The sequence below is a fragment of the Candoia aspera genome, chromosome 3 (assembly GCF_035149785.1).
Source record: "Candoia aspera isolate rCanAsp1 chromosome 3, rCanAsp1.hap2, whole genome shotgun sequence".
NCBI lineage: Eukaryota > Metazoa > Chordata > Lepidosauria > Squamata > Boidae > Candoia > Candoia aspera.
The window spans coordinates 188330266-188618623 of NC_086155.1; the positions used below are offsets into that span (position 1 = coordinate 188330266).

Here is a 288358-nt window from a genome sequence, read left to right on the forward strand (position 1 = left end):
GCTCCTTGGTCACCTGAAGATCTGAGCTCAGAATAATGGCTTTTCGAGTCCTGAATCTCCAGGAGGTAGTTCAGAATTTGCTCTCCCAGGGAAGAGACTTAGACTTCTCTAGCAGAGCCATAACACACGATGTTATGTACAGTACAATAGCTCCATAAAACAACAGCAACCTGAAGCTTGAAACCTTTCCAAGACTTTTGGGAAACATTTGGAAGGGATACAATTCAAACATTGTCTAACTAGGGGAAAAAAATCGAAGAATTAGGAGCCAAAATGTAAGAAAAGGAAATGGTAGCTGCTTCTGTGCAGAACATAAAAAGGAACAGCTGCAGGAAAGGTATCAAGTTCCACGGCCACTTTGAATTTCCAAAAGAAAGAAAAACTATTCTGAAGCATTCATGGAAGTGTGCTATTTCTTTTAAAAGAATAGTACCTGTTGGAAACAGGTTGCTATTTTAACTCAGTTCCAGTTTTCAAAGGGAAATCAGCCAGTTATTCTAAACCTTGCTTCAATCTCTAGCGGAGAAACTGAAATGTAATGACATTTTTCCCTGCACCAGCTGCGCATTTAGACAGAATGAGGCTGATTGCCAGGACCTTCTAACTGGAGGAGGCAGAAGTGTTCAGTTTTGATTTATTAAATCTCTGGATAAAAGGCAAGATAATAGGAAATGATCTGGAGCTAAAAGCCGCCCAAAATAAGAAACACAAAATCACCACAAAAGTGTGAGATTTTATTGGTTGCCATAGTCCCCTTATGCGTGTAAAAATCAGATATATGGTAGGTTTTACTGCCACCTACTGGGTAGTACTGAAACATCTATTAATACCAAGTTTGTTCATTTAACCTTCTGGACATTATGGTTTGTTTTGTTATAGCCATATTCAGGATCAAGGTTTGGAGAGTGTTATCTGTGTGCTGTTGCAGATTGTGTAGTAATTGTGCATTCCTTTGGTTGTCCAAAGCAGTGTTTCTCATCTGCAGCAACTCTCAAGCATGCTGGCTGAGGAGTTCTGGGAGCTGAAGTTCACACAATCTACAACAGCACACTGGTTTATGGACTAACAAAACCAGGAATGATCTAGTGTCAAAACCTGAAGACCCTATTTACCCTGTTTCACTTGCATGGCTTCTCCCTTTACTTCTGGCCTGGCACTACTGCCCTAATCTGGTCCAGGAGGCATGACTTTTACACATCCTTGTCGTTTCCAGGAGACTTAGATGTCTGTGACAAATTCTCTTCACTGTAACGTATCTAGTCAATCATTAAAAGGAGTCCTTTGGTGCATGCCAGAAAATAATGTCAGCTTCCAGCCACCCTACAAATAAATCTTTTCTGTAGTGTGCCAGAAATCTGGAAGGGTCTTTATCCTGACCTTGTTGTTGTTGTTAGTTGCCGTCGGGATAACAATGAAGTGCTGTTTGGTCTTGCGCCATATGCCTGACTGTTCCAATGTTTGCATCCATTGTTGCTTTAATTGTATCAATCCATCACATTGGAGGTCTTCCTCTTTTCTGCTGGCCCTCGACTCTACCAAACACGATGTCCTTTTCAAGTGATCGGTCTTTCCTGACGATGTGCCCAAAGTATGAGAGTCTAAGCTTAGTTATCTTCGCCTCTATGGAACATTCTGGTTCTATTTCTTCTAAAACTGATTTGCTTGTTCTTCTGGAAGTCCATGGTATTTTCAATAATCTTCACCAACACTTAGGGATCCTGACCTTAGAAAGTACCTAATAACCTTTAGGCATCTGTTGAAGACCACCCAGCCTTCCTAGTGAGAATGCCATTTAGCTTTTTCTTGTCCCTCGCCCCCTCCGTATTAACATGTTTCTAAACTTTTCTAATTGTGTATTAATAATAGTTTTGAGATCAGGATTGTATGGGAAGAAATGGAGAAGTGTAGCTGTACTTCATGAGCTGCATTGGTTACCGGTCAGTTTCCAGGTGTCCCTTTGTGGCTCAGGACCTGACTGGGGCATCTTTCTCCCACCATTTTTGCCCACCCGGTAAGATCTGGTAGGACATGTTGCTCTGGGTCCTATCAGCAAAACACCATCTTGTGGGATTCTGGGAGTGGGCCTTCACTACTGCTGCTCTCACTTTCTGGAATAACATTCCCTGCAAGCCCTTTGGTCCAACCTTTTGGCTTCTAGAAACCATTAAAACTTGGCTTTTCTGTCAGGGTCTGGGTCAGACAATTTGTGAACTTACTTGAAGGGTTGTGAGCTGAATTTTGAGTGAATTCACCAATATGCTATCATTGTATTTGATCCTGTACTATTTAACTATGTTTTTAACATGTATGCTGCAGAAACTAGCCAACAATTATTTTAGGCTTGAGTGTAGTTAAACCCAAGCATTGTAGGCAGGCTGTGCTCACAGCACTGTGTGAACTTAAGCAACCAGGTTAATTCAGTAAGCATGCCAGACTAAAAAACATTTGACAAATTTCTGCCTCAGTGTTAATAGGGTGTGCAAATAATTTCAAATGCATGTTCAAAATGCCCCATTTTGAGTGCAAAACAGCTGTTCTAGGCAGCATCTAGAGCCAAGTGACTCTATCACTTTGGAAGTGTTTTGTACTTCAACAGCTGTTTCATATTCAAAATGCTGTTTTGATCCTGGAACACTTCCAAAATTATTTAACCAGCCCATCTGACACTCAAAACAGCTGCTTCACTCTTGCAAACTTGAAACAGGACATTCCAAGGTCAACATGCATTGAATCTGAAACATTTTGGATACCCCTAACTGTTCTACTGTCCCTGGGATCTTGGGGGTTGAATCTGGGCTTGGATCTTATGTTTCCACACTTAGGTTTAGAGTGTGGTTAAGAGCTTTGTGCAAATTGTGGCATGCTATCCTCAATGAGTACAAAGAGAAAACTCACAAAATGAAAACCATAGTTTGTTCTCATAATTTTTATTTAAAACATTTTGTATTTTTCTAGAAACTACGAGTGACAAACCAAGAAGCATTCTTTACATTGTCCATTCTAGTTCATATTTATAACATTTTACTAGTGAAAAAATAAATTACAAACTTGACAATAAGATTTTACAAGGCTTCATGTAAGTTTTATAAGGCAACTGGGCAAATAAACAACTAAATCTGAGTCCTATACATGAAACAGGAGTCTTTGAAAAAGCTTTAAAATATACCCAGCAAAATATCTCGTGTACTTCCCTGAAATGGTTCAGAAGGCATGTTTCCTTCACTTCAATGTACAAGGAATCACACTGACAGTACAATCGTAGGCATATTTTCTCTAACGTAAAACTTGCTGGGTTCAGTACCAACTGACTTTCTAACATTTTTTTTTCACATTCCAGTTCCTAGAAAGGGAATATGGCAGCTACTTCAGGTTCAAAGCTACGGTGGGCTCAAATAATATACTAAAGTTTAATCAGTAACCCACAGAAAACTGTGATCACACATCACAAACAAACCTTATAATGGCTTAGCACAATGTGTCAAACTCCATCAACTCCTGACAATATTAGGGTGCGATTTATTTCATCCTTGTATGTTTCACCCTCTAATTGTGATTCCATTTGGACTGGAACAGTTATGAATAACAATCTCCCAAGCAAAAGTTAGCTGTGGCATTTGGCAAAGGAAGCTTCAGTTTTTGTCAATTACCTCTATATTGTTTCTCTATTTTTTAAAAATACACTTCTGTAGCCAATTCATCTGTTTTTCATCGTCCACATGCTAAATAAGGAAAAGAAGCTTAAACATTATCCTACTATATACACTGAAGCTAAGTTCAGATGACATCACTATGCATGAATTATTAAATTACCCCAATTTTCTAGGTTCGCATGACACGCTAAACCAAAAATTAATTGTAAGGTCTGGGTTCGCTCGCTACTCTAACTTAAAATGCCCTGGATAGTTTTTGGATCAGTGTGTCATATAAACACAGATATTGTTCACACATTACATTAAGGAGAGATTTGTTGACTAAACCAAACAGCCATGTTTGCATAACAAAAACAAGCTATGTTGGTTCATTTTGCTGAATAAGCCAAACCTTGTAAGGTGATCACTTCTATGCTGTGTGAGTTGCTGCAGTCAAGTTTACAGCCAAAAGCATTTAGGCCAAATGAAAAATTCCTCTCAAACACTTTATGTCAGACATTGTGCTGATTTGACTAACCAAAATGACAGTTTTAAAAGATTATAAAGCGCTAGTGTCATCTTATTCATTTTCCCAAGCACAGGTTCCTCTTACGTACAAAATAAAGTCTCTCTTGAGTCAACTTCGATACTTGCAGCTTACATGGTCCTGTCTACATCGCTGTCTTTGATACAATACAAAAGTGGTTTGCCACTGCCTAGGATGTTTTTCAAATCTAGTTTACAGTCTTAAGCTTCTCTGGGGGTCTCCCATCCAAACTTTAACCAAGTCTTATGTTGGAACATCCCTTTAGGTACAAAACAGTACGTCCTTCATCTCAGTTCAGTTCAAGAACTGAGGTAGGAAGAAATGTTATCGTGCAATCATTCTCACCATCATAAAAGCTTTCCACTCGACTGATGGGATTAGATTTTAACAAAATGATCAGCAGCTAAACTTTGTCCTAAATGTTGCAATATAGTTTTATAAAAGTTGCATGATTTTACAGAACGAATTGTTGTTAAAGAGTGTATATATGCACAGAACTTGTAATATATTTGTATGAACTTTTCTATCAACCATCAGTAGTTAACAAAATATTCCCAGAATACCCTACTTGGATTACAAGAAGCAGAAGTCTCCTGACGCAATTAATGGTGAGTGTGTAGTTCGGCTTTGTCAGTCTTCCAAGAAGGCAGCATCAGAAGTCAGCATCTAAAGTAAATACTTTATTATTTGCTTTGGCCATAACTGCGAAACGTTGATATTCTGAAACCCTTCTCTCAAAGAAATTGGTTTTTCCTTCCAGTGAAATATTCTCCATGAAGTCAAAAGGGTTTTCTGCTTGAAAGACCTGAGAAAACCAAACTTATTATTAAAACATAGCTGCTGATTTGAGGCACTGCAAGGAAATCCATCTGTGGTGACTGCTAGAGAGCATTTCCATTTAACGCCCCCCCTCCCCAAAAGTTTGGTTTCTTCCTCTTTGACTCATAAGGATGACCAGGATTAAGTCAAGATTTTTCAAGTTTTCTACAAGCCTTCAATTTTGTAAGGATTGACAGATCTTCTCCTTTCCCTTCTATATTCACACTTTTTCAAGCACTTGTTCTATCACATTTCCGTAACAGTTTGCATTTTTTTAAAAAACACATGGACATTCATAATATTTTCAAATGCACAAACGTTTGTATACTTTTGTGAACATTTATCTCTACTAAGCATTGGTATATTATTTTTGTCTTCAATTTTCTTTCAATCCTTGTATTGTATTGTACTGAATTTCGAACAAAGAATATTGTGAAATTCAGAAAATTGCAAATTAAGTTGGTTGGTATTAAACTGCAAACAAAACAAATTTTGCCCCACCCCTACTTAGCTGTCTCTGTGGCTGTTCCTTAATATTATTTCCCCTGCAGAGTTACTGCCTATTCATTTTCAAAACTTTTATAAGACATATGATAAACCTGGAATCAAAATCCCAATACAGTACTGGATTTTATGTAATTTTATATAATATTGGATTTTATATAAAATACTTATACTATACTATACTATACTATACTATACTATACTATACTATACTATACTATACTATACTATACTATACTATACTATACTATACTATACTATACTATACTATACTATACTATACTATACTATACTATACTATACTATACTATACTATACTATACTATACTATACTATACTATACTATACTATACTATACTATACTATACTATACTATACTATACTATACTATACTATACTATACTATACTATACTGGATTTTATATAATACTGAGAGCCAGTTTGGTCTCATGGTTAAGGCAACAGGCTAGAAACCAGGAGACTGTGAGTTCTAGTCCTGCCTTAGGCATGAAAGCCGGCTGGGTGACCTTGGGCCAGTCACTCTCTCTCAGCCCAACGCACCTCACAGGGTGGTGGTTGTGGGGAAAATAGGAGGAGGAAGTAGTAACAGGTATGTTCCCCGCCTTGAGATATTTATAAAAATAATAAAGGTGGGATAAAAATTAAATAAATAAATGATACTGTATTCATAATCTAGACATAATACCAAACCACCTATTAGCTGCCAATCTCTCCTTCTCCTGCATTGCAATTTTCCTTTTATTTCTGGCTGCTTCCCAAAAAACACTCATTTGCATTAGGCAATCCAGATGTGAACAAACCGATGACAACAAGAATTGTCAATCACTTCAAGTCTGGTTTGGATGAAGCAGTAAATAATTGCTTGCCATGTAAAGTAGGATATGGAAGGAGTTAATATGTGAACCCAAGGTTTCTAAAGGCTTGCTGACATACTGCCAATGTTTGAGTGACATTTTTCTATAGTTGTTTCAAACAGACTCATATTGCATCACTTTGCATGTTCTGAAGGATGAGCATGGATGTGTCATAGCCACTAATATTTACCCAGTTCAACATATTAAAATTATTATTAATAATAATATACCGCCCGACTCCAACAACTCTAGGCAGTTACAAATAAACACCTTAAAAACAAGAGAAAGGTACAATTTTTACATCTCTATATAAAGTACAATTAACATCTCTATGGCATTTTTCTGTGCTCACACCCAAACTGTGGGATATCTTTCTTCTGACAGTCTCTTTGGTACCCTCTCTAACTTTTATTCTATAGCTTAGCTTTGTTTTATTCAGACAAGATATTAATTTATATGATAAGCTTTAATGATCAATATTTCCTTTAGTTTTTATTCATTTCTGTTATCTTTCAAAATTTATTTTTGCCCATTTTGTTCTTTCCAATCCAACAGAAAGATGCAAAAGACATTATGTAAAGGGGGCTGGGGCTTGTTCATCTGCCCTTCAGCAGGATAATTCTCCAAAAATTGAACAAAATAGGATGAAATTTGCTGTGGAAGGGAACAACCAGTCTAAATACTGGCTGTACCTGGACAGGGGCAGCACAGAACACCCCCCCCCCCGCCAAATTGTTCTAAGCCTCCTTCTCTCCTCCCTCCTGGTCATGTGGAACAGAATAGATCCTATGCCCATCCTGTGCTTCCTAGTGCACACGTACACACTGCCACCGGATGAGGGGAGAATAGATATACATACACAGATGCAAGATGTTCCTTCACTACAGTACACAGAAAATACAGATGCCTGTTATGGCTATAAACGGAAAGGGACTGGAGAGGACTCCAGATGCTCTGCTTTGCACCCTTTCCCTATCTTGACAACGCTTTTTAAATTACTTAGGCCAGCCAAAAAACGATGCCTTTTGGATGCCCTTCAACTCTGAGAATTCCCATAAAAAGTCATGGTGGCTGGGAATTCCAAGATGATGTCTAAGATATCTCAAGACACCAAGCTTGATATAGGCTATTGTGAAGTTTGGCTTTTCCACCTTTGAAAATCAGGGTGTAAATGTTGTAAAATAAAATGGTGTTAAACTTATAAGTATGTGGTAAATTGCAAGAAAATATGATCGATGAAAGAATAGCCATTGGCTTCACATACAGATACACATGCTACTCATACACAAATACAGAACAAACATTATTTTCTTTCCAAGATAGAGTTCAGACACTACCTTGAAACAAATTTAGGTAAAGTTCTTTTCACAGACCAAAGTTCAATGCAAATACTTTCCTGAATTACTTTACCTTAGGGAAACCCAGTTCCAGAAGTAACCTATCAGCCACAAACTCAATGTATTGTTTCATCAGAGTGCAATTCATTCCAATCAATCCCACAGGTAAGGCCTCTGTCAAGAATTCCTGCAATATAGAAAAAGAAGTGAAATTATTTCAGAGGGATACAGGAGTAATTTCCCAGTTTGATTCACATATGTAACATAAAATAGAAGCTATTATATCATAATTCTGGAAGTGTGATTCATTGTGATGTTGTGGTTAATGTTGAACAAGGATCAATGATATCTGGGTTCCAATTCCACAAAGCTACCATATTTTATTTGGCCATTATGAATGGTTTTTCACCAGGGGGTACCCCCTGAAACCTAGATATATCCCACCAAAGCCTTAGGAGCAGCCCTAGAGCCCTCTGAAAACTGCCACAAATTGTAATTTTTAATGAGACAGAAAGAAAAAAATTAGGAAATCCAAAGGAAGTAATTATTTACCTTAAAAATTAATCAATTTAATTGTGGTTTGTAAACCATGGCTTATGGTTTAGGATATTGCGTGAATCAGCCAATTGTGCCTTGAATAAACCAGTGGCCTAACTTTCATACAGTGCACTCTGGAGTAATCACAGCAGCAAACCACAAAGGATATAAAACTTGAGTAGGGCTGTTGTTTGCATAAGACACTAAATCACAACTCGTCCACCACATTTTAACCTACAGGATTTGTTAACCCAATCCACATAGTCACATTATGGTGTGTATTGTGCAAACTCAGAAAATAACAACTGAGTACACCACATTTTAGTTCATCATGGGGCAAATGATCATGCAAACACAGCCTACATTATTTTGAGGTTGACCACAACTCTGTCTAGGCAAAGATGGCTGATCTCCTTACCTTTTCAATTTCAACTGCATTGACAATGATCTCTTTCACCCTTCCCTCCAAAGGTTTATTCACTAAATGCTGAAAAATCAGGCAAGCAAAGTCACAGTGGAGCCCCTTAAGAAATAAACAGGACAGAAATATAAGAAATTGAGTATCCTCTTTTTTGAAAAAGCAGAGCTACAATTTTCATGCGAGAACTACTTTAAGCATTTGCGGCTTACTTTTAAAAGTTAAAATAATCCATTGACAATGCACATTAACAACAGTGATTTAAAACAGTTTTTTACATAAAATAAAATATATATTAATTATTCTTGACTACATCTAAGATGTCTCAAGATTGACATCCCTTGCCTAATTGACAAATAAACGTTTCACTCCCATGGAAATGAAAGCATGCTGGCGGGGTGTCATGAGTGCCGTTGAGCTGAAGTCATCAGCGCAATGGCACACATGACAATAACAAGGAAATAGGTGAAGGGGTGCAAGATAAGTAGCCATCAACCCACAACGACTAACGGCCAACAAACAATAACTAAACGGATCACGGAGCACACCCAAGCCATCAGCGCCAATACAACGGAGATCGCCCAGCTGACAGCAATCAGCAGAGGAATAGAAAACCTGATGATGGGCGATCCCGGAACCCCTCACCCACCGGCAGGGCAACGTATTGGACAAAGGGGGGTGACGTGACCGCGAGTGAGGGGGCGCTGACCGGCGCGGGGTATTTAAACCCCGCACCGGCGCGCTCCTGTCACTCTCAGCTTTTTTCTTCCAACGCTGTAACTGCGCTGTGAATAAATCAGAGCCTGATCCACGAACCAGTGTCTGAGTATTATTCAGAGGTAGGCAGCGCATGACATAAAGCTGAGAGTCATAAACTCAGCCTCGCCGAGCCCCACCGGACGACAACGAGCCGCGGGAGGAGTAGACGGCGAGAAGACCAGCAAGATGAGGCCGGAGCGGCGCGGGCAAGGAGGGCGAGCCGCGCGGCAAGAGACAGAGGAGGACCGACCAAGGCCAGGGGCACCGCGGACTCCCGGAGCCATGGACGCCCACCCCACCCGACCCGAGCCTCAGCTCCAACCCCAAGGGGAGATGGCGACGGAGGCAACCCGACCGCGGGAGGGAGCAGCACGACTTCCGAAACCAGCGGAGGACCCCGCGCCCCACATCGCACCCCAGCAACGGGCGTGGAGCGACAGCCCAACGGCGGTCAACACGGAGGAGGACGACGGAGACACCCAGCAGACGGCGGAGGAAGCGGACCCGCGGCAGAGGGACGATGAACCCCGCCGGCAACCCACCCCCGAGGACGCGCCAACGGAACCGGCCCCAGCGGCGGCGCGGGCTGTGGACGAGGAGGCACGAGCTGAACTCGCGGCCATGCGGGCTCAACTGACGGAACTCCGGACCATGCTCCAGGCGCTTATGCCCCCCGCGCCACCCAACGACGTCCCCGCACAGGCCCACACCCCGAGCGAAGCACCGAACCCCCACGGGCCAGCGGAGGGTCAGCAGACGGCACAGGCGGACGACACCACACACCGGGAAGCGAGAGGCGGGGCCGCGCAAAACGCCCGGGCCCCAAAGGACTTCCCCATCTTCTTCGATGGGACCCCCACGAAACTCTCGTTTTTCGTCACGAACGCTAGGGAGTTCATGGGGAGGCACGGACACTCCTACGACTCCGAGGCCGACAAGATCGCCGCCGTGGCGATCAAACTCCAAGACAGGGCGGCGGACTGGTACGTCCAACTGTACGAGTCCAGCTCCCCCGCCCTCGCCACCTTCCCTGCTTTCATCAATGAGATGAAAAACTACTTCGAAGACCCCCTAGCCAAAGTAAGGGCGAAAAGCGCACTCCAAAGACTTAAACAGGGCACACGCACGGTCCCTGACTACGCCCTGGAGTTCAAAGCCCTCGCGGGGAAGGTCAGCGACTGGTCCGAGACCACCCTGCTGGAAATGTTCAAAAGGGGGCTCAACCGCGACGTTCTCCAATGGGCCCTCTACCGCAACGACCCAGAAACGCTACACGGGTGGATCCACCTCGCGGGGAAAGCCGAACACGCGCACCGCACCTTCCTCATGACAACCACGGAAGACACAAACTATGCCGGAAAAAAGGTACCCGCACCACACGTGGGGATGGCCGGCCCCATATACCCAAAAAAGAAATTCAACCGGGAGCCCTGCGGGAGGTGTGGCAAATTAGGGCACAAGACGGTGGATTGCTTCGCCAACCGACCGCCGACCAGTGCGCCCAAACCCACCCCGAAAATTAGCCCCAAACCACCCAACCTGGGGCCGCCCCCTCACCGCCGAATGACCGTGGCCACAGCGACACCAGAGGAAGGCTGGGACGCTTACTGGGGGGAAGAGGATAACGCAGACCCCGACCAGCCGGCGGGAAAAGCTCCCCGCCTGCCCTGAAACGCGTGGCGAGGCAGGCGGTGGGACAGCAGCGCGGACCACCTCGACGGAACGACGAAAGCCCCGTAATAATGGCAGCAATCAAACTCTCTGCCGGCAACGGAGCCACCACGGCCGCGGCACTAGTGGACTCGGGGTGCTCAAAAAACCTCATCCCCCCCGACCTAGTCGCCAAACTCGACCTCCGCTGCTTCCCCCTCCCCACGCCGCTGGCATTCCACCAGCTGGACGGCTCCACAGCGGGAGGGAAACCAGCCACGCTACAAACCGAGACGGTCACCCTGCAAATGGGCACTCACACCGAGCGCACATCGTTCGTCGTCACACACATCGGACGGCCCATTGCAGTCCTGGGGATGCCATGGCTCGCGACAAACAACCCGCGGATCAACTGGGAGACCCGCACCTTCACATTCGGCGACGGCGAGTATCGAGCACCAGTTCCAGCGGGCAGAACCAACCCCACGGTAGGACGAGCGGAGGCGACCACACAAGACAACGCCGCTACCACAGCAGACCTACCAGAACAATACGCCGACTTCTCCGAGGTCTTCGGAGAGGCAGAAGCTGACCAACTACCCCCCCACCGCAAGACGGATTGCCGGATCGACCTACTGCCCGACGTCCCCTTACCTAGACCAAAGATCTATTCGATGACCCCGAAGGAGATGGCAACCCTCCGGGAGTTCATCGATAAAAACCTAGACAGGGGATTCATAGAGCCAGCATGCTCACCGGTCGGAGCCCCCGTCTTATTCCGGGAGAAGAAAGACGGGACCCTACGGCTCTGCACCGACTACCGGGGCCTAAACGCGGCTTCCCTGTCCAACAAATACCCCTTACCCCTGGTGAAGGACATGCTCGCCCACCTGTCCACGGGCAAAGTCTTTTCCAAACTGGACCTTCGCGAGGCGTACTATCGCATCCGAATCAGGGAGGGGGACGAATGGAAGACGGCGTTCAACTGCCCCCTAGGCGCCTTCCAGTACAAAGTACTGCCCTTCGGACTCGCGGGGGCCCCTGGGGTGTTCATGCAGCTCATCAATGAGGTACTGCATGAACATCTGTTCAAAGGGGTCCTGGTCTACATCGACGACGTCCTTATTTACACAAAAACACACGAGGAACATGTGACCCTAGTCAGGCAAGTCCTCGACAAGCTCAGAAGGGCGCAGCTCTACGCCAAGCCTACAAAGTGCGAGTTTCACAAAGAGCGCCTAGACTATCTGGGGTACCGAATCTCCGGGGACGGCATCGAAATGGACCCCGCAAAAGTCGAAGCGGTGCTAAACTGGGAGCGCCCCCGCAACAGACGCCAACTACAGAGCTTCCTTGGATTCGCGAATTTTTACAGGTCATTCGCCCGGGGGTTCGCAGAGATAGCCCTCCCCCTAACGGACCTCCTCAAAACCAAAGGGGTGGGGGACACCCGACGCGCCAAGAACCCAGGCACAGTGCTGAATTGGACTCCCGCGTGCCAGACCGCATTCAACAAGCTGAAAGCGCTGTTCACTACGGAGCCAATCCTCGCGCACCCGGACCCAGAACGGCCGTTCGTGGTCCAAGCCGACGCCTCAGACTTCTCCCTGGGAGCCATCCTGCTACAGAAAGACCCCACGGGACTCCTGAAACCATGCGCCTACCTGTCAAGGAAGTTCTCCGAGACAGAAAGGCGATGGCACGTCTGGGAGAAAGAAGCCTTCGCGGTGAAATCGGCGCTAGAGACATGGCGACACCTACTCGAGGGAGCCACCCAACCATTCGAGGTCTGGACTGACCACCGGAACCTCGAGGCCCTACGAACGCCTAGACGCCTTAGCCCAAAACAGGTCCGATGGGCCCAATTCTTCAGCCGCTTTAATTTCCAGCTGAAGTTCATGCCGGGCAAAAAGAACTTCCTGGCCGACGCCCTCTCCCGACTGCCCCAAGACGAAGAGCCCGCCCCAGACACCATTGGGACGGTCCTATCCGCCTCGCAACTGGGGATGGCCGTGACCACCCGAAGCGGCGCGCGGAGGCAGCTCGACTCTACGGCGCAGCCGATGGCGGGACAACCGGCGACCGGAAGAAGCCAACCGCAACTACCAGGGGGAATGCGCACGGACCTCGCCGCCGCCCTCAAAACCGACCCCTGGTTCCTGGCAAACCCCGACAAGGTAACGATGCCACAGGACCTGGCATGGGGGGAAGGCAGAATCTACGTCCCGGACTCGCAACGCCAGGCGATCTTGCATAGGTCACACGACGCCAAACAAGCGGGACACTTTGGGTTCCTCAAGACCCTACACCTAACACGGCGTCAATTCTGGTGGCCCGCGCTCAGGCGAGACGTAAAAACCTACGTAGCGTCCTGCCCAACGTGCGCTAGGGCCAAACGGGCACCAGGCAAACCCGCGGGGCTATTACAATGGGTGGCAGAACCCTCCCGCCCATGGGAGGAAATCTCTATGGATTTTATAGTGGACCTCCCACCCAGCCAGAAGAAAACGGCCATTTGGGTGGTGAAGGACTACTTCTCAAAGCAGGCCCACTTCATCCCCTGCACGTCGGTCCCATCCTCACAACAGCTAGCCAAACTCTTCCTCATCCACGTGTACAGGCTACACGGATGTCCCGCACGTGTGGTGACCGACAGGGGCACACAGTTCACCTCCAAATTCTGGCGGGCCTTCCTAAAGCTGACGGGGACCCAACAGGCCCTATCTACGGCTTGGCACCCCCAGACGGACGGAGCCACAGAGGTTCTTAATGCCACCTTGGAGCAATTCATACGATCATATACTAACTACCACCAAGACGACTGGGCTGAACTGCTCCCGTTCGCCGAAGTCGCATACAACAACGCCGTCCACACGAGCACGGGGAAAACTCCGTTTGAAGTAGTCTCGGGGCGCGACTTCGTCCCCATACCGGAGCTACCTCAACCCCCGGAACCCCAGGTGGACGCTAGCGACTGGGGACGGAAGATCGCGGAAGCATGGCCAGTAATCACGGCGGCGCTGAAGGATGCACAGGCAGCCTACAAAGAGCAGGCTGACAAGCACCGGCGCCAACAACCGACGTTCCAAGCGGGGGATATGGCCTACCTATCCACCAAGTTCCTAAAGTCAACCCAACCCTCGAAAAAACTGGGGCCTAAGTACATCGGGCCGTTCCGAGTCACGCAAATAGTGAACCCGGTAGCAATACGCTTGGACCTGCCACACAACCTACGGAGACTCCACCCGGTGTTCCACACCAGCCTCCTGAAACCGGCAACCACCTCCCGATGGCACCCAAGCACGCCACAGCCCGCACCGGTGATGATCGACGGGCAACACCACTTCGAGATAAGGGACATTCTCGACTCCCGCAAGCAACGAGGAACTCTACACTATCTGGTCAGGTGGAAACACTTCCCCCACCCGGAATGGGTGGCGGCGCACAACGTTAACGCGCCTGACCTGACCAGAGCATTTCACCGGGCATACCCCGACAAACCACAACAAAGGTCAGCAAGCCAACCCCCCCCCTGCAGGCCCCCCCCGCCTCCCGTGCCCCAAGGGAAAGGGCCCCCCCAAGCCCGCGACTTGGGTGGACCTCCCCCCCCCGGGACTCACTCCCCCCGCCCCGGGCCCACGGGGTGGTGACAAGCGTTCGCCAGCACCCTCCCCCCGCCCCCCCGGCCGCGGGGGAGTGGCAAGCAAGTCAACAGGGCAACCTGGGGGCAACGCCCAGGAGATACAACAAAGGCGACGCACTTTAAATGAGAAAAAAGAAGGGCCCTACCTGGAGCTGATAAGCACCCGACCAGCCACGCCTCTCTCCTCGCCGAACTGAGCCAAACAAACAGGGTGTGGCTGGAGCATGCGCACGCCAGGACAGGACCCGAGCATGCGCACCATGGACACACCCTGGGAAGGCACGTGGTAGAGGGAGGAGCAAAGGGAGGGGCGACAACTATTCCGGCGGGAATTTTGAAAAAAAAAAAAAAAAAAAAGTGCCGTTTTGACAGCTCCACCGAAAAAAAAAAAAAAAAACACACACAGAAAACCGGGGGGGAACACTACTCGGAAAGGGGGCAGTATGTCATGAGTGCCGTTGAGCTGAAGTCATCAGCGCAATGGCACACATGACAATAACAAGGAAATAGGTGAAGGGGTGCAAGATAAGTAGCCATCAACCCACAATGACTAACGGCCAACAAACAATAACTAAACGGATCACGGAGCACACCCAAGCCATCAGCGCCAATACAACGGAGATCGCCCAGCTGACAGCAATCAGCAGAGGAATAGAAAACCTGATGATAGGCGATCCCGGAACCCCTCACCCACCGGCAGGGCAACGTATTGGACAAAGGGGGGTGACGTGACCGCGAGTGAGGGGGCGCTGACCGGCGCGGGGTATTTAAACCCCGCACCGGCGCGCTCCTGTCACTCTCAGCTTTTTTCTTCCAACGCTGTAACTGCGCTGTGAATAAATCAGAGCCTGATCCACGAACCAGTGTCTGAGTATTATTCAGAGGCAGGCAGCGCATGACACGGGGAAATTCTGGGAGTTGAAGTCCACACATCTTAAAGTTGCCAAGATTGAGAAATGCTGTCTTTTAAGCAATAGGTTCTAGAATGGGAAAACACACAATTCCCATCCTGCCAAAAAAATTGGTAGGATTGGGAATTGTGTGTTTTCCCAGTCTAGAACATATTGCTGTTCTAAAAAATATTGGTAGGATTAACAATATTCTTGTTAAGCAGCATCCTATTGTGGTTTTCATTTTAGATTTCAATGATGTATGAATCATCATCATCATCATAAATTAAACTTATAGGCCATCCAACTCTCAACAAATAAGTGTCTACGAGTAATACTGCTTCTTTGAAAGCATCAGATTTAACCTTAAACATTTTTGCCTCACACCTTACTTCATCTCTGCTAATAAGTTCATTGGAGAAAGTAAGGCCTGGCATTACTCCTCTCTTCTTGAGCCAAAATATTGCTGCAAAAGCACCAGAAAAGAAGATTCCTTCAACAGCAGCAAATGCCACCACTCTTTCACCTGTTTCAAAGAGATAAGAAATTTTCCAGTTATCAGACAGCAAATGAACCTTCTCCAAATTAAATTAAGAATAAAACACTCTTCTCCTATTTTACTTTGTGTCCTGGCTGGGAATTCTGGGAGTTCAAGTCCCAATACATCTGGAGTGCGGCAATTGGGGAAGACCGGCAAAACCCATGACCCTCCCAAATTTTAATTAAGGTGCAATCTTCATAGCAAGAAAAGAGCATCTACTGCATCTTGTATATATGCCATGGCCTCGCGGTCTCATTTGACTTATCATTTCGCACTCCAAAGAGCTCTTTCAGAAAACCTATTAATTGGTTGGCTCCCCAAAGGAATAGCTTCAACCCAGAGACCTCTGGAATCTGTGTACTCTTAAGAAGTTGATGTCAACTTCTAGGACGTAGAGAAGATAAAAGAAATGTCTGTAAATATAGGATCCACTGGAATAGTGAAGGTTTCTTTCTCTGCCATATCCTGTGGGGAAGCATCCCGCATGTACAAACAGCACTTTGACTCTAAAGAGAATCAGTTGCCTACATATTTCAGAGTAAAGATCAATACTTTTTAAAAATGAATGAACATATGCAGGTGTCAGGATTCAGTCTGGGATGAAAGTCAAACTTCCTGACTTAAGATTGTTGTCTGTCTCTAAATGCATGATCATTGACAATATTTGTTCCTGAGGTAGGACACACTCATGTGCTTAGAGGATCCATGTACAGTTTCAGGGAAAAAGATACAGGAAACAGAAGTTTCCAACATCAGCATGGGACCATCTTTTGAAGGGATGGAGGGAGAGAGAGAGAGAGAGAGAGAGAGAGACAGACAGACAGACAGACAGACAGACAGAATTCCCTTCTTACCCATACGGGTGGTTTGTGTCTTCCTCAACCTCGGGTCCTCTACCAGAGGCCTGGGAGTTTGAGGGTTCTGCGCAGTATCTTAGCTGTTCCTAGCACTGCACTCTTCTAGACAGAGAGCTCTGAGGTTGTTCCTGGGATCTGTTGGAGCCACTCTCCCAGCTTGGGATTCACAGCCCCAAGTGCCCCTACCACCACTGGGACCAGTTTGGCCTTCACTTTCTACATCGTCTCTAGTTCCTCCTTCAGGCCCTGGTACTTCTCCAGCTTCTCATACTCCTTCTTCCTGATGTTGCTGTCACTTGGCACCGCTACATCTATCACCACCACTTTCTTCTGGTCCTTGTCTATTACCACAATGATGGTTGATTGGCCAGTACCTGCCTGTCTGTCTGGATCTGGAAGTCCCACAGGATCTTAGCCCTGTCATTCTCCACAAACTTCTGTAGAATCTCCCATCTGGACTTGGGAGGGTCTAGCCCATACACTGTGCAGATGTTCCTGTACACAATGCCAGCTACTTGGTTGTGCCGTTCAGTGTATGCTGTTCCTGCCTGCATCTTACACCCTTCCACTATGTGTTGGACTGTCTCTGAGGCCTCTCTGTGCAGTCTGCATCTTGGGTCCTGTCTAGTGTGGTAGACCCCTGCTTCTATGGATCGGGTACTTAGTGCCTGTTCTTGTGCTGCTATGATCAGTGCCTCAGTGCTGTCTTTTAGTCCAGCCCTTTCCAGCCACTGGTAGGATTTCCCAATGTCAGCCACTTCAGCTATCTGTCAATGGTACATCCCATGCAGGGTCTTGTCTTGCCATGGCACTTCCTCTGCTTGATCTACCTTCCATGTCTGCTGCTGCCTCACGCATTCTCGCAACAGCTCATCTTTAGGGGCCATCTTATCGATGTACTCCTGGATGCTCTGGGTCTCATCCAGGACAGTGGCTTGGACACTCACCAGACCCCGCCCTCCCTCTTTCCACCTGGTATACAGTCTCTGGGTGTTGGACTTGGGGTGGAAGCCTCCATACATTGTGAGGAGCTTCCAGGTCTTCACATCAGCAGCCTCCATGTCCTCCTTTGGCTAGCTCACTATACCGGCAGGGCAGCTGATGACTGGCAGGGCATACATGTTTATGGCGTGGATGTTCTTCCCATTGAGCTGGCTCTTTAGGACCTGCCTTTTTTATTTATATTTATATTTATATTATTTATATTTATATTTTTCCAAAGTCCAGCTATCAACAGCTGGCTTCTCACCTACTGAATCTTGAATCTGGCAATTTTGCAGATCACAGTAAGAGTAGGATCCTTCAAGTTATTATGGCATCTTAGGCTTTTCAAACAAGGACAGCAGAGAGGGAAACTAAGCCTCTGTTCACACAAGACACTCACCCACGATTAACTGAACTACTGTTCAGTCAATGAACCCAACTTCATGGGTTCACATAACACATTGAACTATGAATTAATCACAAAGGCTGAGTTCACAATAATGCACTAGAACTAAAAAACAGTTTGTAGTTCAATGTGTGTCATACGGACACAGTCCATACTTATTAACATGCTCCAGTCTCCCCTCTTTCTTCCGACCAGAGGGGACTGGGGGAGGACAAAAAAGTCAAGATGGTGGCCATGACTGCACAATCAAAGCCCCACCTCTTTGGTATTTGCGTGTGATGTTGCTGAATGTACAAAAAGGGCAGGGCTTCCACTACACAGCCAAGGCTACCATCTTGACTTTTCTGAATCCCTTCCTAGGGACGCCCCTACTTCTGCTCTGTTCTCCTCACGTCTGGTAGGCAAGAAAATACAAATGCTTTCCTCCAGTCTTTCTCTTCCAGCAGAAAGACCAAGATTAAAATCATCTTGGAAAAAGGAATTATCCTCTTCAATTCCAATTGTCCTCTTCAATTGTCCTCTTACCCCTTTTTCACTCAGCATATGACTGGGTTCCTGCAGTCCACTTTATTATCGCTAGAATATTCATTCATCAGAATTCCCCAAAGCAAATGTTCAAAGCCCGGTGAATCCCATTCTGATCCACAGCAGCGTCCCCCACCCCCATCCCATGAAGAACACATAAAATGGAGGCACCTACCAAAAGTGGCTTCCCTGTCCTTTATCCATCTCAGTGCCCAGTCTGCTTTCTTCCTGACACATGGCATTGTTTCAATAGCATTAAATAAAATGTCCCTGGGGGGGTGGGGGAGGGAGGAATGGGGGGAAACCAAAAGACAGTAAATCTGGGCAGTCAGATTGTCACAAAAGCATATACCACTTGCTCTGAAGGAGGACAGCAAGGGTGCTTTCAACATAGCACCTTCATGAGATACATGATACAATGATCTTCTGAAACTACACAAGCATATGGTAGAAATCTCTTCTGCAGTTTGAACCAATGTTAAAAATCAAACCTTTTCCAGGAATTGCTATTGCTATCTAAACACAAAAAAAGATCTTCATATACTTCATCATGGAAGTAACTCACCGTATGAGTGACACAACTATTTTAGTTCTGAACGTTAGATACAATTTTCCCCGTTGCTTCTTTTCCATTTCTCCAGAAAAAACTAAAAGCATCTGCTTCCACTTCTAATAACAGCAGTTAGTTGAGCCCATTATAATTAGTGAGAATAAGCCAGGATCTGAAACTGTAATTTACTATTCATAATTTAATTTTGGTTCCTTGAAGCTGGATGTTACAGGGAATACTGGTTTGCTTAAAATCAAGCAGAAACTCTTCCTCTCCCTTTTATAAGCATAAAAAATACAAGCTTCCAGTGATACGATATATTCTTGCAGTGGTAAACCATGGTCTCCCATTATACCTGGACCAGGCCATACATGAAAATTACGCAAACAAATATATAAGTCCTCTACATAGTGGCAATACTTACAGTAATTACCTTTTCTTGGGATCTTTGATGTAAGTGTCTATTAGCAAACTATACATCTCAGAATGAACGTTTTCTATTGATATCTGGAAGCCATAGAAACAGCGAGCTTCTGGGATCTGCACTTCTTGGCTAAAACGTTCTACCTGCCAACAAAGGAAGGTCAGACATCTAAGTGTTCTTGCAGAACCAGGTTCACACCCTGCACTAGGCCATAGTGTCTTATATAAACCACTGTTTTCCCACAAAGTTCCCAAAGGTATAGCAAATACACTATACCCGTATGGGATTCTCAAGGAAGAGGAGCTGAAAGCCAATGTGATTAGTACAAACTTCATTAAAGGTAAGTACTTACAGGAGTATACATGCAATGCTCCCTGTGACAGACAACACGTGTCTGCTGCATTCTGCCATGGCACGTCTGTACCACGGACTAGTTTATAAAGCTCTGACAACCATCATGCTAAGCATTTATTAATCTTACCAGCAAAAACTTGGTCAGCTAAACTATGTGAAAAACAAGTTTATCAGTGGAATACCTTTCCCATGAAATCTGCAGTGTGTGTACAAGCATTACCTCATCATGCATACCTACATACAGTTTGTGCCTTGCTGTGCATTTACCTTTTTTTAATACTGAAGTTCATGTAGTGATTAAACATGGCTTCAGCCTGATTCAGTGATTAAGGTTTTACAGCAACAGCTATCTACGTTAACAATAACAGAAATGGAAATAAAATTGGAGTATGCAAAGCAAAGGAATTTTGAATTTGTGAATAAACCAGGGAAATAATCGGCTCATAAACTGCGAAGAGAAAGAAAAAAGAAAATGATATTGAAATTACAAGAGGGAGATAATGTATTAACAGACAGCGTGGCTATACAAAAAACATTATATCTCCAAAGGACCTGATATTCCTTTGGAGAAAATAAATGACTATCTTAAAAAACAAAATGTACCAAGGATTACAGAACAAAGACAAATTATTTATGGACCTATAACGATTAGGGAAGTTTCAGAAGCAATTAAAAAGAGTAAACCAGGAAAGGTGCCTGGACTAGATGGACTTTCCAGTTTGTATTATAAGTGCTTTGAGGATGAACTTTTACAACCTTTACAAAACATGATGAATTCTATTCTAAAGGGAGGAAAGATGCCAGAGACTAGGAAAGAGGCTAATATAAGATTAATACTTAAAGAGGGACTTGATTTGACTTCAGCAAGAAATTACAGATCAGTATCATCGCAATAATTTATTCATGAGAATCAATGTGGGTTTTTACCTAAAACACAGCTGAAGGATAATGTTAGAACTGTATTGGATATTTTGGAATATTTGGAACAACATAATGAAAAACAAGCCGCACTGATCTTCTTAGATGCAAAGAAGGCTTTTGACAACTTGTACTGGATGTTTCTGTTTAAAGTTTTGGAAGATATGAATTTTGGAGAGAAATTTATAAAATGGGTGAAATAATTTATACTTCCCAGATGGCACAAATAATTAATGGAAATATAATCAAACCATGTGAGATACAAAAAGGAACAAGACAAGGCTGCCCATTGTCCCCTCTCTTGTTCATTTTAGTTCTTGAAATATTGAATAGAGACCTAAGACAAAATGAGAGGACCGTGGGCGTAAAGATTAAAAAAGAGACATATAAGTTAAGAGCTTTTGCAGATGATTTGGTGTTTGGTTCTGGAAGACCTTTTAAAGGGAACTGAATTATTAATGAATAAATTAAAAGAATTTGGTGCATTAGCAGACTTAAGATTAACAAACAGAAGACAAAGATGTTAACAAAAATATGACAATATAAGATCAAACAGAATTGAAGAATACAATGGTTTTAAGACTGAGAAGAAGGATTCCACTACTCACTGACACTCAGGCCCTCATGACCTCCCGTCTGGAGTACTGCAATGCACTCTACATGGGGCTACCCTTGAAGAGCATTCGGAGGCTTCAGCTGGTACAGAATGCAGTTGCCTGGGTAGTAAGTGGAATCAGATATTCCACACATGTAACACTGCTGCTATGGGAGCTGCATTGGTTGCTGGTGTGCTTCCGGGTGCAATTCAAAGTGCTGGTTGTCACCTTTAAAGCCCTTCATGGCTTGGGACCGGGTTACCTAAGGGACCGCCTCCTCCCAGTTGTCTCTACCCGTCCAATTCGATCTGGTAGATTGGGCATGCTACAGATCCCATCAGCCAAAGAATGTCGGTAGGCTGGGACTAGAAGGCGTGCCTTTTCAGCCATAGCACCTGCCCTCTGGAATATTCTCCCCTCAGAGATTAGGATGTCCCTGACCCTGTTGGCCTTTCGTAAGACCGTGAAGACCTGTTATGTGCCCGGTCCTGGGGCCCCAAGTGTGGTAATGGTCCCATTTCTTGGTTGTATTAACATCTTACATTGTTTACTTGGCAGCCATGTATATTTATTTTGTATTGCAACTGTTTTAATTGTAATTGTTTAATGGTTTTATGGTTTTTATCGTTGTAAGCCGCCAGAGTCACTTGCTGAGATGGGCGGCTATAGAAATTGAATAAATAACTAAATAAATTACTATGACAAACATGAACTGTATGCTATTTCAAAACAATTATGTTAAGACATGGAATGAAGTTAAAAAATCTATGTTAAGATGGAAGAAATCACAATTGTCATTGTTGAGAATTTCTGTGATTAAGAAGTTATTAGAATTCTATTTTAGTTTCAGACTAAACCTGTTTTGACAACTGATGCACCATTTAAATAATGGCAGAAGGATATACCTAAATTTATATGGCAGGGGAAATAAACCACGTTAAACATAAAGTATTACAAGATGTAAAGGAAAGAGGAGCATTGGGTTTACCTGATTTGAAACTATACTTTGCTGCCTCTTACTTAGCTTTGATAAAGGATCATGGTGTTGCTGAGAAACAGAAGGTTATTGGAGTTAGAAGGACAAGATTTGAGATTTGGGTGGCATGGATATTTGTGGTACGATAAAGCTAAGGTTAATGTCGACTTCTATTTCTTTTTATCTTTTCTTTTTGCACATTTGTCCTTTTCTTTCTTTTCTTACTTTGTATTAGTTTTTGTATCTTCTTTTAAAAACGTTTAATGTATGTTTGTTTGTTTGTTTGTTTGTTTAGTTAGTTAGTCCTAACAGTCAGGAACCATGCTGAGACGAGGAATAAGTCTCTAGTGTTTTATTACTGCTACATTAAACAGAAAATCCTAACAAACTGAAGAAGCGTGAGAAAACCCATACAGATAAACCCCAAAAGTCAAGGCGGGTCAGTTCTGTGTCTCTTTGAATGGCTGCTCAACTCCTCACTACTACGCATGCGTTTTCCCCCCTGGATAGGGGCCATCTCCTGCTCACCATCAGTGCTCATGACATATATATATATATTTTATTAAATTTATTAAAATTGTATATATATAAAAAAACTTAAATGGAAGACAGTAAGGATGAAACAGTTAAAGGAATATCCTGTACTTCCATCTGTTACCTATATAATATCTCCCAAGCTTTCCTACGTTCCAATCCCTCTAGATCATTGTTTCTTAAACTTTTTTCTCTCAGGACCCCTTCCCACATTTAAGAATTATGGAGGACCCCAAAGAGCTTTTGTTTGTATGAGTTATATTTATCAATATTTTCCATATTAAAAATTAAAATGGATGCATTTGCTGCTGCTGCTTCTCATGATTGTTTGATCAGATTTTAATATTGTATTATTTATCAAATAATTTTGATTTTGCAGATCCCTGAGGGGGGACCCCCGGGGCCTAGGACCACACTTTAAGAAACACTGCTCTAGATGTACAACAACCACGTGAAAAGTACAATTAAGAATAGATGTTTGATTACATGCGATGAAAAAGAATCACACCATCAAAGTATTACAGGACACATCACAGGAAGCATCTCACCAAGTTTTCATTTACAATTCCATCACTGGCAGCAAAAAAAGCCAGGATATGTGAAATAAAGTATTTCTCTTCTGGTTTTAGGTTGTTCCAATGAGGAAGATCCTTTGACAAGTCAACCTTTATAAGAAAGGAGAAACATATATTATTGACTTGATATTGTCATTGTTCACTGATAACTCTGAAAGACAGAATAAATGTTTAATGGAATGTAATCCTTATAAGCTTCAAACAGGGGTGTACATGGGGGGAATGGTTTTGATAAAGTTGGCAGCTGCAGCCTCATCAAAGCCCCACCCCCTTTTTACATGTCTTGTAATGCACATTAAAAAGGGTGGGGCTTCAAACATGCAGCTCTTGCTGCCATCTTGACTTTCTTTTAACTTCCTTTGCATATGCCCCTGGCTTCTATCCATCTTCTCCCACGGGACACCTTCTAAATGTAATGGATTATTATCCTCATCATGCTCTGCCAGGATGGTTTGGGGATAAATGCAGTTATATCCTAATCATCTGGTCGTTACCTGGTGGGTGCATGCTAGTTCACTAGAAACTTCTCTACTTAAGTTTACACATAACTTGCTACTACCAGAGAGGGAAAGGCAGTGAACACACATGCAATTCATTGTATGATTTATTCTGGAAATCCCTTCTACTCCTGAACAATACTACTGCCCTGCCAGAAAACAAAAACAAGTAAACAAAATCCTCAAGCATTTCACCGCTCATGCAAGCAGGCAATGTATTTGCTTGTTTGCTTGCAACGGTGGCTACCGATTTATGACAGGAGCTGGCTCTTTCTTGAAAGCATGTTACACTGAATGCAAGGGAACTATGTATACTAGAATACCAGGTCGGTGAACAGAATTTCTTCTGTGCCTTTGCTTCTGTCTCTTGGCTCCTTGTAGTCTAAATATGTCAAGGGCTGGCAGTCTTTAAGGTTTGAGGGATCTACTATAGGGTTTGAGTTTCACCATATGGACCAAGGTACAAATTACTTTTTCCGCCAAGATGGAAATAAACAAATGGACTACCTATGATCTGGCTAGAAATCTGTGATCACTGCAAGACACTGATCACACTCCTTCCACAAAAAACCTTTTTCACTCTGGTATTCAAACCTTTTTCCTGTTGCTAGTGTTAGGCTATGGGTGGACGATCCACATGCAGCTTCCAGCATCCCGTCCGCAATTCCCGGAAGAGTTAGGGTTGAACATTTCAAGTCTTATTTTTAAGGTTAGGGGTTAAGGGGCAAAATGAATGTTTAAGTCTTGCAGACATCATGGTATCATTGGTCACACCCTGCTGGCCCCAAGATAGGACAGGAAACGAAAATGTAGCCCACAGGCTGACAATGCGGCCCACCCTTGTATTAGGCCACTGGTCACCTGCTGCAACTAGCCTTCCACGCAACTCACCTCTTCTACTGTCCAGAAGGAAGCCTGGGCCTGCTTGTACATTTTCCATATATCGGGGTACTGAATTGGGAAGATGACAAATCGATGCGGGTTTATTCTTAAGAGAGGTTCCTCATTTGGTTTTAAGCAATTTTCAAGTCCATCTGAGGACAACTCCTAAAGAAAAAGCAAGAAATCATACATGTGCTAGTTTTCAACAATACCACAGATGTTCTGTAGCTTTCATCTAAGGAAAACAAGGTGGATCCTATCATTCTAAATATCATAATTACATTAATCTTTCCTTTCTCAATCCAGAAACTATCCCTGCATGGAGTTTCTCAGCTGGTCAGATATGGATTCATTGCAAGACTATCTCCATGGGGACAATTTACAGAGTGAGTACAGAAATACAGCTTTCAGGAGTTCACTGAGTGTGTGCATTGCAGACAAGGATAACAACAATACCAACAATACCCACAGACTCTGATGTACACTTTTAGCATGAGCTTTCTTGTGGCATTTTGAGGGGACCCTCCTTATGCTGCAATGATAATCCAGGCTTTGGCTTTGCAATCACAACTACTACAGCTTAAAGCACTTGGGGAAACCAAGTCAAATCCAGGTATTATTGAATAAATCATCATCATCGATGCCAGACTGTCCCATATAAAAATTGGAAGCCAGTAATATAGATACATGGCAGATAACAGGTCTTCTTGGCCATCAAGCTTAGAACAATGTTAACAATGTAAAGCCTAAATAAGCCTCAAATTTCTGGAAACCCTGAGATCATTTCCATACTACACATCTGTAATGTCTTCTACATTCATCCAACCACTCTTCTTGCAGGCTTACAAATTGCCCAGCCACTACAGAACCAGAATCTAAGATCTGGATGCCTAGCTTTGGGTTACACTGGTTGGAGCCCCTTGTTGAGTATATGTTATGTTGTTGGATAGATTTGCCATCTTTCTTATGGTTATATGCTCTATTGCTTATTGTGTGTTTTGTTTTTATTCTGTGAGCTGCCCAGAGTCAATTTGAGTCAGGTGGTGTCTAAATAAATAAATAAATATCTCAGATGCCCTTTTTAAATAGAATATTGGACAAATGCATAGCTAATCTCTGACAACACTGGTATTAGACAGAATTCCAAAAGAAAGGGGGGGGGGGAAACACAATTTGGGCAGAGTTCAGCTGCCTGGAATTGGTTAAACATTTTATCATTTTTATACCACCTCTGTAACAATGAAGGAGTATACAGAAATTTACCAACTACGTATACAATAACGATGCCTGTTAAAGCAAAATCAATAGCCACTAAATGCTCTACAAACTATAAAATCTAAGTCTTGACAGCTTTCTAGACCCAAGCGGATAGGGGCCTATTGCAACGCCAGAGAACGTCACTTTCTCCAACTCTTTGTTGGCCCTATTCCACGCGTTGCATTCAGAAGCGCTCGAACGTTCGCTGAGGTTTATTTCCCTAGAAATGGGCCGATCCCACCGCAGCTTTAGCCCCGCCTGATCCGTTGCGCGTTTACGCCGCGCAAGTTTGTGCCGCTCTGCCGAAAGAGGCGCCCTCCAAAGGACCTCCGCCGGGCTGCTGGGCTCGGCAGAGGCTCTCCTCCCGCTTACCTCGCTGCTTTCCGGCCCAGCTGGTCCGCACGGCCAAGGGCGGCAGCCGCGGCGCTCGCCCATGGCGCCCGGCCCCACTCCTTCCGGCGCCCTAGAGGCCAGCGAGGGAGACGAGCGCCCGCGGAGAGCTCGCCTTGCCTTCGCCTCCTTCTCCGCCTCCTCCCGGGGCGGGACTGTGAGCGGCTGCGGAAAGCAGGGCGGAACTGCGCAGAAGATCCGAATTGGAGCCGAGCGAGACTTACTCCCCAGTCAGCTTCCTTGCGTCCGTCTGCGGAAACTACTCTCCTTCTTCCCCGCGCGGATGCTCTCCTGCGCCTTGACGCGGCAGCGCCTGAGGCTGAGGCCCTGAGAGCGTCTCCAGGGAGGGGGCGCGAGGATGTCTGCAGGGCCGCGGGTTGCTGTTGATGTAGTAGTGGGGGCGGCCTTGCAACATGGCTGTGGGTGGGGGTTGCCCATTCATAAAATGGCTGCTAGAAACCCATAACCGGGTACAGAATAGTGCTTTATCAGCATCCTGCTTGATCCTCCCTCTGGTCCCCTACCCTGGACTCTACCTTTATCCTCTTCAGGACACAGTTCCAAACTAAAGCTCTGGTTTGCAACCACTCAGCGTTTTACTTTATTAAAGAAGGGGTATTTGTGGCCCAGAGCTGTTCTTGCAAATCAACATAATGCTGGAAGCTCAGTGCTTTGCTTCCACTGTGCCAACTCTCTCTCTTGTTTGGAATTAAAACTTTTTAAATGTAGAAAGTAAGATGAGGCAGGGACCTTGGTGGGAGCCAAGGGAGGCAGTGGTGGGCATGTTGGTGCCCGGGAGCATTGCCCTGGAGGAGGGCTTCACTACCAGCATCAAAGACAGATTGAATCACCAGTCTTATTGCAAAGTCTTAATCTTCATATCAGGCAGCAGAAAATCTTGGCTTGACTATGGGTCTCAGACAGCTGATTTAGGGTGTTGAAAAATGATAGAAAATGTGTTTTTTTTAATTTATTGTTTTTTTCTTGCCAGAAAGAATCTGGGATTTACTGCTCAACTATATAGTAACTCTTAAGAAGCATTGTGCCTCTGAATACTGAGGAACGTTGTGCCTGCTTGTTACATCCCAAAGGCATTGTAATGGTTTACTCTGTTGGAATTATCAGGGGTCAACTCAGCATTGTCTCACAAGCATAGTAAGTGGGTTTCTCTGGTAAACTTGTCTCTACTGTGCTTGTGAGATGTCACATGGGTCACCTGACTTCCTCTTCCTCCTCCTTTTTGGGCTTGGGGATTAACAGTCTCCATTAGTTCATGGGCAGACATGCAAGCAGGGGGGTTGTAGAACGCAGCTCCTCGCCCTTTCTGTTCCACATAGAAAGTGTCTCCAAAGAACCAGTGATGATTAAGTGCTTTCTACTATGAAACTACCTGTATCCAGATCTACTGAATAAAAGTAAGCTATCTCTATTTTCCTTCATCTAACTACAGTGTGAAGACTGAATTTATTTTCTGACTGTAATTAAGCTTAATGTGTAAGTTCCTTTTTTGGTTCACGCTTCTACTCTGCAAGATTGCTGTTAGCTGCTTGGAGTTCTTTTATTAATCTTTAAAAACCCCATATTCAGCTTTTCCATTGCTGGAAAAGGCAGATGAAGATGTCATGAAATTTCCACTGGATCTGAAATGCTCTGAGTTCTTGGGTCATGAGCCCATTATCCAACACATGTGAAGTGGTATTTGCAAGTGTTGGAATATTTTTCTTATATTTTTACAATAAGAAAAGATTGTATAGGAAAGATAGTAATGCTGGTTCCTGTCAGTATAAACAAGTGAATATATCATGCAGCAAAATCTATGTAGAGGAAGACATGTAAGGTATAGAAAAACACATGTATAGGCAATATAAATGCCCATTGTTTTAGCTCCAGATGAAGAGACATCTGTTTAACTATAAATAAGGAAGTGTGCCATAACTTTAAGGTAAGGAAACATGTGTTTTAGCGAAGGAAGGATGGATGGATTGTACAGAAGGAGGATGTTCATTTTAATAAGCTAACATATTTCATTCCATTGATGATTGGCTAAATTTTTAAACTAAAATTCCTATTAAAAGGGAATGGAAAGGCAGTCCATTTGCAGCCACCCATCCAAAGCTACCTAACAACTTTGGGTGAATAAATATATTTGACCTCCACTGATCATCTGGTGATTTTTATTAAAATCCCAGCTTGGGAAATGAAGGAGTCTCATCCTTCTGATACAAGCATTTAAGAATCAGCCAAAAGTTTCACTGAAATTCAAATCCTTTATTTTAACCAGATTACTTTTACTACTCCACTCTGTATGTCTTAACACATCTGACTGTATACTGTTGTAGTGAGAACTACTGTTTGTTGTGTTCTAACCCTTCAGTCTAATCCAGCACAACTCTTTATATTTCAGTGCATGGAAAGCATGGTCTGCCATTGCATTAAGTCCCTTCTCTAGCATTCATTTACCTATTAATGTCTCACATTTTCACAAAAAATAGGCAAAATAGCTGTAGAGGGCATAGGGAGCGACCTTGAAGGGCGGGAGGAAGAGCCACTACCAAGGCAAAAATCACACAAGCATGACATGAGTCCATTCCAATAAATCTATTTGAGCAAATTTCTCAGATGGGCCCCTCCCTAATTCACACGAAGATAAAGTGAGGGATTTATTTATTTTATTAAATTTATATATTGCCCATCTCACTATAAAAGTGACTCTGGGCAGGATGAGGGAAGCACATTCAGACTTGAAAGACTATGTTACTTTAGTGGTTACAATAAAAGTACCTCTAGCCCTATATGGTACTGGTTTCTTAGTCAGGTCTACCTTATAGCTAGCTCATCATGAAATCATCAGTTCATCATGAAATCCATGCACATAATGTAAGATTCAAATATACCTTGTGGCAGAGGCAAGATCCTGAAGAGAAGAGTTGGCAGACACAGTCGCCTGAGGCGACGAGGTCGGAAGAAGTGGCTGGGAGGAGAGAACGGTTGTCACTGACAACCTGTTCTTGATGAGGGAGCCTTTTAAGTGTTAGACTTTCCCGCCATTTGCGACGGGGAGCCAATCGCCTTTCGAGCTCTTGAGCTCTCTTCACTGCCCTCCACTGCCGAGCGCTGATTGGCTGCTGAGTCTCTTCATCAGAGACTCCACCAATCAGCGGCTCTGAAGGCTCTTTGGTCTTCGCCCCTTCACTGACTGTCATCTGGATCTCTTCCTCCACACTGTCTTCAGAGACCTCAGACTCCATCTTTACATCCAGTGGCATAACAATAACCAGCTTGGGCTTCATTTCTCTTCTGAGAAATAAGAATGAAGAAGTCAGACTTGTTCTCACCATCATCCATTATGGCTTCACCATTTCTTTCTTGCAATGGACTTAATGCCTTTTTTGGCTTTCCTTTTACTTCCAACATATCTTTTTATGGTTGTTTTTGTTATCTTTTGCAAGACTCTGTTCTTTCTGAACTTCAGCCTCTTGTTATAGTTCAGCTTAGTTTAATAGACTGATGGACTTTTTCTGATTTCCTGTATTGATAAAATACCATTTCTTGCTTGGAATTACCAACTTCACGTATCTGGAGGGCACCAGCTTGGAGAAAGCTTGGTAAAGTAAAGCTTTAAAAACCAAGGAGAACAAAGGTAAACTTTAGAACTAACTATAGATCAACAGCAGGCAATTATCCTTGTAGTAATGAGATAATGCCCAAATCTCTTTTCACGGTTATACACCTAAGTAAGTATTCCTAGAAAAATAGTTGATGTAGATGTTAAAGTAGCCAAACATTTTTTTTAAGATATTAAGACTGAAATGGTATTGTTCTCAAATTAGAGCTTGCTAAATCTTACTAAAGAACTTTCCAGCAGCGAGGCAACTAACTTGTAAAAGTGCTGGCAAATTAATCCTGTTTATATCTTATCATCTATGGATGTACCATGATGTAGCATATAGTTTTTCAAATGGCTATCCTACAAATAACTAGTGGTCTGTGCTCAAGGAAGTTTTATAAAGTTTTAGAAATCTCCAAAACCTGTTTATGCTATCTAAAACTGATCACTATATATGGGTTGATTTTCTGAGAAGCACAGACATTTATTAAAAATGCTTCCGCTCAACAGAATATTCTGTTAACAAGTGCCACCATGCCATGATTTCCCACTGAGATAATCAACTATTTAACTAAAAAAAGGCAGTTAGTACAGTTTCTCTTGCGTGTGCTCCAAAGTCTGGTTCTGTTCCTTCATGTACCAGTTACTACTGCCACCCAGAGTCACTAATCTGAGATGGGCAGCAATATAAACTGAATAAATAAATCTATCAGCCATGTTTTTCTCTAGCAGCGACCATTCTTGAGAAGTATTCTGCATGCTTTGACACACGGCCCAATGGTTACTTCTGGATTTGACCGTTGCAATCTCCTTTATGTGAGTCTATCTCAGAATTGGACTTCCCCACTTTTCCCTCAGGGAGGGGCATCCTTTTAATTTTTTTAAAAAACATGCACATTTGGCCTTGAGGAATATAGCCTGTGGTACACAGTCATCAAGATGGTGCAGGGCTGAAATGTGAAGCCCATTTTAGAGTTGAGGGGGATTCTAATGCAAATCTCAGTATTTATCCCAATTTACCTAAAAGAAAAAACAATTGGATTTTAAATTAATTAACATTAAATTTTAAAAATCCAGTGCAATTGTCCTTTACCTTCCACACTTTGGCGGCTCAAATCGCCTTGGAGATTTCTCCTCCCCACAAAATGTATGCGTGTGAGACATTGTGTACGTGTGCCAGAAGCCACTCTCCAAAAAAGGATGAGGCTAGATTGAAAACCAGTATTGAGTAATTGCAGATTAAATTTAATTGTAAGACAGTGTACATCATCTATAAAATGTATTGATCCCTGGCTCAGGCAGGCAGGGAGCTTCCATGATTGAGGGTGGAATAGAACCTGTCTCCCTCCAAGTCCCACATCTTCAGTATTGCACCACAGGGGCTCATATAGAATTGTGCTAAATATTTGAAGATAGTGCTTTGCAAAAGCTTTTACAGCGCTAAATAGAGTTGATGGTCATTAGTGCACCAGCACCTTAGCAAGTGATATTAATTGCCTGAAAGACAACCTGTGAATTGGAGACCTGTAGGCTAGATTGGGAGGTTTAAAAAAAAAAACCATCTGAAAGAAGGCAATGGCAAAGTATTGTTGCCAAAAAAATTACATGGATGTGTCCATGAAGTTCACCAAGAGTCAAACTTGACTTGAAAGAGACTTAATTTAGTTCAGCATGTTTCTGTGTGAGATGTTGTATGAAGAACATCTCCAAAGATAATGCTGATTCTTTTTTTTTGTTTTTTACAAAGGTATAAAAGCTCAACCATTTTCAGTGCACGTTATCTAGTTTCACTGGTTTTGCAATAGAATATCTAAACAGAACAAACAGATTTTGTTTTAAATTAAGAATTACAAGAAATTTCCAATTGAGGATGACCATATTTTAGGGTATGCAATGAAAGTGTGTTAAGGTATCAAAATGCTCTACAACTGCCAACAGGTACTAGAAAAGTTACACTGTTAAGCCTTCTCCATCGTGATCTTTAAAAATACTTATGACTTTGTGGTTGCTAACATTGTTTAATGATCTTTGAGTAAAGCCTGAGGCATTTCAATCTGGGTAGTGACCACTTTGAAAGCCACCAGACAAAAAGAAATGGCAGAATTAGCATCACTGCAAAAGGTTCAGTCCCCCTCTACCCCTGAATAGACATTCTGCCCTATTTCATTTTTATTCTGTTAAACATATATCCTGCCTTTCTAGAATCTCAAAGCAGCTTGCCATAGCAACCATCCAGTGAAGTTGGTTGGGTTGAGCAAGAGTGACCGGCTCAGTTATCCAGTGAATTTCCATGGGGGATTTAAACCTAGTTATCTCCAGTCTTAGCCCGACACTTTAATCACTACATCACGCTAGCTGAGAACCCAGACTAAGTGTTTAGACACTTTTTCAACATATTGGCTTACTTGGAAGGGAAAAAACGCTTTCCCTATTATCCAGAAGAGAAGGTAGCTCTGTAAACAACTTGTAGACAAAAACCTTTTCTTATTGTAATGAAACATAGAATGTGGAAAATCCAAATTATGACTGTAGAAGATACGAGTCTATTGCTACAATTAAGTGCTTTCAGAGGCTTAAACACCTTATTTTGCCTATCTGATCAAACTGATTTCTATTTGGGAGTAAAGCATTTATTTTTATCCATGCTCTCTCTACTGGTATTGATATTGCTTGGGGAAAAAATGATACAAGAAATCCAACAGCCTAAAAGAACTAGTTGGACTTAGTAAGTTAGATAGCCTACTGATGATATGAGGTATACAGGGCTACTTTTTAAGATTATTTAATAAATACAGTTCATCTAGGATACTACCACTAAACTGTTTGACTAGGAATTGGAAGATAACACAAATTTCATCAGCAACAACATGCTTTATTGGTGCCTGGCCTGCTGCTTTGAACAATTCAAGTGTTGGTTTATCTATAAAGCATAACAAAACTTAGTATATAGTATCTAAAGAATTACCCACAAATTAGCTTGATGATTGATCTTCAGCTGCCTCCATCTTCTGGATTGTATACATGTAACAGGAACTGAATGGCAGCACCCACGCTATCCCTGACAGGTAGTAATATTGACACATACACTCAGTTATACATACATAGTGCTTAGCAACCAGATTAAATGAGGGTTTTTAATTGTTTACAAATCTGCATAGGTTTCACCATTTCAAATGTTTCTTGCAAAAACAAAAAGCTGGTTGATCAAAAGACAGTGGCCCTAATTAACAGATGTACAGACTAACTTTGCTTTCTTTCAAATTAACATTTGTCTGAAATGCTAAAATGTGGGCAAGATAAAGTAAAAAATTCTGAATGTACAAAGATTTGTTGGGACACATAAATAAGCTGTAGGGCTCATCATTTCTTGTGCTTATTGTTTGCATTGGTTTCACAATGGATGACTATCAGCTACCAAAATACATCTTTACAAAACCAAGGATCCATGGATCAAGAGAGTTCCAAAGGAATTCACAGGGTTATCATAGCAACTCAATTGTCATAATTTCACCAAGCCCAATCAGTTCAGTAGCTTCTGAGGAAAAGAAAGTAAACCAACATTCAGCTTTTAAAAGAACAGGATTATCAAAAGTTAGGGAAATTAAACGCACTATTGGAAAGCTTTCCTATCACTTTTCTTGCCATACATTTAAAAGAAACTAATTTAAGCCACACAGTAATGCGGTGTACAATTTTAATAAGCATTTCTTATTAAAAGCTTGATAATGTTCAAATATACAGAGAAAAGCTATTTATATAGCTACATATACATCTTGAGTCAATGACTACAACATAAATCATTCTAGCTTTCCCCTTGGCATTAGAGTATCAGCAAAGTGTTGTTTGTGTACATGTGTATTTATGTGTGTGTGCATGTGTATGTGTGTATATCTACACACACACACACAAGCTACTGTATAGGCCTTGTGAACTTTAGTAATTTATTCTGCTGTGACTGTTGTAAAACAATTGTGTTATATACAGAGCTATACATATAACATAGGGATATGCTAGATATACACAGGATATATATAACAATATTTTACAATATACACAGCCTTTCCTAAAAGGGCTTTGGAGAATATTAACTTTATTATGCCTCAACTCTTCTGTGAGGTAGGTAGCTTTTTTTTTTAAATTACAGAATGCAAGAGGCTCAGACATTAAGAAACTTGCTATAAGCCAGTAGCAAATTCAGAAACAGAACCTGAATTCTATGCCAAACATGAAAAACTCCATCCTTATCCTTAAAAGCGCTGTCATTGGGGAATAATGATTTCATCGAAATGTGCAAGGGGAAAAATTAAAGCACCTGCTGTTTAATTTTTTAAACTGAGTAAGCCTGGCACAGTCAGCTTTTAACAGAACAGTCTTCAGTCTCCTTACTACTAGGAGGTTACAGTTAGGATTTACACAGCTGCAGTGCCTGCCAAAATGATAGATGCTCTACAGAAGCAGGATGCTGTTTTCAAGCTAAGGCAGAAAGAGGCATGAAAGTTGTTGGCATAGAGGAAGAGAAGAGGTGGTCCACTGGCAGAAATTCAGGCAAGTTCTTAACGATGTGCAATTTCCCCCCTGCCAAAACCCCACAGAAAAGAAGACTTAAATTAACAAATCATTATAAAGAATTCCTGACTAATATCTAGTATGAGACGGTAAGTGTGAAATAACAAAGAATCTTCCCCTTTCCTACAATATACTGAAATATTATGCACTAAAATGCTTTAATAAAAAAAGCATTCTGTATGTGCACCACTATGCATTTGGCAAACATTTTTGTGCTAACTGAACAAGCTGTATTTGATGAAAAGATTATACTTCGTTGGATCAGGCCATTTTAAATTTTCTGCTAACTGTAAAATGCAGCCTGGACTGCTTCTGTTTTAATTGAAGAGGAAGAAAAGTTTTATTCACTTACAAGGAACTTAATTGATAACTGTGGTGTGCAGTGGCAACTAAAAATATACAGGTCACATAAATAAAAACTATTTTTTCAGTATGACTTTGTAATTTATTAAAAACTGTAACAAGATACTTAAAAAAGGCTAGATACAAAAGTAGTTAAGCTGCTCACGAACATTAAATTTCTTCAAAATGTACCTTCAAATAATCATGATCTTATAAACATTTTACAGTTACCAGGTAGTGCCCAGGCTGAAAATTTAACCAGCTTGAGACACAGCAGAACAAGGGTCCAGATTTGAGCTGGAGGTATAAACCTCCTAACTGACTGCTCAAAGAAAGAGGGATACAAAATGTTGATTGTAAACGATTAAATACTGTGCATTGGCTTCCTTCTTACATACAAAAAGATTCTCACTAAGGTTATACAGACTACATGCAAAACATTAATGGTGGTATTTATTGTGCCAGAGTCCAGTGCAAGCAGACAAAATTGCAATGGCAGTGGTTTTTGTAAGCAAACGTGAATGATTTCAACTCTTAGCTCTAACTGGCAAGAACTTTTTACAAGTTCAATATACATGATGCACAACTGCAGCCAACCACAAACTTAAACACCATTAAAAAAAATTAAAATAAACCACATAACATACTTCATCTTTTATTTTGAAATTTCCTATTCCCTCTATACAAGCACCTTTGCTGAAACACTTTCCACAAAGGCAGCAGTGAATTTTTTTAAAGAACATTTGACATATTTTCACCCCTTTTGCAAAAAGCTAAATCACAGTGTAATTCATATTGTTCTGCTGTCATCTTTGGCTGGGATTTGGCCAAGAAGTTAATGACTAGCAAATGATCACAATCTAACATTGCCAGTGCTTCTTCAGCCCTTAGGTTGCAAACTTTGCTTGGGAATGTTGCATTTCATCATTGCAGTACCAGCAACAGGGAGCATGACAGCATTAACTTTCATAAACTTTTATAGACAAATGGAAACTCTACAAAAAATCTAGCTAGTAATAATTATACAGCAATACACACTTTTTTTTAATAGTCTACACAAAACCAAAATTTTTGGTCTTAATGGCGAGTAGCAACTTCTGTTTAAGAATCTGTTTAGAAGAATAAAGTGGAACATAAAGGCGAGATATACATGTGTTTGCTGTAGGAAGGTGTTGATCATCTGGTGGTCTAATTGTGATGGATGGCATCGGCTGAAATCCTTCTTCACTAGCAGGTAATGATGGGCTAGATGTCCAAAAGTAAACCTAAGGGCCATAAAAAAATCTTGTTAACCCTTCAGTAAACAAATTCATACACAATTCTGATATTAATCATACTAAACATGATTAAGAAATATAAAAAGAAAGATAGCATCTTGAAAACAACACTCAGAATTTAATTTGGACAGCTTTTCATCTCACTTTTTGTCCATCTGATTTCTTTCCTTTTTTTTAAATAAATTTTTTTATTAAAGTTTAAAAATACAAAGGTAAAAAACTAATAACTTAAGAAAAATATAAAAATATAAAAATGTGCAGAGAAAAAGAAGAAGAAAGAAATATACCTATCAATTTCTTAATATGTTTAATTTTTAACAAAGATTTGTGTCAATTTTTAACAAAGATTTGCGTCAATCCCTTTGCTGGTGAACACTCAACTCCATTACACAGGTAATATTCAAGTGAAAATGCCACAGGTGGGCTGTGTGTATTTTTCTACCCACTGTGTTTTTTATGTTGATTAGAGGTTTCATTAGAGGTATTTAGGACTCTTACCAGGCTTACACATTTCCATAATTTAAGTTAAATGTACTTAAAACTGGAACTATAGGAACTATATTAGGAATGAGACCCATCATTTCATCAAAGCTCCTTAGGATGTGATTGTTAACTTTTGATTTCCACAAGGGAATTTGTGTTTATATGGTGAATGCAGAACATTCTAGCAAATTTACTGCCACACTCCACTATTAATTTTATGTGAGCAACAAAAAGTAATCTCTAGAGACTTGGCCCGGGCTAAATACAAAAACTGGAATCAAAACAACTACTTTCTAAGTATTTTCAAGGACTACATGATTGGTATTTACACTTTTTTCACTTTCCATGGAAAATTCCATGTCATATCACAAAGTGCTTTTCAAATTCCCTCACTTTCAAAAGAGTTTGTAATGCAATCTTAGGACCTCATATTGAAGAAATCCCAAATCCAAAGAGTGTATGTAATCCAGGCCAAAATGAGAAAAAAATCTGGATAATAATAAGTAAGTGGGGATTGTATTATTTTTTTTTAACTTTTCAAAGCATTAAAGGAAATTAACAATTAGATACTCAAAAGGTATGAATTAGCCCCAAGGAAAAGAAATAATGCTTACGAGATCTTGCCTTTCAGTCATACTCATCTTCTCTACTATGGACCAAAACCATCGTTTAAACTGCAAAAGTTTCTCAGCATTTTCTCCTATTAAAAATGAAATAAAGTAATATTAAAAGCAGATAGGCCATAGCATTACCACTCAGAGTCCCCCTTTTGGGAGAGATGGTAATAGAAATTCGAAAAATAAATAAATAACTTTAAAAAGCAAGTGAACTTACAGAAATACTTGAAATACACTAACCATATTAAATACTAGTACAATAGTATGATTCAATAGCACTCCTTTTTAGTTGGTCAGTAATACAATGTTCACTATAAAATTACACTTCTGCATTAAGCAAGTGATCAAGTCTCAATTAATTAAAAAAATCCAAAAATTGTATCTGAAAGAAATAACCTGAACTATCATTTTTTAATCTGTGAAGAAGCTTCCCAGCAGGCACAGGATAAATACAACCAAGAAGCACTGCTGTACGGATTATACACAACTGTTTCCATCTCCCAGAAGAATGGACTCTACTGACAGAACATTCCCACTAGGTCCCTTTCACATCTACTCTAGAAGAATGAGATAGGCCTGCTTATGCAATATTGGATAACCCCATATAACTTATAAAAAGATTTTATTTTTTAATCAGTATACAAATAAGCTGATCAGAATTTTATTATGGTGCAACTTGTAATCAAAGCTATATTATACCTGACTCATCATTGAAAGAAGTAAAGCTGATTAGCATTTGCACATTAACTTCACCACAGCCATTGACTAGAAGCCTGAAATCTTCTGCTGTCAAGTCTTCTAAGGAATTCTTTGGGAGTACATCCAAAAGACCCTTCCTCATTGCCTGAAAAAGCAACAATAAATACAACTTCTGCACTCAAATCATACTGGCGGGTTACAACACAACTGAAGATTCCTTGCTGTGATGCACAAGTCTTGCCATGTTCTTGTCATGTTCCAAGAACTGCAGCAACACCACCCCAGAAAAATCCCTTGCTTCACCTCATCCAAACCTGGAGGTAAAATGGATGGGGGTGATTTCCTATGGGTACTTATATAAAGATATTATTCTATGTTTCTGAATCAAGGGAACAAGCTTGGAATTGTCCCGAGCCTAAGCAGAGCTACTCTGTGAAGTCTGGCTCATAACAGAAGAAGAATATTAACTATCACAAGTTTTGGTTCAGCGATCAAGGCCAATCAACATTTAACTGAAAATGAGCACAATTTTTTTGTGCAAAGTTTCTGCAGAAACAGAATAGCACAAAAATTAAGCAGAATCAAATGAAAAACTAAGTGAAACCAAAATTGATAGATTTGCTCACCCTTATTCATAACCAGATGGGGGGAAGAACTGTCTTTTAAGCTAATTCTAAATTTCACACAGGTCTAATGTTTCTGATACTGAGAGAAGTATTAAACATTTTCTGAATGTTTTATGAAACAGTATTTCATGGATGACTCAAAAGTTGTTATCTATTCATTCCACAAAATATTTCTTTACAGATTACAGAACAGTACTAAGAAAACATTGTAAAAACTCAGTGTCTTTCCAATGCGTCAAATTCCAAGAATAATTTCACACCACTTACGTGTAGAGGTTGTTCTGCAACTACTAGCATTCTGTGTTCTGCATATTTACGGACATATTCATACACATTTTGAGGGGTGACTGGTATATTTACACCATTAGAAATAAGTTCAACCTAAAAAAAAAAAAAAATCATTTCTTAAACCTTATTAAAGGCTTCACAACCATCACTTAATCATAACTCCTCTTATTCTTGCTTTTCATTATATTTACCACTGACACTACTAAAGTATCTACAGATGTTCAGTAAATATTAAAAGAGACCCTGGGTAAGTAACATTAAACACAGTAATTTGTGCCTACCTGTCCTCCACCTTCCTCTTTGCACAGATCTATTGCAAAAGCTAAGTCCATTGCTGCAAAGACAGCATCAGCATCTGTACTTTGGGAAGCGAGGATGAGTTGCCGTAAACTCTCATACATAACCGGATCAAAAAAGGCAAAATCATGCCAGTTAACCTGAAAATATAAAATAATCATGAAACATTTACTCATGTTTCATTGCATAAGTAGTACAGTGAAGCTTATTGTTAGAAATTTTGTAAGGTTTTACAACTAGCATTCCTGTATCTATTTTAAGAATAGCGCTCTCATTTCCACTATTTGATCAAGAAAAGTTTGGCCTTGTTCACGGACAATAATCTATTGTTAATATTCATGATTTAATGGACATTACAATGAGGGTTATGCTTGCACAATCCATATCTGGCCTTTTATAATGCCTTAAATTATAGGTTCCTATTACATCCCAACTAAAAAAACATGTTTTAAATAAACCACAATATGAGCACAAAAGTTGAAGGGAATATATGGACATGGGTTAGTTTTCAGGATCATCATTACATCTGATCTGGGCTTATGGCCAAGATTTGTGACCTCCAGCAAAACAAAATAGAAATTCTAGTTTGTTTTGAAAATAGTGGCTTATTTTAGTTATTTGATAAAACTGCTGTTTAGGGGATTAGGAATGAAAGGCTTAGGAGACAGACTATAATAATCTCATTTAAAAAATCACTTGATAACATATTTGTAGGTTAGCATTATATCCAGCATGGAGCTTTTTGAAATATTCTTACCTTTTCTGGATAGAGTATCTGACAGTAAGGAAGGGAGCAAACATTTTAAACAGAAGGGTGGAGGCCATGGGGACAATGCCCGTTCTGGCAGGCCCTACATTTTTAACTGAGCACAAATTTCATCAAATAATGCAGCAGCCCTATGCTTAATCACTAAGACGTGCTTACCTTTCTGCCAAGAAGAACTTTTATTACATGTCGATTTAACGTGATTGGACATAGTTCATTTTGCAGCAAGCACAATCCTAGAATTCTGAAAATCAGTAGAAAGCAGTTAATATTTTAACAGAAAATTTCTACCAATATCTAAATAGGAGCATTAAAAAACAAAAGAGCCATTACATTTTCAAAATTTGGTTGAAAATCCTAATTTTCTTACAGTTATTGCTATATATACATTCTAAATTGCTTTTCTCTCACAAAACAATTCACTTATCAAGAGGACGTTTTACCTGCCAATATTTCTGAAACAATTTAGCCTGGCTTCGGTGTTTTTGCCTGGCCTTGGGGTATAAAAACCGCGTTTTCCAGGTTGATAAAAGAGTGGTGCATTATCATCACCATCATCTGTATCATCTAATTCCATGTCCACAACACTACGACTGGAACCATGTCGTTTTCTATTTTCCTTTTTTAAAAGAAACACACAATAGAAATAAAAATAGTGCTTGCTGTTTCCCTGTTAACAACTGACTTCTTTAGTATTCAACTGTGTATTAAAAATATACAATTCAAAAAGGTGATTTAACCAAACGCTAATGCTAATTTAACAATATACATCTATGAAGTTATCTAACAGTTTCTAAAACATAGACTCTGCTTTAGCTTTGTGTGTGTCATCCCTTAAAGCAAATAAAATTAAAAGTTGAAAAAATAGTATCCTGATTTCTAGATGAGCAAAGAAAAGATTAGGCTTATGTGTGCTTATCAATCCAACAGAAGGAAAGAACAAATGAACCAACAGTAATTTGTAGGGAGGCAGCATGCAAAATATTCTCTGGAATGAAACTAAGAAGAAAAATATTGTCTGAACAAGTTCACTGCATGTCAACCACAGACAACATTTCATCTTAACACAGAATAGGGTTAATCTTATGCCACCTACTTTCCTGGGTTTAAGACTAAGATGAGTAAATACTTCGGACAGAGATAATTTCTGGGCATAGAAACTTGTTACAGGTAGTCCTTGTTTAGCAATTACAATTGGGACAAGCAACTTGATTGTTAAGCGAAGTGGCTAAGTGAAACCACGAGTGTGCTTATAATTTTACTTCAGCTTTCCTTTGCTTTACAGACCAGCAAAGGTTGTAAATGCAAGGATTGATCATAAACTTACTTTTTCATCACCATCGTAACTGTGAAAAGTCAGTAAACGAGGACTACCTGTATGATCAATTTCCAGGACAAAATTGAGACTATAAGTTACAAGAGCAAGTTTTAATAAGAAACTGCAATGTACAGTCTCCTGTTCAGAAATCCAACTGCCATGCCCTTGTGGAACTTGAGAGATTCTTTTATTGTTGTTATTTAATTTGGTAACTCTGGGGATAAATCTTCTTGGTAAACCATTTCCTCTATTTTAGATATTTCAGACATCTTTAAACAGTAAACTAATAAAGATACTGTCTATAGAAGTTTCTTACTTGTACTTTATCAGAAGAATCCAACAAGCCAAGGTCTAGAATGCTGTCAGCTCCATTTTCCCTTTGAAGGAACAAACACCAATTACACTGAGCCAATGTAATCTTTGCAAATACAGATGCTGCTGCTGGAAAGCAGCAGTCACTGGAAACTGCGCTATTCATATTCCACCTAGAATGCATTGAGATCTCTTGGATTCCAACCCATTACTTATCACATCTATAGTACATTCTCCATTTCTTACAGAAATTTCAAAGACCGTACTTAGAATCTCTAAACACAGCACCACTACACAAACTGATGGGCATAGGCACTGGGGGAAGGCAGGAGGACAATAAAACATAAATGTGAACAAATGTTGCCCTTTCTGTACTTGTGTTATAACATTGTACCCACGTACGTAACAGGAAGAACTTGCGTCATAATGTCATAACACACATTTCATCATTTTTGCCTGCTGTGGAAGCTCCTTATGATAGAATAGATCCAAAATTTTGTGCAATATCAGGTATCTTATCCAAAATTTTGGGTGAGTTTTCAGCCATTTGTTTATAAATAAGGGAGTGGCAGGCTAGATACCTTGGCTCCTATAGGTTCTCTTAAGCCAATTGTTGCCATAGCTGAAACTAAAATGCATACTTTGATTCTCATTAATATTAAATTACCTCCCATGTGCAATGATGAGTTCCATAGCTTCATCCACCCTTGCTCGAAGAGAATCTTCACTTGCTAATAGCAAAAGCAGCTGTGCAGGTGATAATTCCAATAGCATGCCTGTAATCTTGCTTGCAAATGCCTGAAAACATATATATTTATACCTTATTTTTCAGTGTTTATATTCTTTTCCTTCTACCTATTATCCTAGATAGGCTATCTGTGTGCTTCCCAATACGTTAAAATTATGGATAGAGAAGCAGAGGATAAATGGGATGGATCTGGGTCCTGGAAATTTCCCTTCCAGACATAAAAAAGGGCAAATCCAGTTTGTAAAATATAATTTATTCTGAATTCAAATTATGTGGAAAATGTGGAAAGATTCTTTTTCAGGGGTACATCCCAATCATAAAGAACACCCCAGTAAGCAAATTAGATTGGACTCAGAACAAATTCTATTCCAGCCTTGGATTTTTTCTTATTATTTTTTTCTATCAGTGCTTTCTATGTTTAGATTTGTTTTGTTTCCAGTTTCAGTTTACAGCCATCCTTCTCAGCCCTTCTGAATTTTTGTGCAGCAATAATTACACAATTCCCTTCAGCTTTCCAAATGGAGCCTTTTCCGAGTATAGGTGTCACAGTGACAATGCTAGGTTAAGATTCTACCTATGGCAGTCCATTCTCCCTTCTTATGCACCCCAATGTTCACAAGATCCATGCTAACCCAGAAATTAGCTTTAGTATGAGGCTTTTTCAAGCTTAATAGCCATCATCCTGGCATACAGAAGAAAGGATGGCAGGTAGGTAGGTGTGGGAGTGAGTGCGCCTAACCACTCTGGTTGGGCCTTGCCCAGAGGAGCCATGCGATCCCTAGACGTGACTCACAGGACAACGGAGTCCTTGCATTGAATGCTGTACTCATTATTAATAAACAGGGCTCCTCCAAATGTGGATCTTTTTTCATACATAGGAATTGCTTTCTTTAGAAGAATGAATAGGTCTAAAATGTATTATTTATAAGGTAGTTGTATACAGCCAATCAATCAATTCTGCTACAGGTTGTGGCATAAAGTTAAGTCTTGTTATCACAGCACGTTCAAGACCGATGGCAATAAACAGATTACAAAACATTCCAGGAAAAACAAGGCAAAACAGAACATGTTAGAATAGTTTGTAAAAGACAAAGCCCCCCCCCCCCCAAGTAGAGAGACTCATAGACAAGGCTCACAGGTTGCATTGCTTGTACACGGGGGTAAAGTCTTTCACCAAGGGCCTGTCGATGTGCTGGAAGAGGATCAGGATCATCACTAGGATTCCCTTCAGATGCAGGTCGAAAAGGTCTGGTGTCAATGGACAGCTGCCTTCTGAAATCCCTTAAAAAACAAACACGCTTTATCAGAAATTATTGTTGGTCTACATACGACCAAGAAAGTATATTGTGGGACTGTGTTCCAGAAAAAAAAGGGGGGGCTTCTGTTCTATTAAAGGGATAGGAAGTCAGCCTCTGTTCCACCTTTTGTTTGTATGCCAATATAAGGCAGTACTTCCTGTTTATTTGTTTTAATTGTTTTGAGTCCTTGATTCTGTAAAACATTTTAGAGATGTATACTGTCATGAGTAAGGATGGCGAGCAGGGGGCTCCCATCCAGACTGTCAAGCGCATGCGTAGCACTGAGGAATTGTTCAGCCATTCAAAGAGACACAGATCGGGACCGCCTTAACCCTTGGGGGTTATATGTCTGGGTTTTTCCCACGCTTCTTCAGTTTGTTAGGATTCCTGTTAAGTACTAGCAATAAATATTAGAGACCAGTTCATTGTCTCAGTGTGTTTCCTGGTTGTTAGGACATATACCCTGCTCTTAAGTATGATTCCCTATAACTAGAAATTTACACCAGAAAATTCTCTGAACAAAATTTGTAAGTTAGTGGAACAACTTACCTGTCTCTGTCTCTTCGAGAACCAGTTCGCAGCCCACTACTGTTTCTCCTCATTTCTCTCTCCCGCTCCCTTTCCCGATCTCTCTCCCCTCTGTTCCGTAATCTCTGCATTAGACCTGAAGAGACAGTCAATGTTTGTATACAGTTTTTCCTATAAAAATCGTAACTACTACAAAAAATCATGAATTGTTGAGATCTATCAGTGAGGAAGCAGAATACAAAATTTAGGTTTGGAATCTCAGTTTTATAAAAGATTTAAGAACTGATGCAACCACACTTTTTCATCCAATTTTACTTCCCCACTCCAACCAACATTTTAGAAGACTCTTAAGTCCTCATTCAAAAAATATAATATATTGCAGGAACAAAATGTGAAGTCATGTCAACCCTATTTGAGAATCCTTCTGTGCTTCAAACTAGTATGGAGTCTCAGGCCTTTACAATAGGCCCAAATACATGTAATTGAAATAAAATACATACATTTCCATATATATATACACACACACATACATATACATACATATATACATACATACATATACATACACATACACCCACACACACACGCACACATATATAATCTCTTATTATTCTTCCTCTGGTGTTTCCTCTATGCTGAATTTTACTAATAAATCTCTTAACAGCAGAGGTATGCCCCATTCATTCCAAAACAATACACATGAAAGTGAAGAAAAATTCTGACAATTTCTTCTTATTTTCTCTATTCAGTAACTTTCTTCTACAACTGGTTGTGCAGAAATCTGCATTCCATTCTACAATGTTCTATGCAGGATTCTGTTTTCTTGTGCATACAGAACAATTATATCAAGTGTGCAAAACAATATTGCTTACATAATTTAGCACCCTTAATTTGACTATTAAAAAGGCAAAGTTGTTGTCTTTTTAGATTACAGCATAACCTCTTGTCCTTCTCTCTGCCAAACGCTTAAATATTTAATGCTATACAAAACATGTTCTTTGGGATACCTACTTGTATGTGTCCCCTTGTTGGCATTTTGAATGCAATCTAAATTTGGCAGTTTCTCATTTGACAAAAAGGCTTGTGCAATAGCAGTATAAAAGCTTCGTGCCACACCGCTGCCTTCTCCCGGTTCATCCTTAAATGTAACCTTTACCCTGTGGACAGCCATTGGAGTGGTAGCACATCTTCGACCAAAGTGATTGTTGAGCTGTCTCATTGTTTGCTGAATTAGAAGGTCTCTATCCCGATCAACCTAGCAGACATATCAGAACAAGAGCTTAAACCTCTGAAGAAAAAGGCAAAACAAATATTAGTGTTATATGGCTAAACTGCCTCTCAAAGTCTGCCCAATAAAATCTCTTAGCAGCAGCTTTTAACCAATTATTTGGAAAGCTGATATGAGTCTGCCTGAAGTTAGAATGTCCAGCTGTCCACGAGCTGTATCAGTAAAGAGATCAGGGGAACATGGGCTGGAAGATCCCTAAAGTGGTATCAGATTCAAGCTGACATTAAAACTGTATCATTAGTACCGTTCCATTATTTTTCCTTAACATAAAAAAGTCATATAGCATAATAATAAACAAACAACATAATGTCAAGAAATTATATTTTAAAAGAGTAGAAATCAGCACTATTAAGGCTGAACAACAGATTTCCTTAACTAGTATCTTCTAGAGATATCATTTTAGCAAAATCAATGAAGGAAATGTAATGATAAAGGACCATAAAAACTCCATTCTGAAATACCCCAAATCCATCTAATTGACTCTCAACTGAGACCACCTGTTACTCTGTTACTATGTACACAAAGTTTGAACTCCTTGGTTGGCCTGGTCATTCCAGCATCTATAACTGACAATCAATTACAATTCTCAGCAGATCTGACATCAGCAAGTAGCACAGAATAAAGTGGCTCAGCTATAGAGAATACCATACAGAAACCATGTTATACCAGTTCTACCTAAACTGTTCTGGTTTCCAGTAGGATACTGGTTCATTCCAAGGTGTTTGCAGTGGCATTTAAAGCTCTAAATAATTTGGGATCTTGGTATTCAAGGGAGCAATTCTCTCTACATATACCTGACTTAGTAGGTGGCCAAGTGAGCTCTCCTTTGCTTCTCTATTGGGAGTTATATGTATTATATGGAAATGGGAGAGAGGGACTTCTTGACTGTGGCATCCTTGTTCTAGAACAGTGTTTCTCAACCTTGGCCACTTTCAAATGTGTGGACTTCAACTCCCAGAACTCACCAGCCAGCAAGGGTGGTTGGGGAATTCTGGGAATTGAAGTCCACACATCTGAAAGCAACCAAGGTTGAGAAACATTGTTCTAGAAGGTCCAGCCTAGTTCTGATATTGGCTGTGTTACACTACCTGGCAACTTAGCCAGACTTTGGGTTTCACTGATTGTAGCTTAATGGTGTTTTGATGTTGTTGTTGCTGCTGACTGGTGTTTCTTCACACTTCACAGTCTGATGAATTACAGAATATGGTTTGATTATATTATGCTGATTTGTTTTATTCACTGTCCAGCTTCCTCAGACTTTCCCATTTAGTTAACATCCCAACCAAATTGTTAGTACTGTGCAGAATACACACAGACACACACACACACCCCTACAAAACCAGAACTCAACTAGTCTCAGTGGCATTACCATCAGCAGTCTATCAACCCACTGACTTAAACTGGCTTTCAGCTATACTTCTGATGGCTAGATAACTGGTTTCCTGTCCTCTTTTATAGAGCAGTATTTTAGTCCACCCATCAATATTTTTTTAAAACAAAATTAAAAATCTGCAGCTTTTATTGGTAACTTTTCCTGACATGCATAACTTCTGTATACATGTGTAGTTCACAATGTAAATTCCCCCAAATTCTTTTTTTGAACACCATTTTTCCTTTGGCTAGTTTGTTTTAATGTTGACTACGTGTGTGCATGTGCAGATTATTTACTGCCAAAAAAATAGATGTTTGTGGATGCCATTCAATATTACTTTCCATAATTTGGCAGAATCCATTTTGGCTGATCCTGCTAATCAACTCACACAGAAATCTGTAGCAGATTTATTTTACTTCCCTAATGTCTACCTATTCTGCAACCTATTCTGTCACTTGCTCTGGGACAATTTCTGATGGTTAGACCAATTTTATATCCTAAATGCTGAAATGAAAAACAGGATATTCCACTACATGCCATCTTTTAAATCAAACTAAAATAAGAAAGATCAATTTCATTACCTCTAATGTTAAATCCCTAGACTGCTGATTTCTCAGCTTTTCCATTTCTCTGCGGAATTTTGATTCCTTCACTTCAAAACCACCTAATTCAGTCAAGATCTACAAAGATAATGTATGCATTAATAGAAGAAAAATCCCACAATACAACCAAGTGGCCCTTCAATTAACAAAACAAAAACATACCGATCCAGGTTCTGCTCCTACATCTTCCATGAATACTCTCCCAAATAACTCTAGAGAAAGACGCCAACGTCCAAGCAGCATATCATGAGAAATTACCATTCCCATGAAGCTACACTGTGGCCTGTGAAACAAACATACAAACAACAAATCAAGGAGGCAATCACTTTTATACACCAAAGAATTCTTGCATTTCCGGCACAATAAATGAAATGTCTTCCTATAATCCAGATCAAGGAGCGTTTTAACTAACCCGAGCAAGAAACCGAGTAATAGTCAAGAAATTAGTATTTCTGCCACCCAATTCAATGGCAAACTGTAAGCAAAACAGTTGCAACTCAAAACTGCTTGCCAAATCCAACCTGAATGGTGAAGAGCCTCTTTTTGAAAATTCAGCCAGTTCTTTTAACTTTTGCTGCTGATGCCCAATCTAAGTACTGTGTTCACAGCACTATTATTGATAAAGGAAGGGAACTGACTAATCACATAGACAGGAAAGAGAGCAAATTGGGCAGGGAGTCTGTTTTATATTGATGATTATCCGTGGGCAGCTGATAATAACAGCATCCTGCCTCTCTTCCTCACACACCATCTTTCCCTTCCTTTTCATACACCCACAGCTACACAATATGCATAGGCATCCCACAGTTTCTCTCAATCTCAAGACAAGACTCCTCTATCCCCATATTTGTTTTCCTCATTTCAGCTGGAAAGGAAGCTTATCCTTTTCTATTCCTCCCAAGCTCAGACTGTCCTGCTGCAGGAAAATGCGAGCCTTTTCTCTATGCTGTGAGGACAGTAGGATCTACAACTCCCCAACACGCACAGAAAGAAGTCTCTATTATCATTCTGAAACTACACACTTGACTGCATAGGGACACCCAGGAGCAGTAGCTGCCACTTGGTCTTTCTTTCTTTCCTTGCTATCTAACTCAGACTTCAACTCCCAGAATTGCTCCCCAGCCTGCAATTCTGGGAGTTGGAAGTCCACGGGGCTTAAAGTTGCTGAGGTTGAGAAACAATGATCTAAATGAAAGACAGAGCAAGCAAGCAATGAATAAGCAAGTAATCAGAAATGCAGTAAGACCATTATAGAGGAAATCATAGAAGAAGGAAATACAGCAATGAACTGTAGGACGCCCTAGAACACGTAAGGAAGGAAAGTATAGAGAATTCCAGTAACCCCACTGAACTTCACATGTGTGTTGCCCACTTTGGGAATTACTTCTTCTTTAAACTTTGGTACCTGAAGGATGTTAGAGGAGGTCCTTCACTTTCAGTTAGCCCAATCTCTGCCAGTAAACTGCTTTTTAGTTGTGCTGCAAGATCGTGTGCTGACGGGCCTGGCTTTGAACCCTCCGATTCTTCTGATGGCACATTTTGTTCTTCTTCTTTCTTCTGCCGATACTGCATGCTCATCACATTTTTTAAATTGGCTGCATAGGACATCTTGGTTGGAAGAACCTAAATGAAAAGGACATTAAAGTGCTTTTGAAGTAATATCAAATACTTTCAAGACACATTCGCCAGTATGGTTCTGAAAAGTCCAATTTAGCCAGAGTACTGAATTTCCAAAGAAATCTGTGGGATCAAAAACCCCTTTTGTCTATACAAGTAGTCCTCACTTACTGACCACAACTGGGACCAGCAATTCTGTCACTAAGCAATGCGGTCAAAAAGTGAAATGTCACTTGACCACACCTGGCTTACAACATCAGTTCAGCAGTTCCGGCTACAGTCAAGCACAAAGTCCCGTGACTGTGACTTGTGACTTCCTGACAGCTTCCCCAATGACTTTGCTAGTCAGAAGCTGGCTGTAAAGGTTGCAAATGGCAATCATGAGACTGCAGGACACTACAACCGTCATAAACATGTGCCAGTTGCCAAGGACCCAGATTGTGGTCATGTGACCACTGGGATACTGTGATGGCCACAACTTCAAGGAGCGGTCGTAAATCTCCTTTTTCAGCACCGTTGTGACTTCAAGTGGTTGGTGAATGAATGGTCAGTAAGTGAGGACAACCTGTGCATTTTCACTTAAAAAGAACACGCTTTTAATTCCTTTCAGCAAAAAAAGAAATGGATCATTGATCAAATCAACCCAGAGTTCTCACTCAAGGCACAAATCACCAGGCTCAAATCATCCTACTTTGGACACATTATGCAAAGACCTAGCTCTGGGAAAGGTGGAAGGAAAAAGAGGACGACCAGTAGCAAGCTGGATGAACTCAGTTATAGTGGCGATGAATGCACCATTAGAAGACCCGAAAGACCAGGTTAGGGACAGATTGTCATGGAGAAAATCTATCTAAGTGGTCACTAAGAGTTGACAACAACTTGATGATACTTAATCAATCATAATGGCATACTTCAAAATAGCATTTTGGAACCTACCAAAACTAATGTTGGATGATGGAAAGCATTTTTTCTATTGCAAATCTCATCATGTCACCATATATATTTTGCACACAGAAGACTGTGAATTCAAAGAAATATTCTAAAAGTTGTCAAAGTATTTGAACAGCCCCCATTTCTAAAATACCAAAGCATTTTTATTCAGATACATTTTAAAAATTGTTAAAGTATTTTAAAAGCACCCATTGCTAAAATACCAAAGCATTTTTTTTAATCATTCCCTGTATTCGGTAGTTAGAATCAAAATCCAGAGGAAGAAATGTCGGACTGAAGACAGCTCCGCAAAAAGCGGAGCTGACAACTGCAGCAAAGAACAAAGAGCCGGTGAGTACAGGTAGTCTTCACTTAATGACAGCAATTGAGCCCAGAATTCCATCGCTAAGCCATGTGGTTGTAAAGCAAGATGGCGTTGCTTAGCGATGGCAATCCTAGCAATTCCCCTTGCCATCGTTAAGTGAATTTTACCCATCGTTAGCCTGAGCACCCACCCCAATCCAAGCCATTTCGGGCTTGGTTCCTCCCAGCCTCGAACACTGCCTTCAACTCCCCCTGCCTATCTCCGCCCCACCTATCTCCCCCACATCTCTGCCCTTTTGGAAGCCCTGCAACCTGCCTTGGGGGTGGGAAGCCCACCCAGGTGGCGCGAGGCGTCCTGTCCCACCTGTACAGGTGCGAGGCCGCAATAGCAAGCGCCACCCTCCCCAGCCTGCATTCCTTCACCCAGCTGCCTCCTCCCCCATTTCCCTGCACCTGCCTTTTGCCTTTTTAACTCAGCCCCCGCAGGAGAAGCAGAAGCAGCTGCCTGCCTTTTTGAATCCTTTTATATATAGCATAAGCTAGCGTAAGCTGAGAAAATAGCATAAGGTGAGAAGATAGCGTTCTGGAACCACCAGGAAGAAATGTTCGCTGGAGAAGCTGGGTCCGAAAAGGACTCAAAAAGGCAGGCAGCTGCTTCTTCTTCTCCTGCGGGGGCTGAGTTAAAAAGGCAAAAGGCAAGTACGGGGAACTGGGAGAGGAGGCAGCTGGGTGAAGGAATGCAGGCTGGGAGGCTGGAGCTTGCTATTGACAGCCTCACACCATGCAGCTGGGCTTCCCGCCCCCAAGGCAGGTTGCAGGGCTTCCAAAAGGGCAGAAATGGGGTGGAGATAAGTAGGTTGGGGGAGCTGCAGCACCCCCACAGTCGTAAATGCAGGCGAGCTGCCAAGTGCCCTAATTTTGATCATGTGACTGCAGGGGTGCTGCAACAGTTGTAATTTCGGGCACTGGTTGTAAGGCCATTTTTTTCAGCGGCGTAGTAATTTCAAACAGTTGCTGAACGAATGGTCGTTAAGTGAAGACTACCTGTAGACCAGCTCTTCGAACCTCTCTGGACAAAGAGAGGACGGGAGCAGTTGCTCCTCATGAGGAAACTGCAAGACAGCAGTCTCCAGCTGGTTTTGAGCACTGGGAGATGAGAGCCATCTTGCTCAAACTGCAGTTGGCGCCTTTAAAAGGACACTAAGATTGCATACTTCCTTTTCTAATCACATTCGGAAATGGCTTAGTAACTACTTTTCAGCTATTAGAAACCTTTGAATCGACAAGTCTGAAAAACAGGGTGAGTATGCCTTTAATTAATTAATTAATTAGGGTTAATTAATTAATCAATCAATCAATCAATCCTATCTATCTATCTATCTATCTATCTATCTATCTATCTATTTATTTTCTATCCTGCCTTTATTATTTTTATAAATAACTCAAGGCAGCGAACATGCCTAATACTCCTTCCTCCTCCTATTTTCCCCACAACAGCAACCCTGAGAGGTGAGTTGGGCTGAAAGAAAATTTTAACCACAAGCTGAAGAACTTAAATTAATTAAGACTTAGATTTTAGAAAGTTATAAATGGATTAAGGGTCCAGATAAATTTGAAATGAGATTTTGGAATTAATTATACAGAATCCTTTTGGCAGGAAAGTGGACTTGTATTGATTTTTTTTAAGACATAAAAGAGATAAACAATTTTAAAAACTGGACACTAAAGGGAACTAAAGATTTTAATTAAAGGAGGAGAATACATGAATCTGATTAACAGCTACAGAATGATGCAAAATATTATAACATTGGAAATACTGAAGGATAATTTTGAAAAATGGAACCAGAAGTAAATATCAACATGTCAATAGCGATGTTTGCTTCTATGGATAGACTGTGTCCAAAAGATGTTTTGGAAGAAATGACAGAAGAAAAACAAGTTTTAACTGACAAGATAGAGAATGAGTTGACACTGAAAGTGGATCTATAAATGACAGGCTACAAGAATGACATGGGAAAAGATGTTTCATTGGACCTACAAAAGAAATTGGTTGATGCTTTAAAAATCAAAAGGGAATCACAAATAATAAACCAAGAGTGACCAGGATAATTCTTTACTGAATTTACAAAAGAGGTTTGTTAAAGCTTGGATGAATCTTGCAGAAGGGGTAAAAAACAAATGAAAAGAAGTTCTACAACATTACTTGAATGGACTAAATATTAAGATTGTTAGAAGTAAAAGGGAGGAATATAAAGTTGGTTTATTTGATCAAGGTTAAAATAGATTATGTTGTTATTTCTGGCAACCCTAAATGGATTTTTTGCTGACATCAGGACTGAAATGGCAATGCTTTATGGATTTGTTTATAGATAACGAGATGGAACATGGGATGAAGAGATCATCAGTTGTAAATTAAGAGGAGCTGAAGAGTTACTAAAATTGCTTATACTTATTGTGATGAAGGTTGGAAGTCACTTCTTTATATATTTATTTTCTTTTTCTTTACTATATTCTAATTCTTTCTTTCTTTCTTTTTACCATTGCAATTATAATCTTTAATACAATTATTTTTTTAAAAAAAGAATCAAAATCAACAAGGTAAAAACAAGACAACAGCAACTGCATAAGATAACAATTACCAAAGAACAAAGGAAGTTGTCTTCTAATCCCATGAGTCAAGGCAAGGGTCTCACAAGGTCAGGAAGTTCACAGAGAGTAGGGATAGAGGAAGGCATGCACACTGTTTTATTTAGCTTTCTGACAGAATAGCAATGGCAAGAGGAAATAGAGGAAGGGAAAGGAAAGAAGGTTATAAATTAGAATACATGTAACAAATTCATACCTCAAGACAATTTCTATCCATGGTCACTTCTAGTAAACACTTCCCACTATTGGCAGATGATGAATAGAGACCTTGACTTGGCCGACCGAACAAATCTTCTTTTCTAGCATTTGGCTGAAAAACAATTTATCCAGGAATAACAATATTAGTGCTAACAGTGAGACAAATGTAACATTTATCACTTAACCATGTGAGGTACTGACATATATATCTTCTTTCTATTAGGAATTTCCCCTGTACTATTCTGCCTTGCTCCATGGTTGAGGCGTAAATCAGAATCAGGATTAAGGACAAATAGCAAGCTAGATTTCAAACTACAGTTTGAGGCCAGCTTCATAGCCCTAGTTAATAATACGATGTGGTTGACAGTAACCACAACTGACATGAGACATGCAATTGAAGTCTGGATTCCCTATATATCTGAATGCTTCCCAGAAAGTAGGGGAATAAATTAGATGGAAGATGGAACAACCACTGAATAAAACTCATTCTGGAAGATACTCCACATGGGTTTATTCAACCCCTGTATCATCTGAGTTGCAGTGGGATTCTACCACCATTCTCTTATGAACCACCCTGCTTCCCCTCAATCATACCCTCATGGCCTAATTATGAGGTTGCTGGGCCCCAGGTCTTGACCAAGCTGGATTAAACAGGATGTGTTGGCTCTGAAGCCAAAGGCACACACTACACATGAACATTTTATGTGGAAATGATGCTCTGGCCAGCCACAGATCACAAAGCCCATACACAAGGGGAAAATGACCATTCTTCCCCACTCATGTCATTACGTTAACAGCCTAGAAGATAATGTGTTAATGTTTCTTGTAAAGATTTTTGTAAAGGAGTTAGACTTCATGCATATGGGTTGATGTGGGTGGCCTTGAAAAGGAAAGCAGAATGTTGGAGGTAGCATCAAAAATGTGATTGCGCGCACACACAACTATTCTGCTTACATTCACACAGAAGTGATATAAATGTAAAAAGCACTAATATATGTTGGTTTGTTTGGCCTGCTGCTGAGATATCTGTGTATGCTTAATTTCTGTTGCTGTTGAGAACACCAGAGTGGTATTCCATGCTTCAACAAAAATACTACAGAACTGAAATGATAGAAAACCTCTACTTGGGAAAAAAATAAGGACACTGTATATCACCCAGTACGCTGCTGATCTCTCAACCTGATGGGGCCAGAATAGTGGCATAACCGCCAAATAAATGTTCTTAGTCAATGTTACCTGTAACAAATGTGGCTGGTCTGCCAGAGGGATGGCCTCTGCTAGAGGAACTTCAAAAGGGTTAGGTGGAATACAGCCCAAGAATGTCATAGAATCAGATCGCCGGAAGAATGGATGGTTTTGGCCTGTTTCAGCTGGAAGGGAGTCATCATCCTTGTCATTAAGTGTAGTACCTGGAAAGCAAAAATGTGAAGAAGAGAAATCAGGAAACCATTCAATTTTGGATACATGGAAATAGCTAATTATTATTATTTTGTAATCATCTATCAATGATAATATGTTGCTATTTTGATACAAAGTAATTAGTAATATACTATCACTGATAGATTGTATTGCCAATAATGTCAGTTCTTTCTGTAATTGCCTTCTAATCAAATAAATTGGTAATGCGGTCTAAATTATAAGAAATCAAGGCTGAATTCATTCACACTGCATGCCACACTTGCCAATATTTCATATTCAGAAAAGGATAGTACTGCAACTTTTCAATGGCTGGAGAAAACAAACTGATTAAAATCTCACTAAAATTCATTGTGAAAGAAAAGGAAAATAAGCTCAGGCATTTAGGATTGGTTGAAGTTGTCTCTTTTATGTACGTCATATCATAGAAGGTATCCTTCTATCTATACAGACCACAATGATAATGATAGTGAACTTTATAATTAGCAAATACCATTATTCCAAATTAAAAATGCAAAAATGAGACATGCTTTTCTATCTACAATCTTTAACTTTACTCAGTTCAATTATAGGGACTGCTACAGTTCAGTTCCTTTCTCCCTTTGCCACATCTTCTCCAAGTTCTCTTTCTTTTTGCATTTCCTTACTACTTCCCCCCAAAGGAACTTCTGTTAGCCATAAATTTCTTCCAGCTAATTTCCTTCCCTTTTTCAAACACCAAGGGAGGTTTGAACACACAACAGCATCACCAGCAGGCACAGCTATCAAGATCTCATTTTATTTCATACTGAACACTTACTGTATCTCTCAGGTGCCAATCTTAATATTATTATTTCTAGCAACTGAACTCAAATTCTGTGCCCTTAAAAGGCTGCATTAAGAATATGAAGGTAGTACACACAGGAAGACCTTGGAATTCACATAAAGCTGTGAACATTGGTGTCTGGGAAATCGAATTTCCAAAGCCTTCTAGCTTTATCCACCAGAAATTCCTTTCCCAGTATTTTTAGGTGAAGAAACACTTTGCATGAGCAGCCAGAACATAAACCTAAAGTTGTTCTCATTATGCTCTGCAAAATTTATTTTTTGAAAGAATGACAGAGGGACAAGTGAAGGAGCACAGTAAGGCACTCATCCCTGCACACTAATATTATTAATTATTTCCAAGAGGTAAAAAATCGAAATCAGTAAGTGAGGATGTAGGAGACAACAATCCTCTGTTACTACTATAAAGCCAGATATCTAGAAGTTACCTATGGTTATTAAGTGATGAATGTGGCAGTCTGTAGTTGTTCAAAACACCTCATATAGAATTGCTTAATGCTTTTTTCCCCTTTACTGAAACACCAGTTTGCTTCATTAAATCAATTATACTATGTGTCAGTAATTATACAAAAATGACAATACATTATGAGATGATGACTGCTGATTTTATTTTTGAAATGTAATTCTACTATAGGTAAAGGTAAAGGTTTCCCTTGACGTAAAGTCCAGTCGTGTCCGACTCTAGGGGGCAGTGCTCATCTCCGTTTCTAAGCCTTGGAGCCGGCGTTGTCCCTAAGGACCCGTCCGTGGTCATGTGGCCGGCATGACTCACGTTACCTTCCCGCCGAAGCTGTACCAATTAATCTACTCACATTTGCATGTTTTCGAACTGCTTGGTGTGCAGGAGCTGGGACGAGCAATGGGAGCTCACCCCGCCGTGCGGTTTCGAACCGCTGACCTTCCGATCGGCAGCTCAGCGGTTTAACCCGCAGCGCCACCGCGTCCCTTACAATTCTACTATACTAAATGAAATAATTAAATTATTTATTAAAATATCTATGAATAATAAGATTCTTAATCCCCAAAACCCATACTAGGCATACAAGGCATAATTAAGTCTCCATTCAGTTTCATTTCTCCCCAAGCCATATTAATACTAACTTTGATTTGTGTCATCATCATTTTCATGCTCTGAATCCTCATTGTCCAGACCAAGTTCCAAGAGTTCCCGAGTCCTCAAAAAAGTGAATAAAGATTCCATTTTAGAAACCCAACAGTAAAATTCAACAGTACTGTCAGACTTCTCTTGTAGCAACTTAGAACAGAAGCAATTAATCCAAAAATCAGATATTCTGGAGCTGTGATTAGTCAGTTATTAGAAAGTGGATTATAGTTGCAACCTAAAAATCCCAGCAAGTATTCTACTTTCAGATGAAAGTACTTTCTACAGTACTTTCTACTTTCTACATAGGCAATTTAAGATGGTATGGTTCTGACTGGTTTTCTCAAAGGTTTTTTAATATAAAGGGAAAGACGCTTGCCTTATTTGTGAAGGCGGCTGTCAATACTTGGCTATATAATCCTTTAACAATAGCATACAGCCAGCTTCCAGGGGAGGTGTGGCAAACTGAAGACATCTCCACGAAAGCTGATAATTGCGGCAAAGATCAAGGAACCAGCGAGTAGACCAGTTCCTCGGAATCTCTCCGGACAAGGAGAGGACAGGAGATCGCCTTTATGTGCTCTAGATGGCTGCTCTTTGCAAGAAGACCACAGGACAGCAGTTTTCTGCAGGTCTGAGTGCCAGGAGACAAAGGGATCAGCCATCTTGCTCACAATAGTGATGGAGCCTTTTAAAGGACACTAATTTTGCAAGCCTCAGTTTCTAGTCACTTTTGGAAATTGCCTATTAATCATCTTAAAGCTATTAGAGACCTTTGGAACAACAAATTTTAAAAGTCATCTGGTGAGTTTATCTTAAACTCTGAACAAAAGAAAAATTATAAGCTTAGGAACTTAAAATATTTCAAATAAACAGCAGAAAGTTATAAACAGATTAAGGGTGCAGACAAATTTGGAATATTAACTTTTACTGTAAGATTTTGGAATTAACTATAAAAATAAATAGCTTCTCATGGGAAACAGACTTATTCTGGCTATCCTAGCTATTGTAAGTCATAACAAAAATAAGTCATTTGATGATTTTAGAAACTGGACACTAGAGGGGACTAAAGATTCCAAGCAGAAGGGAAGAAAAAAAATACAAGCCTGCTCTTGATGTTGGTTAATACTGGGATTTATAAATAACACAATACGTTATAACATCGGAAACATTAAAGGAGATCTTTGAAGAATGGAGCCAGAAATTAATAACTACAATATCAACACTGCCAGTAATGATATCTGCTTCTCTGGATAGACTATGACCAGAAGTTGTTAATGAATGTTCCAGGTGTGGAACAAATTTTATCTGACAAGACAGAGAAAGTACCAAAAGTGGAACTACAAATGACAGGCCAAGAGAATAATTTGGAAAAGGACATTTTACTGGATATACAAAAGAAACTGGCTGAAGTTTTAAAAATTAAAAGGGAAATGCAAAATGCAAACCAAGAGAATGACCTGGAAAATGTTTTCTTATTGGATCTACAAAAGAGGCTTCTTCTTAAAGCCTTGAAGAAATTTGTGAGATGGGGTAAAAAAGAATTGAAGAGAAATCAAATCCTAAAACAATATTTGACTGAGTTAAAGAATAAGACTGTTAAAAGTAAAAGGAAGGAATATAGTTGGTTTATTTCATCAAGGTTAAAATAAGACTTTTTTTTTTTTTTTTTTGCAAAGTTCTGGCAACCCTTTATGGACTTTTTGCTGACACCAGGATTTAAAAGTTGATGTTTTATGGATTTGCTTATATATAATGGATAGATAAGCCAGTTTGGTGTAGTGATTAAGGCACCGGGCTAGAAACCGGGAGACTGAGTTCTAGTCCCACCTTTGGCACAAAGCCAGCTGGCTGACCTTGGGCCAGTCCCTCTTTCTCAGCCCTAGGAAGGAGGCAATGGCAAACCACTTCTGAAAAACCTTGCCAAGAAAACTGCAGGGACTTCTCCAGGCAGTCTTCAAGAATCGGACACTAATGAATGGATTTTTAAAAAAGGGGATGGGTTATGGGATGAAGAGATATCTGTTTGTAACCTTATAGGGGTGAAAAGTTACTAAATTTGTCTATACTTGTGATGAAGGTTGGAAGTCATTTCTCTATATATTTACTTTTCTTCTTCATTTTTTCTTGCACATTTTATTCTTTTTTTCCCCTATTCTCTTTCAAGTTTGTTGTTTATTCGTTCAGTCGCTTCCGACTCTTTGTGACTTCATGGACCAGTCCACGCCAGAGCTTCCTGTCGGTCGTCACCACCCCCAGCTCCCCCACTTTCAAGTTTAGTCTGTATTATTATTGAAATCAAAATTCTTAATAAGAATTCTATTTTTAAAAATACCATACAGCCTAGGCATATTTTTAGAAATATAATTCTGTAACTATGTATGTCTTCCACAAATGCATGATATACCCGAAAACACATATTTAATCTTAGGAAAGATAGAAGAAAAAATACATCTTGCTGCTCAACCAGCTAGTTGTCTGTTATTGATCTGGCTTCCCTACCTCTTCCGTTCCAGCTGTGGTGTATCCAAAGTTGTTTGTTGGTTCATTGCTTTAATCCAATAAATGAGAGCTTGAAAGACATATGCTACATGTTTCAATGAGCAGACATCCAAAACTGGAAGAACATCAGAATGCTCATCATTGTGAGAACGCATCAAGGAGAGGGCGTAATTCAAGAAATCTCCCCTTGCAGACATCATCCCCTGTCGAGCACTGAGCAGTGTAGCACGTCTGCAATTATAAGGAAGTATCACACATACAACAATTGCCGAACTAAAAAAAATGCCTGGTTAAGTAAGCCTAAGATATTATCACTTAGTTTGTATATATCATGTATATATGACTGTTACCAATCGAGGTGAACATTTGTAGCTCAGGGTTGAACTGTGGAGTCCTTGGTGCTCTCTGAGGCTTGTTGTTTTCTTGCAGACTTTTCATTGCTAGTCTGGCAATGAAACGTCTGCAAGAAAACAACAAGCCTCAGAGAGCACCAAGGACTCCTCAATATGACTGTTATACTACACTAATAAAAATTATACTTCTGAATGTAGATTGCTACACTGAATTTTTTGGCACAAGCATATTACTTATGGGAGATATTTTTAACATAAAATTGTTAACATACCTTCTACCCTCCAAAGTTCTTAGGCTAGCTTCTTCACGTGCTGTCATCCTCTCTCTTCTGGTTGAGTTCTGTGATGCATGAAGAGGATGGTTTGGATGGCCAGGATCTCCAGCAGAGGCAAGTGCAGAACCGTAACGCAGCTGAGCTTCAGTGGAGTCCATAATGCTCACCATCCAGTTCCAAGTGGGAATCAGTTTGTCCTCAACATAATTCTAAATAAAATATTATTAGCCATTTGTTACATACAAACAATACAGAGATGAACTTTGATGGATGTAATTTTTCCCAGTATACATACAATCTTTTACATTTCTGGAAGTGCTGGACCTCTTCTCAGATTTTCCTTTGACTAACATTCTGATTTACAAGCAGTCATTTATCTTATTTTTGGCCAATCAAGAACACAGATATTGGAGAGGAATGTAAGGAATCCCTAACTGAAGTCTAAATTGGACCCCAGAACCATTCTGAAATCCCACTCCAGGTTTTCAGTTCCCTTCCTCCATCCCAGACAGACACAAGTGTAAGCCCTCCAGCTATGATTTGCAGCTTTACCCTTTGAAATGCATCAATGAATGCAAAGTAGCAAAATAAGAACAATGGCTGGAAATGTTTATTAAGCATTCTTTGTTATGCATCTGACTGAAGAAGTTTTCAAAATAGGCTTGCGAAACTATCTGGAGAATGTGGGGGGGGCGGGGTACTGAAATAAACCAAGTAAATTTCACATGCTAGAGAGCAGAGCCTGGTGCAAGGAACATCTTGTTAATTATGAGAAGCATCTTTAGCAGACTGCTTGGATGTCTCCCTATCAGCATCTCTATTTTCCTCAGCACAGTAGAAGACCATGGAGTCCTGCAATTATTTATATCAGTCTGCCTTTGATTTCTCTCATCCTGTGCCATTTTGCAGAGCTGAAAAGTGGGAGACAGAGATACCTTGTGGTTATTTGAATGAGACAAATGAATAGGTGTGTGGGAAGGCTGAGGTTCATGCATTGTGTGCATGTTTGGATTTGGCCATATCCATTGGTGGTATATGGATCCAACTTATTTTGGCAGAGCTTGAGAGCACCTTAAAAAAAACTTCAGGAATTTCTCAGCTATAATGCAGGGAAGAAATTCCTCCCATTAGACCAAAACAAAGCAGATGCATATAGAGTAAATAAGGGGAAAAAAAGAGTAAGTAAGTAAATAGATACTGACCAAATAAGTAACTATTTAATTATGACAAAAAGAGTGATGAGTTTGAACGGGAAAAGGGCAGATTTTCATTTTTTAAAAAATATAGCTAGAAATCAGCACACTGCATTGTACCTGTAAATTTACGGCATCGTGGTACGTCAGCTTCACTGCAGCTGGGATCTGGGAGTATACTAAGTGATTGTACTTGGGAATTAGTCCCATAAGATCAGATATTTGTCGTATCACAATGCTGTATGCCCTCGCCAAACTGCTTGCTGATGTTAGATAGCTGCTAGCATTGCTCGCCTCAAGAGCTGCGGCTGCGGCTGCTGCGCTTGTGCTGATGGTTCCACTCCGACGCAGGTTGGATGGATCAATATAAATTAAGCCTGCTGAACTTGCTAAAGGGAGGAAAAAAAGAACATTCTGGGAGGAAGAGGTAGACAAAAGCAGGCTCAAGTATTTATCCCAAAGCACAACCTCCATCTGTGTCCCGCTTGTAAGTGGCTTAAGCAAGAGAAAGTACCACATGACAGGTAAAAGACAAGTCTGCAGGATCACACTGTGCACAAATTTGCATCTACTTTGACACACACACACACACACACACATCTAGTAAATCAGAACAAGTCAGACTAGGAATTAAAAACAATCACTTTTGAAATACCTGCTGGAGCAGAGGTACTAGATGGTGCAGTGCTAGTGGTCCTCTGATTCTGGGTGTTGCGTACAGCCCATTGCATGGAGCGGGGTGCCTGGGCTGCGCCATTTGCATGAGAGCTGCTTGTGGTTCGCTCCAGTGGCTCATCCAGCATGAAGGTCTCTTGCTCTATATCGTCACTCTGGCTGCTACTGCTGTCTGAATCACTGGTGTCATTTGACTGAGAGTCATCCTCAGAAAAAAAAGCTGGTACACTACTAGCTCCTATGGAAAAAACATATATCCAGAAGGTGGTTGTTTCACATTTTTTTGAAGGAGCAAATCTACTAAGGGCAATTTAATGGCTCTTTAAAGCAAAGATGGGCAACTCATGGCCCTCCAATTGAACTGCAACCCCCACTAGCCTTGGTAAGTATTTTCAGTGTTGAGAGGTCACTGGAGGTACAGCCCAACATCAGGAGAATTACACATTGCCCAACCTGATTTAAAGTGATGCAGTCTCACTTGCTTTAATTAGATTAGCCTTGCTTAGAAAACTGGAAATTCCTACTTCCAGCATATATAATGAAGTCTCTATTTTAAAAAATTTAACAACAAACAAAACTCTATTTTACATATCTTACCATGTACTCCATTCACAAAATTTATTTTTGCATTAATATTCAATTTTCTAGTATAAGGAGTCCTTAAGGCATCTTTATACCCTAGATAATATTTAGAAAAAATATCTCTCCACTTTTCAAACAATCTCTCAAACTTAAAGCAACTCTTATTCTGATTTCTTTTTATTGCACTGTAATGGGTTATCCCAGGGAAATGAAGGCTGACAAAAAGCATGTTACCTGCTTCTGATCCTGCCGTAGCTGCAGTGACAACACTTCTGCGTCCACTAGCATTATCCTGGTTGCTATGGTTACTCTCACTGTCACTCTCAGTTTCTGCGGCTGCTAGTAAATCCAACTCCATATCGCTTCCTAATGGTAAGTATAATGAAATGGATGCAACTATTTTAACACTGTATTTTAGATTACAGAATATTTCAGATTCTTCACAAAACTAATTTAAATCTCACCCACTATTTACCATTACAGTGGAAATCTGCATTAATTCTTTCACTATGTTCCTGCTTGTAACAAAAAACGAGTTCTCTTAGCCCTACCTGAACAGGCTGGGGATGTGCTCTGTGGTAAATATGATCCTTTTCAATGCTTCTGATAGATATACAAGTTGCATTAATATTATTTTTACTATTTTTGTGGAGAAATAAGTTGAGTTATGCACTTTCTTGCATTAAAATAAAGGATATACATTTTGCAATCCTTTATGAAGAACTGAAATCAATATGAAAGGTCAGTAGTTGTTATAATGGAACTAAGGATAATTTATGCTCCACCTTAAGACCAGACTTGCTAGAAAGTAAAACTCAATGAAAATTTTAGGGCATTCTTTGAGTAAGCATGAATGGGCCATATTTAGGCCCAGTCTCAACCACAGACAGTGATAAAGCATACCATCTTCATCATGTTCATCATGCTGGCCTTCTGCTTCTGCATTTTCCTCGCCATGTTCTTCTTGTTCATCATGGTGATCTTCTTCTCCTGCAACTCCTTCAACTACTTCAACCTGACATGAAAGATTATTATATCAAGTCACACATACTATGACCTTCAACGACTTACTGTATATATAAAACTGAACTTTATGGATATTTTATAGATGTGCTTTTTATTATGTTCAAGAATTGCCAAAGCAGAATTCCCCAAAGCAAATGAAAATGAAACATAGACAATAGATCATACTCTTCTCTAAGAGTCCAGGATATTTTGAGGTCAACATGACATTGTTTCTAGTATTTTATATTGCTCTCTACAAATTTATATCTGTTTCTGAAGCACAGATAAAAGTGTGTATGCTTACAATATTCACTTTATTCTAAACCAATACCTATTTTGAAATACACAATGTATTGAAAAAAATTACGATAATAACCTCTTCCACATCTGCTGACACAATATCATCTTGTTCTTCCTCTCTGCCACGAACTGGCTGAGACTGACTGATCCGTCTTTGCTGTGGATTCCTAATGATATAGGAGGACTGTGACTGACTGGAACTGAAAAGAAAAGAGAGAATACCTTTTAAAAATAAAAAAGTAAAGCAATATTCATAAAAATATTTTTAATCTCAAAAATGAAACAGAATAATTAATAGATGCTCTACCTAATTTACTTCATATGCTTTACACACAACTCTGGGCAGTTAACAAACAACAGGAAACAAATAGGAAAACAAATTTTAAAAAATTAAAACCAACCCAGCGCTCTTAGAGTCACTCTGCAATCATCTAACCAAAACCAAGATGGGTTGGCCCCACAACTCTGCTCCAGGGGAAGCACCCAGGTCTTCACTGCCTTAGCAAAGGCCAGAAAGGTCGGAGTCAGAGACGTATAATCATTTAATCTCCAAAGAGTCTGCTTCTTCAGTTTAGTATTAGATTGCAATCATTCACTGGTTCTCAAACTGGATTAGGGGTCAAATTAGGGGTCTCAAACTGGATTAGTGAGCAACTTTGATGGGATAGAGGGTTGCAAATTATTTTTGGTAGTCTGATCATTTCCAGCTACGTTCAATCTGCTTACGCCACCCTGTTTCCAACAACTAGCGACTGCTCCTTCATCCCTCCCAGTGCCCTCACTGTGAAGCCACAATGAGTCAGCCAGGGCTGGAGCACTGCCCCAGTCCTGGGCTGGAAGTAGGGTATCCCAACATATGGTAAACATGAGTCACCCAAGCTGCATGCTTCTCTTTGGCCCTCCTCCTTTGCAAACAAGAATAGGAAGGAGAACAAAGACCGCTGCTCTTTGGTTTTCACTGCTTTGTATGTTTCACACCTGGACTGTGGGACTTGCCTTGTAGGAACAACCCACCAACGGAACTGACTCCTCACACTCCTCCAAGCTACACTGGGGTTCATTTCACCAAGATAAGGCCCCACTGGGAAATTGAGGGAAATGATCCAAAGCTACTTACAGTGTTGCTGAACTACCCTACCCAGCACCCCTCACCCTTGGTTAGACTGTCTGAGGCTACCTGAAGTTGCAATTCAGTATATATTTTAGATTAACATTAAATTATTAAAAGTAGCATATTTTTTTCTTGCCCAATGCTAACATCAGTGAAATTGTTAATGTTATTCATGGGGAACCTTGAGAGAAGAGCAATGACAAATGTCGATAAAATAGTTAAGAGCAGAGACATCACACTGACAGCAAAGGCCCGCATAGTTAAAGCAATGGTGTTCCCTGTAGTAACATATGGCTGCGAGAGCTGGACCATAAGGAAGGCTGAGAGAAGGAAGATTGATGCTTTGGAACTGTGGTGTTGGAGGAAAATTCTAAGAGTGCCTTGGACTGCCAGAAGATCAAACCAGTCCATTCTCCAGGAAATAAAGCCAGACTGCTCACTTGAGGGAATGATATTAAAGGCAAAACTGAAATACTTTGGCCACATAATGAGAAGACAGGACACCCTGGAGAAGATGCTGATGCTAGGGAGAGTGGAGGGCAAAAGGAAGAGGGGCCGACCAAGGGCAAGGTGGGTGGATGATATTCTAGAGGTGACGGACTCGTCCCTGGGGGAGCTGGGGGTGTTGACGACCGACAGGAAGCTCTGGCGTGGGCTGGTCCATGAAGTCACGAAGAGTTGGAAGCGACTAAACGAATAAACATTCATGGGGAAAGGGGGGGTGTCACACAAATTTGTTTATAATTTGAGAGGGTCATGGCACCACAAAGTTTGGGATTTCCTGCAAACATTAGTTTTATTGAATATCAATTTTAATTTTCATCTATCACTCTGGCTCACTTAAAAATCAAAAATATTATGCTGTGATCCTTAGATAATGCTGAACACTATGCTCCCCTTCTAAAATATATGGAAAAGCCATATCATTCTGGACTGTTTTCATTTATATCACATTGGTGAACCAAGTCTTTGTTTGTCTGTATATGATTACACTTTTTGGGGGGTGTATTTGTCACTTTGAAGTAAACTTACCTGCACCAAAGACAACCTGGTAAAGTGCATATGGTATCGCATTTAGAAGAATGTAATCATAATAAGCTACACGCTGGACATTACCTGCTGGACTGGTCAGAAGATGGCCGTGGAGGAAGAGGTTCTACTGAGAACAGCTCTTCACTGCCTTGCATGGCATCTATACTTGTGCTTGCCAATGTAAAAGGTGCTGTAGGACGTGCAATACCCATCCTAACTGGGATAATGAGGGACTCTGCTACATTGCATAATTCCTCTACAGCATAAGGTAATAAAGCTTGGAATACACGCTTACATTTTCCAATTGGCTGAGGAATAAAGTTGCTGGAAAAGAGATGGGAAAGGGAAATTGAAAGAATCTATGAATTCAGAAAGGGTCAAAATACACAAAACATACAAATCAAGACTGTTCTTATATAATGCTTTTGCTATCCATGTAATCACAGCAATTCCTCTTCTCCTTACATTCAGTCCCACGGTCAAGCTGTATCTCTTCCCACAATGCTGCAAAAAAAAATCCTTTTGAAGAAAAAGTGTGTCAATGTCCTGATCATCTCTCACACTGACTATTACATTGTTCTCACATTACCTAGAACTAATTACTATCTAGCATTCTGTTGCCCAAATTATTCACTTCTATCATTGCACTGATTAAAAAAATATCTCCCTCCTTAAATTCTGGCTTCCTGCTCACTCCAGTGTGACCTCATTCTTATTTAAATCCCTCTATGACTTTGCTCCATCTCCTTTTCGTCACTGCTATATCTTGATAGATCACTCTATCATGTTGTTTGCTCCTCCAAACCCATTATTCTTCCTCACAACAGCCCTTCATTATTCACTTGCTGATTTCCAATAAACCAGCATTTCATTCTCTTGCTCTTATCTTCCAAACTCTTGTAAAACCCACCTTTACATCTTTTGCAATGTTGTTGTTGTTGTTGTTGTTGTTGTTATTATTTTGTTAGTAGCTAAATCTCGGCATGTAGCACTGAAACAATTGCTTACTCTGTACCAGATTACCTTTGTTCTATTTTTCTTCAATAGTAAATTTTCGATTTTAAAGTCCCAGGAACCTATCTGTCCTACTACGCTCTTTAAAACACCATGCATAATGATTATCACTACAATACAGAAACGGTACGAATAGCAAAACATTTAAATGGAATATGCCTTCCTTTCTTAATTCAAGCCTATGGAGTGGCTTGTTCAGCTCTTGTGAGAAGATGGATAGTTCCTTCAATGAACATACCCACAGAACTGACAAATATTAAAAGTACTATTATATTGTTTTAACTTAAAAATTAATTAAATGTAAATAGGAACTAACCAGGCAACATATGCCGATAGACATGATGCTAAACTATTTCCGTAAATAAACACTTCAATACGCAGTCTTTAGAACAGTAAGGATTAGAGGCATGTTACATTTCCATCTAACTTATTCAACCAGAAGAGCAGTCAGGCTGACAGCTTAAAGCTAACAGGAATGATTACTTTATTATCTTAACTGCTCCCATTTTCAGAACAGCCTACTGAGTCATTCTGAGTTTTCCATGTGGAAGGGACATTTATTTGCAAAACACAGATGGCCATTATCCGTTCTTTTATACTGAACTGAAACTTGAAGTTCATATTAAAAAAACTATGTGGATGTATACATAATTTAAAAATACAGTAGCAGTATTCTTCCCCATATTCCCAATGTTAATTTAAGTAAAGCTAAAAAACTTACTTTTTCTTTTTTGAAGAAGCCATTTCCACACTAAGAATTACAAAAACTCTAGCTACAGAACGCAGAAATCGCATTGTCACAGAAATTGCTTCTTCTCTGCGACCTGGAGTGTATTTGTTTTGCAATTCCTTTACAAGAGTCCCCAGCAAAGTATCTAAAAGCTGAAGAAAACAATTGTCATACCACAGCTTAGATCTGCAAATTATAATACAAGTTTCTAGCTGGGAAAAAAAAATTGGCATATATACCAAAAAAAGAAACACGTGCCTTACCAAAATATCTGCTGTACATTTCACAATGAGACAATGTGTAAAACAATCCAGTCGAATAGTACCACTTTGCTGATTAAGATAAACTTGTTCTTCAGGCAAAAGATGACCAATCCTACTGCTTGCACTAAGACTTGGAAAAAAGCAAAAGGAAGAAGAAGAAAATAAAATGTAGTTGCATGTCTATGATACAAAGCAAATTTTCAAATGTAAGTAACTGAAACATGCTAATCTATACACACGGGTCTTTGTTCTCCTGTGAGCCAAACATGATCATAGATTTCAATGCATTCCAGTCTTGTAAAACACGTTCCAAGGCAAGCTGTGCAAATCGTGGTGGTTCTAAATCATGATCAGGCATATCTGAATCTAAAATACAAGTAAAGGAAGATTTCAACAGTTTTTCCAGAATGGAATATTGATTATTTGCCATAATCAGACATGGCTATGTCAACATGCCTGAAGATCTCAGGGAAATGGAAACTTGTTGAGATGGCTACATTGTTTGTAACATCAAAGATACTCTCTCCTAGTCTTTTTTAATAATATTGCTGCTTTTATTCTGGATTTTAAAAAATTGTTTGCTTTTTATGGTTTGCTTTTATTGTACGCCACCCAGAGTCATGCTTGTGAGATATTCAGCTATATAAACATAAGGAATAAATGTGAGGAATAAAGTTTCTTCCAGTTTGGTAAAACAGAAGCTTGCAAGTATAGGTTGAACTGCTCAGAAAGTCAGGAAAGTTATATTATTAAATCTGCTGCTACATCCTCTCATACCCTACCCTTCTATTTTTACCCACTGTTAGGTTGAGAGTCTGAAGAAGCCACTATAAAGTAATTTGAGACAAAAAAAATATTACCCTATTTCCTTAAGAGGATAGCAAAAACACTTAATTAGTGGAAATAGGGTATTGGTTTGATGCCTCCCTTGCCCCAATCCAGAAGGAGCCTTTCCAATAAGTGACCAACATTCTATTCTGTTTGGACTTAGAGGCATCTAAGTATAGGATATGCATATGCTCATTCATGTAGGATGGGAGCAAACTGCTGAATCTTTTAAACAAGCACAGAAACCTCTGATATGGTGCTTTGTTATACAAAAGCTGAGAAGCCATTATGAAAGAATTCCAGTGACTGCTGTGTATAAACACAAACTTCATTCCTAGCAATCAAATTTCTATTTCTTGCCAGCTCTACATAACAGGCTAGAAGCTATTCTATTTTGGCCAAGAAATAGAATTTCCATCTGTTTTTGATTTAGTATCAGATTGTTTACTTTTGACTGTGTAAGAATCAACTTTTACTAGGCCTTAAGAAATGTATGAATATCATAAAATATAAGCCATTTGGATGAAGACACTTCAGTATAACTGCCTCTTCCCAGTTAGAATGTGCTGGGTCTTTGGCTGTGGCTGAAGAACCAACAGCTGAGTTGTTTGCTGCTTGTCTGACCAGTTTGATATGGTGACTGGAGTGGTCTGTAGAAGGTCTTAGGATAGACTGTTTCTCCATTTAGCCATCAGGAAAGCATCCAGGACTATGACAGAGGGACAAACATGTAGCAGGAAGGTCCCATGCCACCCACAAGCATCAATTCTGTGGCTCCGAAAAGAGCATCTCTTTTGCATTTTGAGGGTTGGGGAGTTAAAGAACAAAATAGATGCCTTAAGTATTGCAGGTGCTTAGGCTTTCCATTTCACATCTTAAAATTCCTTCAACCTCTCCAAAGTGGAGGCTGATCCTATCAATTTGGAGTGGACCCCTCAAAAAAAATGGTTCATCTTACAGAAGCTGGGTAGTGCTAGACTAGAAAGATGATAGAAGAAGGAAATATTAAGATTAGAAAGGGTGGAAATACAGCATAAAAAACAACTAAGGGTCATTCTAAGGGTAAAGCATAAAAAACAACTAAGGGTCATTTTCCTGCCTAACTAAGGCAGGAAAAGAATGGAAAGAGAAGCCAGGGACAGGTAATATAAGAGTATTTCTATTATACATTATTCCTCCTCTTATGTGTGCTGGAAGAGCTTAATAGGGAAGATTGTTAAGACTCAAGCTATAACAGAAAATCTTGTAAGTGATTTAAGGGCCTACCTTCAGGGTTTGCAGTTTTACGATTACGATCTTCTCTAATTCTTGGTGGCCGGTACTGGCAGTGTTCTACCGTTTGTCGCGCAACTGTCTGTACTAAGAACAACAGGAGATGTTCCCCCCTAGAACACAGAGAGAGGTGTAAAAAAAGACCGCTCTGGATTTCTCAGATCTCTTTCTCCCATTTGCAAAAAACAGACAGACACTTGCCTACTATTTGGCATGGTAACAAGATTTGTAGTAGTAAGCAGCCGGAAAAGCAGATCAAGACGGGCAGATTTCTGTCCTGCAATTAGTGTTTTGCACTTGCACTTCTCCCAGCAGTCACAGTATGCTGTAGGTGATGTGCGTTTAAGCCTGAAAGAGAGGTAATTTATAATTATGTAACATCAATTTTCATATCAATGTGAAATATAGGTAGATCTAGAAATGTGAACTTTATGACTGCTGCTTCCCAAATGGTCCTTTATAAAAGACTGTATTAATTTAAGAATAACAACTTCGAAAAAGCTTCCTCCTAAGAGAGACTATTGCTTGTAACTAGCAGATGTTGCTGAGAAGGAAAACTTTCACACCCCCATGCCTAAACAGGAAGCAGCATCTAGCCAACCATGGCTCATCTAAAAAAGCAACAACAACCAAGCAGGATCAGTTGATATTTGGATGGAAGACTATCAAGTGACACCATGCTATAGGCTTGACTGGGAAGTTGGAAAAACATCCCAGGAAGTGGCCGTGGCAAGCTATCATGCTGTTGCTAAGAAAAGTAAATGGCGAAGGCCATGTAGTCAATTGGAGTCAAGCTTGACTTGAGTGAATCTTCACTTTCTCATCCCAATAGAAGTAGGCTCCACATCTTCAATTTCAACTTTTCTGTATTATGTCTCCGTAATAGGTATGTAAGAACAATTAAGTATCATTCTCAAATAACATTTCTGAACAGACCACTACACATAATTCATTGCAATAAACATAACATACTTGCAATCATGGCCTTTATGGCATACTCGTGCACATTCTGTGCAACAGCACAGAGATTCCAGTAAACCACATGTTCGGCATTCAAATATATCCTAAAAAAAAAAGTGGGGGGGGCACATTTTAGAAAGTCCTCTCTTTGTGTGTGTGTGTGTGTCTGTGTGTGTGTGTGAGATATATACTGGATGTTTGGCATAAATTATGGCTTCCCTTCCTTTTTTTCATTTTGTAGAATGAACCATAATAGCCAACTAATGGAAAAAGTGCATTTATAGCAGTAACTACCTTAAGGATTTAGAAACAATATTAAGACTTGTGTGACCACTTCCAGACACATTTTCTAAAACTATGCTAATTTCAGCACTGTTCACTTTCTCAATGTTACCCAAGATTAGAGTTTCAAAAGCATTCCAAAGCAGATCCTGATATATGCAGGGCTAAACATCTCAGGTTCATATTCATATCAATATTTATAGGCAAAAGTATCTCAAAGGATATGGTGACTGTGGGACAAATCCTTTCAAATGTAGGAGTTCTTTATGCTCCTTTGGGTAACCACCATTCATTAACAGTTTCTGAATCTGGTGTTGAACTGCTATATACAAATAATTTTCCTGGATTTAATATTAAACTTATCCTCCCCAAGAAAATATTATATAAATTGCTCAAATCAGTTCATTCCGAAAACTGTGTGGAAAACAAATTACTGGAAGAGAGGATCACTAAATTAAAATTGACAAGATAATAATATATGAATGTTTACTTTGTAATAAATCCTAACCTATTGCTAATCTGTTAAAATAAATTGTTCAAGTTCAGGCTAAATGTTTATAAATCATAATTAAGACTACAGTCCTGTACAAGTCTATCCAAAGGTAACAACCACTGAATAGATGCATTCTAAAAAATTGTTCAATCTTATACACCCTTATCTTATTCTCAGTTAAATGTGTATAGGATTACACTCTAAACTGTTTTATCTAAAAAAAGTTACTAATTACTTTTCAACAATGATTTCTAAAGATAACAGGAAATTTAACATACAAGCATTAAGACAGGGTAACATCTAAATTAACACTTTTCCCTTAAAATCAATAGCTGAATCTTGAATTAGTCATAATCTTAACTGAAATAAACTCATTGATTAATTCAATTTTTATTTATTGTAAGAATAATTACATCTTGATTTAGCCACTGAGATTCAATTCTAATTAACTAGCTCCATTGATCTCAAAAGGAACCAAGCTCAGCTGATTTAGTCTGCATGGAAAAGTGGAAAGACTGAAAGAAAAATAGCAATAATAAATCGAATATGGAATTTTTAAAAATAAACTGTAAACTTGGGACAGTAAAAATAGTTTAACCTGGCACCAAAACGAAAATGCCAAACAAGACTCCCAAAATTTACCTGATTTATATGTTCTGCACCAGTCCATGTAAAACTACAAGTATCGTTGCAACACAAAACATACAAAGGAGAGTCATCTGGATTTGTGCCAGTTGGACAAACCATTCCCATAAACACATCTTCCTCTTTTTCACTTGACATTGCCTCTGCTTTAAAAAGAAGGAGAGGGAAGAGGAAGGAGAGTTCCAAATTAAACATCAGGGCTAGGAGTTTAAAATAAAAATACAGGAAAGCTTAACACTCAGAAGCTCTGCAAAAGTAAAAAGGAAACATCATTTTACTTCAGTTATCTATTATACCATAGTTATACTAAATTCCTCCTAGTTGCAGGTTGTACTGTGATTATTTTTGTCTTTATTGAGAGCAACTGCTATAAACTCTCCTTTAATAACTATCTGAAACTGTTTTAAACTAACAGGATAAAACATAAATGAATAATGAAAATATAACCCACCGCATAAAGAGATGCTGGAGAAATAAATTATCTAAGGAAATTCCTTCAGCTGAATCACTCCCATTACGGAGAAGGGAATAATCCAAGTTATGGACAAGTAGCAAGGAAACTGCAATTTTCACTTAATTCCATATTTTGAAACAACATGCCAACTCCCCAAGGAAGAAAATGCTAACTCATTGGCAAAAATTAAAAACAACTGTTCATACCTTTGGCAACTTTCTGTGCAGTTTCTAAAATAGTAATTGCAGCAGGATATGCTCTGCCACTAACTGCAGACATAAACGGTGTCATGCCTCTTGCATCCCTACGAGCAATAATATATCCATATCATTTTCAAGGTATAACAACAATTTCAGGAAAGATTAAAAAATCAATGTGAAGTCATTAAAAAATAGCATACATTTTATCTGAACCCTGCTTTTCAAAAATGCATAGGAATATGAGGACAGATAGCTCCAACTTAGTTGCTTGCTTGAAAAAGCACAAATACAGCCAAATACAGACCATCTGGAGGAGGCAAATTATTCTACCTGCTTCACAAGAGTACGAAGCCAATGCATGAGTTAACAAGAGGGCCCTTACTTGGCTGACAGCAGTTCCCGGAGATATGGCTGTAAAACCGCACTGTCACACAACAGTTTCAATATGAAGTGAGCGTTGGCTTTCCTGTCTTTTGACTCCACTACAGAGGGTTCTGTAGAAGGACCTACAAATCAGAAAGCACTGATGAAAAATGAAATTTAAAAGCTGCTTTGTTGCTATGACAATTACGACTGATATTGCAGCTATATTTGAAATGCGATATGACAAAACTATGAATATTAGTGCAAATGAAAGGGCTGGAAATTTTGTATCTCAAAGCTGCATTTAAACAGACAATATATTTCAGTGCATGCAAACTACTCTAAAGCAATATAAAATCTATACACTTACAGATACACTTGCAAATGACAGTGGCTGGTACACTGGCGGAGTTCTTTAGATAAAAACATCTACACAATTTGTTTGCAAACGTATATATTCAAGCATATCAAATAACGTTCTCTCACCTGGTATGGTAGAAGTGCTTGGTCCTTGGCCGGTGCCAGTCGTTGCTGTGGTAAGAGATCCCACAGCAGGAGCCAGGATAAAATCAATGTCACCGTCTTTTAGCAAACAGAATAGCAGAATGTACATCAATAAATAAAACACATCCCTGGCAACAGGAACCCCCCATATTAACTAAAACAACATGCTTAAGCTTTCTTCTACCCAAAGGTTATTCAATAAGTCTAAGGGTAACTAGCAAACAGCAAGCGACAAACCTAAAATGAACAACAATTGCTAAAAACATGTAGGTAGTAATGTAACACTTCACTAAATGCTTCATGCAGTCAAATAGGTATTTATATACCTATTATGAGAGCCAGTTTGGGGCAGTGGTTAAGGCACCAGGCTAGAAACAGGAGACCATGAGTTCCAGTCCCGCCTTAGGCACAAAGCCAGTTGGGTGACCATGGGCCAGTCACTCCCTCTCAGCCCTAGGAAAGAGGCAATGGCAAACCACTTCCAAAAAACCTTGCCAAGAAACTGCAGGGACTTGTCCAGGCAATCTCCGAGAATTGGACACGACTGAACAGATAACCCCCCCCACCTATTATAGGTATTTAATGCTAGCTATATATGCCTTCAATATTTATATGACTCTTGTTACAGGATCATCTGATGTACCTCTGTTTTGATTCTGCAATTATGCAGAGGAACATCTCAAAATCTTACCAGGATCCATTGCTGGAGGATCAGGAACCCAGCTTGGAGGAGCTATGGGAGGAGAAACCGGATCCTGATGGTCACTAGAAGAAGCTCCAGCTTCATGTCTGCCCAAACCTGCTGCTCTCAAGGATCTTCTCATCATTTCTCTCAGTCGCAAACTAAGAGTAAAAAGAAAGTCATGAATAATGGTGCATTTTAAGGGGGAAAAAATTTTTTTTTTTACCAAGATTGTCTGTCAGTTAGTGACTTCATCTAAGTTCATACTTCTGTCATCAAGTTTGGTCTAGTGGTTAAGGGAACAGGATAGAAACCAGGAGACTGTGAGTTCTAATCCCGCCTTAGGCACAAAAGCCGGCTGGGTGACCTTGGGCCAGTCACACTCTCTCAGCCCAACTCACCTCACAGGGTTGTTGTTGTGGGGAAAAGAGGAGGAGGAAGGAGTATTAGGTATGTTCGCCACCTTGAGTTATTTATAAAATAATAAAGGCGGGATAAAAATATGAATGAATGAATGAACGAATGAATGAATGAATGAATGTATCTAGCCACCTTGCCTTCCATTAGCCTCTTCTTAGCAATTTTATTTCTAATTTCTCTAAAACTTTAGCATAATCAATAAAGCAAAACTAGATGTCTTTTTGGAATTCCCTTGCTCTGTTCATTATTCATCAGATGTCAGTAATGCTATCTTGAGGGCCCCTGCCTTTTCTGAATACAGCTTCTACATCTGGCAGTTCTTATGCAGCATATTGTTTAAATCTGGAGTACAAACACTTGAGTATTATCTTCTTATCTTAAGAAATACATGCAGTTGTTCAGTAGTCTAAGCATTCTTTATCACATACCTTTTGATCCTGGAATATAAATTGACATTTTCTAAACCCTTGGCCTATGCTGTATTTTCCATACTTGCTAACTAACTGCAAATAGCACTAACTGCATAATCTTGTAAGATTTAAACAGTTCAACTGGTATGTCATCAACACCTACAGCTTTACTGTTAGCAATACTTCCTACAATCTGTTTAAGTTTCTTTCCAGAACATTTGGCTGTCATTTAATTATCAATTTGCATAATCAATTTTTGGTGGGGTGCAGCGGGGGTAAAATTCTTCCATATATTTGCACCTTCTTTTATTTCTCTGGTAGAATGGTGCCATGTTTTTCATCATGCCCATCTTTTCATAAAAGTTTTTCTTGATTACTTTTCTTAAATAAATATCCTGTCCTTCCCAATTCTCTTTCTTTGCGCTGCCTATTTATTATTCATCCCTTCTAGCTCTTCTCATTTAGTTGGTCAAATTTTCCTCTATTTCTGTTGCCTTTTGGTTTCCATCTTTCTTTAGCTATTTTCAAAGCAGCAACAGCCATTTTATCTTCTTCTTTTGCCTTTTGTATTTTAGGTTGCTTCTGCTTGCTTTATCTTTAATGATATCACAAATTTCAGTCTGGAATTCCTCAGAAGCTATATTTATCAAATCTAGTCCTTTAATGATGTGGGATATTGCTGAAGTCGTATCTTGTTGGTCTGATGGTTTTGTTTTCTTTAGCTGAAGATGTAATTTTTTAAAAAGGAGTTCATGATCAGAGCCGCAGGCAGCATCAGATCTTGTTTTTGCTGACTGAATAGAACTTCTCCACTTTTTCTTGTAGAATATATACAGGTAATCCTTGTTTAGCAGCTGCCTTGTTTAGTAACCATTTGCAATTACCACAGTGATGAAAAAGTAATTTTACAACCCATCCTCGCATTTATGACCTTCACAGGTCTGTAAAGCAAAGGAAAGCTGAAATAAAATCATAAGCACAGTTGTGATTTCACTTAGCGATCACTTCACTTAACAACTGAGTTACTGGTCCCAATTGTGGTCACCAACCAAGGACTACTTGTAGTCAATTTTATTTCAGTGTTATGCATCTAGCTATATTCATGTGTTAATTCATCTTCTATTTACTTATATTTATATAAACAAATTTATTTATTATTATAAACACTGAATTATCTTAGCATATCTCTATCAGTCCATCTCCTGCTTCATTTTGTACATCAAAGCCAGCTGTTCTTAATACCTCAGATACCATTTCACTTCAGACTTTTGCATTATAGTCTCCTATAATTAGTAAGATATATTTTCTGTTGTTTTGTCAACAAGAGGTTGCAAGTTGTCATGCTTCCTCCGCTTCTGTGATTGACTTGATTCACTCTAACACTGACTTGTCTTGGACTTGAACTGAGCTCATTCTCTCATTTTTCAGTGTTCTATCCAAACACTAATTTGACACCCTTTCATGAAGAATGACAGCTACTCCATCTCTTCTATTATTTATTTTATCAATAATAGAAGCACCGATGCTCCTTAAAAGCAAATTGAAAACCACTTGGATCCATCTTTTTCTGGGTAGATTCTAGAAAGGTGTAAAATTTCTTTGCAGGCTATGTAAATCTTCCAGTCCATGACTTTCAAGAGTCAACTTGGCAGTTTCTGAAAGCCTCATCAAGAACATTTGGCTTTCAACTGTTCATCCAGAACCCCATGTCTGTACACCACAAACTACTTCCAGTGCAGAAAATTAACTTTTGGAAACCACTGAACTCTCCCCAGAACAGCATGGGTCCAAGAAGAAGTTCGGTATAGACTGGAGAGAAACAGAATGTTCTTGAATTTGCTAGAATTCCATTCCCAGATAAGCAAATTTTGCACATTGATATTACATTCAAGAGTACAGTTTACCCTGAAAGTTAAATGCTGTTTTATATATATTATTAATTATGATATTGAAACTAGCAGTTATAGCTGAATTCTGTACCACTGATTTCTTTACTGTAATGTCCTTTTGGAATGAAATCTTATGAAGACATTGGGATACACTGATTGGAATGGTCTAGTACTATCATTTCATTTATGAAAGGGGGTAGGGGTTCTTCTCCCTAAAATATACATATTGATATTTCCACTAAAAATTGTATAATGTATCTTTTTGTAACGATTAAGGGCCATTTTAAAATAATTAGAAAATTCTGTACTTAATATTGAACTATATTTAATTGGTATGTGCTTAATGTAATTTTACTAAGTAAATAATAACCTGTGGAGTCCTTGGTGCTCTCTGAGAAAAACCTGTTTTCTTGCAGATGTTTCACTGCCAGGCTAGGCAATATCTTAAATGCGAGGAGGGAGTGGGCCTTGCTCTCTGTTTATATACCGTGGCTTGTCCAGCTTGTGTTGGTGGAGGTGTTGTTCTCTCGATTGGGCTGTTGTTTGCTGCTTGGTTGATTGCCTGAGTTAATGGTTCCTTGATTAGGGTGTATTGTGCTGTTTGATTATCTGGTGTTAATCCTAGTGTTAATCTTTGCATATCTGGGTGTTGATTGCTGGTAAAGAGGTGTTCTGGTCTTTTGGCTTTTCCATTGTCTCTTTTGAATGGTATGTAAATGTTGTTTACCTCTATGTGTCTGCTGATGGCTGCTTTGACTGAGTGCCAAGCTTCCAGGAATTCTCTAGCATTTTTGGATTTGGCTTGGTTTAGGATGCTGTTTCCCAGTTGAAAGTATGGTTAAGCCTGTCCATGTGTTGTGAGATTAAGGAGTTTTCATTGTGTCTTTTGACAGCTAGTTGGTGTTTGTGGATGCGCTCTGCTAGTCTTCTGCCTATCTGTCCTACATAGTGACTGCTACAGTCCTTACACTGTATGTTGTAGATGACTCCTGTTTTTTCTTCTTGGGCTACTGGGTCTTTTAAGTTACTTAGGATGTTCTGAAGAGTTTTAGTTGGTTTATGTGCTATGGTGATGCCGTGTGGTTGTAACAGACTGTTGGTGGTTTCTGAGACGTTTCTGATGTATGGCAGAGTTATCTTTTTCATAGCTTCTGTTGGTTGGGTTGTAGTGGGTTGGGTGGTGAGGCACTTTTTGATAAAGTTGGGGGGGGTATCCATTTTGCTGGAAGATGTTGTATAGGTGATCTGTTTCCTTTTTCTGGTGTTCTGGGTTGCTGCAGTGCGTTAGTGCTCGTCTGATAATAATAATAATCTGATTTTGACTAAGTTTCTATTTCTTTTCTCTATTTTGTCTCTCGTAGCTTCTTGATAGCCTAATGAAGCTAAAGTTAAATATGGAAGTTTACTGTGTACCATTTTCTTGGTTTCTGACAACACTGCTGGAATGTGATTATCAATGTATTCTATGTTTTGATATTTAAGGAAGGAAAGAATAAAAAGAAAATGGTTTGTTACTATTAACCTACCTTCTACTGCTGGAGGACCCTGCACGATTTCCTGGTCCATTACTTGACACCACTGAAATAGCATTTGCAATAGCTTCAACCGCAGATAATCTTTCAGCAAATGTATTCCTTTCTGAGCGCTCTGCTTCTGAAGCATAAATGAGAACCTTGACGAAACTGGTGATTTTATTGCTAAAGCGTTTCTGACATGTATTTGTCATTTTTATAGAAATGTCCTATTTGAAATCAATATGGCATATTATAATCAAATATTTACTCAAATGCAAAACAATGAGAGGAATAAAAGTTTATTTAATAATTAAAGTTTCAAGGGGTCAGAAGGCTAAGATAATTTAAACCATAGAAGGTATATGCATGTTAAATGGTATGGCAGTCAGCAAATGATCAGCAAGGCAACTTAAGCTCTTTACTACAACATTTAATAAATGTGGATGTCAATCTCTTACCAATATAATACAGGTAGTCCTCATTTAACGACCACAATTGGGACCCAAATTTCAGTTGCTAAGAAAAGCAGTCAATAAGTGAATCTGACCCGATTTTATGACCTGTTGCGTGGCAGTCATTAAGAGAACCACAGTGGGTGTTAAGCAAACCACATGGTCATTAAGCGAATCACACCCCCAATTGATTTTGCTTGCCAGAAGCCAGCTGGGAAGGCCGAAAATGGTGATATGTGATCACAGGATGCTGCGACGGTCATAAATGCGAACCAGTTTCCAAGCGCCCAAATTGTGATCACGTGAGCGTGGGGATGCTGAGACAGACATAAGTTGGGGTTTTTTTCCAGCATGGTCGTTAAATCTGAACCACCACTAAATAAATGGTTAAGTGAGGACTACATGTAATGCATTTGAGGGACACAGTGTTCACAGGCTCAAAAGTAGCTTACAGTACATTTAAAGCAGGGCTGGGTAACTTTTGCAGCAAGTGGCTGAACTTTTTTTTTTTAAGCTTCCAAGTAACACTACCAGTATGGATGGAAACAAATATATTTGAGTCTGCTTTAGCGTGAAAATTTAAGGAATGAAATGGATGCCTGCAGCCTTGCAGAGGCATCCATTTTGTCCCTTATGTTGCCCAAATAGTAGGGGGAAAAAACTAGCTTTTTAAAATTTAGGTTTGGGGAAAGGTATTAAAGTGCAAATGGATGCTTTAAATCTCCTAGCAGCTTATGGCAGCCCTTTTGTTCATTATTTTTCCAAAAAAACCAGAAGATATAATACACTGGAAGTCAGAAGTTTTGCCACTAAATTCTGGTGATACAGTTAAGGGTCACAAACATCTCATAGGTTGCCCACCCCAGTTCAGAGAATGGACACCAAAATTAGCTTTCTTTCCCCTTTACTCAGCATCTCATTCTCAGTGACCCAGATCATACATTGTTCTAATCCATAATGTGATCAGCTTGGTTTTGGTGGTGGTCCTCGTTTAACAACCACTCATTCAGTGACCATTCAAACTTACAATGAACCAGTAGTAATTCACTGAACAAGTGGTACTTACGACCAGACCTCGTACTTACGGCCGTCACAGCATCCCACAGTCACGTGATCACAATTTGTGACCTTCCCTGCTGGCTTCCTACAAGCAAAGTCAATGGGGAAGCCAGTAGGAAGTCAGAAGTTGTGGTCAGGTGAGCTCCTCGCTTAACAACCTGTGCAGTCCTCATTTAATGATGGCAACTGGGACTGCCTGAACTGCCACCGCTAGATGGCAAAGTCACATGGTTTTTCAACTTATGACATTGCTTAACAACAGAATTTCCGGTCCCAATTAGCATCGTTAAATGAGGACTACTTGTACCAAGTTAACCCAAATATTGTTTGTAAACCATAATTTATGACCTACTGTATTGTCTGAACCTTGCCCTCACACAGAAACAGCCTTCTTCCAAGCCCAGTCTTATTTCAAAGAGAAACTGAAATCTCTGTAAATAGGCATAGTCTGTGTTCTGGGGCTATTAACAATTTTTAGATCCAAAACAGAAAAGGTGCTACGGAGTGGATATGAGTGCACACACTGCACCAGCTGGCATGTCCCTAAAAAAGCTCTGTCTTTTTCTGAGCAACAGTTGTCCTCTGTATTTCCAGGAAATTATATGCTTGAGTTAAGGAGGTGCCAAGAGCACTCCCATGTCTGCACCAAAGGACTCTGTTGCAGCCCAGAAAAAAAATGTAGCTTAAGCAGACACCAACAATTGTGGCATGCATCTCCATGCTGCTCTGAAACATATTTTTGGCTTTAAAACTGAAGTGCTGCATGTCACCGTTATTTTTGTCCACCTTTTTCTCCCTTGGTAGCCATGATGGCCATGGGTATCGTGCTTGAAGCATGTACAAAGACTCTCACAGTCACTAATTTGCCTATGTATATACAAAGCTATTTCAAAATTGATTTCTGAATTAATAGTGGACCTTCCTTTCAACAATGTGCATCAGTTTGCTGAACTCACCCTCTTCCTCTTTAGTTTCTTTATTACTGGTTGGAAAGCACACAGACACACAAGCATGCAGAATATTTCTATTTCCGTCACATCGATGGCCAAGGAATGTCTGTAGCATTTGTGGATTCTGATCCAAGACAACAGCTTGCTGGAGGTTCATAAGATACTGTCTGCAGGACTCATAATCACATCGCAGAATATGTTGCATTAAAGTCTGCTTCTGCACTCAGAAAATAGAACAGGCACATATAACCATTACCTAGTTTATGCTACTGTATGCAGTTTATTTTTTAACCATTTTGCTACTCTGAATTCCATGAAAAAGGCTAAGCCAAAAATACGATAAATAAAAACATGATCATAAAGCATTAATGTTGTATGTTATAAATTATTAAATTTTACCAGTAATGATTTCAGTCAAAAGTGCAGGATTTATAAAGTAATGTGAAAGCTGGAAAATTTTGTTGCTTTGAAATCTACCTGCCTGAAATGGTAGCAATATAACATAAAATTTAAGATCTCTGAGTCTCATGAAAAAGCTGTAGCCAAATGCTTGCTGACAAGAAAGGAGATAAAATGTGTTTTAATTTTCAGCACATTTAACATGAAACCAGAACAATCTGCAATTGCAGGACTACATTTCTGAGGATTCTAGCTCTAGCTTTATGAAGGTAACAGTTTAATATCCAAATATTTTATCACTTAAATTGCACAACTCTTCAGAAATCAACTATGTAACTTTGAAAATGAGCTTTGACTTAATCAAAGTATTTGTAGTACAGCAGCAAATCTGTATAAGTCCCAGAACTCTCACATTAAAATCACTATCTATATAATACTAAAACTCTTGTGTCTGTCTCTCAGTTTGCAACCTTCAGTTGGGCGTAACAGTGCCTCATAGGGCAACAATTTTTCATCCAAAGTACCTCAAATGGGCTTACAGAATGCATTTACAGAATGCATCCAAAATCCTATCCCAAAATTTGGCAAAGTTGTGGCTGCTTCAGCACTGCCATGCTGCCACCGTTTCAGCACTGCTGTGCTGCCATGGTCAGCCACGGTCACGTGGTCATCATTTCCCTAACAGCTTCCCACAAGTCAATGGGGAAGCCAGCAGGAAGTCTAAACTCAATTGAGATTGCCAACGCTGCCTGCCAGCTTCCCACAAGCAAAATCAGTGAGGAAGCTGACAGGAAGTTGCAAGTCGAAGGCCAACAGGCAAGAGGGAGGGAGGAAGGGAGATTTCCGATGCTCCCTGCCAGCTTCCCGCAAGGAAATTCAATGGGGAAGCCAGCAGGTAGTTGGAAGTCTCTCCCATTCCCACTGTTTTTTTGCCCACCCAGGGTTATTCTGTTTCGGTAAGGAAATATCTCTGAAACGATGACCCCATGGGTCACAGGTTGTCTAGTTTAGGAATATTTGTGAAAGACTGAATACAAATCAAGAGAGTGAATTATAAGAATAACTTTGTTCAATATATTAATTACCTCAACAGCCATTATGATGATAGCAGCTTTCTTTTTAATGGTTGAATTAGCAGGAATATTTGTTAAGGAATGTACTCCCATTCCCAGACTGCTAATAGGAGGAAGATCAAGCCAATCAGGATCTCTTATTCCACCCATGCAGTCTTTTGCCATTGGATATATAGTGCCATTTCCATCTCTAAGAATAATTGGTGATTCCTATGTGAGAAGCAGAATGTTATGCAATACAAATTCTAGTTAGTCATTGTTTCAGTTAATACTTTACAAAGAAGTTTACATTCCCCATTTGCTGGTTATTCTTCAATCTTGCTTGAACATTCTTTGTGCCATCTTGCCCTATGTTAACAACAGGACAACATGGCCTCCAGCAGTACATCATCTCTTGAAGTAAAGCCCAGCTCAACCCATCTTAGACACAACCTCTATGTCCTCAAAGCAATCACAAGCTAAGGGCAATTGTCACAGGTGTGCAAAATGTTTCATATGAAAAACGTTTTGAGATTGAAATACTCTGTTCTAGCCACTCCAGAAATGTTCCTATCTTGCAACAATCCTGTTCAAAACACTTCCAGAATGATCAGAACCACCCATTATAAACCCACGACAGCTATTTTTAGCTCAAGCCATTTCAAGTTAGAGCCTTATGTGCAGAACTCCTGGCAATAATGAACCTATTCTGGTTACTGAAAAATTATTTCCCTACCTCTGTCTTTGGGATCATTAGGAGCTATGGTGGAGAACAAAAACTGCATCCAGGAACTGAGATAACTGTCTGGGTGATTAGGCCATGCAAGGCTAGTAATCTATATCCCATTAAAAAAGTCAAATCAATCGAGATAGAAGCAGAATAGGAGGGTTATCTGCAAAGTGTTTGGAGAAAGGCATCTGGTTGACTGAAGAACTTTTATTTGTTGGCTTATACCTAGCAAGGAAAGTGGGAAAGTCTCATCTTGGAATATTTTACTTGTGGTTCTGAAGAGGTTTCAGACCTAGGGGTGGTCTTTCAATTTAATAGTGACTCTATCAACTCCAAAAAACATCTGCCCTGGAATCTCAGCTCTCAGTGCTAAGTGTATGAGAACAGATGAGGAGGAGGAGGAGGAAAGACACTCCGCCCATGCATTGGTACTATTCTTAATTATCACCCTTATACTCTGATTCCATCTAACACATTCTGAACTTGATAAGTATATTTTATGCCTTTTCTTTTCTGCCACTGCCCTGCCCTTTCATTTAGGAATGGAAAACATTTCTAAAATTCTTCCCATACCTCACTGAATAAGGCTGCAAAATAGTGGTGGTCAATCTGCAGCCTACTTGAGTGGGCAACAGGTTGAATGGGAAAAGAGAGAGGAAAACAACGAAAGCTCAGTTTTCAAAATCTGCTGTTGCTGGCTAAACTTCAATTAATATTGTCAAGAAAAGCTTAGTTTTTATGCAGCTAGTGGAATGTAGTGGAATGCAGAAAGTGGATGCATCTGGATCAGATACATTCTTTATACATCACTATACCCTCACAGAACTCTAAACTGTTAATTAAAATTATATTGTATAAATTATTAAGAACACCTTCAAGTACAGTGAAAGCTGCTCAGCTTTTTTATGAATGTTAATACTAATTGTTATTTTGTTTAATTCGTGATAGCATACACTTATTATATTTATCTGATCATTTATATGACATTCTTCCACCAAGGAAACTTGTCAGATATTAAATATTGTTAAACAAAAATCTCAGAGTGGATAACCCCATTTGTATAAAAGATTATATGCACACATTTTACTATTTCTTCCAATATCTCAAATTTGATGGCAGGGATGATAGGAACGGATCATTCCTATTTTGTGCAGGGATTGAATATTCACCACTGGAATACTTCCAAATGTCACAGAAGGGGAGGGGACCTTTCCAACATTTTCTTCCCCTCAACCATTAAACCATTAGACAGTCCCTTTCTATAGTACTAGCTCTGTGTTACTTTCTTTCCTTTCCCATTCCTTGTACCCCGTATACAGAGAAAGATTATGCACACACTGCGTACGGATCAATACTGACAGCTCTCCTATAAAGACATACTTAAAATACCTCAAGTCTGCATTAAAGCCCATTTTTAAATATTTAAAATGAAAAACAAACAAACCTGTCCAGCAGTGAAAATAGCAACACTTCTCTCGTTCTGCCCAAGGAAAGCAAGGCTGCTAGTGGGAAAATTATTTTCCTGTTCTGCTTTTCCAGTTGCTAGATCAAAGATGCAGTATCTAACCCAATTTCCAGTCTTGAGGACAGCATGGACTCCTAAAAAGTGAAAAAGAACATTGCTAATATTTTTAAAAATATTAACCCAAACTTCTAAGTATATATTTATTGATTAAATACAGTTGAGTAAAGTTTAACATATACTACCCTATAAATAAGCAGAGAAACTGAGGAAGAAAGAAGTTCACACTTACCTTTCGAATCTACATTAACTGCCAGAATTTCTGTTTTTTCAGGAATACATAGTTTTTTAGGAGTTCTCTGAAAACAATCTGGAACTTTTGGTGTCCCACCAGTTTTTACAACCTGTAAAAAACAGGAATGTTCTGTAACTCTAATTTAGTTAACTTACTGTATCTAATCATTCTTCTCTTTAAGAATGTAAAATTTACTAGAAAGAACTAGAGGTTCTTCTGCAGTACCAGCCAAGCTAATGCATCTTGCATGGTGACAAATAGGGCATCATGATGCTGAAAACCAAGTCCTCCCCTCCATTCTTTGTCCCCAGCATTTACCCAACAAAATGGGGATTCCTTGAAGCTGTTCTGGCTAAAATATAAACTAATTTATCATTCACCATTAGATATCTTTTTAATGTAAGCTAACAAATGTCCATAATTGTATCCTACAGTTATTAACTAAAAGACAAACTATATTTTGCTTATTCTGAATTTACTGCAATTTCACAAATGGTCCTAGGTTTTTGTTTAAAGAAATACACTTTGAGTAATTCTAAAATCTTATTTATATCACATTTAGCTGTTTTTTTAAATAATCAGGGTTTATGAAGTATAAGGGTTCACATTATCTTCTTAAATTCTCCAGTTCCTCATATTATCTGCTCATTTTTCTATCTTCTACAGCTGACATCCTTTTTTAAGATGTTTAGCAGATGCATATATGAATTGTAACTTGTAGTCCTTAGCAGCAAACTGCTAACCATTCAAACTGTCATGCTTTGTCATTAATACACATACTTGTAGTTCATCTATTCGGAGCAATCGGCAATCTTGAAGAAGAGAAGAGGGATCAGGATCCAAACCAGTGCTGCTTGCACAATTTGCATTAGTAGATGTCCCTGGAAATTTTACAGCAACATAAGCACCATCCACTTTTAGTACCTAGAACAAAGTACATATAGCATAGAAGTAAATGAAAGACAAGATGAAGTTGAGAACCTAAGTTTTAAAATGTACTACATTTTTTCAAAATTTCAAGAAACATTTTAGTTAAAAAAAACCTTGATTCAGTGCCTTCAGTGTCAGAGGTGCTGCCTACCTTATTTTTAGGACATTACTGAAGATCCCAGACACAGTTCCGCCACCCTAAGTGCACCACAATACTGTAATACACATATTTTTTGGCTAAAGAGCATTCACTCAAGATACCAACATGGCACAGTGGTATAATAATAATCTACATTTTCTGAAGAGGCCCAAGTTCAGCTTACAACAAATCTTCCAGCCTCACTAGAAGCTTCTATTCTCCCAGGACTGCTCTCGGGCACCATTTCAGTGTTTTATCAGAACAGAATGAAAAATCTAACATCTTACTTCACACAAATCTTTCTTCTTAATTTGTAACATAGCATCTCCTGCATATTATCCAATATATCACTTACCGAATACTAAAGTATTTCGAAAGTTGATACGTGGTTGCCTAGAAGCTGTATTTTGAATTTATTTTATTTGTATGCTGCCTTTAAAGAAGCATCAAATTGGAAAGTGTTCCCCAAACCCAACACATTAAAACCTGCTAACTAAACCTAACTAAAACCATTTTGTCAGGGTGAAAATAATATATGCCCAGAATGCATCAGCAATTTTGAAGTGATATATTCTAATCAAGTGGCTTATGGTAGCTAAATCATTTATTATCTCAGTCTTCATATGAGGATGTCCATTCAAAACTAACCAAGAGCTCTAGTTTAGCAGAGTAACTTGAGAAAACAACAACATTCATCTATTTGAGACAATATCCTGCAGCAGAGAGGCAGTTTGTAATGTATCTTGCTTTGATTAAGACCATACAAAGCAGGCAGCATCTAGTTCAAAATCATTTGTACAAATTAATCTGTTTCAGAATGAAGTAACTACTATGACAAGTTTTGATGTAATTAAAAAAAATAGGAAATCAGTATACAAAAGGAGATAAAAAATGGAATTGTTTCATACAAACCTTCCCAACAGGAACATTTTTAACATCTTCCACAAATACAACTTCTCTAAGAGACCACTGTTCCTCATTCACCTTCTCTTCTTCCTTAGGAGCTGGTGTAGATCTTCGCCGTTCTTAGATAAGCACAAAGAATTTTAAAAAATTTAAATGGGGTTGACTGTAGAAAATCTGCACAGAGCTGCAATATAACTTTCTCATTAAAATGCTTTCATCTATTAAATTAATATTTTATTAATCTCAGACTGAATCTGTTCTTAATAGGATGGCTGCATTTGGACATAATGATAAATCAGGACTGAGAATTCTGGCTTATTGTTTACAAGAGACACAGAACTGGCCCTTGACATTCACAGCAGTTCCATTTCAGGTTAACAACCAAAGATAAGGAACACAGATGAAAAAAAAAAAGTACTTTATACATGTGTTAAAGCCCACACACCATTTTGCACATGTGTGAAATACCTCCCCCCTCCAAAGTCCTCCAAGTGGAATCACATGCCAACAACACTTTATTGAAGGTAAGAGGTCTCTTCTATATTTACCAACCTCAGATCTGCAAAATCACTGGTAACGGAACAACAGGCAAAAAGGGCCATTTGTATATGTAGGTGTTTACTCAACTGCCACTGCTCAAATCTTCCCACCAGTGGCAACAACTGAAGTAATCAGAAACAACTGAAGAACAAAAGCTTCCTTTATAGCTAAACGGGTCTGACACTATCCTAATATTCTACAAGTCTGAACTGGAGTTCACACTGCTGGGGTGGATTAGCCAGTGTCAAGACTGAAATGTAACAGGAAATGTTTACTTGTTAGTTTCCGTCACATTAGCAACTCCCTCTGCAATTGGACTATGTGCGACCTATAAGCAACAGGCAGAATTAAGAGCAATTTCATCTTGATATTATATTCAAACATGGTCAATATAATGAAGTAAATATGAAAACATCTGTGATTAAAAGGAATTTAAAAAAAGATAAATTGATTGAAAATGTCATTTTTTACATGATGGCACTAAGATTTTGAGTACTCAGAAGCTAATAATAGATAAATTACTACAACTGGAAAATTAGTGACAATGCAATACTCAACTATCTTTCCATACAACTTACTATATGGCATTGATGCACTGCTTGCTATTGAAGATGCATCACTACAGGTAGAGGCTGGAGAAGGTGGTGGGCCCATTTCAGTTTTCACTGGTTCCTGCTTACTTTCAGGCCTAAGATTTCAAGAAAGAAGTAATGCATGTAGTTTGAGTCACTCAGGCTTAGAATTCATATTTTTATTCTGGAATTGCCATTTCATTGTTTCTTACCCCATTTATGCTGTTTTTAATTTTGTTAATTTATATTTAAGCTGCTTTCAAGTTAATTTATTACAAGAAACCTCTCTCTCTTATGGGACAGCACACAAAAGTCATCAATAAGTAAGTCTGCTTTCTCACAAACGCATATAAAGATTGGTGAATACTTCAGATATAGCTACTCATTTTCTGGTATCTTTAGGTAAACAGGCATTTTTAATATAAACTTATTTTTAAAAACTGCTTAAAATGTACTCTTCCAATTAAAAGTATTGTCCTTAGTGTAAATTGGAACTAAATAAACACTCAAAAACCCTGAAAATTATGCATTATTCAAGGCTGCCTACCTAATGCCTTCTCTCCATTATTTGCTATAGTCTTCAGAAAAATATTTAACAGTTTAAATTTATAGTTCTATATTACAATCAAACAGAATTCCATGTAGGTCAAAAATGTTAGAAGGTTAAGATACATAATTCAGTGCTTCTTAAAGATTTTTTTTTACCTGTGACCAACTGTATTAAACAAGTTCTTCACAATATTTTAGACCACTTACTTTGCCTCTGTAGTTTTATTAGCTTTCTCCATGTTCTTTAAACTCTCTGGTGACCGGAGCTGAAATCTACAGCTATCATTCATATTCCAAACAGATTCCATTAAAACACCAACTTTAGGAATTCCAGCACTAATTGAAAAGGCCACTGCACCAGCATGATAGAGGGGATTATTCCTCAAACAAACCTGAAATAAAAAAGAGATAATGAACTATTTATAGTAAATGAAACATCAAAAATCAGAAGGAAAACCAGTCTATTTTATAAATAAAACAACTGTCATGTTCACCGTTTCAATGTGCTTGGTACATCGTAACGCTTCGCATGTCATTTGCCTGATACGTGTTTGCTCTCGGGAGAGGGGAAGATTCCTCATCAGGGAGTTGTTATCTGTTGGCCGCTGGATTGGAATGTGTTTGGGTTATCTCATGTGTTCAAGGTTGCTTTCCCAGGATGTGTGGAAAACGGTTACCAGCACCTGGGAGGGGGGTGGTTGCTATGGCTGGTAGGGGGGAGGGATCACGTTTGGAGCCGAGGGTTTTTAGTTTGTATTTGGCGCGCTTTTAGTCATTCTCAGCTTTCTCTGTATCTGCCATAATTTCCCTAATAAATCAGATTTCATTTAAGTAACCTCTTGTGAGTCTTGAGTGTTTGGGATAGGCAACCATTACAACAACCCTGATACTGAAATACACATGAATGTGTAAGGTGCAAAATACCCAGAACGCAGTTTCCTAACAGCAAGACCATCAGCATGCTTAAAACCATGGCTAAAATGCTGATAAAGAAGGAAAGAAAGGTGGGGAGACAAATATAATTTTAACCAGGCACAATGCATACTATGGATATCTGAAATTCTGTCAGTTCAGAAAACAGGTGCTCCAACTTAAGAATTCCATCTTGTGGTATTTGAGCAGCTCACCAATAGTTCAATTTATTCAACATTTATTTTTTTAAAATCAAAATAAGCTTGTACACACCTGAGTACCAACAGTGATATTTGGCATTGAAGATATACCAGCACTAGACTTGGGCTTTTTATTTTTGGCTCTAGCCTTTTCCAGCATCTTCTTCCTTTGACTAAAAGGAACTACACCCCTAGGAAGAAAAATACTAACGTTAATATGAAATGGATGGCATACAAAGTAAGAAATTAGTAAGTAACTAAACAAAAGCAGAGACAATAAATGATAATAAATCATAGCCAATAAAACAGTTTTAAGATTTGAGAAGGTAAGATCATGGTAGGCAGTTCCTAGAATTGTGATTCTCACTTACAGTTAACTGTTCTTGTTGAGTCAAGAATATGCATTGTGAAACATATGGAAAATATGTCAGTGGAGGCCAATATCAGAAAACTAGTCATGCAGAGTACCATTTCACGTACAAAAAGAAGGCAGACAGAACGTTTTCCTGCCAGTTTCATCCACCAATCTCCTTAGTGTGCACAGCCAAGGACTCACTTATGATGTGGGTACATAAGTTCTAGTCTCCAAAATGGAGATCTATTACTGCACCAAATCTCTACTCCAAATGCAAGACCCTTCAAAATAAACATTAGCCGTAATATTCTGGAAAGCTTCTAAACCCAGAATGCAAAGGATTGTATAAATATACATGCTCATTCTGAACAATGGTTTAAACTGTTTGTAAAAAGGCCTAAGAAAAGACAATATGGTTATTCAAAATGCTTAGAGGAACTTTTAAAAAAAAGATATTTATAAGAAATGGAAAGGCAAAAGATGAGTAAAAATGGACTATCAAAATTTATGGATGTCATAAAAGCAAAAGATAATGTCAGAAAGGAAGCTGAGACTGGCAAGGAATACTAAGAATATTAAATAAGGAGCATATTTCAAATAAAAAGAAAACTGTAAATCTAACACTCAGTAAGGATGGAAAAGTCTTAATGCTCAATGCCTATTTTATCTTCAACCTCTCCTAAAAGGGAAAGAAAATAAAATCTCATGGCAAAATGCACGACTGAGAAAGGGATCAATACTACAAATAAAGTGAAATGGAATTGTGTGCTGATCTCCAAAAGGAAGGATAAGGGAAAAAATTAAGGAAACTACAAAATAGATTGATATGAGAACATGATATGGATCTTAGGTTTGAAGTTGAGTTAGAATATGACTACCCACAAATTTTTTTTTAAAAGCCTAATGTAATTTTAGGCAGCATTAGCAGAACCACTGTTTCCCAGTAATATTTCTTCTTTATTCTGCATAAATCAGACCTGACTTTCCACTACTATGTTGCATTCTCAGCAGTGCAATTTAAGAAGCCTGCAGACAATCTGGTAAAGGTTTAAAAGTAAATAACAAAGACCATCAGATATATGGAAAATAAATTCTATGAGAGAGAAGGAACTGTGTGTTCTAAACCTATCCATTTACTGTTCAAATGGAGAGACACTGCACTGCCCTGCAAAGTTTTCCCAGGTGCAATTGAAGGTGCTGGTCATTATCTGTAAAGCCCTGAAGGGCACAGGGCCAGGTTATCTGTAGGATTCTCTCTCCCTGAGGATATCTGCCCGTTCCATCAGATCTGATAAGGTGGACAAATCCCTTCCCTTAAATACTGTCATCTAGCAGGATCTAGGAAGTAGTAGCCCCTGCCCTATGGAACACCCTGCTCATGGGATCCAGCAGACCGGTCTTCCAGTCTTCTGGAAGGCTTTAATCACAAAAGCATCCTCTCTCTCTCTCTCAAGACAGCCTTTATTCTCAAGCAATATGATCCATATGAATAAGCCAAAGACAATTAATTAAGAAAAATAAAATCCAATTCTATTAAAATAAATGGGGAAGTAGGGTCATTTTGAATTGGGCAGCCTTACAAATTAAATAAATTAGATTAAATTAAATTATTGACCTGAACAAGTTTTTGGCACCTTTTTAAATCACACTTTCATGTACTGATTTTCAAACAAAAAACCTCTTCAAACATAAATGCATAAGCTGATGAGGAGGGTTTTTTTGTTCTTTGAAAAAATATATATATTTAGAGCTTTGAACTGAAATATGCACTTACCACCAATATAAATTATTCTCCAACTGAGCACAGGTATAAAGGGCACAACAGTGCAGTGAAACTATTCGTTCTCCTTGAAGTTCTGAGTAGGTCTGTGCAGTATGTTCTAATTTAGATGCTACAGAACTCAAAGTTTCATCTACCCAGGTAGCCACCTAAAAGGGAAAAGGTATTTAGTGATCAGATAGTTTCATTTCAGAATCTTATTTTAGCCAACCATTACTAATAATTCTTTATACACAACATGAATAAACTGTTACCACTCAAGTCCAAATTCGAAGCTTGAGATGAAATTTAAAAAAAAAAAAATTTAAGCTTTTTTTTCTAACTAATTTTAAGATGCAAGGTCAAGACAGAGATTGGGCCATATTCAAGGCAGAAAAAGCCCAATTTCATTATTTATTAACTTTCTGTAGCTGCTTTTCCCCCTCCTTTCCTTTTAAGAAACCTTCTCTAATTTTATTTAACTATTTCTATGCCAATTACACAACTCTGGATAACTGACAATCAAAACCCATAAAACATATACTTGCAATAAAGGGATAAAATCAATATATTAATTTAAAGATTAGTAATTTTATTAAAAATTACAACTATGATAAAAAAACTAATAGTAAAAAAGAAAAAAGAAAAAAATAGAAGGTGCAGAAAAGAAAAAGAAAACAGAAAAGAAAGAAAAATAAGAATATATGAATGGTTGATGGGCAGCCATATAAATCTTTTAAATAAAATAATAAAAAAATAAACTGAGCCCTTAACCATTTTCTACAAAACCTTCCACTGAAAAAGAAAATTAGAGGTGGGCTGAAAGTTGCCCAAATTTGCCAAATTCAGAGATGTCCCCTTCAAGAGGAGTTGTACCACATCTCTTTCAAGGCAGATAGCACCACCCCCTCTCTTAAAGAAGCATTCACAACCTCCCTAATCTAGCGCGCTCTCTCCCCCCACCCCCTGCAATGAAGATGTTGCCTAGTCTGGCAATGAAGTGTCTGCAAGAAAAAAACAAGGCTCAGACAGCACCAAGGACTCCACAGCTCTCAGTCTTCTCAGTAGCAGACTGAATAAGGTAGGAAGGGATCTGCCTACTCATGGCAAAGCTTATGCTGCTGAGAACTTTGTCCACTTTCTCAAAATCCAATGGGTCAAAAGAAGTGGTGGGACATCACTTCAGTCAGCTTATTAACTCTGCATAGGAGACATCAAGCTCTGAGAAAATATGAGCAATTTTATCTTTGAAATACTTCCCAAAAATGACACTAAACCTGCAATGAGGTCTTCCTGACTCCCTATTGCCAAAAGTGAGTATGTCACCCTGAACAGGGATTCTGGCCATCAGAAGCACAATAAGGGCACAAAATAACACATTTTTCACCACCCTTATCACTACAATGTAGGCTCAGACATGGGCTCATATGCATGATCAGTCTAGTTCACTGCTCACTTTTCATCACTGTCACTCTTTCTGCTGCGTGTTTGTTAAAAAAAAAATCTTTCAAGTTAGTAACTAGTTTCAGATCTATCGTATATTCTTACTGGGACATCCTAGCCCCTGTTTTTGCAAAGAGATTTTGAGAATCACTGGTAGATCAGGTTTATGAATAAAAATATGAAATAAAAGTGTGCTATCTACAATATGTTAAGGAACTTAAAATCTCTGCAAAAATTCCTTGAAACCATGCTTCAGTTTTTTTTCCATAGGATGTCAGGGGGAAAAAAAAGATCATTCTCAAATGTTTCATACCTTATTGTTTTCAGTGGCAACAGTTGCTCTAATGCTATTTGCAGAAAGGAGAACTATCTTCTCATTGGTCAATCCCAATGATCCTGCACGCGGATGATGTATTGATGGATTCTTTGGAAACAAAACAAATGAGACAGTATGGTATAAACTTGTCAATGAAATATCCGCCATAATGATGGAAGGAACAGAATACTACTTTCCTGCCAAGTCTCAACTGAAAAGCAGGCTTTGTCCCATCCCAATTTTATCTTCAAGAACAGCAGTATATTTTTTTTGCCATGAAAGTGATTTTTTTTCTATTCAAGTAAGACAGAGAATTACAAGTCAGAAAAAGCCAAGCAACATAGCAGAGAGTAAAAACCCGTTGCTATGACTGGTCCTGTCTAGCTATGGTGGATGCCAAGTCATGCTGCTGCTGTGGAGAGGGAAGAAAGATACACCATTACAAAACGTAGCTGAGGCACATCAGTCTTGGTTAATTCTCCTAGCCACTGCACCATCAGCTAAAGTTAAGAATGTACTAAGGAAAAGTAAACTCACAGCAAATCCCCAAAACCAGGCTCAGAAAACAAACTACTCGGCTTATTGCACCACACTGGCCAGATTGTATTTATTTATTTTTATTTATTATTAAATTTATACACCATCCATCTCACTATAAAAGCAACTCTGGGAGGCTTACAAATAGAAAATGATAAAAACCATTATAAAAATACAAGAAATACAAGAAGGTAAAGGAGAAAAACTAAAAGGCAGAGAAAGTATCTTCAAACCACCAACCACCCCCAGCACTGCCTACCACACTTGGATCCCCAAGCTAGATTGTGGTCATACTCTGATGTAATCACAGCACATTGGTTTTTATTAAATATATTTAAGATTGCATTAAATAGAATTGTTAGCCAAGAAAATAAACAAATGGATCATTGAACAAATCACTCAAGGCACAAATGACCAGACTCAAATTACTATCCTAGGGATATATTATGCACAGACCTAGCTCTCGGGAGAAGTCTATAATGCTGGAAAAGGTGGAAGGAAAGAGAAGGGGAGGACGACCAACAGCAGGTGGATCAACTGAATTACAGTGGCAAGGGGTGCACCACTGGAACACCTGAAATGCCAGGTTGGGGACAGATCATCATGGAGGAAATCAATCTTATGTGATCACTAAGAGTCGACACCAACTTGATGGCAGATAATCAATCAGTCAATCAATCAAATATAAGTGTACACACCTGTGTATTTCTGTATGGTTCAGATTCACTCCACTTCCACTGATAGAGCTCCCCTTTACTGCTCACTGCCACCAACTCAGAATACAGAGCACCAATAGAAATAAATTTCATTCCGTCCTATAAAATCAAGTAAGTTTAAATGTTCAACATTATAGTCATCATACGTTTTAATGCACTATTAATTCATTACAGCATGGATTCTCAAACTTGGCAGAACTGCAACCACCTAAAATGATACATGAAACTGTGTGACACCTCTGCCACAATAAATAAAACTAATGATTTCACTGGGATTATCTGGACAAGAATAAATATACTACTTACTTTTAATGGTTATGTTTTAATGTACATATCACAGGGATTCTCAGACTTTGTGGCACCACAAGGGTTATCTGTGAGCTTGGCAAAACAAAATGCAAGTTTTTGACAGTGCTCTCACTTTGTCCGCAAAAGTCTGTTTGGTATTTTTAATTATTGATTTGGTTCTCCTAAGTTGTGACCCCTCAAAATGTCCTAATCAATAGATTGAGAACCCCCACATTAACAAGAAAAAACTGCTGCTCATTTTTAACAGTCCTAATGAACTATCCACTAAATTCATATAAAAGAAATTACTTGTTGTTGGTATTATTATATTAAATTTTTATACCACCCAACTCCAGGCAGTTGTTCAATCACTATGCTCTGCATTCACATTTCTGCTTCCTAACTTAACTGAATTTCTGTTCAAAATTAAGACATTTAAAACAAGCTCATCAGTTGAAAGTTTATGACAAAATAGATAGGCAATTTGCTATGACAAGGTACTGGTCTTCCCTCCTTTAGGTTTCACAATTAATCCAGGAAGTCCTTAATTAATTATAGCTTTACATTTCATCCAAACCAGGAATCTATTATTGCTGGATTCAGAACCACCTAGGACCTTATACAATTTTCAAATTGTGGTTTCAGATACTGGCTTCTTCCAAACTATAGCTTCTGGGTTTGAACAAAATATGTTTAACTAAAAAGTGTTTAATGTAACTATAACAAATTGAAAGGGAAAAAAGGAAGGGACTGATGCAGGAGTCCCTGGCTTATTTGTATTTTGACTTATTAATTCGAAATACCAACTGTTAATATTTTTTCTACTACAGATTAAGGTTGCTATGGTAACTAATCATTTGGGTGAAGAGGTTGAATTTAATTGTCCCCTTTTCACGTGTTAATGGTTGCATTGCCTAAAGGGAGGAACTTGCCTAAACTTGTTTTAGTTTCAGTTTCCCTTCTGTGTAGGCTTGCAGAGAATATGCGGCTGAGAGAAATCTCTCCTCTCAGCAAACAGCCTTTAAATATGTTTGCTTTCTGTAAAAAAAAATATTTTTATAGAAATGCCTGGTGTGTGACTTTTCTGATCTCTCCTGGGCCAAAGGCTTTCTAGCACTCTGCCAACACCAACTACTGAACCATTACCTTCTTTTGATATTTCAGATTAACCTACCCTATCCTTCCTTTTTTGAACTGTTAAAGAATCCAGCATTTCCTACCATGAACATTAATTACACTGAGATCTGCACCATCAAAAGAAAATGTAGTAGTATTTTTAAAATTTACAGCCACAATATTATAGTTCATGGTGATAGTGTACTTACAATCTAAAGACACAGGGTTTATGCTAATAGTAAACTATTATACAAAAAGGAAAGACAGCAAAAACTAACAAGAATACATTTGAACAAAGAAGTTACCATACTTTCTAACATCCCCTTGTCCTGATGTGATTTGTGCTCAGACCATTCACTAGTCTACTGATCATCAAATAATAATGAAGTGTTCTGATAATTGACAAGAGTCAATTTAGACACCCATTTTGTCATATTTCCCCATTCTGACTATTTAACAAGTACTCCAAAATGGTTGAAGATAGTCAATAGATAAATAGTCAAAAAGATCTCTTGAAGCTTTGATCAACCTTTAGTTCTCTGGGAATGAAGCAAACTACAAAGTTTGATGACACATGTCATACTGAACACGAGAGAAGACAAACAGAAAAAAGAGAAGTCATGTAAATAAGCATATCCACAACTTGATGTTATCATACAGAAACATCAAGATAAGAAAAAATAGGTATCTGATTAAATAAAAATGTGTCAAGAACTGAAGCTGATAAAAATCATGCTTTGCCTGTGTAAAATCAGGAAAGACTTTTGTCAAAAATCCTGTGCAGCTTTCTATTTGCTCAATTGAACTTCATCCTCTGTTTGTTCATGTACATCACCCAGAGTCATGTAGACTGAGGGAGTTTGTAAGTATTGTTAATATATCATACAATTTTACCAAACTGTCTCCCTCCTGATAAGGTCACTTTACAGTGGGTATTCCAGAATTTCTGAAAATGCCAAACAGATACAATGCATTACATTGTTTGACATTTTCATGATACTAATACATGAGGCGTTCAGTCATCTGAAAATCAAGGAACATATATAGAAACTAAGGACTTTTTTAAAAAAAAACAGAGTTCTCATGTCCATTCACTAGGCTACAATCATCCTCTGAAAGAATTATTGTCTCCATAAGCAAAGAATATATATGGCTATCCATTTTCATTAAATTTTCTTGAGTTGGCTAGAAGAGAAAACAGAAGCCAGTTAACTAAACTCGTTCACTTAAGCAGGGAGATAAAAGCAACAAACTGAATTTAAGCACTTTTAGCAAAAAGTCTATAATGTAAACAAATTGATGAAAGGTAAAACATAGGCAAAGGGAAGTCTTACTATCAGTCTCAAAGAAAAATAATCCCATGCTGCCCAAGAAAAAAAGGCATGTAGAAAAATTGAAAAATGATAAGAAAGAGAAATAAAGGTTCCCAGAAGACATAGTACACCAGATGCCAAAATTAACTGTCCACCCAAAACTAGTAGCATGTTTCTTTAACCTCCTTAAGGTAGGAGACCCATGTGAACAGTCCTGCCATTAAGGTCAATGACTGTTTAAACTCAATGAATTTAAGGTTATGCAATACCAACCACATACAGGCAACACAAGCAAGCAAGGGAATTTTCAGACTGTTGGAGAGAGAAGAGATGCAAATATATAGTTAACATATCTCATATATTAGAATTTTTTTAAAAATCAGTACCTTATCTGGCCACCACTGCAAATCTTCTCCTAACGAGACTGGGCTTTGGACAGGTGTATTCTTCTTGTCAAGGTTTGGCTCTCCTTCTTTGCTTGTAGAGCCTCTTTCATTATCAAATGAGGCTCCATCAAGCCACCTTCTTTCACGCAAACGTAAAACGGACTCACGTTCACGCAACAGCTCAGAGTCTCTCTCTAAGGGAAGAAGGAGAACTGGTATGCAATTGGGTCACACCAGTGGGATAAAAGTAAGCCACTCTCTAGTAAAGACCCTTCAGGATGCAACTAACAGCAATTAAAATCTATTATAAAATGTAAATATCAAAAAGGCATGCAGCACTCAAAATATTAACCCTTTCAAGCATATGTACTTTATTATTGCCAAAACCATTTAAAATGTAAAAATGATACTCAAAATCTATTTGAAACCCAGGAAGCTTCAAGCTACCTAAAATGAATTATTTTTTATTATATCATTTGATATATAGAACAAAATAAAAGATATTTTTAAAAATTTGTAGTACCATATGCAAAGAGTATATTATGGGTGAGGTATCAAATAGTACAAACGAAACAAAACTAAGTTTCAACTAACAAGGATTTGAAGAGACTTTTAATCTAGCAAAAAAGGAGTGTTTATTAGAGAGTCTCAGCAGTTCCCCCACCACCACCTGAAAAGGTTAACACGCAATCTTACACTCTTGTAAATTTGCTAATCCAACCCCTTAGTTTAATCAAAATATATAGCACTAGATGTGATTTTAAAAAAAAGTTAAGAGTAAAGTTGATTAAAGGAAAATTTTGAAGTCAGAGAAGTTCTAAAAAGATTTTTTTAAGGAAAATGTTCCTTACCAAAACGCTTTCCCTTCAATTGGCCTACAAATTGTCTAAAGCCAGTACGCCAGTTCTCTCATACAATTAAAATGTTAAGTCAGGTAATCAAACTAAATATCCAAGAGAATATATACATGGAAAATAAGGATTTTTCATCTTAACATAGAAATAACCTTAGAAAGGAAAAGGGGAGGGATTTAAGAAAAATCAGAGGATGAATATTTATACATGCACATAATGCATTTAAACTATATTATTCCTTATTTGTGTTAATAACATTCTTAAACAAAACAAACCTCTTCTCTTGCCTTACATCTTTGCTTTCTGATCTATCACTGTCATCTCATTCTCTACTTCCTTCAACAATTGATTTAAAAACGAATGTCCATCAAGCTTTCTCCTAACTCCTCTATAACCAATGTTTTAACAACTTTTTCTTTTCCCTCTTATTCAGACCTCATAGTTTAGTTCACTTCTAATGAGACTATAAAGAGGAGAGCTAGGAGAATGTGCATTAAAAAGAGGTAGTGGGATATATATAATTCTACAGCTTGTCCCCAAGACCTATGCATAGTTTCATATGTATGGATAAGGCCTTTGGTTTTAATCTTCAATAGCATGAGTAAGCAATCCATTCCCCTAAAGATATTTTGGATTGTGACTTTCATAATTTCTGTCTATTGGCCATACTGCCTAAATTTTATGGGAATTAATCCAAAAAAAAAACCTGACAGACTTCAAGCTGTCTACCATTTTAGAAGCTTCATAAATAACACAATGAAGCCATATTGATAACTTGGGGAAATCACATTATGTTCACAATGTACAGCAACCATTATAAAAACCTTTAACTAACTTACATGATACACTAATATATTTATGCATGTGAATACTAAGACAAATATTAAATGGGTAGAATTATATTCAAGAAAGATTTGTTACAGAGGTTGGATTAACAACTGGTAAAATGCTCTGGAAAATGTACTAGTTCTTTTGAAATAAAAACTATGAAGGAAGCACCAGATCCAGTATTGGATTTCATACATTTTTCAAACCATATTTATAATTTGATGTTATGCAAAATATTCTGTAGCTGCTATTTCTAAATCTAAATACAAAAAAAGGACTGGGTTTAAAGTTGAGCAAATATATTTTAAAGTGTCACTGATAATATATCTCACAAAGGAACTGTTAACTATCTGAGTGGTACATAATGAGCAGTGAAGAAGCTGTCATTGCTACCCATCTGAACATAGGTAGGATTTCTACATTTGCTATAAAATTATGCCTCCGTATCAAAGAAGGCAGAAAATTCCCTGTGTACCAACTGATTTTAACTTAACAATCTAAAGTAAACAAGCTATCTTTTGGGATGTTTCAGAAAAGAATAATTGAGTTTTTAGGTCAATCCTCCATAAGTCATTGTGTTTTTTTTATTAAAAAAAACTGGCTTCAGGCAGACAATTTTAAAAGCCTCATGCACATTTCACCTGTCAAGACATTTCAAACATACTACTAGCAATTATTCTATAAACTTACTAGAATGTTTTTTAAAATGTTACAACTTAGCAGAAAGTTTTTAATTTTCTATATTTAGAATAGAAAGTGCACACACAAATCTAAGACAGAAATCACCAGCATGTGCTATAACTAGTGTACTGCACAGCAATACTACTTATTTACAAAGAAAAAAGGTGCAAAATTACCTCGGGACGAGCTTAGCCTGGAAAGTGATGAGCGCCGAAAGGATGGATAACCAAAGTAACTAATATCTTCTGAAAACATAGCATCAGCATCAATAATGACACTTGGGTGAGCAGAATGTATGTCAGCATCCAGAAGAGACATAAGATCCTCTATAAGAGGAGACAAGGATCTGAGGTAAATTATCAGCTACTTGAAAATAATCTCGAAAGACCATCACCAAACAAGACAAATCCACCAACAAAACTGATCTTTTCTTCCAATTCCCTATCGTATGAATATTTTGCCTACTGCTCACATTTCAATCAAGCAAAATATCCTAGAATGCAAATCCAATGTTATCTATATCAACTGCCTGCTTGCTGCTTCAAGCCATTAAATCTAACCTTATCCTAAGAACTCAAGTATTAGACAAAGCTAGGAACAGTTAAGCAATATAAAAAGATTGAGACTAAATAGTTCCAGAAGACAGCAGGTGAAAATGCTTCCTTCAAAAGAAAAGAAAAAGGAAGGAAGGAAGGAAGGAAGGAAGGAAGGAAGGAAGGAAGGAAGGAAGGAAGGAAGGAAGGAAGGAAGGAAGGAAGGAAGGAAGGAAGGAAGCTCTAATTTTATCTACAACTAAGACAATCTTTCCATAAGCTGAAAAATGTCATTTAATAGAATCTACAGGTAACTATGCAAAAATGCATACACATGGCTCCTGAAGAAAATATTTTATGAGACTACATTTATGGTATCAAGTTAACTGAAGTGTTGATATGGCAGTAGAGTGCCCCACTTTTGAATCACAATCTTGACATAAAATCTCAGCTGCTGATAGAAGAAACAAATGCCCTCCTGGTAACAGCTTTTTTTCTGCCACTTTCCATTAAATTTAATTTCCAGCAGAGAGTAAGAAATGCTGCCCAAACTGACAGCAGACACATTTAAGTTTATCCAGTAAGTCTCACATTTCATAAATTCAACACCTTGCACTCCTAACCAACAACTTCCTGCATGTAATCCAGCTCCAACAGACACTACCTTATCCTTACTCACCTGTCTCTTAAATCCCATGACTCCACTGTGAAGTCATGTACAATTCTTTTATGTTCCCATTTCTTTTCTACCTTAAGAAAACAGAGTTCTTAGCAGTCAAAGACCATCAGCCTGACTCCCGCTACAAGTAATCCCAATGAGATCATAATTCAGTTTGAATAACCTGACCTTGATTTTTACAATCAATAAAAAATATAAATGTATTCATATCCCCTATTTCCCCATGCCCATCATTCCCAGGAACCCATGCCCTATTTTCCTATTTTAAGAAAACACTGGTTTATGCAATCCTTTCAGCGTCCATCCAAGAATTACATCACAATGGATCAATACCTCAGTATCAGTAACTCTCCACTTCTCCGCCTATGACATCCTCTAGGAAATGTATTACATTTCTGAGTTACAAACTACAATTAACAATTAAGAGTGGAAAGATTTGCTTTTAAATGAATCTTAGCTATTTTTCCGTATCACATTAGTTATATAATCCTGAAAGAATCAATCAGTTTTTAAAAACAGGTTAGAGGTGCATGAAGTTTCACAAAAGAAGCTGCTCCAACCATCAGGCATTTGATTGAAAATTTTCCCACACATGAATTAAATTTAAAAATTGGGATAATCTCCAGCACTTAGTTTCCTCTTCCCTAATTTAAGCTCCCGGTCTGAGAAAAGTTGAGTATGGAATAACACATCACCCCCCTTTCTACTGATCATCCAAGAAGTATTGGCTCTTGCCCCCCCCGCCCCCCCAAATGCTTTCCAGTAACTATTTACAATGCTCAGTGTATCATGTTGGAGCATCTCAGACCAGGTACTGGTTATGATTCATAAACTCTTTACATAAGAGTAACTAACCAAAGTATTTCACAGCTATTCATTTTCATATACATTCATGCTCAGAGGCTGATTTTGAAACTGCAGAAAAAAATACTACAGCAATACAGTAATCCTATCATCTCAACTCCCTTCCTCTGTTAGACCATCCAAATGGGTTGATGTAAAAAAAAATCAGTCAATTTCTGTCGGATGATCTCAAAACACAAAGCAGGATCAGATTTAGTTACCTGAATGAGTGACCACCAGGAAGTATTAAGGGTTGTAAGCTAACTAAGAAGTTGGGGTGGAAAAATCCCAGAAGGCAGCAATGACAAACCAATCTGCATTGTTGCCAAGACTATTATATGGACGTATCCATGCAGTCACCAGGAATCGAACGTGACTTGGAGCCTTTACTTTTACAGGTATGCAGAAAGGCAATCCACTAAATGTCAAAAAGCTGTCTGTCATCAATAATGTTGATGATATTGATAAATTATAATTTATAATTCTTTCTTGTGAACTCAGTGCTAGACATCTCCAGAGCTGTTGTGTATCCCCAAGTTGTAAAGCATTGGATATGGTAGAATAAGGTAACTCAGACAAGATGGTGTTGTTATTGATTCTCTGGGCTGGTTTCAGGATCCAAATTGTAACCTGTTCTTGGTGGGCCTGTACTCCCCCTTTAAGAAACAGGTTTTCAGCACAGGGATCCTTCTAAATCCAGCACTGATGCTGGGCAGTCATGTAACAACTGTGGCAAGAAGGTTTTTCATCAACTTCAGCTGATAAATCCTGAAGGAGAAAAGCCTAGTTTTGATGACTTGTGCGCTGGTAAGCTCCAGGCTAGGCTACCGCAGTGCACTCTTTGTAGAACTCTTAAGATGCTACAGAAATTTCAGCTGGCCTGGACTATAGAGCCAAATATGCTAAAGGCTACCTATTTATGTTTCCACATTACTCCAACACTGTAATAGTTTTACTGTTTGCTAGTTGCCTTTGGGGTACACAGGTTAGAATGCCTATTTCCATAGGGCCATGTGTGCCTTCTTTGGTCATGTCAGACTCTTCAAGTCTGGCAAGCTCAGGAAACAAGTATCCTGTGGATTTCTGAAAAGATTTTATTGCTAGTAGGCTAACATAAGGGAATCTTAAAAGCTAAACAAAGTGATTCTCTCACACAATTTATACACAGTGTAATTAAGGCAGAGTTACTCCTAGTCTCTTTCTCACACTTCCCCATTTCCCTGGATTCAAGAAACTTTTCTCTAATGGCCTTGTTTCCTCCCTTAACTGTCTTGCTGCCTCCTCTGCCTTTTAGGCATTCCGTCACAAATATCAGCGGGTCACTTCTTGCAGGTCTCACCACACCCACTTGACAATAGCAATCAATTTGTTTTATCCATGGCAGACCCGTATGATGGATCTGACATTCAGATTGAAGCACACCCTCTCCTTATTACATTTTAGGGAGGTGTCTAAAAAGTACTTAGACATCTTAATACATTAATGAGTTTTTAATATTGTTTTAATGTATGCTGTATATTTACTGTGTCTTAATGCCCAGGGCCATTAAGAAGGTAGGCAGCATATAACTCATTTAAATAAGCAAATACAATTCAAATTATTAGCATTAATCAAAGCAACCTATCATTCATATAATCTATATTTATTTACTAAAATCTGAAAATGTTTATTCCAATTTAACAAATAAAACTATTTATTTATTTATTTATTTATTTATTTAACAAAATAAGCTCTTTACTGCTTTCCTTTGTAATCTTAACATTTCTGGGCAAGAAATTTCACTCTGCCATTATAAAAAGGTATCTCTTGTTGCAATCCTATACAAATTTATGTTGAGAACTAAATAGTGATCTAATAGTGATTCTTACACAGCTTTAACACACATGTATTCTTATACAGCTCTCTCGAATGGCTGGCAAATTGGCCTCTCACCAAGAACCTGAATAAGTCATAAATATTCTTTCCTTACATCCATCCAAAATTTAAGCTCTTCAGTATAATAGCTTGTTCAGACAGAACTAGCTAGATTTATCATCTAGCTAGTACAGGATTGTTAAGAATGCAGTTTCAGTCACTAGATAATTTTTTCATTTCAACTGAAGAGAATATATATAGCTCAGGGTTGAACTGTGGAGTCTTGGTGCTCTCTGAGCTTGTTTGTTTGTTTCGCTTGCAGACGTTTCATTACCCAACCAGGTAACATCATCAGTGCTGGTGAGTGTGGGGTTTTCTCCCTGTTTTTATACAGTAGCTTGCCCTGCCAGTGTTGGTGGGGGTGTGGTTTTCTCCTTGGTAGTTCCTTGATTGGGTTATTGTTTTCTCCTTGATTGTGTAACTGGTGTTAATCCCTGCTTATCTGGGTGTTGGCTGCTGGAGAGAATGTGTTCTGGTTTTTTTGTTTAATTTTCTTAAATTTTCTTAATTGTTTAATTTTGTTTAATTTTCTCATTTTCTAACAAGCCCTCAGAACTCAAAAAATGAAATTATTGTCCTACTGGACAAAACAACAATAGTCTCTGAAAGGTTACCTTTCTCTGATCTCAGTCACTATAAAAATGTGAGACATTATTAGTCTTCCTTATAGCATCAAACTGAGACCAAGATTCTCTCTTTACAGCAAATTCTGTCCATGCTCAGAAGACCAAGACCCTGCTAAATAAGAAATATACAATTATCTAACTTAGAATGAGTTCACAGTTTTACTTGGAATTCTCTGGATGACTGTTGCCCTCAATTTTTCTTCTTCCAAAATTCATTCATTCATTCATTCATTCATTCATTCATTCAAGCCACCGCCCATCTCCCCCCAAAGGGCATTATATGTGGCATTACCATTTTTTTTTTTAAAGCTAATTAAAATACATGACGGCATAGCTGATCAGCTATCCCTGTGTTTTAAGGATTTCAGATGATGATGATGATTATCATTATTATTACATTTGGGCTGAAGGGGAGAGTCATTGGCAAAGGGACTCAGAACTAAGAAAATTTTCTCTCCCAGATCTGTAACAAGAAGCAATTCTAAATCTAATAAAGCATTCTGAAATGAAATCTTTCTTCATGACATATCTGAGACGTATTTCCTCTGAATTCTACTTAGCTAGAACTAAAGAAAAAAGTACTGTAGAATACAGAAAATAAGCCTCCTATCTCTGTCTTATGCATCATTTAACATATGCTCTTCTGATAAAATTCTTATTAATATCTCTCCATCATTGCTGAAGTGGTATGATTTTGAAAGCCGTATTGGAAACAAATAGAGTGACAGTATAGTCTATAAGTATAATATGTTCTTGAAAAGAACATTGAATTGGTCAATACAGCAGGAATAAAATTATAACAATACTGTGTAAGTGCTACATGCTAGTTTAGTCTTACATTGCCTATAAATATTGGCCCCCACTGGGGGTGCAAATGCAAGCATTCAACAGTCAAATAGTACTACTACCTTAGAATTTAGCAGCATTTTTTAAAATGATAGTAATATAGATCCCGCTACACCAAACTTCCTTCTTAAATTACTACAATGCCTCAGATGGAATTCACATTTGCTACTGAGTACTGCAATAAGAATGCAACAGTTTTGTATAAGCCAAGCAAAATTACAGATTGGCATAACCATGAAGCAGAATTGTGGAAGTGCTTATGAGAACCAGGAGAACCTCAGCAGTCAATCAACCAGCAAGGCTTTTAACATTTGCTTTTGAAAGAGCAATTTATTTCATAAATTTTATAGCTATTTCACATGAATATTTTCTCACATTGACGCAACTTTGGAAATTACTTTACAGTAGGAAAGCTTTTAACTATAAAAGGGATTTTAATTTCAGATTCTGACTATACTGATTCTTAGGTTCCATTTTAAAGTTTGTATTTTGTTTTATTATTATAAGGTGTCATATATAAGCAGAAAGTTAGGGTATAAATTTAATTATCATCATCTCCGCTGACATCATCTTGCACTATATTAAGCCTTTAGGCTGACTGAGCTGCAGATTCATCTGTGAGTGAGCATCTCCATCAAACTGTCTGTGACTTGGCTAGTGTAATATGCAAGTGTAGAACTTGACTTTCCTCGACAAGAAAGAAGCTGCAGAAGGAAGGTATGGGTTGCTATTAGTTTGTTAATAGTTTCATTCTCTGGTTTCTCCCAAAACCAGAATCCAGTGTTAACATGTCATGCTATTGCTGAGTAACAAGACAAAGATGTTTCTTTTCCCACCTCTGTTTGCAGACACTGTCAGCAGGTATTCAAGAACGTGTTTAGCACTACAGCAGTCTTATTTATCTATATAAGCATTTTTATTCCAATCTTCTAATTTTATGCACTTATAGCTTAGCAGGATATGTGAGGTGACCTTATAAAAATACCCCGATTTTTTTTCCTTTTTTAAAATTAACACAAACAGACTGAAAAGAAAAATACCACTGCCAATGTAAGCATATTTCGCAATGGAGTGCTTTTTTAATACTTTCCTTTTTAAAACCAGCAGTATATAAAATTTCATAAATAAATCATGTCTGCGACAAAAGCATTAAATTATGTATTTCTAGCATTTGAAACAATAATTACCTTAAATTAAGATTTGTTCTACCAATCTACTTGCTCAACTGCAAGCCACCATACACATCAAACTCTAACTGGCCTTAAAGACAGTAAAAAAAAAAACCTCAACAACTTTACATTTGGAAGAGATCATAATTACAATAGATTTAAAGTAATCTCTCTCCTTTTGTTTGTCACCGGATGAGCTAAGGGTACCGTGAATCAATTGCAAGCATTTTAGCTGATTAAAAAGGTGGGGAATATATAGCTTATTAACAGTATCAATAAGCCATCTATGGAATGCATGGATTTGGAAGCTAAACTCCATATTATAATGACATTAATAAACTAAGGAAAGGGCCATTTCAGGAAACATAGAGATGGAAACATAAGAAATGGATTATCTGTCTTCTAGAAAAGCCAGAAGTAGGTAAAATTAATATATTAAAATTGTTCAAAAGTAATATATTGATCAACTAGAAAACTACTACTTAAAAAATCAGTAGTAGAATATGCTCTAAATATTACAATGGCAATTCATACATTTAGATGCATATTTTTTATTTTTATTTAATTAATGGGAATATCAAGGCAAGTCTTATATGGCTAACTATTACGCTACAGAAATAGGCCTTTGTTTAACAGTCACCACATTAATTTCTTCCCCAGGCATTTCTTACACTTAGCAATTCCTATTCTGCTCCTTTCCAAGCAACCACAATACTTAATCAGCAATAGATTCATTCTCAAAATATAAACATTATGATAATTCTCTGGTTATCAAAAGTAACGTACAACTGCCTTGCAGCCTTCTTGCTTTAGAGCTTTCCAGTATAAGTTTTTTGTTCAACAAGGTGTCTGCTTTAGAAAGTAACTTTGAAGAAACAAACAGGATACAAAGACCCTTTTGTGTGCAGTGTGCTTTGTTAGAGTATTTATTTCTAAGTCATACAGTAATATGTGGCACAAAAAGAAACCTTAATTGTGGGTTTATTACATCTCAGTGTTACCTTACTCCCAAACATTAATTCATCTACACAACAGTTACATGTTTTTGAACAGTTAGTCTACTTCAGCTATCTCTTGACCTTTTCTATCTTGAAACATCAGAAACTTGTTGCACTATGAATTGCTTAACAGAAACCTTTCAAATTATACTTTAATTGGATCAGTTAAGATGCCCAAAGTACGTACAATCTTCCATATAATGCAGAATTTCAAATCAGAAAACTGAAGAACAATGACACAGATGATCTCCAGGGTCCCTTACATTCCATGATTCTGTGTGGCATCTTCCTGCACTGGGCAGTATGCTGGACTACAAGATCCTATTATTCCTTCCAACCCTCATATTTTACATATTGATTCCAATAGTAAAAGTAATAAAAAGCTGGCCTGATTTTGCCTTACCTATTCTTTTTTTTTCTTCCTTCCAAAACACCAATCATTTTTTAGAAGAAAAGATAATGCTAATTATTTATAAGTACTGCAGAATGAAAACCTATTGAACTCTTACAAGAGCTTAAAATGATTTTTTGAGAAGGAATAAGAAAACATTTCCCACACAAACCTCCAGGAAGGTAAGATTCGCTTGCTGTATCATCACCATCATCACCATCCTCATCATCACGACTCAGCAAGTTGTTCACCGCAAGATTAACATCAAGATTTGTTCGTTGAAGTTCTCTGATAATTACACTTCTAGATTTTCCTTGTAAAACAACTTGCGCCTATGCAAAACAGAATGCACACATTAAGCTGAATAATGATTCTCAAGGGGGTTCTGATTTACAAAAACAAAATCTTCCCAAGACATTAACCTGAATACTATAAATAGGTTAAAAAGTACTAGTAATCAGTGCAAGTAAAATTGTGCAATAGAAAGTGCATGTGAACTGTGGCAAGGAGGAGCATAAATCTGCCAGAGCCCTTCCTGAGAGTTCCACCTGTCCCTACCCCTTCTACCTAAATTCCAACATATCTAGGTGTGGTTATTCCTCCAGATGATTGAGTTCTACCCAGTGATGTAGTTATGCTGCCACAAGCATGGGGATGGAGAATATTCAGATGTAGAAATTCCTCTACTCCTTTTCGTCTAGAATCTGGACAGGCCACCAGAACAGAAAATCACCCTTCCCCTTTTAAACAAATGCTACGGTTTTTCATTTTTATCTCATGCTTCATTTTCAGTTTTACTAGGGTTACCAGGTCCAAGCAGTTTGAAATGCACAGTGTTAGTATAAACCCAACACTAGATGAATTAAAGGAATAAAGGATTTCTATTTTAATAGGCACCATAGTTTGAGAAAATAGTTTAGCTGCATTAATTACATCAGGCACATCAAAGCTAGAAATCATTAACTTGTAAACACACAGCAAACAAAAAGGTAAAATGGTCAGAGAATGGGAGCAGATATAAAACTACACATACTGCATAAAGTAGTACTGAAAAGAAATAAAGGACTCCTTACACATCTACCTGTATTTTTCCTGCCAATTTTATCTCACAGGTTCCAGTTCTTCCAGAGTTTTACAAGCACTGAGCCGGAATCCCAGGCTACTGAGGAAAATGCGCTTCTACAATTATTATTTGTTGTTTTCAAGACTTAACAGCCAGACTCTGTAGGGACAACAAAACTTCTCACTTCCCATCTTCCTGAATCCCACCCCTCTCCCTCTCACTGGAAAAGGAGAAGGGCTGCAGTTATACATCAGAATCAACTGCAGGTCCTTAGATCTATAACATGAAACATGCCCAATGGTTTGGGATAAGGCTTAGATCTCACAAAGGATCTATTTGGCTGCAAAACAACATGGCTTGTTTCAACAAATTGTTGGGTATGAAATTACTTTCATCAACATATCAATCTTTCATCAGTTTTTGTTTGTTTTTCAGTGTAGCCTTTTGCACTTTTAAGCATATCCTATTCTCGTGTAATTTTAAAAATGATCATTGCCTTTTCTATTACCATCTGCAATTCAACTTCTATTTATTCTCTCTACTCTTTACTGTTTAAGACTTTTCTACATGTTATACTGCCAACTTTTGCAGAAGTTAATTTTCATGGCAAGTTGAGAATCCTTTTCAAGATGAATTACAGCTACGAGGTAAGGATGCTGGCTGCTGAAAATCAACAAGCTTTTGGAAAGAAGATAAAGGATGCATTCAAGTTCTATAAGAGGAGTCAAAATAGACAGTAATGTGAGCTAGTGGATTCCTATCCCTTCTGCAAAGCCAACATAATTAGTTTACCTCCACATCACCTCCAACAGCATGGATACAACATTACAAGGAAATGTTCTGTTTTAATATTTTATAAATGCTTTTACTTCAGAGACAAGGAAAGACATATGTATCCTCATCAATATGAGTTCTAGTGACTACTGATAACCTATATTCCCTACATCTATATGTAAAATAATTGATTTACAAGATGTACTTGCATGTTCAGTTTATCAACAGAAGATTATACTGACAATAATAATACTGAATTGTTCCATTTTGAAAACAGAAAGACAGGAAGAAGAAAAATGCATAGCTCTGGAGGAGAAAAAATAAAAATACAAGCAAGGAAGTCAGTAAGATCTGAAGAAATATTTCCAACAGCATCACAAGAATGAATAGATAACCTCATAATTATCTCTGCAGTAAGACAATACTTTCAAAAGCCTGAGTGCCAAGTTCTGCTATTGTCAAGCAAAACTAGTAAACATACCCTGAGAAATACTCAGCAACCAGCTTATTTTTAAATCCTTTCCAACTCTGTCAATGGAAATTGCTTCTTTTTCAAAAGTGTGTATTTTATGTTCTTTAGAAAATGGTAGTTCATAGACATCTAAATTTAGATTATCTATTAAAGTTTTAATTAACCTAATAAACACAGTTGTTTGGACAGAATGACTTCTAAGTGGTGCTGTTTATTTGTAATGGAATTGTCAAGTAACTAAATTGATTTAAATATTTCAATCCATAGTAGCTATCACCTCTTGAACTTGCAGCCCCAGTGCTATTAGAAGGGGTCAGGTTGAGGGAGAACAGCTGGTATGCATATATTGTATATTAAGCTAAAGGAAAATGGCAGGAAGGCAGGCAGAGATTTAATAGTGTGTATGAAATAGCAGAAAAAGTTTAAAAACTACTCGATCATACTCACAACCAATTTCTTTGCCATAAAAATATAAAAATACTCATCATAAGGGAGACTCATACCTGTGAAATGAGTTCTTCTGGGATAACAGATGCTGGAATCACCGGTTGTGGCTGACTACCCAACAGACCAGATCCTCTATCACGTCCAGTTCGAATAACTCGTGTTTGCCTTCGCGAATCTCTAGCTCCAGCTGATGATCTACCTGATGATCCTCCTCCACTTCCTCCCACACCAGAGCTCCATCGACTTCTGAAAAAAAAAAAAATTAAAAGCAGAGGATGTTTCTGAATTATTTTTAAAGCTATCATGTCTCTGAACTGAACTGCTGTCTACAACATACTATCCACACAATACTATCTGTTAACTAGAGTTAATTCTGCAATTTTGCAAAAGATTAGAAACACTTCTGAAACTTCAGTCTCTGTTAAGATTTTTTTTTAATCTGATCAATCACGTCTGATTCTCAGAGATTGCCCGGACAAGCCCCTGCAGTTTTCTTGGCAAGGTTTTTCAAAAGTGGTTTGCCATTGCCTCCTTCCTGGGGCTGAGAGAGAGTGACTGGCCCACGGTCACCCAGATGGCATGTCTCCTGGTTTCTAGCTCAGTGCCTTAACCACCACACCAAACTGGCTCTTGGGTTAAGATTAAGTACAGTATGCACAAAACATACCACCCCAGAAACAAAATATATTACATATTCTTTTTAAACTGTAAGCCCCCCAGAGTCTTTTTAGAGCTGGGTGGCCTTGAAATCTAAGAAAATAAATAAACATGCTTCAAAGCATGTTCCATTTCCTATTCCAGGCATAAGGTGGCAATGTTCTAGAAGCTAGCCTTCCAAATTGCAACCTGTGCACTTCGAAAGATTAACTTCCCAAAACTGCCAATCACCCCTAGTACAGCTGGTAGACTGGTAGATTTCACTCATAACTTGTTAATATGGGCACTTCTTGGTATTTACTTTGGATTATACATAATAAAGTAATTCTGGTGGCAGAACTGTATCTACTACTGGAAAAAGATTCTCTTTTTCCTTTTTTATCCTCTATATCTGCTCTGAGCATCAAGGGCCCCCTTTAGCAGGGAGTGTCTTCTGTTTCAACCAGTTCTAGAAATTGTTCAAAGCAACACTATACAACATTCGTGTGTGTGCGTGTGTATGTGTGTGTGTAGGACAATATGCTTAAACTTTCACATGCAGATGCAGCACTAACTTTACTTTAAATACAGCATATGCTTAAATTGTTAGCAGATTAAATATCTCATTAGGCACATATATTAAGAAATCACACATTGTCTCAGGAATATTCATTTTTTTCTAGAAAATCAGTGATTGTTTTAAAATGGTTTATTAGTGAAAATGTAAAAAAAATTGATGTTAGCCAGAACTCATTTTCAATTATTTTTACTAGCAGAGCACATGCAAGATAAAACATATGAACAGCTGCTAGAATAGATTAACAACTATCTTGAAACTGAGTGAACTATTCTAGAGCAATACAACAACAGAAGTTAAAAATAAGTGTTTCAAATGATTTTCAAAATGAAGTTTCAATTTTAACTAGAAATGCTATCATGGATCATTTATAAATCATGCTAGCTTTATTCAACAAGAAAAAGCAACAATAAATTAGAACACAAAATAAAACATACCTTCAAACATTTCTCCTATACGGTTTTCTAGGTGTATTTTTTAATACTAGTATTGCATGGAAAAATATGCAGGACATTTTAAATAAACTATATTCACCTAAAATACTTATCACTATTGAAGAAAAATCTAAACTACCTATAATAACAGCAATCTTGTCTGATGATTAAAGTAGATTAAAGACTTCTTCAAAATCTAGGTTTAATTGAAGAAAATATAAAATCTTGCTTAATAGCATTTAAAAAAACTAGCTAAACCACCGCTGCATTTGAATGGTCTTCATACATATGGAGATGATGTTATGCGTATTCACACATAACCAAGTATGGTATACAAACAGGTTGCAGCCTCAACCCTATCAAAACTTACCCAAGGGTGTTGCCTGCCAGTCTGCCCAGAGTTTCAGAACCAGACAGAAACCATGGGGAATCACTAGTCCTGCCTGGCCTGGATGTCCTTCCTGCCCCTGAGCCACTGCTCAACTTTGAACTGAAAGTAAAAGATGGTAGATCAGTCACAATACAATCCCAAATGGGTTAAAAACAAACCCTGGAATCCCAGGTTTAAATTCTCAGGGACTTAGTCTGGTAACACACCAGCTTAAGCAACACCCTTGGGGAATCTTCAAAACTTAGCTAAAGGATATGACAATCTAACATGAAAAAAGAAAAAGCATGCAAAGCATGCCAATACAGTTACTTTGTGAGAAAATGTTTTATTACAAAAATAATTAATATTAACACTTGTAGTGAAACTATTGTGTATGTGTTCAAATGAATTACTATGAATCAGATTATAAATTAATACAGTCAAAGTTCAAACCCCTGCTTAAACCCAGACTTGAACTAATGTAATACTTCTATAGCCTTTTAAAATTATGTTCTGCCAGATAAAAATGTGGATCCAGAAAACATCCTGGCAAGTGCTAATGTTGTAAATGAAAATATAATTTCAATTCAGTTCAATTAAGACTATTCAATTCAGCATCAGTGTTGGTTAGAACATCTACATTCTTTTTAATATTTAAGATTCAGCTGTTATTATTTAATATACAAATAGATTAAAACCAATTTTTGACTAGCATCTGTATAACCATCATTTGAAGAGTACATCAAAATAGTTGAAATATTTTTCTCCCATCTCTCATGTTCATTTTCAGTTTTGTTAACAATCCAAACCAGTAACTTTAAAAAACGAAGTGGATTAAAATATTTGATACCTGTTACAAAACACAACAAAAGTAGTTCTTACCCATCACTGTTATCAGGTTTACCCAATTCCAACCTGTCTGGTTGAACTAAAAAGCCAATTCTGCAGACTCTACCATCCTAAATTTGAGAAAGAAAGAGTTTATTAAAGCAACACTATACTTAACTTGCAGTATTAACGCTTTTAGCAATTATTAAATTGGTCTAAGCTTGGAAAACTAAATTTAACTACACTGTGTGCACAATTATTAGGCAAGTGAGTATTTTGACCATATCATCATTTTTATGCCTATTTTCCACCTCCAAGCTGTATAAACCTGAATGCTTATTGGATATAAGCATATCAGGTGATGTGTGTTTGTGTAATGAGGGAGGGTGTGGCCTAAGGAGATCAACACCCTATATCAAGGTGTGCATAATTATTAGGCAGCTTCTTTTCCTCAGGCAAAATGGGCCAAAAAAGAGATTTAACTGACTCTGAAAAGTCAAAAATTGTAAGAAGTCTTTCAGAGGGATGCAGCACTCTTGAAATTGCTAAGATATTGGGGCGTGACCACAGAACCATCAAACGTTTTGTTGCAAATAGTCAACAAGGTCACAAGAAACGTGTTGAGAAAAAAAGACGCAAATTAACTGCCAAAGATTTGAGAAGAATCAAACGTGAAGGTACCAGGAACCCATTATCCTCCAGTGCTGTCATATTCCAGAACTGCAACCTACCTGGAGTGCCCAGAAGTACAAGGTGTTCAGTGCTCAGAGACACAGCCAAGGTAAGGAAGGCTGAAACTCAACCACCACTGAACAAGACACGTAAGTTGAAACGGCAAGACTGGGCCAAGAAATATCTGAAGACAGATTTTTCAAAGGTTTTATGGACTGATGAGATGAGAGTGACTCTTGACGGACCAGATGGATGGGCCCGTGGCTGGATCAGTAACGGGCACAGAGCTCCACTTCGACTCAGACGCCAGCAAGGTGGAGGTGGAGGTAGGGTACTGGTATGGGCTGGTATTATTAAAGATGAGCTAGTTGGACCTTTTCGGGTTGAAGATGGACTCAAAATCAACTCCCAAACCTACTGCCAGTTTTTAGAAGACACTTTCTTCAAACAGTGGTACAGGAAAAAGTCTGCATGTTTCAAGACCATGATGTTTATGCAGGACAATGCTCCATCGCATGCATCGAAGTACTCCACTGCGTGGCTAGCCAGTAAAGGCCTCAAAGATGAAAGAAGAATGACATGGCCCCCTTCCTCACCTGACCTAAACCCTATTGAGAACTTGTGGGCCCTTCTCAAACGGGAGATTTATAGTGAAGGAAAACAGTACACCTCTCTGAACAGTGTCTGGGAGGCTGTGGTTGCTGCTGCACAAAGAGTTGATCGTCAACAGATCAAGAAACTGACAGACTCCATGAATGGAAGGCTTATGACTGTTATTGCAAAGAAGGGTGGCTATATTGGTCACTGATTTTTTGTTTGAAATGTCAGAAATGTTTATTTGTAAATTTTGAGTTGTTTATTATTCTCACTTTAACAGATGAAAATAAACGAGTGAGATGGGGGAATTTTTGTTTTTCATTTAGTTGCATAATAATTCTGCACACTAATAGTTGCCCAATAATTGTGCACACATAGATATGCTCCTAAGAAAAACAAAACCTCACTTTTACTTTCTTAAATATTCAGGTTTGAGGTTTATTAACATTTTGGATTAACCGAGAGCACTGTAGTTGTTCAATAATGAAATTCATCCTCAAAAATACAACTTGCCTAATAATTGTGCACGCAGTGTATATGATCAGGATATTTTAATTGCAGCCCAATTCGTGCAATTTACCTCAAGAAGAAATGCAGCATGATTTGGTCCTACTACACACTGTTTAATTGTTGCCTGTTCCAATACATTCAAAGGAGGATGGCTAAAAAAAAAAAGGAGAAAAAATCTCGTAAGTGAAACACTCTCGCTTTAGGAAATAAAAGAAAATACTGTAAGTTGTTTATGACATAACATGAACTGCTACCTCAAAATTTATTTTCAATTGTTAAGAAAACAAAGAATCTGGAAAACCTTTATAGGCTTTTTGCTGAAAATGGTAAAAATGAACTGCTGATTTCGGGATTTATTGATTAAAAAGGTTTGTTTATGGGAAGAAGGGAGCTATGATATGCAGTATGAGAGGGTGGAGATGGTAATTGCTATGTTTGTAACTGCTGCAAAGAAGATTGGAAGTCACTTCTTCAGATATTTTCTTTTCCTTGCTTTGTTGTTATTCTTCACTTTTTCTTTTCCTCTTTTATAATCTTTTTCTATTTCTTCTTCTATATTTCCGTAGTTTTTAAAATCTTTGTAAAATCTTCTTTTAATAAAAATTATTTTAAAAAAACAAAGAAAAACTTCAAAGCAAACAAGGAACTTTATATAGTAGTTAATCAGATATTTTCAGATGAACAACTTTATAACGTAAATAGGTAAAGGTAAAGGTTTCCCTTGACGTAAAGTCCAGTCGAATCCGACTCTAGGGGGCGGTGCTCATCTCCGTTTCTAAGCCTTGGAGCCGGCGTTGTCATAGACACTTCCGGGTCATGTGGCCAGCATGACGACTCGGAACGCTGTTACCTTCCCGCCGAAGCGGTACCTATTGATCTACTCACATTTGCATGTTTTCGAACTGCTAGGTGAGCAGGAGCTGGGATTAACAACGGGAGCTCACCCCGCCGCGCGGTTTCGAACCGCCGACCTTCCGATCGACAGCTCAGCGGTTTAACCCGCAGCGCCACCGCGTCCCCTATAACGTAAATACCTACTTTTAAATAAAGGGATATCACTATCATCCTGTGTTCAGTCATACTTATTTTTTTTACAAATGTCTGACTTCATTTGTTACAAAGGAACTCCAAGTATCACAGATCTGGGGATTTTTCCATATACAGAACAAAAAAGATTTCGAGACATAATGGCTACAGGCCATATTATGGCAGTCCATTTTTAGTTCTATCCAAACCAATCAAACCAAACCTTTCTGTTCCGGTTGTAATCAACTTGGATTCCAATGAAGAGTTCAATGCAAACAAACAGCTACATGGGCACACACACCTGCTTCTCCTTCATTCCCCAGCTGCCCACCCAATTAGATAGCAGAGCAGAAAAATAAATTTGAAGATCTTTAAGACACAAATTTACAAATTCAGAATTGCAACAGTTGAGATTCCTCACCTATTTAAGTTGTACTTGTTGAGCTTTTCTGAAACTTCTCTTAACCTGTAAGAGGAAACAATGCATATTTTAGCAAATATCAATCAGGATATTTTTTGTCACTATAATGTGCTTTCTGAAACCTTGTAAGGCAGAACTGTAGCTTAACAGGAATCCTAGTAACAATGCCAGAACAAATCACATGTATTAAGTAACATTTATATACAGGTAGTCCTCAATGTACAACCATAAGAGGAGCCAGAAAATTAAGCAGTGTGGTCGTTTAGCAAGGCATCCCCCTATTGTTCAACCTTTTTTGCCACATTCATTAAGTGAGACATCATGTGACCATGATTTTTGACCTCCTGCAGGCCTCCCTGTTGACCTTGCTTGTCAGAAGCCAGCTGGGAAGATCATAAATGGCGATCACATGACTGCAGGACGCTGCAACTGTTGTAAGTGCAAGCCGGTTTGCCAAGTGCCCGGATCGTGATCATGTGACTGTGGGGTGCACACACACGTTTGCACTGCAACGGTCATAAGTGCAAGGACCAGTTGTAAGTCACTTTTTTAGCACCGTCATAACTTCGAACAGTCACTAAACGAATGGTCGTAAGTCAAGGACTACCTATATTTCATCATTAACAATCAAATCAAACATGTTTTCAGATTTATACTGATTCCTTTGCCTTGATCACATATAAATTGATGTATTCTTAAACCATGTAATAGAAACAGACCTTTTGCTGAACAGATACTTTCCAAGCCACAATTCTCAAACTTTGTGAATGATCCATCACCTTTTCTATACACTTGTATCGTCTTACCACCCAACCATTCATGTCACTTACCATAAGATTTTTTTCCCTAGACTGCATTCATTCTGAGCATTGGCCACATTTTCCCAAATTTATCTCTGATATCCATTACCACCATTCCCTGGAGCATAGCACACAACTATCACCAATGGATTCCAATTTTCACATGCACCTATAACCTACATGTCACCAATTCATTATTTCTGATACACAGTTTAGCCATTTCATTCATAATTAAACTTACACATTTACTTTCCTTAATGTATTCATCAACTCCACCCCACAAATCAGACCGCCTTCATTCAGATCTATTACATCCTTCTTCTTTTCAATTTCACATACAATGCATTTATTTTCATTTGTTAATTCATGCTTTTTATCATTTATTCCACTTACATTCTACAACACAATCTTTTAAATTTATTATTAGATTTATAAAAAGGTAAAGGTTTCCCTTGACGTAAAGTCCAGTCGAATCCGACTCTAGGGGGCGGTGCTCATCTCCGTTTCTAAGCCTTGGAGCCGGCGTTGTCATAGACACTTCCGGGTCATGTGGCCAGCATGACGACTCGGAACGCCGTTACCTTCCCGCCGAAGCGGTACCAATTCATGGGTTGGGTTGAGATAGTGTGACTGGTCCAAACTCACCCAGTCCACTTCTGTAACTAGGGGAGGACTAGAACTCAAGATCTCCAAGTTTCTAGTCTTAACCACCACTTAACCACCACTTTAGTCGGGTACTCAAAAAAATAAAACTTTTTAAAAATATTTTTATCTTATGTGGTAGAGATGTAAAGAAGCTCAAAAGTATCAGAAAGAAATACACAGCACTACTCAGAGAATTTTTGAAATCAAATTTGAAGTGAAACCACAATTATTCTTACTAGGCTTAATTTCCAAAAATATTAACAAAAAAAAATATCACAATTTACTAAGATACATGTTCGTGGCCACAAGGATAAATTTAGTACAACACTGGAAAAGAGAGATGTTACCAAAGATATCAGACTGGGAACTCAAACTTGGAGAATATGCACTAATGGCAAAATTAACAGCATATATTCACATCAGAAACTTAACCGCATTTAAGCAAGAATGTTTTCCATACATACTATATATTACCCAGCAAGACATATATTGTATAAACGTTTATAGTTTTTAAGGGGAAAAAGAACTAAAGAATTGAAATCAGAAATATAAATGTTTGAGCAAATTTACTTAGGGTTGAAGTAAATACATTTTGCGCGAATGTCCTACAGGTAAATGTAGCATCCACTGGGGGAGAGGCTGCTGAAGGTAATGCCAGCTTCTAGCTCTCTCTGCAGGACTAGGTTGCTGAAAAACTCCCCCAAGTGGAACATCTCTGTCCAAAGTTTTCATCATCCTGCTCCCTGGGCTACAAGATCTACTGCCCTGAAGCAGCAGAGCTGCTATCAGAGGGGACCCCCATTAGGATGTGAAAATCTAAGCTAAGGACTTTTGCATTCCACCTACCAAAGAACCTATGTCTCTCACCTAAGGAAATGAATTTGTTATTTTCAGTTCCTGTTTCTTTCTTCCTTCCAACAGCTCTTTTTACATTCACAGATTTAACTTAATTTTTGTTTTCACTTTGTTTTCTATTCTAAGGTTTACCATGCAGAATTCGTGACTTAATACAAATCACTCTCTCCCTTCCTCCCTTTCAGTTTACTTTTATATCATCTTGCTGGATGAAGAGCTTTTGAGTTCTTAAAAGCTTACACATTTTTATGACCTCTGAATCAATCTAAATAAAAGCATTTTCCAAAATGACTATTAGATTGTACTCTAGAAGCATATCACCCCTCAACTGAGGAAAAAATAAACTTACGAGATATTGGAATTTGATTACACTTTATACTGGATTTATGTCCTTATATTTTATCCCATTTATATGACTGCCCACTTGCCATGTGACTCTGCGGAGCTAACCATCAATTACAAACAACCATAAATAATCAGAAACAATTAAAACAACACATCGCGCTAGGATGATTCATAGGCTACACAATCTAAGCATCCTCAGACAGGTTATCCTAGTCCACTGGCCAGGGGAAGAACCAGGTCCTAGCACCTTATGAAAGACAGCAGGGTCAGCGTCATCTGAATCTCAAGGGAGATGCTGTTCCATAGGGCAGATGCCATGACACAGAAGGCATGTTTCCTGGGTCTCATCAGATGACGTTGTTTGATAGAGGGGACTCAGAGCATGCCCACCCTGTCCGATCTCACTGGACAGGCAAAAATAATCTATCCTGCAAATCACTTGGCACTGTTCCATGAAGGGGTTTATAGGAGAAAACAAACACCTTGAATTGCACCCAGAAGCCCAATGGGAACCAGTGCATCTTGAAAGTAGAGGTGTTATATGGACCTACCAAGGCACGCCCTTTAACTACTGACACTTCATTCTGGACCAGTTGTAGCTTCAAGGGCAGCCATAGAGTGCATTGCAATAATTCAGATGGAAGACAACAAAAAAATGAGTGACCATAAGACTTCCTGATCTAGGAATGAGTGCAATTGGCACACAAGATGGGTATCTGCAGTGGCCCTCCTAGCCAAGGCTGCTATCTGCTCTTTCAGTAGGAGCCCAGAGTGTAAGAGGACCCCATCTGGGGAAGTGCTACCCTACTCAGAAACAAAGACGGTAAGCCCCCAGATCTGGAAGTCCTGAGACTGACAACCATTCTGTCTTACTAGTTTAAGCCTGTTCCTCCCCATCCAGACCCACAGAGTCCCCTGAGCAAGGCACTGTGGAAGAACCTTCACCATTTGGTTGGTCTGAGGTAGATACGGATACCACAGGTATCCTAGGTATCACCCATGCAACTAGATGATCTCACCCAGTGGCTTCATGTAAATATTAAACTGGAGAAGGGAGACAGTAGAGCTCTACAGAACCCTGCAAAGCAAGGTCTTAGGCTCACTTCTCCCTCCCCAAAAAACTGATTGGAAGCAACTCCAAAGAAAGGAGGAGAACCACTGCAACCTTGTGCCCCCACTCCCAAACTCAGTTGGTCCAGAAGAATACCATGATCAAAAACCACCAAGAGATCAAGAAGGGATGATGGATGCACCACCATCCAGTTGCTCTCTGAGTGAGTTGGGCGGTGACTACATTTGATAAATAAATAAAATCCTGGTCCCACCAGAGGTCATCAACAAATACAATCAATGCCGTCTAGTACTGTATCCAGATCTAAAGCCTGATTGAAAGGGGTCCAGATAATCCACTTTTCCAAGGGTGCTCAGAAGTTGCAGTCTGACCACCTTCTCCACAGCCTTCCCAAAATGGGAAGGTTGGAAACTGGACAAAAACTGTCCAATACTACTTGGTCCAGTGATGGCTCCTTGAGGAGGGGATGGCCCACCATCTTCTTAAACACAGGCAGGACCACCCCCCTCACTCAGATAAATTCAGCACGATATCGGGCCAAACTAGATGTCATCTCCCAGGAGGCCCTAACCATACAAGAGGGATAAGGATCTAATACAAGTGTGGCCACATTTACAACTCAGAGGACCCTGTCCACTTCCATGGGAATTACAGGCTCAAACTCCTTCCACATAACTTGGTGAGGCTATGTGATAGTATGTGGGAAAGACCTTGAGAGACTGGGCCAAGAGACATTGCCAAGGGAACGGTCAGATCATAGACAGCATAGTTTGCAATTGGGGTGGGGCAAGAGGCTCAGAAGAGATCTTCCACTAGTTTCTCAGGCTGTAAAGGAGATGGGGGGAGGACTGTACTTTCAGACTTGCAAGATTCTGTCAATGTAGCTTTACAATAAAGTAGAATTAGCTCATCTGGTTGTGATTCTTGTCTGGTTTACCCCACGAGACCAACAGGCTGTGCTTGAACCAACTCCACTGTACCTGCACAGGTGGAGTCTAGCTCAGTGTGGATCTGAGCAACATAATCCACTGGATGCTTTGAACATTCCTCACAATGGCCCTACAAGTATTTTTTAGCTCTCCTCTCCCCAAGAGGGACTGGTTCACCTTAAACAGGGCCACAATCAGCAATTTACAAATGCAATAAGGTATCAACAAGCTACCAATACTGTTCAAATCTATTTCTAAGAGGATTCTTATTCATATCTCTAAAGACCATTCAGAAATCACCACTGGTACAAAATGCTATGGCCCATCCACTAAGTGGTATCAGATGCCATGTACACATGACCCCCATCCTTGGAGCCCAGCATTGATTGTCAACAAGTTTCTAGGCACAATTTTAAGTGCTGGTTTTAATCTATAAAGTCTTATATGACTTGGCAGCAAGGTATCCTTCAACTAGAATTGACCAATGAACTGTATGGGGAAAATTGCTGACAGGCCCCTATAACCACCTACAAAACTTGTGGGGGGAAAAGTATAGGAGGAGATGATTCTCTGTTGTGGCCATTTTGTGAAACAGCCCTCCAGAGGAAGTTTGCTTTGCCCAACCCTGCTGACCTTCCAGAAGTTGATTAAAATAGAGCTCTTCTGGAGGGTTTTTAATGAATGCAGAGCCACTGAAATATTAACTGTAACTGGGATACAATTTTAAATTAAATTAATAATAATGGTTTCATTCTATTAGTTTATATTGTTGCATTTTTTATGTTTTTATGTTGCAGCAGTTCAAACATCTAATAAATAAAGAAACAAATGTTAATAGAATGGAGACCACATTTAGGCTTTCCCTGGACTTAAGATATATCACAAAATGTAAAGCAACTACTATGAAAGAACCAGCAATAACAAAATTTAACCAAAGTTCATGAGCTGCTCTCAAATTTCTGCCAGGCCGCTGTCAAGGCCACTCAGTCAAGGAATGCAACTCCCAGCTTACATTCCTTGATTCAGCCGATGATAAGCTAAATGGGAATATGAAATAAACACAAACATTTTTGAATACCTCACAGCAGCCTAGTGTATTACAGTAACTGAATATAAGTTAGAAACCGGAAAGCAAGAACTTCTGAGCTGCAATAGACTGGATCAAATCTATTTGGTCTTTTATGAACAAGAACATCTAACCTAGTCCAAATCAATATTTGGATATAAATCTAATATAAAAATGTGATAAAAATGTGATAAAAATCTAATAAATAAAATTAAAAATAAATAAAAATTTGTTGCTTGAAAATAATTGCCTGGAAAAATATCTGAGTAGTAACTGCTCAAATTTTAGCCTTACAGGCTTATTAATTTTAGAATAAAAGTGTGCAAAAGCAAATAAGTAACATGTTACAGGGAGGCATTTATCATAGCCACATGAAAAATGCAATTTTTCTAACCAAATTATCAAGAACTTAGAAAAGATCCTTAAAAACAGCATTTAATAATATGAGTATTCTGCTTTTTTTACATAAGACAAAATAGTATTTCAGGATTCCTGTTAAGTGCCTCTCCCAGTATTTCTTAACCACTCAGTCTTATAAAAGAACATAAAAGAACATATTATTAATTTTGAAAATGCCTATATTATTTAAGATATTTTAATTCCTTGAACTTTTTTTTAAGTACAACCAATTCACAATGAAGAAAAAAAAATCACTGACTTGATGAAACAAAAGGCGTGCTGTCTATTGCTATATTGAAGATTCAAAAAGAAATGCTCTTTTTATTATTCACTTCCAGTGCACTCTGGTATGATAAACACCATTATCAAGGCAGTCTCCTATTTTTAACATTCAAATATTCCCACTGCCCACATAGCTACTTAACGTAAGATATGGGGAGAAAAAGAAATGAAGCAGTAATGAGCTTCAAAAATGATTCAGATTTTTGAAGTATACACATTATCAGTATGAATTTTAATAGGCCAATAAATTTTAATAAATACAATGTCTAAAGTTTCTAAAAGCCTATTGTATGAAAGCTAGGTTAAGAAACACAACAGTCAAGAAGAATTTAGAGCATGCTGATGAATAACTTTATAATTTCACAGGCCTTGAGCAATTCCAAAGTTCTGTTCCAAAGTTCAGCAAGTTAGCCACTCAGGAGCAGACTGTTCTATGGTAGCTCCAGTTGGGAAACACCCCTAAGAAAGTCTACTTGGTGCTTTCAGCACCGTGCAAGAACTTTTTTATTATCTTATATCTTTTAATTCCCCACTTTTGCTGTGTGTCTTTCAGCAGCTTTACCACTAAGACAGATTGAGTTACATTTTCTTTTTTTTTAATCCTTGTTTTAAACCTCTACCCTTAACAGCTAATTTAGTTTACTTTAATGGTAATTAGGTTTTTACTTAAAGAACTTTTAGTTTTAGGGCAGTGGTAGACAATTATGTCCCTCATAACCCCCACCAATGGCTATCCTGGCTGGGGATGGGGAGAGGATCAGGAAACTGCAACAACCCTGCCTACTGCTGTCATGGGATTAGTAAAATTTAGGGAAAAAGAGTACAATTTCAGTTACTCATGTTCATCACACCTGGCATGTCAATAGCCTAAAAGGTAGCCTAAAAGGACAAAAAGGAAGACGGAACCAAGATTTCTCACTTCATAAAACTTTTTCAGAAATTCACTATTTTTCAAGCAATAATACATATTAAGCTCCTTACAAAAGCTAAGCTAATTATTGCTATTTTATTCTGCTTCAACCAAAACGTCATATCCACAAGACTACAGTTTGTCATGCTATATTAAATGTTTTGCTTTAGTCTTCTTCCCATTCAGAAGGGATACTCATGAGGAGAGAGGAAGAGACATATACCAAAATAACAACTGCACTCTCCATATATTTCAAGGGGATTGCAGCAGCAATCCTCCAAAACAGTAACAGAAACATTCAGTGTGGACTACATTCATTTTATTTATTTATTTAAAACATTTATATAGCCGCCCATCTTAAAACCAATGTCTGGGCGGCTTACAACACAACAATAAAAACAATATATACAACTATAAAAACAAAAAACAACAAAACCAAAAACAGAAAAACGTGGCGCTGCAACCACACTCCACTGTCAGGCTACCTGAGGAACCGTCTCACCCCCACATCAACCCGTCCCACTCGGGCATGCAGAGAGGGCATGCTATGGATCCCATCTGTTAGAGAGTTCCATCTGGTGGGGTCATGGAAGCATGCCTTCTCTGCAGCAGTGCCTGCCCTTTGGAATATTCTCCCCCCGGAGCTGAGACAAGCCCCCTCACTCCTGGACTTCCACAAAAATTTAAAAACCTGGTTTTTTCATCATGCCTGAGCGGGAAGGAGAACAGCTCCTCTTTGGGATGGCTAGCTCCCTAGAATTGCCCTGTTTTGCTTACAGATTGAGAGAGAACTCTGCCACCTGGATTTTATTACATTTTAGTATAATTATATTTTATAGTCTATTCATATTATATTATATTATATATTATATTATCGTATAGTATTTATCACATTGTGGTTAATTATTTTTTTACTGTAAATCGCCCAGAGTCCCTCCTTGAGGGGGAGATGGGCAGTGATAAATTTGACAAATAAATAAATAAATAAATTCAGTGGAAATTAAGCTCAATTAATCTGGATTTAATCCATTTTCTCTAAATGTCAACGGAATATTGTGAACAAGCTAAGCATGAAGCTTTTCATGTTCACGTGATACCACAGTTTATACAATTTACCAGGTTCACATGATTCACTGATCTATAAACTAATCACCCAGACCAAATTCACTAATTTGTGGCTCCATGTATCCAAACTAAGCCTGTGTCAAGAGATATTAGGAGTATGAATAGAATTAAAAATCAGAAAAACTCAAGGATGTTGCTGCAAAGTATCCCATACTAAATGAATACTCTCCTCCCATGAAGTGTTGTATCACTTGTCATTTCTTGTGACATCATGACAATGTATTTTACTGCATCTGCTATATGTCATTACCAACCACACCTGAAAAAACAGAAAAACCTACAATGTTTTAATATTACAATGGCAAGTATCTTTTATTATATATTCTTTGTATTTATACAACCCAGTCAGCTACACCAGTACGAGGTTACTTACCCAGTGACCAACAATACACAATCCAGAAAACCAAGAACTGCCTTGGTTTAAAAGCAAAGTTCATTGACCAGCTGCTTAAGGATTAAAAGATTTTAAAAGATTTGTAGATGTGAAGAGAGAAATGAAAAAACAATAATGACATTATGTCCAAAGTACTGGCATTTGAGTGGGATCTCTCTAGCTCCTGTCACTATATTAGATGCTATAATAGAGACTTCATCTCATATTAATCTTCCCATCTGAGAACATGGAAAATCAGATTAAGGTAAGGTATCCAAATATTTGTGGGCATAAGAGGGATAAAATGTCCCCTTAACCAGGAATTGCTTAGGTTTCTGGCTTCACAGAACTGATTGGGGCCACCACTGACCCAGTGAAGCATGCTGTGTGAGTGCTGTTATTGACTGAATTCATGTACTATAAAACATTGCTTGCTAACTTCTGGTTTATTGAATAAATAAATATTTAGGAAGCTTATTAAGACCTGATTATTTCTTAGTGCCTTTGAGCATTGAAAAAGCTACATAACAATGTTATACTGGTGTTGAGAGAAAGCACAATGGGTATGATTATGAGACGTATTGTTTGTTATAGGGTATGTAATGCTTTATTTTGGTTGCACTGTTGAATTTGTAAGCCACTCAATGAGACTGAAGTGGCATAGAAGTCATCATGTAAATAAAATGTTTAATATAGTAAACTTATTTTAAAACATTAATATACTTTAACTGGAGAGAAGAATATCAAGATACTGCTTAGAAAGCTATACCTGTAAAAGTCTTAAGAGCACACTACAAAGATATAAGAGAAGTATAATACACTGAAAAAATCCTTTACATTAACCTACTATACCTCATAAAAAAACAATGAACCCTAGAATGGCAGTCAAATTCCCATGTGTTAAGAAAAAATTCTCACAGAACCCAATGGGTCCTTTTTAAGTATGAACAATTTTAGAATCAAGAAGCTGCATAAAGGTAGCTCATGTGACTACCTCACACTATCAAACTCTTGTCTCTACTACTCCACAAGTCTATGTTAGAAACAATATGCCAGCTCAAAGCAATACTGAGGCTGTAGTCAATCCCTGAAGTATTCATCTTCTCAGTAAATAGCACTGCAGTGCAAAATGTGTCAGTAGGTCATTCAAGAAGAAACCACACCCAAACAAGACATGTTAAACTGTAGACCCTCTTTCTAGTCCATGGTTAGTCATACTATAGTTTGGATGAGATGCAATTCCCACACTGATCTATATTTCTCATTCCGCATTTCATTTTGTTTCAGTCATGGGGTTGTGGGGGATTCATCTTGAAATAATCCCAGTTTAAATAGCAGGTATCCTTTTCTATGCTATCACAAGTCAGCAGGCAAAGAAAAGCGCTGCACGATACCAATACAGACTTGAACTACATTCGATTACAACAAAAGCTAGAGAGTTAAATCATAAATTATGATATTAAATATAACCCTTTGGGAACTGCACTACAGAAAACTAAGTATTACACCACAAAGACAAAAAGCATCCCAGGACATTCTAAACAAGGTCAGGAAAGACCTGACTCTACACATTTTTGATCCCATCTGCAACACTGCAAGAAGTAAAAGGTCCATTATGGCCAAAGAGCCCTACGGCACCCGACTACAAATGCATACCACGATATCCAAGGCAACAGGAGGGTACTCACATCCACACCCGAACAGAACATGAAATCACCGAGCCCCGGCCCACCTATTTAGCAGCGGCAAGAGGATCTGAAAGGACCCAGGCCAGCCCATCTTACCCAGATTCCCCCAAACCAAAACCAGCTAGACTTTCCGCTGGATCCCAGCCACAACCCCCTCGACGTGCTGGATTCAGCGGGGCGCGCGCCCCAAATAAGCAAGCCCAGCGCTGCAACTTTTTCGTTCCCCATCGGCCGTACGAAGCGACGTCTCCGGGAGGACGGCTCGGGCAGCTACACCCACGCGGCGCTCGCTCTCAACGCTTTCGGCGGGAGAGGAAACGAAGCAGGGTTAAAAGCCGAGTCCGCAGGGAAAGGCCCCCCTCCAGGGCTCCCTCCCGGCGTTTCACCTCCAGACCGCCGCGCTCGCCACCCAAATACCGGGGCTCCTCCCCTCACGCACGGGGGCTCCTCCCTCTTCTTCCTCTCCTCCCCCCGGGGGGCATTGACCAGCCTCCCCTCCCGCCTCACCTGTCATTGAGCTGGTCCTCGGTGCCCGGCAGCGGGTGCACTACGAAGTGGATCGATGTCATGTTTTGCTCCCGCTCCCTGGAGGGAGGCAGGCAGGGGCCGGGCGCACAAGGAGGAAATGGAGGGGGGGCGGGAGGCAGGACGGGCGACGGGGAGCTTGGCGTCTCCTTCAGGGTGTCGCGGTCACACTCGGGAGCCTTCGCTCCGCACGAGGGAAGTGAGAAAGACGGGGCAGCGCGGGGCGCAGGAACGGCAGGAAAGGGTTCGGTCAGCACCCCTCTCTCACACGAGCCGCCATCTTAACTTCCAAGCTGCCCCTCGCTTCCCTCCCTCCCTGCGCTGCGCCGGGAACAGAGAGGAAGGTGGGAGGTGGGACGTCACCCAAGCAACAGCAAATAGAAAGTCCTCACTCACTAGCGAACCGGCAAAATCCTTGTAAAGCCAGCGAAGACTGGCTGAGGGGAGTGGGATCGGCGCGCTGACGTCAGACGTAATGGTTTTAAGGGGTGGGAGGGCGGGGAGGGTGAGTCGTTTTCTTTTTGGAGGGGAGACGTTGGGGAGGGTACGCGCAGCCTCCCGCGATGGGCGGTGCTTTGATTGCTCGGAACCCGCGAGGAGGGGCAGAGGCCGCTTGCTTTCTTCGCGCCGAGGCGACGGTGTCGGGGCTTGTTCCTGCGCTCTGTGAAATCCAGAGGAAGGGCCTACCTGGACAGTTCCATGATGGGACAGAGGGGAGGAGAGTGTACTTGGTAGATGCGTGCAGCAAACTGTTTCGTCCGAAAATGGGACTTCGTGTAGTTAGTTGCTTTCTCTGTGTGGACTTTGGGGTGTTTTTGAGGATTGGGGGAGCGTTCAAATACGTGACCACACAGAGAGCCATGTGCTGGCCTAGAAACCAGGAGACTGAGTTCCAGGCCTCCCTTCGGCATGAAAGCCAGCTGGGTGACTTTGGGCCAGTCCCCCTCTCTCAGCCCAACCCACCTCGCAGGATTGTTGTTGTGGGGGAAATAGGGGGCAGGAATATTAGGTGTGTTTGTCGTCTTGAGTTATATATTAAAAAAAGGCTGGATAACAGTATAATAATAACTTGAGGCCAGTGGGTCCAGGAGTAAATAAATGTCCTTTACTGCTAAAGTGCTGCTGACTTTAGTGTGACTCCTAGCAGTGCTGTGATAGGGTGAAACATTTTTCCCCAAGTTGGTGCTCTATAAATAAGTTGAACTCCAGCTCCGATCATCCCCAAGTGGAATGGCTGTGATGTGTGAGGGTAATGGGTGCTGTAGAGGTATCTGGTTGTAGAAAACCAGGTCTATGGCACCCTCCTCTAAGTCTTCCCAAACCGAGAGGCCTGACCTGAAACGATGAAGGAAGCACAAATAAAAGTGACACTTTTCTTTCTAAATGTGATCGGCAGAATTCTGATAAGAGTGGATTTTTCCCCACCTGTTTATCCACAAAATTTATTGAATTCATGGGCAACAAAATCTGGTGCTTTGCTGGAGAAAAGCAATTAAATATTAATGTAGATTAGGATTGATTAATTACACCTAATGCATGTTAATTCCGATCAATAAAAATGACAAATGATAGGAGGCCATGTGGGTAAAGTGGGGTCTATCCCAGCACTATGCTACCCCACATCATTCTGGGGGGTGCTTTGGCATTTACCACTCTTGAGGGATAAACTTGTGTTAAAAAGCCTGCCCCCAGTTCTCTTGCAACCTTGGCAGCCCAAGCATCAGTTACCAGGGTTGCATGAGGTGACAGGCAGAGTGGGAAGGGTGCAGACATTTTAGCTGCTAAATCTTTAATTGCACAAAGTTGATCAATGAGATTGGAAACCTGGCAGTTAAGTGAAGAGGCTTGCCACTGTCTCTCTGCTACCCTGCCTAGCCCTGGCAGCTCTCACATCCAGCTGCTGGATGAGATGGGCAGAGGAGAGTTTCCCATTTGGTCTCCAATTCCATAGATCAGATCTACAGAGTTGGAGATACAGTGGCAAAGAATTAGACCAACTATGGGATTTGAACACATTGAGATGGAGAGGGGGAAGCCCACTCTGGTAAAAAAAAACAGTCTATCTCACTGCCAAAGCAGAATGGCCTTGGAAAACTGCCAGGAATTAAAGGATGTCCCCTGTGGCCATTTTATGCATTGTAATCTATTCTGCAAGATTTTTGTCAGGAGAAGAATGGAAATGCTATCTTTCAATAGAAACCAATAAAGTTGAATTAAAGCTGCCTCTGCAGTGGTCTGAAGCTGAGAAGAAGGCAATGTGATGAGGATATATCCTTATGCAGCATGTTTATGTTGTGGTTAGGAGATTGTGAGACTGAGCCTTAAGCTTAAAAGTCTTAAGTTTGCAGAAAGTATTTGAACATTTAAAATGGCCAATTTCTTCTGGTTTGTATCTGGGAAACAAGATTTTGTGATTAATTTGGAAGAGTACATATATGAAGCAGTAATTATTTTTTACCACAGGTGGATGGATGATATTGTATACTTCCTTTTTCAGCTTAAGTAGCTTCTTAATGGAATAGAGTGAGAGCAGATTGCCTGATGTTCTGAAAGGGTCAGTTTACCTGAAATAATGGCTGCTTCTACAAGAATTTTTTTTTCCTGGGGAGCAGCTTTCAAAGGAGCCATCAGTGCTTCTCTTAAGGAGCAATTTCATTTCCTTTTCATCTATTAAGATTGATTGATTGACTGTGTGCCATCAAATCGGTGTTGACTCTTGACCATATAGATAGATTTTCTCCAGGAGGATGTGTCCCCAACCTGGTCCTTCATATTTTCCAATAGTGCACTCATTACAGCTGTAATTGAGTCCATCTACCTTGCTACTGGTTGTCCTCTTCTTCTCTTTCCTTCCATCTTTCCCAACATTATAGACTTCAGAGAGCTAGATCTTCATATAATGTGTCTGAAGTATGGTAATTTGAATCTGCTCATTTGTGCCTCCCTGTGAGAACTCGCGGTTGATGATTCATTTGATTGGGGGTTTTGGCTATCCATGGTATTCTCTCAAGTCTTCTTCAACACCAGCATTCAAAAATGTCAAATACTCTTTCTGTCCTCCTTCTCCAAAGTCCAACTTTTGCTTCATAAAGTGTCAGAGAAAACCATTGTTTGAACAATTCTGATCTTTGTAGGTATAGACACATGGCATCTGAATATCTTTTCCTAGGCTTCATTGCTACTCCACCAAGTGCTGGTCTATAGTGTATTTCTTGACTGCCAGTTCCTTTATTGTTGCTAGTTAATCCTAAAAGGCAGAAGCTATCCACCATTTCAATATCTTTCTTGTCAGTTCTAAGGCTGGGTCCTGTTCCTGTTACTCTTTGGGTCCTCTTTATGTTTGGTATAAGATGGGTGGCTGTATAAATGTTTTTAATAATAAATAATCTGGCTCCCATTTTTTTCACTTTGCCCTTGGCTTTCATTATTAGACCTTGCAGAACATTTGTATTTTCATCTTGCTGAATGACATCTGATAATATGTGGTTTTCTTGGTAAAATACAAGAGTAGTTTGCCATTGCCATCTCCTGTGCAGTATGAATTGATACCTTTGCTATTGTCACTAAAGTAATGCCTCCAGTATCTTTCTATATTGCTGCTGCCCAAGATAGGTGCCTGCTTGCTTTAGCTGGGATAACCTTTACACCTTAGGTGACCATGCTGGGAATATATACTCTTGACATACACTCTTGAGCATTCTTCACTCATCCCTCCCAGGAGTATCCCATCACCACCACGAAAATGAGTCAGCACAGCAGGACTTTTGGGGGGGGGGGTTCTATTAAAATAGCACATCAAAATTATATAATTTCATGGAATGTTTTAATGTTGTATTACCAACTTCCAAGATTCTGGATTTAAATTCTATAGCAAAAAAATGGAATAGAATGGTACTGCAGAGGTTGGAAATACATAGTTGGCCTGCTTAATGGGAGATCTCTCCATTTTTTAAAAATACACAGCTCAATTGTTAACCTGGATTTGTTTCCAACCTAGGCAAAATGCACATAATTCAAATTGCATCTCTGCTGCCATCTGTTGGTCAGTCAATAAACATTCCAGTGTCAAGTTGCTAAAACTGGTGGGTGAGCGCTGGCAAGTCCACCACCAGTCTACTTACTAGTCTGAACAACCAGACTTGCAAGATTCTGTTCTTATAGCCAATCTCAGTAACAGTGGTCTTAGTCTTCCTGTGGAGTTGATTTCCTGGTCTGGTTTACCTAGGCCAAGTCTGCAATCTTATTCTATAGATTTATGCTAATTACAATATACATTTTTATTAGTACAGCCGATTGATTGGTTGGTCTAAGCAGCATGTTCATGGATGAGGTAAGTATAGTGAGGGAGGTACTACAAAACAGCTGACTGAGTTAAAGGAAGGCTATCTTTGAGAAAGAGTTACTGTCCAGAAGCTACTTTCTCTAAGCGTTGTAGAGCAAGTTTGCTTCCCAGCATTATTGTCATTTTTTAGTGTCCTAATCTATGTTCTTATATCTAAATATTTTATAATTGAGCTAGCATTTGGAGAAGGGAGTAAATTAATGCTATTTTCTGACAAAAACAATATGCCTACAATATTGCTTTTGTTTACTGGACGTATGTGTACTCCCTATAAATATGTTTACTAATATGTTTAATATGTTTACTAATAAAGCTCTGTAATTTTTTATTATATACAAATCAGGAATCCTGGCTTGTTCCTCTTTTTGAAAACCCATTTCAACAACCATAATTTGTTAGACAACAGTAAGCCTTGATTTGCAGATACTGATAAATTGCTCCTGGCAAAAGGAGCCAAATGGACATGGTCGATCAATGTGCATTGACATGCTGGTTATTCACGGATAATATACATTTTATAGGTTGTCAGTGAATAATCAATATTACTGACTTCAATAATTTTGCAATGTAGATTATAACACATTTTGGAACTGTCTGTGGCAGGATGCTTTCCCTTTGGGGATAGGATGATGTTAAAGTAATGCAAGGTAGATTCTATTTGCACATCCAAAAATAACAGTTATATTTATTCTCCAATAAAATCAGCTCCATCTGACATACAAAACTAGCTGCTGCCTACAGACATGCATTTAACAGAAATTAACATTGCATTAATACTAGTATTCTGTGGTGGCATGTAAGATTCTATCAATTGTTGGATATACAGTATGTAGCTGCCATATTAGGAACATCTAGTATTTTGAATATGCACTTCAGTTTAGAGTTAATGACATACGTGTTCTAACCATTTACTAATAATAGCTCAGTGTCATATTGGTAATGAAGGGGTACCTGGGCAATCTTAGGTAATGCTTTGTAACTATTTTATTATGCAATTTTATAAAATTTACAATTATGTTAGAGCTTCAATCACCAAACCCTCATCCCATCAGAATTTGGTACTTCAATAGCTTTTAGCCTCCTGATTGCTGCAAAAATATGAAAACTCAACCTTTTGTCAGCCCTTCAAGGTAGATCAGACTATGAATCCAATGTCATATAGGTCAATACTACTGGATATTGTAAAGCTGCAGTAAAAGAATTTTGCGAGTCTGAATGCACTTCCCCCTTCCCTCCTTTTATCTTCTTGAGAACTAGAGAGGGTCTTGTCTGAAACGTTTAGTCAGACTACATTCCTGCCCTAGACTGCATTCTCTTTTATCTGATGTTGTTTTGAGAGTGGCTCTTCCTCCTGTCCCTCAAAGCCATTCCTTCTTTCTTCTCTTTTTACTTCTCATCCAGGCTTATAATACTAAGCTTGTCCATTTGACAATAGCAGAAGAATTATAGACAGTAAAAACAGCTGGGTTAAACAGCAATTCTAATCATATTGAACCCCAAATGCTTTCAAATAATGGATTCTTCTTTTGAAAACACTTTCTATTTGCTATGGAACTCGACATGTTGTTTCAATCTAAATGTATGAGGGCTAATGTTATTTAGTAACGTGGGCTACTAAATAATAGCATTCAATAAAAGCCACAAGCTTGACGCTTTCTGATCATGAGTTGTAGTTAGTACTCTCTGGGATATAGTCACTGCTTACTGTTTCCACGGAAATGGTTAGATTGTGACATATTTACACAGTAATGATGTCATAAACAGCATGCTGAAATACAGCTAAAGCATCAGGAGTTTGCTCCTTAATGCAAACTTCTGGCCAGGGCTTGCAAGACCAATTTTTTTTTCTGACGGGTGCCCTTTTTGAAAGGCTGTGCTCGTAAGTGAATATGGTTTAACGCTTTCTAATGGCAACGCTCTGTCACGCTTTGGACGCTGTGAGGCGAGATTTAAGGCGGACCGACAGAGAAATAAAAAGGCGTATAAGACTTATAGACATGCACTGCTGCCCTAAATTCTGTGATGTGCACACCCACTGCCTCTGTGATATAAGTCTCCATCCCCACTGTTGCTGCCTTCTTCATCCTTACCCCCATTGCCTGTGTGATATACTATGCTGTCGTCCCTGTCGGCCGCCCTGCCTCACAGCCTTGGAGCGGAAAGCTATTAGAGCAAAAGTAGAAGCGGAGCATGAACTGGCCAGGTAAGCCTGATTTTCCTTTCTTCGTTTGCCAAATCAAGAACCAGTGGGAATGAAATAAGAATTAATGGTACAAGTCCCACTGGTCTTCAAAACAGACTGGCCATGATTTGTTTTACATGCCTCACATTTTCACTTGGGATGAATTATAGCCTGTTCTTGAGAAAGACACTGCAAATTCAGTGAAGGTAGCAGTGACTGCTGATGGGGGCAAGGAGAGTCAGAATGAGCTAGCAGTATCATGGCATCACAACGCAAGCCCTGCCCTTTCTTTATGTGTGTCATGACATCACATGCAAGCCCCAAATGGTCAGAGTTTGCTTTGGCATGCCATGAACTGCAGTGAGAACCTGCGGACACCACTGGTCATTGGGTTTTCAAAGTTTCTCAGAACTATTTGACCATTGTAGCTCAGAAATACTGTATGTCAGATTGTTTGTGTAAACTACCCAACTGGGTATAACTGTTAGCTCTCCCAATTTCACAAATGGAGATGTATCCCTCACATGCTGTTACACTAGAGATTTACAGCCACAGTGTGAAAGATGGGAATTTATTTATTTATTTATATTTCAAATTTCTGTCACCTCTGTTTTCCTTCTCAGGATCTCTGCATTTCTCAACTGATATATTCCTTGATGTTCATGTATCTATCTATAGAGCACTGCTAGGAGGCTTTTAACCCATATTGTGCAGGAGACACCGAACCATAAATTAGGCACATGACTGGGTTTGTACAACTAACTAAAACATGGTTAGCTACTTTATGCTTCAGGGTAAGGTGATCCTACTTGAAAGATGCCCTACAGTGTTCACCAATGGGGAGGGAAATGGTGCCTTCAGATGTTGAACAGGACCACAGCATGGGAGGAATCAGATTCTGTAGTTCTGATCCATACTGAGGCCTCAATAGAAGCTATTTATCAAGTAGATGTGCATAATCCTAAACTCTATAATAATATTACACAGTCTGAGTTATGCATAGATAGTGTCCATCACCAAAAAAAGGATAAATGAATTGCTAAAAAATATTAGCCTAAACATTGGGTAATTATATTTGGAAATCGCTACTGATTTTAAATAGAAATGCCATAAATCTTATTAAATATAAATTATGATTGTGTAAATAGAATGACTCAATCTGCTATCTGCTAAGGTTTGATGGACAGTTTTTCAGTGTCAAGACTCCTTTCTCATGACTCTTTGTGTTTAAACTGAAGAGCCTTGCAAATAAAAGAAGGCTCACCAACTTCTTTGGGTGAGATTCACACTTGGCTTAGAGTACTTGACAGAACTGCATTCCAAAACAGAGGTGGGGCCAGACCAAAAAAAAAATGGGCAGAAATAAGACCAAAATTAACTTGATTTAAATTCAGTCAATTTAACACTGTTAATATGGTTGTTATCATTTATTTTATTATTTATTCTCTATCATATAAAAATTAAAGTGGCTGTTGAAGCTGCATCCAAGGTTTTGAGAGCATCTTCAAAGAGGACTAAAAGCCCTATATTAAATAGGAAACAGGAGTACACTAACTGTACAGCAGTGTAAAGACTGATATTCTACTAGAAGTATTAGGGCAAGAATGAGCAAAGTTCTAGTCTGATCTAGTCTGGCTCTAAACTACATGAGTAAATCACTTCTTTGATGACAAAGGTGAAGCTGAAGTTTCCAAAGGGTTGTCCTGCTTAAATTAGGCTGGCAGACTTACTTTGGGATTGCTATTTTGTTTGTTGTTTGTTTGGGTAATATTTTAGAACAAAAAATAATGGTTTGATTAATATCAGATGGGTTGAAAAACGATTTGACTGCCCCAATCATTTTCTTTTCCCTGTTTCATTTCTGACACATCTGAGATATGAAGAGGAAAAGATAAACAAATGGTAATTAACACTCCCTTTCAAATCTGGAAGACGTAGCACCACCAGATTAAGGCAGGGTACCTAATGGGTAAAATGGGGGTAAAAGGGCTTCTTTTCTAACCTGGAATTGCCTGAGGTTTGTACATTTCGTCCACATTGAACTTGTTAAGCCTATTGTGTGAAATTGCCATAATAGAATCCTGCAAATGATTCTACAACACTATCATAAAACAACTTGTACTAATATGATCTCCTCTAAATGATATAGGCAATTGAGATTCAATGCGTATTTTTCCTAATCTCTTAATTCATGATGTGTATTAATCCTGTATTTTACGGGATTTTGAACTATTATGGGGAAAAATACTTCAAGAATATCTACTGGAAGAAAGTGAAGCAACTTTCTACATTAAATACAAGACATGGCTACTTTACTAACATATTTTTGTTTGCATTAAGTCTTGGGGCAAGTTACAAGGCAAGAAGTGGGATGCTTGGGAACAGAAGAAGCTGTTTTGTAAATAGTCCGCAAGTGTCCATTACAAAAAAAAAAACTTGAGAAAAAGGTAGCTGCCAATTCCTTGCTTGCAAAGATGGGAGAATGAAATGCAAAGTTTGAAACATGGGACATAATATAGAATAAGAGTGAGCTCCCTGGACTTCCTAAAAGATTATCTTTCTCATTATTAAGATTAATGGTATCTGTAATAAGCTTCACTATTCAATCCATGCCTCATCCTTGGCTTCACATGAAAGCTTTTTTAGTGGGGGAGGGCAGGTAGAGATTGATTGTAGTACCCTGGGTGAAAGCCTGTAAGTGACCTGCTTATTTGCAGCCCCAAACTCTGCCCTTGACCAGACTCTTCATCAAGAGCCTTTCAGCATAATGAGATCTATTTTTGATGCCAGGAAACATTCAGTTTTGAAATCAAGGTTTCCCAAATGTATGAAGTGATCAATTGTAGCCACAACATTTAAAAAAAAAAATTGTTAACATTCTGTGCTAAATTAGGAGGTACTGATTTTTATTTAATATTAAAACAAGTGAATCTCCCTTTCTTGGACGCTCTCTATATCTCAACCTTCTCATCTTCTTCAATGGTGCCTAATTTCAAGGCCCATCATCCCCAAGTAGCATGGTCAAGGGTTAATTAGTAAAAAATAAATGTTGTAGTTTTCCGCTGAGCTGTCGATCGGAAGGTCGGCGGTTCGAAACCGTGCGGCGGGGTGAGCTCCCGTTGCTCGTCCCAGCTTCTGCACACCAAGCAGTTCGAAAACATGCAAATGTGAGTAGATTAATTGGTACCGCTTCGGCGGGAAGGTAACGGCGTTCCGTGAGTCATGCTGGCCACATGACCCAGAAGTGTCCTATGGACAACGCCGGCTCCAAGGCTTTGAAACGGAGATGAGCACCGCCCCCTAGAGTCGGATACGACTGGACTTTACGTCAAGGGAAACCTTTACCTTTACCTTTAGAGTACCCAAGGTTCATCCATACCTGTACAGGTAATACTAAAATAAGTAAAAGGAAGGGGATGGGGTATAGGCTTGGAAAGTTTTTAAGGGTGGAAGAAATGCAGAGGAAATAACTTATTCTATGGTGCAATCCTGAATATGGGAAGAAATCTATAAGAAGGTTTGCCTGCTGTTATGTCACTTCTGTACCAGGCAAATAGTTATTTTTTCCATGCTTTTTAGTTTTCTGCACACCATTACTGGTTCATTATGCTGCTTGAAGTTTATTTTAATTGCATGAGTGGTTTTACGATGGCTTTTAAGTGATTGCCTTACAGTACAATCCAAATAATGTGTAGAGTTGCAGCCTTCATATTGTTTTAATGCTTTGTTGTAACTTGTTTTAATGTCATTTTGACATTGTGAAAGCTGAGCAAAATCAGACCCAGGGTTAGTAGTTGAATGGAACAGTACAGGACATCCCAGAATTATTAGCTGGACAGTTGAAAAACAGTCTGAAGAAGGCAACAGCAAACTATTTTCATATTGTAGCTTAGAAAACTATATGGATCTGTCCAAGGGTTGAACATGGGATGCTTTGCCTTAAATTACCAGTGAATACACTTTTGAAACAACTTCAGTAACTATCTAGGAGAAAATACCAGTTTAGTTTATTTTGGGCCTCTAAAGATTCTAAAGTCACTTCAAGCTAAGTAGTGAGCAGCAAATCATGCTGTTTTATGCCTATGTACATCCAGTGAGAATAAGGATGCTTCCGTACCACATTATCTAGACCCGAACATGGTAGGGATAGCAGAGCAGAGTAAGATATTTGACTGTGCTAAATTTCATCCTGACTCTTAATTAAAATCTGTAGGAAAATTCACTAGAGTGGGCCCAAAAAATGAACTGGGGTTGTATCTACTTTCTAACCTTTACAAGATGGCATAGTTTCCCTTATCTTTTCTTTTGAAATTTAAAAGGTCCAGCATGCTTATAGCAGCACAGGGTTCACTGAAGAAGAGAGCCTTCTTTGTACCTAGTGCTTCATAGACTGGCTATGTGACCATATAATGTTGTAGAATAAAAAGTAATTCTGCTTCTGCCATTCTGATTAATAAATATAAAGGCAGTGAGATTGTTGACATGTAGAGTTCAGAAAATTTCATACACTACTAGCCCTGTTCAGCTCATGCCTCAAAATTTGGGATAGATTTTTACTGACAAGCACTAGTTTCTCATAAAAACTTTCCTTACTTGAAAGTAATACTTCTGATTGACTATCAATTCCTCCTGACTATTGTGGAATTTGCAATTTTATTTTGTGTCTTGTGTGAAATCAAGAGGTTGAGGAACTTAAGTTCTAGGCTTCCCCAGAAGAACAAATTACTGATTATGATCAGGAATATTATTCCTAATAAAGAATCAAACCTACAGCTTGGTCTCTGTCTTCTTCCTAATTAGTCTTTTACAGAAACCCTCCACTTTTTTTCAAGAGTAACATTTTGTTGCTTAGTAATCATATACTCAAACCTTTCTTGGAAAGCTAGAAATAATGAATTCCAAAACAAGGGGATATGCTATTTTTCTTCCTATTGAGCAGCAACAAGAACTATCAAGCCCTTTTGATTATAAACCAGCAAGAGCAAGTTTATTTTTAAAATGTGTTTAAATTATTAACACATCAGGAGCTACATTTGTCTCTAGTCTTCACCTGGCCATGCTGAATGTAGAGGGCAAAAGTGATTTTCCAACCATTGTGAAGAGCATCAGGTTGCAGAAAGTTGAATCAGCCTGGGAAAGCAGTGGCAAATTAAAGCGGTGTAACATGATGCAACCATCTGCCTGCAGCAAGGATTCAAGTGGCTGCCTTTGGTAGCAACTGAAGTTTGAGTTACTTAAAAGGCAGCCTCATACAGAACACATTATGGTTGGGCAGTCTGAATATAGCTAAGCCATACATAGCCAAGGTTCTTTTCCTATATTTAGGGCTGTACTTTATTATTTATTACAAAGATTTACTTGCTGTTTGATTCAAAATGGATTTAATTAAAGGCTGTCATCTTCTCCCTCTATAATTTAAACACTGATTCCAAGCTAGTGAGAAAAAGGCAGAATTTTACTGATACATTTTAAAGGTAGATCATTCTGTTCTATCCTGATGTGGTCTTTTTGTCCAGGTTAACATATTGCACTAAGCCAGTTGGTATGGCAAGAGTGTTGTATTGGGTATGGCTTAGTGTGATGTGTGAACCTAGACAATTGTATATTCAACAAGCCACTTTGATTTATTAGGCACTTGAAACTCACATACCAACCAAATGGAAATAATTAGTTTGAGGTCAAGCATGGCTATATAATTGGATAGCCCAATGGAATATATATATTAAAAAGTTTCATTGTGGCATGTGTAATATTCATTTGAAAAATGATAAACTTGTGATTGAACAAAGATTTTAAAAGTCTTCAAGTTTTCTTCAGCTCCTGGAAACTTCATGGACAGTTCCATGCGGTTTTCTTGGCAAAATTTAGAAGTGGTTTATTAGTGCCTTTTCCTTTAAAATGTGTATGTAGTTTTCAGGGTTTGTTTTTTTTTAACTTCCCCAGTTAGCCCACATTTGAGCAGTGTGGATGTGTCTGTGTATAATCATGTCAGTAATGCCAACACTAATAGGAATTTCACTAATCTGTCAATGCTAATGTCAGCAGGATATAGATGAGTTCAATCCTGAACCATTTCTTTTAATCTCTACATCTTAGTTTCCACCAACATTTGAGATGTATTGACTTCTACTGCTAAGTGTTGAACTACGTATATCATCAGATTTGTATATGGGATTCTAATATTTAAATTAGTATGTTGCACTCTTATCCTCTTCTTTGTTATAATTGCAGGATTCGAAGAAGGGTTGCTAAAATGCTGGAATCATGTAGTCGCCCAAAGCTTTTAGCTTTAATGGATGTTAAGGGTTTTGACCCAGAGGACATTACAGTGAAAGTGCAAGACGGGAAGGTTAAAGTTTCTGCTGAACATGAAGAAGAATTTAAGACTTGTAGAGGGAAGGAGTACAACTATTCAACTGTCACCAAGGAGATCTGTTTACCACCAGGAATATGTGAGAATGAAGTAACTTACAGCATAGGACCAACCAGTCTTGTGAGGATAGAGTCACCAGGCTGCTGCATGCCTCCTTGTCTCCTTAGTCTTCTTTGAACACTCTGGACAACCAGCTCTGGTAGCTGTATAGTGTAAGGATGGGACACCACTGCGACCGCAGGGAAACAGCGTTTTTTCAGCATTGCCCTTTCATCATGTGTTAGGAAATGTGTAAACTTCTTCCAACAATGACAGTGTTGCACACCAGTTGGTTTGACTGTATATTTGGGGGGAGGGGGTGTTCTTTGAAGAATGCCTGCTTAGTTGGCAGTTGAAACAGGGACAGAAAATACTGTTTTTATTTTTCTTACAAAGCTAAACTTTTAAGGAAGGGAACTACCACAGTAACAGAACACATGCTTTGGCACTTGTTTAAAAAGGGATTAAGTAGCAGGGGGCAGGAAAGAGAGTATGCCTAAGCAGCTGGACAGTGGCTGCTAATCAGAACAGAAGGTACTGGGCTTAATGGACCAATAGTCTAACTTAGGACAACTTCCTATATTCTTAATTCTTAAATTTGTAGTGTCATAAAAGGCCTGTGCCAAAGCAGCTTTCAATGAAGCATGGATACTAGGTGTTTCAACCTAGTATTAGTTCCCTACAACCTTTCATAATGATAGGCCTTTAAACCATTATTAGAAGGTTTGGGGAGATATTTGTGTTTCTAGCTCACTGGCTGCTCCTATGCAGGGCCAAATAGAGTGAAACAACCACCTCAGACAACACTGAGGGTTGGCATGATGGTGAGGGATACAGCTTTGTATGTCCCCTGACTTGCCCTGTACCCTCCACAAGGTATCCTGCTGTCTTAGAAGTGGTAGAAGGGATAGTCTGTCACTAGTGTTGAAGTAGAATTTAGCTGATGTTTCCCACCCATAGTTTTCCCCCATCACCTTGTCCTTTGCTTCAAGCCACAAAATGTCCTGCGCTGACATTGCCCTTCTACATTTGAATTGGTCACATTTTTCCTAGAGTTATTTGCCTCGTTCCAAGGGTACCTGGCTTTATGGTACAATATCACATGTACACTAGCCCAGTTGTACATATATCCATTGGGAAGTCAATCCCATTGAGATCAATGGAGTACTCCAGTTAAATTGTTCAGATTACAGCCTGTTTTGCCTTATATCCAGGGGAATGTCAGGATTGCAAAAAAATCCTCTGAATCCAAAGTGAGCACGTTGTTGAACTCCAACCAAGAAATGAAGAGAGTAAGTTGGAGGGAATCGTGTTCCAGCAGCCATCATGATCCACATAAATTAGGGTTGATCTCTCTGGACTAGAAGCACTGCTGTGACAAAGCTTTTCTAAGCAAATAATTTATCTCAGTACCAGATAATACACAATTTATAGGATGTCCACATCTATCATGTTGTAGTTAGCCAAATATCATGGAGGAGGCAGCCTTGTCCTGCAATTTTCTACACCAAGATAAATTCAGTTTAAACAGAAAAACCTGCCCTGTTTCTACCACTCTTCCAAGGTGTGGATTTTCCTGGTGTTTCCATCATATTTTTTTAGTGGTATATTTTTTTCCCCATACAGTATCTCACTCTTCTGATTTCTCCAACCTTGTCACCATCCTGAGGCCTCAGAGCTGGACCAAAGCCTTAAGTGGCCCCTAGGGGCCTCTAAAAATGCTTGCCAAATTGTGATTGTTTACAACAGAAATTAATATAGTTGTGTTTGACAAGGAAATTAGATCAACTACAAGTAATACATAAACGATAAAAAAACAAACCCAGAGCAAATAGATGAAATTGTGTACCTTCATAGACTGTTCATTGAAAATGGGAAATTGGGCAAATTAAAAGATGTGCAAATGCTGGTCAAATGGTAGTGGGTAATATGTGGTCTGTTCAAGGAATGAATGTTAAATAGAAGAAGGCTGAGAATAGGAGTGTACCTCTACCCTTTTCTTCTTTGGCAGGGAGAGCTGCATATGAGAAACAAAAGTTCATTCCGTGGAGTGGGAATGGGATCCATACGAACTGCTTGTAGTAAAACAAAAGAAGGGGTCAAGAATGAGTGGATGCTGAATGAATGGGGAGTGAATAAAATAGCGAGTGTGTTGTATGAAAGAAGTATGTTGAGTTGGTCTAGTATAAAGAAAATGATCAAAGTGCAAAATAAATTTGAAGGAAGAATGAATGGGAAAGGGAAAGAAAGTTGTGGTTGGTTTTGTTAGATCCTCAAAAACTAAAATGAGAGATGTTTAAAGAACAAAAGGCAATATATGAAGCAGTATGTGGAGGTGAGGGAAGTACAGATAATTTGCAAAAATAGATATAAGAGATACAGTAAATTGTGTTTCTGTAAACTAAATTTAACTATATTTCTTTGGCTCATTGTTACTCCCTCTACACTTAGCATAATGTTGATTAATCTAAAATGGACTAGAATGATTGTGAGGAATGTATGTGAAAGTAGGAGAAAATGATTAAATACTATACAGTAATCATATTAACTATATATAATTGTAATTAATGTAAACGAAATGAAACCAAATTTAATTTTTGTCCTGGACTCATTCAGCTACAAAATGTGTCCCTCAAGCCAAAAAGCACTGTGTACTCCTGATACAGATGCTTTTATTTTAGAATAGCAAAGGCCACTTTCTATTGGGCATCTATTGGGGGTGTTGTGAATCCTGCAGTGTGCAGGGAATTAGACTTGATTACCTTTTCAGTGTCTTCCCACTCTATGATTCTATGTGGCAAGAAATTGCAGCACAGATCAAGGATTTCCTGAAGTTTCCAATTAAGTTTAGATCTGTTTGAGATCAACATGTATTGGTGGGATGTGGGCTTGGCTCCTTGTTCTCAGACCAGTCATTTCCCTTTTACTGCTCTACATGTTGATAAAATATGCCCCCAATCCTCTTTGTACTTAGACCATCTTCACATTTTCCCTGTTAACTTCAGTCAACATGTCTTGGAACACGTTAGCAATGGATGCTGTTTTGCAGTCCCACATGGCAGGGACCACATATTAACTGAGTGGATGGAACCAGGTGAGCAGCAGAATGCCTACAGCAGTCACAACAAATAAAATGGTGCAAAGAATGATATGGTGAAAATGTCCCCCTTCCACTACATTAAAGACATTCTACCCAGATTTGCGCAGATAATGAAATTTAGTGGGAGAAGGGCCTGTGAAGAGCTGATGTGGATTAAAGTGGCTTAACTCTCCAGTAGTCACTCATGAGATGTAGATCAAGACAGTAGCTACAGTATAGATATCTTACTACAAACCTCATGATGGTTGTATCATAAAAAAGTCTGGATGGTGCTAATAGCCATTTGTCTGGACCTGATTTTGTGAGGATGGTTCTACCTGTGTCTTTTACGACTTGCAGATGTAAACACACATCTTGTATACTGATATGTGCACATACAATATGCATGTGGTATGCAATTCCCTTCATAGAAAAACTTACTTGTGCAAAAAAGAAAGAGGCCAATTAAAAGAGATTAATTCCTGTGCATGGCAAACAGGACCTGGGCCACATTTATAAGCAAGCTTTAAAAGGTAAAGATTTCCCCTGCACGGTGGTGTCCGACTCTAGGAGGTGGTGCTCATCTCCGTTTCTTAGCCGAAGAGCCGGCCCTGTCCGAAGACGCTTCCATGGTCATGTGGCCGGCATGACAGGCACAGAACACTGTTACCATCCCACCGAAGTACCTATTTGTCTACTTGCAGTTGTATGCTTTCGAATTGCTAGGTTGGCAAGAGCTGAGGTGAGTGTGGGAGCTCACTCCGTCATGCAGGGCTAGGGTCTCGACCCACCAAACTTGTGACCTTCTGATCGACAAGCCTAGCCTCTTAACCACTGAGCCATCACGCCCCCTTAAGCAAGCTTTATGTATGTACTAAATATTGACTCCTCTAGGAGTATGAGCATATCATCCCTAATTACTTTTCCCAGTTTTCAATTTTTTTTTCTGAAAAATAAACTACATTGTTAAGATCATGAGAGATGGTTAAACTATTTCTATGCATACAGGTGGTGATTCATTGTGAACTATCCTGAATCAGCTGTGGTAGTTTTTTTCAACCTTTGAAAGGTACACAGATGCTTTGTTTACTACCAACAACTGTTTCTGCTCAGAAAACTGTGATTTAATTATAGATACTTTAATCAAACTTCAGCTGATCTTCCAGTCTTTACAAAATGAAAGAAGACAACATTGAGAGAAACTTGGTAACTTTACCACTAGGTGGCATGTATTTGTATAAATTAAGTGCCACTCTATTTATATTTTCAGACAGGTGAAATTTTCCCAGGCCAAAATAAGCATGGCCTGAAGTGCTCTTTGTTCGTTCCCATTTTAGGCTGATCATAGGTTGTGGATATTGATTTTCCTTAGGTGGGCCGGAGGTATTCCTGAAACAGAAACCTAGGAAAAAATTCTGTACAATTCCTGCTTCAGAAAGCACAATGTCATTATTTTCATATATAAAACTGTATATATTATTGTAACTGTATTATTTTCATTACATCCAACTATAATCATATACATGAGCCGGTTTGGTGTAGTGGTTAAAAGCACTGGGCTAGAAAGCAGGGAACCATGCGCTCTGGTCCTGCCTTAGGCCAGCTGGGTGACCTTGGGCCAATCCCCCTCTCTCAGCCCTAGGAAGAAGGCAAGGGCAAGCCACTTCTGAAAATCATTCCTGGAAAAGTGCAGGGACTTGTCGAGAAAGCATGTACACAGACATATACACGCACACAAACTATATACATGTGTATGCTTGTATGTGTAGATGCAGATGTGTGGATATTGTCCCATCCAACCCAACCACTGTTTGGCTGCGTTAATGGACTAAAAAGTAAATTATACAGTCATGATAGAGATTTTTTAAGTATGGATCCTTTTGTAGCCAAAACAGCACCATCCACACAAAAAGGAAGATATTGTGGCAGGCTTCTCCAGTTTTGCAGAGGTAAACGGTGTTTAAAAATGAAAAGGGGATCTCCAAACAGCTTAATGAGTGTTGAGTCTTCTCAGGTGTCAGGCAAAGCTAACAAGTGCAGTGGGGGTTGGACTGTAGGGAAGATGGCATGGAATATCCTGGGAAAGCAGATCATGAATCTTAAGTGGGAGTTAGTGAGTTGTAGATCGGAACTGGGGTAAGAGCCCAGATGCAACTATGGACATTGACCCATCTGAAATTCAACCATTTTGCTGCAATCTTATTTAAACTTGCTTTTCAGGTAGAAAGTAGACCTGGATTGCCTTTTGGGGGAAACAGCTCTGTAGGGTCATGGACAGGTTTAGTTTGGTCTGCTTACAGAGGCTGGTGGGTCCTGTTGGATTCTAACAAGATCTAGGGGATATTTGAGAAAAGACTGGCCACTCTGTCACTGACCTAGTTGATGCATGGCATAAGAAAGAACTTGATAGAGTGGCTTCTAAACACAATATCCCTCACTGGAGCACTGAATAGTATATAGAACAGTTGTGGACAATGAGACAGCAGGTTAGAGTGAATCATTATAGCTCAGGTTAGGAAAATAATGGAGATATCATAATGCAGCATGATAGTGTGGGAGAAGTTATGGATTTTGTTCCCAGGAAGAACAAGGGAGAACCATTCAGAACCATCCAAGGGAGCTTTTCCACTGTCAGGTGGATGATCCAGTGTCCAGTGGTTCCAATCAGCTCTCTGATGCCCTCTGAGGACTTTGGGCGGTTATTCACAGACAAGAACTGTTTGGATTTGTGCTGAACTTAATGTCAGGTTCAGCAATAATGTACCTTGGGTAACTGCTGCATTGGTGTATGGAATGTGAGGATGACCTTGGAGGTGGGGGGGAAGAGAAAGAAACTTTCAGACTTGCAAGATTGATGTCAGCCACTCCAGGTAAACCAGACAGGGAACACAAGCAGATGGGCTACTTCAACTTTATTGTTAGGCCACATTAACAGAATCTTGCTTGAAAGTCTGAAAGTACAAATCTCCCATTGTCCTCCTTTACTGCCTAATCAGTTAGGGCTGATCCTTTCTAAATTGTGGGCTCCTCCTCTTTTATCTGATCGTTCCCTAGGCAGCATCTCTTCCCCCGCCCCTGCCATCTTCCAAGGTCATTCTCACATTCCATTACAACTGGCTATTAAGATCTGTCTAAATCAGTTTTGATGCTTGCATTCTGAGAAAGTAGTTAAGGTTCATGGATCTCTTTGTACTACTGCTTCCATGTTAGATTTTTCCTCAGACTGGCTTATGACCTCCATAGATTCTGTCTTGCCAGTGATCTCTCAGATTATTAACAGTTCTGTTTTGCAGATAGATCTCCTTTCCACCTTAAAGGAGGCAGTAATTAGATTCTTTCTTAAGAAAACTTTTTTGGATCCAAGCTATTTTAGCAGCTATCAGCTGATGCCCAGTATTCCATATTTACCCAGCCTGGTGAACAGAACAGTAATGCTGGAGCTCCAGACAAGGCCTGCCTCGGCCCTGTAACAGTAATATTGCTGATCATGAAAAATATGGCCTTCCTCCCATTATGGATATGCTGGACATTATGCTGCTCTGTTTGTCCTGTGACAATTGCAGCAATTGCTCCTGAAAACTCTCAGCACTGTGCTGCCTTATTTACAGAAGGGATTCCAACACCACACTTCACCCCTCCAGGTTTCACAGAGGTCAGCCTTTTCTGCAATCAATCTCGTGAACCATTTCTTTTTTGGCCAGTTGTTTTGCATGCTTGTTTCCTAGTTGCTGTAAAGATCTTTCAAGAAGCATGATGCACAGACAGGTAAGTTTCAAGTTAAAAATTCCTTTCCTTTGATTCGCATTCACAATGAAAACTCCCAAGTATTTAAAGATGAACTAAATTTAATATTGAAAATGTTTCCAGTTGCAATTCATTATATTGTTTTTGTGTATTATTATTGATGTGTAATAATCTAATAAAACGATAACATGACAGAGCAGTCAAAAACTGTAAGTTTCAAATCCATCTTTCAGCTTATACAAATATTGAGAAACTCTTCAGCTTCCTCAAATTCTTGTCTGTCTTTTTTGGTCCACAAACTTCCTCCACACTCTGGACCATTAAGCAATGTTCTTTTCTTTGGTATTTGTCCAGCATTATAATGGTGCACCACTGGACATATGTCAAAAACCTGTCTCACAGTGCTAATTAATAGCTTACAAAGAAGAATACAGCCATAGAGAGACAAATGCCAAATGGACAGAGCAGTTTTAGAAAAATGGCAGATGGACCAAACATGAGTGATAGTAGAGAGAAACGTATTAAATGCTGCAAGGCTTTGGCTGTGTAGATCATTCTAAAATGGGGAATGTATTAAGGATAATGGGTGTGTGTAGAAGAGTACAGAGCTAAACTTGAAGAAGGAATGCAAGAATAGTTTGGTAAACATCCACTTAGCCCTGAGAAGGAATAGGGGGTGAGAAAGAAACTCTAGATAATCCCTCCTTGATAATCTTTGGGGTGAGAGGGGGTAGAGGGAAACTCTGTCAGGCTGTCGAAAGTCTGTTATTATACCCTACAACAACAACTAAAAAAATAGCATTCCTGGAATCCCTCTTATTTGTGCTTCCTGACTTGGCCTATCTGAAAGGGCTAGAAGCGTGCCAGAAGACTTGCTTATTCTTCTACTGTATCTTTGCAATGAACAGTGGTAAGAACTGAGTTTGGAGAAACAGACTGGTTCAGAATGGAGAAGAAAGTGAGAAAAAGATGCATATTTAAAAAAGACACACCTGTTTAACTTACAGAGTAAATGTATTATTAAAAAATTGCAAGATTGGAAAAAATTGTAGCCAGAATCAACATTGGAGGTTGGAATACTAATTGTCTGAGATTGCCAGATGCTACGACATTGTTAACTGGAATTTTAAAAGGTAAGAGAATTAATGGACTTTAAACTACGACTTATACAACAAAAAATAATACTTAGAATTTATTAGACTCCATTATCTTTGTATGGAAAAGGATTGTCTAAGACAACATTCTGTTGGAGATGTAATAAGGACAATGCTTTAAAACACATGATGTTTTTACGACGTACTATACTATACTTCTCCAGGACACCCTGGAGAAGATGCTGATGCTAGGGAGAGTGGAAGGCAAAAGGAAGAGGGGCCGACCAAGGGCAAGATGGATGGATGATATTCTAGAGGTGACGGACTCGTCCCTGGGGGAGCTGGGGGTGCTGACGACCGACAGGAAGCTCTGGCGTGGGCTGGTCCATGAAGTCACGAAGAGTCGGAAGCGACTAAACGAATAAACAACAACAACATACTTACAAAAATTTGGGAGAAGATAGTGGACCATATAAATCTGACTGTGTGACAAAAGCTAACATTTTAAGAGGATAATATTCTTTTGAATTATATACCTAGTACATGGAACTTGACAACTGGACAGTGTAAATGGATTCTCCGTGCCCTTCCTATGGCCAAAAGACTGATATCGCAGCTTTGGAAACTTTACTCAATGGATTGAAGACCTGATTGCACTTGCCACTTATGAGTGGATTGCCTATAGATGTAGACTTGGTATGGCCAAGTATAATGAAATATAGGACTCATTTATACAAATTATTGTAGGTTAAAAAATGATAGTCATACAAATGTATTAGAAATATATACATCCTTGAATAATATTTCTGTTAGATAAGTATATATAGAATCACAGCTGGTTACTGCTACAAAGTCATATTATGCTACTTTGTTGTTGTTGTTATACCTCTTCCACTTTTTTGTAAAGCACTTTTTATGTTTTTTCTCTCTCTATGACAATGTATCTCTATCAGTATTATCATTATGTTTTGTTTTTTTCTTTTTCTTTTTTGTTATGAATTAAAAAGCAACAAAACTAAATATTAAAAAAGGTAGAATTAATTGTAAAAGTGAAAATGGAATGTGAAAATGTTAAAAAGTTAAAGCAAAGGTAAAATAAACTTACATGCTTAGTGAATTTGACAGTGAAGAAATGAAAGCGATAGATAATTTTGTTTTCTTGGGCTCAAGAATAGATAAAGTTGGAAAATGTGTTGGCAAAGAAAAAAGAAAATTAATTGTAGGGAGAAGATAACAATAAATTTTGATGACAACAGTGATCAGAATAATAAAAGCAAAAGTCTTTCTAAAGATAAGATATGGCTATGAAAGCTAAATCCTAAAACAGAAAGAGAGAAAGAAGATAGAGCTGCTTTCAAATCATGGATTTTTGAATTGTTACTTTTTTTTAGCAGTAATTTTTATTATAAGAGGATCTTACATAGTTTTTAAAAAACTACAGAAACATAAAAGGAAAAATAGGGGGAAAAAGAAGATACAAAGGAGTAGAAGAAAAAATGAAAGGTAACAAAAGAGAAAGAAAAAGAAAGATATCTAAAGAAACAGCTTCCTATCTTTACAGCAGTTAAAAACATGGTAATTACCATCTCCACCCACCCAAATTACATATTATCATTCCATTCTTCCCATAAACAACCTTTTTAATCAATAAATCCAGAAATCACCAGTTCATTTTTATCCATTTTCAGCAAAAAGTCCATAAAGGGTTTCCAGTCTTTTATAAAAGTACATGTAGTTACCTCCTTAATCAGGCAAGTCAGTTTAGCCATTTCTGCCAACTCAGCCATCTTCACGATCCATTCCTCCATTATGGGCATTTCTTAGCCTTCCTTCTTTGTGCATATAAAAGCCTTGCTGCAGGTACCATATATAAAATCAGTCAACCATGAGCCTTTTCTAGCTGACTGACCATAAGTCCTAATAAGAAAAGTTCCAGTTTCATCTGTATGTTAATTTTTAAGACTCTCTGCATTGCCATATGTTTTTGTGTCCAGTATCATTTTGCTTTTTCACAAGCCCACCATGCATGATAAAATGTCCCTTCATGTTTTTCACATTTCCAGCGGTGATTAGAAGTACCTTTATACATCTTAGACAATTACTCTGGTGGTATATACCAACAGTATATTGTTTTCAAAAAGTTCTCTTTTAAATTGTAAGACAAAGTAAATTTCAGACCTTTTAACCGTATTCTTTCCAAGTGATCCATAACTAAAGTTCTTGGCCCATTTTACCATATGTTCTTTAATTTACTCTTCTTCTGTTTCACATCTCAGCAAAAGTTTACACACTTTAGCATTCACATGTTCATCATTTGTACACAATTCATTTTCCAAATCCATTTTTTCATATTCTATTCCTGGTACTTTTTATCTATATTAAATCTTTATTAAATCTTTCTCTTAATTGTGCATGTGAGAACCATTGAAAATTATATCCCTGTGCAGTCAATTGTTCTCTTGATTTCATCTTAAGCTTCCTGTTTTCCTGTACTAGCAAATCATTATATGTTAACCATTTGTCTTTGCCCGCTGTTTCTTTTCTGTAAAACACTTCTTGAGCTGAGGCCAACAAAAGTATTTTTGGGCATATCCCGGGTTTGTATCTATTCCACATTTGTCATATGGCATTCCTGATCTAATGATTTTTAAAATCTACATTTACTTTAATTTTATCATACCATAAATAACCATGCCACCCAAACCTTGGTTAAAACAATTTTTAAATTGGTACCAAGAATACCATGAATTGCAAGAAGACCCAGTTAGTCCTGTGCCACCTAAAGTTTTGACTGCTTCTTTAAGGTGATGATCAGGAAAAGGAAACACACACAAATTGGGCATCTGATGCAAATGCATGATAAACTAAAAAAAAGATTAAGGGAAAGATAATATATAAAATGAATAGATTGGATCAAAGAATTATTGTTATATCCTCAGAAGACTGATGAGTTACTACTAAAGACAGATGGATATTTATTTATTTATCAATCATATTTATCACCACCCATCTCCCCCACAAGGAGGGACTCTTGGCAGGCATTTACTGATACAGTCACCAAGAATCAAACTCAGTTTGATGATAACTAATTAACAAAGATATTCAGTATGACAGCAATTGAAACTTTGTTGGCAATGTTTGTAAATTGCTAACAATAGTCTCAAGTTTCATTGATGTCCTAACAGTCAGGAATCACGCTGAGACAAGGAGTAGGTCTCTAGTGTTTATTACTGCTACATTAGACAGAAAATCCTAACAAACTGAAGAAGCGTGGGAAAAACCCAGAGAGATAAACCCCAAAAGTTAAGGCGGGTCTGATGTGTGTCTCTTTGAATGGCTGCTTAACTCCTCAGTACTACGCATGCATTTTCCACCCTGGATAGAGGCCCCCTCCTGCTTGCCATCAGTACTCATGACATTTATCCATTTATAATCGATTGTAATGCCATTACTGAGAAAACAGTACAAGCAATATGAGTACTGACCATTTTTATTAAAAAATAGTTTGTATAGTTTAGACATGAATAGCTATATTAAAATGGGTATAGGTGTCATGTTATGTTTTGCAACTTAATGTCACAGTAATTTTCTCTATCGTATGTTAAGCAAATGGGCATCTAGCCAGAAAGCAATAATGAATTCAGCACTATAATAGTTGTCATTAATCTGCAAAACAACTAAGAAAAATAACACAGATAACAAACATTATTTCATGTCAGTTTTACTGAATATCTTTACTGAATAAACCACAATTTGGTGGGTTCATATAATACACTATTTCATTAAACTTGGTTTACAAACTATAATGATTGGACTTTCACAAGATAGAATTGCACATTGTTCTATGTTTTATTGAACATACCACAACTATATGGGTTTACACCGTAGCCATAGATCATGATTTAGAACAAATTGTGAATCCATGGAATTTGGTGCAGTATGTGGAAACTTGTCATTTCTGCTTTAGACTATAATTACCAGTTTGAGAAGATCTGGAAACATTTTACCATAAAAATAAATACTCAAGAAAAAAATAAATAATATATTGCAGGTTGGAAAGGAAAGGTATCAAACACAAGTTGAATATTTGGCTATGAAAGCTAGGGATTGATTCTGGAAAACATAAAGTTTCAGGAGAATTTGTAACCGGCTGGGTCACTTGTAATTCTTGCCAATTCCCTGTCACTTATCAGCCTCATGGCCACATAAAATGCAGGACTGCCACTGTAAGATATTTATACTTGTCATGTGTCAACATGTCTGAACATTTTAAAATAGACCTACAAGCTGGCTGCTGGTGTACTGATATCTGACTCTCTCAGATTTCCAATGTTCACATATTTGGAATATTTAAAATATGAGATTCCTGATTCAGAAGCAGCACAATGGCACCATTCAAGAGCTTGTGACCCAAAGAGAAAAACATTTGATTTTGATTTATGGTTCTCCTTTCTGAAGGAGTGGTTCCAGGAAGTGATGGTGGGAGAGATCTACCCAGAGACTTCTGCTCTGTGGATTACTTCTCTCTCTACTTCTTTTTAACATCTACATGAAGCCACTGGGGGAAATCATCTGTCAGCACAGGATTCACTGTCATCTATATGCTGACGATACCTATTCTATATCTTGTTCCCAGGCTGAACAGGAAGTGGTGACCCAGTTCCTGGAGCTATCAGGGTCTGGATGTGGAGGAACAGACTGTGACTGAATCACTCCACATCAGAGTGGTGTTGGGTTTCTGAGCCTACCAATTCCAGGGAAATTCCACCTCTGTACTCCCCACTGAGAGGTGGTCCACAGTCTGGGAGTTCTCCTAGATTTACAGCTCCTATTTGAAGAGCAGGTGGCAGCTGTGGCTAGGAGGGCACAGTTAAATATTGTGTGCCAGTTGTGACCATTCCTGGACTGGAATGGGTTGCCACTCATGTCCAACTCACTTCCTATTTGGACTACCTAAACATACTATACATAGGGCTTCCCTTGAAGAATATTTGGAAGCTACAGCTAGTACAGAATGTGGCAACCCGGACAGTGATGGGTGTGTCCTGATATACTTGGGTGACCCCACTTCTTTGGGAGATCCATTAATTGCTTCTGGATGTAATTCAAGGTGCTGGTTTTCACCTTAAGGACATAGTTATCTGAGGGGCTGCCTTTTCCTATATTCATTAGCCCATCCAACCAGATCAGAGGGCCAACTCCTTCAAGGTCCCAGTCCTACAGAACAGTTCCAAGTGGGTGTTTTCAGTAGCTGTCCCTACTCTCTGGAACTCTTCTGGTAAAGATTTGATCAGCTTCAGCCCCCTCAGGCTTTAGGAAAATTGTGAGGACCTACCTGTTCCATCCTGCATAGGAGGAGGGTGAAGGGGGCTTCCAGTCACATAATGTTTGTAGTTTTTGGCTTTTAACTTTCTTGATTTTTTAATATTTGGATTTTGGAGAAGCTATATTTAGATTTATAGAGAGCTTTCAGGGGTGGGCAACATATACACAAAATAAACAAACAACAATACAAGGAGATAATTTAGATAGCTAATACTGTGTTACTTTTCTCCATCAATACATTTGCTTGCTTGTTTTTATTTGGTTCAAGACTCCATAGCTTTGTACTATTAGCAACCAATGTATCCCCAAGTTTGCTGTCAACCTTCAATCCAATGCTGTTTAAAAGATGTTGAACTATGGCGCCTTCTGGGGGGGAAAAAGTGCCCCTAGGCTACAAAACTCTCCATCTCTGCTCAAAAATAATAAACCTGGCATTGTTTGCACAGACGTGTTGCAACTGCTATACAGACTTACTATAATGTGTTGTATAGGATTTAAAATCAGTTTGCAAATGAACATTGGTTTCTCTGTAAACATGGAAACCAATGTTTCCAAACAAGATGCAACTGCCCTCCCTTTTCCATAGAATTTTGTGAGGGATGCAGATGATCTTAGGTATGAAATAGTTTGGTGGTTCCCCAGTTCTTTTGTTTTTTCTGCCATTACCAAAACAAGCAAACAAAATACCTGTTTTGTTTGGACAGAAAAAGGAAGAACTCCATTATCATCTTGGGTATGTTAGCACCAGGAACTGTTCAGTTGTAATCACACTGCCTATTAAGTTATCTTAGTTGACTGGTTTCCAGCCTTAAATTTTTTGCAAATCATTGACAGTGAGTAGTTGATTTCTAGTAAATTTAGAAACACTGTGCTACTAATCAGAGAACATGGTGGAGGCTATATAAACACATCAGTGTGAATGAGTTTGATTTGCTGTAGGGAAGAAGATGCTATTTATATGTACATCTGCTGTTCATAATGAGCTGTGAGAATAACCTTGGGAGACAGAAGAGCCGCAGCCTAGACAATCTGAGTCCAAAGCAGGAATGGGGGTGGAGGAAGCATCTTGGCATTGACCCTCCCTAGTTCTCTGGAACATAAAGGCAGGGGAGGGGGGAAAGGCTTTCAGACTTGCAACCTTACAATAAAAGTAGTATTAGTACTCATGGTTTTGGTTTCCTGTCTGGACTACCTTGAAGGGCTGACAACTGCCAATGCCAAGTATTCTGGACAACTATACATATTCAGTGGAGTTACTGAGTAACAAGCTTAATGCACTGATTTTGTCTGATTTGTATACTTCTGCTCTTTGCGCTTAGTAGAGCTGTGTGGATTGCAGCCAATCCGCTTTGCTAAGGGGGCTTCACCTCATGGAGGTGAGGAACACTGCTTCTGTTAAGCTTGGAGGCTAAGCCAACCTGGCTTGATCAGTTACCCCCGAACTGACATGCATGTACAAAAGCCACTCATGACACAAAGGGCAGCTGCCCCTTTCTTTTAGAAGCAAGATGCTGCTAGGTTTCACAACATTGTTTTAAAGAAGGACTTCAACAAACTTTCAAAGAACTGTGCAGCTATAGTGCTTGGTATATCCAGAACTACATACCAAAAATGGATTTTGATCATATAGGCAATTTTGTTTACAGTGTGGTTATTCTAATAGTCCAGCTTATTTGAGTTGGTTAAAGGATGCATGCATGAACACTGGGGGTATCTTAAAAGCTTTGAAAATGATAACTACTTGTGCGTGATCTTGGAGAGCTTTAGTGCAAATCAACCATGTCTGTCTTGGAAACTAAGCAGAGTCAAACTTAGATGAGAGAATCCCAGTGCTGCAAGCTAGACTAGTCAGTCAAAAAAGGCAGTAGCAAATCACATCCATATTGCTGCCAAGAGGACTGCATGGATATGTCCATGAAGTCCCCTTAGCTATTTAATTCAAACCTTAATGTTATGAGAAGTACACAGCAGCATCTGCAGCAGGAGGGAGGGTACAATGATTAAAGTAGCGTAGTGGCTTCACAACCCCATGTACATATGCCATGACATCACACACGTGTACAAAAGAGGCAAAGCCTGCAACATACCACTGTTTCCGTCATTCTATCACCTTACACTGTTATTTGCTGCTGGATACTTTTATTATTATATTTATATCCTATTATTCTAAAAGCTCAAGGCACAAAGAGAAATTTAGAGGTTAGACGCAATCATGAGAAAATTCATTGTACACAATGCCATCTTCTTAGTAATCTACAATGAGATCACTAAGTTCAGAACATTTCAAATAGATCTTAAAGAATATCTTAAAGAATCACACTGGATTTTAATGTCAATTTTTAATTAAATCACAAAAAAGTGAGAGAACACATTTTATATTAAAGAAAACTACATTTATTGTAAACAAGTATAAAGTACATAAGAAATACTGTGCAAAATCTTAAGTAGTCACAAAATAGATATTACAACACTCTCTAGAATTTTATATTTATTCAGTATAGTAAGAGAATTGAAAAATTGATGGTAAAATCATTGTGTACACATCTAGGACTGATGACTTGACTTTCTTTGCTTTATAAGCAATCCATCATTTTCCAATTTATTTCAGCTTAAATTATATCTATAAAATATGTAAAGGTCAATCATACTTCTATTGTATTCTATTTTACAGAAATTTCAGAAAGTAACATAGCATACTGCTTTTGTTCTTCCTTGAGGAATAAAGCTTTGTAACTCTTAAATTATACTTTAAACAAAGTGCACTGTATCAAGGTTTTCAACATCTTAGTGATACAGAAATTTAAATGTATAAAAGTAGGAAGCAACTTAAATGCACAAATAACAAAAGATGCTGAAGTACAGCTAATAGTACTAATTTTGATGTTTTCAAAAGAAATAGTAAAAAGATTATTTGATTTGCACCTTAGAATAATCCAACCATATATGATACCTCTTTCTCAATTATATGCTTAAGTTATATAGAATTGCTAAATTAGCTATACTTTAGATACCAGGAAATGAAGATATACACCTAATCTCAGGAAGTTGATAACCACATTTCCATCATTCACAACTGAGAAAAAAGCAAGTATTTCTACTTAAAAGTTTCAGCACTCTAGTATTACTGAAGTTTATCCCTGATTCTGTACCATAAACTGAGATCCTGTATTTTCTTTGCGACAGCATTGAAAACATTCCCACATTCTAACGTCTTATCTCTCTCTAGCTCATACCCAGCTACAGAGTGCACAGGAATAGCTCTTTCCAGAACTGGCATTGAAATTTCTGTTTCTCCTTTCTCAAAGCACAAAATGCCTGCTATCCTATACATCACACCCAGGAGTACAGGTAGCCACTGCCTCCGTTTCAATGCCATGCCAATCCGAATGTGTAGAACCACAGACTTATTCTGCAAGCTTTTTTCACATTACTGTTGGCACCCAGTCATAAACTGAAAAAGTAAGTTAAACAGCCTCTTTAGACTGAGTTATTTCATTGTGCAGCCACAGAAGTATGTGGTGCAACAATATCATTTAGCTTGCTCACTTCCATCTGCCAGTTTGGTAATTTTTTGGCTGACAAGTGACGACGTGCATGTTTTGTTAAATGGTCACTCCTCATGAATCGTCGATTACACATTGGGCAGGCAAATTTCTTCTCTCCCGTATGTGTTCTGCGATGGCGAGATAGTTCATCAGAACGTGCAAATCTCCTCTCGCAGCCTTTCCAACTGCAACTGAATGGCTTTTCTCCTAAAATACAAAATGTGAAGAATTAATGGCATAAATGTTTCTTCGTTAACTGCAGAGGATAGACCTTTATTAATAGCGGAGGATAAATTCTTCCTGTATCCATTTATAAGCAAAGAATAGAAAAAAAAACTTAGAAAAGCAGTAATAGCAGTCATAGCATAATCCAGTCAAAATCTTACACAGTACCTATTCTTACAGTTCCAAATAATCAGAACACAAATTATAATTTCTGGTTTCAAGTCACATCTGCACATCTTGTCATATTAAATCACACTTTAGTAACAACCTGTAAAGGTTCACATTAGCTGTTCTATCTTGAGCAGAAATAAAGAATCTAACTTTCAAATTATAAATCTGACCTGCTTCTTCTCTTCAAGTGATACTTTCCTTCCTTATTTGTTAGCACTTCTTACAAAAACACGTGGACCAAACCATTTTGGTTGCATAGGTGAATAACTGCATAAAATCTCTTTTTTATTATACAAGAGATATATAAAAACAGGAATCGAAATATATTGGATTATACCATTAGTGAATGACTCTTATATTGGTGAAATAATTTGGGGGTGGGGAAGGAACACTGGATTTGCTGTTACATTTCTTCCATTATTCCTAACCCATTTCAGCAAAGGGGAAATCTCCCCACCACATGATTGGCACCAAGAATTTCATTTAGAAATTTTCACACTAGACAGTTCCATAACAACTTACCTGTATGTGTTCTAACATGTGCCTTTAAATGGGAGCTTTTGAAATATGTTTTTCCACATCCTGGGTAGTTACAAACATGACTTCTTGTTCTGAGACAGTCAACAGATGGAGTGATCTTTGTTGCAGGAGGGGCCAAACCTGGAGCAGGAGCAATAGGTGACAGTCTGGTGCCATGAGGACTGATCACTGGAGCCTTGGCATTCTGAACAACAGTCTGGGGCACTACAAACATAACTGCTGCTTCGGGAACTTGAGCTCCCATGAGGACCATCGGTTGGCAAAGGTTGGATGGCAACTGACCACAAGGAGTGTTGGATACTATTGCTGTCACAACAGAGTTGTTAGCAGACAATGGAACCATTTGGCAAAGCAATGGCATGGAAGAGGCTCCTCCTACTTGCACAAAAGGTGGCGGGGTTACCTGGGAAGACCGGGGGACAGACGGAGAGGTACCAAGTACAGTCTGTTGAAAAGGCACCGGGCTGATGGCCTGTAATGGACTTTGGGGTTTTTGCATGCCAGACAGCTTATCTTCAGAAAATGCAGTATTCAGTAATATGCTTTTACAAGGTAAAATTTGTTTTTCTTCTGTATTGTCTGCTGAAGGTGCTTTTGTACTGCCATCCTGATTTGCGTCCCTCATGTTATCATTGTGATACTTCCTAACATGGTCTGTTCTTGCTGGACAGGTTCTGCTATTGCAAAGCTGAGCATCTGCTGTATGGCGAATGACACTTGTTGCCTGAGCTCTCAATATTCTTGGCCCTGGAACATTTTGGGTCTCTTTAGGAGATGCCATAAGGACTTGCTCAGAAATGTTTGGACTTGGCTTGCTCTGTACACAAGATGGCGCTGGTGTTGCTGGATGGACTGTCTGAGACATTTCAAGGTCAGAAGGGCTGTAGGGTGGAGTTAAACACTGAAGAAAACAAAGCAGAGTAGTGAGCTATTTATGAGGACTTGAATTTCTGCAGATTTCAGCTTTTATCCTAGATGCTTGTTTTAGAATAAATGCCAATAAACTAAGCAGGACACAGCACTGAACTGTAAATTAGTAATTTATAACAGAATAAAACTTACAAAAGCTGGTATTGTACGAAAATCAGCAGGAGGCAGCAAGTTGTCTTCAAATTCCTCAGATGTATCTGAAGCTGGTGTCATTGGTCTCCGTTCGGCATACCTCTTGAAGTCTGATTTCCAACTGCAGCTCATGGTCATCAGAGCTTCCACTGCTTCAAAATCACTCTTTTCACTGATACAATTCCAATAACACCTCCTGAGGCACTGCTTTTTATTAATCATCTCCATTCCCTCTTCCTAAGGGGAGCAAATGGAACATTTTTCAGTTATTCAGGATCACACAGGTGTGGGTATTGATCATCATGCTGATTAAAAATGCAAAATCTGCCCAAAAGCCACAAAAATGAATTATATAAAGAGCAACAGTAAGTTCCAGTCCCAATTTCCTTTTTTCCATTCTTAGACAAGATTTCTTTTTAGGATTTATAAACATAGTAATCACAACATAACAATTATCTCTCTACTTTCCTTAAAATCAACACTATCAGGAAGCCAAATTAAATCCCTCTGATTGCAAAATAGTTAGAAGCTCAATTAACAAGGCAGTTAAGCTGAAGTTCTTAAAGCTCAACCAAAGTAGGCCACTGGGCCAAAAATCCTGTGTTTAAACACATCAGTGTTGGTCTTACAGGTCTTGTTCTATTTTTATATCCTTTGTTAGAAAGGGTATTGTATTTCTCTTCAGCTATGATGTAAACATCAAAATATGAATGCTTCACCATCTTACTAGAGATGCTTCAGTAAGTAAGGCTCAATTCATAGTTGAGAAAGACTGAACACAGAAACATAAACTAAACATATGGGCTGGTTTTGCATAATATTCTGATGGCTGACTATTTTGTGATTCAGTATGTTCTCCAAACACAGCCAGTATACAGTGGCAATCCTAGCAGTTGAGTTAAATTTAGCAGATCATAGTTCAGTTAACCATGGACAAGCACATTGTGCAACCACCACCACTGATTGCTTAGAGTCACCCACTGGCTAGATTCATGTGACACAGTGCCAAAAATTAGCCAACCACATGTTATTCTACTGCCCCAGCATATGCAGCCTAGTTGGGTTCACATACTAGCTTAGCTTAGCTCATTATGTGAATCCTGCCACTTGTTTAGGGCCCATCTCCAGTGGTTTCTGCTCACCAGAACCAACAGAATGGATGTGCTCTGGGTCTTCTCTATTATGTCACTTAGGAGTCATGCTTTCTTCTCCATGTGAACACCTGCCCTATGGAACAGCATCCTCCTGAAGATTCTGTTGGCCTTTCACAAGGCATTGAAAACTTGGTTGTTCCCTTGGGCTGGGATGCTGAGAGCCCCATTGGTTGATTTGTCTGGTTATGGTTTATGATTTTGTTACTGAGTGTGAATATGGAATGTTTTTAGACATTGGGCATTTGTTATATTATCAGTTTCCAGCTGTTTATTTTAACAAATTGTGTTCAGTTGTAATTTGTCTTAATCTTCTGCATGTCACCTAGAGGCACTGCTGTCAGTTGAGCAACCATGTAAAATGCTTAAATACTGTAAACACAAATAAATCAGGGGTGCAAAAATCCAAAGAACCAGTAGAGGGCAGCAACAAGATAGTGACATTTCTTAATTCTTTGCTACCCTCAAGCGGCCGTCTAAATTTTTGCACTCCACACTGGGTGACCCTACCACTGTTTATCCTGTAGTGTAATTGTAGGTTATTCAAGCCCATGTTTTTGCACATGCAACAGCAACACTTTATGTTCTATCTGTCTTAAACCACTGTATCTCAACCATGGCAACTTGTAAGATGTGTGGACTTCAACTCCCAGAATTCCTCAGTTAGTTGCTAAGATTGAGAAACGCTGTCTTAAATGCAGGTCACCAGGATTTGATTTGCAAGATTAATTGCTTTCTTTTCCAGGAACTGAAAAAAATGTGCATGATCAAGATTCCTCGTAAAGCGGTTTTGTTTCCCGCGACTGAGCGACCCTGATGCCCCGACTTCTGCAAAGCTACAGCGTCTACGAGGGGGGGCGGGCGGACAGGCTGTTCTCATGGGAATCTCCGGAAGGAACCAGATTGCCAGCAGAGGCCGCTTAACAAGTCAGGCTCCAGAACAGGGCGGGGGAAAAACGGGGGCAGGGAATTCCTCGCTAGCGGCCGGATCTTGGACGGCAGCCACGCTCACCTCAGAGCGCCTCCGCCGTGACTCACTCCGTCCTCCGAACAGCTCACTCCCTCCTACGAGAGCGGCCTCCGTCCTCCTCCCATTGGCTTCTCGGGGCAGGCAGGGCGGGCTCTGATTGGCTGGCCCGCCCGAGAAAGGGGTGGAGACATGTGAACAAAGCGTGATCGGGGGCTGCTCCTCAGCCGTCGGGAAATGTGAACTGGGCTTTGCCGGGCGACGACCTTTCACCCACTTCCGCGCGGCCTCCTTTCTCCCCCTCCTTCCGCCCGCGCCGTCCACAGCTCGCTCCCACGCCTGGAGGCAAGGCCGGGCGGGCGGGAAGGCATTCCGCCTTCCGAGAAAGGCTCCGATACCAGGGCGTGGCGCAACGGGCAGACCTTGGCCTCCGCGCCCCGCCGCCCACCTTCTCCCGCGCCAGCCCGATTGGCTCCACAGCCGCAGGCTCGCCCCGTTCACAGCGCGGCGGAGGCGCTTCTCGTGCGCGAAAGGCGTCGGGCGGTTGAAGCTGCCCCCCCGCCTCGCGGCACGTGCGCAGGACCCCGCGGCTGCTGGGGGGGAGGGGTCGCTTTGGGGGCGGAAATTCCCGCCAAGGCAGGGCACAATAGGCGGCGGAAATGCGGCGCACGGGAGGCGGCGAGGGAGGGGAAGTTCCCGGGCAGGCGCTGGGCTCCCCCGCAACTGCCTCCCGCCAGCTCTCGCTCTGCCTCTCCCCGCGCTCCCGTCACGTCTCCCGCCGGCCTCGGCGCCCCCGCTCGGAGATGTCTCAGCCACCCCGAAGTGGCGCTTCCTGACCGGTTTCGACCTCCCCGGCTACAGCCAGAGCCGCCCCTGCACCCCACCCCGCTTTCCGGTTTCCCGCTTGACCTCGTTACCCGTGCTGACTTCACGGCCCTTCCCTCCCTCTCGCCGGGGCTATTTTGAGCGTCTGTTCCCCGTCGCCACGCCTCGGCCTTCCGAGACTGCCGCCCCTGCCCGCCTTCGCTTCCCGAAGCAGCCCGTCTCGCTACCACCACCCGCGACTATCTAACCTCAACTGAGCGCCTTCCCCTTCTCCCCATCCTCGTTCCTCAGAGTCCCCCGGCCCGTCTGACCTCGAACTGCCCGATCAACTGCAAGGCACCCATCCATTCTCCCACGCGTCCTCCAAGGGCTCTCCATTCACCCCTTGGAAGCTCACTCTGTCTCCAAATCCCCAGTTTTTAGCAAAGTTTGCTTTTAATCCCTTTGCTAATTCCAGTAGGTTGCCTAGCAACGGTTGTGCTTTTTTCCACTGGACCCCATTTTGTGGCGCGCCCCCCTTTATCAAAAATAGATCACTTTGATGGTCCCGCGGCCATCCTGGAGCTCTAACCCTGCAGGCTCCCCACCATGGTTCCGGCGTGCGTGCCGCCTCCCGTCTCCCTTCGAGGGGTTGCTCACGCTCTCCCCGAAAGCTCGTTTCTTTTTACATGCCTCGCACGGAAGTATATATAACCTCTTTCTGCCCTGCCTTTCAAAACACATTGGCTTTTTGCATCTCTTTCCGTCCCCAAAACAAGATTCTCCTAGCTGTTTGTTTATCCTGCCTTGAAAAGCGATTTTTTTTCCAAGCAGCCCAGAGCTGTACTTACGGTGTGCTGGAAAACAGACTCTCCAAAATTTAGCATGACTCTGATGGAAAGCCTGCAGCGTCAGGCGGTGGACGGATGCTAAATGAGTGGGCTGCAGTTGTTGACAAGCACTGTCCCCCTCCCCGCCCCAGGCGCGCTCTGCTTGGCGCTGCCTTTATTTTTCTCTTTTTGTCCGCGGGCAGCTCCCCATTCAGGTGGTGTCTCCCCAGCTTAGCGTAGGCGAAGGCGGGCGCAGAACCGGCCAATCACCGACAAAGGTGTGTGAGGCTCGGGCCAATGGGCGAGCGGGGGTCACGCGTGATCAGCGGCTGCCCGGCAGCATGGAGAGGGAGTCATCCCGGCGTGTACAAAAACCGGCGGCGTGTCCCAGCGCAGCTCTTGGTAAGTCCCTCTGTTGGTTGAGTCAGTGTCACGTCTCCTTCCCACCCCTTCTCTTCCTTCTCCGGGTTCCTGTGGGAGAAGCGAGGTGGGCAGCGAAGATCGTTTGCTTAACGGCTGGGACTCTTCCGGCAGGCACCTATATCTCCTATAGATAAATATGCCCATAATATCGGAGAAAATCTTTATTGACTGCAGTTTAAAACGCTACTTCTTTGGGGGTGGACAGTGCCTTGTGGCATCTCAAAAGCAATACATACGTGTGCCTTGCAGCTTAAGTTTTCACTGACTAAAATAAATTATCCACGTGCATAAGATTCTCGCAGGAATCCCAGCTATTAGTGTTGTTTTTTTAAAGGAAGGATATGCTATTTGCTAAAGAACACGGATATGAACTTCAGGATTTGTGCAGTGGGATGGGAGAGATGGATGGAAGGTAGGTAGGTAGATAATCAGTTCTGGGCCATTCTCTTTTTCTGTGTCCAGATTGGCCTTTGAAAGAGACTGGATGGAGAACTGTTTGGGTGAAAAGAAATGCTACCATTAAGGAGAATTTGAGAAGGTGCAAAAAGGGCCCATGGCAGGTCTCTCATAAGGCAATTGTGAAGATGTAATATAGCAACAGAGAGTACAGTTAGCCTTATTTATTGATGTATACTTACATCCCATCTTTTTTCCAGGCGCTCAAGGCAGCATACATAGCATTATTTTGTGTCATTACCTCATTCCTATCTCTGTTTTTTTCTCTGTGTGGAATCCTTTGGGAACAACTCCTGCATGAGTTGAATGCTTTGGATTATATCACTTTACTATATGGGTTACTTTTTTTGGTACTAGCATTGATAGAGCCAGCTTTGTTGTTGTTTATTCGTTTAGTCGCTTCCGACTCTTCGTGACTTCATGGACCAGCCCACGCCAGAGCTTCCTGTCGGTCGTCAACACCCCCAGCTCCCCCAGGGACGAGTCCGTCACCTCTAGAATATCATCCATCCATCTTGCCCTTGGTCGGCCCCTCTTCCTTTTGCCTTCCACTCTCCCTAGCATCAGCATCTTCTCCAGGGTGTCCTGTCTTCTCCTTATGTGGCCAAAGTATTTCAGTTTTGCCTTTAATATCATTCCCTCAAGTGAGCAGTCTGGCTTTATTTCCTGGAGGATGGACTGGTTTGATCTTCTTGCAGTCCAAGGCACTCTCAGAATTTTCCTCCAACACCACAGTTCAAAAGCATCGATCTTCCTTCGCTCAGCCTTCCTTATGGTCCAGCTCTCGCAGCCATATGTTACTACAGGGAACACCATTGCTTTAACTATGCGGGCCTTTGTTGTCAGTGTGATGTCTCTGCTCTTAACTATTTTATCGAGATTTGTCATTGCTCTTCTCCCAAGGATTAAGCGTCTTCTGATTTCCTGACTGCAGTCAGCATCTGCAGTAATCTTTGCACCTAGGAATACAAAGTCTTTCACTGCTTCTACATTTTCTCCCTCTATTTGCCAGTTATCAATCAAGCTGGTTGCCATAATCTTGGTTTTTTTGAGGTTTAGCTGCAAACCAGCTTTTGCACTTTCTTCTTTCACCTTCATCATAAGGCTCCTCAGTTCCTCTTCACTTTCAGCCATCAAAGTGGTATCATCTGCATATCTGAGATTGTTAATGTTTCTTCCAGAGATTTTAACTCCAGCCTTGGATTCCTCAAGGCCAGCTTGTCGCATGATGTGTTCTGCATACAAGTTGAATAGGTAGGGTGAGAGGATACAGCCCTGCCGTACTCCTTTCCCAATCTTAAACCAGTCCGTTGTTCCGTGGTCTGTTCTTACTGTTGCTACTTGGTCGTTATACAGATTCCTCAGGAGGCAGACAAGATGACTTGGTATCCCCATACCGCTAAGAACTTGCCACAATTTGTTATGGTCCACACAGTCAAAGGCTTTAGAATAGTCAATAAAACCCTTTGTTTTTATGTGTTCTATGATCCTGGTTTCTGAACTGCAATCCAGAGCCCACTGCCCTCTACCTAATTAAGCCTTGCTAAGCCACACTTCAGAAAGTCAGGGTGTTGCTTTAAGGGTTCTGTTGCAATAAGTGATCCTGATAAATGAATTTAGGAATGACTTGTGACATCACCCAACCTATATTTTGCACACAAATTAGTATAATAATGCTCTATTGCACTATGTATGTATGTATGTATGTATGTACATATGTATTGGAATTGTTCTTCATTTCCTAGACTTATAATAAAGTGTTCCTATTTGGATATTAGTGTGGTGTATTCTAAGGAGTGTTAGGACTGTTCTGCCTGGAAGACACACATTCTTGGATTCCAAAATGGAAACTGTTGATTCTACATTTTGGTTCCATTCAATGCTTTTAGTGAACTCTCTCTTATGTTAGCATATTTTAAAACAAAAGATTTCAAAAGTGTTGTTTATGTTCATTCACTATTTCTAGGGATTTCAAGAAAAAGCTGTCAAACTGAATCAATTATTACTATTTCAAAGGGAAATTAAGCCTTTCCTTTTAGTTGTATTTTGCACTAAAAGAGCATTTGAGAATGACCCATTCACATTCTGCATGACAGCTATTTCTTTGTTACATTTAGTTAATGTGAGCAAATTAATATTTAATTGGGAATGGTTCTTGATTTAATCATCCTTGAAGCAAAGTAATTCAAATTAGTGGACTTAAAACAGTTCTGACTCATGCTTTGTTCTCATGATACATAAAACTATTGACTAGCAAACTACATTTTAACCAGACATGTATGAAATTCAGTGCATCATGTATATCCAAAAAATTGGATTAATTTAAATTGGATTAAATTGTTCAGTTAACCATATGTAAGTGTGCTATAAGAGTATCATTTCAATCAGTCTCTATTCTTAATTACACTGAAATGTGGATCCAACTTTGTATCAATATAGGTTGGTTAACCGTAGGCATATTTCTGTTTCTGTCATATTATCTCAATCAATAGTATGAGTGGCTTTTTAAAGTGACACGTGCTTAATTATGTACACAGTCTTAAACCTCAATCCTTGTATATAAAGATGATGGTTGCATAAAAAGTGCAAGAAAAGGAAACTCCAGTACAGTTACTTGCATGTAATTTCTTGCAATACCTAAAACTGTCTACACTCTCATTCTTTTACATTCTAGTCACATGGTAATTATCTTGGACTTTCACTAGTGGTGTCTAACTGTTGGAGTGGAATGGGTTTGAAGATAAATGTCTATAGTCCAAAGATTCTTAAATTGTGTGATAATGTGACCCCTAAAATAATAATATATATGGATGACTCTTCAATAAATAAAACTGAATAATAAATGAAACTACTGTGATTGCTGTATTTTTTTTAATGAATCCCTCTACCCAGAGGTTTAGACAACTCCCCCAAGTCTTTTGGGGCTTTCTTCCCTGCTTTGCCTGCTCAAGTTTAATCAGCTTTTTAAAATATTGTACTTTTCCCAAGTTCATCAAGATCCTTGGGAAGTTATAACTCACAATTTGAGAACCTCTGTTGTAATCCATTGTGGGAAAAGCATGTTTTCTTGCCCCCATACACCAGAAAGTTTGAGCATTGTCAACCCATAAGTAATCAGCAAAATTAGGAAAGAAAGTATTGCTTCCAGATATTGTTGTACAAATCAAAAGAACATCCCCAATTGTTCCATTGCAGACTATTTCATATTCTTTCCATTCTACTGTTATTTTTCTTGAAAGAAACAAGTGCTGTGTTTGCACAACACTGTAGGTTCAAATGAGTTTGACTGGTTTGTAATATGAATGCAGGCACTTGAATTAATTCAATTGTTTGGTTAACAAACCAACTGTAGATATAAGAATGTTATTGCTTATGTATCTAGTGAGGTTTTATTTTCTTTTTGTGACGATAACAAGTTTTGAAAACTGTAAAATTAGCACGGACGTTTAAAAAAAAAACACTGGAAAATTCATACCACCAAGGTTCAGTTCAAAGTAATATATTTCAGACAATAAACAAGCCTATACTGAGAACACTAAATTTGGATATGGATGATACTGTTTAAATTGTACCTTGGCTTAGGATTTATTAGTGGCCTTGTATCAGTCCTTCAGCTAAGATCCTGATTTGTGCAAGGCCACTCAGTCCTAATATAAAAATTGTAACTGTTTTCCCCACATTTGACTAATGCGTTTCTTTGTAGTGGCTGTTTTTTGGCTGTCTGCCATCTGATTCTGTACTCTAGAGCTACCTGTCAAAAGTTCGTTAAATGGGTTTAATTCTTATTATAGCTTTAAAGATACTTAAAATAATATATATCTGGAACTTATTCTTATATGAAAGCCACAGGCTCACAACTTTACAGTCTTACATCACCACGGAATTGTTAACATATCCAAAGACCCAAAAGCTGTTAGTCTACCTGTTGGATATATGTTTGTTTTTTTGTTTGTTTTTTTGAAGTCAAGCCCTTCTTGCATGTAGGGAGTCCCTGATTTACATGAGGATTTTGAAAAAAAAAAAGTAAATCCTAGCTGTGTCCTCCCCCAACCAATATATATAAATATATCTATGCACTAGCAAAAATTGTTCCAAAAAATCTTGTTGAAGACATATTTAAGTCATAGCAGGGCGTAGACATAGTTAAAACAGACCATTTTAGTGTCAAATGGGAAGAAGTGAGAAGATCTTTTCTCACACCAAGCTAGTATTGCTGAGAAACAAATGAAGACAGATGTTGGCAATAGGAACCTGACAAAGAGGACTTTTTTTTCCAGTGATGGTAGGGCTAACAATGTCATGTTTGGAACCCTATAGATAACTACATCTGTTCTATTAGGGCCAAACTAACAATGACATTTTATATGTAACACACATTTTAAAAATGCAAAGTTGTAGGGAATGGGGAGAGGAAGAAGCTGATAATTAAAGGGAATTAAAGACTAAAACCCTTTTTAGTGTAAGTGGGATATTTTCTACCAGTACAAGGAATGACTTCAAGAAGTGGTTTTCACCATGACTACAGAAGGAAAGAATTGGACTCTCCTTGCCTGCTAAGAACTTGATAATTATCAGTCCCTTACACCTGTGATCACTATTTTTCATATATACAGATGAGATATGAGCTGCTAGTAACTGATTAGGAAAGTGGTTGTGGATTTGTGGTAGACAGCTCAGTCAGAACATAAATCTTGGTTATAGAAGAATTCTGAGTTGGGGATTGTTAGGAAAGCAAAATTATAATGCTGTTACTCCAGTGTATGTCTGACTATGCTGAAGTATTCGGTATAGATCTTGTGACTGTACTTCAAACACTGTCCTACGAAACTGGAAAAATTGCAGCAAAAACGAGTAAAGTGATTCTGCAAAGGAACTGAAGGAACCTCCCCTTGAAGAAAGATTACAGCATTTGGATTTCTAGTTTAGAAAAAAGCTGAGTAAGCAAGGGCATGATGGAGGGCCATAAAATTATGTTATATAGAAAAATGGACAAACTTTTGTTCATTAAAATAGTATTGCTTACAGTTATCCAGTTAAATAAAACAGTATTTGGAAGATTTAGGAGAGATAGCAGAAAATACAACTGTCATAAGAATTAGTCTTGCTTTCTATGAATTTGTGTAACACTAGTTACCAGTCCTAATAGTTACATTAGCTCCACAAGGAAATACAATACTTTATGCTTTTAAATACCAGTTTCTGGAGAATGGGGATGAGTTTGTGGTGCCCATCATTTGGCCTTCCACAGGGTATCTGGCCGGTTTTAAGAACAGAATGCTGGATTAGGATTTTGTGCTGCTTGAGCATGTTATCATTTCTTCCTGAACACCATATTGTTTAGTATTTGTTAAAAGTATTATTATATGAGAGGAGGCATGTTTTTCTACTCAGAATATCCTACCTCTAGCACATAGGACTTTCAATGTTTGTATTCCCTGTAGAGGATATTAAACTGGAAATAAAAATTAGAAACAATTAAAATTTTATGTGAATTTGAAAAAATAATATACATTCATTTCAGTGGTGTGATACATGTCAAGGAAAAGAGCCTGTCTGCTAGATCAATTATCTCCTCACTTGCCTGTCCTGACATCACCTGTCCTGATATCTTCTCAGCTTGACTAACATGGCTATTGATGTATTGCCAAAAATGAAGAATACAGTCTTTCCAAAAACAAAAGTCAAAGATTTGTATAAATGATTTTATCTTTTATAAAAAGATTTGTGTAAAATAAGCTTGAACAAAACACTGGGAAGGACAGGGAAGCAATGAGTTCCCCTCAGAGCAATTTTGCTTGAAGATAGTTGTTTTCCAACAGTATGAAACCGATAATTTTAAGCAGGGTCACTCATATGGGGCAGGATTTAACTATTTTCCTTCCTGGTGGTCTTGAGAGGGATCTTAGGAGATATTAGAAAGCAGTATGTTTCTTATATCTTCCCAGTGGCTCTGTGTCAAATCTCTGGTTTCACATAATCAGTAACAGTAGGAATTAGCAGTATGTTCCCTGCTATGCATCTTATCCACCTGACAGGCTGGCAAGTGTGAAAAATGAGTGAGGCTTTCTCTGATGATTCATGCTGTACTTTTTGTGGGTAGGGTAGGGCAAGAACAAGTGGGAGATCTTCTCTTCTGTTCACTATGATGTGACCAAGAGATTCTTCCTTGTTCACATTTGCTCAGTGTTGAATGTCACTTGTCAGAGCTTAGCAAGAAGACTACAGCACTATCTTGTGACATTATCCATGTTTTTTTGACCTTGTTGAGTCTGGAAAAAGTGGATAGGTTTCCTGTAGTATGAGGTCTGGACTGGCTGTGAGAGTTGGGAGTGTGAAGCACTCCTGAGCACGTGCTCTCAGTTCCTTGTTGGGGGGAGAAGAGCAGTCTAACCGTCCAGCTCTCTCCCCTACTGTATATTGTTTAACATCTATGTGAAATCCCTGGAATAGGTCATCCAACATCTTGAGGTGAAGTATCAGTTTGTTATTGATATTCACTTGTATCTTGCCACCCACCTAGACCTGGCCAGAGATATAGCAGATTATTACCTCTTCCTGGAAGCTGCGAGGAACTGAATGAGGCATAACAGGCTTAAATTAAATCTTAGCAGGATGGAGTTACAATTCATATAGTAATATCTGGAACAAATTTCTCCTTGGCTCCAATGTTGGCTGCGGACGGGTTTGGATTCTACAATGTGGGGGTTCTCTTGAATTCATAGCTTTTGCTTGAGCAGCAGATGAAGGTCCTGGCCAAGGGACTATTTGCTAAGTTTTGGTTGTTGTGCCAGTTGCAGTCCTTTCCAGACCAGAAACCTCTGATGGCATGATTCACACTATTAGCGCCACACATTTAGACTACAGCAATGTATTGTCATAATGTATTGTTGTTTGGGCTGCTTCTGAAGACGACACAGAAACTACAGTTGGTCCAAAATGCAGTAATTCAGATGTTAATGGGTGTGAACTATTTTAGCAACAATGAGATAGAGCTGTAGTTGCTGCATTGGCTGCTAATAGGTTTCTAAATCCAATTCAAAGTGTGGTAAAGCACTTTATGGCTTGACTTCTGGATACTTTTGAGACCACCTTCTTCAAACTGAATCCCTCCACCCAGTCCCAACCTGAAGAGAGGTAAAAGGGAGTGAACATGAAGACAGACCTTTTCTGTTTTAGTCCTTACTTTTTGGACATCTTACAATCCGTGTGGAAAAGGGCCCTCACTATACTGACCTTCCAGAAGGCTGTGAAAACCATGTTATTTCTTGATTCAATAACTTGTTAAGGATTCCATCTTTTGAGGAAGGAGCTGACTGTGTGCAACAACACTTAAAAATGTGTGTCTGGCTTTCTGTCAAATCAGCTGCCTTTTCTCGTGGCACTTCCTCATATTTCAGAGCTAACCTGTGACAGGCAACTGAAGCTAACTGTGACTATTTTTTTACATTGACTTTTGTCCATAATTTTTCTAGGCACAATTCTTTCCTGAGCAGCCTTTGAAAACACTAGACTGGACTGTTGCATTTTATTGCTGCCTGCTAAGTTTGATATGAATACAGTGTTGTCTCCAGAATAAACAATACCACCAACATTTTAGCCAACTGGCATTCAAACCTATCAGATTTTAATGAAGTTGTAATAAAAATGTGGCTGTGGTTAGGCATAAGAAAATTATTTTTGACACTGTATGAGAGAGAGCGTTTCCACACTTTGGTATTTACCCATATCCAGAATAACCATTGAAAATTTTTGTTTTCTGATTCTCTGCTATGCAAATACAACTGCTGTACAGGCAAATGTGAACTCACTGTGCACTGCCAAGATCAGCATGTGCACAGATGTAGGGACTGTTATGAAAGAGAGAGAGGAAAAAAAGAAGTGGAAATATTTATACAGGGTTATGTAGGTAAAAAGCCAGGAGTCCCTGTTTATAACCCTTATCTTTATTTTTCAGCATTGCCTGTGGTATCATCAGTTCCCTAATCTTCCAAGGGAAATGAACAATTATAATCTACCTTTATTATGATTGAAAATGACTGTCCTAATAAGAATTTTAAATATCACATTTAATTATGTTTGTACCACGTCTTTAATTTATCTATTGTTAGCTTCTTTGAGTACCATTTGCTGGAAATATAGGATATAAATAAAGGAAGGAAAGAAGTCAAGAGGTAGTCATGATGCCTATAGACAGCAGTGTCCCTACAGATACCAGCATGACCACCAGACTTCCTGCACCACTTGAATATAAACTAGCATGCTGCAAAGTGAAGTGCCATTATTAGTATCCTTACTAATAATGATTATTAGTATCATTATTACAATTGTATTAATAATGATTACTAACATTATTTACAAATAAGATGAATACCATTGGGATTTTTAAACTTGGATAGTTTCAGTCCATACATCTACCTCCCCAGAAAAAGGTAAGTTGGTAGTGGTTGAGATATCCTGTGGAGCTAGAAGGGATGACAATAACAATATAATAAGGCCCCTTCTAGACATGGTATACTCCCATGTAATCAAGCATTCTGTGTCCCATAGTGTTCAGCTTTCATGTCTAAGGGAGGACTAGAACTTATGGTCTTCCAGTTTCTAGTCCAGTACCTTAACCGCTACCCCATATTGGTGTTCTCTGATCAACTGGATGAGTTTGGGAACCTTGCAACCTTGGATGGAGGGTGTCCTGTTCAGACTATGAGGCGGCCAGATAGAATTATTATCAAACGCTTTATTTACAACAACTATTTACAACAGTAAAAGTCCTGGTGAATAAATAAAGCAATGCAATTCAATCAAGTCCACCCAGGCAATAACGGATGAACAGGCAAGGCTGCAGATTCAGACTGTGGCAGAACAGCAGGGCAGAATTCAACTAACTCTCTGATCGAGGCTGTTAGACTTGGTGAAGCTAGAGTGCATGGCAAGGAAGAAGCTGGAGGTAAGGTCCTGTAGACTGGCACACAGGTAGGGCCAGGCTGGAATGTGGAGGCTAGGCAATGCTGGACTGGAACCTCTAGGCAAGGCTTGGATCTGGAGGCAAGGCTGGGCTGGACTGGAGAGTCTAGGCAGGGCTGAGAACTGGAAGCAAGGCTGGACTGGACTGGAGAGTCTAGGCAAGGCTTGGATCTGGAAGCAAACCTGGATCGTGCTGAAGCGATGCGACGAGGCTTAGAGCTGGACGTGAAGCAGTGCTCAGCAGAGATGGCAAGGAGAGGCTCGACTGGAGCAGCTTGTGCAGGAAGCGGGTCTGCGAAGACAGAAGGTGTTGGCTCTGGTTCAGCGCTGGCTACAGGCAAGGCTTCTGACACTGGTAAGGACTCTTCTGCAAGTGCTGTGAGCTCAAAGGATCAGTTGTCTCCAGCAGCCTGTTCTTGGCGCGCCTGTACTTTTAATTGCTCCTTTTCATGCCATTTTCCTTTAGCAGCCAATCAGGCTTCTTTCTCTTTCACACGCTTCTCTGCTCTCCTTTCTCGAGCACTGATTGGAGGCTTCAAACCTCCCTCCGGATTTTGTCCAATCAGCATTTGCGATTTCTCCCGCTCTGCTGAACCACTTCCCAGTTTTGATACTTGAAGTCCCTCCTGATAAGTTTCGTTTTCCCCTTCTGACTCCGGATAAGTTTTGTTTTTGGAGTCAGAAATGTGCTCCAACCTCACAGAGGTTAATAGCTCAAACCTCACAGAGGGTAATAGCACCTTTCAACTTCCCAGCAACCAGTGTATAATCATGCATGCTGCTTATGATTTAAAAGGTCTTAAAGGCTTTCCCCCTTTGAGTCTGGAGAGGTGGAAACTATGGAACACGTTCGTCGTTGCCTCTTTTATGTAGTCTAGTCAAATCAGATCTGTCCTACTTCTGTTTAGTAGATATCCTGGTTGCTCAGACTCAGCCTATGCCCAGATGCTGCTCATAGAAGAGTTACCTTTTGTTGCAGTGCATGTGGCTAGGTTTTGTGCAGCAGCACAAGATCCGCCGGACCCTGATGGGCCGTTTTCCACTAACCAAATACATTCTGTGTAACTGTAATTCATATACATTTTAGATTTATTTATTTATTTATTTATTTATTTAATAAATTTATTCACCGCCCATCTCTCCCCCATGGGGAGACTCTGGGCAGCTTACAATAAAAGAGGATTAAAATTCAAAACCATTCCAATACAAAATACAATAAAAATACAAATATAATACCACTTCTTGGTAATTTTAGATGTTGTTATACATATAATTGTGTCCATTTTATAATTTAAATGTAGACGCACCCTGGACCTCACTCATAGCTGTTAGTTAGGTTTTTTATAAATGTATTTTAACTTTGTCTTAAATTTTATTTCATTTATTATCTATTAAAATAGATTTATATACATTCACTGAGCACTCTGCTTGTACTGGTCTACAACTGTAATAAATTGGAAAAAAAATTATTCAAAAGGTGTTAAACAACCATTGTTACTCTGATGCATCATGAACCTGTCCAGCTCCCTTTTAAAATAATTCAAATTGGTTACCATTTATTAAAATGCTGGCAGTGAATTCCATGGTTTAGTTATGCACTGTGTGAAAAAGTATGTATTTTCCTTCTGTTGGCTCTGAGTCTCTGGTTATTTAGCACAGTAGATCATCCGAACATAGTGTTTGTGTGTGAGAGATCTTTAAAAATTATCTGTCTCCATGTTATCTATGCCATTCACAATGACTTTTATACCTCTGTTATGTCTCTTTATGCTCCTTCATTCCAGCCTGAATAGCCCAACTGCTGTAGCCTTACCTCACCTCAAAGGGGGAGCTGCTCCAGCCCTCTAATAATTTTAGTTGCCCTGTTTTGCACCTTTTCCAACTCTGTAATATTCTTCTAAGGTGCGATGGCAAAAATTGTACATAATCTTCCAAGTGTGGTCTCTCCCTATTTTTATATTATATTAGTATGTTCTATTTTCAGTTTCCTTCTTACTTATGCTAAGCATGGAATTTGCTTTTTTTATAGCAGTTGCACACTAGAGTCACCTTTCCATCAGATCATATACCATAACCCCTTTTCCTGTTTTGTTATTATAGAGCAGATCTCCTAATGTATAGGTTTTTGTGCCAACAAGGTTCTTTTTACATACATTTCACAGTGAATTATATTTGTCATTTTGAAATCCATTAATCCAGTTCGAAGAGATTCTTTGGAGCACTCTACAGACACTTTTTGATTTTATCTCCCTGAGCAGTTTGATATCATTTCTAAGCCATTTCACTGCTCAAGCTAACTTCCAAGCATCTATATAGAAGGTCCATAGCACCAGTCCCAATACTTACAATTTAGAGATTACAAAATGAAAATACAAAATAGAGATTTTCTAGATAGAACTTTATTAAAAAGTGAAAGCAAGATCCATAGTCTCTGTCTCAGCTTCCTTGCTTGCTTGCTTTTTTTTAATACTGTCCATAAAAAATAGTAACTGTGCCCTCAGGTTGGCTTTTATTCCTGGTGATCACATGGAAATATCTACCATGTTTTCTTGGGAACAATGGGAAAATGGCTTCCATTACCACCTGCTGGGATGTGTTTCTGGCTTCCCAGTCTAACCTACCACCATGGATTTTTCCTAGAATTCAACTAATTGACAGTACTAAAAGAACAGGAAAGAGAAAGATGTGCACAAATGGGAAAATCTATAATGCAAAACAAAATACCATACATTGTTCTAACCTTAACATAAAACTAGAATTAATTTTTAAGATACAGCTGTAACTTTTGTAATATTTTGAGAACAATTTTGTCCTTTTGCTTCAGGGGTATAGAAGAATCCATAACAATTGATCTGAGGCTTCTGGAAGGTGCCATCATTCTTTAATCTGTGCATATAAGAATAAATAAATGTTTAGATCAGGCTTTGTTTGCAGCCATTAAAGATAATACTAGTTCCAGGCCTAGCATCATGTATGAGAGAGCCTTGGGCAAGGGGTCTTTTGGAAACCCAAGTAGAATATCAGAGAAATCCCCTCAACCACTTTATGGCCAAGATGCACAACTTCTGGGCAACATGAATGCAAAATGGTTAGTATTTGTTGGCTTGGAAGATCTCTAGAGCAGAGATTCTAGCTTGCATAGTATACTGTGACCATGTTTAGGGTAAAATAGGGCTATGATTGCACTTGTGGCATAGTCACCAAAAAGTATGTCACCAAACTGACCAGAATTGTATCCTTCCCGTTAGCATGTAATGTTGTAGGTGGCATGGGTATGACTAAAAGCTGGCAATGTAATCTCTATCTTACTAAAAAGCATTATGTGAAAGCATTAGTTAACCAAAGTCATGATGGGTGGTGAATACACCTATTTGAAGAATTGGGCAGGTGAAGCATATGCTTGTATTGTTTTGGTTTTGTCTTTTAATGCTGTTAACATTTTGTTCTATTGTTTTAAAACGTCAGTTGTTTTAGGGGATCTGGTAAATGGAGAAGGAAAGCTATCTATAAATACATTTTATAAATACTGTACACATTTTGAATGGCAATGAAAGTTTGAAATAATTTAATCCTTGTAGGTTAAGACATTGTAGTCTAGTCAAAATTCTGTCAGCATTAACTCTAGTTATAATAGTGAAAGATTCAACAGATTGGAGTATCTGTTTGCCCTGTCTGTTTGTTCATTTACAATTTATCTAACCAGGGTTCTTAAAAAAAAGATTTGCTTTGAATTCAGTTGGATTTGAATGTGTTTATGGCTGCTCCCTTAATCCTCAACTTTTTTTTTCAATGAAAAAAGAAAGCAATGCTTAGCTTTAATAGTTATATTATTCCCAGGTTATTTGTACATCTAGCTGTGATTTTTAGTTTTTCCCCTGCCTTTTAATTTAGTCATGGACTGTATGCATGCTTTGTTTCATAAACAGAAGCAATTAATATTGACCTTTATTTCTAACATAAAATATTGAAGTAAGATGCAAAACAATTTGCACTAGAATTGGTACAAGCTGGCTGTTTGCTGTCATGGTAGATAATGTTACTAGGACAAAAGTGGAAGATTTACATGTTTTCTGAAAAGGTTCAAGGCAAATTGGAGCAGAAATACTTGGGTTTTTTCATTTGTGTTTTTGTTGCTTTAATATGATTTTCCTTTTTTGCTGGTTTTGATCTTCCTTGATTGTTTTCTTGCAGATGTTTCATTACCCAACTAGGTACCATCATTAGTGTAAGTGAATATCGGGTTCACATGAAGATCAAAACTAGCAAAAAGGGAAATACTCAACCACAGTTTCGACTGGGAAACTCTGAGCATCCTAGACCAAGCCAAATCCAAAAATGCTAGGAAATTCCTAGAAGCTTGGCATTCAGACAAATCAGCCATCAATAAACACATAGAGATAAACCATATTTACACACCATTCAAAAGAGACAATAAAAAAGCTAAGAAGGAAACAAAAAGACCAGAACACATCCTCTCCAGCAGCCAACACCCAGATAAGCAGGGATTAACACCAGACAACAAACAACCAGAAAACAATACCCTAATCAAGGAACTACCAAGGAGAAAATCACACCCCCACCAACACTGGCAGAGCAAGCTACTGTATATAAACAGGGAGCAAACTCCACACTCACCAGCACTGATGATGTTACCTAATCGGGTAATGAAATGACTGCAAGCAAACAACTAAGCTCAGAGAGTACCAAGAACTCCACAGTTCAACCCTGAGGTATATTCTCTTCTATTTGATCTTCATCCCTGTATTTGTGGGTGGGGTGGTGGTGGTGGTGGGATTCCATCTTTATTGAATGCTGTGATGTCCTTTGGTCATATATAAAAGTCAACATGAAAATTGTAAATGATTTAGCAGGATCTTGGCTAGCTAAGTAATCTCCTGATTGACTTAATTTGATTTTATTTACATAATGGCCTGGTATACTCTTGCAACTCTGGAATGATTAAGGGTTGAATCATCCAGATTGTACTGAATGTATGGCTGGGGTGGGGGGGCAAGATAACAAAGAGTGAGCAACTCTGATCTCAAGCTTTTAAGTATTTTACTTCTTTTATCTCCTTTATCTCCTAAAAGTGTATAAATTTTATTATTTATTTATTTATTATTAAATTTCTTTGCCGCCCATCTCGTACACAACAACTCTGGGCAGTTTACAAAGAATAAAAATATTAAAACATATAAATACAATATAAATATCAAATGTAAAATATAAAATTCAAAATGGGCAATGAGATCTTATCCTGGCACCTTCACTGGGCCAACCACCCCCATGAAGAGCTGTTGCCCCTCCCATCCCAGGCCAGGTGCCATAGCCAAGTTTTTACCCCCTTTCGAAAGGCTGGGAGAGTGGGGACCTGTCTTACCCTCGGGGGTAGCTTGTTCCACAGGACAGGTGCCATGGCAGAGAAGGCCCTCCTCCTGGACCCCGCGAATCGGCAATCCCTCACAGACAGGGTCCGTAACATGCCCTCTCTGCCTGACTGGGTGGGATGGGTCGATGTGAGGGTAAGGCAGTTCCTCAGATAATCTGGACCCATGCCATAAATAATTAACTAAATTTAAATAATTAATAATTAATATCTTAGAGAAAAAAATACAAAAATTAGAGAGGACTAACTCATATTTGTTCAGCCATATGATTAACGATTTGCTGAATGGAGCTGCTACTGTGTAATATAAATTTTAGGTGATCCTAATCATACCGTATCCTTCTGTGATCCCCAAATACTGTAAACAGGAGACTGTAGGGTACAATTGTATGAGAGTTTTTTTTAAAGTTTTCATTACTTTTGCATGTGAACTGTAGCCTTTTAACCTTTTAAAATGGCAGCCCATGGAGGGAGCAGAGAAGAAATCTCTGATCAATAATAGCACAAACAACAGCACAAGCTATTTGAATAATCCAGGAGTTAAGGGTCCACATGAAGAGCAATTAAGTGAAACCACAGGAGGAATGGCTGATGTTATTCTAGTGAGCTCCAATAAAAATAATGCAGAAATTCCCAGTATCTTATAATACTGCATAGCACATTTTCCATATGTATTCCAGTCTTCTCAAAACCTAAATAAAATGTACCCAGATAAATCTTTTTATTGGTTATCATTAACTAATTGTGTTAGTGCCTTATTTATGGCCTGTTTTAAAATCTATCTACACTTCTCTGATAGTTGAAGAATGCACTTTCTCTCTGTGTATAGTTTACTGTTAGCTTCCAAAGCAGTTTCCAACTACCAGATAGTGAAGAACGCTGGCCAGTTTGTTCATCATAAACAGTGCCCAGTTTATGATGAGCAGCCTCTGATGTTTGTGAACTTTCACAAATTTGTGTCATTATCCTGAAGTTTTCTTGCCTGTTTATTTATTTCTATGGGGCTTATAGGCTTTTCCAAACATAAGTGACTGGTTTTGTGGAAATATTTGCTTTGTTGGAAACTGCCATTTTCAAACCACGTCTTCCCCCGATAGACGCTTCCCGCCAAAAACGCCTCCCCAAACCAGGTAAGAAGATGGAAACTCCAGGACAAAAGACTAAGGTTAAAAATAGAAAGAAAACAACTTAAACATAAGGATCACAATAGAATAATCGGAGAATACCAGCATGAGCCATAAAGGAACCTCCCAATAACCCGATTAAATTCCCTGCAAGCCGATCAGGTCAGGAAACGGAGAGGACAAAGGCAGAGAGGCAACACTTGAGCATAAGTAAAGGAAAGGGGCTTCCCCTCAGAATAGCAATAATCTAAACCCCACAGGCAAAAGCCACAGCCCTGCAGAGAGCCTAATTGAACAAAGAGCAAGAAACCGCAAAACAATAGGGGGAGTGACCACAGGAATGCCTCTGATCTCTAGTTAGTTACACTCTCTCAGAATTCTTAAGAGACCCCTTCCAGGAAACTGATTAAGCCCAATCCAGCTAAGACAAACATGTCTTTCCTGCTTTTTTACTAACAATAAGACCTGCGCCCCTATATAGAGGACTGGTGGGGAAATACAAGTGTGGCCACCTCCAACAGCTGACTTCTCTGTATTTCGCTTCCTCGGACAATAAAGCAACCACCTCTGTTCAAGCAACTGCCTGCGTATTCATTCCCAGCTTGGAATGGAACTTGGTAAGATTTCCTTCCAACAGCTTGACATTAAAATCTTTGCCTGAGGGGTAACATTTGTGGAGGTACTCCAAAAATACTTCATGTTTTACATTTAGCATCTCAGAATGTAAAGTAGGGATTTATTTTTTTGCTTGGGCAACTTGCAAGTATCTTTATCTTAAGTACGTTTTAAGTGCCTAATGAGAATTGCTCAGAGAAGGCTTAATGCAGCCTGTGAACTAACTGGCCCTCTGGATTTTTGCAGCCCAGTTCTGGTAGCCCCCATTTCTTTTTAATCTAAGTTTGCAAGTGTTTCTATCACGATAAATGGACTCTCAAATTCAGCAAAATGAGTCTGGTAACACCTTTTCAAACTACACTTTTTTTGAAAAATTGTAACGTTTTGTAAGCTGCTGCTCACTTCTTCAGATCCATAATGAATCTGATGAAATGAGCTACAATTCATGAAAGCTTATGCCTTTTAATAAAAAAATTTAGTCCAAAAATATGTTACAGGAATCCTTTTGATATTTGGCTACCATAGATTAACAGAACACTCCTCCTATAATGTTTGAAATGCAGCAAGCCACTCAAATGACTCTCCAACCTGTTGCTCATTGGATGTGCTGGCTGGAGTTTGTGGAAGCTATCAGATATATATCAGGTCTGCCTCAGATTGAAGAAGTCTGGTCTTCATATAATTAATTGTTATATAATACTAAACAATAAAGCTGTTACCAAGCAAACTGTTGTTAAAGATCCATGAATCAACCATAGGAAATGCAAGGACATTTTTTATTACATTGTCATATGGCAATTGTGAGATTAGATTACAAGAATTAAGAATGGTTAGGTACACAAGATTTAATATCTCAGGGACATAATGCAGCTAAAAAGAAAGTGACAATATAGCTTGATAATACAGGAATATGTAACAACATTTTCAACTATTACTGAAAATCTGTGTTGTGTTGTGTTGTGTTGTGTTGATTATAGGTATTTCTTTGCCTCAAAGATCAAACTGATTCCTGGTAGATTAACTATTTTTAAAATAAAAATACAAAAAATAAGGACAATGGGATAACTCACCAAATCTTACACTCATTATATACATTCTACATTGCTGACATTACAAAACACTGGCCTTTTATTTGGGTCAGTAGGTACATTTGGAATTTTAAGAGAATGTTATGCGCAGTCTCACAGACTGATCACACCTTCCATGGCAATTCATCCCCAAATACCCATTGACCAGAAGGCAAGTGCTGGGTTGTGCAGCTGCCCGCCATTTGATTTTCTAAGAAGGGTTCTGTGCTGTGTGTAGACATGCGGGCTATACTTGGGGCTGATGCTTTGCTTTGGCAGCATACTAGCTTTCTATTCATTTTTCTGTTAGAAGAATCCTTAAGAGTTAAATGAGGCAGGAAGTTTGACAGGTGCCAAGAATGAGCACATTATTATCTTCTGGGGGGAGATGAGGGAGAGAGATAGAGGATCTAGGGTATCACAGTAAAAATGAAAGAACTTTGTCCATCTACTTGGTAGTAAATCTCACTGGACACAAATTCCTTTTGAGAAGACATAAATATGGTTAGTATTGTTAAATTGTGAATTTAAAATGAGCAGATCCAAAAGGTGTGACAGTAACATCAGATTTATAATACAGGCTAAAAACCGTACCTGAGTGGAATTGCAACCCCAAAGGAAGATGATAACTTATTCTTTGTTAAAAGAAATGGATCATCAATTCAGAAATGTACCTCAGCACATCAAATTCAGATTTCTAGTGAGCCATTATTCAGCAATTCAAACATGTGGCAAACCAATAACCTGTTGCTACCAAGATGTTATCTATATTCTCTCAGCACATACCTTGAAGCACCCCAGCAGTGATGACAAAGCAGGGGCTACTTTTGGCTGCTGCGAGGATGCCCCCTCTCCTCCAGTTGCTCATGACTTCCCTCTAGGGCCATTTTGGCTTGGGCAGTAGAAAGGATCAGGCACTGAGCGTCTGCCCGTGTAATGCCTAGCCAGTGCTTTGCAAAGTGGTGACAAGCATTATGCAAGCTCCGTATCTGCATGTGAGACTCCTAGACACACAGAACAAACATGCCCCCACTGGCAGGCGGCAGCTCACATCAACACCCCCCTCAGCTGTTTTTACAAGACAGATGAATGTGGGAGAACAATGAGCAAATGAGAGCGAAAGAGGTAGAAAAAGCATTAGAGCAAGAGAAATGAGGCAGAAAAGATGAGGGAGTGAGGCAGATAAAGGAGTGAGACAGGTGAATGAGTAATCAAGTGTTGAGAGAGAGTGTGAGAAACATGGAGCAAGCAGGATGGAGCAAGAGGCGAGTAATATGCAGATCATCCACGAGGTGGGCCAGGACTTTTGAGTACTGTAAAGTGGCAGAGGAAAGCCTTTCCTGCATTACGGGGAGGCCTCTCTCCACTGTGCAGATCGGGATTTGAGAGACAGCGAAAGCCAGAGGTCCGGTCATGTGTCAAAACTGGTCTCTTCCCATAGTCCCAGCTACCCCTGGGGTGGGTTGGTATCTTTTTTCTGGCAGTAGGAAGCCCACCAGTTGGTGCACTTCATGCAACAATGTGTTGTATTTGTTTGCAGTTTATATTTTGTTTAATGCTTTCATTTTGTATGCTGTTGTTTTGATTTGGTAACTTACAAACCTAAATGAATAATTTACTGAGCTACTCATCACTCTTACCAAGGTAGCCTAGAGACCAGCTACCAGGACAAATCAAATCAAAACTGGCATACTTTTGTGCTGCCCCACAGACTGGAGGAAATTGAATAGGTTGTCCGGATGTGTTTTGAATGTAGAATAATGGCATAGAAAGAAAGCAGATATAGCTTTACAAGAAATTGAGGTCATATACTAATACCTATGAAAAAAAGAGCTGTTCCCCCTTGCCCAAAGAAGCCTATTATTACAACTGAAAACCAGATATTATTGATCATCTACAACAACCTAGAAATCTTTTAGTTCTTCATCTACCTTAAGTCTACTGATATGTTTCTCAAACATTGTGATCCTGATCCTCTTTTCCAGAATTGTTCTTTGTCCCCCTCCACCACCTATCAGGTATAATCTGTTTTATGAATAATGTACTTTTCATTTGTGGAACAACAATTTATCGAGTCGTTTTGCCTGCAGAGTGGAATAATAGCTTACCCATTGTACTGTGCACACAGCATTTTGGCTAAAACTATCAGGATGTCAGCAACAAATTTCTTAGGATAGCTTATATTTAAGGAAAAGTTCTGACTTTTGAATAGATTAATAAAATATGACCCCTAGTGGACAGTGGTTAACAGTTATGCTAAACCTCATGAGAAACGTAATACAGTAAGCAGATATTCTGCAGTATCTTATATATGTGATGCTATCTTATATAATCAGCTTGTTTGTCTTTTGGTCACTTTGGTGGTGAATATATGATTTTTCAAATGTTGCCCTTGAATGCTAGATGCTAATTTTATTTATCTTATTCAGATAAAACATTAAAATAAAATTAGACATGTAACTGAGTATGTTTTATTTTGTATCCAGTATCAAAATTTTGCAGTTTATTTAAGTAAATGCTTCCCCCACCTTGTTAAAATATAAATATTCAGGCATTCAATAAAAACAGTTCCTACAATTTGACATTGGAATGAAAGTCTTCTGACAAATTCTTCAAAGGCAACCCTATCACATACAAACTGACAGAAGATAAAAATCAGAAAGTTGTACATTATGTGATACACAAAGTTTAATTTTATTTTTAAATTATGCTCTGTTGCGGAACCCCCAGCAACCTCTCATGGAACCCAGGTGAGAAAGGCTGATCTAGGGAATGGTTGGACCACTGGACAAAGAAGTATGAGGAGGCTGGAAAGTAGCTGAATGGTTTTTGTCTTTCTCTATTACAGAGAGTTAAAGAAGTTCTGTACTGGAATTGACATTTTCAGGAAGAAAATCTAAGCTTTTACTAATCAAGTTCCTTCTAGATGTGTGAGTCTATTGTAATACCTCCTGCCAATGTTTTGAGAAAACAATTTAGACAAATAGAAAATCTTCCAGATCTTGCTGATACACATCCAATATTTCTTTTAAAACTCATATGTAAAAGTTCTGATTTTTTAAACAGTTAACTCATGGTCCCTACTTGAAAGAACAGAGTATCTGTTCCGCTCCCTGCCCTATTTTTTAAAACAAATATTAAAAAATGAAATATGGAAGCTGGCATATTATAAAGCAAAATATCCCACTTCTGACAAAATGATTCTAGCTCCTTATGTACATCCGATAGATATTCCTTAGAAAATACATTTTTTAAAAATTTAAGCAATGATACACATTACGGGAAAAAAACCTAATACTGCGTGGAGCAGCAGCGTCCAAATTTAAAAGCGTTATTCAGGTGAATGTTTAGATTTAAAACATGTGAAAGTGCTATAAAGGCAGATACAGTATTGGGCGTTATGACAGGAATTGAAAGCAGCTACTATATAAAGGGTGTAACAGTATGATGTGGAGAAAGTTTGGAGTGGGGGGGAACCTACTGCCTTTTTCATAAAAGTCAAGTAATAAAGCTAAATAGAATTATTCAGAATAAAATGTGCCAAAGAAAATTATATGAAATTTGCTGTTAAGAAAGCATAGCACACCCACTTAATAGCTTTAAGAATAAATATAGAGGATAAGGTTGCTAGCCCATTGATAGCTATATAGTATCTCCAGTTACAACAGACTGTAAGCTTTATATCTCCACCCCAGGCCACCTGAGTGATGCCATGGATGTCCTGTCCCAGTGTTTGGAGGCTGTGGGGGCCTGGATGGGGCGCAATAGGCTTTGGCCCAACCCAAGCAAGACTGAATGGCTTTTAGTGTTTGGACTTCTTGGTACTGGGGACCTTCCATTGCTAGTCTTGGATGAGGTGGCACTGCCTCAGACAGACCTAGAGCACAATCTGGGGGTCCTCCTGGACTCATGGTTCCTGCTCAAAGAGCAGGTGGCAGCTGTGGCTAGGAGGCCTTTGCATACTTCAGGTTGTGTACCAGTTGTGCCCGTTCCTGGACTAGGAGGCCCTGCTCACTGTCACTCATGCCCTTGTGACCTTCCTTCTGAATTACTACAATGCTGTCTACATGGGACTGTGTTTGAAGATTTTTCAGAAGCTTCAACTGGTAAAGAATACGGCAGCACAAGTAGTAAATGGTGCCAGTTATTTGGTGCATGTAACATCACTACTCCATGAGCTGCATTGGTTGCCAGTGAGCTTCGGGGTGCAATTCAAGGTGCTGGTTGTCCCCTTTAAAGCCCTTCATGGCTTGGGACCAGGTTACTTGAGGGACTATCTCTCCCCAGTTGTTTCTACCCATCCAATCTGGTCAGGAAGGATGGGCACACTTCGAGTCCCATCAGCTAAGGAGTGCCAGTTGGCAAGACCTAGAAGATGTGCCTTTTCTGCCATAATGCCTACCCTATGGAACATTCTGCCTCCAGAGATCAGCATGGCCCCAACCCTGCTGGCCTTTCACAAGACCTGACTCTGCCCAGGCCTGGGGCCCCAAGTGTGGGCAGGGACCTGTTTCCTGATTGTATTGGTGATTATGAGATATTTTCTCAGCTGCTACATATTTTTTGTATTATTGCAATTGTTTTTACTTTAATATTGTTCACCACCTAGAGTCACTTGTTGAGATGGGCGACCATACAAATCAAATATGCCAGTGTAAGAAGGTATTACTGTGTTCACGTCTTGCCGTAGAACAGAGGGGCAAAAATTATGGCTCTCTCTTCTGTGGCTTTAAGCCTTGCAGAGTCTTCCACTTTTACCCACTTAAATTCCTAAACTTCAGCTGGTGCAGAATGCAGCAGCGTGAGTAGTTAATGGCACTGGTTATTCAGTGCATGTGCACCACTATTTCATGAGCTGCTTTGGCTGCCAGCATGCTTCCAGGTGCAATTCAAGGTGTAAAGCCCTTCATGGCATGGGGCTGGGTTACCAAGGGACTGTCTTTCCCTGGTTGTTTCTACCTATCCTATCCAGTCTAGCAGGATGGGCATGCTCCAGGTCCCATCGGCTAAGGAATATAGGGCAGTGGGGCCCAGAAGACAAAAAAGACTTCTGCCATAGCACTGCCCTCTGTGCTATGCCCCAGAAGACAAAAAAGACTTCTGCCATAGCACTGCCCTCTGGAACATTCTCTCTCCAGAGATTAGGGTGCCCCAACCCTGCTGGCCTTTTGTGAGTCTCTAAAGAGCCGGTTCTGTGCTTGGGCCTGGGGGCCCGAATGTATGAAGGGACCCATCTCTTGGCTATGTGGATGGTTGTTGATCTTCTTGGCTGCTGAGTATTTTAATTTTTGTATACAAATTTTACTTTTTTCATTGTCTGCCGCCTAGAGTCGTCACTGAGATAGCGAGCTATATACATTAATTAAATAAATAAGCTCTCCTTCAGTCCAGTCCTACTTTTGGAATATGGCCTATGACATGCTGGGTAAAGGCTGGAGCAGTCTTCAAGCTAGCAGAAGCTGTGCAGTTCGCCATACAAATATACATCATACAAAGTAAGTTGTACGATCCAGCAGGGGTGGTTGTGTTTCTTTGCATTATGCTGGCTGGCAACATTTCAGGGTTTTAGTCAAGGTATTTTAGTTCATACAAATAAGATCTGCTACTGAGTCCTGTTAAAAATCCCTAATCTCAAAGAGTTATCCAGTTTCTAATGAGACTGTTTGGTTGCTTAGCATAATTTTTCTCTCTCTGCAATCAAACATCAGGTGAATGTATTGCTTAGTAATTTTGATACAGTTCTTGTTCTGCATTTGATTCCTTGGCTTAGTTTAAAGCCTTCCATCTTTGTGATGTGCCTTGGTTACTCTTTTGTTCAATGTTATCTGTCCTTTATCCCTTCTGGTTTATTAAGTATGTACACTAGGCAATATTCCATATAGCTGAACATAATTTTTCTATTTTATTCTGTATTTCAATTTGCACCTTTAGAATATACCTTTATTTCTACTTTTTTCCTAACATGCTGGGTTACCTAGGTGCAAAATGAAATCTTCTAGTGCCTTCTTTTGGTCACTTGTGTCCATAAACTAGAATTTTCCTTTGTACTATCAAAATTAATATTTTTAAACTGATTTGTGAACATTGTCAGATCATGTGTAACAGAGGGATGGGGGCTGTAACTCAGATACATCCTTATCAGTACATGCACTGTTGGAGAGATGTATTTTTGGATAGGCTTTTATATAGCCACCCCTTTGAGAATTAATAGGGATTTAATCCACTCCTAGTTGTGATTGTTGTCCCAAGGTACGTCATCTGCACCTTGTCTGCAACTATTTGTAACAAAGTAACCTAAGTATCATACTTAGAGCACAACATTTTAGCCTGATTATAATAGTCTTCTATATTGTTGGTGTACTGCAAGAGACTTATTAGGACTGTACATCCACAAGGAGTATTTCACAAAGCATTAGGGCAAGGGAAGCATCCCTCATGGGCTTTAAAAAGCTGTACCCTCGGGAAGCTCACATGGCTGCTTTGAAGGCTTGTTGAAGTTGCACATTTCCACAGGCTATCAGTGGAAGTAGAGCTTCCATTTCACTTCAATCAGTGAATTGAAGTGGTTACAGATGCGCACACACCCAGGGACAATTTCTGAAGCAGATGCATGTGCTTTCTGGAGGAAATGGCTTGACTCCTCTGAAGGGGTTTTTGTAAAGTACCTCTTTTATAGACCCTTAAACATATTCTTGCATGTGAAGATGGGTGTTTCTCTAGAACTCTTACATGCTGCACAGTTCACAATAATCCCTAATGTGGTTTGTCTGGCTTTGATTTGGCAGAGAGAATTCAATCAGTCCAGGTACCAGAGCCACCTTCAAGACAGGATGGAAAAACAAGTGTTTCCCAGCAAGAAAATGCTGTCATTTACTCAACCAACAAATGCATCATCCCTTTTAATATCAAGCTTAGTTGTTGAGGTTTGGATAGTGACCAGCATGGGTACTCCCAATAATCAGGACCAAGATATTTAAAAAGGAATATTCACAAGAGGACTATCAATCCCTTCACCCACCCAGCCCATTTGAGACTGAGCATATTTGGTTCTATGGAACAGAGAATGTGAACTATTAAAAAAGATACCTCCTGCTTGCTCTTTGATATGGGTATCATATAATTCAATGGGTAGCACATACCAGGGCTTTTTCTTTGCTGAGTTCTGCCTCCCCTTTCAGCTCTGAAAACTCCAAATCCAGAAAAGAAAATACAGCTTAGCTAATGTCTTCCACCTTATTGGTGTATAAAAGACCTCATTCGCTCATGCTAAGTCTTGGCTTAACACGGGTTTGCTGAAATCACAGTTGTCAGGATTCAAATGAAAAAGCAAGCCAAAATTAAACCATATTATGGCTTAGTATAAGCCAGAACTCTTGGTTCCAATAAAACACAATTATGGTTGGGTAAGGAAATAGGTATAATCTGTGTTACACTTAATTTAGAAGTTTTAACTCCTTTGCACATAACACAAGCATTCATCTGACAGATCCTTGTTTGTTTTGTTAAATGTAAAACAAATTTAGATTAAATACTTTGCATGTAGATTACCTCTTTCAAAACCTGGCTTCTCCAGTCGAAAGCATCAAATAGCAGGATCTGTAGTGTAAAACTAGGCAGTGGTCTTGTAGACCCGCTGCCAGCCCATGAACCAATGCTGGAAATCCTTATACTTGGTACAAGACAGCCTCTTAGTAACAATTCTTCATGTGGTCAACAAAGCTCACCAATATTATGGTCCATGCACTAGATATAAACTCTTAAGCAAAATTATTCTCCCCCTCCACAGGCCCTCATGTCAGAATACACTTACTGTTTTATTTAATGATGGATGTTTAGATATGAACTATTAAATGAAACTGAGGACAGCATGTAAAATATATATTTGAGACCAATGGCAATTTAAGCAATTACCACAATAGTTCAAGAGACACAGTTGCAATAGTCTCCCTCCCTGTCTTTACGTCTATTAACTGGTTGATAAGCGGTGTTAAATGCACCGTTTGCCGCATCTGAACACTGTTTATTTTCCATTATGGATGACCATATGAATGCACATAAACAGCTTCCAAAAGCAACTAATTGTACTATATACAAGACAAAGTTCCATTGATTAATTTGCTATATAGAAATCATTCAGTTTTATATTTGTTATTCCAAAACTGATATTACAATATTGTAAACAGAAGATAGGTTTTAGCATATAAATTCAAATATATACTGAGTTCAAACCAGTTTTTATGGCAAACTGTCAAATACAATACAGACATTTCCAAGGTGACTGTACCATTTACAACAGAGTTAGTTAAACTCACAACAGTTTAAAAAACTTAGAGCAGAATCCTGGGCATCATTAGAGACACTTGGGGAATTATGAGAGTTTCCCCTTTTTCTAGACTGACAAAACCCTGGCAGATATTGGATCAAAATGCTAGAAACTGATTTTTTTTCCTGAATTGGAAAACTGAATTTGTTTGTGTTTTTATTTGTGCTTTAATGCTCACAGCCATGTTCAGTGCTCAGGGTCACTTAAGATTTAGCTGTAGAAACCATTCACGCAAGTGAAAAGCATCTCAAATATAGTACCTGTTAACATAAGATGTTCAGGTTGAAGAGAACCATTTTCTATAATGTTCTTCTAGCAAACAGTGCATTTTAGCTCTACTAAATTGAGGCATAAACATTCTACCAATCGGCACTAATATAAAATGCATTTACACTTGGCAGCCCATTTCGCATCACCAAATTAGATATACAAATTCCACTTTGAAATTGACTTGGTACATTTCAAAAATAGCTACCAAGACTACTAGGTTAGTAAAATAAATTAAAATTAATCAAAGTATAGGAAGAGTCTAAGTAATAACGAGTAAAAGCTTCAATAATTCCTTTTCTAAGTCTACTGCTGTAGTATCTCCAAGTCAAAGCATCTTATTTTCAAGCGTGTACAGAATTATAGTCTTGCTTTCAATATTCAATAGAGCAAGAACTTAAATCTTAAATTAAATCAAATTTTAAGAAAGCCCCAAACCTGCACTCATTCAGAGTGCTGTACAGTAAGTTTATTTTAGTCATGATTTAATGTTCTGCCAATTGAATCTGAAGTTCTTTCAATTTATCTTTCATCTTTTTGTACTTAAACTATCATTGTTGCTTAGACCTCTTCCCTTTGTTAGCTGGGGAGAACAGTAAAATCTACACAAAATTTTATTGCATTCATACAAGAGAGGGAACAACAAGGGTAAAGTACAACAAATACTATGATGCAATTTTACATTTATTAAACTACAGTTCAAAGCACAAATTTACACATTCTAAATATACTAACATTGCTAACGAAATCACACTTGTTTCCCACTGATATTTCATATATCTGGGGAAAGACAACTTTACAAGACTTTCTAACAGAAATCCTTAGTATAAAAACTGTACTTGTATGTAAACTGTTTAACAGAGAACCCAAGTGATGGGTTTCCATCTCAACTAAGTCATCCATTTTGTTGCATATTTTGTTTAACTACTGAGGGATTAAATGATCTGATATTTCAGGATGTTTATTATGTAAGCTTTACTCCCCCAGTGAATTTAGTTGTAGCTGATTTTGCCTGGTCCCAATTGATTTCAAGTTTCAATAATTCATTCAAGATTGTTCCATTTTACCTCCACACTGGAATGTTGTGACCAGACAAGATTACAACTGCAAGGCTAAATGTAGCATTAGTGCCTGTTTAAGCTGCAATAGAAAAGCTATCTTCAGAGCTCAGCTGAATGCAAGAAGGCACAAAGCAGAAATTCTTCATCAGTGTGTCAGAAATAAATCCAGCATCTTGCATCTCACACCTGAAGTGAAAATACAGAAATTCAAGCAACATATTGGAATACAGCAGAGAAAATGTCATTATTCAAAGTAAGTTTGAAATATTTAAGTGATACTATGTTCCAACCCTGCTCAGTCATGCAAGAATTGCCAAAAGTTAAGCAAATCTATTTGTAATTATTTCCAGCCATTATGCCAGGGAGCCACGCATTTTTTTTAACATTATTTATCTGGCTGCAGAATATGGGAATAAGTTCATTAGAAGGATTTGGGGGGCGGTATTTCATGAAGATCATGCTGCTGTAACAATGATCTATCACTAAATTTGGTGATATGCTTGGGGACCCTATGCTGGTCTATGATGGTAATAAAGATTTGATTTGATTCTTGGGGACCCAGGCAACCATGAAAAAAATTCCATCTGTTATCAGTTTCCCAGTCTAGCTTTACACTAAAAATATTGAGGACAATGCAAGGGGTTACAATGTACATCACCTTGAGCTCTTAGATAAAAGGCAGGATATACATAAATAAGTAAATCTGTATAAGGAATGGAACAATCTGAAATGTTGAGGATTAAACTTTTTACTGAATGTGTAATTACCATAGTCGGTAATTTAAATTTCATTTAAAAAGCCCTCATTCTGCAAATGTTATATATCCATTTTTCCCCATGATAGATTTTATTCACTTATGACCTGTCAAGTGGTAACTTGATCCAGGTAAGCAACAAGCATTCTTGCTACAAGTGGGGTGTCACATGCTGCCTTACGAGTCATTTGAAGTAAGGTGCCTACTATAAAAGCAAAACTTGCACATAGTGTTTTCAGCAAGTGGTTCCCAGGATAGATTTTAAGGCTAGCTAGATGTGTATTGAGACAACCTTTACTAAGATATGGTTGCTACATATGCTTCAACACATGCATAGAACAAATGAAAATAGTTATTTTATTGTCCTGTCATTTCTTGTGAGATCAATGAGGCCAAAAGCAGCTTACCTGTGAAAGAATGAATCATGTTTCAAACTGAATGGAAATGAATTTAAAGAACTGTTTCCCTTAGTCTGGACCCAGCATTCTACTTACTATACTGAAGCTGGAATCTGTTACAAGATGACTACCACAAAAATGACACACACACACCCACTATAGCTTACATTGGTCAAATGTATGAGGAACTTATATTTGATTTCACCAAAGTTTTAAGTTGATTTAGTATGTGCCATGTGCCTGTGTGTATTGGGGGGGGGGCGAGATCCTGTCCAAAAATTGAAATATAATTGAGGGGACTAATCAATTATGATTTAATCTTTGATATAACGTTAAAAAAATTTTATTCTCAAATAACAGAAATATACCTTCTTTTAAATTACCAGCAGCAGAGCAACAACGTAACGTAATAGAAACGTACCAGTTATGGATTGACATTACATAGTAAATGGGCGGCCTCTGGAAATCATTCAAAGCAGGTTGTTCACCCAAAGAACCAGAACCCATATGGTCAAAGAGCAGCCAGTCTCCAACATTCAGCTCAGGGAGTAGACAGTTTTCCACAATTTGATCAAGCTCATCACAGGATGGACCCCAAAGACTGCTTGCAAACAGAGGCTCATCTTCCTTGTATTTCTACATAGAAACAGTTCTGACAGTTAGGTATTACTCAGAACAGCAACTGTTAAGCAACTTACTCTGAGTAGTGCAAATACTAGCAAAAAGTAGTCCAAAGTAATTCACCGAAGACCTTAGCCTGCAGCATATAAATGTGCCCTTACCTTGTGAACCTCTGGAATAGTAGTCAAGTTCTCAGATAATTTGCTTGCAAAAGAACCATAAACACCGTCATTCATGTAGTAAATGAAGACTGGTTCATCATTCTGGGTTTGTTCCACTGTAAAATAACCAAATAAAAATTGCACAGTAAATTTCAATTTATGGTGGTGCTTTGTTTTTTTAAATAGCACAGCTTTTTCATGAGTGCATGGCATGAGTAGGAAAACAGTAACAGATTTAGAAGTAAGAAGCATGATCTTATGCACATATAGAAACAACATTTTATGACAAATGGTCAGGTAACACCTTAAATAAAAGGAAACTTATCTGTTGTTTAACAGTGGTCACAAGGATGCAAATTACAATAGGTTGCTTATTTTTTTCAAGTGGTCATCTGTGTATTTGCATTTATCGGAGTTGCATCTCCACAGATCCATCCTCAGAAACTTCTGATATCTTAGATTTTTAGGCAGGAAGCATGTACTGTGCATACTCCTGGACATGGCTCTTGTGGCCCCCCCACAGTAGTATCCAGATCCCTTAGGTGCTGGTCAGAACAAGTACCTGCCAAGCAGGAGAAGTAAATGCACAGATAACCACTTGAAGAACCAGTTATAGGTAAGCAACTTGTTCTTCATAATCTCTGTACATCCCAAGTATGGGCGATTAACAAGCTTACTCAATGTGAGGCAAGAGGAAAGAACTGAAAAAAGTACAGCGCTCCCCAAAAGTGTAGTTACCTATGCCTGTACATTTATCAAATGATGTTCTATAAAAAATGGATGGCTGAAACATTGTAACTATTTTTCATAAGTCCACTTAGAAAACACCATGAAAGGATGCAATACAATCCTGGCTGGCTTCTCCTGAACTGTAAATCTTAGTTCTCCAGACCCTAATCCTGTATTCTGGAAAAGACTACTTTGTGGAAATATCACAGACACAACATAACTAGATTAGTTGCTTTATTGCAGAGAATAAAGCAATATATGCATGGAAGATCTCACTAAGTGCAATACACAGAAATCAGGGCCTATATATGTTTATGTTCCAGGGTTTAAATTTTCTTCCTGTAAGCTGTTGACTTCATGGCCTAGGAAGGCACATGCTCGGTGTTGACATAAAAGTTCTGCCTGGCCTGGGAAACACTGATTGCCAGCTTCATTCCTTACAGAACCATTGCTCCGGTGGAATGCACTCTGATTTAGCAGCCTTGAGAGTCTGTGATACAACAAAATGAGATCCTGGATCCACTGGGTAGAATACTGAGAAAACCTTCTCTGGTCCTAAGTAGCAAAAGAAAAGCAGGTGATAGTGACAGAAAAGTGCAGTCATTAGTATAGAAACCTAGTGCCGCTGAACACATATGGCTGTGGAGTCTGTTGCAATGGAGATGTCAGCTGATGGAAAAAAGGAGGATCCGTGTGTACCTTTAATGTTCCCATGCCTGATAAACCCAAATTAATGCTACAAGAAATACCACTTTAAATGTAAGCAGATGAAAGTTGATAAAAGCCATAGGTTCAAATGCTTTTGACAGCAGGGCAGCAAGAACCTGAAACTCCATAGCAGGCTAAGTGCTCATATCTGAGTGCAGCTATTCAAAGTATTTTATTAACTGCTTAGTAGGATGGAAGAAACGTAAGAGTGGTCAATCTTGTCATGTTTGGCTGAGATGACTGCCAGGTAAATCTTTAAAAAGGCAAATTATAATTGGCCTTGAGATTTGAGAAAAAGTGGTAAATCGAAACAGTTCGCACAAAGCAGGCAAAAAGATTCAGACAAGCAAACATGGAAAAATCAATCTATTCAAACATGTAAGAATGCAGAACTGAAAAGAGTCTCAGCCAATGCAAAAGAAGGTACTTTTTCCCTGTTAAGGTTGAATTGCAACATAAAAATAAGACCCAATGATTTGAAGAAATCTCATGTCATGCTAGAAAATGACCGCCTAGACAATAACCAAAATACAGGGTTGAATCATCACAGTTAAGTCAAAGGCAATGCTTACTGATATACAGTGCTGCTTTCTCACTGAAAGAATGGAATCTGGGATTATTATATAAGTGTGTGGAAGAATACAAAGAAGGCAACCAACCAAAGAAGTTGAAAGTCCTTTGCTACACAGAAGTTGATGCAGATGCTCTGGGACATAATCAATACCACGAAGTGGGACTAGAGAATGACAAGTTAATGCCTGTTTTCTGTATGGTGTTTCACAACTTCAAACGTAGAAGACTGTCGAGATCTTGGACTGATTCCTTATTTCTTGAGATATCACAGGCACATATAACTAGGCATGTCTTCTAAGACCACCACTCCTGCCAGAATGGTCAAGCAATAACATGCAATATTCTTGTATTTTTGAATCTGCTGCTTCAAGACATCTAGGGTCTTCACAAAAATGAAACAAAAATGAAAAAAGCACTACTTTCTTATCCTCCAGTAAGCACAGTCTGAACGTGGCCATTTAATCCCACAAATAACACAGGCAAAGACTCACAGTAATGATTTGTACAAAAAGAAAGGTCAGAGGCAGCATAAATTTAGTGTCCTGTGGCATCTGACTTTCTGTCTTCCCTGTCCGTCAGCATAAAATGAGGACAGTTATGCTGGTGGTCTTTCTTCCACATAGGGAGGGAGTGGTGAAAAAATGACTATGGTCATCCAAAACACAGTAGAGGTTTTCCAGTCTCCTAAAATTAAGGAGAATTTAGGATTTTTTTTTGCCGTAAGCTATTAAAAAGCATTTAATAAAACTGAAAGAACTACAGATGCTGGAGCTTCCAATGAGGATCATGGCACACGGAACGCCCCCAAAGCTGCTGGTAAGGCATTACAACAGAATCGGCAGCCAGATCAGCAGAGATCAGCCAGCACAAGTTTTTCTGGATGGAGAGATTGTGAGATCGCCTAGCTGCACTCTGGACAGTTGCTCCTTCTGAGCAGACTGCAGAAAGAGGTTTTTGCGGTTGGCTTGTGAGTTGAGCAGCTGGGAGTCGAGGGATTTCAACCAAGCTCACAGCTGTAATTGCAGCCTATTATACAGACACAAAGTTCAGCCAAACCTCATTTCTTAATCACTTTTGGATGTAAATAATTTACAGCTAAAGAGGGGTTTTCTAAGCAGCAGGACAAGATTCTTTCTGGAGTACAAAGGAATAAAGAAAGAAAATGATTTTAAGAACTTTAAAAAAAATGTCAAAAAGCTTAAAAAGGAGTTGATGTAATTAAGTTTAAAACGGATAAAGGGGACAGTTATTTTGGATGATTATTTTTTGATGAAAGTGCTTTTGAGTAAATTGGAATTGAATTAGACAAATGAACCAGACCTTAGTGGGAGTGGTTTTTTGTTTGCTATTAAAGAGTGCAGACAATTGGCAGATTTTACAAAACAAAAGATAAAGGTAATATGAGCCAGACTGTGATGCTGACTGTAGCTATGAGGATGTGGATTGGGATGCTGACTGCAACTAGAGAGTACAATTAGAGACAAAAGTAGAGCCAGTTTGGTCTAGTGGTTAAGGCGACAGGCTAGAAACCAGGGGACTGAGAGTTCTAGTCCTGCCTTAGGCATGAAAGCCGGCTGGGTGACCTTGGGCCAGTCACTCTCTCTCAGCCCAACTCACCTCACAGGGTTGTTGTTGTGGGGAAAATAGGAGGAGGAAGGAGTAACAGGTATGTTCCCCGCCTTGAGATATTTATAAAAATAATAAAGGCAGGACAGAAAATAAATAAAAATTAAATAAATAAAGGCATAGGACGATAAGAGAAAAAAAAGTGGGGGGAAGCTTGCCTTTTCTTTTTTCCTTGTCTGAGACACTTTCCTTTTTGGATTACAATATTATAATGACAACCAGAAAAACGGCAAGAATGAAGGGGAAGAGAGAATTGCTAGGGCAACCTGCAGAGAAAGGAATTACATCGGATTTGCTTCAGAAAATGTTTGAGGAACCAGGCAATAAATTAGCAAAATCACTTGATAACTAAACTGACTAAATCACTTGATTCCAAAGTGACAGCTTTTGAAAAAAGAATGGATGAAAGACTTGTAAAGATGAAAGAGATGAAAGAAGAAGTTAAGAAAATGGAAAGCTCTGTAAAACAAGTGTCTGGAGATGTAAAACAAGTTAATGACAAAGTGGAAATTTTTGAGAGTAAGATAGGAGTTATAGAGTTGGAAAGCGAACTAGATAATTAGCGCTACTGGAATTGAGAGAGAAGGAATTTTGTTTGAGACTTAGAGCAAGTCCAGAGGATTCTGATGAAGATATTAGAGAAAAGATTATTAAAGCCCTGGCAATTTTTTTGGATTGGGAAGAGGAGGATATTAAGGCAGAAATTCTCTAAGTATATAAAATAAATTCCAGATTAGCGAGAACAAGAAATGTTCCAAGGGATGTTTTGGTGCACTTTGTCAGGAAGAAGACAAGAGATCAAATTTTGCAGCAATTATTTTAATGCAAGATTGAAGATTGGCAATACAGATATAATTATTCTTAAGGAAATTCCTATTAGAATTTTGCATAATATTTTTTTTTTTTTTTGGACTAAGAGATTAAAGCAGAAAAAGGTCCCATTCTAATGGGACAAATTGGGAGATGTGATGTTTACTTTTAAACAGAGGTTTTGACTGAATTCTGTTCAGAAAGTGAGGGAATTTTTAGAAAAATTTAAAGAGGAATTGGAGGAGATTCAAACAGAAGAATCAGAGGAGACTACACAAAGACTCCAACACGTGCAGCAGGAAACTGAAAAGGATGATACTGAACTAGGCACTACAGGTATTGATTTTTCTGGACTTTTGGCTTAATGATGAATTGCAGTGCTTGGCATGGAATGTGGATGGAGCAAACACTCCTCAAAAGAGAGAAGAAGTATTTCATTATTTGAAAAAAAATAAAGCAAGATATAATTTGAAGATGGAAAGATTCAGCATTATCCAAAATGGAGGAATGGTTGGTGAAAATGACGGAACTTGCTGAGATGGCTAAATTGACTTCCTTTATCAGAGAAAAGACAGTATCTACATGCATTGCTGACTGGAAACCCCTTATAGACTTTTTGTGCAAAACAGAAAAAATGAACTTATGATTTATGGTTTTAAGATTAGACAGAATGGATTATAGAAAGAAGATAGGTATGTTGTAACTATAGAGTACAGGTAGTCCTTGACTTACAATCATTCGTTTAATGACCATCTGAAGTTACCATGGTGCTAGGAAAAGTGACTTGCGACTAGTTAGTCTCACTCTTACGACTGTCACAGTGTCCCCCCAGTCGCATGATAAAAATTCAGGCGCTTGGCAACAGATGTGTTTACGACAGTTGCAGCGTCCCAGGATCACTTGATCACCATTTGCAACCTTCCCAGCCAGCTCCCAACAAGCAAAATCAATGGGGAACTACATAATTCACTTAGCGACTGCAGCAAAAAAGGTCATAAAATTGGGTGCACTTAACCACCACATCACTTCACAACAGAAGTTCCAGTCCCAATTGTGGTCATAAGTTGAAGACTACCTGTAAGAGGTAAACTTCTGATTGTACTTATAGCTGCTGTAAAGATAATTGGAAGCTATTTCTTTGTATCTTTTTTCATTTTCATTTTTCTATTTTTTTTTCTTTCTTGCACCTTTAACTTCTTTGATAATCTTTCCCTTTTTCTTACTTTATATTAGTTTGTATTATTTTATTTTATTTGTAAAATCTTTAATAAAATTATATGAAAAGAACTGCAGGGCAATAAATACAGGGGACTTATCAAACCCTGAATATTTTCAATCACTGGGTCATCCAGCATGGTCAGCTGTATTTCTAGCCAAGGGCACTTGTCATTCAGAACTCTTATATGAAACTGTGGAAACTGTTGATTGCCTACAGTGAGATCTGATGAGGAAAAGGAAAGAGCATCAGATGTTACAGAATCATAGTATTACTTTCTGAGGATACATATGGGTTAGCTGGGGTATCAGTAATTCCAAGACAGTGGTTGCAAAGATGATACAGGAACCTATTACAATAAAAATTTGTGATTTTAATACTGCTGATCTTGAGATAGATGAAAAGTCACAGGTAGTAGTCAGTGGACCAGATGATGCAGTAGCAACAGAACAATGTTTACCAATGTAGTTATGGGCTTGCCAGAGATCTTGAATCTGTAGAAATGATCAAGCGTGGAAAATAAGGATGAGGCAGAGTAGAGATCTTCACAGCAAAATCAAGAAGCCAGGTAAGCAGCATAATGATATGAGAACCATAGTTATGGATAAAAAAGACCCAAGCACTGGAGAAGCACTGTTCAATTAGCTATCTCATATAACTGCTTCTTCTGCTTTTGCCTTGGCTTAGAAAGTGTTTGGAAAATGCTTTTGGGAACAGGCCAGTACACGTTTGATATATCAATACCAAGGCAACTAAGAAAGTTTCAAGGAGTGCTGTTGAATCAGATGATCACTCCCCATCTCTATTCATTCTAGAAGCAAGGACAACAGACAGGGCACACTAGCAGATATCACATGCAAGGAGCATTTTCTCCCAAAGGAAAGGTCAAAGCAGGAGAAGTGGTTTCATCTTGCCTGTTTTGTAAATTTCTAAGTGTGGATAATTATCAGTGAGATTGCCTCTGACAAGGAAGAGGAGGCATAGCAAGCAATTATTAGTTGGCAAAAGCTTGCTGTTGTATTTCAAGCACTTTTGAAAAGGGGTTTGAGATGCTGCAGCCTAAAGCTCTAGCAGAAGTTCTGCTAAGTGTCCACTGATGCTGATGAACAAAAAGTACAAAAGGGAAGCTATAACAATTTGGCAGGGAAGATGAAAATGAAAAAGACAAAGATGGGTAACAATTACAAACAAACGTGGAATTTTCCTCAGCACTGTGAAAAGAACCAGAACAATTGAATGCTTCCACTGCTGTGATTCAGTATAGAATGTGTCTCCCACCAAATATCTCCTCAGATACAGAAAGTGCCTGAGAGTGCCCGAGTGATGCATATATATCATTCAAAGATGAAGAACAATTATTTTGCAAGGGAATTATTTACAGATTTAAAACTTCCAGCTTGAACTTTTTCAAGTGTGACCTAGTTTTCAAACAATTAAAAAATAAAACCATTTAAGGGCTGTTTCTTACTCAACTAGCTAAAAGGGCCCTTTGTTCTGTCAATTATCTCTTGCAAAGTTATTCAAAGGAATTTAGCTTTCTGGAAGATTTCCTACAGCTTGACTTTGTCATTCCTTTATAAATGCTTATTTTAAAATATTCTGTATAAACTATTGTTAGATTTGTCTTAAAAGAAGTACTTGAGTGGCTTAAAAGGGGAATTGTATTTGGCAAGCTAGGATCCAGAATAATTTGCCTTTGCAGTTTTTAAGCTGATTTAAATATTTGTCAGATTTTGCTTACATTTAGAGAGGAGAGGGTCACCAGACTGAACAGCTTTCTTTGCAAAAATATTAACTGCTAGAGTAAATGCTGAAGAAACATAATAGCATCCAGGCTCTGCAATCACATTTACACCAGATTCTTCGGGAAAGTAGGTATCAAGCAGAGGAATGATAACACGATTAATCTGAAAAATAGAAGATGAACACATGAAAGTTCGCGGTTAAACTGGTGCAATTACAACTTAAGTTAAAATTACATCTGCTCCCTGATGGAAAATTCATTGAAGGATAGATTATGACTATCACAACTTACCCTTCATAAAGAAAACATCTATCAATGGTTATTAGTCCTTATGGCTACATACTAGGTAGATCCAGCACTTGAGGTGGAGAGCATAGCTACATGACCCAGCTGTTTATCTTTAGAAATAATGAAGCTGCTGCTTCAGGCAGTGATTGATACCAAGTCTCCATCTGCTCCCCTCCCAGTTGTAGCTCAGAGAAACCGCACCAAAGGCATGCACACTCTTCAGAGCACCCAGCCAGCCACTCTGCACACATTGTTTTAAAGAGACCTCAGAACAATGCGTGGCAGCTACCTTATGGGCTACATCGCACAATGTTCTTGCCAGCTCTTAGCTATCAACCATGATTTAGTCATAAATATTTGGTTGTTCCTCACTCTGAGCAGTCTAAAAGTAAACCAACTGTTCTTGGTTTATTTTCCAGCAACCATGTTATATACACCTAACAGGATGATTTTCCAGTCAGAATAAACTGAAGATGGAGCCTCTAAACAAACTGGTAAAAAATAATGGATTTCCTTTCTGCTTATTCTACCTGTATATTGTTAATTACACCAATTTCATATCTTGTAGTGGTGCAAAACAATTTCCAGTAGCCTTTGAAATAATACAATACAAGCCAATGGAAAGTATTTAAAAAACTACCTTACAATTATCTATAAAAACATACTGAATTTTGTCATACTACAGCAATACTAGGAAAAAAAGATCAAAATTATGTAATTTTCTACAAATAAATAGACTTTGTTTTTTAGCTGCAATGATCCACATAGTTATTTTCCACAACCAGATATGATGCCACCCATGAAGGTGCTACAAACTGGATTTCACTCATACAACGAACAGCCTCAAGTCCCATTTCCCCATAATGGTTCGTCTACAATATAGGTTCAGAACGCTCATTATATTGAAGAGATCTTAAAGTTGCACATATACTGAATTCCACGTGAACCCAAACAATCAGGGTTTGGACTTCTGTGGAAGCCAATCATATACAACTATATGTGTAAAGACTACCTCAGTCCAAACATTCATACAGACAGCTATCCTGAAATTATATCACAAGCCCAATGCTGGGGTGCATAGGGCTTGCTGCTGCTGCTGCTGGTAAACATGACCAGTCTGTGAATGTTTCAAGTTCCACTAGGTAAACTGGAATTGAGGAGACCTGAAGACTGCGTATAAACAGTCTGTACTGTACTATAAATGCAGCTCCAATATTTGTTACCTATTGCCAACGTAACCTTAGTTTACATCCATAGTAAACAGAAGTTTGAATTAAATAAATGGCAGGCCAAATTCTACAGAAAAGGATTCAATTTCATACCTCTTCCAGATCAAGTTCATGGTCTATGAAACCACCACCAATGTTCAACATATTCAAGGTAAAGCCAAATTCTTCCTAAAATAGAAATGCAGAAAGTTTGCTGTGTATAACATATTAGTTATCCTTTTCATGTAATGTTCACTCGTAACATATGCAAGTCTTCAACTAAGTACCCTGTTTCACTGTTACCAGAAATTCTATAGTAAAAAAAATACTAAAACTTAACAGTTGTCAAATAGAAAGAAAAAATAACTACCTATAGTTGAATACAAGACTAAAATTGCAAATATTTTAGCTTGGATCCAACAAACAGCTAGTGGAACTCTGGTTGCAGCATGGAAAGTTCCCATCTCTTACTCCCTACTGCAGTCCTCTGTGCCCCCTGAAAACCATTTCTGAGGCTTGGACAACTGAAAGATCTGAGTTGTGATCTGGAGCACTACAGCAACACTCCTCGCCTCTCCTTTTGTGCACTCAGATGTCCCTTTCAAATAAGCTATCAATCCCTGCATCTAAGCCATTGTAACAAAAAAGAAAAATATCTTTAATCTAGTGATGTCATATTAACCATACATTTTAAATCAATTAAAATCAATTAAATATTTTTTTAAAAAGCTTCTTGTAGTTATGTGTAAAACATTTTATGTAGAGACTGTTCTGTGGACAGCCAGCCAGTATGGGTGATCTATTTCCAGACTGAAGGACAGGGGTTTGGCCTAGGCACCAACACGAAACACTTATATCCAAGCTCAAGCATTTTGAGATGGGAAAATGAGGAAAAGGCAAGGCCACTGGCATCAGCTAAGAGGAGGTAGAGAAAGAAGAAGCCTGGAAGACCCTGCCCCCAGACAGGCCAGTTAGATAGGCTGTGTCTGAAGCTAAGGGTGGTGGTACACAGTGGCTACCTCTTCTTAGCACCCTTGACTTCAAGCACAGCAAGTCCAGTTGGGAAGACTGAGGAAAAAAGCAGGCAGGCTGACTATGCCACCTTGCTGCAGTTATTGCCACTGCCTGCTGTCCCTGAACTGATGAACAGCATATCCAACCAGCCAACTCACCCCAGAGGGACAGGAAGACCCACTGGGGTATGTTCAATTCAAACACGGCAACAACTAAGAGGAGCAGGGAAAGAAGGTGTTGGGGAGCTGGTTAGGCAAGTCAGCACACAGGCCATGTGGAAGAGAAGTGAAGAAGGGAGCAAGCCATCCCCTACTTGCTTAGACATCTTTTGATTTTTCTCCCCAAAACACTGAACAATCAAAATGTTTTCAGTTTTGGTTTGGCCAAACCATGAGTTGCTCAGCCCAGAATGGTACAGCCAATCTTTCAAACGCATTTCCCACTGCAGGCACATTCCTAGCTTCTTATATCAAGAAGATCTAAACTTATGAATACATATACTCAAGCTTTAATGTACTTACAGCCATATCAAATACACAACGAGCATCAGAAATAGCATGTTTGTACGCTTGAGATTCCATGCAAGGGTTTGACACGTGAAACCTTTAAAAAAAAAGGACTAGAAGTTATGAGGAAATATTGTATTATTGCTACAAATAAGTGTTTCAGCTTACGTTAACACATGCATTGTGCTATAAGAAATCTTTTAATTTCTCAAATCCATTAAAAAGGGTAATAGCTAAAAATATTAATAAAAATAACCTTTAGCAAATGTAAGTTGAGAAACAATTCAACTAAACATCACTTTAGGTGATGTTTTTCAGTACTTTTTCTCCCCAATTCAGTTGGGCATTTCTGATTCTCTCACAATATGGGGAAATAATTTGGCTCCTCTTCCCAATCACTTTACAGGATGTAGTCTTAACCAAGATAATTGCTTAAGCCATACACAATTTTCACAATGGTCAAGACCATTTTTTTCTTTTAAAAAATAGCTTTAGTTATGAAAATTAAACATTGGAATTTTTAAAATTTAGGACATTTTTTAAAATGTTTTCAATTTTTTTTAGTCATTTACACTTAAGCTATACTTCTATTATACAGCAACAAAAAGATGCTGACTTAAGATCAAGTAAGTTTATTTTATCTTGCAAATAAATATGCTGAAAATCAGGGGCTAACACACAGCATAGGTAATGAATTGCCAAGAGAAAAAGGCTCAGTTAACAAGATGCAGGAAGAATACTGAAGAATAATTGAGCTTGAATGTTTTAATCCCAGATCTAATACTTTGCAATTTTATTTATTTATTTATTTATTTATTTTTCAAATTTCTATTACCACCCATCTTTCCCAAAAGGGGGACTCTGGGCGGCTTACAAATAAAATCAAAATTAAAAGCATATAAATTACATATAAGAGACCAATAAATAAAGATAAAATAGATACAAAACCCAAGAGGTGAAGATCTTATTTGTTGGGGAAAGATCTATGGTACTAACCACCCCAAAGAAGAACTGGTGCCCCTCCCACCCCAAGTGAGGTGGCAGAACCAGGTTTTCAAGTTCTTCTGGAAGGCCGGGACCGAAGGGGCCTGTCTCACCTCCGGGGGCAGAATGTTCCAGAGAGCGGGTGCCACTGCAGAGAAGGCCTGTCTCCTGGACCATGCCAGGTAGAATTCCCTTACCAGCAGGGTTCATAGCATGCCCTTTCTGCATGACCAGGTGGGACCAGTCGATGTTAAGGGGATGAGTCCCTCAGGTAACCTGGTCCCATGCCATGTAGGGCTTTAAAGGTCATAACCAAAACTTTGAATTGGACCCAGAAGCAAACTGGTACCCAGTGCAGCTCGTGCAGCAATGGTGTCACACTGTCATGAGTAAGGATGGCGCGCAGGGGGCTCCCATCCAGGCTGTAAAGCACATGCGTAGTACTGAGGAATTAGGTAGACATTCAAAGAGACACAGATCAGGCCCGCCTTAGCCTTTGGGGTTTATATGTCTGGGTTTTTCCCACGCTTCTTCAGTTTGTTAGGATTTTCTGTTTATGTAGCAGTAATAAAACACTAGAGACCTATTCCTTGTCTCAGCGTGGTTCCTGGCTGTTAGGACACACACGTGCTGATCTTGGGGCACCAATAACTGCTCGTGTAGCCGCATTCTGGATCAGTTGAAGCTTCCGGATACTCTTCAAGAGTAGCCCCATGTAGAGCATGTTGCAATAGTCTATGTGGGAGATAACCAGGGCATGAGTGACTGTTTGGAGGGCTTCTCGATCCCGGAAAGGGCGTAACTGGTGCACAACACAAAGTTGCGCAAAGGCCCTTCTGGCCACGACTGCCACCTGCTCTTCAAGCAGGAGTCGTGAGTCCAGAAGGACCCCCAAGTTACGCACCGGGTCTGAATGGGGCAGTGCAACCCCATCCAGAACTAAAGATGGTAACTTCCTGGGTACAGAGGAGCCGTCAACCCACAGCTACTCCGTCTTACCAGGGTTCAGCTGAAGCCTGTTGTTCCCCATCCAGGCCCCCACAGCCCCCAGGCACTGAGAGAGGGCAGCCACCGCATCACTTACCTCACCCGGGATGGAAATACATAACTGAGTATCATCAGCATACTGATGATACCTCAATCCCGTGGTGATGGATGATCTCACCCAGTGGTTTCATGTAGATGTTGAATAGGAGAGGAGAGAGAACCAAACCCTGTGGCTCTCTGCAATGGAAGGGTCAAGGGTTGGATCTCTCCTATCACCACTGATCGGGACTGGCCCTGGAGGAAGGAGGTGAACCAGCATAAAACTACGCCACCCACCCCCAAATCGCCGACCCAAAAGGATACCATGGTTGATGGTATCGAAAGCCGCTGAGAGGTCAAGAAGAGCCAGGATGGATGCATCCTTCTTGAGGAGGGGTGTACCAATGCCTCCTTAAAGGCAGCTGGAAACACCCCCCCCTCAAGGATATATTAACCATCGCCTGGATCCAACCACAAGTCACCTCCTGGGCTAATTTTACCAGCCAGGAAGGGCATGGGTCAAGGTGGCATGTGGTTGCATTTGCAGTCCGGAAGATCCTGTCCACTTCCTCAGGCCCAACAGAATCAAACCATTCCCAGATAACAGGCTAAGTATGTTCCCTCGGCATCTCTCCAGACTGTGCCTCACGCTTAGAGTCCAAGTTAGAATGGATCTGAGCGATTTTATCCTGCAGATGCTCTCCTCCGCATGGCCCTGTAGGTGGAGCACTGAATCCCCCTTACCCAAGAGGGATCGGGTAATCCTAAACAGGGCTGTTGAGCAACATTCTGTGGACGCAATAAGAGCAGAGAAATATTGATGTTTCGCCACTCTTACTGCCACAAGGTAGGCCTTAATAGCAGCTCTAGCTTGGGTTCGGTCGGATTTGGTCCTTGTCTTCCTCCAGTGGCACTCCAGACGTCTCTTGATCCTCTTCAAAACCTGCACCTCCTCCGTAAACTGCAGGGAGTGCCGGGTCAGATGGGACAAGAGAGGTCACACAGGCACGATCCTATCCAAGGCCCCGGCCACCTCCCTATTCCAGGCTGCGGCTAGGGCCTCTGCTGGACTGTGCAGTAGATCTTCAGTATAACCCCCCAGCTCCTTCTGAAACCCCATAGAGTCCATCAGTCACCAGGGGCGGACCAGTTGAATGGGTCCTGCCTCCCTGCGGAGTGGGGCAGCACCAGAGAATCTCAAGGCAACCTAATGTTTGAAGCAAGAAACCACATTTCTTTCAATACCATAAATGCCTATAACTCTGATGCTATAGATATTAAGTTTGATGCTATAGATATTAAGTATTTATATGTCTGTAGACAAATATTAGTATACACAAAAAAGCTATACATAAAAGAAATGTTTCCTGCTATCAGTGCTTATTTGCAAGAGTTTATCCTATGAAGGGTTGTTATATAAATTTCTACAGCATACATTGAAATTCTGTGGCTACACTTAAATCCTTAACTTTAATTTTGTAGATATTCCAAATGCCTTCTTTCCACAAACTTTTCAATACCAATGACAACAAGCAATGGAGAAATATTACAGGCCTACTCACTTAACACCAACTATTTGGACATTCAGCTCCTTAGCACATTCCATGAGATGACGACAATTCTTCAGGGTGGTGCCAAACTTCATATTCATCTCCTCATCTCCATTTATGTCTTCTGTGGCAATATGAAGTAAGAGCCTAAGAGAAGGGGAAGATGATTGGGGCACAGTTGGTTTACAGCAGCATCAGCACATGTGAAGTCTGAAGACTGTCAGAAGTATGTTGATTATGTTGTCATTACTCCAGTTCTGTCGACGGACGAGTCATGTGAACCTAATAAAAACAATCCTGTATAGAGAGAAAACTAGCAATTAGGGCCTAAAACATGGAGTCAAAAAAGACAAGGGGGTTGGATATGCAGCTGCTAAAGACTGCTGTAGCAGAAAGTCTGTTGAATGCTGCAATGAAAAGCCATTACCTTAGTATAATCATGATCTAAGTTCCTTTCAGTAACACCCAACTTTTAAAAACAGATGTTAAATATGGTGCACTGTTGGATACTGTTAGTTTTTTAAAATACTCTCTCCACAAACTGTAGAAGGTATCCTGTACCTTTCCTCTAAGTATGTACAAACATCAGTGCTTATTGTACTTCTTTTACTAGAACCCAAAATAAACTGGTGGAAATTTAAAAACCATATTCCTTCCAGTCTCTAGAATAAAAATCTGTCTGCAAACTGAAGATCAGTTAAAGAGTCAGAACTGATCTTAGAAGGTTGAACAATATGTTTATTGCTGCAGGTTTACCATAATTTTCATCAATAACTGGTGCACTTGTACCCCCAACAATGATGGTATTGTTTTTCCGTTCACACAGTAAACAGAAGATACTACATAGGCAGCTTGCCAATTATCAGTATTGGAGTATTATAGTATCAGAATAGTGGTCAACAGCAGATACAGACATCCATAAACTCAAGCAACCAAAATATTGTTCACTGTTCTTTTTAATCCAGTTATTTGATTAATCATAAAGTGCTAAGCTTCAGTATGCATCAAGTAGCATGGGAGAAGATAAAACATTGCTGACATTTGTGAATCATTACCCCATTGCATGGATACATTACAACCTTTTTATGCAGAACTTGAAAATAGAAAAAGAGGGGCCCACTGCAGAACTCATTTTCTGATCCTCTGTGTAACAAGAAAGACTTCCAGAATTGTAAGCAACCGGACCAAGGCAAGTAAGGATGTGCACGGTTTTTTAAATTTATTTCACTATTTCCAAGGGACACATACTTACCTCTAAAAGGTTTATCTGTTTTAGATAATCCTCCTCCTCTCATGCTGCTGCTACCCCTAAAACCTAGAAGAAAGCTTGATGTGCACTGCCGGTGCAGCACCATAATTATGGCACACAGCACAGTGAGCCGTTCCAGATTTGTACTTGATTTTCCCCTCTGAAACATTCTGGATATTAAAGGGATCTTGAGGCAATTTTCACAGATGGTCATCTGATCAGAAATACGATACACGCCAGAGTCCCAAGCAAAGTAGGGATATATATAGTATACATTTGTTTCTTATTCTTGACTGCCCACATAATCTTGGCAGGAACAACTTCTGTGTCAAGGAGGTTTCAAGGTATTTTTAATAAAACGTTATCAATAAAGATTAGTACTTTTTAAGAGCAATTGATAAAAAGAAACTGAAACAGACCTAAAAATATTAAACACTAACAATAATCTATTTTAAAATTACAAAATATAAAGAGAAACATGGTAGAACTGTGAAGATATATTACTATATAAGAAGGTACTTAGAGTATCTTTTTTTACTTGACTCCCACCACAGTAAGTAAAATAAATTTAAACTTACTTTGCATTTGAATGATTTCTAGCAATTTTCTTTAATTCTAATTCATTGTCACATGTCAAGATGTTCACTCCAATTTTTGCCGCATATTTTATCTGAGAAGCTTGCTTGCAAGGACTCGTGAATATAATGTTTTCAGGAGAAACACCCAAGTCTTGAACCAATGCCATTTCACTCTGAAACAGAAAAAGTATTGTTTTTAAACCACTTTTAATGTTACAAACCATTTTAGAAATCAATTGACTGAAAGATTAAAAATAAATTCTCAGCCACAAACATTAATTTCATCCATGAGCCTTGTGGAAGAAGTCTTCTAAAAACAAAGCACCACCATACAAATTGCCTTATGGCCAGTGGCCAACTGAGCTCTGAAACTCTCTTAAGAAATGGGCAGATTTATGTCAGTGAGGCCAGCATTTTCTAGGAAAGTTCAGAGGATAAGAGAAACTCTGAAGACTTACTTTATTTGAGCATGCAAATCCAGTTCCAAGAGCTGATAGTATCTCGAGTACACCGGGGGTAGAATTACATTTTAGGCTATAAAACGGCTTTATTGGTGCCATCACATTCTGCCAGTGGATATGTTGCTTGATCAAGTTTCCCAGATCACCAATAAAAAAACTGTTTTTTCCAGTCTAGGAAGGAAGCATTTTAATCTACAGTTAACCATGAATAGTCTACAGCGAACAGCCAATAAAGTTACAGAGACCATTTGCCATTTTCTTAATTACTGCCTCAAGATGGTTATTTTTCATTGCCTTTTAACTATACCATCAAAATTATGATTCAATTATCAGAACATGTGTGAGGCTGTAAGATTTATATATGTAAAGGTAAATATAATGGAAACAGGATGTTGAAAACAGCTTACAAGGGTATGTTCATAAATGTAGTTGTCAACGACATCTGCAACATTCATTCCTTCATCCAGTAAGCCAACGGAGTAGTTTGCATCCTCAAGAAATCCTTTCATCTCAGCCGTATTCCACAAAGCCGACAGTCATAAACCAAGAAACACAAGGAACAGGCCACAAAGCCTTAGAGCTGGGTCCTTAAATTATGCAACAAACTGTTTGGAAGAAAAAAAAATGTAATTCAGGCCTGTCCTATTTTGGATTATATTTGGATAACCCCTTCGTGTGGAAAACTACTTTTTTTGGAGAAAGGCATTTCAGATTCATATAGCAAGCAAGCATTTAATATCTCAGTTTTTAGGGTGTAGAGAAAATGGCACATCTTTCAAGTAACTACTGTACATCGTCTCCTGAGTTCTCACATTAGCCATGTGCCCCCAGGAAAAAAGGCATTTGAGTTAAGGAGGCATCACCAAGGAACTTCAGAGCAGTGTGGCCAAGCTGTCAGCATCTCTTTAACTCAAACTGCAATTGTGCAGCCACAATGCGAGTCTAGGAAAACTTGCAGATTCTTTGAGGAGGTTCTGACCCGTGCAAAACACATGCCCACTCTCGTTCCAAAGTACCTTTTTCTCTCCCTATCTGAAAAACTGCACATTCCCAAAAGAAAACAAAAGAATATTACTTTTATATTACTTAAATTTCTCACTAAGAATTAAAAGAAATATTTTTAAAAAGAAAGTCAATCTACCTTAAAAATCCAAGTCCACTTATTGAGATAAAAATTTCCTCAGCTTTCAGCTACCACTTTCCAAGTTTCTTAGCTAACTATTGAATGATGTAGCCAACTCAATGCTTTTCATTATACCATTACTTCCAAAAGTGTAAAAGTCGTATTTGCGCGCACAATTAGATAATTCAAAGAAATGCCTGACCCAAACAATAGTAGCTGGGCTAAGACCATAATTGTCCTAGACAATAGCAATAGAAATATCTCTCTTAAATCTCTCTTTTCTACAGCCATCAATGGAAGGAGAAAGCTGAAAAGATTTTAATGGGACTTGAATATACAACCAGACAAGCCAATTATAATTAACACTCTGTTCCAAGTAAATTCATATTTAATTGACTTTTTCCTCAATCATTTCAAAGTAGAACTTCAGGGCACCTATTAAATCAGTTAATACATATACACAACTTAGATGTGTCAAGGCTCTCCAAGGTTAGGCACACCCAACACATAAGCATATCTGCTGATGAATGAATGGATGAATGAATGAATGTGTGTGTGTGTGTGTGTGTGTATTCATATATAGTTTTAATTAATTAGCAGAATCAGTGACTATCCTGAAATATGTATGTACAATACTTAAGATCTTATGGCAAAACAAGCTCAAAAGAAAAAACATGAAGAGAAACAATGTGGTAAGTCAACCTGATCAGATCTTACATTGCCAGGATGATTAGAAAATATTGGTAATCAAATTATTCAGGACAAATTTGGGAAACTTCACAACTATAATAACAAGTATGTATTTTACTTTTGTTTGGACAAGTGGACCCAGCACTAAAATAACCTGACAGCCCAGACTTACGGAGCAACTGTGTAAGTCCATACCTCTTAGAATCTTACAATATGTTTCTTCTTGACAGGCTACTTGATGTTGGCTGTTAATGATTTAACAGAAATGTATCAAAGATTTTGTGGAAAAGCTATTGCATAGCAAAAATGTGACTATCTCTTTTCTTCTGAAAAAACGTTTAAGGGATTAAAGTGAATTTAAGGATTACCAGCCCACTTTAAAAACTCAATCTGTTTTCAGGTAATTTAATAATAGAGAGACAATTTGGTATAGTGGTTTAAGGCACCAGGCTTGAAACTGTACATTCTAGTCCTGCCTTAAGCATGAAGCCAACTGGGTCACTATGGGCCAGTCATTTCCTCTCAGTCCTAGGAAGAAGGTAATAGCAAACTACTTCCAAAAATCTTGCCATGAAAACTGCAGGGACTTGTCAAGGCATTTGCTAGAAGTCAAGACCGACTTGAAGGTACCCCATAAAAAAACCCTTAATAAGGAAAGTTGTCAGATCAAAATATTATGAGTATTAAACACTAAATCTACAGTAACTAAAAGACACAATTTGTATGAAAAGGCAAGGCTATAATTGTGTTTATAAACACTGTACAGGTGGAATGCATAAACTCTACCATGCTTGATAGTAGTATAAACAGATGGATCCACATGGCCTAGTCTCTGCCAAGGCCCAGGAATTAGCAGTATTAGCTGGTTCAGCCAAACAACTGCAGCAGCCTCATGGCTAAATGATATTCCAGAAGTACATGGAATATGCCAGGACTCAATTCCTGCACTGAGAAGCAAGTGAAGAGATTCTTCGAAGGCTTAAAGTATCATGCCCCATTTTTTTTCTTTAAAATACTCCCCTAAATCTTGAAAGCCACACTATGATTTATGCAAATAACAGTTTCCTTGATTTGTAGAACAAAGAAATCCAGAAACAAATAGTGAGAATCTGAAATGGAAAAAAAAAAGTCTGGGAAACAAATTTACAACCTGAGATTATCAGCATACTTTAGCCAAGCCACCAACTTCCAGCTAAGCTATCCGAATGTGTTATTTCCAAAGTATCAAATAATAAAAATAAAACGTCATGTGTTTACATATAACTTTGTTTGAATACAATGATTCAGATAAACCAGTTTTGTTCCTACTTTAACTACTTGTAATTTGTCTTTTTTGACTGTAAGCTTCTTCTCTTTTTATGTCATACAATATGACTACTACTTAAAGCATCTTCTGATATATTTGTACACAAATGAAATTGAAGGTTTGTTTATATTCAGTACAGTCCAACTTCAGTTTAATTGGGGGAGTGGTTTGTTATTCAGAGCTGTCCATTAAATTAGAGAATATGTCATCTGCAGTGACATCATTATGCAAATAATGTAAATTATTTCACTTTGTGTCATTTGCATAAATGATATAAATACAACAAAAATGTTGTCCATTGTATCTGAAGTCTCCTGACTGACTTCATAACAGTTCACTTTTTTTTTTGGCCAAAACATTGTCTACTGTAGCCTGCTCCTACCTAGTACCCTCATTCAACTATAACTCTACCACCACCTAGAATCTTTGGATTTGGTGGCTTATAAATCTAAATAAATAAATAAAATTCCTATCAGATCCAGTCAACAAGGCCTCCAGCAGTTTTGAAGATTACAAGAAATACAGTTTAACACATCCTGAGTGTCCAATTCTGAAAGGCTGCTCTATTACCAAATAGAGCAGTCTTTAATTCAGAAATGTTTAATCCAAATTATTTAAAAGCAAAAGAAAGAACCCCCATAATATATTGTAAGAGAACAAATCTCTTAAATTCAATTTCCTGTTGTAGTGACTCAGACGAAATATAGTAGGGAGTTTACCTTCCATTTCTCTCCCCCTGTAATTTCAAATATATCTGGTTCTTCTCCCAAGCTTTGGGCTAGGGCGGTTGGAGCCCCTTGTCGGGCATGTAATTTGTTGTGTTGACCAGATCTGCCATCTGTATATTGATATGTTTTTTATCTGGACTATATATTTGTAGTTCTGTTTTTATGCTGAGAGCCGCCCAGAGTCGATTGGAGTCAGGCATTGTCTAGGTCGAAATAATGAATAAATATTTAACTAGCACAACTTTTGTTCAACAGAGAATAAAGTATGCATTTAGTATTTAAATTTAATATTTAAATAAACTACACCTATTTATAAAATTAAGTGGCACTAAACACAGACGTGCCTTGGAAGCTGTCTTGTACAAATGCTCAGTGGTTTAGTAATAATTACTTATGGCTTATCAATAAAATGATTCACATATCTTCTAAACAGCCATTAATTCCCAATCAGCATACTAACATAGGTTTAAAACAAATAGAAGGAATTTAGATAATTATATATTTATTAAGAGAAAATGAATAGCCTTTTATAGCCTTAAAAACAGTTGTTGAGACTTTGCCACTACAAATTTTTGAAATAAATGCCATCGTGTTTTACTGAATTATGACTGGTTAGAGATTATATCAAAATTTGACAAGAGAGAACAGTGTTAAATGACAAACTTAAAAATAACATATGATATATGTTGCTTAGATAGCTGTGTACTGGAGAAATCAGCTATGACCAATAGACTTACATGGACAAGTTAGGAGATGGAACCCTACTATCATCAGCTAGGTTCCCAAGGTGGCTCAGCGTTGAAGTCGAACTGTTCTCGATAAAGCACTTCTCCTAAACCCTCTGGATAGTTGTAAACTTGATCAGAGAGTTTGCCCTGTGGAGAAAATATAGCCATTAAGTATTCATCAATTAAAAAAAAAGTATTCATCAATTAATCCACAAAACAGATATCCCACTACACTGGTCCTAATACATTGACTGTACTTAACTAAAAATTGTTCGGTTCACAACAGTTTCCCAAGGCCAGCTTTTCAGAAATAAATCTCAAACATCAGTATACATCTTCACACACTCTGGCCAGATAGCATGAAGTTTTCCCATTTCCTCACACAGCCCCTTATGCCACAAGAATATCAGGAAACCTATGATCATCCATTTGTTTCAAAAATTATGTTCCGAAGACACTACATAGGTCTGAGGGGAAAAAAAAACACTAGTAAACATATTTTTGAGGTAAAATAAGGAAGAAATGAGTCACAGTTACCTATTCTGAATCATAAACATGTTTCTTTGTAATAAAATCTGACTTTTTAAAGATCAGTCAACAGGAGCACATTCTTGCACATATTGGCCAGATATGCAAATTCCACAAAGGACTAGATTATGGTGCAGGGTAACCAAATCCTGTGGACACCAAAATCCCTCTAGCAAAATTGTGCAGAGGCAGGATCTGTTGGGATGGTATCCAGAGACAAAATATGGCAGGATACACAGAGCTCACCTAAACCTAAGAGCATCCAGGTTTGAGGAAAAAATAACCTGTGTGAGCATATTCAATGCATGACTAATGATCAGCTTACTGAAACATCTGATTTGCTCATTTGCAAACATGACTAATGAAAAAAGCACTATTTTATCAAAAATCAGTGGAGAACAGCTGGGAGTACATGAGGAGTGAGACCTGGTAATCAAACCCAGACTGTCCATTTTGATGGATGAAGGTGTTGCAAAAGACCGGTTATCGGAAAATGGCATTTTTAAAAACAGAATGAAGCAACATAAACTAATGTCTCCCTTCCAAAATGGAGAGCCAATGTTGTGTAATAGTTCTGGTGTTGACAGGGAGCAGGGAGATCCAGGCCTATTGGATGTTTATATATCACCAGACTCAGAAAATGACTCTTGGTGGTTTGCATAATAAGAACCTAAAAGCTAGTAACTATACAAACACAGTTTCTAGCCTACTTTCAGCTGTGGAAGCTCACTGGGTGACTTTGGGCCAGTCACTGTCAGCCCAACCTACTTCAGAGTTGTGGGGAAAAATAAGAGGAAGGAGCAATATGTATGCTGCTTGAGCTCCTGAATAAAAGCAGGATATAAATCCAATAAATAGTACTTTAAAATTGCAATGCCACCCAGATTTGGGCTAACTGAAAAATTGCTGGTCAGAGTCAAATTGTTCATACTGAAATATTTTTCAGTATTATAACAGAGTAAAAAAACGAACATGTTTATTTCAGCTGTTCATTCAGTTCTTCAGTCAACTTTTCATTCAGTTCTTTCTTCCTAGCTCCCAACATGTTCCTGTTGACTTTTGTTTCAATGGGAAAAGAAAGTGACTGGCCATCCACTTTTATACCTCCACTGATTGGTTATATGGAATTTACCTATTGGTGGAGGTGTAAAAGTAGATGGCCAGTTGACACCAGTTTAATCCTTTTTAAGAGGAGCAATCAGGCAGGAAAGTTAGGATTATAAAGCTGATTTCCCTTCTGTCTGTAACCTGTAACTGCACAATTACTAACTAAAGTAACTGCTATAGGTTGTGTCTTACTGGTATGAGACTTTATGGGATCCCAGCATAGGCTGAACATGATAAATTGTGTTTGGGAGAGTGGACAAGAGATGCTACATGCCAGAGGGTCTACTGCAGTTCTGCTGAGATAGTGGCTGTCTACCCATCTACCTCTGCAATGTAATGATTCAAGGAGAAGAATGGTCTTGTGATCCATCCCTCCAGTGGCAAATTATGTTCACCCAAGCACCACAGGAATAGGAATACTAGGTGGAGGGAGGGAATGGATAAAGGTTGGTCAGTGAGATTAAATAATTGTTGCCGAACAATTGAGCATGCAGCCTCCCTAGAACATGACCTCTATGGAACACATTCCTAGTAATTCCTGTTAGGACAGAGATACCTAGCTGTTTCCCTTAATGAGGACACAATGTTGATTGGCTGTAAATACTTCTAAGTAGTTGTGCTGGACTTAAGAAATATAGTGTAATCTATCCTATACTGTATACTCTTCATACAGCTGGGACACAACTGTTGCTCATTTGCATCCTCTTTTGCCAGGCCATGGTATTCCACATCCACTTAATTTTTCCCATGGTAACAATTTCTAGAAGAAAAGGAAAAACTTCTTTAAAGACCAGTAAATATAGATAATGTTGGATGGCCACTGGACAACAGCAGTCGCCGAATGGTATCCAAGAGAAGTAAAAAGACCTATTGGCTGACCTCCAAAGAGATGGGAAGATCCAATAGTCAAGGACTTTGGCCAAACCTGAAGAAAAGCCAGGAATCGAGACGAATGGAAGTGAGTTGCAAACAGCAGGACTCTGTCCAGTGACAGTCTGGTCAATCAAGGTGATATATAGCTAATAAATATAGGTATAATATAGTTATCCCGTGTAACTACTATGTTCTGTTTGGGTTACACCTAACTTGAAATACTGTGTCTAGTTCTGAGCACTGTAAATCTTCAAACTGAGTTGAACCGGTGACTTCCCTGCCTTTCCTCAGAAATCTCCCATTCAATTATAAGATATGCTTGACCCTGCTTGGCTTCCAAGTCTAATCAGTCAGCCAGGTACTGCCACCTGCTAAGACATTACTAATTATTCTTTGCTTGAGCAAATGCACTAGAAGAGCAAATGTCACTAGAAGAGGGCAACAAATGTGGAGGACCTGTCCAGAAGAAAACTTGGGGTTCTAAGGATGGGAAGAGGAGGAGATGGAGAAAGTTCTCTGTATAATGTTAAGATATGTAATAATGAATAAGACTAAATGATGTCTTGGTTTATTTTGAGGTGCAATAAATTCTAATTATGCTTTTTGAATGGAGTTTTGGTGGTTAAGATGATTGCTTTGCCCAGGAAGTTTTTCTCACTTTAGGTTATATTGATATTAATAATGGTAACATTTTTAAAATACAAATAATAAGATATTTTATGTTTGATATGAGATGAAGATATTTTTTGATATTCGGAATGATTATATAAGTATGTTAGGAAGTACTAGGATTAGATATGTACTTTATAAATAAGAGAATAAGATATTTTAGGTTCCTTTGCTTTTTCTTTGAAGTGGGATAAATTTATATGATTATGGTTGGTATGGTGATTATGATGAATATCCAGGATGTTCTTGACAATGGAAATGGAAATACTATTTGGGTAGTATTAAAAAAAATTGAATTGTTTTTTCTTTTTTCTTTAAGATTTGTAAAGTGAGGTATTTCTTGTCTTCTTAAGAATGCTAAGATCTCCTGGGGAAAGATATAGTATGTATTGTGGTCCTAAAGGTCTTTAAACTGAATGTCTAACAGAATTTATCTCTTGTATGTTTGTTGAATATTTAGTTTGAAATAATAGTTTGATTTGTATTTTTTTATATATTAAGAGATATATTTTAGATATAGTGGTAGAAGGTAGTATTAGGGGAATAATAAGATAAAATTAATAGATTTGGCAGAGAAGGTGAAACTGACTATTGATATGTGTGATAATATTTAGTATAAAATTTCCCTTTGGTAGAGAATTGCTTTTGGCTTTTTTTGTAAGTAAAAAAAATGAAGTTATAGTTTTGAATTTTGATTATTAAGTTGAAATGGATTGTAGAAATGTTTATTAGAGTTTATTAGAGTTAAAATTGGAGTAAGATGTATTTTTTATGTATGTTTTTGCTGTAAAGAGTCAGAAGACATTCTTTTTGTATCTTTTTCTATTTGTTTCTGCACTTTTTGGTTTTCTTTTTTCTTTAGTTTTCTTTCAACCTTTCTCCCTCTTTTCATGTTTTATCTTTATTCTGAAATTTTAATAAAGTTTATTTTTTAAAAAAAACAGAGAAGGACCTAGAGGCCATTCTAATGAGGAAAGGTTGCAGTACCTGGCTAGGTACAGCTCAGAAAATATGATAATATCTCTCTTAAGCTATCAATATGAATAGAACGAGTATTTCCTGTTGTTTTAAACAGAAAAATGTGAGCAAATGGGTTGAAATTACAATTAGCAGATTTTAGACTTAAACATTTAGAATAATTATGTGCTCCACCACTGAGCTACAGTCCCTCTAGTCCCTCATACTGCTTTTGCCCCCATCGTAAAGGTTTTAGCTAGTCTTCCCAATTTGCAAGAATGGAGGTATCTTCAACATAGGCATGTTGTTATGGACCAATATGGGCCAGATGCCTTGGCTGCCTCAAAGAAACCTGAGTTATTTTCTTACTTGATGGACTACATGACAGAATTAAAACCTATAACATACCTCTATCAACAGCTCAAGCATATTTTTAAAGTGGACATTTCTGGGATATTTTAATCATGGCTAAACAACTGGACTTCAGCAAAGGATCGTTACCTTGTCGTGGTGCTTGAGCTTGAGCACCTCAATGATGCCATGAGCTAAACCGTGAAGGGCCACCCAAGACGGGAAGGTCATGACAGAGAGGTCAGATTAAATGCGATCCCTGGGGAAGGTAATGGCAACCCACCCCAGTATTCTTGCCGTGAAAACTAAATGGATCAGTACAACCAGAGATATGTCGGTATACCATCGGAAGATGAGACCCCCAGGTCGGGAGATGGTCAAAATGCTACTGGGGAGGAACAGAGGATGAGCTCAACTAGCCCCAGACGTGATGACGCAGCTAGCTCAAAGCCGAAAGGACGGCTAGCGGCCGACGGTGCTGGTGGTGAACGGCGAATCCGATGTTCTAAGGATCAACACACCATCGGAACCTGGAATGTAAGATCTATGAGCCAGGGCAAATTGGATGTGGTTATTGGTGAGATGTCAAGATTAAAGATAGACATTCTGGGCGTCAGTGAACTGAAATGGACTGGAATGGGCCACTTCACATCAAATGACCACCAGATCTACTACTGCGGACAAGAGGACCACAGAAGAAATGGAGTAGCCTTCATAATTAATAGTAAAGTGGCTAAAGCAGTGCTTGGATACAACCCAAAAAATGATAGAATGATCTCAATTCGAATTCAGGGCAAGCCATCTAACATCACAGTGATCCAAATATACGCCCCAACCACAAATGCTGAAGAAGCTGAAGTAGAGCAGTTCTATGAGGATCTGCAGCACCTACTGGACAACACGCCTAAAAGAGATGTAATTTTCATCACAGGAGACTGGAATGCTAAGGTGGGCAGTCAAATGACACCTCGAATTACAGGTAAGTATGGCCTGGGAGAACAAAACGAAGCAGGACACAGGCTGATAGAATTTTGCCAAGACAATTCACTCTGCATAACACTCTCTTCCAACAACCTAAGAGACAGCTTTATACATGGACTTCACCAGATGGACAACACCGAAATCAGATTGATTACATCCTTTGCAGCCAAAGGTGGCGGACATCTGTACAGTCGGTAAAAACAAGGCCTGGAGCTGACTGTAGTTCAGATCATGAACTTCTTCTTGCACAATTTAGGATCAGACTAAAGAGATTAGGGAAGACCCACAGATCCGCTAGATATGAGCTCACTAATATTCCTAAGGAATATGCAGTGGAGGTGAAGAATAGATTTAAGGGACTGGACTTAGTAGATAGGGTCCCAGAAGAACTCTGGACAGAAGTTGGCAGCATTGTTCAGGAGGCGGCAACAAAATACATCCCAAAGAAAGAGAACACCAAGAAGGCAAAATGGCTGTCTGCTGAGACACTAGAAGTAGCCCAAGAAAGAAGGAAAGCAAAAGGCAACACTTATAGGGGGAGATATGCCCAATTAAATGCAAAATTCCAGAGGTTAGCCAGAAGAGATAAGGAATTATTTTTAAACAAGCAATGCGCGGAAGTGGAAGAAGACAATAGAATAGGAAGGACAAGAGACCTCTTCCAGAAAATTAGAAACATTGGAGGAAAATTCCAGGCAAAAATGGGTATGATCAAAAACAAAGATGGCAAGGACCTAACAGAAGAAGAAGAGATCAAGAAAAGGTGGCAAGAATATACAGAAGACCTGTAGAGGAAGGATAACAATATCGGGGATAGCTTTGACAGTGTGGTCGGTGAGCTAGAGCCAGACATCCTGAAGAGTGAGGTTGAGTGGGCCTTAAGAAGCATTGCTAATAACAAGGCAACAGGAGACGACGGCATCCCAGCTGAACTGTTCAAAACCTTGCAAGATGATGCTGTCAAGGTAATGCATGCTATATGCCAGCAAATTTGGAAAACACAAGAATGGCCATCAGACTGGAAAAAATCAACTTATATCCCCATACCAAAAAAGGGAAACACTAAAGAATGTTCAAACTATCGAACAGTGGCACTCATTTCACATGCCAGTAAGGTAATGCTCAAGGTCCTGCAAGGTAGACTTCAGCAGTTCATGGAGCGAGAATTGCCAAATGTACAAGCTGGGTTTAGAAAAGGCAGAGGGTTGGCAAATTGCCAATATCCGCTGGATAATGGAAAAAGCCAGGGAGTTTCAGAAAAACATCTATTTCTGTTTTACTGACTATTCTAAAGCCTTTGACTGTGTGGACCATAACAAATTGTGGCAAGTTCTTAGTGGTATGGGGATACCAAGTCATCTTGTATGCCTCCTGAAGAATCTGTATAACGACCAAGTAGCAACAGTAAGAACAGACCACGGAACAACGGACTGGTTTAAGATTGGGAAAGGAGTACGGCAGGGCTGTATACTCTCACCCTACCTATTCAACTTGTATGCAGAACACATCATGCGACAAGCTGGCCTTGAGGAATCCAAGGCTGGAGTTAAAATCTCTGGAAGAAACATTAACAATCTCAGATATGCAGATGATACCACTTTGATGGCTGAAAGCGAAGAGGAACTGAGGAGCCTTATGATGAAGGTGAAAGAAGAAAGTGCAAAAGCTGGCTTGCAGCTAAACCTCAAAAAAACCAAGATTATGGCAACCAGCTTGATTGATAACTGGCAAATAGAGGGAGAAAATGTAGAAGCAGTGAAAGACTTTGTATTCCTAGGTGCAAAGATTACTGCAGATGCTGACTGCAGTCAGGAAATCAGAAGACGCTTAGTCCTTGGAAGAAGAGCAATGACAAATCTCGATAAAATAGTTAAGAGCAGAGACATCACACTGACAACAAAGGCCCGCATAGTTAAAGCAATGGTGTTCCCTGTAGTAACATATGGCTGCGAGAGCTGGACCATAAGGAAGGCTGAGCGAAGGAAGATCGATGCTTTTGAACTGTGGTGTTGGAGGAAAATTCTGAGAGTACCTTGGACTGCAAGAAGATCAAACCAGTCCATCCTCCAGGAAATAAAGCCAGACTGCTCACTTGAGGGAATGATATTAAAGGCAAAACTGAAATACTTTGGCCACATAATGAGAAGACAGGACACCCTGGAGAAGATGCTGATGCTAGGGAGAGTGGAGGGCAAAAGGAAGAGGGGCCGACCAAGGGCAAGATGGATGGATGATATTCTAGAGGTGACGGACTCATCCCTGGAGGAGCTGGGGGTGTTGACGACCGACAGGAAGCTCTGGCGTGGGCTGGTCCATGAAGTCACGAAGAGTCGGAAGCGACTAAACGAATAAACAACAACAAACAACTGGAATCTTTGAGAGCCAGTTTGGTCTAGTGGTTAAGGTGCTGGGCTAGAAACCAGGAGACTGAGAGTTCTAGTCCCGCCTTAGGCATGACAGCCGGCTGGGTGACCTTGGGCCAGTCACTCTCTCTCAGCCCAACTCACCTCACAGGGTTGTTGTTGTGAGGAAAATAGGAGGAGGAAGGAGTATGAGGTATGTTTGCCACCTTGAGTTATTTATAAAAATAATAAAGGCAGGATAGAAAATAAATAAATAAACCCCCATCAATAGACTAATGTCCTTAAAAAATGTTAAAATTGTATCAACAAATGTGAGATTAAGGTTGATTCATCCAAAAATTGTAGTCAGAGTGTACTAGACTCCCCAAAGAATATATTTGAAAGGATGAACATCAGATTTTCTATGCTGGAGGGAAAAAATGTGAGAGTTCACTGACTCATATGATACAGTTGTGTAATTATTTAGTACATTTTTTGATAGTGACTTAAGTGTAAAATCTTTAAGTGTTAAAGATGTCAATGTAATGTTCCACTATATACCAAAGCTTTGGAATCTGACTTATCAGGAACTACGGTTGTATTGAGCATGGCAGGTGGCTAAAAGAATCATATTGAGAAATTGGAAATGTGATATTATTCCAAATGTCAAGGAATGGTTGTCAGAAATGTGTGAACTATCCGTTTTGGAAAGCAATATTCTCTACTAATCAAAGAATGCTGCAACATGTGTTACTATGGCAGAGATTTTGTAATATTTTACAATATTTTGTACTAATCATATTATAGTAGGGCAGTCATTAGTAAACCAGTGACTATTGAGAAGTATAAATATAAGGTATTTTTTATGTATGTATTTTTCTATTTTTTAAAGTTTTTTTAGTTTAAAGATTGTTTTGTTAATTATGTATGTATAATTTTTTTACAAAAATAAGTTCTATTAAAAGTAAAATTGTTTTGGCTAACAATTCTGTTGTCATGTAAAGAGCCTACTTTGTGTATCAGAATTGTTTCATCCATACAAGAAGCTTCAATGCTCCCTTATTAAAACAATCCACAGTAATTTTTTTTTAAAAAATAGATCAAATAACAGATCACAATGGACTATAAATCAGATTACAAACCACAATTGTTGGACTCACATACCAGCCATCCCAAAGTTACCTTGCCCAGTATCAATTTAATGCACATAGATGTTACAGCATGTATTTCTGGTGCAGCCTTTTCATGGTAAAGATAAACATGGAATGGAAATTATACAGTCTTTTCAAAATGAGCTAAACATTTCAAGACTCTCTGTAGGCTTCTCACAATATGCAGACAATAATTAAATACTGTGTAGTTTCAAGCACAGTAATAAGCTACTTATCTTTTCAGTTGTAATTCTTATGCAACCATTTATTTAGAATACTAGCAACACTTTAAACTCAGGGTAGATTTTGTGCTGAAAACACTGAGAGCTTGAAACTGATAAACATACTACTCCAACCTCATTCTCTCTCCAATGTTCTTGCATTTAGTCAGAAGTCTAAAAACAACTGTTTGCATCTTTACCGCCTTTTCTATGACCTGCTTTTTAGGAACCTGGATTGTATATATCATTCTACCCAAGTTCAGGCAAACACAAATACAACTCCCCTTCAGACCAGCTGACTGAAGGTTTAGTTAAAGGAGGCATGCTGGGTGGACAGTCCTACAGTAGCCAGTTTGAAGGCTCCACATATTAGCTGAACCCTCAAAGCAGGCTAACATGAATCAAGTGCCACAAAATATGCTGAGGTTGACGAAATTTCATTTTGTCAAGATTTATACACAACCATATAGCTTATATACAACCATATAGCATAGTTTGTGCATAACCACATTGTACGATTAACTACTTACTATTCAAATTCATTCTCTAGATGTGCTAAAGTCAATAAATGTTTCAAAAAGAGTTACATGAATGTTACCTCCTCCTCTTAGTTTCACAAGAACCCTTTAATATTTGTTTTTCAAAGCAAGTTCTAAACCTACTATTGTTAGCAGTAGAGCTATTTTATTTACCATTTTCTGTATGATTAAGCTGCTTTCTTAAATGCTATTGTGTTTCTTCCTTTATTCCAAGTCATGTTTAAGAAAGCAAGTTAACATTTGAATCAACAATCTGTAGTCTAAGCTTTTAAAATTTTAAGCCATAAAGCTAAAGCCTGCCTTTAGAAAAAAACAAAACAAAGCAGAATCAAAAGCTGAGTAATCAGTTTTTCTTATCTTCCCAAATGGTTCAACTGGCTTGATATTATTAAAATCCCTAACAGAAGAAAGATCTATTGTGTGCCACTGATAAATCCTCAAATTTAATTAACACAAATTTGTTGCTTTGTGGCTTCCTCTGAAGTTATAGTAAGCTCATCAGCTGCCAGCTTCTCCGCAGGTAGAATAGGTTAATATGCCTGTTCTGTGACACAGAAGCTTCCTAGCTGTGCTATAACTGGGCAAACGAGGGAGGAGAGGGGACCCCAGTCCTACTGAGATGTATGGGCTGGAGACATGCATTTCACAAGCCATGTTTCACAAGCCATAGCAGCAACAGCATTGTTCACACCGTAACAGGAAGTAAAGAACTAGGCAGGACCAGTCCAGACTGGAACAGACTCTCCTCCCCTTTCACCACCCTTATTCACTACCCAACTGTTAGAATGACCCACCCACAGGACAAGGCTGGATTAAAAACACTCACAGCTAACTCACACACATGCATGGGAACATAATTTCCAAATGTTATCATACAGCACTGCAAAGCAGAAGCAAAAATTGGACAGCTAATGACAGTGTGTTGTTACGGAACTGCTATACATAAGCCTGGGTGACGACTGGGGAAGGCAATGGCAAACCACCCCGCTCTATAGTCTGCCAAGAAAGTGTCACGAAAGCAGCTTCCCCCCAAAGGGTCAGTCATGACTCAGTGCTTGCACAGGGGACCTTTCATCTTCACATACATAAGCCTAAGAATGGTGCTTCTTACTCTTTATTGGCACTAAACAGCTAGGTTTCATTTTCATTTGAAATACATGCAAATACTTCTTTCCTTCTTTTTATATGGCACCAAGCTCCATACTTCACTTATATTTCCAGGGCATCCAAGCTACATAACAGATAGTAAAAGCATTAACAGTATCAAATGAAGAATGGAAGGATCCACTCTGCATAAGTACTGTATGCCTCTCATACACTTAATACTCAGAGGTTCTGATGCATGTTCGTTTAATAATCTGCAACAATTCTGTTATGGGGGGGGGGGCAGAATTACAGTGCTTTACCACCATCAGTTCATATTAGCATAATCATTATAAATCAAGATTGCTAAATTATGACTAATACAAACAAGATGTCAGTTTTCCACATTAATATTACGACCAAAATAAAGATCTTGTCTATGTGGCATAAAATTGCTCCACTATTTTTTCTCCCACTCCAGGGAAAAATGTTTGTCAAGTTGTATCCTGTTCAACAGATTGAGTAGCATTACAGTTATACTCATTTTATCTATCCAATGTCTCCATAAATTAGGTCAGACTAGAGAAACAACTTTGTAACAGCTGAGCTGATATATTCTTCCAATGTTTTCTAAAAGCCACATTTTTGACACCAAAAAACCAATTGCTAATGACCAGATAAGCACTAGGATTCAGTCTACAGATAATACTTGTTCATGACTACAAAATAAATCTGTTGCTTTTGCTATAATCCTATACCCCCACACTTGGGGGTAAGTCACAGCTTAGTTTTGAACAGCCATGCAAAAGGAACAGTATTAATTCTGTATTTCCAAATTGGGATGTTTTCCTTTATGTATGCTTAATAATAACTAACTTTTATCTCGGCTTGCCTACAACTGACTCACAGGTGGTTCTACTTATTCCAGAGCAATTAAAGCAGAATATAAATGAGTGCTCTTGTTTACACTAAGAGATTAAGAAGAATTGATATAATATCAGTTCATATATCTGAAGGACCATGAACAGGTTTAAATTATAAGATATTTAGATTGATAGGACAGACCACTCAAAAGATGAAATATGTTTAAGCATTTTTAAACAGACTGCATGGCCACCTATCATGATTACACAATCTAGCCAAATTTTTGTATTTTCTTGCTTCCTCCCTATCTCTGTTTTTTGTTACACCCTGCCTAATGAAAAGTTCTGGAGAACTGTGCATACTCTTTTATGTCATTTTGGCTTATCCTAATACTGCCAACTGTGGATTTCTGATCAATATTACTGCAGTTGTTTTTGCATAGATAGGAGAAATACTTTCTGTGAAGTTGTTGAACCTCTTTAATCTGATATGACACAAGTATCCCCAACAACTAGGAATGTGGAAAATACATACACCTCTAATAGTTTTTAATCATGAAATAACATAGGTAAGGGGCTTGTTTTATTTACTTCATTTTTAGTAAGCTAGTATTAAAGCTTTGTTGTTGTTAGCTGCCGTCAAGTCATTTACAACTCATGGTGACCTTATGTATAACAGAACAAAATGCTGTTCGGTCTTGTGCCATATGCCTGACTCCCTATCCCTATTTATCCACTAAATAATATCCCTATTAAAGCTTAGGATCTAAGAAAGGCCTTGATATTAATGCCATCCAATCAAGAAGAAAAACTGATGAAAAGGAGAGCACCAATGAAACTGGTGTCACATTATGTTGCCAACTATCATAATATCCCCTTAATACTCTACCTAATATCAAGGACAATTTCATGCTGAAGAGTGGATATAGAGTGGATATGAGATGCTGGTGACTAAATCATGTCTATGTATATTTTCCAGGCAGAGATACACTTCACCTTTCCCCTCCGTAGTTCAGAGTTCCCACACTTTGGTCAGCCAGCTTAAGCAACTTGTTCATTTCAGAGACAGAAGAAGGAATCCGTGGCAGGATCACCAACCCTTCCTTTCAGATACTAGAAACAGAAGAACTCAGAGGCCCCCCAACATTTACAAAGGGAAGCCTTATCTTAGTGTCAGCTAACAACGCAAACCAACCTATCTTTATCTCAACCTTCCCATGCATCCACACAGAGAGGAGGTGGGTGGGAAGAAAGCTTTGCCATGTCACCAGCTGCCCTCATCTATGTTCCCATGTGACAAAATGGGGCCTGAGTCTCCTGAGCCCAATCACCCCAATCCATCCTGGGGAAGACCCAGTTCCTCCCGAGCTTAGGGACACCTGGCCGACTTCTCAGGGCAACAAGGGATCTCCTTTTTTACAGCCGGACAACGCCTCCCTCGACCCCGGCCTGGTCATCTCCACCCGCCTCTTCTTCAGTGACAACGGGCTAAACGGCTGTTGCTCCTTCGGCTCTTCTCTGCTAAAGTGACCCAGTTCTGAGGCAGCCACACAAGCGGCGGCGGTAGCCTCCCACTCCCCTCCACAGGAATCCGCCATGTTAGAGCCGCCCGCCGCCGAGCCCCTCTGCCATGTTCTTCTCCGGGCGCTGCGCTGGATTCCCACTCCTCCGCTCCCCATCGATTCCCCCTCAAATGCCCAGCGCCGGAGAGGACCCGGCGCCCGCCCCACCGCAGACGGCGGCCCTTCTCCGCCCACGCGAGCGTCCGCCATGTTAGAAAAAAAGCCGCTTCTCTCTCTCCGACACAGACACACGCACCGCTGACCGCCCGGGCTGCTTGGGCGAATTTCCCCCCTTCTGAAGTATAGGGCAGGAGGAGGAGGCCAAGACGCAGAGGCGCAGCCAGATGCACCCACACCGCGGTGCGAAGCACCCGCGCTCCCCATCCTGAGTCAGCAGCTGGGACGGGATGTCCAACTGCCCCTCGGCCGCCAGCGGTGGCAAGAGCTCGTCTGCTCCGCTTCTAGAGAGCAAAAAATGCCTCCTCGGGACTCCAGACAAGAGGGCGACCAGAGTACGACCGCCCCCCACCCCACCCCTACCATTTAGTCTTCGCCGGCGGGGGAGGCTCTGGAGCGTCTGCCAACGCTCAGCACCTCCCGAGAACTTCGCTCCGCTGTCACAGGGCCGCCGTCTACGGTGCTCCCCAGAAGGGAGGTGGGGTGTCCTCCCATCCCTCCCCGAGAGACTCCCAGACACTTGCGAGGCACACACGCACCCGCCGCGTGAAGGGGTCCCTCCCTTCCCCGCCGCGCTTGGAGGGCAAGTTCCAGTCCCGGAGGAGCCACCCCCCCTCCAGGGTATCTACCCCGCTACATCCACGCAGACACACCTCGAAATAAGGCCCCGAATGATCGCATACTCACGTGGGACAACGGCCCGAAAGATTTGGTAAATCGTCTTCTCTTTTTAGGCGGAATTTTTAAAGAGTGATGTGGGAACCTACAGCAGAAATACAGGAGGCGGCAGCGGCGCCTTCCAGGGCCATAGGCTGCGGGGGCGACCAGCGAAAGAGCGCAAATCTGCGCTGAGGCGGCGGAGCAGAAGCACCCCAAACGAGCGGCACCGCGCGGAAAAAGGGGGCAGAAAAACGGGAGGCGGCGAGGGAGCCGGGCGGCCAGAGAGACGGCGAGACGGCAACCAGCAGGAGCACCAGACAGCAAAGCGGCGCGAGAGGGCAAAAGAGGAAGAAAGGCCGCAGCGAGGCGGGGATTTATAAGGAAAGCCGGTCTAGAGGAGGGGCTCCGAGCCACGCGTCACAAGCGTGCAAGGAAAGAGGCGCCGCTTCCCCGCGGAGCACCAAAGGCGCGCGCGCGCGCCCCCCCGCCCAGCGCGAATTCCTCCGGCGAGGAAGGCTTTGCGCATGTGCATCGGCGGGGCGCCCCGGCGCCGCTTCTCCGAAAGGCTGGAGCCGGTTCCGAAGGGGAGGAGAGCTAGCTTTAGGTCCGCAAAGCGCGTCCCCTACAGTGCCCACGCCTTCTTCAGAGCGGTGGCAGAGTCGTGGTAAACGAAGAGGCGATATTCAAGTGTTTTTCGCTTCCCAGAAAGGAGATGCAAGTAACAATCGAAGAAAATATTTGTAGCTCAGGGTTGACTCCAGAGATGCAAGTAAACCTTATTTCACGCGTCTTGGAAAGTGGCTGCCTTATTTTACAGAAGCGCTTCAAAGGTGCATGGGCGCGGGCTGAAACCCAACCGATGCAGCTGTCCTCACGACGACATTTCCACAGCAGGAAATAGTGCGCCTGCCTGTCACGCGCAGGGCCGGTTGAGAGTGCCCTTTCCCTGCCCGTGTTTGAAATGGCAATCGCGTTTCTGGCCGGCAGCGCAAGTTCCGGCGCCCGGGAGCGCCCCGGGAGACGCGCTGGGGCAGGGACTGCTGCTTGAATCTGGGCGGCTGGTCTGTCTGTATAAGGAAAGGCAGTCCTGTTCAAGAGCGTTTAAAAGAGGGCGAATACTCCGCACGTATCTGAGGTCAGAGGGCCGTGAGGCAATACTATATCTACCAAGTGAATTTGAACTCCTGAAATCAGACAAAATTAATGTAAATGCTAGCAACAAAGCCAATTGGTGTTGAAACAAGTTGTTCCAGGTTACAGCCAGCATACTTTCAGGTTCAAACTGTTCAGGTTACAGCCTGCCCTGTTACTGAAAATGACTTCTGTAATATCTTGCATTATTTAACACTTGTCACTTTCCAGTCTTATCATTAGGAGCCTCTCCTGGTATCGGAGACTGCCTTTCTAGTACATGTACAGGGGACTCTCTTAATACAACAAGTTTTACTGCTAGATAATTATTAATAGACTTGAACTAGGTTAGCAATCCTGGAATAGCTCAGTATAAATATGTATTGATTTGCCAAGAATTTATCAAACTGAGAACTGCATAATTGCACCTATGTGTACACGATGGTATGTGCTAACAGAGAGTGTTATTTAACTGAGCTATTACTGCTTTTTCATAACAAAAATCAAAGAAAAAAATCTAATAGTATGATTTTTTTTTAATCTTACCAGTTTGCAACAACAACTGTAGGACAACTAAACTGCTAAACTAACACTATTGCAAGGAAGTACAATAATTTGATTCAAGTGAAAAGAAAATACTGGTCTTAAGAATAACATCAGGAACTATTTATAAGAAATGCAGAAATTTTATAATTGTTAAAACTTCATTCTGTTAAAGAAATCATACAATTAGCAGTCCAATCTTTGAAAAGTATATCTTTTCCAGGTTCTGCAGTAATCTGATGGGCAAGGAACCTGGACATATCTGAGACTTATACAAAAGTCCCTTAATTTATGTATAAATGAAGAATGATATTGGAAACTGTAACTGGGGAAAGAAGCTGGTTCATTTATCCATTCCTGATATTTGGGTATTCAGAATAGCACAATTTCTTTCTCTTTCTCACACACAGACACACACAAACATGGTTCCCACAACAGACTAAGCCACAGTATAGTTTGTTCAGTTGTAGTTTAGTGTATTGTGTGTTCCCAGCCAACAGTGGTTAATTCAATAAACTGTTATTAAACTAATTACAGGTTGCCAGGATTTGTGAATGCAATAATAAAATTATTGTATATTCTTCTCTGTGTGAGAATAAAACCAGCTGAGAAAGTAGATTTTGAATCAAAATGTCAAAAGACTAAAGGTTAACAGTCTTTTTCTCTTTCTCATCCTTTATTTAACTTAGCAGCTTCTTTTAATAACATTTCCTTTAAAAAATGTCAGAAGAGCAACTCATGCTGCTTCTGTGTTATTTCTAGTTTGGCCCCCAAGGCATTTGGCTATTCCACCTGAGAATCATAGTTGTCTTGACAAATCCCAAGCTTGATCTTTGCCAATATTTACAGAAAAAAAACAGGAGAGAAGATACTTGAGAAGAAACATGTGTTACAACCTTTCAGTAGTAACAATGGGTCATCTTAGTGCAACAAATATAAGACATTAGTACATATTGTCCAATAATAAATATCCCACATGGAACTTGAAAAACTTATGTAAGGAAAGGAAAGCATAGCATTTTCATCAGCATAATTTTGACAATGACAGAGGGTGTGTGTGTATGTAGCCCAGGAAAAATATAACAGGCTGAACCACTTGTCTTATATCATTTCCTGATATAATAAATTATATTAAAAATAAAATATAATTATTTTATTTTAAAAATAAAATAATCCTTTGCGATCAGTACATCGCAAATCTGAGATGGTTTATCTTCTCTCCGTTTATATCAATTCCATCTTCCCATTTCATTTTGTGCATGATATTTTCCAAACAAGCATTGAAAAGTTTAGGTGAGATCGTATCGCCTTGCTTTACACCTTTCTCCACTGGTATTCGTATTTCGGTTTCAAAGAGAGTAGTATTTGTAAAGCAGTTGGTATTTGCTTCTTTGAGCAGTGCGATGTAGTCGGAGTTGATTCCTTGTTCACTGATCACTTGCATTACTGCATTGACTTCAACACTGTCAAATGCTTTTTCCTGGTCCACAAATGCAATAGCAAGTGGCAATTTATATTCTCTTGACCGTTTGATGAGCTGAGTAAGAGTGAATATGTGATCAGTAGTACTGTATTTGCTTCTAAAGCCGGCCTGCTCTCATGGCTGTTGCTCATCTAAAGTCCTTGTAAGACAGTTTGTAATCACTTTCGTGAATAGCTTATAGACAGTTGATAATAAGCAAATCGGTCTATAATTTTTGAGATCTTTGCAATCTCCCTTCTTGTACAGTAGGACTATAGTAGACTTCTTCCAGCAGTCAGGAATTTTCTGCATCTCTACGTACCTGGTGAAGTGCTCCAACAGTGCTTTCCATAGTTTGTGACCTCCAGCCCTCAGTATTTCCATTGTTTCGCAGATTTGCGGACAATGTTGTACTGATTGCAAAGGATGCTCGAAAGCTGCAAAAAATGCTGTGACAACTTGAAGCCTAAAGCAGAAAGGTGGGTCTAAAGATGAATCACACTAAAACAAAATATATGCAGACAGGGAACCTTCGAAATTCCAAATGAGGCTTCAGAATGAACTTATTGAAGAGGTTGACCACTATGTCTACCTGGGACAGCTAATCAAAATGAACAACGATCAAAGAGAAGAACTGGTCAGAAGAAAGAAAGCTGGATGGACTAGATGCAACTCCATTAGGGAAGTCTTACAGAATGAGAAGATCAACAGAAAACTGTGTGCTAATCTTTTTAATTTGACTTTCTTTTCAGTGGTGCTATATGGAAGTGAAACATGGTCACTAACAATGGCAGAAGAGGAAGAGCTTTCAAGAGTAGTAAGGACTATGGAAAGATCCATGCTGAAAGTTTCTCCCTGAGACCACATCCCAAGCAGCCAGATTACAACACGAAGTGGAATAAATGATGTTATCGTCGAATATCGAAAATGGAAGCTACACTGGGCAGGACATGTCGCACGCGTGCCCGATGGCCGTTGGACAACAGCAGTTACTGAATGGTATCCAAGAGAAGTCAAAAGACCTATCGGCTGACCTCCAAAGTGATGGGAAGAACCAGTAGTTAAGGACTTTGGCCGAGCCTGGAGAAGTAAAGCCAGAATTCAAGATGAATGGAAAGCGAGTTGCGACCAGCAGCACTCTGTCCGGCAACAATCTGGTCAATCAAGGTGATCAAAATAAAATAATATACAGTATAACAAAATAACATAGGTATTATATCACAAGAAACTATGAAATTAGCAGTCCTCTGTAGGTTCCAGAACAAACTGCAAAATGGGAAATATCAATATTATCTTCCAAAAGTCATGGGATCCCAAAACTTGCAGAAATTAAAACAATAAGGTAGAGTAAAAAATTTATGTAAGGAAAAACAACAATAGTCAAGCGAGTGTTCAGAATGTTCAATGAGTATGAGCACAAAATGATACCTGAAAGTTGGGAGTATGGGATGGTAGTTGCAATCTTAAACAGAGACCATGTTGGTATTCTAATTTATTTCTCGTTTCCATATTTAAGTAACAGTGAGAGTGGCATCCAAAAACTGAAAATTTGCATAGATGCAAAAGGAAATTTTAGTGAGAGAAAGATCCTGAGTTAAGGAGGAAACCCAAAACAGTCTAATTAAGGCCACGCATGCTCAGGGCGATGGAATGCTGAATAACAGGGTGGGGAGGGATGGAAAATGGAAGGAAATTTTATGAAGGAGAACATGGCTGGCTGGCTGGCTGGCTAAATAAAACAGGAACATACAATATCAAAACATTTTGTTACATTAGATTTTCTGTCAGGTTGGAAGTGAAATAGGATGGTGCCAACAAAAAGTAGTTGGGGAGTCCTATACTTGGACAAATGCTTTATGTACCTACATTAGAACATATACTTTGCTTTTATTGTCATAAAAGAAATTTTGTTGTTTATTTGTTCAGTCGCTTCCGACTCTGTGACTTCAAGGACCAGCCCATGCCAAAGCTTCCTGTCAGTCGTCGCCACCCCCAGCTCCCCCAGGGACGAGTCTGTCACCTCTAGAATATCATCCATCCATCTTTCCCTTGGTCGGCCCCTCTTCCTTTTGCCCTCCACTCTCCCTAGCATCAGCATCTTCTCCAGGGTGTCCTGTCTTCTCATTATGTGGCCAAAGTATTTCAGTTTTGCCTTTAATATTCCCTCAAGTGAGCAGTCTGGCTTTATTTCCTGGAGGATGGACTGGTTTGATCTTCTTGCAGTCCAAGGCACTCTCAGAATTTTCCTCCAACACCTCAGTTCAAAAGCATCGATCTTCCTTCTCTCAGCCTTCCTTATGGTCCAGCTCTCGCAGCCATATGTTACTACAGGGAACACCATTGCTTTAGCTATGCGGACCTTTGTTGTCAGTGTGGTGTCTCTGCTCTTAACTATTTTATTGAGATTTGTCATTGCTCTTCTCCCAAGGATTAAACATCTTTTGAAGAAATAGGTGACCCATAATTTGGTGAAAGAATTCTGCTTTGGCAATGTGTCCATGCAGTCCCCAAGAGTCAAGCTTGGCCTGAAGGAGTTTACTTTTTTTTTTTAAGAAAACAAAAACAAGTGCTCAAAAGTAGATTTTAATTTTTAAGAAAATGACATACTGTAACTTGTTTTGGCTGTGTCCCTCCTGCTTTCTATGTAAAGCACTATAATCTTGAAGCTGAAAGATGTTTAAATTTTTTTAAATAATTCATTCTTTTATTTATTTTAAGAAATACTTATTTGGTTCTGGAAGAAAACCAAAAAAATAAAAAGGATTGGAGAGATGATCCTATGGAGATTTTATCCTGGAAGTAAATTTTTCTAAGCATTTTAGGGTAAGAAATTATTCTGTTGAGATTTTTTGAGGTGTTTTGTGAGCGGAACTGGCACAAATACAGACTTTCCCAATAAAAAGGAGGTAGTACAGCAATTAAAGAAAAAAATTGAGATTTAGCAAAGGCTTTAAAGGTAATATACGATTGAACCCTTGTTCACTTCTTCACTTGCACAGTTCTGTTTCTTAGTCACACATAGCAATGAAAAAATTCTAGAAATTTTGAACTCCACTTTCCCCAAAGAGTTATGGCTCTAGATTCAGGTTTTTTACTTTAGGAACTAGGTTTGCTAATACAACAATAAATTAAAATGTGATGTTGCCCTGACATAGCAGATAATTATTATTTACATAGGATATGAACACGTAATATTATGATTAAGATAGGCTTTAATATACTGGATATCAAACTCTTACCTTGTAATGAAGAGGGGGCAGTGCTTCTTTTCGCCCCTGCCAGAGATCTCAGGATCAGACTTCACAGAGTAGGGAAGAGAAGTTCTGCCTTCGAAACCTTTAGACTTCGTCCGCCCTCCTGCACAAGCAGGGCCATCACTTCCTTGTTTTAATCTAATCACTACAGCAGAGGAAAACAGCCAGGGGGCCATGAGCACCTCCAATGCTGCCCACCCCGCCTCCGGTGTCCCCAGGTTCAACTTTTGTTTATTTTTATGGAAGAAGTGGCATGTGGCAAATCAATGCAGCACTCTCTGTCATATTTGTTTAAATTAATGCTCTTTGGCCCTACAGAAAATAAATACCAATGTGTAATTGCAATCTTGTACTTTGCTTGAAAATATACCCACCTGCCTAGGAAAAAAAAAGGGAAGATCAGATGCATAGTGTATCCTCAGAGCTTAGAACAGGGGGTAGGGTTTGCCTTCCAGTAATGCCACCAGTTTGCCTTCCAGTAATGTTTGTGTTGGTATGAGACAGGCCATATCCACCATGGCAACCATTTTGTTAATTGGCAGAAATGCCCACAGAACCCCATCTTTTGAGAATGCCCACAGCATGCTTTTCAAATTCTAAATAAGCCACATCACCCACCCACCCCAATTAGCTAGCCTTCCTTTATAAGAATAAATGGACAGTTCCCTGTTCCACAGTATTGGTAGCCCTTTGAGATAGTGGGCATACCCAGGCAGTTGATTGAACAAGCTTTCCTCCAGTATTTAAGGTAGCACAAAAGTATGGTGGCATAACATGCTGAGCTCTAATCTGCCTCAGAAACAAGGCCACCAAGTGATGATCCTCCTGACTGTTTAAATGTGGAATAAGTCAAAGAATGTGATTGGTAGATTTCCTGCAAGTGAGAGAAACATCCACCAATTACTGCCTCTCTTATGGGCTCAGATGGGGGAGGAGTCAAGTTTTAACAGAAGGCTAGACCTAAGGTTTAGCCATCTATCAGCCCATAATCCATGGGATGGCTGGGAGCTATCCTCTCCTGCTGTACTGGAAATTTCTGCCAACCCTCTGGATCATCTGCAGTGCATGATCCACAGGGGTCAGTACATTGGGGTATTTTTTTTAATGTCCAGTGCAAGATTGCTGCACATGTGTAATAATAACTGATGGCAACTTGACAGCAGAATGGCTGAATTGGGAAGGTTTCTCCCACTTCAGTCAGAGCTGCTGTCCAGTGCAAACTTCCTGTTAGGGCATTTTGGTTATAGATAGGTAGAGGTCTTGCATAAGACCACTCTAGCTGTGCACTTAAGGAGCCTGCAGAATGCCTGACTGGTACAGTACATGAGGGAAGTTACTCATGACTGGAATGAAAGAGACATGCCAAAAGCTACCAAGTGGGGCCAGGGCCACATCATCACCACAGTTATACCACAGATCATCCCTATAGTGAGGCTTGGGAGAAGATGGAAAACATCACTTTAAAATCAGATCAGGTAAATAGAAGGTTAGGTAGCTTCAGGGCTAGGACTCAGACAAGACTGCATAATGAGTTCATGTTGTTAAAGAATTATTAACGAGGCATCTTTGAGCTACAAATAGGGGGACATGAAACTGACACCCCCAATAAAGTTAACAAGAAGACAGAACAGCTGACAACCAAAGAAGACAGTTTCTTCCCATGAGAATAGCTCCATAGACAGCAGGGCAATTTGTTTTTACAACTATTGCTCATCCTCATGATAGGACCCTTAATATTGAACAAAAAAAACCCACCCTGAGCCACAGGTGTTTTTTTTTTAGGCAATTTGTGGAGGGGAAGGCTTCAGTACCTTATTTCAAACATGTTATTCATTCTAGAAGAAATTTGTAATTCTTCCTCACTCCCCAAAAAAATCTCTGAGGAAAAAAACAACACAGAAAAAACTGAAGGGGAAAAACCATGATTTTTACTCCTAAATGTTCCTTCTAACCTTATTTGTTATGTATGTATGGAATTTACATCATTCCCTTCCATCAGTACATGGAATTTGCAGTGGCTGGCAACCTAGCAAAAACAAAAGCTGTCGAGGAAAATAGAGTTTTAAGGAAATACAGTCTAGGTCAGGGTTTTTCAGACTGAGGCCTTGATAGGGTACCATGAGAGACTAAAGGCAAAAACCCTCTAAAAGAATTAACTTGAACATTGCCAATTTTCTACCACTGGAGCTTTGCTTCTTGATCAAGAGTTCTGGGAATTTATTTTTTTTTGGCTAATATTGAAAACCCCTGGTCTAGATTAGTGCACGTATTATGTGTTCAAAGAACAAGATATGAACACACTGACAAGATTAAGACTTGGGTTGATCTGGCCTTGGGCATCCACTCAGGCTCAAATCCAAGACCAGGCCCAAACTGCAAAACTGAGTCTTTGTGCGGGAGGTAACTCTCTGTAGTACAGGCTGAATCCCTGCTGCCTTGATTTGCCTTTGAGCTAAGTAAAAGAAACTCTACTCTTTTTATTAAGGTTCATTTGTTTATATAGTATTTATTCCATTATCAGCATCAAAAACAGAGTTAGACCTTGAACAGCTTTCTCATATTGGGATGTAAAGGAGAGACACAGCTGGAGGTCATCCCCTTCACTACTAATCCTGAACTCTGGTCCACTTGCCTAGGCATGCATGCTAGATATATTTGTACATATTTGCATAGAATTCTTGATTTAAGTACTTCAATTACATAAGGACTACTCTGTACTTTTAGAAGAGTTCTTAATGTGGAAGCTAAGGTGAGGTACCTAATTCCTGGATTATGGTACCCATTAGGCAAATGTTCACGTTTTGCTGTTGCTGATTATAAGATTTAGCGGAGACTTCCCCAACCTATGGCTCTCTAGATAGAATTCTCCTGCCAGCATCACAATGCTCCCTGGAAATAAATAATTATATTTTGGACACATTATGTGAAGACCCAGCTCTCTTGAGAAGTACAAATGCTGGGAAAGGTGGAAGGAAAGAGAAGAAGAGGATGACCAACAGCAAGGTGGACAGACTTAATTACAGTGGTGATGAGTGCACCATTAGAAGACCTGAAGAGCCACGCTGGGGACAGATCATTCTGAAGATCTATCTATATAGTCACTTAAGATTTAACACCAACTTGAAGGCACATAATCCATCAATCTGGGAAAAGATAGGTTATTTGTTGTTTTACTGTGAAAAGTTATATTTGCATCTATGCAGCATTGCTATTTTTAAGGGTGTTTTCTTTTAATTTTGTTAGATGCTAGGAGAGTACTTTACTGAAAGACAGCATAAAAACAAATAAGCAAATAATTAAATACCCATACAGTATTACACAAGAATCAGGGATTATAGCTGAAATACAGTACCTTTTACTTTCATTTGAACCAATCACTTTCTGGGCCAATGCTGTGCTGTACTAGATTTGCTATAATAAAAATACTGTACAGAAATTATACAGAACTAGGTATGTGTTTAGTGGCAGCCTTCTTGATTTGGTGGTCATTGATATCAAACCTGCTTTTCTGGATTGCACCCTGAAAAAAAGAAATGGTATTACAGATATCTATAATTACACAATGAAAAAAATAGTAAGATAGTGCAGTGAGCACCAAAGTCCCATGGAGAACCAGATGCCAGTGTTACCCCACAAATGGTGATGTGGAACCTGTTTATGCTATTGTATCATCTGCCAGTCTCTGGATGATCATTTGGGCCTTGGACTTTGCCCTCAAAGTCCAGTCCACCTGTACCACTAGAGGAAAGTGATGCTGAAGAAGCATTTCATAATTTTGAGAAATTTGGGTCAGAATGAAACAGAAGCGACTCTTGTTTAGTCTTCATGCCAGGAAACAAAAACAACGTGTAATGTGGGAGCTCTGTTATAGCCTGGATCCTGCAAGTGCAGAGTTTTGTCTCATAAATGCCCTTGGAACAACTCTTCCTATAACCACTGTAGATAATTGTTTGGACCCAGAAGGCAGTAAAGGCCTTCCTTAGATAAAGAGTTGGCTTAGGAAGAACAAGGGTAAATGAAATAACATTCGTTCTACTATTTATTTAGCTGACATGCTAATTTATTTATTACAAGCATAGCTTTCATACTAAGTTAACTAATTTTTTTCTGATTCTTGTCTAACATGCTATAAACTAAGACAAATTGATAATTGTTTTGAGTTACATAACAAAAACAACATTTGAGGAAATCTGCTTTTTTATAAAAAACATTTTATACAATGATATTCCTGTGCAGAATTAATGAATTACACTAATTGTCTGCACCAAAAAATACATTTCTTTTTATTTCCCTCACAAGTTGTTTGCAATGCTGTTGTGCCTTCTACCTTTGTTCCTTGTTACTATGTTCATGATTGTTATATTTTATATAATATTTTTATATTGTTTGGTTGTTAAAACTGACAAATTTATTAATTTTTGCATTTTTTCTCCATGGTGTGTGTAATTTAAAATAATTAAAAGAATATTGTCTGTCTTCTGACTTAACATACTTAGGATTCTGCTGTAATGTTCTTGATTCATTTAGTGGCATGCCAACCGACTGGACATTTTGATTAGCCTATTTATTTTATTTACATTGGCTTCCAGAGCCTATATGTATATGTATATGTACAGTATATGTAAAGAGGGATTGTGCAATGAATGAAATATGTGTAAGTCAAAAGTCTTTACTCTGTAGAGAAATAATAGGATAAAGATTGAGTTAACCAACCATCTGAAGCCACTGTATCATTTGTTTGATGTTGACTCAGTATGGAAAGCTGTTGTAAGCTATGTATTATGGCATAATGTTGTGTCATGGAGGTGGGAAAATGGCTCCTCTTTTCTGGAAACCACTCCTTAAACAAATTTCATACTAAAGCTAGTCTGGTCTTCATCTTAAGAGAGAAGGAATAGCTGGTTCATGCCATGTGTTAGGCTAAAATGTGGTTTGTTCATTATGTTAGGTAAATCCAGCCAATTTTACGGTTCAAATTCAGGCAACTGGTTAATTCAGTATACAATAGTTTAATCATGGATTAGGATGTTGTGCAAATACAGCCAATAAGTATAGTAATGTGGAGAGAAAAAAGGAAAGAGAGAGAGAGAGAGAGGAAGAAAGGGAGGGAGGGAGGGAGGGAGGGAGGGAGGGAGGAGGACCAAACTAAACATTTTAAATAGGGGAATTCCTTTCAGTGCACATTCCAGCTTCAGAGAAGGACTGTTTCTCAGGACTCCAGCAGAAGAGCATTTTTGAAAATCTGCATGAACAATGCAAAGATGTACTTATGTATATGTTTAATGTGGCTCTCACTACTTAGCACTCTACCCTTTCCATGGATTAATCTCTCCAGCTTCCTTAGGTTTTAGTTTCCTCAGAATTGTTCATTGCAAACCGAAGATACTTCAAAGATACATATATCCACTTACGCATGCACACACACAGATCCACACAGGATGAGACCAAGATAAAAGTTCACAGCACTAATTGGTCATCAGACTCCTGTTTTATAAATCACCTAGCAAACTTCTGTTATTGGACAACTTTGTAAACAGGTCAAATAAATAAATAAGCAGATTGTATCAGTTCCAGGAAATTGCTAACGCAGAGCAACCCAAACCTACAAAAAAGGTGCACATGAACATAACACAAAGGGAATTAGCAAAGTATGTGAACCTGAAAAACTATAGGAAATTTAGGGTGTTTCATGATGTCACTTAATTGTATGATATGAAATGATGTGATTTAAACAGACGTTTGATTAACAGCTGGAAACTGTGATAAATTCTTGCCTTCTGCACATCAAATTAACTGCCTTACACTTGCACAACCTCTCCGTTAGCATTGGTGGAAACAAGTAACATTTTTAAAATACAGCAATGAGGGAACACTTCAGATTTGCAGAAGATGCAAAGTCAGGTGGGATACCTAGTACTGTAAAAGACAGAAAATAATTCATAATGATCTCCAAATAGGCTGAAAATAGCAGAATAAAATTTATGAGAGACAAACACAAAGTCCTTCATTTAGGGAAAAGAGAAATCAAATGCACAAGTAAAGAAAGGGGGGATAGCTGGTTTGGTAATAGCGTTTTTGGAAAGAGTGCATGTCATGATCACCGTTGCGATGCTTGTGACATCGCAACGGCTCGCATGACAATGCAGGGAAATGGGTACCGGGCGGATTAAGGGAAAAGGCAACTAGCTAACAAAAGAGAGCAACAGGTGCTGGCAACAAAGTATCAACTCTAGCTGGAGGCGCGGAAGAGAGATACAATGTTGCAAAGAAGGTAATTGACAAGACCAGACCACGAGGTTCGCCCGAGCTGTCAAAGAGATTACGAACCTGATCGCCCGGCAATGAACCATCACTGGCCAGGGAAGCAATTAAGGAAACGCCCGGAGCACAGGAGGGGCTCCATGACCCCTCACCTACCGGCAACAGAACCGACGGGGCTCGGGGCGCACCCGAAGTAAGGGGTGGAGCGCTGACCGGCGCGGGCTATTTAAATCCCGTTCCGGCGCACTCCACTCTCAGCTTTTCTTAAAGGGCACGCATACTGTTACTCAAAACCAGAACCTAAGCCTACACTAGCATCTGTGTTTTTACTGGGTAGCAGGCAGAGCCTGACATAAAGCTGAGAGTCACCAAACCAAAGTCGCCAAGCTCCACCGGATGAAAATTTTCTGCGGGAGAGATCAACTGGCAAAAACGGAACTGGGGACAGCAATGGAGCCAGTACTTCGCACCAGAGGCATGAAGGATGGCCCGCAAGAGGCAGAGGCGACCCGACAGCTGCTGGAGGCGGCGCACCCGAAAGGGGACACTGACACCCTCCCTGCCCACACCGCACCCCAGTTCCAGATCTGGAGCTCCAACCCAGACGGGAGAACCCCAACGGAAGACGAAGTCGGAGACCAGCAACTCCTCACTTGGGCCAGCGGAGCAGGACCCTGGACGGGAACACCCTACTCCACCTGGAGGCTCCGCTACCCCCAAACGCCCGAGCAGGAAGGCGCAAGACTACAGACTGGACAGCATCTGGCAGCACCGACGTTGGACAACCAGGGCACGCCAGACAGGGTCACAGCCCTGGAAGCCAGGGTACAATACCTTGAACACCTGCTCCTGTCCCCGACATCGGCAGACCGGAGCACGCCAGACAAGGACACGGCCCTGGAAGCCAAGGTACGAGACCTGGAACATATGCTCCAGTCCCTGGCAACGATCGTAGGCGAGCGCTCCAAGACTGAGGCGGCACAGGGGGCAAGAGGGAATCGAGGCACCATACCCACCCCTCCAACAACCCCGAGCGGAAGGGGCCAAGCACGAGACTGTCGCAGGGCTTCGTGGCCCCAGGCCAGTGGGAGCCATCCCTCACCACCCACAGGTAGGGGTCCCGCAAATTGGGAGGTTCACCAAAGAATTCCCCGTACAATTTGACGGGAACCCTACGAAATTGTCCTTCTTCCTAACAAATGCGAGGGACTACATGGCCCAATACGGCCATTGCTTCAGCACAGAAGCCGCAAAAATCTCGGCAGTGGCCACCAAGCTCCAAGATAGGGCTGTGGACTGGTACGTACAGATGTCCGAGTCCGGAGCCCCAGCCTTGGCCAATTTCCACGACTTCCTAGCTGAGCTGAAGCATTACTTTGAGGACCCCCTGGCGAAGGAAAGGGCCAAGTGCACACTTCAAGCGCTGCGCCAGGGAAGAAAAATGGCCGACTACACCCTTGAGTTCAGGGTCCTCGCAGGCACACTCAGCGCACGTTCCTGCTCGCAACTGCAGAGGACAAAATCCCTCCCAGCACCAGAGGACCAGTCCCACAGTTGGGCCCAATCTGGCACGCAGACCAACAATGGAGGCTTGCCCGCGGGCAGTGTACCAGGTGCGGGAAAATGGGCCACCGAGCGGCGGACTGTTTCACAAACAACAACGGATCGCCCACCCAGACCCACACTGAAGATGCCACACAAGCCATCCAACCCCCCCCAGACGGCTGACAGGAGCGTTAGCAACCCCGGACGAGGACGCAGACGCCTACCTCGCAGGGGACGCGATCGATGCCCAAGAACAGCCTGCGGAAAACGCTCCCCACCTGGTCTAAGCAGCGCTTCTGGGCAGGTGGTGAAGAAGGGGCGCAACAACCCCAGGGTGAGTGACGATTGCTCCATCCTGGCAGGGACAATTGAACTCTCTTACGGCCCTAGAGCCATTGCGGCCGAAGCTATCGTGGATTCTGGGTGCTCCAGAAATCTGATCCACCCGGACATTGTCGCCGCACTAAAACTGCCTTGTTTCCCCCTCCCTAAACCGCTGGCGTTCCATCAACTAGACGGTTCTACAGCGGGGGGGAGACCGGCCACCCAGAGGACCGGAATGGTCACCCTGACAATGGGCACCCACAAGGAATCAATAAACTTTGTGGTGACCCAGATAGGGAAACCCATAATAGTGCTGGGGATCCCCTGGCTAGCACGCAACAACCCACACATAGACTGGAGGACACGCTCCATCAAGTTCAAAGACGGGGTCTACCAGGCACTGACATCGGACAAACCATCTGCTCTGACGGTGGGGAGGGCAGAAGTTGTCGACCACACCCACAACCCCCCCCCCCCCAGAAGGACTGCCGGAGCAATATGCAGACTTTGCAGATGTCTTCGGAGAAGAGGAGGCGGACCAATTACCCCCCCACCGCAAGACGGACTGCACAATTGAACTGCTCCCAGACGTCCCATTACCCAAGCCCAAGATCTACCCCATGACCCAGAGAGAATTAGCAGTGCTGTGGGAATTCTTGGATAAAAACCTCTCCAGGGGCTTCATAGAACCAGTGAACTCGCCGGTTGGAGCACCCGTCCTATTTCGGGAAAAGAAGGACGGCACCCTGAGACTATGCATCGATTACCGCGGATTAAATTCCGCTTCCCTATCCAACAAATACCCCCTACCCCTCGTAAAGGACATGCTAGCACACCTGTCAAAGGGAACGGTGTCTTCCAAACTTGCCCTCCGCGAGGCATATTACAGAATCCGCATCAGGGAGGGGGACGAGTGGAAAACAGCATTCAACTGCCCCTTGGGCTCCTTCCAATACAAGGTACTGCCATTCGGTCTTGCGGGGGCCCCGGGGGTCTTCATGCAGCTCATCAACGAGGTACTGCATGAACACCTATTCAAGGGCGTACTGGTTTACCTGGGTGATGTCCTCATCTACACGAGGACGCAGAGGGAACACGAGAGGTTAGTGAGGCAAGTCCTCACTAAGCTCTGGAAAGCCAAACTCTACGCTAAGCTGTCCAAGTGTGAATTCCACAAGTCGCGCTTGGACTACCTAGGGTACAGAATCTCTGACAAAGGCGTAGAGATGGACCCTGCGAAGGTTCAGGCAGTCTTGAGTTGGGAACGCCCACGCACCAGGCGCCAGCTTCAAAGCTTCCTCGTGTTCGCGAATTTCTATAGGTCCTTCGCGAGGGGGTTCACGGAAATCGCCCTACCCTTAACTGATTTGCTCAAGACCAAAGGCGTCGGGGAGACGCGCAAGGTAAAAAACCCAGGGGCCGTACTTAATTGGACTCCTGCCTGTCAAACCGCGTTTGACAGGCTAAAAGCGCTGTTCACAGCGGAGCCAATTCTAGCTCACCCGGACCCCGAACGGCCTTTTGTGGTGCAGGTGGACACCTCTGACTTCTCAATAGGCGCCATCCTGCTGCAAAAGGATTCCGCTGGAATCCTGAAGCCATGCGCCTATCTCTCGAAATTCTCGGAGACAGAGAGGCACTGGCACGTGTGGGAAAAGGACGCATTTGCGGTTAAAGCAGCGCTGGAGGCTTGGCACCTTTTGGAAGGGACAACTTGCCCGTTTGAGGTCTGGACAGACCACCGCAACCTCGAGGCGCTCCGTATGCCCCGGCGCCTCAGTCCCAAGCAAATACGCTGGGCTCAGTTCTTCAGCCGGTTCAACTTCCAACTGAAGTTCATACCAGGCAAAAAGAACTTCCTGGCAGACGCACTCTCCTGACTGCCTCAGGATGCGGAGCCTATCTCCGACATCGTAGGGACGGTGCTTTCCGATTCCCAGCTGGGTATGGCAGCGGTCACCCGGGGTCATGCTCGGGGACAGCCTGCCCCCCCCTCGCAAACAACTACGACACAACCCGCCCCTAGACGCAGGCAACTTCAAATGCCAGGTGGGCTACGGGCAGATTTCATAACGGCATTAAAATCTGACCCCTGGCTCCTCACCAACCCCAACAAGGTCACTAGGGACCAGGACCTAGCATGGGCGGAGGGAAGGTTATATGTACCCAACTCACAACAGCAGGTGATCCTCAACAGATCGCATGACAGCAAACAGGCTGGTCACTTCGGGTTCTTGAAAACCCTACACCTGACTTGGAGACAGTTTTGGTGGCCCTCGCTGAGGAAGGACGTCAAGACATATGTGGCGTCCTGCCCAGTGTGCACTATGGCCAAGCGACCGGCTGGCAAACCCCAGGGGCTGCTGCAACCCGTGGCTGAACCCTTCCGCCCTCGGGATGAGATCTCAATGGACTTCATAGTCGACTTACCGCCCAGCCAAAAGAAAACGGTCATTTGGGTGGTAAAAGACTACTTTTCAAAACAAGTGCATTTTATCCCCTGCGCCTCGATCCCGTCAGCCCAACAGCTGGCGAAACTGTTCCTAGTCCACATGTACCGCCTACACGACTGCCCCTCCCGCTTGGTGACTGATAGGGGCACACAATTTACCTCGAGGTTTTGGCAGGCTTTTTTGAAACTGATAGGTACCCAGCAAGCCCTGTCAACCTCCTGGCATCCCCAGACGGACGGATCCACAGAGATCCTTAATGCCGCACTGGAGCAATTCCTCCGCTCCTACATAAACTATCACCAAGACGACTGGGTGGACCTCCTCCCGTTTGCAGAGGTCGCATACAACAACGCGATACACCAAAGCACGGGAAAAACCCCCTTTGGGGTAGTGTCGGGTCAGGAGTTCATCCCCATCCCTGAACTACCTCAGCCTCCGTCCCCAACAGTGGCCGCCTGTGATTGGGGTGAGAAACTCGCAGATTCCTGGCTGGTCATCAAGGACGCGCTTAAAGAGGCACAAACGGCATACAAATTACAAGTGGACAAACACCGGCTCCAGCAACCAACATTTCAGGTGGGGGACATGGTCTATCTATCCACCAAATTCATAAAATCGCCACAACCATCGAAGAAGCTGGCCCCCAAGTTCATTGGACCATTCCAGGTGACACAAATCGTGAACCCAGTCACGGTGCGCTTGGACCTGCCCCATCATTTAAAGACTGCACCCGGTATTTCACTGCAGTTTACTCAAGCTGGCAAGTGATCCCTCACGGTGGCACCCACGCACGCCCCCCCCCTCCACCAGTGATGATAGACGGGCAGCAACACTTCGAAGTAAAGGAGGTACTTGACTCCCGCAAGCGGTGGGGCTCCCTCCAATACCTCGTAAAGTGGAAACACTTTCCACACCCTGAGTGGGTCGCTGCCCGTGACGTCCAGGCCCCCGACCTGATCTGCACCTTCCATACCGCCTACCCCTCCAAACCCGCGGCTTAACCTTCTCAAAGGGGGGCAGTATGTCATGATCACCATTGCGATGCTTGTGACATCGCAACGGCTCGCATGACAATGCAGGGAAATGGATACCGGGCGGATTAAGGGAAAGGCAACTAGCTAACAAAAGAGAGCAACAGGTGCTGGCAACAAAGTATCAACTCTAGCCGGAGGTGTGGAAGAGAGAGATACAATGTTGCAAAGAAGGTAATTGACAAGACTAGACCACGAGGTGTGCCTGAGCTGTCAAAGAGATTACGAACCTGATCACCCGGCAATGAACCATCACCGGCCAGGGAAGCAATTAAGGAAATGCCCGGAGCACAGGAGGGGCTCCATGACCCCTCACCTACCAGCAACAGAACCGACGGGGCTCGGGGCGCATCCGAAGTAAGAAGGGGTGGAGCGCTGACCGGCGCGGGCTATTTAAATCCCGTTCCGGTGCACTCCACTCACTCTCAGCTTTTCTTAAAGGGCACGCATACTGTTACTCAAATAAAACCAGAACCTAAGCCTACACTAGCCTCTGTGTTTTTACTGGGTAGCAGGCAGAGCCTGACAGTGCAGAATAATTGGCCACAGGCTGAATATGGGTCAGCAGTATGAAATAGCTCCTTAAAAGGCTAGTGCAGTTTTCGGCTGCATAAGGAGACATACAGTTTCCAAATCACAGGAAGTAAGATTTCTACTATATTCTGCATTGAGAATATCCCACATTAAGTACTGGGTTAAGTTTAACTGTGGGAAAAGTAATTTAAGGGGGGGTATGATAGCGCTTTTCAAGGACGATTGAGGTAGACTGAGTCCATCCCATTCTAGTTTGCTTCCATAACCACTACACTGAGAGCCAGTTTGGTCTAGTGGTTAAGGCAACGTGCTAGAAGCCAGGAGTCTGTGAGTTCTAGTCCCACCTTAGCCATGAAGGCTGGCTGGGTGACCTTGGGCCAGTCCCTCTCTCTCAGCCCAACTCAGTGCAATGTAGACTAGCTTCCTCATGGTGCACCCCGGGCAACATGACTTGTCACGGCTAAATAGTCTGCACATCTGGCTGCTGGACCTCACAAGGATTTCCCAGCAAGAAAAAAGCAGCATGAACACTGAACTGCTATGCCATACAATTAAAACAAAACAAAACAAAACCACTACACCATATTAGTGTGCAGGATCATTAATGGAAAAGATGGTTTGGAAGCTGTCTGTGCAACAAAGAAATTTAAGTGAGTAAAAAAAAACGTAACAAATTTATTACACAGTAAGGTATGGATCAGTAGATAATAGAAAAGGATTTTGAAATAGATGAACCCAAAACATAGCATTAAATTTATCTTATAGCATTTTAAATCCAATTCCAATGGAAGTTTGTTCATTTTACTACATGCTAAGATTTGTATGAAAGTTTATTTCCGTGAAGCCAGTAATATTTGGACGGAGCTTTCTCAGTCTTCTTTGTGGATTAGTTCCTGCAGAAACATTTGTTCCTGACATGTGTTGTTCATCAATTTCCCAAGTAAACCCTGTGGAATTCTAGGGAACCTGCTTGCCAGCAAGTTATTTGCAGCACAATCCTATAGATGTATATGCAGAAGCAACTAAGATTGACTTCACAAAAATATGTGTTGAATTGCAGCCCTAATCCCTGTTGCCTAAGAATTTTTGCATTAGCAATGTTTCATCTCACACAGCAAACTTAAGACTCCATCTGACTAGCCACTGGTTTCAGATCATATTTTAGGAATTAGCTAGGTAGAAGAGAATGTCCTTCCAAGCATGTGCTGCTTTGAAATGTTAGTCTGCTTATGTTGTTTGAAGCCATTTGGCCACAGTTGAAAAAGGAGCTTGATCCCACAGCTGCTATGTCTGCATTAGTAGTATACTTTAAGAATGGACTTCATTAGGATTGAAAGTAGAATTTTAGAAGCTGTATCCTCTTGCACGAACTCATTCAATAAAACTTTTTTAAAAAATTAACTAATGCTGCATGATTAGTTGCCTATCAAAACCAGTCTTACTGGTTACCAAACTTAGGTTGTTCTAAAGTTAAAGCTAGAGAAGGTTCATAAAGACATTACTTGCCTTTGCTGCAATCTGAACTATGCACATACTTACCATTATTAACAAGAGCATAGCTGGGAAGCAACAACAGCAGTTACACAACTGCAACTTTGGACTACAGAGATTGCACACTTCAATCAGGTTGTTTAATTTTTATGGGTGTGGGGGTTGGGGTCAGGAGATGTTGGCATCAGGTGTGTCTAAAAACATCTTGCTGGTGCTTTGATGTGAAAGACCTTTTTCTCAATGCTTGCTAATTATTAAAATAGCTCTTTAGGAGCTTTTAATTAGCCTTGAAATATAATTTGGTTGAGATCTAGCACAATTTTTAGGTCACTTCCTTTTGTACTTCCAGCCCAAACATGTTTTTTTCTAATTTAGTAGGGGAGGGGAGATCCATCTTTTCAGTACTCAGAAATAAACAGAAGGATGCAGTATTAAGAAATTCATTCATGTCCAAGGTGAAAACACCATGTTTATAGTACCTGCATTCAAACAAGTCAATAAATTACATATAGTTGTACACCAGTACAATCTTAGTGAAACTACATCCATCAGGTCATGAAGAGTCAAAAGCAACTGAATAAGCAAATAAAAAGCTGTTCTGGAGAACAGAGATATTCTTTTCCCCATAGGTTAATTGAAAATATTTTTATTGACTGTGTTAAGATTTCTTAAATTATGCTCCCAAGAACATAAAGGGAAAGGACACTGTTCATACACTTCCATCTATTTCTGTAGAAAACTTGGCAATGGTGAAAAGAGAAATGCAAAAAGGATCAGATACATTCAATATGATTTTGTCAGTCTTAAGCAATGACATTTGAGAGCCAGTTTGGTGCAGTGGTTAAGGCATCAGGCTAGAAACCAGAAGACTGTGAGTGCTAGTCCCATCTTAGGCACAAAGCCAGCTGGGTAACCTTGGGCCAGTCACCCTCTCTCAGCCTTAGGAAGGAAGCAATGGCAAATGATGTCTGAAATCTGCAGGGACTTGTCCAGGAAGTCGCTAGGGGTCAAAACTGACTCGAAGGCATGAATACACACACAATCTCAGTATTAATGAACTGAACAGAATCACCAGGATCAACCTGGAGGAGATAGTCCCCTAGATATTCTGGGCCCATACCCTGTAGGGCTTTGTTGGGTAAAACCAGGACTTCGATTTGTACTCCAAAACCTATTGTGCAGCATCCACAATATTGATGTTATACTGCTGAACCATCTCACATAAGTTCTGCATTCTGTATCAATTGTCAGATGTCTCCAGCAGCAAACAAGACTGGAAATGATTAATCCAAGGAACAAGTCTCTTTGAACTCAGATTAGTAAGATTTATTAGGAGAAAAAAAAGGATAAAATAACAATACAAGAATTCTAACTAGTACTTTGCTTTCAAATGAGAAACCTACCCATAAGCAAATTAATGCAGTTAGATTGTTCTTTTTCTTGTGCTTTTTCAATGTATGGGGGAAAGGCCTGTCTCTTTTAAGAAGGTGGGCCAGCCTGCAACTGGAGATTTTTTATCAAGTAGCTACTAGCTTCCTTATCAATGTGAGAATCATGAGCCAGCAGGCGAACAATCCAACCATCAACTGGATCCTGACTAAATAGTCACTCTGCACTGCTGGTAGACTCTCAACTAGACTTTTACACCCTCCAGATGTTGGGTACAGTCAGGGCCGCAACTAGGGGGCATGTGCCCTGGGTGCTGCGCTAGCAGGGCGCCAAAATGGGCGCGGAATCCATGTTTGCCCTGGGTGACACAGACCCTAGTTGCAGCCCTGGGTACAGTTCTTCATAGCAGTTCTTTTGCTCCTATGGATACCTAACCCCAAGCTGATAGATGACCTCCCCCTTGGCTTCATATACAGTAGATGTTAAATAGTATGGGGAGAGATCTGAGCCATGTGGTACCACATATAAGAAAGGCCATGGGCTCAACTATTCATCCCATTAACAACAGGTACTGCCACTCAGGAAGGAACAAAACTACTGCCATACAGTGTTCCAAACTCCCAATCCTTGCAGTCAGCCTGGAAGAACATTATGGTTGATGGTATCAAAAGCAGCTTTGTTTTCTTAATACAAGGAAAGCTACTGTCCCATAATCTAAGTTCTGACTGAGGTAATCCACAAGAACAATGCCATTTCTGTCCCACACCCATGTCTGAATCCTGACTGAGAGGGATCTAGACAATCAGCTGCATCCAGGATCTTTTGCAGCTGAAGCTCTACATCTTCTCCAAGAACTTTGCTAAAAATGGAAAGTTGGAAACTGGGCGGAAGTTGTCTGGCACTATGGGGTCTAGAGAGGGCTTATTTAAGAGAAGGCATATCACTGCCACTTTCAAGGCCACTCCCTTGCTGATTTAGTGAGGCAAATGGTTCATAAGAGACAAGGGTCCAACCCACAGAAAACTGTCAAGAACCCTTCTCACGTCCTCAAAATCAATAAGTCTGGAACAATCCCAGATAAATTTGCACATTTTAGCATCCCAATTTTATTCATCTGTTTTATGTCATTTAAAATGAGGCTTGCTCCCAAGTAAGCAAGCATAGGATTGCAACTATCATCTCGTAATTGCAGGCTTTTTTCCTTTTACATCAGCCTCACCCCTAGGTAGCAATAGGCAGGAGAAACTGTTACTTTCCAGGTGCACATTTATCATCCTGGGCACCTCTGCCCTAATGATCATCAACTGCCAGACTTTTAAAGGGGGACTAGAAGAGAGTTATTTAGCTAAAAGCCTTGAGGAGTATCTTCTACCTCCAGAATGGAAGCCAGCACACTTTCACCACTAGCTACTATGGAGTCACAACAAAAGGCAGCTATACTCTTGTGGCCATAAGTTGCAAGCTTCCCAGACTTGACTGGCTGACCACTGTGCAGACAATGTCCTTCTTACAATCTCAATAACTGATCTTCCAACATCAGAAAACTGTACGTAAAGTAACAATTGAGATGTGGATTAACAAGTCCTCTTCAACTGCTACAGTTTTATCAAATTTGGGTGGATTTTATGGTTGCTATAATAAAATATGGCAATATGGACTAGTTTTTTATCTGTTCAATTGTGTCAGATTCTCAGAGACTGCCTGGATGGGTACCTGCAGTTTTGTTGCCAAGGTTTCAGAAGCCATTGACTTCTTCCCAGGGCTGGAAGAGAGTGACTGGCCCAGGGTCACCCAGCTGGCTTTGTGCCTAAGGCAGGACTAGAATTCATGCCTCCCAGTTTCTAGCCCAGTGCCTTAACCACTACACCAAACTGGCTCTTTATTACTATCTATCTATCTATCTATCTATCTATCTATCTATCTATCTATCTATCTATCTATCTATCTATCTAATTAATATTTTATATATAGTATTTGTTATTTTACTAGATTACTATAATACAGTAATGTGGTCTATGATATGGTACACCTTACATATATGGTAAATTTGTACAGTATGTGTCTCTTTATTTACATTGTAGTAATGAGTTGGTTGTGAGAGCTGGACCATAAGGAAGGCTGAGCGAAGGAAGATTGATGCTTTTGAACTGTGGTGTTGGAGGAAAATTCTGAGAGTGCCTTGGACTGCAAGAAGATCCAACCAGTCCATCCTCCAGGAAATAAAGCCAGACTGCTCACTTGAGGGAATGATATTAAAGGCAAAACTGAAATACTTTGGCCACATAATGAGAAGACAGGACACCCTGGAGAAGATGCTGATGCTAGGGAGAGTGGAGGGCAAAAGGAAGAGGGGCCGACCAAGGGCAAGATGGATGGATGATATTCTAGAGGTGACGGACTCGTCCCTGGGGGAGCTGGGGGTGTTGACGACCGACAGGAAGCTCTGGCGTGGGCTGGTCCATGAAGTCACGAAGAGTCGGAAGCGACTAAACGAATAAACAACAACAACAAAATGAGTTGGTGCTGGCACAGCGGACCTTTCACTTTTCACAATTTTTGCTGTTTTTTGAATCTTTTTTTCTCTATACATTTTGGATTTATGTTAATGTAGTTACTTGATAATGTTTGTTAATCATAGTTCTTTAAAAACAATAAATAAATAACTGATCTCCCACTAGGAAACAACCCAACCTTTTCTTTCTCCTTATTTATTCCTTTTATTTATTGACTGGCATATTGAGATGAGAAAAAATGAACTGGGTTTCCCCCCACACCACGCCCGCCCCAGAGACACTTAAAACAAGGAGCTATACCGCCCCAAGGTCCTCCGAGGCGGACTGACTCCGCATCAGGACTCCACCACGGGCGCCCAGCGCGGTTCTATCACGTGGTGCCTGCTCCACTGCGCCTGCCCAGCTCCTCCTGCGCCACCTCGTGACGCTCGTCACGTGTGTTTTCGGCCCCGCAGAGCTCGCCGGTCTCCTCGCGCTAGTTCCGGCTCCGCTGCGATTTGGGCTGGCCGCGGCTTCTCCCGTCAGCTGCGCCTCGGGTGGTAGGTAGATGTACTTGACTAGCTCCGATTGCGGCCGCTCGGCCAAGCAGTGGGTCGCTGCGTGGAGGGAAGCCCTCAGCCTCGGTTGCCTCGTGCACCGGGAAGCGAGCGGGAGGCTCCTCTTCCTCAGGCTGGAAAATGTACCTCGGGCACGGCCCGTTGTGAGGGCGAAGCTCCCTGGCCGGGCCTTGGCCCAGACGAGAGGCCGTGGGATAGGTTGGACTACAGCTCCCATCATTCTCCGCCAGCAGAACGTTGGTACTTGGAGAGGGGCTGGGTCAGGAGAGGCTGTAGACGGGAAGACCATTGAGCTTCTCCGTTCTCGCGGCTCTTGACCTGTGCCCACGCTTCACGTGCCAAGTCCGGCTCAGGCAGGGTTGGAAGTAGCTGAGGAAAAGATGAGCCTTGATGGATCGCGGTTACCGGAGGGTGGGTTGCTTCAGGTACAGAAGGTCCCGGACACTGTGCCCATGGCTTCCCTACGTGTAACAGCTGTAGATTGCGCGTGGTGTACTGTTCCGAGTGAATTCTGGCTAAAACTCTCTTGCCCCTGAGGTCATCTTTCCTTGCCTGAAGTATACAAGGATCTCTCAGGGCATTAAAGGTGTCCTCAAAATGAACTCAGTTCCTGGCTGACTACCTGGAACCATGCACTTTATTTAACAACAGTATGGGAATGGTACATCTAATATGTGGGGACGGGGGCTTCCCAGTCTTGTCCGCAGCCTGGGATTTCCTGGTAGTCTCTCATCCAAGTTCTAACCAGCCCTGAGCCTGTTTTTCTTCTGAAGCTGCACAAGGTCAGGCTGGTACTAGAGGTTCACTTAAGACAGAATGGCTTGGTTCTGTCATAGTCTGGGCAATCTGAAATATACTGCAAACTGGTATGATTCTGCCTTGGGTTTTTTGAAGTAGGGTATACACATACACATTTTTGTATGAATAAATTATTCCTCCTCTCATTTTGTGCTGGTTTAATTAATTTACTTAGATAGTCAGTGAATTATTTATTGAGCTCTGGAAACTCAAGGCAGGGTACATGGGCACTGTGAGGTAAATCCTTTATTTTTCCTTGGGCATTCTGATTTCTATAAGCTGTAATGATATTTTAATCATGAAAGCAATGATTAATACTAACTAGATTAGAAAATCATTTTGAAGGATTAATTGGAATATAGATTTCAGTATTTATATGCAGACTCCTTCCCAACCTTCTTGCCAACTTCCTCAGGTTATTTTATGACTCTAAATCCCTGGAATTAAGATTGAAAAAAGGAATTTGCAATTGTATCTGTGCTAGACAAATGATGACTCTGTCATAGCTTCCTCTTTTCAAAGAATCAAGGGCTGGGCAATTTAGGGTTCTCTGGCAGTGGTTCCTATTCTTCCCCTTTTTTAGAATTACAGTTCCTTAAGTAAAGACAATGATAATCTAGTTTAATTCTGTTAAATTAAGCAGTATATATTTCATTGATACAGAAACAAGAGAAAGTCAACCCTTCCATGGGCTGAATAAAAGTATACAGAAAAGAAATCTGCGTCTGAAAAAATTGGTATTTGCTGGTGGCTCAGAATGTGATAGGCACTAATTTCAGAATGATAGCATTTTTAGCAAATGTGAAAAATTGCACAATATTTCCTTGAGAATTCCTGCCATTTAAAGACAATAGAGAATTTTAAGTTATGTGTCAAAATGAATATTGCTGTTCAGTTAAATATTTTATTTTCTCCTTAACCCCCCCCCCCCCAATTTCATCCTATCTTCCAAAATAATCGCAGTAACGTGACAAAAATGACAGAGTTCTGGCTTATTTCTGCTCCTGGGGAGAAAACATGTCAGCAGACATGGGAGAAGCTGTGTGCTGCAACTATAAAAAATAACAACCTGTCCATCAATGCAAAGTTTAATATTCCAGATTTAAAGGTATAGCTAACTTTTTGTCTGTTCAGAAATTTTTCTTTGCTGTTTAACTTCGTATTGCATCTTAAGGGGGGTTTCAGCTAATAGGACGGATAGGTCACATTCATTTTGATAACGTATATTATGTAGCTACTGTAATTTATACTAAAGATATTAATTGTAAATCACTATTTAATTCATAAAGTGCAAGTAGGCACTAGCATTATCTTGTAGGGCTACGCATTGCTTTGTATTTGATTGGGAGAAGTGCTGCTTCCAGATATAAAAATTGCAGATATAGCACCATCTATTATTCATTATAGCAGCTACATCTGTTTCCAAAATTGTGTGGCTGCTGTAGAGAGGCTTGAATCCAGAGCAGTGCACAAATTCAATATCCAGTAAAGAGTTCCTTCATTTTCTAAAAGAATAGTCTAATTTATCTCTCTGACTACTATCATACAGTATGTATAGTATCCCATACATGTAATCAAAGCTAAATGCTTTGATAAGGTTAGTAATTCAACTTTTATTCCCTATTTAATTGCATGCATACACTATGTTTACATTGCATAATGTGTTCTATACAATAAAAGAAAATAGTTCTACGCTCTTAGATGCATATATTTCATAGATAGCTGTCTATGTAATTCAGTAATGTCTAACTATTTCAGACAAGTGTTTCTCACAGCCTTGCTTCCAGAGCTAGGAATGGAATCATTGACCTTTTGTTCATACACTTTGTGCTTCTCCCATATGGCTTGCAGTAATGAACTCTGGATTTTACTAATACATGAAGTAGCATTATTATAATGTATGAAATAGCCTTAAATTTGCTGAAAGCTTTTGATGAAATAATTATTACATTGGATTGTGCATAATAAAAAAAAATCTGAAGGTTGCAGTCTTCTGTGCATTTTTGAAAGTAAATCTCATTGTACTGAATAAGAACATGCTTGTGATAAAAATGCATAGAATTCTCTTTTAGGCTCAGTTTCGTCTCTCAATTTTATGTTTTTGCATATTTTTCTGAAATAATTCTTACCCTCTTTAGGTTGGCACTCTTGATGTCTTAGTTGGCTTGTCTGATGAGCTGGCTAAACTGGATGCATTTGTGGAAGGGTAATCACAATTGCTAATATCTGTCATATATCTGAACTTACATATCTTCTGTATGGTTATTCTGTGTTAAACTGAATCTGAACTGCTAACTGCTATTGTTTTAGCTTAACCATTTAGTGACAGTAAATATTCCTCCAAACTGTACAGTCAAATATATCAAGTCATGATTTGTACTTTAACACTAGGATTGGAAACAGTTTCAAATGAAAATTTCTGATGTTTGGGGCGAAACAGAGCAGGGTTATATGAGCACAATGTTAATTTGGAGAATCCAGAAAGCTATTGATAAACTTTCTATACTTGCAGTTTTGTTAACGTCTGAAATGTTTGTGCCATGGCTGTGTAACACTAGAAGTTTCAACTAATGCACTGTTAAGCCTGATATGTTTAGGATTCAGTCAACTGTAGGAAATGATCACAGGATGTATAAATTGATTAAATATTGTTAAAAGGGGGATAATGTCAAGCCTGAAGAAAGAACAGGCACATTTTTTGGGACAAGCAACAGTTCTTAATGATAAACACCGTTTGACATATTTTAAAACTATGGACTCTAGAAGAACGTAAGAAGTGGCTTCTGCCAATTTAGACTACTAGGCCATCTAGTGGTATGTCTTCATAGTGACTGTCATTAGCTCTCTGGGATATCAGAGATGCCAGGAATTAAACTTGGAGGCTGATTGCCTTTTGTAATGCAAAGAAATAACAGTAAAAGAGATATATATTATTTAAGATATACATCTTAAATCTTCCCCATTCTGGTCTTCAGTGTTGTCAAGAAGGTGGCACAATATATGGCTGATGTGTTGGAAGACAGTAGAGATAAAGTTCAGGAAAACCTTCTGGCCAATGGAGGTAAATATTGACTTGCTGTTAAAATGTATTTGAATATTGAGGGTTGAGCATATAAAAGACTGTCCTCCAATTCTTATATGGAAAGTAAATCAGTTTTGAAAGAAATATTTTGTGCATAAAAGCAACACAAGCATAATAAAACAGTCTTTATTAAATCTTTGCATTTGCAGTATCATAAAGAGAAATATATAATGTGGAAGTAATTTAATATGGAAGTAATTTAAAGCATCTAATACTGATTCAGTTTTTCTTCACACTCCTTTGTAAGCATAGATAAAGCATCCCTGAACACCAATATATTTGGCTAGAGATATACTCTATGATGCAATTCAAGATACACCTTCAGAATTCACCAAACTAATTTCTAAAAGGTACAGTGCCAATATGCACATCATCTATGATCATTAGATAATCAAAACCCAAAGAAGGCTTTTACCTTTAATTAGACAAAGCTAAAACCATAGATGAGGGCAAATTCTTCCATTCTTTCTGCACAGACATAATAAGAACTCTTTCCCGTGTTACTCTGAATCTACCCTAATTGTATGCAAAAGTTCTTGTGTGGAGCAAAAAAGTCTTGTGCCTTTTAAGGTGATTACATTGTACTTTGTTCCATCATTATTTTAAGTAATTTTTTTAAATGCATTTAAGATCCTCAGACTTTTTGTCTGGTGTATGGGTTTGCTTATTGAGCTCAATATTTAATCATTTTTTCCCAGTTGATTTGATCACCTACATAACAAGATTCCAGTGGGATATGGCCAAGTATCCAATCAAACAGTCTCTGAAGAATATTTCAGAAATAATTGCCAAGGTAAGATTATATACATAAAACAGCTATGGAATTTGTATGCTAATTATATATATATATATGTATGTATGTATGTATGTATATATATATAGCATAGCCTATATACCATGAAGTGAAAATATTTTATACATTCAAGATTATTAAAAAATAAGCACCACATATAAGTTTGCAGATTTCCCTGGGAGTAAATACTATTGAAAATAAAAAAAATGCATAGGTTTTTGGTATGCAATTCAATACATATCATTTTGTTCAGTTTTTCTAAAGAAGATTATGTGTTCATTTTGTCTAATTAAATATATATAATTTTGCATTGCTGTGCTTCTTAAGATAATTATACAGTCATCTTCTCATTTTTGCTGCCTGTTCTATCTTCTGTTAAGTGCAGTGCTGACCACTAGTAAAGGTAAAGGTTTCCCTTGACGTAAAGTCCAGTCGTGTCCGACTCTAGGGGGCGGTGCTCATCTCCGTTTCAAAGCCTTGGAGCCGGCGTTGTCCATAGGACACTTCCGGGTCATGTGGCCAGCATGACTCACGGAACGCCGTTACCTTCCCGCCGAAGCGGTACCAATTAATCTACTCACATTTGCATGTTTTCGAACTGCTTGGTGTGCAGAAGCTGGGACGAGCAACGGGAGCTCACCCCGCCGCGCGGTTTCGAACTGCCGACCTTCCGATCGACAGCTCAGCGGTTTAACCCGCAGCGCCACCGCGTCCCTCACGTGCTGACCACTAGACATGTGCAAAATCTTGGGATTTGGGGAATGGAACATTCTGGAGAATTCCAGAATATTCTGTAGCTCCTCTGCACCTTGTCAATCCTGGAACTGCCAGATTGGTTGGGAAGCAGAAAAAAAGAACATTCAAGAGTTCTGTAGAAGACTCCATTCCTGAACTTCATACTGCAGTTCTTGAATGGAATCCTATTGGTCAAAATAGTGGAAATTGCAACATGAAGATTTCCAACATAATTTTAACTGAAATAATTTTGTCCTTGTTTCTTAAACCTGCACCTAACAAAGTTATTTGCCAATAAACACAATTTTTCAAGGTACAGCAATTATTTTCCAAGTGGTACCCTCTAGATATGCTTAAACTTTGACAATGTGTGTTGCCATTGATAAGAGTTTTAATCCAATACATGCAGAAAGCATCAGCTTGGGTAAGATTGTTGCAAGGAAACACTGCAACTAGTTTGTTGCTTCTGACAATAGTTTTCCATAGATACTAAAGTAAAAAAAAAATTACAAAGTACAAACGTTTTAGAGCACAATACTTTTTCTAATTACAGACTGCTCAAAATCAAATGAATAATATGTCCTAGTTCATTTCTAAAAACCAGAATTAATGAAGTTTAGTCTATAAATCTGTGTGTGTTGTCTCATTTTCTTCTGTTTATTCTTTTCCTTTTTATATGTCTGCTTGCAGATAATTGTAGCTTTTATAGAAATGTTTAATTTAGTCACTCCCTACTTCTAAGACACAGGTCCTGATGTTTTATTTTCAAAGGGAGTGACTCAGATTGATAATGATCTAAAGGCAAGAGCATCTGCATACAACAGCCTGAAAGGCAACCTTCAGAACCTGGAAAGGAAGAATGCGTGAGTTAACTTGTTCTGTAAGACTATCTCAGAGCTGGATGATGAATTTGATACATTCAAATTCTTGAAATAATTCACATGTAGAAGAAGTTATTCTGGCTCTGAATTTTAATACACAACCTCTTGAGTAGGAATGCAGGCTTGTATAGCCTATTCCTGGTCAAGATACTAAAGTAGCATTAGGTGTTGTGTCCTTCATAGAATGTCTTTTAACCTCACTAGTTAGCCTTGCAGTGAAATGGGTGCTTTCTGATAAGCCATGCCACAACAGCAACCATTTTATGAGTGGGCAGCCCCCACACCACAACTGTCATTTTCTGATGGCACACAACATACCTCCTCAAAATTCTGTACTGTGTTATCTGCTCCAAATTACTGGAAATTTCAAAAGCAATCCCCTAACAATGAGGGCAGCCTACAACTACAACACACTTGAAAAGTTTTTGCTTTTAAGACACTTGCTTAAAAGTCTCAGATACAGAGTTTAGCACCTTCTGAGGTGATGCTTTGTGCAGTCAGAAAGTTTTTCCTAAATTTAGTCTTTTTGTTTTGCACGTTGAATGCTTTACTTTCACTTGACCTCTAGCACAATAAATCCAATCTTATTCCATCATCTATATGATTGCCCTTCCAAAATTTGAAGATTACCTCTTTTCCAGATTATATGTACCTACCTAGCTGGGGGTGTTGACAACCAACAGGAAGCTCTGGCGTGGGCTGGTCCATGAAGTCACGAAGAGTCGGAAGCGACTAAACGAATAAACAACAACAACCTAGCTGCTACCTTCTTTGTTGCCCTCTTCTAGATATGTTCCAATGTGTTAAAAGGGAGTAATATTTAATTAAAAGACTTAAGAAGAAAAAAACCTGCAAAAACATTTATGGCAGGGGTTGGCAAATTATGGCCTGCAGGCCAAATCCAGCCCTTTGCCTGTTTTCATACAGCCCAAGAACTAAGAATGGGCAGGTGGCAAATCTCCATGCCCAAGCCTCAGCCAAGCTCATGGAGCAAGGGGCAGAGCTGGGAGTGGGTGGTGATAGCCTATCAGCAGCCTCCTTACTGACGGCGAGTGCTATCCAATGGCTGCTGCACTCCTTGGCTTACAGACCTGCCAGCCGCACCCACAGAGGATGGGATCTAGCCATTTGCAGAAAAAAATTGTCAACCCCTGGTTTAAGTCATTCAGAGAAGTCATGTGACAACCAACCAAGTCATTCAGGTAACTAATAATATATCCTAGATCTCTTCCTGTATTCTACATCTCCGTATTTATTGCATCGTAGCTAGAATAATTAGAAAAAATAAAGAGCAAGTGTGGTGCAGTGGTTAAGGCATCAGGCTAAAAACCGGAAGACTGTGAGTTCTAGTCCCACCATAGGCACAAAGCCAGCTGGATGACTTGGGCCAGTCACTTTCTCTCAGCCCTAGGAAAGAGGCAATGGCAAATCACTTCTAAAAAACCTTGCTAAGAAAACCGCAGGAACTTGTCCAGGCAGTCTCCGAGAATCAGACTCAATTGAATGGATTAAAAAAAAAGAATAAAATACTTATTTAATCAAGGTTAAATATATATTCTTACTTATATTTGAATTTATTCAGTCCTCTGGGTCAATATTTTTGCTGTTTGTGCCACTAAAATAACAGATTAATGCATGAACATTTGCATTATAAAATATTTCCAAAAATATTGTCCAGACAAGCATGTTATCCACAGTGTCTTTTAAGCACCCCTTTATTTTAAGAAAATAAATTATATGTGTAATTTATATTTAAAATAATAGAACAACCTCTTGAAATGCTGAATAGATATTTTATTTGCTTGTTACTGGTATTTGCCCCACAACAGTTCTTTAGGTGATACACAGTCCGTCAACTATAGCTTGGTTACCGCCAACCGATAACCTCTAGCTGTGTTGTTCCAGGGCTGAGGACAATTAATTAGGTCATCCATCTCAAATAATGACTCTGGGTGACTTTGTTGTTTATTCGTTCAGTCACTTCTGACTCTTCGTGACTTCATGGACCAGTCCACGCCAGGTCGGTCGTCGCCACCCCCAGCTCCCCCAGGGACGAGTCCGTCACCTCTAGAATATCATCTGTCCATCTTGCCCTTGGTTGGCCCCTCTTCCTTTTCCCTCCACTTTCCCTAGCATCAGCATCTTCTCCAGGGTGTCCTGTCTTCTCATTATGTGGCCAAAGTATTTCAGTTTTGCCTTTAATATCTGGGTGACTAACAATACGTAAAACAAGATAAAACAATACAAAACATGTAAAATATATAGCAGCTGAGAAAAACCAGTGAACCACCACAGTTAACATAACCATGATATGGGCTCAGCACAGTTTTTTTTAAATAAGAATTTTATTAAGTTTCAAGCAAAGAAAAGCTACAGAAAAACAAAAAAACTACAAAGAATAAAAAACTCAACTGTAGGAACACAAGGGAAAATTTTTCAAAATTACAAAAAGAGGTGACTTCCGACTTTTAACAGCAAGGATATACAACAATTTTCCATAATCCTTATTCTATATTAAATCAAAATCACATTATTTCTATAAATCATTCCATTAGCATATTATAAAAATCACTAAATACAGTTGCTCCCTCCCCTTATATTAAAAGAAAAGAAAAAAAATATATAAACCATCTAATCAACCCCCCCAAAGATAACATCTATTTAATTATTTCCTTCCTACTACTATTCTATACATTCCTGTCTACTATAATAAAGATCAAAGTAAAAAACATAAATTGTCTGCCATTGTACTTGATAATACAATTTTAATAATCATATTAAACCCCAAACCAGACATTTATTATTTTTTATTATGCTATAATAATCTTACTCCAAATTGTTAAATGAAATCAGCCAAACCCTAAAAGCAATCCAGATAAATATTCTTAAACCCTTACCCCACTTCAAAATAAACCAGAGCATTGGTCTCCACAATGCACACACAGCTTTTTTTTTAAAAAAAATTAATAGCCCAACTGCCACCCTCAAAAACTCCGACTTCTCTTCAGGAGACCTCCCATACATAATAACCCCTTCTTTTCCATGGCGTTCCATCAGAAGATCAATTTCACTTATGGCTTGCAACTTGATCTCTCTCTTTAATTTCTTCAACTCCACTATCCAATCTTCATCCAGCATTTCAACAGTAGTCCTGATCTCACTCTTAGAAGAGACATTTCTGTTGCTGTTAAATTTCTCAGTTTCATCCACAACATCCCCAACCAGATGACACATTTTAGACCTCATGTTTTCCACAATGTCCTGAATGCTTTGCATAAAAACTTGATAGGAATCAGAAAGAATCTGTTTAAAATCTTGTTGGAAGTCAGAGAAAGTCTGTTTAAAATCCTCCATGTCTCAAGCAGTAGATTATGGCCCTCCCTAGGAGCTTAACCAGCGAAAGTTGAAGATATGAAAGAATTCTGAAATGTGTTTACAGAAGCAAAAGTGAGATATGTAGACAGTTCCCCGGGGAAAGTAGAAGCAAAAAACTGAAAGTTCAAAACAGCCGATTCAATGTGTAGGAGAATGCTAGTATCTTCAAATTTAGTACAAAAATAATATCAGGGAGACAATTATTTACTTTCAACCCTCCTTAATATTTGCATGGAAAACAAAGTCCAAAACTTAAAAAGATTTTTAAAAAATTGATCCCCAAAATAATGATAAGCACCAAAAGAACCAGCTTCTCCTTGCTGTAGAAAGCCTCTTTTGGGGTATGCGTACTTAAAAGAAATATAAATTGGGTGATTTAGGAATGGGGTGGCTGGTCTTAGTGTCCCTTTAAGGCTACAGCACAGCTTGGAAATGGTGACATCCCAGCCTCCCAGCTAGCTCTTACCAGTCGAACATGAATGCTGTTTGCAATCTTCTGGCTGCAAGCAGCTGTCTGGAGGACAGATGGGGTGATTCCATTGTTTTCCTTTTTCTGGAAAAAGACTCCCAGGTTTCAGGAAAAACCTGCCTGAGCCCAAAAAAACTGCCCGTTGTCAGTTCTGCCTGCTGAGCCCGCAGGCACAACTGTTCAGTCCGCTATGTCCCCACCAGAAGTCCAGCTCAGCACAGTTCCAGCTCGATGACAAAACCAGGTCTTCAAGGCCTTACAAAAGGGAGCTAGATGGGAATTATGATCAGATTGTGTAAAAAATGTGTCACCATCATGTGGAAGGCAATAAATGTGATCAAATCTTTATAGGTCTAATATAAACCTATAAATATCAATTGAGTTTCCCAGTATATGTGTTGCATCAATAATGTTACCTTCCCAAAGCAAAAAAAAAAGGTCTGTGGAAAGTTTCATTCTCCACCTGAATGCAGCAGTTTTCAGATCCATTTAAGTACTGGAGTAGTACACTCACTTCCTAATCTTCTTCTTTGACAGAGGAAGTTTGCTAACAAGAAGTCTGGCTGAAATTGTGAAGAAAGATGACTTCGTACTTGATTCTGAGTACTTGATTACATTGTTAGTGGTTGTACCAAAGTAAGTTGATCTTTTCTTTCTAAAAGAGAACCAGCAAGAAAAGTCTAAGAAGGAGAAAGCATTTTTTGTTCGTTGAAAGATTTGCATGGTTGTCACATATATAAATGACAGGTATATGTGAGAATGTGGTACATCTGCTAAAAATTGCAGATTGTCCCGGTTTCAACAGATGGACCTTGAAAGGATTTATACGATCTTAAGAGAAACCAGAGTACAGTACAGAGGGCCTTTGAAATTAGTCATATAGTCCTATGTAAACTGAAGTTGTTACTACCATAATAAAATATATATCCTTAAGATTAAATAAGTCAAGTAAAATCTCCTCAAAGTGTGATTTCCCTCACAGTAACTTCTTACTGAGTTGCTTGACTTATTTAACTGCTAGCTTGTACAATTTACCAAAATCAGTCCAAATTTTGCTTCTTAGAACTTTTATTATCTTTACCTAACTCTGTATCTTCCCCTGAAATTTTAGTAAAATATTAGTAACTCTAATAATCAGACTGTTTTCTTTGTAATAACACTGTAATCAAGGTAAATCGTACTGAGGTTCCAGCTGAATTGTTAGAAGACTGCTAATGGTCCTTTGGAATGTTAATTTAAAAAAAACACCTGAAATTTCTGCTAAAAGTAGCGTTACTTTAGAAAAAGACATTTTAAGCTAATAGGAAACCTACGCAGAAACAAAATAAGATATTGCAGATAGCAGTTGATACAACTATTTAGTACATTTTTAATTTAAAAATGTGGAAGTAAATTTAATCTTAGTGGGAGTTCAACTTGTTTCAGCAACTTTTCATATGTTTTCCTTAATGATCAAAAAAGAAAGGTTTTCGCTGAGATTGTTAAACTGATGTGGATCTGTAGCAGGGAAAACCACGGTTCATGAAACTATGTATAGTCTTTCCGTGTATAAACAAGGAATGTAAGTCCTTCCTATTCCTGCAAGCTCTTTTAGCGCACCAAAACCATTTCCAAAGCATGAGGATGCACCGAAACAACAGTCACGAAGTTTTGATGAACAGCTGATGAAGTTTTATAGCTGGAAATGAAAGAGGATACCGTCTGGAACATGGAAAAAGCAGTCATCTTTCTGGAAACTAGCTAGTATATGCAAAGAGTTATGAACATTGGAGCAAAGGACTTGAATCTGTTCTACATGCCTGAGATTTGTGTTAAGACTGGAATTATTACTTTTTTATTTCAGGACGAATTACAATGATTGGATGAAGCAGTATGAAACTTTGACAGATATGATAGTCCCTCGATCCAGCAAGTAATCTTGTTTCACTTTTCATATCCTTTTAATATACTTGATTCTTGGAGCAAATTTCTTCTCTCTAAAATGTTTCCTCTCTGTTATTTGATTTTGAAATGAGTTTTTCTACCCGAACCATACTCTGCGGAACCAGTGCAGGTTCTCTGTACTCAAATATACTTGAGTGCAAAGGTATTACAGCTTGTACCAAGGCCCTTAGTTCTCTCTTGATGAGCAGCTTGGTCTGTGAGTTGAACTTAACTCTTCTACCACCAAGGCCCTCCCAAATACTGTGTTAAACTATGGTTTGTTGAATGAAACATACTAATCTGTATATTAACTCTAAACCCTAAAACCACAGTGGCTAAAATCACATATCACGCTAAACCCAAAACAGGCAAATCATGCCACATCTTAATGCAGGCCATGAACCTGGTCATGACCTCAATTGCTCTAAAGGGCTTAGATAACAGTTTTTATTGGATAAACTATATTGCTGGAATAGTATTGAAGTTCCCAGAATTCTGGGAGGGCAGGCCAGGAAGAATTCTTGCTCTGACCATTCCCCCAAAGCAATATCTGTGCTTCAACTCATGCTTTTCGCTCAGTAAGTTGGTAAAATCAGTGGGGCTACCAAAAGCACTTCTGTGTTGGAATCTTAGATTGGCACTGAGTATTTTCTGAAATAATATATTCTGTGCAGCCATTGTTTGTTAGGAAGAACAGGCTCTTCATGTAAAATCTGATCTCTCTTTTACTTCTGCTAAAAGGATGGCGTAGGTGAGCTGCAGTTACTGTTCTCTGATGAAAACATACTGCCTTAAATCTACCATTGTAAACTAAATGTTACAATATTACACATGTTACTAAATGGATTTACCAGTCTTGAATTACAACTACAGTTTTTATTCCAATTTGTAGTTTCATTAAAGCTTTTTGTCTTATGGGCCCTGACATCTTTTACTTTGCAGTGTTCTTTCAGAGGACCAGGATAGTTATCTGTGTAGTGTCACCTTATTCAGGAAGGCAGTGGATGAGTTCAAGCATAAAGCAAGAGAAAACAAGTAAGTGAAACCCTGTTTTATTTTCTTGCTAAGGAAAAGCTGTGCAGCAACCTGCAAATTGTATTCCTCTCCCAATGCAGGTTTATGGTCCGTGACTTTCAGTATAATGAAGAGGAGATGAAGGCAGACAAAGAGGAAATGAACAGGCTGTCTACGGATAAGAAGAAACAATTTGTAAGTTCAGTGATACTTTTGCATTGAATACTGAAGTAATTTTTCAGAATACTGTTTTCTCTGCTGATTCCTGTTTTAGGCTGTTCATATAAACAAGGTACTCTAACTGCTTGAGAAATAAGCTCTGTTACCCTAACTACTAAATGTTCAAAAAATGTTCAAAACAGTCTTTAACAAGAAATATCAAAACAGCTATAGTTTTAGCTGTAGTACTCAATCTCTCTTTTGTTCAGTTTCTTCCATCAGGGAATTATATTTGACCTGCAAAATGTAGAATGAATGATGCAAGGGCACTAGGGCAGATAAGGAAGGGAGTTCAGATATCAAATGGCAGATCCTCTAAGTGCTAAAGGGACGTATGGGTATTGCTTCAGAACTGTTATCCATAATCTTTTGCAGTTTGTGGAGAATTTTTAGAATAGTTTATTGAACGATGAGTCTGTGAATGTCTAGGAAAGAACGCATTGATTACTAAGAAGCAACATGAGTTTATCAAGAATCAAGTCATCTTTCTCATTTTAAATTGAATTACAGTCAAGTAGATAACAAGAATAGCACTTTTTAGCAAAGCATTTTATGGTATTTCCTAACAGGTCCTTGTTGACAACTTCTTGAACCATGGATTGGACAGTACTGTTGCTAGATTGCTGAATAATAAGACTTCTGACTTTGGCCCTTTGCTGCTAAAGAAGTTTTGACAAGGGTAGCTTTCACCATTGTGAGGGTTCTTTGTTTTCCAAGGACTGGACATACCACAGCATAGCAGATAACTGTACACAATGCTGTTGCTCTAACTCTACTCTCCTAGGCCTTGCAAGTTGATGTAGCCACAAAAATAAGTCTTTAATGCTCAATCCTTAAAACAAACAAAAGTCTTGAAGTTTGCAAAGTGGCAAACAACCTTTGCCTCCCTCCAAAAGTTCTTGCACTTGTTGGGATGAGGTGCTGCCTCAGTGTGGTTGCTCCTTTACTGGTTGCTGCCAAGCTCTGCTCTTAAGTAGTGTTGCTTTTGAGCACTACAGCTGAGCTCCCAAGCCAAGCTCTAGGCAGGAATCACACCAAGATTTGCTGTTCACTGTAGCTTGTGGTCCTGGCAGTTGACTGATAGCCCTCTTGCCTGCCTGTAATAGTTGTAAATTCCGAGACATTGCCTCCTGCTTCCTTGTCTGCTTGCTGTCTTCTTATCTCCTTTTTTCCTACACCCCACCACACACTCTGTCTCAGTGTTCATTTTTGTAAGCTAAGGGCCTGGGTGGGGTGAGGCTGCCTATGGACGTCAGCAGGTTTCTGAAAATGTCAGGGTATGGCTCAATTAGCCACACAGCTGAAACACCAGCATGGATGCTTGTGGGTAAACTGTGAGTGGGGGAATGAATGAATGGGCCAATCAAGGTTTTGGGGCTGTAAACTTTTACAGCCCTTTGGGAAAAGGCATAAGCTGAGCCAAGCCTTGGGGAAGTAGAGGTGGAAGGTGTTTGTACCTGGCTGCAGCTCTTTTTCCCAAATGCAGCCAGCAACCCAGATTCATTTCCTCACAACTATAGAAGGCAGAAGCAATATTCAAAATTACTGTGGCAATTTGAAATCACCACAGTGAAACTAACAAAGATAAATTTAAAATTGTGCATTTTGCTATAAATAATACAAGTTACAGGGTAGGGAAGATCTGGCTTGGTAGAGGTATGAAAGAAAATTATTAGTCTTTTAGTAGATCCAAGTTGAACTTGATTCAGCAATATGCTTTTTAAAGAAAAAGCTAATAGTCATAGGCTATATTAAGAGGAAGAATATCCAGGCCATGAAAAATAGTTTGAACTATTTTGCATGGAGAAATTACCTCAGTTCTGAATCCCACTGTTTAAAAAGGGTCAGTGACAAACTGAAGTATATCCAGGAAATACTGACTAGGATGGTGAGAATTCTGCAAGTCAAGTCCCTTGAGGAACAGTTGATTTATTTATGCAGAAGGAAAAATTAAAGAGGACATATAATAATCTTCAGGTACTTGAAAGATGTGTCATGTAGGAGATGGGAATAGACTCATTCTCTCTTGCTCCAAAGGTTAGGTCTAAAACCAATGATCAGAAATTGCAGGAAAGTAAATAAGATTTCAGCCAAACATTACAAGAAATGTCCTAATAATTAAGGGTTGTTTGAAATAGGTGGTGAACACTTCTTCATATGAGAGATCTAAGCAGAGGATGAATGATATGCTATCAGGGATACTTGCATCCTGCATTGCCAAGATTCTGATTCTGTGTGAGATTATTCAGTCTTCCAGTTGACATGCAGAAATGCTAGGTCTCTACAGAGCCTCTACAGTGCTATGGCCTGCATGTGGTTGATCAGTCTCCTCTTTAGCTTCCAAGGAGGAGGCATTTGATATATAGTTAACCTGAAAGAATGAACTCTCCTGTATGTATCCAAAGCATTTGTGATCATAACCATTTCCATAATGTCCAATAATTCTGAATGAAGTTGGGTATTTTTGTCAAACAAGAGGTTTTCCTTCTATTCCAGAGGGCTTATGTTAATAAGGCAGTCTCATTCCAATACAAACTCACTCTGTTGCCTTCTGTTTACATTAGCCTAAAGGATTGTATAACTATTTTAAAGCCTTAAAAAGTTTGGTCCATAGATGCCTATCTCCATATGAACCTGCTAATGGATGAAGACCATTGGCCCATTGAGCCCTTCTGCCTGTAGAAGTAGTGACTATAGAAAGGGGCATCTGGGTTATGACATCTCCCTTGTGCAGTCTCTTCCCTGATGCGGCTAACCTGGTACCTACTGATACATCTTGTGATGAAAGCTGAAAATTTAACCCTTTCCAAATTCTACTCTGACTGGCTCTTTGCTTTCTCATGTATTATTAGACTGTTTGCTTTTTTTTATAGCAATGCTACTTGTTTATTTCTTCCAACTTTTTTGTGATGTTCAGTTTCACTATTCCTAAAACTGATACAGCAGTTCTTGATGTTGCTATTAAATAATATTTAAGTATTGAGTAATAAAATGGAAGTATAAATGCTTAAAATATTAAATACAATGACTATGCTTAATAAGTTCAAGTACCGTGATGTGCTTTGGCCCATTATTTGAAAGAAGAAGAAAAGTTTTACACACACACACACACACATTTTGATACAGTAGAAAGTCTTCTAATGCTGACAGTGGCATCTTGCTTTTTTCTGTTTAATCACAGGGGCCTCTAGTCCGGTGGCTAAAAGTGAATTTCAGTGAAGCTTTCATTGCATGGATTCATGTGAAAGCCCTAAGAGTCTTCGTTGAATCTGTTCTAAGGTATTTCTCTTCATTGCCAAATACAGTTATCACTTCCTTCAGGAATACAACTATTTTGTATCTCAGTTTAGTAAATCTTGGTAGATGGAGTCCTTTTAAAAATATCAAATTCCATAGATGAAATGAATTGTTTAATAAAGAACTTTGCAAATCACACACAAGTATATAAGAATGAAATTACAATATAGGCTCCCTCCCCACCTCAGCTCATATAGTTCATGTTAGGTTAATGCAGTTGTGAGAGGAGAGTTGGTAATTTCTGATTCAGGCTTAGATTACTGCAGGTTAGCATGTTATCCAAACTATCATCCAGTTGCTAATCTCTTTTAGCCAACTTCATAGTCCATGGTTTCATTATGCAGCAAAAATGTTTAAAAGCATTATGTCTGAAGTAGTCCTTAACCATGGAACCTGATAGGATGCCAAAGGATCCATGGAACCTGATAGGATGCCAAGAAAAGCCCTGCTTATTTAAAAAAAAAAGTTGTCATTTCATAGCAGGAAAAAGGCTGAAGTCAGTCACTTGAGTAGACAAAAATGGGTAGAAGGTAACACAGGGCTCAAAATTCCAAAAGCTCCTCTTTTTGAAGTCATTCAGTGCAAAAGGACTAACAGTCAGAAAAGCTGCTATGGGTTACAAACAGCAGAAACATACCCAAAAAGTCCCTAGGGAATTCTTTTGTGTTTTTGTTTTGTTTTTTAAATAATTTTATTTAAAAAAAATTAAAAGGAAGATAAAAACTAATACAAACTAATATAAAATAAGAAAAAGAAAAGAAAATTAGAAAAGAAAGAAAAAAGGAAGAAGTGGCTTCTGATCTTCTTTACAGCAATTATAAGTACAATTATACATTTATCTCTTACTCTGTGGTTACAAATGACTCTCTACTTTCTACGGTACATCTTTTTATAAAAATTCTCTTTAAGATTATAACATAGTGTAAATTTTAATCCTTTCAACCACATATTTTCCCATTGTTCCATCTGTATATTATAACCAAAAACGTTAGCCCACTTTATCATACATTCTTTCACTTGTTCTTCCAGTTCCAATTGCAATAAAAGTTTATACATTTTAGCAATTACATGTTCATCATTTGTACACAATTCTGTTTCAAACCCAGTCTTACAATGTTCAAAACCATAAACTCTTTGTCTCCTTTAAAGCTTTCTAATAACTGTAGATAAGAAAACCATTGACAACTGTATCCCTCTGCCACTAGTTCTTCTCTTAATTTTATTTTATATTCCCCCTGATAAAATTCTAGTATCTCACAATAAGTTAGCCATTTGTGTTTGCCTATTATTTCTCATCTATAAAATGCTTCTTGTGCTGACAGCCCCAAAGGTGTTTTCAGACACAACCTGGGTTTGTATCTATTCCATATTCTCAATGTGGCATGTCTAACATAATGATCTTTAAAATCCACATTAACTTTGACTTTGTTGTACCCAAAGAAATCCTGAGGGAATTATTTTGTCAACAAAATGTACAGGTAGTCCTCACCGACCCCAACTGGGACTGGCAACTTCATCACTAAGTGACAGGGTCGTAAAGTGAAACATCACATGACTGCGCCTGACTTACAACAGTCAGTTCTGGCTACAGCCATTGTCAGGATATAGAGCGAAGAACCACGCTGAGATCAGAAGATTTAGCTCTAGTGTTTATTGTTCTACTCTACAATGCAAAATCCTGCTAAACTGAGAAGACATTTGCAAATCCTACTAGAAAAGCTCAGAAAGCTAAGGCGGTTCCTTTCTAGATCCCTTGATTGGGAGGCAGAGAATCAGTACTGTGCATGCACTTTTCCCCCTGAAGAGGGTCCCCCTCTCCTTCATCAGCAACGTCCATAACAGTCATGAAGCAAATCACCTGCAGCCATTAAGCGTGACATCACATAACCACAACTTCCTGCTGGCTTACCCATTGACTTTGCTTGTTGGAAGCCAACTGTGAAAGTCACAAATGGTGATCATGTGACTACGGGACATGGCAACTGTTGTAAATGCATGCTGGTTGCCAAGTGCCTAAACCACAATCACATGACTGTGGGGAGGCTGCAACGGCCATAAATTCGAGGACTGGTCATAAATCTCCTTTTTCAGTGCCATTGTAACTTTGAACTGACACTGAATGAGCAGTCAGTAAGCAGTGACTATCTGTAATGCAAAAGCAAGTATGTAACAATGGAGTAAGTGGGTTATATGTGGAACCAGTGACTTTGCACAACATTGTTCATGGACCCTCAATTTTTCATGTCATTGGGTACATTTGGAATTTTGACAGCATGTTATAGACACTCTCAAATGGTTGGGGGGGGGGTGTCCAAGCACAAAACATTCATACACCAGAAGGCAAATAAAGCCCTGGACTGCTGCCAACCATCAATGCTTCAAGTTTATATGGGGCCCAAAGATATTGCTGGAAGTACAGCATATACTGGAGACTGGTGCTTTGTTTACAGTGTGGTAGCTTCCCATTCTTTTTTATTAAAATTCTCTAAAAATAAAATTAAGGGGGGCAATGGAACACACAGTAAATGCTTCCAGGGCTATGATGGGCTTACATTTCTGTGTGTATTCTCAGATAAATTAAAGTCAAATTCCTTAGTAGCTGCAGAGGAAGAACAGTTACTCATGACTCCCTTTGTCAGTTGCATGTGACTGTCATGTAATTTCCAATTATCGTTTTCCAACAAGAATCAGTCTAGCACTTTCCCCAACCTGCTACCTTCAATACATTGGGGCTCCCATTCCCAGAATTCTTATCCCTATAGCCAAGTGCTGGGAATTCTTAGCGTTCCAGTTCTAACATGTAGGGAGGACAAAGTGAAAGGAGATAATTTAAGGAAATGGAAATTGCTTATTGTGGTTTCAATAGTCTGGGAATAATACAGCATGATATATATGATATAGTGCTTCAAAGTAAAAAGGATTGAAAATGTTTTTTAAATTGAAAGAAAGATGCAGAGAAATTTGAGCCCAACACTGAAAAAATATTGTGTCAGATATAATGGGGTGAGTGATGAATGTTCTTCTCTCCTCTCCCTCCCACCCCAGTTAATTAGCATTTGAGAAAGAACGGTGAGTCAATACTATTCAGAAGCCTTTTAAAAATTGCATTGTTACATCTTTAGGTATGGTTTGCCAGTTAACTTCCAGGCTATGCTCCTTCAACCCAACAAGAGAACAATGAAGAAATTGAGAGAGGTCCTCTATGATTTGTACAAACACCTTGATAGTAGTGCTGCAGCAATCATTGATGTAAGTAATTTATATCATAATGAGGTTACCTGTAGGTTTTGCCGTGACATTGAGTAGATTTTTCTGATTGTATTGATTCATATAGCTGGAGGGAAGCATAGAATCCAATTCTCTGCCCAGTGCAGCAATCCAGATTAAAGCATTTAAGATATCTCTGTCTGTCTATTCTCAGCCCCAGCTTCCAGTAGGAAAAGGTAGCACTGAAATGCACAGTTTGTAAGGATCTCTTAAGTACTGATCTAATAGAACAGAATTCTTGACATTCAGGCTCCTATCGCAAGGCACATACACACGACTGAAGCATTAGTTTCAGTGTTAGCACACATGCAGTGAAAAACATGGTGAAGTTAATTTCCCATTAAGCATGAGTTAATAAACTACTGGTAATGGGAAATAATACACTCTGTTCTCTGTTGGAATTGCTTATTAACAGAGATAGAATTTATACAAGATGAGAGAGCCTGGATTGTATCTGTGATCGGTGCACACTTTTTCCGTATCAGAACAGGAAGAAAAGTTATGTATCATGTAACTGATGATACTATGTGGAGTGGCTCAGGAATTCGTGGCCGCTATAGACTTAACCCAAATTATTGACAGCCTGACTCAGATTGGGGGTCACACATTAGATCTGGTTGTTGACTTGGGGCAGTTGTGATGTGATCTGAAGATGAAGGACATCATTATCAATCCTTTGCCATGGTCAGATCACTCAATGCAATGGAATATGATGGTGACCTTGGAAAACGGGAAGAGATGCTACCTAGGGAATGATCACATGAAAAGGAAAGGGAGTCCGAGGGAGGGTAACCGTCTTAAGAAGAAACTTAGGAACGACCCAACCCGACCACTCAAGTGATTAATAGGGAGGGAGATTTGTACTTTCAGACTTGCAAGATTCTGTTAATGTAGCCATACAGTAAAGTAGAATTAATTCATCTAGTCGTGTTTCCTGTCTGGTTTACCTGGAAGGGCTGACATCAGTCTTGCAAGTCTGATATTACAAAGATGCAACCATTAATTTTATGGCTAGATTAACCCTATAATTAATATACTTTTTTAAATTTTTTCAGGCAACTATGGATATTCCAGGTTTGAATCTCAGTCAGCAAGAATACTATCCTTATGTGTACTACAAGATAGACTGCAACTTGCTTGAATTCAAGTAGATTATTTCTGAATCTAATGATCCTCTCATAGTGTTGATGTACAAGCAAAAAAGGTTGAAGAATTTTGCTCCTAAATCTGTCATAAACCTGTGCTTGCTTCTTTCTCCCTTTGCATAGGAGAATAATCCCCTTAGTGGTCCATCTCTTGACATTTTCTTTTAAAAGAGAAATGCAATTATTGTTTTTAATAGATCAGGTCTGTAATTGTATATTGAGAAAATCAGAGTGTATTTATAAATAGTCCTTTATTTAAAGAGTAAAAAACAGAAGGTCATTCCACTTTCATGCCATGCCTCATCAAAACCTTGTTTACAAAACAAGATAGTGGGGAAACACGCCATTGTTCACTGTGTTTCATAGATATGCTATAAACATTGTAATTGAATTGTGATGTAAAATATGTGCAGGCTGATATTCAGTCGATGCTTTCTGAATGTTTTAAGTTTACAAGATATTAAGCACTGCATTCACCCAAGAAAATAAAAACACCTGTACAATTGTCTTGCCTTTTTACTGTGTTCTCATATGCCGCTATAAAAACGTATAGGTAGGAGTAGTTTCAAGGGATATGAGTCACAAGCAGTCACATTTATGGTGGTCATATTTTAACTTATGGCCCCACTTTTTCCCCATAAACTTGGTTTATACATTGTACTAAGGCATAGCTTGTTTCAGTATGGATTATTAAATATTAAATTTGCTGTTTATGCTAAGGTATAAATCATGATTTACAAGCTACAATGGCTGATTTCATATGATGTGATTTATTTATTTATTTGCATGCATATGCATGCACACAATAGCTTTAAAAAATGGGAATCATGAGAGGTACCATGCATAGGCCATACTGACTGATGATATTGGTCAAATTAGCTTTATACAGTATTCAGATACTCCAGTCATTGGGGTTGCTGTACAATTAGTGTACTATGTTTCTGGAGCACTAGGGGGCACCCTTGCACCATTTTAAAATACACATTTTTATGATAAACGCTATTTCAGTTTTTTGTTAGACAAAAAACACAATGCTAGAATACCTCTTGTTTTTATACCATTCTTTTTCTGCCTTTTGCTGAAATAGAAATTGTAGGTCAAAGGCTAATATGAGTACATTACTCAGCTAAAAGAAGCATTTAAGAGAATGATAAAATGCTCTTGAAACATGATGTAGAATGACAGCTCTGAACTTCTGGAAAGCTCCATTGTTAAAAGACAAAATATCTGAATATACTCTGACCGTTGCCATAAACACATTCAACAATTAAGATACAAATTTTGCAAAGTTTGATGTCAAAGATTACATGGTGAAGATTACTCCCTTAAAAGCAGCTTTTGTTACGAAGCGCATTTTTAAAAAATGGAGAAGGATTAATGACCTCGTTAGCCCTACAGAGAAAGCAAAATAAATTGGCTGATGCTTAAAGTGTAGGAAATAAACCTACAAACTGCCCAGAGTCCCCCTGGTGGGAGGAGATGGGCGGTGACAAATTTGATAAATAAAAATAAATAAGCTTTGATGCTGCACAAAATAAATCCTACGCCATGGATGTTGAGAAGAAAAATGTAAAAAAAACAGAAGATGGGACAGGTAGATGGTAACCCAGTTAGGAAAGGAAGAATGTTTGAAGCCAAGGATGATGATGAACAACCTTATTTCAAACTGCGATCAGCCCTATTGAGGGAATTGATTATAATGTGTAAATGCCTTCCAAATTTAAAATGGTTAGAAAGCTTCTCTCAGCCTTGTTCTGCCAGTATCAAACAAACAGAATTGCAAGGAAACTTTGCCCTGGAAGACGGGTTGCTGCATGTTGTCACAGTAGAAGAGGCTGAAAGACCTGAAACTTGGACCTCTTGTACAGAAAAATCAAAGTGATGGATTTGGTGGAACAATATCCTCATTGCTAATATGTATGCAGTCGAGCATTATAGTGCATGGATTGGTTGGCCGTAAGTGTCCCATCTGAATATGATATTCCACATGGACCAGAGCTCTCTTTCCCCTTAGCTATCTGAGTACCTTTTCTTGCTGTTCATAATTTTAAGATTCTTGCTGTTCATAATTGTAAGACACTGCCAATCAGTTCTGTGACTTCTGTTCTGGAACTGTTGATCATTTATTTTGGAATGTTTATCTGCCAATCTTAGCAGCTGATTGCATGAGAATCCCAGCACAGCAGGGTCAGTTATGTCCCATTTGTACAGCTTTTTCCTGTTTCCTCAGCATGTATAACACATTCTAATAAATGTGCTTACATGAATGCATGGTTCACTTGCTTATCTCTCAGATGTAAGATACTTCTTCTTACTGGATTGTTGGGGGGTTTTCCCTTTATTTTTGTGAAGTTTGGTGATAATTCAGTGTAACCTAAACAGTTGGATAGCAGAGACAAATACCACTTTGTTAAAGTGGTATTTTGAGTTGCAAGCGAATCCGTTTCACTGTTTGGTTTCTTATCTATCTGAGGTACACTTAATTTTGTCTATAAACAATGCAATGTTTCCATTGCATCCAACCAGAAGTAATAAAATAGTACAAGAAGTTGTTTTTTGCAGTTGCATTATTACTTCACTAATACTCTGCTTCAGGGGCAATGGCAATACAATAATGTCTCTAAATCCAGACTGCCTGATGGCATTCTCTTTATTGTAAATTTAGATGGTGAAAAAGAATTCTTAACAGAAATCATTCTTTCCACTTACTATTTTCATATATTTGTCATGAGGGACTGAAGTACACGGGAGTATATGTAGTGGCAAGAGCACATCGACTGATTCCAAAATTTTCTGACTTGGAGGAAAGCACTTTCCCTTTTCCTCTTCTAGTTGTTTCTCCTCCCTTGTTCTCTACCTGTCCCACATTCCTCTTTATTTTTCAGAAGCTGCCATTTTAGCCAAGGTTGCTCTTTAGAATTATTTTCTGTTGCCAAGCAACAACATCTTCTGCACAGCTTAGTTTCCATGGGCTGTCAGGGAAGAATGTTCTCCTTGAGTAACAATCATTGCAGAGTCTACAATGTCTAATTTGAATACATTGATCTGAAAACGGGGGGATTATCTTTGCTATCTGTGCTCAGTGTCCATTTTTCACATTTATTTTCAGCACTTAGAATTTGCATCCTTGCTGGTATCTCAGGACAGCTAATGACCATGGGTAAAATATTCAGGGAAATAATAACCAAGAAAATAGCAGATAACTGAATGTATTTCTGCTCAAAAGGGAGAAACAATACAACATAAAAAGAGTGAGATGTATTTGTTGTGCTGTGTTTCCATTGGAAACATCAGCTTAGCAGTAAAATCTATCCAAAATGGTTCTATGAAAATGGTGTCCCCCTGTGGGAGGTGTATCAACAAGCAGGGAATCCCAAGTTAGCAAGGTTCAAAAAAAGCTAGATGGATTATTCCTCTTGCTCCCCAGCTGTCAGTGGGTCATAGGATCATGGAAATGGAAGAAAAACCTCTTTGGCCATGGAATCCAAGCCCTCACTTAGTGGCAGAATCCAGATCAAAGCATTCTTGACCAATGGCTGCCTAGCCTCTGCATGAATACACTGAGTAAGAGAGAGCCTCAGAAATTGGCGCAATTGTCAAATACCTCTACAGCTGGGAATTCTTTTTCTCCCCTCAACTTAAGTCTATGATCTTGTGGGACGGAGGAGAACACATCCTGATCTTCCATATGACTTCCTTTCCAAGTTTTGAAAAATGCTATCCCTTCTCTGAAGTCTAAAGTTACCCTGCTCTATCAATCTTGCCTCGGAAGGCTTTGTTTCCACTCCCTGCAAAAAAGGAATGAGATGGGATAAGTTTTCTAGAATCAAGAGCAGCAGAAATTCTACATTTCAAAATGCTTCCCCCAGTAAGATGTTTGGAAAGGAAGAGGAAATATTAGGATGTTGGAAACAAAGGTTGCTTGCAAGGGAAATAATGGTCAGTATTCAGAAATATAACCCATTTTATTTGTGTACACAACCCTGACTCATCAGTTGCCAGGCAGTGGCTGCGTGTTCCAAGGTAATTGTGTGGAATAGACAAAATGAAGGATTCTGCTTTCCGTAAAATAATCACCCGCTCCCTAAACTGACTCACTGAAATGTCACTGTGAATAGGTTTTTCCATCAATATTGAAACACAATGATACAATCTTCATTTCCCCTTTCCCAGAACATGATTGGGTTGCTCCATCAATGAGGAATAATAATTGTGTTCATTCCAGAATGAAACTTGCCAGCATACTGGAAGTGAAAGACCTTTTGTAACACACTGGTTGCATTCACACATCATATTAACCTTAGTATGTTGTATGAATCCAGAGGAAAAGTTAATATACACTAATCTGTGGTTTGTTGGCTGAGTTTAATTGCTTAGTATAATGTATGAACTCAGTTGTTCTAACAAATCATAGGTTAGCACAATATTTGAACTTGGCTTGCATTTAAACCTAGTCAAATAAGCCTCTATCTTATTACAAAAAGTCAGCACAATCCATTTATCTGTAAGTTTGAATCTGAGGTAGGAGATCTATTACCCTACTGAGCTACTGCTTTGCACTTGTCTTTAGTGTCAGCTTTTAGTAATTACATTTTTTTAAAAGTGGATCCTGAAAATGTTATGCTTGGATTCACACAAAACAGCGTACCTAGTCTCCCTGAACAATGAATACATGAGTTAACCCATGATCTGATGCCATAGAGAATTCATAGCTGCCTCACTGTCACTTTCTGTATTTTATTTTAAAGTTTAAAATAAATGATGGTCAGATCAAGGTAAAAACTACAACCTGCCCCCATTTTACTTTCATCTGTAATTGCTGGCCGGTGAAAAGCTCTCCCACAGAACTGGCACATGGTCCTGTGCTATAGCGATTTTTTTTTTTTAAGTTACAAAGAGAGGTGACTTCCAACTTTTAACAGCAAGGATATACAACAATTTTCCATAATCAATCCCTTACTCTACAATAAACCAAAATCACATTATTTCTATAAATCATTCCATTGGCACATTATAAAAATCACTAAATGCAGTTGCTCCATCCCCTTATATTAAAAGAGAAGTGTGTGTGTGTGTGTACACACGCACAAACACACACATATATACATACACATACACCTCCTAATCAACTACCCACTCAAGGATAACATTTATTTAATTATTTCCTTCCTACTACTTTTCTATACATTCCTGTCTACTATAATAAAGATCAAATTAAAAAACATATAAATTGTCTGCCATTATACTTAATACAACAATTTTAATAAACTTAGTCATGTTAAACCCAAAATCAAATTATGTATATATATTTCTATACCTTAGTAATCTTAATCCAAATCATTAAAGATAAATGAAATCAGCCAAACCCTAAAAGCAATCCAGATAGATATTCTTAAACCCTTATCCCACTTCAAAATAAACCAGAGCATTTACATGTCCCCACAATGCGCACAGAGCTTTTTTCTTAAAAAAATCAAACAGCCCAACTGGCCCCGTCAAAAACTCCCACTTCTCTTCAGGAGACCTCCCATACACAATAACCCCTTCTTTTCCATGGCATTCCATCAGAGGATCAATTTCACTTATGGCTTGCAACTTGATCTTTCCCTTTAATTTCTTCAACTCCACTATTCAACCTTCATCCAGCATTTCAACAGAAGCTGAAGAGACATTTCTGTCGCTGCTAAATTCTTCAATTCCATCCACAACATCCCCACCCAAGTGACACATTTTAAAGCTCATATTTTCCACAATGTCCTGAATGCCTTGCATAAAAACTTGGTAAAAATCAGAAAGAATCTGTTTGGAATCTCGATGGAAGTCAGAGAAAGTTTCTTTAAGATCCTCCATGCCTCCAGCAGTAGATAAGGGTGCCCCCTAGGAGCTTAACCAGCGAAAGTTGAGGATACGAAAGAGTTACAGAATACATTTATACAAGTGAAAGTGATAAGCAGACAATTACCCAGGGAAAGTAGAAGCAGGAAACTGAAAGTTCAAAACAGCAGATTCAACGTGTAGGAAAATGCTAATATCTTCAAATTTAGTACAAAAATAACAGGGAGACAATTATTTACTCTGAATCCTTCTTAATATATGGATGGAAAACGAGCCAAAACTTAAAAAGAATTTTTTAAAATTCCCCAAAATAACGATAAGCACCAAAAGAACCAGCTTCTCCTTGCTTTAGAAAGCCTCTCTTAGGGCACATAACTTAAAAAAATATAAATTGAGTGTTTAGAAATGGAGTGGCCGGTCTTAAAGTCCCTTTAAGGCTACAGAGCGGCTTGGAAAATGACGTCCCAGCCTCTGTTACCAGTCGAGTGCAGACTCTGTTTATGATTTTCTGGCTACAAGCTGCTGTCCAGACGACAGATGGGGTGATTCTGACTGTTTTCCTTTCTCTGGAAAAATGCTCCTGGGCTTCAGGAAAAACCTGCCTGAGCCTGAAAAAAGTGCCGCGTTGTCAGTTCTGCCTGCTAAGCCTGCAGGCACAGCTGTTCAGTCCACCATGCCCCCACTGGAAGTCTCCAAAATCAAGTGTAACTTGAAGGAAAATTTATCTTTGCAGCCATAAGATCTGCAGTTCAAAATTACTGAAGATGGGCGCTGTGAGCTGAATGCACAGTTACAGCGAGCTGTTTTTTGAAGTCAGGTTAAATCTAGCATTTATAGACAAAATGGTTTTCTGTGCAGATCTGAAAACACGTGACACACAGAGGTGTGTCGACCTGGCAGAGGGCAGATTTATTTTCCTCATTCTTCCTGTCTTTCTTGTTTTCTTCTATATTAGGAACTGTTAATAGAAAACCCAAAGTAGGAACACAAAGACAACCTTCAAAACAATGGGATTCCCCAGATCTATATCCACAGGCTGAAAAGGGGATGACATAAAGTTTCAGAGAAGTGATCAGTGGCTGTTATCCACACCAGATGTCTACTAATGCCAGCATCAGAGGGGAGCACATCTGCTGCAGGGCAGAATGAGAAGCTGTTACTGTATGTATGTGGCACTTGGAGACATCCCGTGGGCATTGGGTTCACCACAGGATGCGAAGCCAGTCCGGTCTGATCTACAAGTGCTCTTCTTATGTTTGTAGGGTTTGAAATGAAGCCAACACTGACAATAACACTATTCAAACTATTTGGGGGAGCTTGTAGTGCCATCCAGCATGGCTTTGCTCAGTTTTTTTTTTAACTTGCCTAGGCATATTTTATTGATTGATTGATTGATTGATTGATTGATTTGATTTGATTTGATTTCTATAGCCGCCCATCTCAACAAGTGACTCTGGGCGGCTTACAGCAATAAAACCATAAAACAATTAAAACAGTTATAATTAAAACAGTTAAAATATAAAATATTTGCAAAAATATGGTAATTATACTTGCTTTTCTTCTGTCACATAACATATGCCATTATTTTTTCAAAAATAGTTTACCATCTCCATATGTTTTTCCAAGGAGCCTTGGCAATGCACATGAGCTGTGATCCGTAAAAAAAGATCAGTAACGTAAGATCAGAAACCCCTGACAGCTAAAAGAGCAGATAGAAAATAAAAGCAGTGATTTAATTGTGCTTAAATTATTCCTTAAATCAAATCATATGCCATTTTCTTCTCCAATTTTTCCCCATAATGTTCTGTCAGGTGAATACTTGAGAAGAATGACTGGTCCAAAACCACTCAAGGGCTGAGGATGGACTTGAACCCGGGTCCTCCTAGATCTAGGCCAACACTTTAATCATTATACAACAGTGGTTAGGGCCAATACCTCCTCCACAGCACTTGTCTGTCCGACAGCTGGGGCTTCCACATCCTGTGCTGCCATTGATAAAAAGGTGAAAAATGAATTAGCTGTTATAGTGTCATCTTGTGGCTATATAGCATCAAAGCATGTAGCTAGAGCAGTGCTTCTCAACCTCAGCAACTTTAAGACCAGTGGATTTCAACTCCCAGAATTCCCCAGCCAGCATGGCTGGCTGGGGAATTCTGGGAGTTGACATCCACCCGTCTTAAAGTTGCTGAGGTTGAAAAACACTGGGCTAAGGGATTCAGCTCATCTTCCTTACGCCCTTAGAAGATAGCCCAATCTCACAACAGATAAATGAAATTAACCTTTACTTTCTCAAAGGAAAAAATAATATATTGTTTAAATACCCAACATGCAAATATTCAATAATGAATATAATGAATAATGAGACATTACAGAGTTGTTCAGATTACAGGAAAACAACAGCATGATGAAAAAAAAGTTACAAAAGAAGATGTAATGCTTCCAGCAGACCATACAGTGGTGCTGGTCTGCTGCAAATAAGCATCCTGCCAGAATCTATAGAGTAGGAAAGATTTCCAACTTTTTACAGATCAGAGATATATCAGAGTTAACAATAAATATCTTCATGCCCAGCCTGAAGAATGGAAAGGCTGAAGATTCACATAAATTCCTTAGTGGTACAGAAAAATAAAACGTAAGATTCAAGCACAACAAAACAGAAATTAAACCTAGCATAGCTTCCTGGCTAGACTGTTACTAATCATAAGGAATAGCAATTTTGTAAAATAGATTGAGAAATATCTGCTTCACATTACCTAATTTCCCACTAGATTCCTGGAAAATCCAGCTGTTGGTAAAATGAAAGGTCCTGCCTTTGCTATCCCCTTCTAACTTGCTTTTAGAAATTTTGCTTATCAGGTTAAGGTAGGGGCTGGAATAATCCCTTTTCTATAAATGATAGAGAACATCTCTCCTTCCCAAAGATATGAATTGGAGATGTCTGCTGAGTCTGTGAATGTCTGAGCCTGTCACCATGCAAGGAGAACACGTCATCCCTTTCACAAACAGAATCAATAACGTTAGCTACAAAAATAACATGGAAGAATAAACACAAATTAGATGGCAAGCAGTTGGTGTTCTAAACATTTCACCTCACTGCAGATGTTCACAGTGCCTTGAATCTGTCTCACATGATTCATTCAAATGTATGCCTATCACTAATGTGATAGAAAGAAAGGAGTAAGTGTTAAATCACATGCAGAGTTTTGCAACTGGGATTAGATTGGAAAATAATAGAGTGATAATAAAGCTTTGATATGATGGGATTGAGAGTCAGTTTGGTGTAGTGGTTAGGGCATCAGGCTAGGAAGCAGGAGACAGTGAGTTCTAGTCCTGCACACAGCCAGCTGGGTGACTTTGGGCCAGTCACTCTCTCTCAGCCCTAGGAAGGAGGCAAGGGCAAACCACTTTTGAAAAACCTTGCCAAGAAAACTGCAGCGACTTGTCCAGGCAGTTTCTGAGAATCAGACGCGATTGAATGCATTAAAAAAAATGATGGGATTAGGGCATGGTTCACTGATTCAATAGGATGCATTCAATTCTAAGTAGACTGGGAGTGCACAACTTCCATCCTAAATGAGATACTAAACTTACTGCATCCTATACAAGACTGGGGTCTTCTTTAGCAACCACATTTTGTGCCCATTTGCAGCTGCACTGAAACCACTAGAGCAAGTAAGTGGGAAGAATGTTTTGGGTCAAGTTTAAGGTGGGCATTGAGAAGGATACTAGGCTGGGTTTAAGCAACAGCTTGCTAGGTTAAGATCTAGTTGGCTAGTTTGTAATTCAGGCAACTGGGCTAATCCAGTAAACCATCGTTCAATTAATCATAGTTTTAAAATCCCAGGTATAAGGCTGTACCTTACTTAAGCCCCTCTTGAATAAAAATTATTCTTTCAGGATTTGAATGAATGTAGAAAGACTGGATAATTAGCCATGGTCTTGCAGACTTCTTCCCTCTCCCTACCAACTTGCACGTACTGTTCATTTTAATTCTCTAATTCGAGGCAAAGAAACTCGATGTGTTAACATCAAACTGTTGAATACTGGGGTGGGGAAGGGGAAGGAGAACGAGAAGGGAAATTTGCATTCCGCGTAACACCAGCAGCCCTTCCCCCGGCGGAGCGGGGGTTCCTCCATCCTTCGCTAGGGCGGCGATTCTCCGTCCTTCGCCAGAGACCAGGGAAGGGGAAGGCGAAACGAGAGAAGTCCGTAAGTGGAGGGGAGGCTAAAGAGGGAGGGAGCGAGACGGGGACCAGGCAGGCAGGCAGGCGCCAGAAGACCCGGACGGGCACCGGCGGCAAGGCGGAAGGAGGCGGGGGCGAGCGCCCTTTGCCGAGCCTGGCTGCGGCCGGCGGGCAGAGGAGAAAGGCAGCTGCTGCGCTGACCGCGGGGACGGCGCTGAGCTGCCGGTGCCGGGATGGGCTGCGGCGGGAGCCGCGCCGATGCCATCGAGCCGCGCTATTACGAGAGCTGGACGCGGGAGACCGAGTCCACCTGGCTGACCAACACGGACGCCGAGCCCCAGCAGCAGCCGCTGCCCGCCGCCGGCCAGGAGAGCGGCGACGCCGAGGCCGGCCCGAGGAGCCCCGGTAAGTCGGGGAGGCGCGGGGTGGAGGGCCCCCCTTCCGCCGCGGCTGGCTGCGGAGCGGAGCGGAAAGAAATGCTCGGCCCTCTTTCCCCGCCGGCGGCGCGTCTCCCCTCCTCTGCCGAGCCCCGGAGCTGGAGCTTTCTCCCAGGCGGGCCGGGGAACTGGTTCCTAGCTGGAAGGAGCGGGGAGCGGGTTGCGAGAACAGCCGCCCTGCTTTGTGCCTTCCCGGGGAACTGTTGGCGTTGCCCCGGTACGTTCCTTAAGAAAAGGCCCGCTCTGCCGCCTATTTGCGACAATTTAGACAAGAAATCGCAGTTTCCCTCCCTGGGGCACTTCGGTTTCCGAGCTCTCTCATGCCCGCAGGGGCTTCTCGTCCAGGAAGAGGGGCGAAAACTTTTGGATGCCCACCTCGGCCGTGCATGCTTGCCAGGGTTTAACTTAGCCCTGATTTACTCAGTGCAATGTTCTGGCTTCTTGTGATACAACTATAAGCTCACTGCAAGTTTGCCAGTTGGACTGAATTCTAGGCTGAAACGTGGTTGCCTAGATTGTAAATCAGCATGTGATGTAAAAGCATCCACAGCGCCCTTACGATATAAATGGCCTGGGAACATTATATATATCTAACATTTATGTTTATATGTCTTTATCCCTGCCAATGAGAACCTTGAGAATTGGGAACAAAGTCCTTAGTCTGTCTGAAACCCTGAAGATGCAAGCTGCATGCAAGATAGTATCAGCTCTTCTCCTCCACTAACCTAACCAGCAATTCTTCCCAGTCCACTTTCAAATGAGTGCTGGTGGTTGTCGAAAAAAACTGGGACTCTGTAAAGGAACTGTTACTGCTTTGAGGAGTTGTAGCCAGGGCCGCAACTGGAGGGGGGGGTGCCAAAATGGGCATGGAATCCATGTTTGCCCCGGGTGACACAGACCCTAGTTTACAAGAAAATAATAAACTGAGTTCAAAGTATGCAAACTGGATGGTTTCATGATCCGCAGAGCTGTACTACCAGATGCTACTGGTAGGAACATCTGTCTGAAATTCACCACAAACTATTAAATATTATTAAAAGTTTCTCAGTGCAAAGACAATTTCCCACCCTTATATTTCAGTAATATGCAACAGGTAGCCTGGCCCCAAAGAGTCACTCGCCTCCCGAATGAGCCCACAGTTCTCTGATGGCTGTTTCTTGCTGTGCCTTGAGGGTTACTGCTGAGCTGCGTCAGATCTGACATATTGGAAGAATGTTTTATATTTTCTTTTGATGTGCTTGAAGAATGCTTTATTTATTTAGCTTAGCCCTCTAAACCATCTTTGTAAGGCTTGTTTGGTTTGAAGTATCCTGTTTTCTTACTTTAATTTTTAATACCAGAGATAGTATTGTACTTTTCCCTTTACTGCAGATAGGCTGGAAAGAACTATAAATCTGCCCTAATAAGAAAAGGGGCAGATTCATAGGAAACATTTTTATACAATCCTTTACATTTTTATACGATCCTTTCAAAGGATAATCTGTCTGTATAGTCCACCAAAGATCTGCATATCGATTCTCATGTATGTATATCTAAATGGATGTTTAGAAATTTAATACAAATAATAGAAGTAGAACTGAAATTCATTTACAAGTAGCCCCTTCAGAGTTGTGTGTTTTGTGTGTGTGTGTGTGTGAGAGAGAGAGAGAGCGAGCGAGCGAGCAGAGAATAGCAATATAGCCTGGAATTTTTTTTTTCCTTTTTGTGGAATATTAGTCTTTTGTTTGTCAAAATGGCACACAGTATTGCTGTATATACCAAATGATGTTCTTTCTTCACTGTTCCCTGGTTGTCAGTCTAAACTAAAGTAGTGTTCTGCCTGGCTTGGAAAAACACTTTTCTTGTTCCAGAGGGCAGAATATAAAGAACTGTCTGAATATCCTGAACAATCAATAACATTTCTTGTCTATTTTGTAGCTGCTATCATCACCTGCAAAAAGTAATATTGCCTTTAATTTCTCCAGAAGACTCTGTAGAACCAAGAAACAAAACAAACATTGCCAGCGATACATTACCTTTATCAACAGCTTTTGTTCTGTACACGGGACTTGAACTGATGGTTATCTTTAACTTAGCCTGATAAAAGCAAATGAAAAACGCACAAAAGGGGTAGATGAAATCAGTATAATACAAGTAAAATGCATGTATCATTCATACTGTAATCACCCTGATTATGACTAGCATTGCTTTTCCTCTGGTTGATAGCAATATGCTGAGATATCTAGAAATATTACTGCTTTGCTGTGAGTAATGCACATATTTAAAAGTATATAGGATGTTAATTGAAAATATATATTATTGGCTTGCTTTCTATCTTAGATACTCCACTGACCTTATTCTCCATCTCAAAATCACCCAAAGCAATTTGAACTGATGAATAACAGAATGTACTGAGCATTATGTAACTTTGGGAGCCTGGCCTTGTTACCCACAGTAAAATCCTGTGCCTGGTGCAGGAATCCACTGCTACATCATCCCCAATGGACAGCCATCCAGCCTCTGTTTAAACTCCTCCAGCCAAGGAGAATCTACCCTCTCGCAAGGAAGTTTCTTGGGAGAACAGTTCTTACCATTAGAAATGTTTTCCTGATATCCAACTGAAATTTACTTCCTTGTAATTTAAACCATTCGTTTCTTTTCTGGAGCATCTCTGAAGAATTCTGCCCTATCTTCCTGAAGAGAGCTCTCATGTCACCCCACGGTCTTCTCCAGGTTAAATATATCCAACAGCTTCAACTATTCCTCATGAATTTTTCCTTCCAGGTTGTTCTTCTCTGGACACCCTCCAGTTTATCAACATCCTTCCTAAAATTTGGTGCACAGAAGTGGACACAATGTTATAGGTGAGGTCTGAGCAATATTTTAGATGGAGGATAGAAAGGAACAATGATTTTTTTTCTTGATCTTGACACTTCTGTTGATGCAGCCTAAGATTGCATTTTCCTTTTTTGCTGTTGCATCACTGTTGGCTAACAGTTTATCATCTGCCAAGATACTCAGATCCTTTTTACAGATACCCAGCATGGTTCCCCCCCATCCTATACTCATGCCTTTGATTTTTTTTTCCTGTCCAAAGGTAGGTGTACATTTATCTTGGTTGAAATTCATCTTATTGGTTTCTGCCCATTGTCCCAGCTTGTCAATATACTGTCCCCCTATCCTTGTGTCATCTGAAAATTTGATAAAAGTTTTCTAACCCCTCATCTAAGTCCTTTATAAGTAAGTTGAACAGTGCAGGGCCTAAAATGGAGCACTGTGGCATGCCATCTGACACATCCAGCCTGACACAGAGCTACTGACATACCCCTGTTGGGTATGATTATTCAACCAGCTTTATATCCATCCAATGATAGCAGAGTCCAGCCCCATTCCTCCATCCTATTGGAATATCTAGTGAAACTCTGACCTCCACCTGCCACTATCCTTTTTCCCGCACAATGGCTCCAGGCCACTCAATGCATTCTAAAAAAAAGACGATAGAGGAATACTAGGTCCGTCCTCATTATGCAACATATTCATCCACCAAACAAGAGGAGAGAAATCACAGAAAAGGGGAACTGGCTGGACATAGCAATGCAGGTTCTCACTAGGATGCAGCTGGGGAGAAAAGTCAGCTGAGGGAGGGCTGGAGAAGAGCAAGTCAAAACCGTACATGTAAAAGACATGAGAATTGCCTAAGCACATGCAGAAAAGCAAACTAAATATTTGCTACTGGCAGTGCTTCTTACTCTAATTAAAAAACACCTAGAGTATTTTTGTACGATTCTAAATATGTTTTGAATTCCACAAAGAGTGCAGATCCTTGATTCTAATCCATCTTGATTTATTTTTTCTCTCTCTCTCTCCCTCTCTCTCTCATGTCCTTGGGATTATTTATTGTAAATTGGATCTTTCCTCTCTGATGTCCCCTGGGAGTCATTT

The 288358-nt window shown here is 39.5% G+C and overlaps 7 protein-coding genes across 10 annotated transcripts in view; 3 read left to right on the plus strand and 4 right to left on the minus strand.

The window, feature by feature from the left end:
• Positions 1-2911: 2911 nt before the first annotated feature.
• On the minus strand, positions 2912-27134 carry RRM2B (ribonucleotide reductase regulatory TP53 inducible subunit M2B). The gene is made up of 9 exons (XM_063299561.1): positions 26857-27134; positions 25237-25392; positions 23822-23938; positions 19905-20038; positions 19097-19191; positions 16001-16134; positions 8667-8771; positions 7785-7898; positions 2912-4981 (listed from the first exon to the last, which is right to left on the minus strand). Exons 1-9 carry the CDS (start codon positions 26917-26919, stop codon positions 4829-4831), a joined length of 1071 nt encoding a protein of 356 aa, XP_063155631.1. The 5' UTR covers positions 26920-27134; the 3' UTR covers positions 2912-4828.
• A 7027-nt stretch (positions 27135-34161) lies between these two features.
• Positions 34162-128782, minus strand: UBR5 (ubiquitin protein ligase E3 component n-recognin 5). The gene is made up of 59 exons (XM_063299562.1): positions 128479-128782; positions 117483-117527; positions 116106-116187; positions 114311-114387; positions 113429-113548; positions 111468-111657; positions 108828-108987; positions 100833-100982; positions 98294-98505; positions 95173-95289; positions 93935-94045; positions 92194-92348; positions 90138-90255; positions 89160-89344; positions 88410-88519; positions 87298-87410; positions 86097-86240; positions 85314-85425; positions 85004-85158; positions 82863-83060; positions 81385-81595; positions 78930-79056; positions 74694-74845; positions 73985-74080; positions 73518-73641; positions 73142-73239; positions 72479-72627; positions 71074-71165; positions 70303-70449; positions 70096-70214; positions 68241-68367; positions 68002-68131; positions 67730-67890; positions 66079-66318; positions 63928-64051; positions 63450-63561; positions 62781-62912; positions 61945-62202; positions 61410-61678; positions 60094-60305; positions 59469-59699; positions 56966-57039; positions 54860-55032; positions 53622-53735; positions 49314-49531; positions 48071-48191; positions 47888-47986; positions 45658-45901; positions 44668-44782; positions 43957-44101; positions 42740-42870; positions 42077-42137; positions 40886-41061; positions 40602-40686; positions 39661-39816; positions 39359-39472; positions 38466-38610; positions 37764-37849; positions 34162-36654 (listed from the first exon to the last, which is right to left on the minus strand). Exons 1-59 carry the CDS (start codon positions 128538-128540, stop codon positions 36442-36444), a joined length of 8397 nt encoding a protein of 2798 aa, XP_063155632.1. The 5' UTR covers positions 128541-128782; the 3' UTR covers positions 34162-36441.
• Positions 128783-133473: 4691 nt separating this feature from the next.
• Positions 133474-141734, plus strand: ODF1 (outer dense fiber of sperm tails 1). The gene is made up of 2 exons (XM_063300263.1): positions 133474-135041; positions 141252-141734. Exons 1-2 carry the CDS (start codon positions 134746-134748, stop codon positions 141568-141570), a joined length of 615 nt encoding a protein of 204 aa, XP_063156333.1. The 5' UTR covers positions 133474-134745; the 3' UTR covers positions 141571-141734.
• Positions 141735-156994: 15260 nt separating this feature from the next.
• KLF10 (KLF transcription factor 10) lies at positions 156995-164162 on the minus strand. The gene is made up of 4 exons (XM_063299563.1): positions 163991-164162; positions 160218-160454; positions 159138-160056; positions 156995-158426 (listed from the first exon to the last, which is right to left on the minus strand). Exons 1-4 carry the CDS (start codon positions 164024-164026, stop codon positions 158167-158169), a joined length of 1452 nt encoding a protein of 483 aa, XP_063155633.1. The 5' UTR covers positions 164027-164162; the 3' UTR covers positions 156995-158166.
• Positions 164163-190111: 25949 nt separating this feature from the next.
• Positions 190112-234966, minus strand: AZIN1 (antizyme inhibitor 1). Of its 4 annotated transcripts, XM_063299575.1 has the most exons (13): positions 228523-228851; positions 214441-214578; positions 213695-213906; positions 210264-210461; positions 209854-210027; positions 209396-209568; positions 207581-207715; positions 204024-204105; positions 202603-202677; positions 200990-201155; positions 193587-193702; positions 193226-193440; positions 190112-191838 (listed from the first exon to the last, which is right to left on the minus strand). In XM_063299575.1, exons 4-13 carry the CDS (start codon positions 210363-210365, stop codon positions 191727-191729), a joined length of 1350 nt encoding a protein of 449 aa, XP_063155645.1. In that variant the 5' UTR covers positions 210366-210461; positions 213695-213906; positions 214441-214578; positions 228523-228851; the 3' UTR covers positions 190112-191726. The 4 variants fall into 4 exon arrangements, with proteins under 4 accessions (XP_063155645.1, XP_063155644.1, XP_063155643.1 ...); XM_063299574.1 differs by lacking the exons at positions 213695-213906; positions 228523-228851 and adding an exon at positions 234871-234966; XM_063299573.1 differs by lacking the exon at positions 213695-213906.
• Positions 234967-252872: 17906 nt separating this feature from the next.
• ATP6V1C1 (ATPase H+ transporting V1 subunit C1) lies at positions 252873-274475 on the plus strand. The gene is made up of 13 exons (XM_063299577.1): positions 252873-252969; positions 254745-254889; positions 255920-255987; positions 256757-256842; positions 257562-257656; positions 259163-259254; positions 263654-263752; positions 264960-265028; positions 265982-266074; positions 266155-266248; positions 269454-269551; positions 272692-272818; positions 273892-274475. The coding sequence occupies exons 2-13, from the start codon at positions 254758-254760 to the stop codon at positions 273985-273987; spliced, it is 1149 nt and encodes a 382-aa protein (XP_063155647.1). The 5' UTR covers positions 252873-252969; positions 254745-254757; the 3' UTR covers positions 273988-274475.
• A 9594-nt stretch (positions 274476-284069) lies between these two features.
• Positions 284070-288358, plus strand: part of BAALC (BAALC binder of MAP3K1 and KLF4) — a 12887-nt gene continuing 8598 nt past the window's right edge. Inside the window, exon 1 of the mRNA XM_063299578.1 lies at positions 284070-284405. Within this exon, the coding sequence (XP_063155648.1) occupies positions 284234-284405 (172 nt within the window). The 5' untranslated portion in view covers positions 284070-284233. The remainder of the gene's footprint in view (positions 284406-288358) is intronic.

Coding starts and splice junctions, on each gene's coding strand:
- RRM2B (XM_063299561.1), bottom strand. CDS start 26,919: ATGGGCGAGCGCCGCGGCTGCCGCCCTTGGCCGTGCGGACCAGCTGGG. Junction 8,772..16,000: donor AACTTATTAGCAGAGATGAA/GTAAGGTGTGAG, acceptor TTATTTCTTAAG/GGGCTCCACTGTGACTTTGC. Junction 7,899..8,666: donor ATGCAGTTGAAATTGAAAAG/GTAAGGAGATCA, acceptor TCTATATTGCAG/GAATTCTTGACAGAGGCCTT.
- UBR5 (XM_063299562.1), bottom strand. CDS start 128,540: ATGACATCGATCCACTTCGTAGTGCACCCGCTGCCGGGCACCGAGGAC. Junction 114,388..116,105: donor ATGCTGCATTTCTTCTTGAG/GTAAATTGCACG, acceptor TCTCAAATTTAG/GATGGTAGAGTCTGCAGAAT. Junction 44,783..45,657: donor CAACAAGGGGACACATACAA/GTAGGTATCCCA, acceptor CTGTCTCTTCAG/GTCTAATGCAGAGATTACGG.
- ODF1 (XM_063300263.1), top strand. CDS start 134,746: ATGGCAACGCTCTGTCACGCTTTGGACGCTGTGAGGCGAGATTTAAGG. Junction 135,042..141,251: donor GCGGAGCATGAACTGGCCAG/GTAAGCCTGATT, acceptor TTATAATTGCAG/GATTCGAAGAAGGGTTGCTA.
- KLF10 (XM_063299563.1), bottom strand. CDS start 164,026: ATGCTAAATTTTGGAGAGTCTGTTTTCCAGCACACC. Junction 160,455..163,990: donor AGTCTGTTTTCCAGCACACC/GTAAGTACAGCT, acceptor TGCTCCCCTTAG/GAAGAGGGAATGGAGATGAT. Junction 158,427..159,137: donor ACATGTTAGAACACATACAG/GTAAGTTGTTAT, acceptor TTTGTATTTTAG/GAGAAAAGCCATTCAGTTGC.
- AZIN1 (XM_063299574.1), bottom strand. CDS start 210,365: ATGAAAGGATTTCTTGAGGATGCAAACTACTCCGTTGGCTTACTGGAT. Junction 210,028..210,263: donor ACATTTATGAACATACCCTT/GTAAGCTGTTTT, acceptor CTTCCTTCCTAG/ACTGGAAAAAACAGTTTTTT. Junction 202,678..204,023: donor GTTGTGTATTTGATATGGCT/GTAAGTACATTA, acceptor TTTCTATTTTAG/GAAGAATTTGGCTTTACCTT.
- ATP6V1C1 (XM_063299577.1), top strand. CDS start 254,758: ATGACAGAGTTCTGGCTTATTTCTGCTCCTGGGGAGAAAACATGTCAG. Junction 265,029..265,981: donor ATAGTCCCTCGATCCAGCAA/GTAATCTTGTTT, acceptor TTTACTTTGCAG/TGTTCTTTCAGAGGACCAGG. Junction 266,249..269,453: donor CGGATAAGAAGAAACAATTT/GTAAGTTCAGTG, acceptor GTTTAATCACAG/GGGCCTCTAGTCCGGTGGCT.